General features: G+C 39.2%; 3 protein-coding genes and 1 gene segment (V, D, J or C); all 4 read right to left on the reverse strand.

The window, feature by feature from the left end:
- Positions 1–18,306: 18,306 nt before the first annotated feature.
- On the reverse strand, positions 18,307–39,874 carry LOC120505048 (immunoglobulin kappa light chain). The gene is made up of 6 exons (XM_039715213.1): positions 39,461–39,874; positions 39,022–39,336; positions 27,200–27,244; positions 21,599–21,889; positions 20,110–20,166; positions 18,307–19,417 (listed from the first exon to the last, which is right to left on the reverse strand). Exons 1-6 carry the CDS (start codon positions 39,501–39,503, stop codon positions 19,284–19,286), a joined length of 885 nt encoding a protein of 294 aa, XP_039571147.1. The 5' UTR covers positions 39,504–39,874; the 3' UTR covers positions 18,307–19,283.
- A 7,130-nt stretch (positions 39,875–47,004) lies between these two features.
- Positions 47,005–47,781, reverse strand: LOC120505054. The segment is given in 2 exon segments: positions 47,005–47,623; positions 47,739–47,781. Coding segments are annotated over 2 exon segments (441 nt in total).
- A 13,306-nt stretch (positions 47,782–61,087) lies between these two features.
- On the reverse strand, positions 61,088–184,550 carry AMPH (amphiphysin). Of its 4 annotated transcripts, XM_039715120.1 has the most exons (22): positions 184,082–184,261; positions 126,952–127,032; positions 112,508–112,562; positions 106,171–106,265; positions 101,835–101,930; positions 100,431–100,538; positions 99,958–100,043; positions 98,225–98,300; positions 97,282–97,364; positions 93,595–93,733; positions 91,941–92,069; positions 89,552–89,659; positions 86,869–86,892; positions 85,586–85,609; positions 82,929–82,961; positions 81,431–81,481; positions 79,268–79,378; positions 73,381–73,437; positions 68,909–69,046; positions 67,368–67,628; positions 64,953–65,054; positions 61,088–62,250 (listed from the first exon to the last, which is right to left on the reverse strand). In XM_039715120.1, the coding sequence occupies exons 1-22, from the start codon at positions 184,148–184,150 to the stop codon at positions 62,143–62,145; spliced, it is 2,034 nt and encodes a 677-aa protein (XP_039571054.1). In that variant the 5' UTR covers positions 184,151–184,261; the 3' UTR covers positions 61,088–62,142. The 4 variants fall into 4 exon arrangements, with proteins under 4 accessions (XP_039571054.1, XP_039571055.1, XP_039571056.1 ...); XM_039715121.1 differs by lacking the exon at positions 79,268–79,378 and having other exon boundaries at positions 184,082–184,262; XM_039715122.1 differs by lacking the exons at positions 73,381–73,437; positions 79,268–79,378 and having other exon boundaries at positions 184,082–184,263.
- Positions 184,551–211,203: 26,653 nt separating this feature from the next.
- The window catches only part of VPS41 (VPS41 subunit of HOPS complex), a 110,151-nt gene continuing 74,774 nt past the window's right edge, over positions 211,204–246,580 (reverse strand). For 3 of the 4 annotated variants that reach the window (XM_039715131.1, XM_039715132.1, XM_039715134.1), the window contains 18 exons: positions 244,344–244,473; positions 242,535–242,650; positions 241,076–241,132; positions 238,812–238,873; positions 237,885–237,966; positions 232,276–232,368; positions 231,668–231,795; positions 230,630–230,774; positions 229,331–229,372; positions 229,197–229,247; positions 227,820–227,957; positions 224,996–225,050; positions 223,830–223,970; positions 222,247–222,383; positions 215,504–215,603; positions 214,667–214,711; positions 213,150–213,229; positions 211,204–211,572 (listed from right to left, as the gene is read on the reverse strand). In XM_039715131.1, the coding sequence (XP_039571065.1) occupies positions 211,492–211,572; positions 213,150–213,229; positions 214,667–214,711; positions 215,504–215,603; positions 222,247–222,383; positions 223,830–223,970; positions 224,996–225,050; positions 227,820–227,957; positions 229,197–229,247; positions 229,331–229,372; positions 230,630–230,774; positions 231,668–231,795; positions 232,276–232,368; positions 237,885–237,966; positions 238,812–238,873; positions 241,076–241,132; positions 242,535–242,650; positions 244,344–244,473 (1,683 nt within the window). In that variant the 3' untranslated portion in view covers positions 211,204–211,491. Of the gene's footprint in view, positions 211,573–213,149; positions 213,230–214,666; positions 214,712–215,503; positions 215,604–215,671; positions 219,987–222,246; positions 222,384–223,829; positions 223,971–224,995; positions 225,051–227,819; positions 227,958–229,196; positions 229,248–229,330; positions 229,373–230,629; positions 230,775–231,667; positions 231,796–232,275; positions 232,369–237,884; positions 237,967–238,811; positions 238,874–241,075; positions 241,133–242,534; positions 242,651–244,343; positions 244,474–246,580 lie in introns of those variants that run through there. The other variant, XM_039715133.1, reaches the window with a different exon arrangement.

A 246,580-nucleotide genomic window follows, 5' to 3' on the forward strand; every position in this document is an offset into this window, starting at 1 on the left:
CTTTTTGTTGTGTACTTATTCAGTAGAAACTCTTAACTCTTGATTAGTTCTTAATCATAGATATTTTGAAGATAAATGGATACTATGAAGATTTTCAGTATGTACAAAACTCTGCTAAAATCTTGTTTGGTTCATTCACTTCCTCTAAACCACGCCATTGAAGCTGGACATTTTATGGCACAGGGAAAACTGCAGCTTCAATATGAAACTGTGAGAGTCAGATAAAAACTTTTTCTGGGGTAGAGATAAGGGATCCGTACATCCTTTCTTAAAATCAAGATTTCTAGAAGTTTTTTTAAAGAAAAGTTATTAACAGTTCTGTTAGCATGGGCATATTAATTGAAGAGATTCCCAAGTTCTTGCTACCAGTAAATGAAAACAAATTCAACAAAATATCCAGAACAAGATTCCCAATGGGAGGTACCTTGAAAAGCAATAAGAAGGGAGAAAAAAAAAAAAAAGGCATTATTATTTTGTCTTGATACAGTATAGGCATGAAAAAAAAATTGTAAATAATTATGAGTGACAATTGGATAGCAATATGGAAAGCTTTTTAAAATTTATTTTTACCAAAGCACAATTTATTTCATCAGAACTGGAGAACAGTGTACCTGTGATGAGCAAATGAATAGAATATGATGGTACCAGTATTGCTAGAGACCACACATTGCTTGTTTGCCAAATAAAATACAAGCATTAGGTGTAATTTGAAAAGCTTATGGAAGAAGTTACTGTATTTGGTCAGTTCACCTGCAGTTTGGTTGAGGAAAAAAGGGTAGGTTGTGTTTAATTGTATTACTCAGGTAATTTTATTGGTGGTTGCAAGGTGACAGGGACAATTTTTAGTGGCTCTTGGATGTAGGGTTATACCAAATTACTGGACACAAAAAGGCATCAGGTTAGTACAAGGTAGGCATAAAAGATAACTAACATTGCATAATACCATTTTTTGTTTTATTGAGGACATGTCTTTTTAACACCCAGCATGGTTTGTCCTTCCCTCAAGTTTGTGGTTTTGTTTGGTCTGTGGAGGGCTCTTAGGGCTGGGTGAAAGATTTGGTGAGTGTGTTATTAGGGGACAAACAGCAGCACCAAAAAGGTAAGGTATGTGCTTGAGTGGCAGTTAGAGGCACTGAAGTAGCCCCTCCAGTTTGAAACAACGGGAGCTGTTGTTTCCTTTTTTGATGCTTAAAAATTAAAAAAATAGTTTTTGGTTGCTTAACCCCCATCCAATTCCAATAAACGCACAATTTTTTTGTATGTAAAGGACACAAAAAATTATCCTAGAGGAAGGAGATAAAAAGCTTGGAAAAGGATAAAAGAAGTACTCTTCTTACAAAAAAAAATATTTTTGACAGCAAATAAACATCACCACCAAACTGATAGGCTCAATGATGCTGTTTTGCTGTGATGAGGTACTGGCTCTTTGGGAAGAGAAACCAGAAAATGGTCAATTGGAGAAGGCTCCTGTCCACCCTTCCCCATTTGTAGTGCCCAGCCATGTTAGTGGCCATGCTCAGAATGGCACCCAAACCTACCAATCAGTTCTTAATTCTAAAAGAGAGCAGGATGGCAGGACTAGTGGCACCTCCTCCAGTTAACCAGGAGCTCAACCTCCTCACACCTGCAAATGTGAGGGGAAGCATGTGTGCCCATTGCTGTCTTCTGCTACCCACTATGCTACCCATGCAGTGAGGCCAGGTACCCACCTTAAGAGACCTGCTGCTGGAAGAGAAGCTGATCCCAAATGATGTCCTCCTCATCCGTCTTGAAGGAGGTGTACCTGCCAGGGTGGCACTGGCAGTGAATGCATTCTGCAGACAGTCACGACACTTCCTGATGCAGTCCAGGCACCAGCTAGAATCTTCCTTCAGAAAACAAATAGCAAATGCATGAAAGTAAATTTAAACCAAAAACCTGGAACACTTACAAGGTAAAATGGTCAGTTGGTCAGTTCACCTGCAGTTTGGTTGAGGAAAAAAGGGTAGGTTGTGTTTAATTGTATTACTCAGGTAATTTTATTGGTGGTTGCAAGGTGACAGGGACAATTTTTAGTGGCTCTTGGATGTAGGGTTATACTGATATCACTGTATCACAGGCCTGAGGAGGACTGAAGCATTATCTTCAAGCACTAAACCTCCCCACAGGTGGGGAAAAAACTTTGCCTTTCCCAGCCCCTCTGCAAGGGCCTGCAAAGCAAATTTGCTGGTGCATGGATTCAGAACTCCTGCCTCTGCTACCCCTAGGGGTAAAGGTTTTCATCAGGCTTCTCCCAGCCCATGCCAGGGTCAGTGGTGAAAGCTGTTAGCAAGGCTAGGAACTAGCTCCCCTTTCACAATACTCATGCCCTCCCCTGAAAAAAAATACCCTAGCAACTGGCTGAAAAATTAATCCTGCTGCACCACAGCAAAGCAGGGAACCTCCAGTGCCCAACCAGGCTGGACTACACAATGCCTGGGACAAGGAGCATTCCCCCTCTCACTAGCTGTAGACTCTACTTTGATTTTAACTGGGTGTAGACTGTCCTCAAGGAAGGTGCTGCAACCACAGTCAATCACCTTTGCCCTGCTGGTGGCCAAGCCAAGGATGTTTGTACCACAAGATGCCGAGTTGCAGGAAGACCATGAAGTCAGGGATCTGCAGTGGGGATGCTTCCCCTTTTCTGGTCCTTGGAAACTTCACTGGACTGCCATTCTCAAATACCATGGAGAGTGCTTAGCCATTTCTGCAACTTCCCCCAGGACTAGCAGAAGTATCTCATCAGCTGTGATCCCTACTCTGTGCTACACTTGCAGAGAAAGAGTCTGATTTTCTTGGCTTCTTAATGCCATGAGATGTGTAGAGCTGTTACTTGCTGGATCCTGCTGTGCAGAGGGATGGATCTTTGCCATCTCTTGGAGTATGTGAATGTCCTGCAGCCAAGAATGGTTGAAAAGGTCTTCCAATGATGGCCTGTCGAAGGGACAAATAGGTTAACACCATTTGGCAAGGTGCTGGCACTCTGGGGAGAGAAGTCAAAAAGCTGCTGGACAATGGTCCCCTCTTTTCAAGGGTTTGCAGTGTCCAGGCTGTGCCCAAACCTTCCAATCTCTGTTTTGGAGAGCAGGATGGTAAGATGTGTGCCAGCTCCTCCAGCTAACCATAGGAAATCAGTCTCCTCCATAGTTGCAAGAACAGGATGCTCTTATACCACCTGTAATCTCCCAACACTGTTACTCCTTCTGTGATGCAAACCAGGTACCAGCTCAAGACACCCATGGCAGGAAGAAGATAATGGGCCAGAATAATGTCTTCATCTCTGTTTAAGGGATGGAACCTGTAGACCATGTCACAGAGCAGAATGCCCAGGGACCAGATCATCACTGGATGTCCATGGTAGCAGAGGAAGATTATCCTCCCCTCAGGCGGGTTGTACACCTGCTTTCCTGTGACATACAGATGGAACTCATCAGGTGCACACTGCCCTTGCCTGGCATCCCTGAGGATGTGGGGACTGCACTGGTGGAACCCAGTGCAGTGTGTTCTGCTGCCTTCTTGCCAGCACCTGACTCCTGTTGACAAACTTTAGGTTGTAAAAGAAAGCCCCTGATCCTGAAAGAGGGCAGAGTGAGCCCCAAGAAGGCCCAACCTTATTCAAGGAAAATGCCCATGCAGGAGTAGGGAAAACACTGCCTTTTATCTGCCCCCACTCCTGCACTGGTCAAAAAAAATATTATAGGCCAAGACAGAAGAGCGGAGTAGGGCATCACAAGCCCTTCCATGCCTGCAAATGAAAGTTGCTGGCCCAAAGTTTTTGCAAACATGCCTTTGCTACCCTCCACAGATTGTTTTTGTTGGGCTGGTTCCCCCCACATCAGTCCCAGCTGGCTCCCATTCTACAAAATCCGTCCTCACACACCCTCCATGAGAAAAGCAACTTGAAGAATTATTCCCACCCCAGCAAAGGCTGCCCTTTTGTGCCTGAGCAGGCCCTAGTGTGGGCTCACCTGAAAACTAAGTGCATAGCATGTCCTTTAGATTTGTGCTGCAACTGAAGGTGATGAGCTTCACCTCACTGGTGGCCGGTCAAGGATGATGTTCTCAGTCTTGACGTTGCACACAGTGCAGGCGCCCTTGGCTGGTGTGGGGAGAGCCATAAGGGTTACAGGCCTGTAGTTTCCAGGATCTTCCTTCCAGCCCTTGTAGATAGTTTTCATATTTGCTAGCTTCCTGTCACCTGGGGCCTCCCCAGATATCCAGGATTTCTATAAATTATTGACATTGGCTTGGTGAGCTCTTCCACCAGCTCCCTCAGTGTCACGGTGGGCAGATGTCCAGATTGGCATGACCTTCCCAAAGAAGTGTCTTGAAAAATGCACCTTGGTGGCACAGGCATATCTGTACTCACACTGAGTGGTTTTAGCTTTTCTGTGATGTAGGCGACGCAGAAGGAGAGACAGGGTCTTTGTGGGGGGTTCCAAGGAGAGCTTTATTGAGCTTCTTCCTCAAAGGGATCCAGGCACAATGAGCCACTGGCAGGGAAAGCAGGTGTTTATGTATGGATTTTGAGAGGTGGGCCAGTGGGATGAGGGCACAGGTGCGGAGTGAGGGGGAAGGGCTAATGGGATATATTGAATCTGTGTGTTGTAGCAAGGCATGCTGGGAGAAGCCTTTTCCCTCACCCTAAAAACAGTGGTTATTGCTTGAGGGGTTTTCCCTCCAATGGAGTGTTCTGGACTCTTTCCCTGTTGGCCCACTGGCCTCCACACCTCAGTACCCTTGAGTGGATCTCATCTGGTTCCATAGACTCACAAATGCCTAAGTGGCATAGCAGGTTGCTGACCATTACCTCCTGAATTATGGGAGATTCATTCTGCTCCTGCCCTGCTTCTGGTCATGTCTTTCAGCTCAAGGAGCAGGGTACCTGGAGAACAATGGATCTTGCTAATAAAGATGGAGAGAAAAAAGGTATTAAGCATCTCGTCTTTTTTAACCATTTCCTCCTACATCCAATAATGGAGGGAGATTCTCCTTAGCCCTTCTTTGTTGCTGGTGTATTTGTGAAAACATCTTTTGTAGTCTTTTATGACAGAAGCCAGATTAAGTTCTACTTTGGCTTTGACCCTTCTAATTTTCTTCCTGTATCCTTGTACTCTTCATGAGCTGTTGAGCCATCTTCCTGAGTTCCAGCCAATGCTCTTTTTTCAGCCAGGCCAGTATTTTTTTTTTCATGGCTTATCTTTCAGTACATGGGGGATAGCCTGGTCTTGTGCCTTTAAGGTTTCCTTTTGTAAAAATGTTCAGCCTTTCTGGACCCCTTTGCTTTCTCAGGACTGCCTTCCAATGGACTATGTCAACCAGTGTCCCAAACTGGCTGAAGTCTGCTCTCCAGAAGTCCAAGTTAGCATTTCTGCTGGTCCCTTTCCTTACTTCCCCAAATAACAAAAACTCTGTATCATTTTATACACAAAGTGGTCTCCAACTGTCACACACCCATCAGTCCTTCATTGTTTAGGAACAGCAGATCCAGCAGAGACTTATCCAGTTGGCTCACTTACCATCTTCTTGTAAAAATAATGTTTGTTATTTTTCATTTTAGAAATGTCTCATATAATGATGATTGACCAATAGAGATGAACTTTCCTATCACATTTGAAGTGGTGCTTTCATTGCTTTTAAGGGATTTGGAGTGTCTAGGACCACTTGATTCTGAATTTTTTTGTGTCTCAGGTGTACTTTATATCAATATATATATTGGTGTTTTCTGTTGAAGCTGGTAGTAAATGCATGAGGAAGTGCAGTGGAGAGCTGACAGTGAATCTTACATAGCTTCAGAGGTTGCTTTAAGTGTACTCTGCCAGGTTCTATAGTCCAGTCTGGACATAGGGCAGCCAGTGCACTCTTTTCCTTCTCTGTTGTATCTGCGTAAGCACCTGTGTGTAAGGCTCTAATAAAACGACTTTACAGTGGTTCATGTACCCTGGGTTAGATGCATGGGAGAAACACTGACCAGATATTCTCAAAAGGTCAAAATAAGACAAAAATTTACTGGCAAACTGTAGAAAGTCAGGGAATTCCGACAAAAGATTTAGTACAACATCCAATCAACATTAAAGACTGCTCAAAGCATTAATTTGGCCCATTCAATTTAGCAGATTTTAAACCCATTCAATGTAAAGTTACTCAAAATGTTTCAAGAAGAGGGAATTAGAAAGAAGACAGGAAATATATAGAAAAGCACACATATGAAAGATCTAGAAAAGCCAACTACTGCGTTCCAGCAGCATTCAGATACAAACTCCAAGAGGAAGGTAGGGTCAAAGGGTGCACTGGCCTCATTTTATACCTTAAATACCCCTTGTCCTTCCTGGGCCTTCCCCACAGGTGGGACTTTGGGTCATTTGGCCATTCAGAAGTTGGGTTAGGGAAGAGTGGAGCACTGCCCCATGTGAGCTGATGGAGCTAGGATACAGGCTCTAGGGGTGGGTGGTAGGGGGCCTTTCACTGTCTTACCAGGGCAAGGTCTGACCTGCCCTGCCTCCCCCCCCACGCCCATGTATCCCAAAATACCTTGAGACATCAATCTTTTCAGTGTATTAGCTAGCCTGTCAGCTCTGATTTGGCTATGCAGCTAGAGCAGAAAATCAGTTGTCACAGTGACAAATATGGTTTGAGAAACAGAATCTGTATTCTGCCTTGATTTGGTGCTGGTATGGCTTGCTGTGAAGACTGGGAGCTCTCAAAAGCTCTGCTATGAGGCAAGGGCAAGGGGGTATTTTAAGAGTAGAGCCTTGCAGCAGAGACCTTCCCTGCTTTGTTCTAATGAGCTTGATGCATTTGTTCCTGATAAAATGTGACTTCAAATCACCAAGTACCCTCTATTTGTGACTTGACGCTATTAATACTGCAGTAGGTGATGTGTTAGAAGAATATCTATTAAACTGTTTCAAGGATGTGTAGCACTGGCTGGTTTTTATTTGTCAGTCCGCTACTTTTTGAAGTGGCTTCTTCCATTGTGAGGATATGAAGAGACAAGTGCATTCCATGGTGGCAGAGGAAAGATTCACAGCCTCACCTGTCCCATGTGAAGAGGCATGAGACTCCTTCTTTTCTGTAGTTTGTAAACAGAAGTCACTCTTATGCTTGGCTTGTCCCTGTTAGTCTCTGCAGTTCAGTGCCTGCTGAATGTTATCTTATGTTACTCCATAATACAATATTAGGAGTATTGACCTAAAACTTACAGGCTTACCCTGAGAATCTAATTCCAGTGGGGGGTGTAAACTTGTCTGTAGTATCAGAAGGATGTAAACAGGCTGAGCTCTAACCTCCTTTTGTCACTTTAGTATCCCTGCAGCCTGCAGTGGCTGTTTCCTGTAACTACAAAGCAAGCTTTGTGTGAAGACTACTTTAAGCATAGGAGGCCCTTTCAACCTGAGTGTGCTGCTTGCTTCTCATTTCTGTGTTGGTATGCCTAGGACTGTCAAGAAAGCAAGGCTGGTCTCTCTCTGGAAACTGCTGTAGAATCTCTAGTATATGCTGAGTATCTCATATCATATACTTTCTCTGCCTTAGGTGATGGAGGTCCAGACTAAGTGTCAATGAGTAACAGCCCATGGTTCCATATTTTTTGGTGTGCCTCTCTAACACTGGGGAGATGCAGCTCTACCCTTTAGAGGGTTTCCTTCCAGTGTGCCAAAAATAACTTGTACATCAGCAGGTGATGGTAGCTAAATTCAAAACAGGGAGTGGATGTTGTTTCTGTTCATTGTGTACTGTTAGAAAGGGGCAGTTAGTGGGGAAAATACACATCTAGCAAAGAGCACTGTACCCACAGAAAATAGTGATTTGAAAAATATAGTTGCAGATTTTTGATTATGGCAGGAGGTCACTGGTGGTTTGGGAGAGGATGGTGATAACCTTGCAGAAGATATTTTATTTGAGGAGCTAGTAATCTTGAGCAGACCATGTCCGCTCTATTGCACCTTGTACTTGAAGCCTGAGAAGTGCATAGCATTCTTCATACAGTCCCTAATGTCTTAGAGAAAGGTAAGCTCCATGGGGATCAATATGTGGAATATAATGATCCTCACCAGAGAACCCTGTGCATTTTGGACTAGTAATGGTTTCAGTTCACCAATTTGGAATTTCACCAATTTTGAGATTTCCCAGCCAATGCACCAATGAGTGTAGTGGGTTGGTGCTGGCCAATCACCAGTGCACTCACTTCTTGCTGTGAGATAGGACTAGGAGATAGGCAAAGCAGGCTCAAAACCTTAAAAATGTATAAAGAAAAATTAATTAACAGTAACTAAAAGAAAGAGTAATGAAAATCAGGACAAAACCTTCAGAACGCTTCTCCTCCCCCCCCACAACCTTTTCTTCCCATTGACAATGTAAAGAAACAAAACCCAAAATTTCAGTCAGTTTACCACCTCTAAAATAGGCTTTCTTCAGTTCACTTAGGGAGAGAAATTCCTCTTGTTAACATTATGGAGACTTCTCCACAAGGAAATAAAAGTTCTCTTGTGGCTCTCAATTTTGTCATGAATAGCAGCTGCCTGGGGAAATCTGCAATCATGAAGTCCCTCCTATTTTCCACAAGCTTTTCCCACACCTGTGTTTATGGGCCATGTCAACTTATGAGGTACTGTTTTAAAGATGAGCTGTTCAAAGGCAAAAGTTCTCATTATCTACCTCTCAAATAATCTTCATCTCTGGGAACAGAGGTCCTCTTCTTCTCTCCCTGGGGGCACAGGGTCTCATCACTCTTCTCTCTCTCTCTGTTCAAACTTCTCATAGATTACAACTAATTTATCATCTGCTTACTTTGGCGTGGAGGTCTTTGCTCGATGTCAATTTCAATACTTGCATCTCCCCATACCTTCATGCATTATAGGGAAAAAGTCTTTCTCCATAGTTATTGCAAGAGGATTTCAGCCCCAAGATTAAGGCATCCCCTCATCCCTCCCATCTAGGACTTGACTTCTTCACTGACCTCGATGTCTTCATGTTGCTCCTTTACATGCTTGCATCTTGTTCCTTTCTCTCACTTGAGGGCTAATTGAAGCACTGCAAGAGTTAACATCTTGCCCGGGGCTTGCAGTCCTCGGTAATTGCGGCAGGAACTGTGGCTGTGGCTGTGTCAGGATTGGCTGCATGGCCGGTCTTTGGTTTTCTCTGCATTCAATTCCAGCCGGAGGGCCACTCTGCACGGGCTGCAGGGCTGCCTCTGGTCTCAGCCGCATGACCTCGTGTGGCGGCCGTGCTGGGGGGAGCGGACCTGGTGGCAAGATGTTACCAGCCACGGCCCGGCCCTGCTTTGACCAGGGCCCCTGCAGTCTGCCATCCTCTGCCTGGCAGCTTCTGGAACCCGGCCCGGCCAGGACAGGGCTCGGTGGTCTCCCCGGAGAGGGGCCTGGCCCCATTGGCTAAGCCTTCCCAGCCCAGTGCAGCTGAGACAGGGCCAGGCTGGCCTTGTTACCCGTTCCCAGGCCAGAAAGAAAAGAGGAAGTTCCCAGGTTTCTTTTGTCTATAATGTGTGTTTTTTGCAGAGGCGCGTCCAGCTTTCCAGTGGCTGGATGCTTTGCATCATTTCCCTAAATATCTCCCATGCAAAACGATGGCATTTGAAATAAATAGGCAGGAGATCTTTCTCCTTTTTAATGCCTTTATTAAAAAGAATCAGCTCAGGTGGGGAGAAATCGACGGGTCACGCCCACGCCGCCATTGCTCCCTTGCTCCCAGGAGTGGCACGGAGGAGGAGGATGATGCAGCTTTGTCCGCTGGTCTGCAGACAGAACTGGGGATTCCGTCCTCACGAGATTAGGAGATTCCGCCTTTTTGGTCACAACACCCCGTGTTATCTCTCTAGTTAACATTTTTTCAGGTTAGGGTGAGAAGCAAAAAGTATCCAAGCAGGTACTGGACTACGCTCCCATCCTTAGACATCACCTAGGTCACTTAGTTCTATGTTGGCTCATAATTTTTAGGGTTTTTCCTGGAAAACTGCAAAATTTGGTTGCAATGCATTTCTCATCTGCTTACTAGCTCTGATGCCATTCCCATTCTCCTGGTATGTGCAGGGTCCTGGTGTCCCTCCCTGGCAAGCATCAGGGGGACAATGGTTAATCACCAACCATTAACAGGTAATTGAAGAAGAACTCTTAACAATGAAACTAACTTAACAGCACTGGTTCAATCTGTTTTAACTCTGCAACCTTAAAAAAATAGACAACTTTTTATTCATAACAGCATTGGTCTATACAATACAACTTCAGCAGATGCAAGCCAAAATGGGCCTCAAGCTCTGTGTGCTGCACAAGTTCCATGACTGCAGGATAAACTCAGCCAGCTCACTGTAAATTAGTAGCTTGCAGGCAAGCTGCCACTTGGTAGCAGTGGTTACACCCCTTCCATGGCTGTGGTTTCATCTATGTTATAAATGAAAAATGCAAATTAGCCAATTTTAATAAAAATATAAAAAATAAAATGTATTTCGCAACCGTAAAAACAGTCTCGACAGCCACCACCAAAAACGGACAGCATATCACCCCCGGGAAGTGATGCGGGTGAACGTGAGGAAAGGACCAACTGGTACCTAGACCTCCCCGTCCACACCAACTGCTTCGAGGTAGCAGTTCTTCACAGTTTATTTCGCCCGCGGCAGGAAGTGTTTGTTTCTTTTTGAATTGTTCATATTAAAGTTGTTTTTTTCTCTGGCTTGGGCTGCACAAAGCCTCCGTCCGGGAATAGAATGATCCACTTCCCTGGTTCCCGGAATCTGGCATTCAGATTCGAGGTGTTGATGGTTCTGGTCTCCACAGATAGGCATCTTGTCTGGGCCATCAGCACCTGGCGTCTTTTGGCGTAGCTGCTGATGAATGCTCATCCCTGGTGCAGCTGGAGTTCCCTTCAGATGCAAATGCCGTGATGTCCATCTGCCGCGGTTTCGTGGTTGTGTCATCTTGCTTGGATTTTTCAACCTGAAGGAAATGAAGGGATTTCTTCCCCCCCCCCCCCCTTTTTTTTTTCTCCCCGGTTTATTTTTGTTCACATATATTTTTATACGCTGTTCATTTCCACGAATTCCTACCTATATTTCTAACAATCTATAGACACAGCAAGAAATTCTTCTGGGAAGATCCTTAATGAATAGAGCTATTGTCCTATAACAAAATTATAAGATAACTCAAACGACCAAAAAAAAAAAAAAAAGAAGAGTCTTACCTATTGACACGGTCTGTCCATCATGATGCATGTGGATCAGAGGCCTGTTCATAGCTACAGCGCCCAGTGTTCCTGCCATCTAAAGTGATGTAAGATTGCCTATAATATACTCTCCTTATAGTGTTAGTTTTAGTAAATAACACTTCTAACTGTAGTTTAGAGAGCCTGAGTACCTCTCTCTCTGAATTGTTACATACTAGCACCTTCTCATGCAAAACAGAGCATTTACCCTGTGGATATACAAGCTATAGCTAGAGTATTTTTCAATTTGAAATCAAGAGTCTACAGTTAGAGTTCTATACATCTAACTTGTGATCAAACTTGCAGTCTATTTTAGGTACCCTCCATAATATACTAAAATAGAGCAAGTTCATGCTGTCAAGAGCATTTATTCTGTGGAATTCAGGGGGTCTCAGTTTATCAGGAGGATTGAGGCAATACCTTAATAATTAAGGTAATATCTTAGAAAGATAAATGTCTGCCAAGGAAGGCAGAACCTTCTGGAATAGAAAGAAGACTCCTCCCTCCAAAATATTGTAACTTTGAAACTATGTGGATTAAAGACAAAAATATGGAAAAGGGAATAACAGTTCTTTACTAGAAGATAGATAGAATAGAACAGAAGTTTCCGACACGCTGAGCACTTTTGCCCTCTGTGTGTAGTTATGAATGCCGCCGGCAGGGGGAGCGGCCCGGCTGCGGGGCCAAAGCCGTAGTGCAGGACCCGGGCCGGCAGCAACGTCGGGAGAGCGGAGCTGCCCGCGGGGCGCGCGTGGCGCCGGCACGGGACTATAGCGGGGGGTGCTCTGTCTTTCACAAGGTTACTGCAAACTCAGGCTGGTGGCGGGGGTTCTCAGTGCTGGCGTTGCTGAAGGTCTGAGTCCGCCGTGGGAAAGAATGCTCTCACCAGCAGCGGGCGCAGGCAGGGGAGCAGGTAGAACTCGAGGTGAACTGCTGCATAGAAAAAGAGCCGGTGGGACTACACGGCTCCCGGAGGCACACCACGCGACAGTTCCCGGTTTCAGAGCGGAAGAGAAAAAACCCCACCAGCTAAAAAAATCCCCGCCAAACCCCTGTTCCCCTCGTCAAAAGGATCGCGTTAGTATGCCAGGGCTATCAGCCACCTCCCTTTAACTTTATCAACGACCATCCGTCCCCGAGGAGCCTCCTCCCGCTTCTTCACGATGGCAATGGGAAAAATTCTCTAAAAAGCCTAAACCCATAATAGGTGATAATGTAGTAGGAAGTCTGTTACAGTAGTGCTCTAACAGCCATGACAATTTTTCTTGAAGCAGAGAAGACTTAGTCAAAACTCTTAATCAAAAGTGATTGCAGAGTGACATATATGAGAACAAAAGGTATTGTGAGATGAAGCCCCAGCCTCTCATCACTATGAACCCCTTACAGTCCCCAACTCCCAGAACCCTGGCACCCATACCCAATATATTTTAAGTGTGGATTTAGTGGTCCACTGTGGAGTTAGTGGCAGGGTTTGCTTCCTCCTTGTCTCCCAGCAGAGTGCACTCTCTGGGTGGATGAGAAATGTGGTGAGGGCTCATCAGAAGGGCAGACACAACCAGACATCAATGCTGAAATGAAGAGTATCAGGAACACGAAAGACCAAATATCCATTCTTCAGAGAGACTTCTCCATAATGTGAGAGTTATGCTGTACAGAAGTCCTATGTCAGTCTGAAAGCCAGGGAATGGGACTGGAAGCTCTCTTTTAGGTTAGCTCCTTTGTCTGAGCACTGGCTTTGTTACACCTCACTCTTAGACAACCAATTTTCCTTCTGAAATGCATAGAACAGGCACTTGGACTGTATTCCAGGCTGTGCACCTAAATCCTGACCACCTAAGTCAGGTACCTAGGGTCTGTGCTTCCCCTAGTGACCCTCCCAGTAGTAAATATTATACCAGAGAGCCATCTACAGAGCAGAGATAGGGGATCAACTGTGTTCTGACACCCCTGTGGTGAAAACATTCAGCCAAGTTGCTTTTACACATGTTCCTAGGGTGTGCTTTGCCTCTACATTTGCAGACTGTTAAATTTCTTATTACTGTGTCTTGAATAATCCACATATTAACCCAGAGTAATGCCCACTGAACTTGCTGGGACGTGGTGTAACAGGGTAACCAGACAACACTTACCCCAGAAATTCATGGTAGGAATGGTTATGGAATTTGCTGTCAGGTAATTAAAAAAAAAGGCCCATATTGCAGGACAAAGCAACTGGCCTTAACAGTGCTGGGTTTGATGGATATATAGCTTTCAGCTTTCAGTGAAGCACTGTAGAGTTGGGACCTCTACAATAGAAACGTGGCCCTTTTCAAAAATGCACCAGCTATTTGTGTTTTATTACATGTCCTCTATGGTCCTGTCCTTAGCTGGAGGGAATATGTGATCAGGTTTTCCTTTGTGTAGGAGTGACTGGTGAGTTGCAGTCAGGAATATTGTGCTTTCAGCTTCAGAACCCCTGGACACTAAATGTATCCTTTGGCACCTTTTAGAGTTATAAAAGCTGATATTTTTCACAGTTGAATTGCTGCATTACCAGTTTCTGAGTGGATTTTTTTGACAGCACTGTCTCATGCCTTAACAACATTCACTTTGATAGTTCACCAAGGTTTTTTACCACTCTTAATGGTGTTGGGTAGAAAAAAAAGCAAAACTATTGGTCTGAGTCCTGTGGAGAATTAATCTTCCGGGAGTCTGAGGTGCCTCTGTTGCTATGGTGTTGGAGATGCTAGTTATTTGACTCCTGAAACCTGACAGCCCTTTGCTTTCTGACCCAGGATTTCACTAGAATACCTTTTCTGAAGGAAGGATTTTTATTCTTGCCAAATCTTTCATTCAGAAAGCACATTCAGCATGACTGTGCTGTCTGGCTGTTGTTCTGTCCTTAAATTTGCCTAAAGGAGTGTGTCAGAGTTTAGAGAATGGCCTTTCCCAAAGCTTTCTGAAGGAAGTGGATTTTTTTTCTCCAAGAAGTAGAAGCCTGCAGAAATAAATTGTTAGCCCGGGGCAGAAGTATTCATAACCTTTCATGGCTTTTGTAAGCCCATGTGCAAATTCTATGTTTTATCTTGCACTGAGGGGTTTGCGTGCATTTATTTTGCAAACTTATGTGAAGATGAGCAGGTATGTTCTGTACCTATTCAAAATATTCGTTGTGTATTCAAGTATGTTCAAGATAGATGTTAAAAGCTTTCCCAGGAGGAGTTAGAACTTGATAAAACAGCAAGAAATCTTGCAGTGTCTTGGTATAAGGGTGTTAAAGCTCTGCCTTGTGTGACGAGGCATCAGGACAATGAAGAGTATAATGCTGTGCAGTACCAGTGCTTTGCAAATTAAGGTCTGGTTTTGACACAGAAAATGGAAGGGGAAAAACTTGGGTTATCATAGTAAAAGTCATGGATTAACTAACCTTACTGGTCAGGATGCTGAGTCTCCAGGTACAGTCAGTCTTTCCTGCATGGAGATTCTTGAAATTTTATGCAGTGGCATGATCCCTGGGAATACTGTAGACTAAAAAGCTAATGACTCAAAAGGAAAAATACATATTTTAGTTAAACATAATCTTTTGATTGCTGGTTTAATGAGGCCTCCTGGTGGAAACAGTGCTTTCACAAAAAAAAAAAAAAAGGCAAATTGAAACTGCAGGACATAAGCTGTTCACATTTTTAAGATGAAGCCCAGCCTTTTGCTGTGGGTGTAGCAGTCAAAGAAGATTCAGAAGATTCAGAAAGTTTTGAAAACTGTATGTTAATTTTGGAAGTGTTCTCCTTTTGTTCCTATATATGTGACTGTACTTGAAGGTAGGAATGCTTCCGATTCTCCCTTCTCCTACTCCTTCTTTTCTTCCCTGTCCACATGCATGAGTTGAACAAAGTGTTGTCCATTACAGTTTAACCAGGTTAATGTTGCATGTGAATTCAGGTATCATGCCTCATATTCCTTGTGGTGGCAAGGGGCCTGTGGCCACCATTGTTCTGACTTTGAGAAGCTGCTCCTTGGGCCTCAGTAACAGGTTGAGCACTTTCTTTCTGCTAGTCTGCTGTAGCTGTCAAGTAAAAAGTGTTCATTCACCCTTTATCAGTATGAGAAATGAAATTACATTAAAGTATATGAAAGACTAGAGACTTAGAGACTTCATATTAAATGTGAAGGGACAAGATATGTAATTTTGATTGCTGAGTAATCATTCTCCTAGTAGCAAGTTCAAAATTGTTCTGGAAGAAGTTTTTGCTACTGTTATTTTACAATTTGAGCCTCAAATGATTTCTAGTTATGCTATTCTAGAAGGGAAAAGGAAAAATCTTGCTGACGTTACTAATTAATCAAGCCACATTCCTGCAAGTCAGGTGCCTTGTGCAGGAGCTATCCCTGGACACATAGTCCTGTGACCATCTAAGCTTTTTTGCAGGAGGGCTCTGAGCACTTTGTCACAGCAGAGACCTGTATCTTTTTGTAGTGCATTTTGATTCTGTGTAGAGATAATTTCCACATTTTGGGAAATGCTTCATTTATTTTCAGGATTATCTTGCCCAATGCATTCACTTTTCCACAAATGGCAAAGCTCCAAGTGGTATAAGAATGACATTTTCTCTACAAGCTGAAGCTTCTGATTTGAAATCTTGTGGTGCTCATCCCCCTCCATTTTCACATATTTGAGCCCCTCTACCACATATTTGTTGGTTTCAATCTCATTTTTCTTCATCTACACTTCTGTAAAAGAAAATCTTTGGGAGAATTTATTGGGATTTACTTGTGGAGCTGCTAAGAGAGTTTGCTAATTAGAAAACAAGCAGAATGATTGCCATTTGCTGTGGTATCTCACAATGAGACATCTTCTTGACATACATGTATACCCTGGTGGTATGAAAATACTTGTCCGAAATGTATTCTGTGGTTCCTGAGGTTAATGTCAGGAACTAGGAAGTTACTGGAAATTGTGTTCTCATGTACCTTATGAGAAAACTGGTAATGCAAAGAAGTAAAAGTTATCTGTTGTAGAACTATATTAATGACACTTTGGACTCATTAGTTAAAACTTGACAAGTACTTGTTAATTGTCATTTGATTTATTTCCCTGTAACTATCTATAGGTGCAGAGATACAATTGCTTATACTATTTCTCTGAGATTTTTTGTTTTCTCACCACTGTCTAAGTGATGTTGCTTCTCTGTAAGTTTCAAAAATCCCAAACTGAATAGTCTACAATTTGAATCTCTTAAAATTTATTAGTGTTGGTACCTAGTATCAACAGATATTAGCTATTGGCAGACTGCAGTCATCCTTATGTAGATCTTTCTCATTTACAGCTACATGTGAGAAAAATGCATGAGAGGGTTTCTGTATCACCTGTTGTAGGTCGTTTTGATTGTTGAGAAGTCATTATCCTCAAGTATGTATAAGTAATTGTACCATATCGGACAATAAATTATTCTAACATGATAAAGAATATGCAAATGTCTTTACACAAATAAACTCATTTGTGCTGATGACTTCTTTGTACTCTCATGGCAAAAGTTTATTGTGTTCTATCTTCTTTTCTTCTTTTGTTCTTTTCTGAAAGCACCAGATATCCTGTAACCATTTCTGTAGTATTTGCATTAATTCTGCAACTCTGTAACAGTGGAGCAGCTTTAGTAGTGTTCATACTTGTAGAAGTTTGAAATCACTAAGAATTAGTTGTTTAAGATAAGTACTTGAGAAGTCATGTCTTTCAAGTTTTAGCAAAGTCCCGACAAGGGAAGTTTACACTTAATAGATAACATCTAACTCTGTCCTGCACTTAGGACTGCAAGTCCTGCAGACGTTCCGCAGCACCTGAGTTACTGGGGCAGCAATAGGCCCTATGTATCATAAATATGCAGTTAGACCAGGGTGTATCAAGCAGTGAGTTTCAAGCACAAGTAACTTGGGCATGTGGTTTTCATAACTTTTTATTTGTATTAAAAGGAAGTGGTTTAGAAGCCTACTGTGTTAAAAGGCTGTGGTCTAACTGTCCTCAGCTAATCACCCATTCTCATCACAGCCCACCTCCTCTGAACCAGTTGTGACTGGTTCAGTTTATAGGGTTTTTCCACTACATAATCAAACCTTCCTGTAAACAAACGCCCCAGCACCCAGAAGCCTTAAAAATCTACTTTTCCTCTTATTTGTGCTAAATAAATAAGAATTAAAATCTCAGTGTAGCTGTTTATGTTTGTATAAACAAACTTAAGGGATGTGTGAGTTGTTGGAAGGTGTAAAACCTTCAACCAAGTATTTAAAAAAACCCTGAAACTTAGAGGTGATGGTTTAGGTTTAATGTAGGCAAGGGGTTTCCTGTGTTTTCTATTTTTCCAAACTGCATGGACAATATCTTTCAGTTTTGTGTAGGAGACACAAGGAGTGGATTCAGGGATCATATAGTGAGAAATCTTGGCTCCTTAATGCAGTCAAACATTTGTCTAGCAGAGACAGAGGAGATCCATGTAATACCCAGGTAAAATCCATGATGCTACTGAAATCTACAGTTACTACATTCCAGCTACAAAATGCCTTTGTAGCTGTTTTTTTTTTTACATTTTGATTGGAACCAAACCTTAATAAATAATAGCATGGGATCCCAGGTATTTCTTAGAGTTTAACTGAAGACTACAAATAACAACTTTCTTCACGTTGAAGAGCATGATGACATTGAAGGCAGTAATTAGTTGATTTGGCTTCAGTATTCAGATTCTAACATAGCTTGTGAGGTATGCCACTAGTAAAATAGCTGTGATTGTTAGAACTCAGCCTTATATGTTTTCTTTCACTTACAATGGCATGAACCCTAGGAGGTAGTCCTGTTGTAACAACATTTTCCCTTGGCATAGCCTAGCTGTCTTACAAAGATTAGCTTTCTGTTTTGTAACAGAAAAGATGTAACAAAGTAGTATTTATTGTTCCATGTCAAAGTGTTCCTATTAACACATTGAAATGCAGAAAAGTGATGTTTTAAGGAGCTTTGATTTCCTGAGAAATTTATATGAACAGAGAAATTAATCAGGTTTTCTAGACATCTTTGTACAGACTGTGGAAATGCTGGAGAACAAACACAGGCCTCATAAAGACAGCTGGAGGAAAGCTTTTATTGCCATCATCATTACAGACACAGTTAATGTAAATGCTGCAGGACTGTACCTCCAAAACCTAGGGCAGTGTTTTGCCCAAAACCAAGCAAATGATTTATGCCAATATTTCTACTTCCTATTTTTCCACATAAATTTGAAAAGAATTGATGTGTGGAACTGGGAGATTAAGAGTTCAAAGTCTCTGAGAACTTCTCTTCCTTTGTGAAAATCAGAGCTTCATATTTGCAGTTTTGTTCCATTTTAAAAGGTGTCTTTAAACAAGGTGATGCTCATGATCATTGTGATAGTTTTCTTTTTTTAAAAATTACAATGTGCAGATTTTCAGACTGTGTCACTGGTGGATTTCTTCAATTTCTGCACATGTGCACCCTTAGAATTGCTTTTATTCCCATCTGACTTCTTCATTCAAAATTCTTTTGTTCACTTTTTAAAGTTTTGTTTAATTGTCTCTTACAGAATACCACTTCAGAATAATGAATTCCTGATTTGTTGGATACATGAGAGTTGCAACAAGCCACTGAAAGTAAAAATTAACCAAACCTGTGAATTTACAGCACAGGAACGCTCCTAATTAAGCCTTAAATGCATTGACAAAACACATCTGTTCTTTATATGTCAAAAGCCCTGTTATACCCCCAAGCTTCTGGATGTATAGCTGCTTCTGACAAGGCTACCTTCTTTGTTTTCCAATATGGACTTGGATTAAAATGCATTATTCCTATTGCCTATCTTTATTTAATATTCAGAAAAAAATTAAGAAAATCAGACTGATCTAGAAACAGTAGCAGTGAAGCAAAATGAGCCTTTATGCACTAATACCAGAAAATTATTTTGGAATATTTTTTTGTGGTTGTTACATCTAACACTGAGAGCAGGGGATTCTATATGGATAAACATACAGCCACATAAATTGAAGATCAGTTTATAGCCCTTTCTTAAAACAGCATTTATGCTTTATGCTTTCTTTCCTTGGTGCTTGGGTAAAGCCCACATTCTGTATATGAAGAAGAGTATGATAATATTGTACATGGAGCTCTTCAGAAGAAGGATGATGTATACTAAATATGCTGTCCTGTGCATTAACTGATCTGTAACAAATAAAAGATAGAAAAGTCAGCATTGTATAGCAACCTAAAAAAATTGATAGAAATGGAACAATGCAGTCAGTTTACTGCTGCAATTACATTGACACCAGTGCACAGCATCAACACATACAAAATCTGTTCTGTTCTTTAAATGGGTTGGCACTGCTAAGGAGTTCTAGACCTAGTGAGCTTCTTAGCACTAAACTGACTTTCCTTGTAAAGACAAGAGCATAACTCTAATGCTTCCAGCACTTAGTATGATGTTTGTTTAAATCCTTTTGTGATGTATTTATTGAAGATAACTGCTCATGATTCTTCCTAAATACCATTCAAGCCCAAAACAATTATTTGTCCAAAGTTCTGGGCAATTGCTAGGCTGATGTAGCATCAGCTGAAGTGTTTAACTACTCTAAGTGTTTAAAAACTTGGTGGTTCTTAATGCAGGCTAATAATCTAGTAGCCCAAACAGCATCTGTAGCCTCTTAATAAAGCTACCTGATAAAGGTAGGAGAGCCCCTTATGAGAAGTTAGTTCAGAGTAGCACTGAAAGGTTTTTGAGTTGCCAACCCCAGACTTGAAAGATTTCCTGCATACTACTAAGAAAGATAATTTTTGTGATGTTCAGATCATATGTAGCAATATCTAACTCTTGCATGACATGAACCACTTTCCCACCTTTTAACACATTAAATTACCTCTATTAAAAACTGTTCTGCAGTCCTCTTCCTGAGGAGCAGTCTTCACAGAGTCTACTGGAAAGAGAGTTTAAATGCCCCAGTTAGGCTTTTCTTTAATTTTAACAAACATTAATTGAGAAATAGGGGAAAAAAGAGGCTGTACAGGAACAAGGCTGGGAAAAATGGGAAGTTAGTATTAAATAAAAAAACAGAGCCTTAAGATGAGTCTGCAAATCAGATATTCACAAGATATTCGTTTGTAGAGAGAATTTGAGGAGGAGAAATGCTCGAGGAAGTGGCTGGGTATTTGTTGCCATAAATGAGAGAAGTGTCTTTGCCCTTTCAGGAATGTGTCCATTAGGCTGTTCCTTGGCAAAGTCTCTTTTATTTGGAACAGGAGTCAGTTTGACCAGCTGACCTTGTCAGTGAAGAAGCTGAAGTCTATTTGCCTTCACCACCTACTGTTCTCAGAAACAAAGAATAATATGTGTTGGAAGAGACTTCAGTTAATATGTTAATATTTTAGTGGTTGTTCAACAGAAAAGAATAATATTGAGGAGTGTATGATCTTAACTTTCCCTACTGGGAATTTTGGTGCTGTTTTTTTAAAATCAAAAATCCTTTTTGTTCTTGAAATAGCAAACTGGAGTTTGTTCTTGGTTATGTTGTTTGTATGCATTGATACAAATATTACAATTATATTGCATCTCTAAATACATCCTCCATCTAAAAAAGCTTAAAGTATATTTTTATCAGAATATATGTTGAAGGTTGAAACATAACTGTTGTTTATGGCCATGCTCTCACTCATTTGAGTTAGGTTTATTTATAGAAAGTTAAGAAGAGGAGGGTATGGAGAGAAGATTAATCTAAACCAATGTAGATTTTCTTATAGATTATTTAAACAATTTTCATTGAGTATAAGTTAATTTTTCTATAAAGTTGTATTGTCTTTCAGATTTGGTTTTGCATAATCAATCTTTCCACAATTAAAAACAAAATCTTATTTTTATACATGGCTATTAACTTACTATTTCTGGATTCTGGGTAAGTAATATTTTTAAACTTGTTCTCAGTAACCTCATTTTTAACTTCTTAGTTTTTTTATAGCTGTGACTAATGTCAGAGGGTGTCAGAGTGACTTAGACCTGTAAGCTATGAGAGGTAATACTGTTTTCAGAAACTTCTGTAATATGGAAAGTAACAGACATGTTTGAGTGCAGATCTATTGGACCTGTGGTAGTTTACATTTGATGAGGTTCACTACGTTAAAATAACTATTATTTTTCTGTTACAGTTGGATGCTTACTTGGGGACCATAACACTGGCTGAGCTACTTTTCCTGGGTAAACTTTTGGTGGTTTCTCCAATTATGTACTTTAGCTATTGTGCCTAGGAGCACAGATGTCTTCATCAATAATAGAAAGCATTATTACTCTGATTTTTTAATAGAGAAAAATTATGTTCATAATAGTACCAAGTTGCATTTTTAACATGTGGAATATACCTTGTGTTGGCAGTGAAGTACTTTTCTCTTCATGCTCGTATTTGCAGTAGTATGTCTTGTCTTCACTCTCTGCTGGCACAGTTAACCAACTGGCAATTGAGTATTCATCCTCTTTTGTGGACTGCCAAGTGTCACCTTTTACTACGTTGTCTGTTACTTCCTTTTCACCTTCAGTCCATGTCACCCTAATAACTTCTGGGTAGAATTTCTCAATAAGGCAAACATACATTATCTGATTTTCATGTTTTTTCTGCAGGATTTCAGAGTTTTTTGGGGGAGAACTTCTTTTTTCTGGATGGGTTATTGATGAAGAAAAGTAACAAAACAGAGAGTTGGAAGATCAGTAGTGTGCAGCAAATAAATACACAGCCAAAAGTACAAATTCTGAAGAGCAACAAAATAAATGCCTTATTAACAAATATTAATACACTTGTAACAAATGTAAATGTCCTTTTTGAGAAACATTAAGAAACTGAAATACTGTTGAATATGTCAATAGCTGTTAACGTCACTTAAAACTGAGTTCGATATCTTCAGGTGACTGCACAATGCCTATATCCCATGAACTTCCAAGCAGTACTGCTGTCAGAAAGTGTATTTGACTGTTCAAGTCTCTGACAATTATTAATTGTAATATTTCCTGAACAAGCTTCGTTTATTCAATAACAGGAATTTATTATTGCTTTACAAGATTTATGCAAAAACAAGTACATTAAAATTTTGTCCAGAGAATCTTAAACATAGACCACGTACCTTTAAAATCTTAGCAGTCTTATGACCCCAGTATAAGTCCTCACTGCTATATAATGAACATCTGATACATCTATTAATTTTTTAAAAGCCAATATTAATTTAGTGATATTTTTTAGGGTGTGAGGGAAGGGAAGATAACGATTGCTCTGTTTTTAAGATGTTCCATGTATTTGCCAGGTGAAAATTTTTATCAAGACAGGAAAATGGAATCACAAAATGTCCTAGACACCAAAGGTTGGCAATGCTATTCTGCCATACTAGATCTGTTTAAATGATTGAATTAAAACATCTGAAAATTAAAAACCAAAACTAAACTAAAGCAGAAGAACATGCTATAGCAGGATAACATTGTCACATGTAAACAGTATATCTAGCCAGAGTTGTCTGCATAGATGTTGTCTTTTGGGAAACATGCTCAGTATGAATATAGATTAATATATTTTAAATTAAAAGTGAGCTGTTTCCACAAGCTTATTTGACCTAATCTCCATTTAATTTGCCTCTCTGTATCAAGCCTGGATGCTCTCTGGATTAGGAGGAGACAAAATTGTCCCGATTTTGTCCACACAGAGATGACATTTTGGTATTATTTAAGTGGATAGAAAATTTAAGGGTCTGATTTAGGTAAACATCAACTTCTGCAGTGAGTGCATAGGCAGTGCTCACAGGCAATCATTTCTGCCTATGCTTAACTGCAAGTGAAGGCTGAATACAGTTTTCAAAACTGACTTTTGTTACATAGAAAGTACTTCTTAAGACTATTTTTTAAGGCACCAGAGACATTTTAAGTGTTCCCTTATCCTACTTTTTCTCTTGAATTCCTATGTAAGTTTCTGCCACTGAATTTGAGCAAGTGGATGCATGGGGTTTAAGCTGTGGTCTCACTGATCAGTGCAAATTTAATGCATTAGGAGAAAATAATTTCTATAAAATGCATTTTTTGCCAAAAAGCTTTCACTTTTCTTTAAATTATATGGCTGTTCTAGAAAAATCTTCTACATTGCATTCTCCCTGAAACAACTTACTGATCCTTTGAAGTATTTCCAACTTGGTGTTTAAAGAGAAAGATTACCTATCTACCTTCAAAAGGGTGTCCACTTTCCGTATATTAAAATTTTCCTTTATTTCAAAGATGCCATTAAAATGACAATGCGGACTGAGTTATGTTGTACCAGAAATAAAGTTGCTGACAACTTTATAGTTCTTTAACATTAATTTAGGAGTTAATTTTATCTTCTTTTTGCATCTGTCCTCCCAAGGATGAAAAATTAAAGTAATTTCTAAAGTTATCTATTTGTTCCAGAGTCATATATATGTTCACAAGATCATGAAGTAGCTCTTGTCTGAGTGATATTGGACTCTGCAAAGCTTCATTAATATTTCAGAGGTTTCTTTTAGATTTTCGAAGTTTAGTAATTAGCTAATTAGTCTAGCTAATTTCAGTACATATAATAGCTTAGTTTGACATTGTTCTCTTATGATATCAAGTTTAAATGGAGGGGTGAGAGAGATTCTTCCAACTGCTAGTTCATTCTGTTCACTTAGAGACTTCTGTTTGATGGAATAATTTCTACCTCTGGAATTGCCAATGTCATTCCATTTACTGTAAAAACACCCTAGGTGTGTAGCTGACATGAAACACCTAAATCATGCCACGATACTGAGGAAACACATTGCTTGAATAATTGCAGCTGTGTGCATGCGTTGAAGTGTCGCATGTATGTATATGGGTAAATGGATGGTAGTAGAGAACTTAGTAGAGAATTAAGTTTTGCATCTATGTGTCTGTGTATGTATGTATGTATGTATGTATCTATCTATCTATCTATCTATCTATCTATATCTTTTTATGTGAGAAAAAATCTTTGTATGAATGTTTCTAAAAAAGGATGAAAACTTGTAGATTTGGCTGCAGGTTTTGATGTATTTTCATGCTGATCTGCAAAGTCTTTGAAGTCAGCAAGATAGTTGACACTGGTTTTTCTAGGTAAATTATCTAATTCTTTCTGAAGAATTTTCAAATATTGAATTTGCACTCCTCTGTCAGTTTTGATTCAGCTAAACATTGAAAAATGTTGTGGTTTACCTTGTTAAACAGTTTTCTAAGAAAGGTTTTAAGAGGCATATAGATGTTACTTTTACACATAAAATACAGGTATGACCAGATATTACTTAAGCTAACATTTGTCTTTTCTCTTGTGTAACAATGCAGCAAGGCTGTAAAACACTGTTCAAACTAAATACTGGAGTTAGGTTCATAACCAATGAGCTATTAAAAATTTAAGTTCAAAATATATGTTTATATAGATTAGCTGTCAGAAGTTTTCTTAACAAAACTCCTCTACAGTTTCTTTATAAGTATCTATAAATGAGATTTACAAATAAAGTCACTGTGTTCTTAAAATCAAATTTTAATTCTCACTACTTGGATGATCCTACAAAATGGAGTAATTTTGTACTGACACTCAAAGCTCTTCTGTTCCACTCCAAGCCAGTGGGACCTGAGGGCACTCAGCACACTCAGCTCATAAACAGCATTCATGTCCTACTTGACAGCGACTTCAGGGAGTATAATTGGCAATGATACAGTCCTGACCTATGGTGAGCCTTTCCAGATACCTTAAAGAGCTGTCAGCCTTCTTTCCAAAGCTTTCCCATTGCAAAACTTAAAAACATAAGACTATGAAAAAACTTACTGGAGTTTTGCTCTAGAACCAAATACCAAATTTCCTCGCACACTGGTACATTCCTTTACAGAAACGGCTGTCTGAAGGATGGGATGACATACAAAGGGACCTGGACACAACCTCCCTCAAGAAGGGAGCTTGTGAATTTCATGATGTTTAACGAGACTAAATGCAAGGTGCTCCACCTGGGTTGGGCAAGCCCTGCTATCAACACAGGCTGAGGGATGAACAGATTGAGAGCAGCCCTGCTGAGAAGGACCTGGGGGAGCTGGTGAATGAGAGGCTGGATATGACCCAGCCATGCGCACTTGCAGCCCAGAAAGCCAAATGTGTCCTGGGCTGCATCAAAAACAACATGACCAGCAGGGCGAGGGAAGGGATTCTACCCCTCTGCTTTGCTCTGATGAGACCCCTCCTGGAGTGCTGAGTCCAGCTCTGGGGTCCCCAGCACAGGACAGATATTGACCTGTTGGAACAAGTCCAGAGGAGGCCAAAACATTGATCAGACCTCTCCTATGAGGAAAGGCTAAGAGAACTGGTATTGTTCATCCTGGAGAAGAGAAGGCTTTGGGTCAACTAATTGCTCCCTTCCAGTACCTGAAGGGAGCCTAGAAGAAAGATGGAGAGAGACTTTTTCACAAGACCATGTAGTGACAGAATTAGGGGGAATGGCTTCCACTGAAAGAGAGTAGTGTTAGATTAGATCTTAGGGAGAAATTCTTTACTTTGAGGGTGGTGAGGCACTGTAACAGAGCGTCCAGAAAAGTTGTGGATGCTCCATCCCTGAAAGTGTTTAAGACCAGGTGAAATGGAGCTCTGAGTAACCTCACCTAGTGGAAAGTGTCCCTGGCCACAGCACTGGGGTTTAAACTAAATGATCTTTAAGGTCTCTTTCAACCCAAGCTATTCTATGATTCTGGCCAGAAAAGTACCAGATTTAACAACTACAATATGAACAACAATATTCTCTTGATTTGGCTTTGTGAATGTAGAATATTTGGATTCAATCTCAGCTAATGCTGCTATTCACAAAGGCCCTTATCTTAAATCCTGGTTTCCTCCATTTCTAAATTATTTTAAGTTCTTAAATGTGAAGTAACTATAACGCTTTTCCTCTATTAATGATTCAAAAGCCTTGGGCTCATAAAGACAAAATCCTACAGAATTATAGTGATGATTGAAAATAATTTATTTTAAACTGTATATAGGAAAAGCATGGCAACTACCTGATTAGGTAGGTAAGGGTTTTCACTAAAAACAACACGCTTATCATGCCACAGATATTTCCAGCAAATTATAGGTATGATTTACTTAGTCCTTCTGGCATAAATCATTAAACCAATCTTTGCTTGATATGTTAATATAAGTTTATGTATTAACCAGGCTGAAAACTCTTGGTAGCAGTACTTCCTCTGCCTTGTATGTGTTTAGTTTTTCACTTCAGGATTATGGCATTTAAAGCACATGTGGGAAATGGGAAAAAATATTTTTGTCTTCTACTTTCCATTAATATAAATGTCTCTGCAAGAAAGGCAAAAAAAGGATAACTCATTAAGCAATTACTAAGCAGTAATTCACCATAATTAATACTGAATAATTAATTAATTTGTTAAGCAGTTATTAAGTAATGAGAAGAACATTTGGAGGTACTAATTTATTTCTAATGCCGAAGTGTTGCATATGTGACAAAATATTTATGAACAAGTTATTTATCTTTTTTTAGCCTAATCCAAAACCAATTTTTTGCAATGTCCATTGCATACTGCTCTTTGTATCTGTATTAGAAAGAGGTTTTCTTTTTTCATGCTTAATTGTCTGCTGCTTGATTCCCTGCTAATGCCTTCGGTACAGTTGGAGGAAAGAATGAGATCTCTGAAAATTATTACAGACCATTTTACACCAGATTTCTAGGAGAACTATGATCAAAAGTGGCTTGAAATAGGTTACTTTTAGGCGTGTTTGTGATCCTAAACCACTGCATTACAAATACCACAAGGATGCGTGTAGGAATGGCAAGCTGGGAAAGAAAATCCTGCACAAGGAATGGCGCTGACTGAGGCTCTAAGTGGGCTGAGTGACCTCTGAGATAATATAATGCTCATCTATATGACCACTCCAAGCTGCTATAACTTATTGCATGAACAATATACATACAACTTACCTGAGACGATGAGTTTTGTACCTGAGCCAAACACCTTGTTGTAATAACCAATCACAGTGAATAAAGCCTTTACAATATCAGTGCAGCTCAATTGTGTTTGCATGGGTACATAGTACTTTTTAAAGAAAATCAGATTTGTTGTAGAATCAAATTTTAAATGCTAGGAACGTCAAAAAGGAGCAGCCACCTAAAACAAACTAAAGTTTAAAAAAATGGGAAAAAAGTGGAATTTTTGGAGAGCATATAAGTTGTTAAATGAACAGAATTCATCTCAACTAATCTAAGTCTTCTGAAGGTTTAGGTGGACAGTGCAGATTGAACACCTTGGCTCCATCTCTGCTTTCTGGAAACAGGCAGCATCACCCTAAGATTTATTTGATGAGATGTTGATAAAGTACTTTGCTCCTTATACACCCCCATAAGATCAGACCCAGAGCTGGTGAACATTATATAGAAATCTGAGGAGCATGAGAATATTGACCAATATTTTTGTTACCAGTAACTTGAAGCAAAACTGCATTGATTGGAATTAAAATTCCCACTAACAAGATACACTATTTTCAGCTGGTCAAAATTCGGCAACCTATTTTCATCTCAGATGCTTAGCTGAGCCAAATTACAGGCAAGAATCACAGCAACTAGGGTTTACTTGAAGAAAAATATTTTGAATTGTAGTAATAACTGATAATAAGCAGTTTCTGCAAAAGCTAGGAAGAGAGAACAGCCTTTCAACTCTGCCTATCTTAAAAGGTGCAACTTACTGTTCTGGGCATATCTGAGATAACTTGCATTTTCATTCATAGTCAGATACAGTCCAAAAGAAAAATGTTTAGCTTTTCAAAGAATATGTGTAACACAGAGGTTGGACATATTATTTTCAGAATGAATTAGGAATATCATAAAGGTCAGATGTGCATACCTAGAGATAAAATACATTTTTCTGTTCTCCAAATTCTGTCTTTGCCATATTTAAATTAATTTTTACATATAAAATCATAATGAGATAAGTTATAGGTATGTAACTTATATAATGAGAGAAGTTATAGGTATAAAATCATAATGAGATAAGTTATAGGTCTCTGCTGCAATTGTTGTGTTTCCCAGATTTCTTGTGTAAATACAGAACAATTACATTGTGTTCTGCAAATACAAATGGAAATGCTGTTTAAGGGGGAAATCCTGCGAAGTATTCAGAACAGTTAGAATTAGAGAGAATTAAAATAGCAGAGGACTTCATGCCAGCCAATGTCTAGCTGTATTAAAAAGCATTTCACAAGTAGTCAAGTTTTACATTTTGTACTTACTTGAAACTCTAAGTTCAGTTCCACTTCCAAATATTTTGACTTTAGGATCCCACAGTCTGATAATGCTTATCAATACCTCCTGCACTGCACTTTTCTTGCATAGGCTACAGAAAAATTCTCTCTGGTTTAGAGGCTGGTGATAAATCTGACTGAGTGTTATAGCTGAATTTTCAACATTGAGTAGAGTGCCATTTCTAGAAATACTTTAATTTTTGTAGCAAGTAAAAAGTTCTGAAAATTTTTGGTCAGAGGCATGGAGAGGAAACATTTTAAATTTCTCTGCAATTCTCCCCAGCAGTTTGCAATTTGAATTAATTATAGCCACCTTGATAATGTCATGTAGATTCTGAGTAACATACTGTTGGCATTGCTATATGCTTTATACTGAAATATATATATACAGCATTCATCCTTTTGATTGCATAGCTTCACCACAATTAAAAATAATACAAATACAAAAGTAAACCACTTGCTTTCAGTACAGCCAGAAACTAGAAATGTATTACACTGAGGGAATTTTTCTTCCCAATCAATTTAGACAAGACCACTCTGTCAATGAGAAACTTTTTCATTTCCCACATGCTGTTCTGGGAGTTAACTTTCAAGCAGATCACAGTTGTTTCTTAGAACAGGATGAAACCATGCCAGTATTTAAATTTACCTACCGAATTGGGGCACCATGCACTGTTCACAAACAAAATATGATTTATCAGGCAGAAAATAATTTTCCTCACAGTCTTTCATTCTTGATTATCTGAGAACTTGAATGATTATCTGAAAATTTGTTTAATGATAATGGTACTTACCAGTGACAATTAGCTTTGTTCCCATGCCAAAGTATTTGATCCAGGTGTTCCACACTATGTTTTGACTTTACAATAAGCCAGCATGCTCTCTTGATATACCACTGATGAAGAAAATCCCAATTTTTCCCAATCATCCATGGGAGTCTGCATGAAGATCTGCTCCTTGGCTGCTGGGAGGTCATCAGGAATTTCAGATGTGCATCTGGATATTCAGCTGATAGCTAATGTCCTTCAGAAAAAATATCTTTCCTATTAGATAACCCCTCCAGTTAATGTCTTAGAACTAGATTATGAATTTTCTTTGATTTTAGACATTAAATAAGAACACAGAGTTCTGCATGTAAAAAAACCATGTTCCTTCAGGTGAAAATCCTGCTCTTTACCAAAGGTGTACACCTGCAATTACATTATATCAAGTACTACTAGCATGGAGTCAATTTTTCATTGCTGGAACACAGAAGAGAGAAAGGAGGGAGAGCCAGCACCAAAAGCATTGTGAAAGCGTCTGTGTGCTGCATGTTGTCCCAAGTAGGGTTATTGTCTGCCCATGTCTTGGAATCACTTCAGGCTTGGCTACAGCAACTCACTGGCAGCTTTATATATAATAACTGGTGGGAAAAGGAGGCTTTTCCTTGCATGGGTTTTTTATAAAACAGCCCAAGATAACATCAGAGGAGTCACTACTACTGTCAATCAAACAGCCTCCATGCTTAGTTTGGCATTTAAAATAAACTGAGTTAAAATTTACTTCTGGGATCTCTTGTAGCATACTGACTGCAACTTATGTTGAGAAATTACTGTCTGTGGCAAAAGAGAGGAACTAGAGGGTGAAGGTCTTTCAGCTGAAATAGGTGTAAAAAATCCCAGTGGTCTACTTTGAAGTCTTCTGAGCAGAAACATCCTAATCACAACCACAAATCAAGAGCAGGAGTGATGTAGACAGAATGATGCTGACTGGTGTTTTTCCTGCCACGTCCTTAGACATGCAGTGAAGGAAACCACCTATCTCAGTTCTGGCCAGACAGGGTTAATTTTTGCAGTAGATAGGAGAGTGCATAGCGAGGACACATAAGTTACTCTGCATGAACTCACCTTATTGCTGGATGTGGGGGAAGGAAGTCTCTTTTGGGGGAGAAGGGGCTCCTTCTTGTCAAGTACCTGTGGCAGAGTGAACAGTTGGGTAATACTGGTTCTGGGCTGGAGTAGCCATCAGCTAATGCCAGTTTCAAGCAATCATGTGGGAATTGTTTTGTATGTTGCACACTTCATCATTAACTAAGTTGCAGTTATTGTTTGTTTTTTATCTCATTGCTGTTTCCAGTAAATAGTTATTATCTCAACCCACGATTTTCACCTGTGCCTTCAATTCTACTCTCAAGCGCTCCACAAGAGAGTGGGGAGAGCAAGCAAGCATAACATGGTTTGAAGAGCATGGGAGCACTACACTGGGGAGTACCATTCCCAACCATGACGACCTTACTTGGTGTTCAAACAGGGTATGAAATGTTGAAATAATAGCAGGTCTGTCCAGAGATGATTAAAGCCAAATTTGATCCAGGCATTTATTACATAAAGCATGGAGCCACTGGTTACAATTTTTCTTGATCTGTTCACATGGTTGTGGTGCCTAACCCTGTTTATATTTCTTTGTGTGTTCCTTGCAGTGCTCTTTTTCAGAGCAGGGAGAAGGATCAGGGTTGCTTTGTTGATGTATTGGGGGATATTAGCTAATGACATGAGAACATCAAAATCAATGAGGGACATTTGGGATGTGTATTCAATGTTGCTCTCCTACCCTTACCTTGGGCACAGCCTTTGGGGGTCTTTTTATTAATAATTATTAATAATCGTAGCAAATTTGTGGAAGGAACAGAAGAGGAGAATTTTCCTAAGATTTTCATCCCCTTTTCCTGCTTCAGGCCTGTTGCAACAGCTTTTGAGAATTTTGAATTTCCCTTGGGTGTTGAAGAAAGCATGTTCTTGTTGCAAAGTCTGCCAGATCTCCTCAGTGTGGCCCACACCATGTTTAGAGTCAGGACAGAGATATATAGGGAGGTTATTCACAGATCTAACTTGAGAGTGTTTAGTCATGAGTGCCATAGGAGATTATGGGCCAGTTTTTGAAGGATCACACTATTACAATGTTTTGGAAGTTCACCCCTGACATCTACAATTCTGGAGTTGAGTGAGATGAAGGTTTTGCTCTAAGGTTGTGGGAGAAATCCTCTAAGTTATGGTGAGCAAAAACTCACCCCCATTGTCCCCTAGGAGTTAATATGTAAAATGATTACTAGAAAGTCCTTTGTTCCTCCTGTTGTTATTGGTTTTTATTTGCTGCATTGATATTAATATTCCTAACCCAAATTTGTCATTGGTACCCTCTCCCTCAGATTCTGCCCCTAACCTATCCTATATATATCACTGATCCTACCCTTACCCTCGCCTTTTTAGTGCACCCTATACCCTGTCTGCAGTCTCTGCTGTTTGTTATTTTTGCTGATTAAAACTATCTCTTATTTTCAGATCACTAAATCATGCCTGTCTCTATTTATTTGCCATGTGGACTTTCTCTGAATAGTCCTGAGGTGACGCTTGGACATGCCATCTGGGCTTGGTGTGCCACACTGCAGGACATTGGCAGAGGTGTAACTTACTGCAATGTGCCCTGCCTACTCTTTACTGGACATAGTTCAATACCATACAGCACTTTCAGGGAGAAGAGGAGGAAAACAGACCGATAGGCACTGTGGCCACTCAAACTGCAGCTGAATGAGAGGAACAACCTGTGCTAGTACAGAAGAAGAAATCCAAGACAAATTTGTTTAGTGAGGGATGAAGAATAGAGCCCTGTAGTGGTTTGTTAATTTTTGATTTCGCTGATTCTGAGATTTTCTGGTTAATGCACTAACGAGTGTGGTGAGTTTAGTGTTGGCTAATCACTAATGCACTCACTTCTTGTTGTGAGATAGGATTAGGAGAAAAGCAAAGCAGGCTCAAAATTTAAAAAGATGTAAAGAAAAACTTATTAACAGTAATTAAAAGAAAGAGAAATAAGAATCAGAACAAAAGCTTCAGAACACTTCTCTTCCTCTCATAACCTCTTATTTCTTGCTGACAGTGTAAAGAAACAAAATTTAAAATTTCAGTCAGCTTACCACCTCTAGAATAGTCTTTCTTCAGTTTATTTAGGGAGATAAGTCCCTCTTTTTCATGTCATGGAGACTTCTCTACAAGAAAAACAGTTGTCTCATAGCTTTCATGAATAGCAGCTGCCTGGGGAAATTTGTAATTGTGAACGCTCATATTTTATAAGCTTTTTTCACAGTTGTGTTTATGGCTATGTTAACTTATGGGGTATTGTTTTAAAGATGAACTGTTTAAAGGTAAAAGGTCTCATTATCTATCTCTAAAATCTTCTTTAGAAGCAGACATCTTCTTTTATTCTTGAGGGCACAGGACTACTCTTTTCTCCTCTGTTCAAACTTCTAATAGGATCACAGCTACTTTAACATCTGCTTACTTCAGCATGGAACCTTTTGCTCAATATCTAAAATTTGAACACTTTCATCTCTCTATACCTTTATCTGTTATAGGGAAAAAGAGTCTTTCTCTATAGCTTTATAAGAGGATTTCAGCCCCAAGATTAAGGCATCTTCTTATACTTCCCATCTGGGACTTGACTTCCTCTTCACTAACTTTAGTGTTTTTATGTTGTTCTTTTACATACTCACATCTTGTTCTTTTTTTTTACTCAAGGGAGGATCAAAGCACAGAAAGACTTAACATCTCGCTTGAACTTTGTATCGAGTCACCTAAACTATGACTAGAAGGGCAGCTAAAATTTAATCAGTCAGTCTAAAACTCAGCAGCAACACACCAAAAAAAGGAGGGAGGGGGTGTATAGCTTCTCTTTCCCGCTGCCCAATAGTTATAGTAGTAGAATCTTATATGAGCTGTCTCGGCCCAGGCTGCTCCTGAAAGTTAACAGATTCAGTTTAGCCCCAGGCTAGTACTAAGATGTTAGAAATTGCAACCATAGCCTGACCCCCGGCACTCTCTCCCCTGCTCAGCAGCCCATAAAAAGCCAGCGAGCGCCCGGCGGGGAGAAAGGAGCCCGGCCCCGCGGCCGGGCTGCCTGTCCTGGCCTAAGACAGGGGCTGGGGCCATCCGCCCTGGCCTGGCTAAGACAGGCGCTGGGGCATGTTACCTCTTTACCGACCAGAAGAGAAAGAAAGTTTTTTCCAAAATTTTTCATATTTAACGTGTTTTTCACAGAGGTGAAACTTTTCACAGAGGTGTGTACAGTTTCCCATTAGTTCTGCAGACTGTAAGTTACACAAAAGCTTTTACATTGCATCTGTGGATGCCTCTCATGCAAAACCACTACACGCACTCACAACAAGAGGAAGAGGCAAGGCCAGACATAAACACTAATCCCTACCCCAGGTGAGCTGTGATATATGTTGAAAGATTTCAGCTGCCTGTCAGGAGATCCCCTGGTGACCTTCCTGCCCTGATGCTGGGAAATCGTGGCCCACAGCATAAAAGTAGATGGTAGTGAAGCCAAGCAGCTGAGATCCTTGTTCTGGGATCTGAGCATTGGCAAGGGGATTGGGAAGAGGACAGAAACTTTCAGCCTCTGGAGGTGACTCCTGTCAAGTGGAAGGGAAAGGATTCTTTCATTCTCTCAAAGATGATCCAATAGGGTACCCAAGTAGGTAGAATACCATGGAAAAAGGTACCGGTACCTGAGCGAATTAGCTGTGCTGAAGGTAATCTTTAGGGATTCAAATAACAAGCAGTCCTGTGTCCAGTGTACACAATGCATGTGGCAGAAGTTTGTATGGAGCTTGCTATCATCGTATACAACCCTTTGAAATCCTTTTCATTGACGTCAATAAAAGAAGAAGAAACACTGCTTCAGGTGATTACCTGACTGACAGTATGTTCATCTTTTTCCCTCCCTACCAACCTAAGCCTTGGCTGTGGAAACATTGCCCAAAACTCCAGACAGACTCAAAAGATTCAAGCATGTTAGAGAGGAAATGTCTGATGTTCTGTCAGTATGGACCACAGTCTCTTCTACTGGGAGCATGCACCCCCCTGCTCAAGAGAGAGGTACATACCACAAGGTAACCTAGAGGTGGTTTTATTTGTATGACTACAGAGAGGACATGAGGAAGCACCTCTGCCCTAACAGCACAAGTACATGAGTGTGCTGATTTAAAAACACAGCTGGAAGATTAAACCCCATTTAAGCTTCTCTTTTCCCCCCACCTCCTCTTAGTGAGAGACTAAAAGCAGAGATTCTGAGTTAAGAACCATTTACTTGAGAAAAAAACATGAATAAAATAAGAAAAATGAACAGTAATTATATTAAAGTACACAAAACAAAGGTGATTTACAAACAGAAGGTTATTCACCAATCAAGACCCCGCACAACCTGAGACAAAGAAGAAAGAGACACCTGGCCCCTCCTCCCATGCACTGGGCCGTACAGCACCTGGGAAGCTAGCTAGGTAGTCTGAATGGGAGCTATGCTGCTGAAAAATGCTGGCGCTGTCAGTTGCAGCAGTGATCCCAGTGCAGGGGTCCCTTTTCCCAGGGCTGTGGTTATCCCAGTAGTGGTCCTGGTGGGCACTGCAGCTGGCACTGGGGTTCTTGGCAGCTGCAGATTTAACAGCAACACTAGCAGCAGCTGTGGCAGTAGCAGCATTTACCCCTTTTGAGTTTCCAATGGCCATGTGTTTAAGGGAACAGTTTATTCTTTCCCATGGCCGAGGTGAGACTGACTGCTTCCAACTTCTGATGCAGCTTGCTCAACCTTTTCTGCTGCAACCAAACTCCAGCCATGATGTGAATTGTATGTAATTAAATAGTGTTAGAAACTCCACCCCTCTTTTTTAGCTCTGTACCCAGGACAACCTCTGCAGGAAATTCTTCAAGGATAAATGCCCCTCCACTTTACAGTGGGCAAATCTTCAGACAAAGTAGGAGGGCTGATGTTACTTCTCATCCTCTTGAAGGGACCTCCAGTTCATGTTTACAAGAACTGAGAAATGAGTACTATGACCAGAAATAGAGGGGATTCCAGCCAGGTGGAGAAAAGGGACAATCAGATATATTATACTGTATGAATCTGATGGCCTGATGCAAGAGTGTAAGGCTACAGTTGGCACTGGCACAATGTACCCTGATGCCATCAATATCTATAGGGACAGAATCTGTCTTTATTACTGGGGTGATAGGAAGATCACAACAGCTGACACTACTGGAAGCTGAGGTGAGCCTAACTGGGAAAAAAAATGCAAAAAGACTTGATTCTAATTGGCCCAGAGGGCCTGTGTGTCCTTGGCATAGATTACCTTGGGAGACGGTATTTTGAGGACCCCAGAGGGCATTGTTGGCCTTTTGGGATAGATGCTGTGGAGATAGGAGAAATTAGACAGCTGAACACCTTGCCTGGTCTCTCAAAGGACCCTTCTGCTGTGGGACTGATGAAGGTCAAAGAACAACAGGTACCGATCACTGCCATAACAGTTCATCATCAACAATACTGCACCAACCGGGACTCCATGACCCTCATCCATGAGATGATTCATGAAATGGAGAGCCAGAGAGTGGTCAAAAAGACTTGCTCACCCTTTAATAGCCCCATATGGCCAGTGTGTAAGTCTAGTGGAGAGTGGAGACTGACAGTGGACTATCGTGGCATGGATGAAGTCACACCTCAACTGAGTGCTGCTGTGAAAGACATGCTAGACCTTCAGTAAAAACTGGAGTCCAAGGCAGCAAAGTGGTGCTACCATGGATATCGCTAATATGTTTTTCTTCATTTCTTTAGCAGCAAAGTGAAGGCCACTGTTTGCTTTCACCTGGAGGGGTGTCAAGTAAACATGGAATCGGCTGCCTCAGGCATGGGAACAGCCCCACTATTTGCCATGGACTGATCCAGAAAAGAATGAGGCTACAGAATACTTGCAATACATTGGTGACATTATTGTATGGAGCAACACAGCAAAGCAAGTTTAAACAGAGGAGGAGGAAGAAGCTCTACCATATAGTCAGCTACCAGAAAATGAAAAGTGATACCTTCTCTTTACTGATGGCTTCTGCTGTATTGTAGGGATTCACTGAAAATGGAAATCTGATATATGGAGTCCTACATGGTGAGTCCCAGAAGGTATTGAGGCACAAGGTGGATCAAGTCTATTTGCAGAGCTGAAAGCTGTCTAGCTGGGTTTAGATATCACTGAATGAGAGAAATGGCCTGTGCTCTACCTCTACACTGACTCATAGATGGTAGCAAATGCTCTGGGGGGCGGGGTGGAGAGATACAAGAAGAACAATTGGCAGTGCAGAGGTAAATGCATCTGGACTGCTGAACTGTGGCAAGACATCACTGGCTAGGTACAGAAGCTGGTTGGAGAACTACATCATGTAGATGCACAAGTGCACAAGAGTTGGCCACAATGACAGACAGGTGGAATGGGCTGCCAAAATCAAAGTGAGATGGATCTTGACTGGCAATGATGAATTATTTTTGGCTTACTGGGCCCAGACACCTCAGGTCACCAGGGAAGAGATGCAACAAACAGATGTGTTCTTGATCAAGGGGTGGACCTAATCATGGACATTGTCTTCCAGATTATCTACAACTGGGAAACACGCACTGCAATCAAACAGGCCAAGAGGGTAAAGCTTCTGTGGTATGGGGAACCATGGTTGAAATATAAATATGGGGAAGTCTGGCAAATTGCTTGCATCGTACTCCTGCAAATCCTCCAAGGCAATTGCTATATTTTTACAATAGGGAAGCAATCACTGGATGGCTGGAGACCTACCCTGTGCCTCACACCACTGACAAGACCACCATCTTGGGCCCTGAAAAGCAAGTTTTATGGCAACGTGGCATCCCAGAAAGAAATGAGTCAGACGATGGAGCTCATTCTAAAAATAGCCTCATAGACAGCAGGGCCAGAGAGCACAGTACTATTGAGTGGATATATCATATTGTCTCATGCACCAGCCTCTGGGAATATCAAACCCTCCACATATCAGAGAAGGCAATAAAATCCCCATGGTGCATATCTTAGAGTAGTCAATTTGGATTAGTCCTGCCTCAGACAAAGGGAAAACCATCCATGGGATTGTTTTTGGTGAAGGATCTGGGTGCACATGGTGGGTAATGCAGAGGGGGTATGCAATTTGTGGAAATTTGTCCCTCAAGGGGATTTGATTTTTTGGTAAGAACAGTCTGTAATATTGAATTGTATAATATTGGTTGCTGAATGACACTGCCACTGTATGCCATAACCACCATGGACGATGAGCATGGACCACCCCAGATACACCAGTCATGATCTCCTGATGCAGCTTGCAACCACCCAAAAGCACACCAGCCCTCCTGCCCTAGAAGACACCTAGGACCGATAGAACCCAAAGTCAAGGACTAAATGAACTCAACAGACATCTTGGAGGGATGGCCATTGACTATAGAAATTATATTCATGCTTTTGTATTTATATAGATATATATACATAGCTGGAAGGTGCAGAATCTGATGTAGATGGTATAGAATCAGGAACAGATAATGTCCTGGTTTTGACCAAGACAGGGTTAATTTTTGCAGGAGGGGCACCTGTATTCTACACCACCTTGTGTCACTGCTGGGGGAGGGGAAAAGGGGGTCTCTTGTGGTTGGGGTAGCATAGCAGTGGTTCATGTTCTACATGGCTCTGTGTGATGAGTTTCTGCACATGAATAATTTGCTTCTTTCTTGTATACTGTTGTTAGTATTGTTGCTGTTACTGTTCCTTTTCTTATTGCATTGCTGTTTTCAGTAAATTGTTCTCATGTCAAACCATGATCTTCTACTTTTGTGCCTTCAGTTCTCCTCTCTAGCTCACTGCAGGTGGTAAGGGGAAGGGGAAGTGGGAGTGAGGGAGCAACACAAGGTTCAGAGTGATTCAGTGGGAACACTAAATTGGGGAATACCTTTCCTAAACAATCACAGTCCTATTTGTTTTAACATGAAATGGACGAAGAAGATGGTTATAAGCAGCACATCATCAGCTCTGATAGGTAAGAGATTGCAAATCTCTAATTTGAACTGGTCTGTGTGGAATTTTGTGGTAACTGAATTAGGGTAGTCAAGGCTTACAGTTTTTCCAGTGGCTTGTACTTGCTGCTAGTACAGCAGGGAATAATACATGGTGAAACTTTTTCTCAAAAGTGCTAGGCAGTGGCAAGCATATCATTCCCACCACTGAGGTACATCCTTCAGCACACTGTATTTCTTTTCTGCCTACTCTTTCCTATGGAGAAAAGTGGCCAGACTACAAGATTACTGCTTCTCTGTTTGCTCCCCTAAAGACCACCAGAATTATGCCATGGCTGTGTAAAAGCACTAAAGGAGCAGGTAAGTGTCTTGTATTTATGTGCCAAGTTTTAAGGCAGTGAAGATTTCCATTGCTCTTAAAATAGTAGATGTGTGTTGAAGACAGGACTGCTAATGATAAACCAGACTTTGAGAAGGGCATTATGCGGGGTTACCCACTCTTTTGGAGTAGCAGAAAAAGGTTGGGCTTTTCAACAGCTCACTCAGATGCAGTGAGAACACTGGTGGAATGGCACAGTTACAACCTGGTGGTTCAGACATTGCGGGTGTTTTTTTTTGCCTTGATGATCTTTGCGTTTCTATCACAGTGAGGATCCCAGTAGGCACAGTAGTAAGTAGCAGCATCATCTGGAATTACATCTTTTATTGTAAGAACACACCGCATCTGGACAGAACTTATTTCAACTATGTATCTGTTTGCTTGAAAGTCACTTTCAATGGTAACTTTTCCTTCTGAAACAAACAGAAGCCTCTTTGGAGCTTCACCCTCCTTCTGCTTATACCAGTGTATGAAGATGCCATCAAAATTTGCCTCTAATGTTTGAATTTCACATGTCATCCGTGCACTTTTTTGGAACTTGGTGATGGATATAGGACTCTGCATGGGAATTTCCTGTGCAAATCCATCTAGGAAAGAGAAAAGGACAAATTACGTAATTAGCTGGAATTCAGGGATTTGGAAAGATGCCTGTTATGGATGCAAAGCAATAGGTGCCTGTGAGGAAAGGTAGGAAAATAAGGAAGTACTTACAAGACCAAGAGGCTGTGGCCACAAACACTATGAGCAGCAGCATGTTTGCTTGTCACACTTTGCTCTCATTGAGATTCAGAGGAGGATGAAAGGGACCAAATGGGAACTGTGTTGTACAGAAGGAGGAAGTGGTTCTCTTGAATGGTCTTCAGTGATGAATGTTCTGTGTGCAAGCAGATGGGGTGTTTTTGCAGAAAACCCTCTCCGGGCTGCCAAATATTAGAATTGGTAAAAAGGCTGTAGTCCTGTCTGCTTTCCAAGTAAATATGGGAAATATTGGCAAAATCCAAGGATTGTGGCCCTATAAAACTCAAAGTGATTGAGAAAAGGCTGCAACCAAAAGCATGTCCAGATATGTATGGTGGAGTGAAGGTTTCAGCCTGGAGGTTACCCTGGTGGGCAGTGATTGCATACCTCACCTGAGGGGTGCAGAGAGGTGCACAGCATCAGAGCAGGTGAGGACTGCCTTTTGCTGCTTCATCTTAGCCCTAACCTAGTCCATAACCTAGGTGCAAGGTGCAGAAGTGCCCGGGGTGCCCCTGTGCTGGTACTGCCCTCCACCAAAGCTGAAGACCATCAACCTGCAGTGACTGCAGAAGCTTGACTGTTGGGACTTGTGTTTGCTTGGGTTTAGTGTGCAGGAGGAAATGCATAGCTTCAGGATATCAGTTTCAAAGCTTAGCTGAGATGCAAATAATTCTTAGAAAAAAGGCTGGAAAATAAAAGAGAACAGCTGTTGTCAACAGCCATTGCAGAGAGAGACATCTTGATGAGTGGGTTTGATGCTGTGGGGTCTCCCCTGTGATTGGTGAGCTCAGGCTGATCCTCCTCCACCAAAGGCTCTATCTTTCTTGCTCCAAACTTTCCATCTGATCTCAGGGGCCTGGAATACCTGAAGACCATTTTATGGGTAAATGCTGAGGCAAAGAAAATACTGAGTACCTCAGGTTTTTCCATGTCATACATCACTAGTTTCCCTGCCCCATCCAGCAACTTTCCCTAGTGTTTCTTTTGCTGCTGCTGTATTTATAGAATCCTTTCTTGTTTCCCTTTACCTTGTTTGCCAAATTCAATTCTAGCTGGTTTATTGCTTTCTTAAGCCCATTCCTGCATGGTTGAACAGCAGTCCATATTCCTCCTGGATCACCTGCCCCTGATTCCACTTCTTTTATACTTCATTTTTATGCCTGATTAAAGTCAGCAGCTTTTATGCTCACTCTTAAGATACTCCTGATGCCTCTACTTAGTTTTCTAGGTGTCAGACTGGACCTTTCTTGAACTTGGAGAAGATTCTTGGATATCAACTAGCATTCCTGGACACTTCTCTTCAGGGTTGTATTCAATGTGATGTTTCCAAGCAGATCTCTGAAGAACTTTAAAATCTACTCTCCCGAAGTCCAGGGCTGAGTTCCTGCCTTTTGCCCTGCTGCCTTCTCTCAGGAGTCTGAATGCCACTGGCTCATAGTCACTGCAGCCAAGGCTGCCCTTACCTTTCCATCCACAACAAGGTCCTTATTGGCTGCCCAATCACCCATGTCAGGAAGTTGCTGCCAACTCACTCCTGAAACCTCCTAGACTGGTTGTGAGAAATTCTCAGATCCCACAATACAACGACAAAAGGCAGGCTGACTGAAGTTAACATCAGAGATCACATTTACTACAACCTATTTTTCAAATAGTTGAGGAAGACAGAAACATCCATAGAAAGATGTTATATACTCAAGTCACATAGAAACCTTAGCAAAAAATGTTCAGAGCCTGTAGAACTATAAATCCATCCCTGTGGAGGCATTTTTGTTCATTTTTAAGATAATGAACACATGCACTCCAATTCAGAAAATGCAAGGCATAAAAGTATCTCAGTGTTTTTTGACCTAGCTTTCAGGAAAATGCCAGCTTTCCTGGAACCAGTCTTTGATTGTAGAATCTGATTTCTAAAACTCAGTACACTTAACCCAAAGGCATTGAGAGTCTTTGCTTGTCTGTGGCATAGCGAGTGGCTGAAGATTTCAATTTATGCCTCGGACATATCAACTGAGGAATTGTGACAATAAAATTAGGTTTTCTGTGCTGTTGTAGAACTTTATAGTGACTGAGATGCAAAGGAAGGCAAAAGAAAAATATGAAGGAGGATATGCAAGATCAGCTGGTCTTTCCCCCTTCTGTTCTATTCCTGTTCTGTTGTTTGTTTTTTTTTTTTTTAAGAGAAAATACTGATGGATGAAGAAATGTTGCTCTGCTTGCTAGAATTGTAACAGAGAAGAGAAATCTATAACTCACACATAGAGACTGTGTTCACTGTCAGGTGAATGCTTTCAGTAAAATCTAGCCTTCATTTTAGGAGCAATGTTTCACCTATTTATCTTAAAGTGACAGGAAGGCTTCACTTTCTGGATGTTGCAGACAAATCTGAGCCTTGAAATGGTATATTGATTGTCAACATCAGATATTTAACACTTGTCATAACACTTCGTTTTTCCTCTCCTGCTGCAGAAAATCATGAAAGGAGTGGAATAAGGAAGTATTTGAATTTTTAGCAGAGTTCACAGCTTGCGGTTCAGAGCACAAACAGTCTTTTTGTAAGCCTTATCTTTGCCAAACTAATACTGTGGTGCCTTGATACCAGTATGCACAGTAATAAATGCCAGAATCCCTTGGGGTTAAAGAATTTATCACGAGCTCATATATGGGCTGAGTAGGATGATTCTGAACTTGAAATCTATTTCTATCATTGTTGTCCTCAAAAACAGGTGTCCCTCCAGACTCATACAGTATCCTCTTCGGCGGCTGTCCGGGAAGCTGCTTGTACCAGTGCACAATGGCTTTGTCTGCCAGTTGACATGACATGCTGGCAGACGTGCCCTTCATCTGGTTCTGCATCTCTGGGGTTTGCACTGGCACTGACTGCATGTCTACACCTGGAAGTGAAAGCAGAGAAATTGCATGAGGGGAGAAACTCCTGGAGTTTGGAACAAGGCTTATGTTCACTATAGACAGGAAGGAGAGAGAAAAGGAAAAAGGTCTTACAGGACCAAAATGAAGTTGCAAGAAGGACTGGAAACAGCAACATATTGCCTGTGAAAATTAGACCTGAAAATGAAATAAACAGAAATTTTATAAAGCCCTTCATGTGGACAAAGCATCAAATGACTGGGAGGAGGAAATTACTCATTCACCACATCCGATGGTCGTTCTTCAACACATTACCACAGGGGGTGTTAAATTTACTGAAAAGATAAACCATGGCAGGAGCAGCATAGAAAGGACAAAAAATACTCAATCTGAAAAAAATCTTCTTCATCTATCTACTACTAGACTTATATCAGACTTGCCTACTGAGCACACTCAGGTTGTTCAGCCTGGCTATTCCCAAGAACGTTGTCCTCTCCTCAGAGACTCAAAGCTGTCCCAGAAGAATGTTCCACCTTTCCTTAGAACTTCGGAGAATCATAGAATAATAGAATGCTTTGAGTTGGGAGGGACCTTAAAGATCATCAAGCTCTCACCTCTACCTCATGTGCAGGGATGTCACCCTCTAGGTCAGGTTGCTCAGGTCCCCATCCAACCTGGCCTTGAACACATCACAAGGGACGGAGCATCTAAATCTTCTCTGGGTTGTCTGTTCTAGTGCCTCACAACTCTCATAGTAACTCTCATCTACTCAAAAGCTCTTTCAGTTTAAAACTCTTCCCCCTTTTCTATCACCATCTACCCATGTAAAGATTTGTTTTTCATAAGTGCCCTTTAGATGCTGGAAGGCTTCAATAAGGTCTCCCCTAAGCATTTTTGTGTCCAAGCTGAACAGCCCCAACTGAGTCTTAACTAGGCCTGTCACTAGTAGTGTCTGGCAAGGTTCAATACTGGGTCCAGTATTGTTTAACTTGTTCATCAATGACTTGGGGGAAGGGACAGATGCCTCCTCAGTTCACTGATAGCATGAAGCTGGGAGGAGTGGCTGATACCCCAGAGGGTTGTGCAGCCCTTCAGAGGGATCTTGACAGGATGGAGAGATGGTTGGGCTACTTCCCACCTACGGCCATCTACCTGCAACAGTGTGGCAAATGGTCAGATTTGTACAATTTTGCTTTAAGTAGGCATGGAATTTAGGAGGCTGGTTGAGGATAACATGAGCTGGGCTCTGTGCTGCCTTTACATCTGGCTGGAGCAAAGTCTCACAACCAAAGGATACCTGGGGTGAAGTGGAAGCACTGATGGCTGGGTTGCTTGAGAGGCAGGGAGGGGGAACTCCTCTGGTTTTTTGGGAGTTTCTCTCGGAGGGACAGAGATACCGCAAGAACGAGGCAGATGAAAGGACAGGTAAAAGGACGTGGGTTGGGGCAGCTGAGAACTCTCTCTTGCTCTGTGTTTCGGAGGAGGATGGTCAGACCTGCAGCTTGGAGAAGGAATTCACTGCCACTGCCATAACCTAGCTGGGAGCTTCCTTTCTTCTGCTGGTGGGCCCTTCACCCCCTGCCCTGCCGGGACATCCCACAGTTTCCACTGCAGAGCTCCTGGTACTTCTTGTCCACCACCCCAGGATTTCTGCTCATTGCTGCCATCCCAGTTTGCTGCTTCCAAGAGTCCTGCTGGGGCACCGGGATGGGCTGCCCCAGGCGGTTTTGCGAGGCAAAGCCTCTCGTCCCAAGTCCAGGGGTGTGGAGAAGCAGCGTGCCTGCCCTGCCCACCGGGAGCCAACAGCGCCCCCTGCCGGCTGTGACCATCACTACATCCAAGGGGAGCGTGCCGGCGGCCTGGGAGGCTGTTACTGGGCTCCTGGTTCTCTTTGTTATTGATGCTGTAGTTGTTGTTGTTTTGTTTGCCTTGTTATACATATTAGTAAAGAGCTGTTATTTATTCCCATGTCCTTGCCTCAGAGCCCCTTAATTTCAAAATTATAATAATTTGGAGAGAGGGGGTTTCCATTCTCCATTCCAAGGGAGGCTCCTGTCTTCCCTAGCAGACACCTGTCTTTCAAACCAAGACAGGCAGAAAGAGGTGGAGGGGCAGAAAGAAGTTTTGCCTGCTTCAGATTGGTCTAGGGACTGTGTCTCTCCTCCTCTCCTGCGGGGAAGAATTTTGGTTAGCTTTGCACCTCCAACTGCATAGGAATAGGCCTAGGAATATTTAATTATATTTATCTAGCTATGAAACTCAGAAAAAAACAGACAGCTCTTAATTTCACTGGGCATCAAGAATTACAGATACAGAAAATGCTGTGTAAACATTTGAATGCACTGACTAGTCATGACACATTTCTTTTGAAGGTCTTTGCATTTCTGCTGCATGAAATAAGGAGCTCCTCTGGCAGTAGTGTCTTGCCAGCAGTGAGGTGGTTGGACCTCTGTGCAAGTGCCTGCCTTCCTTAATAATGGGGTTGTAGCACCATATAGGAAAAATACAGCTGGTGGCTCTATTAGAAGACAGCTTCAATGGTTGTGGCAAATCCAGAGTGAAGCATGCATTTCTACCAGACAGTTATTTGCTGCCCCTTGCTTTTTCTTGTACTTTCCCTGATTTCAAAGGCTGAAAATGTACCCCACAAAGACTTTATATAGCAAATGGTCCCCTGGGCAGCAGCCATAATACATCATGCTCTTCCCTGAGAAAAAAATCACATTTTCTGACCCAAAAGAGAGAATCCTCTGGATCTTTTTTAGTGCTTTGTCAATAACGCTGTACACAAATATATCTCATGCTACAACTCCTACAGAAAGTTAATAGTCTTCTATTGTTCTTGTGATAAAAATACATGACTTTGTGTCATGTTGGGGTGTTTTAGAGTTAGGAAAGTACAATTATGATTCTCTGTGTTTGACAGAAAGCCTGCTCCTCAGGGCACAGGCAGCTTTCTGTACTGGCTGCCTGTCACCTGTTAGTTCTGTGGAAATGCCAGTAGGCATAGTAATAGGAACCTACGTCATTGGAGTTAATGTCATTGATCGTGAAAGTGCAGACGTTTGTACCTTTCTTTGAAGAAGAATACTTGTTGCTATAGAAATTGTCATCATAGGAAACTGCACTGGGTCAAATGTACAGAATCCGTTCTGGAGCTTTGGCGGGTATGTGTCGGTACCAATGTATACTGGAAGCCAGGAATACCCTTGGCTATACAGTCCATTGATGTAGTTGTCTTGTGCCCTCTGGTAATGGATACTTCTATCTGCTTCAGAAGCACTTGTGCTTGTCCATCTAGAAAGAAAGAGAGAAAACAGAACAAATACTCTTAGCTTGCTATTCATTCACACACATAAACATGGGATGCTTCCTGCCACAGCCCTTTGTCATGGTGACAAAGGGAACCTACGAGACCAGGCTGCAGCCAGGGCCAGCAGAGGAAGCAGCAGCATCCTGAGTGCTCTTGCTTGCGTCTGCCCTCTGGAGGAAGTCTACAGCACTCCCAGCAGGGGCAGAGGGCAGCAACTGAGGAAAGGAAATTATCACTTGGGTCTTTGGAGAGGCTGTCCTGGCAGGTGTTGTCTGAGATAAAGCAGCCTGATTGAACCCTACTAAATGAACAGTCAGATTATAGCTTTATACAAGGAGCACAAGCCTCAGGTTGGCTGCCAATAAAACATAAAAAATAAAACTCAAATCATGGAGCTAAATGAATTGGAGAGGTGAAATTATTGCTCATGACACAGATCGAATATTGAAGATCAGGAAAATACACAGCAGACATTTGGGAGCTCAAAAGCAGAATTGTTGAGTTAATGACTGTGTCTTATCACAGGCAAAGTGAGATGATACACCTCAGAGTGGCTTCTCCAAATGCCGGAAAGAATCATCATGCAAACAAACACAAATGCTTTACAACCCCCATAGGCCTAGTTTAAAATAAAGATAATTAGGTCAAGCAAAATATAGAAATTATTTTGTGCAATTAAAAGTATTTTTTCAGGCACAAGGTCACTTTTAGTTCCCTTGGAAAGAAAACTAAACCAATTCCCCTTTTCCTCTTTTTGTCATGTCATTTTACTTATGTTAGCCAGCTTTTTTTTTTTTTTTCAAGCATTTTTACACAGATCCAGTAACTGTTGTCCTACAGTTGTACTCAGGATCTGATCTTTCAATCTCCTGTGAAATGCAGCCGGTGCCCCAGTGCTCAGTGTGCTCTGAAGATGACGTACTGGTGATTGGCAATACTGGGTCCTTTGAGATAGGAACACAATAGGATAAAGTCCTGTCACTTTATCTATTTTTGTTTATGAATAAACAGAAAGACCTGAAATAACTCAAAGGAATGTCTTTCTGAGTGCAAAAATAAAAATTTTGCACGCAGATAAAAATTCTATAGGTAGTCTTGCTATGTAGGTTGAGAAGACCCACTGAAGTAAATTAGGACTCTTGTGTTTTAACCTAAATGAAAATTTGATCAACTCCAAGAAGAAAACAAAGAGAAAATAATACGAGATTCTCAAATGACAAAGTACAAAATGGGTATATTGCATCTGCAGTCTTGATTGGTGCTTCAAGTTTATTTTCACTTATAACCTTTTCTGCCACACAAATGACAGAACAAGGGTTTTATTCCAAAAATGTATCTTGAAAGGTAGTGAGAATAGAAAGATTTTGCCTGTCTTTAGCAGGACCCCGCTTTTTAGACAAACCTGTCATCTTGTAAACTCACTCAGAGGCAATCCATCCTGGCCCAAAAAATGCCCTTTTTATTGGCAAAATGAAATAACAGGTTTGCTGGTACTGGCTGTAGTGTGCATCTGCAAAGCTCAGCAGCATCTTTTGTATCTGGTTGTTTGTGCAGTCTGATTCAAAGCTTTTGGGAAAGTAGGGTGGCAGTCTTCCTGCGTGTTGTCAAACACTTCAGGTTCTTATCTGGAAAGTAGAGCATGTCTTTGTGCAGGTTCCTTGTAGCACAATAGTAGGTGGCAGAGTCTTGCAGCATTACTTTGCTCACTGTCAGGGTGCGGACAGATTTCCTGGGATCCTTCTCAACAGTAAACTTCCCCTCATCAGACTGGATTTCAAGGAAAAACCTGGAGAATATGTAGGCAACACGCCTGGGAGCTGCACTGACCCTCTTTTGGTACCAGTGAATAAAAACGTTGCTAAAATCACGACTGGAGACATGGCAATTGATTAGCACTGTTTTACCTTCTGGCTTGGTGATAGATATAGGGGCTTGCTGTAAGTCTTGTGCAGAGCCACCTGTGGCAATAAAAGAGAAAAAACAGACAAGTTGGTTTTTGGTTTTTTTTTTAAACATCTCTTTTTCCACTGGTGACTGTGGAGGCAGGAGGATGAACAGGGCACATACAAGTACAAGTAAAAAGAGTTGCCAGGAAGAAAGTGCTCAACAACCACATCACCACTGCTCTTCTTAGGGTTTCCTTAGAGGCACAGGGTCAGAGTCAGCCTCAAGACGGGGTGAAGCAGATCTGAGTGGCTGAAAACTATCCAATGAGGCTGCGCCAGCTACAGGTTAAATAATGAAGCATGAGCCATTTCCTTTTGGTTAACTCTCAAACAGAAGAGAAAAACCCAAACAAACAGGCAACCTTTCCCCAAGCCCAAAAAACACTCATCCCAAAACCCACCCTTGTACAAAGAGTGCTCACTACTGAGAAAGACTTCTTTGTTTCTTTCTTTTTTATTCCACAGGGAATTTGCCTGAATGATGAGTAGAATCACTTTTTTTCCCTTTGCTTGTTGTACTGTGAGCCCTGCTCTCCAAGATGTATTTGCCAGATAAGGTACCAGACAGAGATCAGTTTAATTGCTTACTTCTCATATATACTGAGGTTATGTAGGATGATTTTTCATCCCATGAAAATACCTCCAAAATGTTTCTTTTAACAATTTGTCCTATTTATTTTGAACATTGAACATCAAATAGGATCCTGTAATACAGCTTCAACCAGAAATCCCTCTTCCTACAGTCATCGTTTGGAGTTATCCAGTATGGCAAAAAAAAGTCCCAGTGTTTTCAAACTTTTACTGATTACTCCAATAATTAAAATATCACGAACATACATCAAAAGTATGCCCAAGCAGCAAACATCTTCCATTACCTGGCCCTACAGCTGCTGGTTTTCACATTACTCAATAAGTGGTATTTCTCTCTGCCTATCAAGGCCACTGTCTTCATAGTCAGGCTTTTCCCATGGTCTTGTTACCCTTACAGATTTCAGCAGGCTGAAATGCAAGTTTAGCTCTCTAGCTTAAATGGAGATGGTTTGTCATATAAACTTATATGACATGTCATCAGTAGTAATGTACTCACTTTCATGTTCTTATGTTTTGAATCAGCAAGAGACCCCTTTTAGAACACGCTTTTTATGCATCTAGTGTAGTTTACTATCTGATTTTTTAATCAAAACAGTGATTCAAACTATTCAAGAGGGGATTGGTCCTTCCAAAGCCAAATGCAGAACATGGGTCTAAGTATTTTTATATCAGCTGGCATTAATCAAACAGACCAGAAAAAAAGTCTGTACTGAGATCTGAAAACCTGCTACTGAACAGCTGTCTTACATGGCTATCTCCCATCTTCACTGCTTCCTCATCCAGATAATCTGAAAAAATGTATAATGACAGTTTACTCATACTGTTACTATTGGGGTTCTTTGTTTTTAAAGTAGAAACAAATAGCTTACACAAGATATAATTTTCCCAGAATAATGAAGTAATTCCCACACTTCAACACTTTGTAATTCAGCTCCCAAATTTATTTGCATTTCATGTTCAAAGTCCAAGGAGTCTTCCTATGTGTCTGCTAAGAGTGTATATTTAAGTCCCATGTTTCTGTAAATAGGTGTTGTGTGTACTTGACTTTTACTTGATAAATATACCACAGCTTAACATCTTCTCCCAGCTGCTTATTAATTGTGTGGCTTACCTTACATCATTTAACAGCTTTAGAGGGAGGAGTCAACAACTTAGGGAGGGACAGACAGCATAGTACAAAGTAGGATACTTTGTACTATACTGGTTAATGAGATACCTCTCATTAACTCTCAGAAAGACTGCACTTGTATTGAATTGCTGTGGAATAGCAAGAGGGGGCTGCAGCAGACAGTGTTATGTGGCTCCTAGAACGGCCCCCTGGAAATCACAGGTGTGTGCAGTCCCTTCTGTCTCCTGTCCAGGTCTTCAACTGAATATAGTTTGGGAAAGACTCTCAGTTAGGCATGGGTTTCTCTCATAAGGATTTCCCAGCATTTACTTTGCCCTTCCCAATTCACACCTGGACATAATTTTTTTTTTTTTTTTCCATTTCTCTGGGTTTTTGCACCTGTAAAGTTGCTTATCCTGGGGTAGAACTTGGAAACTGCCATGGGACATGTAAACTCAGCAATTTCTTCCAAAATTCCCTCTTTCCCCTGTGTCATTTAGGATTGCTTTTCTTCCTTCCTCCTTTCCCCTATGTTGGATGTTCCCAGTTCCCTATCAAGCACTTCCTGACATTTCTGGCTGCTGTTTTCCCATGTCTAGACAAAGAAGCTGGCATGTCTCTATGCAAAAAGTTCATGTAATTTTTTGATCATTCTTCTGTGAACACATTACAGCTGCAGTAAATTACAGAGGTTAAGGTAATGGTTGTAGGTGTAGTACCACACCATGCAGTGAGTGATAACACTTGCTGAGTTGGTTGTCCAGCTCATGCACCAGCAGCATGTAGGCATCTGTGTGGGTAGATAATTCTTTTGGAGGAAATCTATGATTCCAATTAATATCAGACCCAGAAAAGGTGATACAGACCAATCTCTGTGTATGTAGAGGGGGTCCCAGGTGACATTTGGTACCAGTGGATGTAGGTGAACTGTGACCACCAGTTACTTTGCAGATAAACTTGGCAGTGTCCTCTGGGAGTGACTGGGCTGTGTGATGGAGGCTGGCTCCTAGTAAAGGGCTGGTAAAGGGCCCAGAACACACCTGAAGGGAGAGCACAGAGAATGCAGCAGTGATGAGGTTGCATTAAGAAACCCCCATTGCTGGCTTCAAGGATGCATCCTCACATAACAGGGAGCCCATCCATGAGGAAGGGTCTGACCTTTACTCCTTGCTTGTGCTGGTAAAGACAGAGAGTGCTGCATAATATAAGGAGGAAGAGAAATGCAAAAGCTTTTCTCCACCTTTTGGCTTATATTGCACACATTTCTCAGCCATCACACAGGGTAATCAAGGTATTTGTGCACAAGTTATCTGCCAAGTGTAATTTGGACTTGAGACTTGGGTAATAGGACATTGTGGATATTAAAATGTACAAGTAGGCTGGGTGACAATGGAAGTGTGATATAAACCCAAGAAGAAATATTTTGTGACACCCTTAAGAATAGCTAAGAAATACCATATACTTACAAGGCCAGAGACAAGATTGGAAGATTTTAAAGAAGCCTGTAATTTTATCTTCTGCTGTGGCTCCTCAGAAAAGGAAGTTCAAAGATACTGGAATCAGCATCTCTGTGTTGAACTGTGATGAGATAAAAAACCCCCCAGATATATAGTTTGCCCCCTCAAAAAATCAAATTAATTGGTGAAGAGACAAGTGATTTTTTAAATCACATTAGTCTAATTTCCTGTTAAAAAAGATGTGTTGATGTGAAAACTTGATGATGTCATTCATAAGTGCTGCCTGTGCCTGGAAGACTCTAACCAGAACAAGTCACTATGCTGTTGTTTTGTCTGTTAGGCACCTGCATCTTTCTCTGCTTTGCTTCTCTGTGCTAGGTTATTGCTATTTTGAGCACCCTCATGGCTCTTCTGGATAATAACAGAGAATTGACAAAGGGACAAGTTTTTGAGAGCTGGGAAGCACCCACAGATGTCTTACTGTGCAGATATGTGCTTTATTCTCCTGGCATCCAGCCAGCAAACCTTCCCAAACCCAAACTGGCTACATGTACTTTTGTATGAGCACATCCTCCTCCCTGTCCTCTGTCCTTTGCTTGTTGCACTGCCTGAGATTGTCAGTGCTTTGTATTTAGACAGCTAGCCTAGGCATTTTCTAACTTACTTAACATAGTTAACACGCTTGCAGGTTAGTCTGATATTGTGCAACAACATAACAGTAGTAAGGCCTTCAGTGTACCAGGATGTGAGTAGGAGATCATAAATAAAAATAGGAACAATGTCCTTATATCCTGGGAACAATACTTTGTTCCCAGGGTCTTCTCTTTCTCCACAATACCATTTCATTTCTTCCTATGCATATTTTCTCTCATCATGGGCAGAGAGAGCACAGCTCCAGGTGTCTAATACTGATGTCTTAAATTTTAGCTTTCATATTTTTCAGATTCTGATCTGCCTAGGAGTGTAGCTCTGAGCATCATATTAAGTGTTAGTAGGTTCTCTTCACAGGGTAGTTAGACAAAACAATTTTTTTCCAGCTTGAGAGCAAGGACAACTGTTACAAGCTTCAGGCCAAAAGGTACAAACAATGGGGAACTGAAGAAGAGGGAAACAAGGATGGGACTTCATAACCTGAAGCTATAATTGGACAATTAACTCCAATATGCAAATGGACCAAAACTTATAAAAGTGTGAGACCTTGTGACCGGTTGTCCATTTTGTGACCATTTTGGATCCATCTTGCATGTAGCCCTTGCCAGGCTCTTGTACTGACCAAGGTGTATTCTTTAAGGCCTTTCAATAAATACCTACTCTATTCCTTTAGCTCTGTCTAGTCTCTGTTCCAGGTTCAGCCTCTCAAGGCATCAATACTCCTCCCATTTTATCTTATAAAGCATAACACAATAAGCAACTTGCCTTCACTCCACCCCAATAAATCTCCTGCACCACCCAGTGTCTGGGACATAATCAATGAACACATCAGTTGTGTTTTAGTGAGCAGTGATACAGTTTTGACAAATCAGGAGGTTTTTACAATTTTACAGTAACACAGTGGTGGAGGAGGGTCATACACATTATGCAGCTGTGGTCTCATCAGACCATGTATTGAATAGGGATGTTTCTCCAGACATCTCCCTCCTCTAAGAAAGGGCTTAATGATCTGGCTCTTTCCTCCCTGCTGGCACAGGCATGTCCATGAACAACCTGGTGAAACAAACCTCACTCTCCACAGAGAGAAGGAGGCACAACTTTCCCAGGATTTTTCCTGGGGAAGGCTGTGAGAAAGCTCAGAGAAAGAAAAAAAACCAATTCTTATCTTAATCTCTGCACCTGTGGAATGTGTTATGGAGATTGTTTACCAAAAGGTAGTTTCCTAATTGGACACTGGTCATGGTGGTTTTGATTGATTGACCTATTGGGTCAAAGCTGTGTCGTGACTGTCTGTAAGGGTCACAGGTTTTTCTTTAGTATAATATTAGTGTAGTATGTAGTATAGTGTAATATAGCTTAATAGAGCAATTGGACAGCCTTTTGCAATCATGGAGTCAAGGCTTGTGGTACCCCATGTTGGGGACACCTTGCCACAATAAAAGAGCCCGGCTGGAGCCTGACCTCAGTCCCCTCCCCCTCTCTGCCTACTCTCAGGTCAGTTGCAAAATCTCAGACTTGTAGTGGTGGAAAAGGCTGCAGTGAGCTCACCTGGGCTTGATACCTTCTCAGAAACTTCTCTGTGTTGAAGTGCCACACTTGGAAAAAAGAGTAATTCTGCACCCTTTCCCTAGTCTTCATTTGTTTGCTTATTGACTGGGAGCATAACTCCCCAGAAGTAGGGATGGTTTCACAGAGATTATTCTGAAGCACAAAACACAGCAGCGGGTCACTCACATACAGATATAACCCTGACAGCAAACACAATAACTGAATTAAGTCCCTGCTAAATCTTCCTTTTATGACATGGGGGATTTTGTTTAAGATAGTTGGTTCTCTGCTTTGTTTGGAGAGCAGTGTGGTTCCTGCCTGGAGTACTACTAGTGAGATTCTATCTAGCAGGCTAATGAGAAAGGGTCAGATTGGACATAAAGAAAACCCTATTTTCATTGAATGATACAATCAATAGGAGAGCAAAGTTTGGACCTTTCCAGGACTAAAGCAAAATATCTAATCAGTGCAGGCACTACTTACTCACCTGGATGTAGGAAAAATATTATAACACTTTAAAGCATATGAAAAGGTGTACCAAAAGCGTATGCACATATCTCTAGTCACATTCATAATTACAGGAAAAGACATCCTGTGTTAACCTGGGCACATTAACAGCCACGAGCAATCATGACTGTAGTATGACTGCCAGCTTCTCCATCAACACTGAAAGCAAAGATATTTAATTCTATCCTCCTCAAAGTGAGCACAAACTGCTGCAGTCTTCAAGCATCCAAACTGGATGAAAGAAAATACTCAGTTTGGAAATCTGTCATGTTAATAAACTATCACAGCATTTGCTAAGATGTCACCCCCTGCATCTACCTCCAGAGTCATTGCATTTTGTGACCATTTGGTAATAGACTCAAAGCAACTGACCACAAAAATAAATCTTTCAGTAGTTTCACAGGGTGTGAGGGTTTGCTCAAAAAGTCATTTTTATAGAGTAAAATCTTTGAATAGATGAAGAAAAGTTACGTAAAGCAGATGTTGTTTTCATCCGATCATTTATGATGAGAACACAATTACATTAAACTTCAAACTCATTACCCTGCCATTTTATTAGGGAGAGTTTTAAGTCTGTCAAAAATAATGTGAAGTTGCAAATCACTAACCCTTCTAAGCTCTTCTCAAAGTGTTTAACACTGGAAACCAAGTTACTTCATCAGTCTATTCTTTAATATGCTGATAGAACTTGCTGCCCACTGCCTACCAATGTTTCTGGGGTTGATGCAGAGCAAAGAGAACTGCTGCCAGGCATGACAACCTTAAGGGAAACCATCTGGAAATACATTTCTAGAATTTCATCTTCTTACCAGTCTCAGCATCACTGCTTTTCTTAGCTTGGAGAGGCCAGGATGGCTGGGATGGCTGTCAGGACAGCAGCACTGAGGCTCCAGCATGGAGCTTGTGAGCTAGGAGGAAATGGGTGTACATGGTCGTGGAGCTCCCACAATGAGGCTGCTGATGATAGGATGATGATAGCCTTTGCTGAGCAGAAGACTTGCACAGGTCTCTGGATCTCCTCTGGTCTTGTTGGGAAGATCCCAAGGTGTGTCTCTGTTAAAAGTCTCTTTTCCCCTGCCCAGCAGCCGAAGAAGGAGTCGAGAAGTCTTCGGTTCGCGTTCTCAAGGTTGTTTATTATTTCTTTACCTCAAACATTTTCTGTCTGGCGTGCCAAGGTCTGTTCTGCAGGTCTGTCTGAGGCACACTCTCTGCCTTTCGGGCTGGTGCTATCTTTTATACTAAAAACTATGTATACTATGTTTACAGTTATTTTCTAATACCGATCACCTATGTTAAACAGTGACTTTCTACTCTAAACCAATCTGTGAATGCCAACATCATCCTGAACATGGATGCCAAGGAGAAGAAAGAAGAAGGACAGGGCACGCCCAAATCCCTCCATCTTAGAACCCCTGACCCCCATGTACAGAATTCCAAACCCCCCTGTAGAAGGTTCAAAACCCCCCTGTACAGTGCTCCAAAATTTTTCCCTTCACCCTGTGATTGCTACTACTATGCTACTTAAACTTTTGTGACCTGTAATTCTTCATATAATGTTGGTAATTTGCTCCATGAGTTGAGATCAAATTTCCAGGTGTCTTTGACTTCCTGCCAGGGTCTCCAAGCCCGTGCCAGGGCTTTGAGACATCCAGGGCATCCAGAGAGATGTTCTGGGTTTTGACACACAGGCATCCAGAGAGGTATCCCTTTGGGAACCAGCCCCTAAGGATATTTTTTGGGGGGGTCTCTGCTGGCTTGTTTGCCCCCTCTTGATCTTTCCATCCTTTGGGTAAAATGCATCCTTTGTATAAAGTGCCCTTGGGTATTTTAGCATATTTTAAATATTCCTAGGACCTTCTGCAATGGCAGGGCACGTTAAATAATCCTGAAAGATAACTTTTCTCGGTTGTTTTGAAATACTTTCCTGCAATTAATAATTTAGCTATTTACTTAACCACAGATAGACTATAAAATAATTTAAAGCAGAAGTAGCATGTAAAATTGTTTTTCCTCTTAAACTAACATTGTCACTTTGAATTGAACCAGCTGAACAACTTATTATTTGGTGCAGATTTACCATGTTTGGTATACAACATATTTCAACATGTATGAAATTCAAGGATATGTTGCTCTGATGACTTGAGCTGCAGCTTGATAAAGTAGTTTTCTGTCTTTGTTTGCCTGCAGATTGAAGAAGCCAGTTAGCATGAATGAAACGGATTTTTTTTTTTTCTGGTATGGCACTGAATTAGCTGTATGTGGCTGCAGACATTAGCCAATTTCAGATAATGAAAGATATTAATGAAACAAACTCATAGTTGAAGATTGAGCCAAATGACAGTTATTTGACCAATACAAATTCTATGCAAATTCTAGCATCTACTACCCTCTGCTGGGTACAAAGGAGTAAAACTCTCAGAAGCCCTTTGTGAGCAGCTGTGCAATCCATTGGCATGGATGGATGCCAAGAATTCCTACTCTGAGATTTTTAAACAAAACTATTTAACATCTGTCTTTTAGACTGGCATGAGTTCTTTTTAGTTTTAGGTGGACAATAGTGTGATATTCTTTCTTGTGCTAAGAGATACCTAAAGATCCTCAGCATTTGCACAGCCTCTCATGTGAAATATCTTACAGACTTAAAATGCAGGGTTCTGAATCTCTGCCAAAGACTATCAACAACCTCCACTTGTATCTCTATGACATCATGGGAGTTACAGAATCATGACAGGTCTGTCAGATTTTAGCCACTCAGAGAATTTTGCATGACCTTGTGTAGTGGAGGCTGGCTGGTACCCACCTAATCTGGTCTCACTCCCCTCCACAAACTGGACAGGGGAGAGGAAATGTAACAAAAACCGTAACAAAATTTATTAAATTTATCTCATGGCTTGAGATAATGATGGGGAGGGATCACTCACTAAATAGTGCAATGGACAAAACAGACTCAACATAGAGATTTTGATTAAATTTATTACTAAAAAAAATCAGACCAGGATAATGAGAAATAAAATAAAACCTTAAAAACACCTTTCCCCTACCCTTCCTCCTTCACTGCTCTACCTCCTTCCCCAGTGGGGCAGGAAGACAGAGAATAGGGGTTATGGTCAGTTCACCCACTGCTCAGGGAGAGAAGTCCTTCCTGTGCTCTGCAGTGGTGTCCCTCCCACAGGAGACAGTTCTCTAAGAACTTCTCCAGCATTAGTCCATGTCATGAGCAGCAGCTCCCTGCGAACTGCTGTAATGTGAGCCCATCCCACAGGCAACTGTCCTTACCAAACTGTGGCAGCGTGCGTCACTCTTCCACAGGGTGCAGTTCTTGAAGGACAGGCTACTCCAGAGTGGGCTTCTCTCTCCATGAGTCTCCCATGGGGTCACAGCCTCCTCTCAGGCACCCACCTGCTCTGGCATGGGCTCCTCCATGGGCTGCACATGGATCTCTCCAACCGCTTGGTCCTCCATGGGCTGCAGGGGCACAGCTGCTACACCATGGTCTGCACCACAGTATGCAGTAGAATCCCAGTTTTGGTGCCTGGAGCACCTCCTCCCCCTCCTTCTCCATTGACCTTAGTGTCTGCAGAGTTTTTCCTCTCCCATATTGTCACCCATATTGTCTTCTCTGGCCACAATTACAACTGTGTAATAACTTCTTTCTTCTTAGATCTGCTATTACAGAGGCATTACCACCATTTCCAACTGGCCCAGTCTTGACCAGCAGCACGGTCCTCTTTGGAGCCACCAGGAACTGGCTCTGCCAAACATGAAGGAAGCTTCCACCAGTTTCTCACAGAAGCCTGTAGGTCCTGCTACCAAAAACGAGGTCATGTACACCTCTTCATTTGGCAATTATGTGTTAACTTGCACAATTAATTCTTCAAAATTACATGTTTTGTTTCTTTTTTCATCTGCAGACATACAGCCAGATTCTTCCTTCCATTGCAGGTCAGTATCTTTAATTTAAAAAGCTTTAATACAAAAATGTTAACTTTCTTATGAATTAAGTTTGGACATCTGGACTATCTTAACCTTCTCCTTTGCAGCATGTACCTTGGAAATGTAATAATTTAAATATATAACTACTTACCTTTCCAGTGCTTTGATGTTCTTGGTCCAATTATACCTCGTACCTCAAGCAGTCTGTCTAGGCAAATATAAAGGCACTATTAGTGACTGGGGGTTTATTTGGTTCACACCAAATCCTATGCTCTGATAACACCAAAGGAAACCCCAGCCTCTTTTCTCTTCTGAAACCAGACTGAGGACAAAGAGGATTTTGCATTTGTGGACTGTCTTCAGCAGATATGAATACCATTGGCTCCTGAAGACTCGAGTTTTGGTGGCCACACAGTACTTTGTGGTTATCTGCATTGCTTTTAGTGCCTGTGGCTGGATAGAAAGCATGCATGCACACAGAGTGGTACTTCTACTACTGTCTGGGTATTTTCTTTCATGGAAGTTTCCTATAACTGCTATTAAGCAGTCTTCCTGTTGGTTACAGGAGAAACCATTCAGAAAGTGCTGCATTTTTCCCTGTGTGATGCTTCTGTGCTGATTAAACAGGCCAGAGTGGAAAGAGGGAAAGATATAGTTGAGATGGTGGCAGAGACAAGATGCACAAAGCATCAGAGCTGAAATCACATGGATGAAGACTTGGGACAAAAGGGTTAAAAGTCAAAGAATGGTGAAAATGGTAGATTTGCTCAAGTGAACTTGCAGCTGGGAAAACATAGATCTTTCAAATCTGCTTTAAAAACTGACAATAAAATATGATTTTGTACTTCAAACAGCAAACTGTGGTGGGTTTGAGGCTGCTGTGGTACTTATGCCTGCTACTTGCCAATGCTCTGTCTGCACAGAGCAGAGGCAGCAACCTTGTAAACTATTCTTCAGCCAATGGTTGCTCCTTCCCAACCCCATCCATCTAAATTACCCATCACAGTGGCTTTCTTTTGATGCCTTTTTCTCTGTAGTGTCAGCAGGACACTACAAAATTTTGATAAGAATGAGCTTAATGGGACTTTGATTTATTTAACATCTCTGAAATTAGGGCATCAGTAATCAGAGCATCCTGGAATTGAACACTGTATTTGAGTAGGACTGTACCCCTCAGCCTCTCCTCCTTCTTCTGTGGCAGGGACAGATGCACCTACTGGAAGAAATGAAGCAAGACAGAGGATAGAGAGGAGAGAAAGGACAGAAGTGTTGCTCAGCTTATGCAGGTTTCATTATTCAGGAACGGCTGTCAACCAGATAGATGAGCTGCAAATGCACAATTTATTTGTTCACTTACACAATATGTTCCATGTTCCTCTATCTTCAGTTACTTTGTCTTTCTTTAAGACCACACCATGAATAATCAGTCTGTGGGATCAGGAGATTGGATTCCTAAATCTTTAAAGGGTTTATTTTATGTAGAATTAAAAATTACACCTGCTTAAAAAGGTTAGTAGTATATGCTCTCTTAGGCATAAATAAGCCTTTAGAGAAACCAAGAAACAATGAGTTTTACAATCACTCTGAAAACACAAAATTCAGTAATTTGCCAAATGCAACACTGTTTGTAAATAAAACAAAATCCAAGTAAAGGGAGAAATAATTTTGGGCTAATATAATTTCAGATGGAGTGTAACTCCAGTTCATGCAGTGTAACACAAGTGTATCATGTATGTAACAGCAGTACATAGTGGAAAGTATTTCCCTTGCTTGTCCTAGAATAAAGTTTTATAGATCACACAGAAATACACTTACTGCACAGGACTCACCTAATGAGCTGCAAACTTAAGAGTGTATCATCCTAGTATATGGAATTTTGCAAACAATAATTTTCTGCAAGACACTTGTGGCTCTGGGTTGCGTGTGTGAGATGTGAAGACATACTCAAGGTCAGAATGATATGCCATATACACAGTAACCCGCAGAATTTAAATGACACATCATTATCAATACCACAGCTTTTGGAACATTACCAGTACATCTTGTTGCCAACAAATAATGACATAATCATGAAAGCTCTTTGCTGTAGGCCAGAGACCTTTCCTATCTATGTACAATCTTAAGTGTACTTGAAAACCCTCTGTGAATCTGTCACATTTGTTGTACCAAGGAGGTTAGAAGAGTCAAGACCAAGGGTGTTTGACGTCAATACTTCTAAAACCAAGAGGGCCCCTAATAATAGTAACTGCATAAGATGGACACCTGGTAAAAGAATACATTTGGCTGATCACAGTAATGCTTTGGGCCGATCATAATGACCTTAGGGTTAGGACTGTCACACATAATGATCTCACTTGATAGTAGGTCCCTTTCAAAGAGTTGGAGACATGGTGTCCACAGGGAAACTGAAGCTCCATTGTACAGTGCTGGGCTTTTCCAGTGATATGTAGAGCAGCCATTACTGAAATGCAAGTGTTGAGATGCAGTTATCAAGAAACTAGCCTGGAGGTTATCATGAGTATCACTGTAAACGAAGCGTAATAGGTTATTATGACCACCTCAAAATGGTGTGCTGAAGTCTGGAATTTATTGTAACTAGAAAACCAGAAGCAAGTTTTGTCCTTGGAGAGATTCTTGGCCCTAGATCAAACCTGTTGAAGGAATGAACAGAAAACCAGAGTGTTTTCCTGTAACCTCCTTAGACTCACTGGATATTTCAAATATAAAATCCCAGCTATCACAGCTGAGCCATTCAGCTTCTTCACAAAACACAGCTATCACTGGACTTTTGAAACCTATTGAGAGAGACCCTGAAAAACAGAAAAAAATTAACTCTCCTCTTCTTCAAGAGGCACAAACCCCCTATTTCTTCAACTGAGATTTAGCAAATTGGGAATGGAGTAGAAACAGATATTGTTTGCATATGAGATAACAAATGTTTAATGAAAAGTAACTGAATTCCTAGGAAAATATAGATATTCCTAAATACTTGCAGCTTCCATGCCTTGGCAAACACAATGGAGCAGATTTATAGAAAACTTACTTTCCACATGAAAAAAGTGGACAAGTGAAAAATGTCACTGTAAGACACAAAACAACACGACGTGAACATGCTGCTGTTCTCAAGGTAGAAAAGGGAAGTTTATTTTCTGACTCCAACATTTATAGAATTCCAAAGGTGACAGTGGATTGGAGAAAGTGCCACCTCTCCAATGACACTGGACAAACTAACAGTCCATCAAATTTCTCCTCTTTCATGAAAGAATGCAAAACAATAAGTTGTTTACAGAAAGAGCATGAGAAAGTTTGCTACAAGAATGCAAACATCAGAAGGCTTAGAAAATCTTAAAAAATCAAAGCAACAGAAAAATTCATATGAGACAGAGATCTTCAGCTGACTGATCGTTAAATACAGACAAGCTCCCTTTCTTACTGGACAGATATTAGCTGGTGGTCAGAGTCGGGATCAGGAAGAGCATCAGAGAGACATGCTGAGCTGGAGTTCAGACCTTTTGGAACTCTAGCCACAACTTAGGTTGAGAACAAGAATTTAGAGGTTGCACCTGTTATGCTATATTCCTTTGGAAAAAGATATATTATTTTAAGTTTAGATTATATAATACAATGTATAAATTATATGGACTTCTTACAAAACTTCAAAAGCACCACAGAAGAAACAGCTTCTTTGGACCAAAGGTTTATTTTTAATGACACAGCACTGGAAAACATAAGTTACAGATGACTTTTTGATACAGGATATATATCTTACTTTAAAAGGTTCTGTGAAGGTATGCTGCATAAATACATATAGTGAAAATATATTGTGTTTATTTTTTTCTCAGAGATTAGTTCTGTTTCTTTTTGAAAATTTATTCAGCCAATTAAATAAAAAAGTATAGATTAGCATCATAACAACTCCCCCCTCCAGGTTATCTCATTGTAACTACTGCAGCTGGAAGAGGAGACCGAGCCATGCCTTCTCAAAGGTTAGCGGCTTTGAACATGATGTTATTCATCATTTAAGAATGAAAATTTCACATTACAAACACAGACATTGTATCATGTTTTGGCAATGGAGTAGTTAGTTTTGCTTTGAACAAAACTGTTTCCTGTAATGCCAGACAATGAAAAACCAATGCATATACTGGATGATACTACACAGCCAAAGAGCTACAATGAAGTTGTGAAAATGCATATAGCCATATGCACTTATATATACACATATAAGCTCTTGTGTATATATATTATGTCCAAAAATAACACTGAAAAAGGTTGCAGTAGTTAACTATCTTTTTAACACATGGAACTTGTAATAGTTTGACCTTATAACTACAGGATAATTAATTAAATCTTCTGCAGTGCAACGGAATACAATACACTTAGTGCAGAGAAGTTATGGTTTTGGTATTGAGGAAGCTAATTTCAGATTTCTTGGGAAAGGATCAAATACAGGATCACCATAGCTCTGACGAAGCACAAACAAACCTGTTGCCACATACTCGTGAACAAATAAGGACATTTCATTTTCATCTGATTTTTTTTTCCCATGTACTGCTTCAGAAATTACAGCTTAACTGTTTGCATTCATGCTCATTTGATATGTTTCAACTACCTTTGTCTCGCACCAGAGTGTAAACCATTAACAGCTTAAACAACAAAAAGGTGGGCTCCTGTGATTCAAAGAGGTTAAAAACCTACTGACTGAGCTTCATACTACATTTGTCTGCCTGAGAGAACTACTCCAGATGGCGTGTGAAGTTCTCTGGGAAAAGTCCTTTATAACTATTTGCATCTCTGTACTGAAGCCACTCGGATTCCTTAATGCCAGTCAACCAGCCAGCCTCCTGCAAAGAAAAAGACAGTCTCTTAAATTTCATGTCTCCCATTCCTCACTAAGAGCTTCAGACTTGAAGGTGTTTCAGAATAACGTGGCTAAAGGATTTGGTGTTTTGGTTAAAAAGCTGCCTCTAATTTTGCACAGACCATTTTCTCTGTTCTACCAGACTACTAATTTTGTTAGACCAAGTGACTGCAAGCACATGATACAGCCTTTAGCCCATCTAGGTGGGGGAAGAATAGTTCTGAATCCTAATTTTTTTATCTCATTCATGTATCAACACTCCGAAGAAGGAACAGTTCTTGCTGTCTCAGGAATTACTATCTCTAGAAAAAATGTAATTGTTTTTCACAAAACTCCTGGAAACCTAAACAAGGACTTGACAAGCAAAATATCAACAAATCACCAGCTGTCCAAGCAAACAAAAGAGAGACTTCTTATTGGAAAGTACTGGATTCTCTCAAGTGTAATAAATTCTACCTAGAATAAAATAATTTGGTATTTTTAAAAATGACCAATCTACTCTCATCTCACTAAGAAACTCTGTATCTTTTTCCTTTAAAGAAAAGGAACTGAAGCAAAGCCATGGCAAACAGAACTTCTAATGTTGTCATATTATTATTGTTACAGACAGTACATATGCAGATAGAACAGCTTGAACAGATCATCACATACACCATCAAATCATGATTGTGGGGTGGCTGTGTGTGCTGGTGGGGGCTCTCTGCCCCCAAATAAGCATCACTACAGCAAATCCAGCTTATCTGTGACATTGACTGGGTACGTTTAAGTGAGGCATGTGGAATATCTAAGAGACAGAGGAACTGCAGCTCTTTAGCACAGGCACTATAGACTGTAGAAAGGAATACACAGATTTACTGGACAACAACACAAGTCTAATGGAAAAAGCCACTGGGTGGGACTAGTTTGCTTCAAATGAAGGTTGATGTTACCAGGTGTATTGGAATTACAGCTTTAGACAGGTCATTTTTGAAGGAGAATAAAGAATAACAAAGATAAGCTTTTATAAAAATCAACAAAGTACCAGGGAAAAGACAAAAGTATTGAGCTTTATGGTGATGTTAAACATGAAGGGGAAATATGTAATGCACAATAAATATATGAAAAGAATGGCTTCAGAAACATGAATACATAAAGGTTTATTTTCTCCATCACTGCACACAATTTACTTCAATTAATGCTAATGGGAATTTCAGTGCACACTAGAAGAAGATTTACACTTAATGGATTCACCAAGCGTTACCATGTATTTAACATCTAATATCCTAGCAAAAAACAGACTAAAGTCGACACAGATTTACTGGACAACAACTTCAACACAAGTCTAATGGAAAAAGCCACTGGGTGGGACTAGTTTGCTTCAAATGAAGGTTGATGTTACCAGGTGTATTGGAATTACAGCTTTAGACAGGTCATTTTTGAAGGAGAATAAAGAATAACAAAGATAAGCTTTTATAAAAATCAACAAAGTACCAGGGAAAAGACAAAAGTATTGAGCTTTATGGTGATGTTAAACATGAAGGGGAAATATGTAATGCACAATAAATATATGAAAAGAATGGCTTCAGAAACATGAATACATAAAGGTTTATTTTCTCCATCACTGCACACAATTTACTTCAATTAATGCTAATGGGAATTTCAGTGCACACTAGAAGAAGATTTACACTTAATGGATTCACCAAGCGTTACCATGTATTTAACATCTAATATCCTAGCAAAAAACAGACTAAAGTCAGAGAGCATATTTTGTTATCCTTACAGTAGTGTCCTATTCTGCAAATACTGACAGTGAAATCAATTGAACTGCCCATGAGGTAAGACAGCATAATCTGAGTAGGGATAATAGATTTCATTCCAATAAAAAGAGTTATGTACTTGATGTAGTGTAAATATTTTGTTCTGAAATAAGTAAAAAAAAAACCACTCACAAAAGCCAAGAATTCATATCTTGAATTAAAGAAAGCACAGCTGAGAGGACTGATAATTACCTAACTCCAAACACCATCAACCAGTAAAACAATTTCAAACACAGTTCTCAGGGCTCATATATGCTTAGGGCAATAGTATTTAGGTCTATTTTAAGAGATATTCTTCTTTCAGAGCAGTGCTCTTGGCTACCTGATCAGGCAGGATCCAATTCCCCACTTCTTAACCCCCAAATCAACTCGGAGACTTCTTACCAACACTACAGGTACTAACAGATGTAGTATGTCTATACCTTTAGGCTATAGGACACCACAATTTGTGTGCATTCTCAGTGCTCTCTGTGGGTGAATTTGCATTATTTCTACAAATCACACATAAAAACTGAACATTTAGGGAGCATGTAATAAATTCTACTGGAATGTTGACAAGATGATACAGAACAATGTAACACAGTTTGTAGGTCATCCTCTGCATGAAATCTTTATGTACCTGTGTGTCAGTATAAAATACAACGTAGCACAAAAAAGCCCTAAAAATATGCCCTAAAAAATACATGCTAATAACATGTATCTGTGACTTCAGATACAGTCAACTGTGCCATTTAGTCTCAAATGAAACTACATACAAAGGCTTAAGTAAAATCTTTGTGTTTTCTTACGGTAACATAATTTTGAATACACATTCCCATTAAATACAACCTGTAATAAAAAAAGTTGAGGCAAAGAAAAATGTCAACAAAAGCAAGAACCACGTTTTTACCTGATCAGCTGTGGTCTCAGAAGGAATCACTAGCACAATATCTCCTCGTTTTAAATTGAGCTCATCACTGTTAGCTGCCTCGAAATCATGTAGAACTTCGACCTAAAGAAAAAAAAAACATACATACAGATGTGATCGAAATGAAGACATTTTCTCAACAAAATTACCTGTTGAATTTGTCTTTATGCAAACATAGACAAGTACATTCAAATTATCACAGAATCATAGAATGCTAACAGGTTGTAATGGACCTTAACGATCATCTAGTCCCAACCTCCCCTGCCATGGGCAGAGACACTTTCCCCTACACCAGGTTGTTCAAGGCCTTATCCAACCTGGCTTTGAACACTGCCAGGGCTGGGACATTCACAACCTTCCTGGGCAGTCTGTTCCACTGTCTCACCACCCTCCCAGCAAAAATTTCTTCCTAATACCTAATCCAAATTTTCCCTCTTTCAATTTGTACCCATTACTCCTTGTCCTACAAGGAACTACAGTTCCTGATGAAAAGTCCCTCTCCAGCTTCCCTATAGGTCCCCTTCAGATACTAGAAGGTTGCCATGTGGTCTGCATGCAACCTTCTCTTCTCCAGGCTGAACAGCCCCAGTTTTCTCAGCCTGTGTTCAAGGTGGCTCTGTTCCAGTCCTCTTATTAACCTTGCCCCTCCTCTGGATTTGTTCCAACAATTCCATGTCCTTCTTATGCTGGGGACACCAGAATTGTATGCAGCACTCCAGGTGGGATCTCACAATAATAGGACCACTTCCTTTGATCTGGCACAAATTGATAATAAAGGCATTGCTTCATGTCAGTTTTTTATGCATTTCCTCAGAAGCAGGGACAACCTAAGGATAGTTTCCTTTCCTGAGACTATCAGAAGAAACTTAAGACCCTTCTCCAAGATTACAAGATCTCAAGAACAGATGATAATGCAACACTCCATAAGCCCTGTCTCTTGGACAAGGTCTGCCACTGTCATTTTCCCATGTAAGGAACTTCCTTCCATTTCCCATTATCATTACGAGATCTGTGAGAGGGGTGGGAGGATTTTACAAATGAAATTGAGAAATATTTTTTAGGAGCTTTATATTCTCTCATTCTCTTGTTGTGGCCATTGTTGTCTTACTCTTCTTGTGAATATCTATAAAAATTTGAGTCAGATATATAGTACTATTGCAATAGATGATCAAAGAGGTGAGTAATGGGAACCCTACCTAATGATTGCCTCAGAAGGAACTCCCACTTACCAGCAGATGGGTATGCCAAAAATATCTGCCTTTCAAAGGGGTGAGCATTCAAACACTGGCAAGATCAGCATGCCATTGTAAACAGACCATTTTAAGTAAATGGTTTTATCTCCTTAAAAGACAGCTAGTCTAATTTTCTCAACGCACAGACAGCTCCACAATAACTCTGCAATTATGAAAGACAGTGGCATTGGGAACCAGATTGAAAGCACATATTCTGCTTCTCCTTCTCTATGTCTGACCCTAGGGAGTGGGATGAAAAGCAAAAGATTAACTACGTCAGCATGTTTGAGTTGCATGATAGTGTTTCCTTTACCCTACTGTTATCCACAAAGTTTGCAGAAAATATTGAGCAATGAGAATAGACCAAAAAGAATGGCATACTTAGAGAGTGCTATGGGACTAATTAGTCTGAACTATGCAAATTATAGTAGGAAGCATGTAAAGTTCATCCATCCTCAAGGAGCTTTTCTGCTGCTCAGTGATTCTAAATGAAAAGTATTTTCAAAGAACCTTGTGAACCAGGAAACCCTGGGGGTTTTGCCAGCCAAGGAAAGAACTTCTCTTATGCCTCATTAAATTTTTCTGTTTGATTACTCTAATAGTTTATATTATTACTGAAGTTACTGAATGACATTTTGGCTTCATTACAATTATTTGTGGCCATGGGTTTCAATAGAGTCAGTACTTCCACTACGGATTTTCAGGCCAGAAAAAAAGCAATTTTTAAAATGATCATAGAATCATCGAATGAATTGGTTTTGCAAGGGACATTAGAGATCAAATATATTGTTAGCATATCAGATATATAATAAGCATATATCAACAATATTCCTGATTAAGGAAAGACCTATGTAGCAGTGCAGTTTTATTCCATATATTAATTTTCAGCAGTCATTTGGTGAGATTCAAGTGTTCTTGTACTTCAATGAGTCTTACAGCTACATAAGGATATGCACAGCAACAAGCATGCAGAAAATGTATCTTCTCACACTTTATTTAATGAAGCAACAACACAATATTACACTTGTAGTTGCATGTATTTGTGTGTGCATGTGCCTGATAAACTAAGTATCCTTTGCCCTCAACAAATCATGGCACTACCTGTGCAGACAAGACACATCCACAGGAAGCTAGGGATATCTAAAAGAAGAATGGAGAAGCAGACCTTATAGAGGAAACCAGGTGGCATTGCTGAAGCTGCATCTTCTGCTGGAACAGGCTGATCCTGAGAAAGTGCAGCCTGGATTTCTTCAGCAGGTTTCTGATCATTTCCAGATTGGGAAGTTTCATTGAGAGAAGTGTCAATGACCTGAGCACCCATCTCTGCTGCGGCATCTTTGGACTCATTCATGATGACTTCGTGTTCTCCGTTCCCCTCGTTGTTTGATGCTGGATCTATTACTACTGAAGGGATGCTGACCTTTTCCTGGAGGAAAAAAACCATAAAACAACCCCCCCACAGAAAAGAAATACAAAACTATTTAGTACTTTATTTCAAGCAGGAAAACACTATCGTTTGTTTATTGCATAAGGCATATATGGGGATGAGAATTTGTTTTTTTCTCTACCATGAATTCTTAAGACACAAAACAGTATTTGTGCAAGAATGTCAAGGAATAATCCCCTACCTGTTATCACTGCTCCCCTTAGTCCTCCTAAACCTAAATACACATTATTGCACTAAATGATAAAAATATGTAAATACACATTATTGCACTAAATAATAAAAAATCTTTGTAGGTAGCTTGGGCTTCATTTTCAGCATTCCTGAAAATTGTTTGACCTTTTTCCTTCACTCCGCTCTTTAGTTTCAGCAGGTTTGAGTAAAGCCAGTAGTTCCAGTAGTCACTGTACTGTTTTTATTTGGAAATTGAAGTCAGCAGGATAATAGTGATAGAAGGTGATGAAAGAAGGAAATATGACCTATTTCTTTGACTGAAGAGATCTCTCCTGATTTAAAACAATGTAACTGGGAACAGAGAAAGCAAAAAATCTAAGTAGCATCTGACTAATCATGAATCCCAGTAAAAAAGCATTTAACAAAACTTCTTGTAGCATCCAACCTGAAAAAAAAAACATGTTCATAGATCCTCTTCCAAACCATCTTATCCTGGAGCACAGATGAAATAGAATATGCTATGAAATCAGGTGGTAACTGGCTGCCCAGCTACAGGGTCTGCTCTAGCAGATGTTTGCCAGCTCCTTAGAGGTTGCAGAGGAAAAGGCAGCAGGCCAGATATGGATACCTGGCTTGACCACCATGACTTACAGGAAACAAAGTAATGCTATTGAGAGGACATAATGCCATGATATGAGAAAAATTGTTTCTCTATCTATTTCTCCAGAAAGCCCAGTCATTTTATGTGATAAATGTTATCTCTACAGAGGAGCACAGAGAGACAAGAAGTGGGGGATAGCCCAAACAATATGCTGTTTATGCTGCTCACAGGGCCATGAGAGGGACATCAAGTCCCATCTCCACCAGCCTAGGGGAGTACAGAGACACAAAGGCAGGCACAACCCAAAGTAAGGACTTAGAAGAAAGGATACCCTGTGTGCGACCTTCCTAGAGCCATTCCAGGAGAACATCAATCTTGCTACTGGTTGAACCTGGGGGCACAGAACTGCAGAAACCTTACCTCTCTTGGGCTGCTTAATCTGTCCTGATTCCCCTAACACACTCTCCTATGCACTGACATGAGTTACCTGAGACATATCAGCCTCCTTTTCTTCTCCCTGAGGTTTGTCACCTTCGGCAACATCCTCCTGCTTAGTGGTGGCAGCTCCTCCTGCCACAGCTGCACTGTCTTCTGATGCCGCAGTCCCCTCACCAAAAGATACCACCTAAAAACAACAGAGAGACTTACAAATCAGGTCATGTCAGGAGATGTAAATACATTCTATGCCTGGGTAAGTATCAGAAAAAAATTAACCACAAAGATATATAGTTATGTCAGCATAAAAAGATACCTAAAAGCCTATTCAGTCTGGCTGTAATGAATAATTTCTGATCAGTCTGTGTTGAGAAGTTAATGCATGATTTATTCCAACTCATGCAAAGTGCATAGAAAAGTACCTGCCTACTACTATATCAATGTTTAATCCTTCATCCAGCAGAAACTTTTACTTGTTGTTGTGTGTAACTCAAAAGTTATTGTATTCCCTATCTATCTGCTCCCCAAATTGTTACTGTCTCTTTAAGACCCTGCAGCTGGAAAAACTGGGGCAGGACACTATCTGGGGCATTGTTACAGTCCGCTCTAGCAGGCAGGTTGTCTCCCTCTTGCTCTGTGGTTTTTGCTGTGCTAGCTGCTTGGTCTTTGCTTAAGCAGAGGCTTCTCCCTTTTTTGGGTTCTCTTTTTGTATTTTTGTCTTCTTCCTTGTCTTGGAGAGACTGAAGCTGGAGCCTTTAAACTGCCTTGGGATGAATTCCACAGGTGCCTATCTGCAGTCGAGGAATCACGTCGACAGTAGCGGAGCAGCCCTGGCTCTGGCCCAGGCTGCTGTGAGTGTCTCCGGCCAAACTGCTTTGCCTGGTCCTGCCTGCCCTGCTGTCTCCTGCTGTGAGGAGAGCACTGACCCCAAAGGGGCTGTCAGGTCTTCATTCACCACTGGAATTGCTCCCTGAACTCCTATCTTCCTGGGAGGGACTGGACGCCATCTTGTCCCTTTGTCTTTCCCACGCAGTCGCCCATCGGGCGCTATCTCAGGAAAGGGTATTTGCTGGCATTTTGGATCTCTCTTTGTTCTCACTGGTTCATAAGATTTAGCTATTTTGTATCTAGCAGTTATTTATTGTTAGCTTTTGCCTGTTGCTGTTTAATTTATTAGTAAACTGTTATTTTTCACTTGTAACTATCTACTTGTATTCATTCCTTAGTGGCGGAAAGGGACTGGTTGAACCTATAAAAGGAGGTAACTCACTCCCCAGTGCTCTCCTTTTAAACTGGCTTAAACCAAGACGCTTGTAATTCATGCATCCCCCCAACACTTGCATTGCTCTATACTGCTTACAGTAGCATATTGGGTATATACTTACAATGGATTAATCTTAAGGTTTGGACTGCTGAAGGTAATTGACAAAACTCATTGTTTTAATCTAATTAACTTCAAGACAGAATTTTTACCTTACAGCAGATGGCTCAAGGATAAAGAAAAAACACTGAAGGAAAACTCTTTTCGAGGTACTAATGTCAAGCCACTGTTAGCAGTAATCTCTCTGATCTCCAGTGAATAGTCTGATGCTATTTATTTCCTCAGTTTTATTTTTCCCCTGTGGATAAAGCTAACTTCACTTCCTGAACTCAGCAACTATTCAAGGGAACTGTTCAGGCATTGTTTTTTAGCAACATTAAATATTCACCACTACTCCTATTTGCTGCTATTAATTGATGTGATAAAGAAATCCTCCTGGAATCTATGAAGACACAAAATATTGTATGGATTTACAGAAATCACTGGGGAACTTTAATTTAAATTGAAACTGCTGCTGCTGAAGTATGCTCTATTGTAAGAGGAAATAACATCAAGAGAGAAGGTCAGATGTTGATTTTTCTCCTACAAGACATGCAAGTCTGCCACTCATATAGTATTACCAATTTTAGCAGTCTTGATCCAAGAAGATACACAAATAAATGATGAATGTTAAAGTCCTGGAAGAGGCTAGTAGGAAAGAGTGGGAATAGAGTGTACATCAGATTGATTTGACATCATGCATTTCTAAGAGCATGATGCCGAAACTGGTCTTGCTCTCTATTCTGATAAAGATCAACAACTTCTTTTCTGCTTATTGGATTTCTATGGATTTCTGCTCTATGGATTTCTATTTTATTTTACTAAGGAGGAGAATACTAATTTACCGAATCGGCTCACAAATGAGCCCCACAGTGAAAGAGTGACACTCTCACAGCATGCAGTCATGAGTCACTAAATGTATACCACAGTTCACAATCACAGTAGTTTTTCTTGTGTCTTAGAGTACGAAACCATTAAAAGCTAGATGATTTTAAAAAGCTTTTATAAAAAGGTATATGAGGTAGCACAGAATGAACCTCTCTACCAGCCTCAAATATCTGATTAGTACAGAAGAGACAAAAAAAAGGCAGGAGGTTGAATTCATAACAAGCTGTGTTGAACCACATTCTTGCAGATACAGCTACTTGTATTACCTTCTTTCACACTGAAAACCAATCCTACAAATCTCTTAGGCAGTCTAATAGTACTCCAAATTAGCTATCTCTAGCTGTCCGATTTTTAAATTACTGACATTTGGACAGCTGTCCCATTACACCAAGCACACAGGGGTGACTAGTGCACCACAACACAAGGGCAAAAGAAAGGATCATCCAGTATAATGAGGGGTGTGATAGAACCACTCAACTGTTTTAATTGCACAGATGTGAATTTTTCTTTAGTGAGGATGCAGCTTATCCACACAGTTGTACTCTCATTAACATTACTGTCAGATCAACACAATGCCACAGATTCAGCAGTAGCAATAATGAGCCCAGGAAGAGAAGGGGTACCAAGCCTGTTGCTGGGGTCTGCCAGAGAAGCTCCCTCAGATACACTCGTGTTCCAGAGGTGAAGTTCTTGCTCCATGGCTGGATTTAGAACAGGAATGGGTAATTTTTATGACAGTTGGTTATAATCACAGCTAAGAGAAACCAATCATCAAGCTTTAGGGAATCCATCAGTTGCAAAGTCTTGGAAAATTCTGAAGTAGTACTGAATAATTTGTTATGTAAATTACAAAGTATCAAAGGGACCACGCTCCATTAACAGTCAAATACTGGCTTAGCAAATACCTTAATCACTTATGGCAGCTCCTCTGCATACAGTAATACTGTTTTAAACAGCTGTTTTAAACAGAACACGGGCAAAATTACTCTAGAGAGATCTCTAGAGATAAGAGAGTGAAGTAGTACTAGAATAAAGGGGGAAGATTTCAAAGACTTAGCCTTGCTGCTAGCACAAACGTGAGGCATTTCTTGCATACTTCTTGAACCAGACTTGTTGGGAGTGACAAGGCAATGCTTGAGGAACAACACAACACTCTCTTTCACTGACTCCACACCAAGCCAGGCTTGAATTACCACTCCCACTCTGCACTTTCTCCCAATGCAATTCCACTGGCTTTCATGTGGATGTGGCAGTGTTGGTGAGAAATACAGCACCAGTGAATCCCGAATTCACTTCCAAGTGACGCTGGTATGCCCTACAGCCACAGACATATCCTTGGCTCATGCAGACCTAATGCAGTTTTACAGCAGGACAATGAACCTAAACCTGGACAGCTGAACTTAGCATGTTCTGAAACCAGTTCATTACCTTTTTGTACACATCATGGCAACAAAATGAGTAACTACAAAAAAAACAGGTCGCTAACACCTTGAGACACAAATCCTGAGTGATGAATAACTAGGAGTTATTTCCCAGTTCCTATTTCTATTCCTGACTTTAATATGCAGCCAATCCTCTTGTGCTACCCTCTGTGCACGTTTGAACACATTGTAGTTTCACAGTAGTATACAAGGATTCAGAGTAAGTACTTTTATCACCCCTAAAGAAATATAAGCAATATGCAATCATTCAAGTCCACATATGCACAGCCTAAAGTATGTCACTGAGCTTTTAATTTGCTTTGTAATTTGATTTTAACTGTATCTAATAATGCCAGACTATGCTTTACCAAACCAACTGATAACATGATTATTTCCAAGTAGATGTTTTAGCACAGGGCATATTGTGCTAGGAAAAATTAATGATTAATCATAGGGTTTTTTTAATAAAGAAATTTACAGAAAGGCTAGGCAAACAAATATACAGAAATTTGTAGAAGCTACTGGGAATCTATGCAGCATATTTCCAAATGTCAATAGAAACAGTATTAGCTTTAGCCATGGAGCTGCTTTGTTTGCTGCCCTGAAATATTTATCACTCTATATTGCTACAACAGGCAGCTTCTAAGATAAATCCTGCATTGAATGAGAGGTGGGTGATATGTTAGAATATATGCCATGGGTGTAGATATATCTGTGCAGTGTTAGACTTAGATACCACAGCTAGGTAACAGTTGCATGGTATTGGCCTGCCTATTGATGACAGGCAAATGACAAATTTTTTGTCATGGTTGAAAATATTAAAGCACAACCATACTCAAGTCTATTCATATGTACCTCGCTTTCCTTCTCGGCAACTCCAGTTGTCTCCTTATCTCCTGCCTCGACATTCTCCTGTATAAAAAGGAAATCGATCATCACCTTACACATGCTGAAGCAATAGCTGCAGAGAAATTGGTATTTATCAAGCTAATGGAAGCATGACATGTATGGGATGCAATGAAATGAATGGCTAAATGAGCTAATATATACTATCAAGCAGAAAGATACTGCCCCCTATAGTCTGAAACAGAAGTATTTATGTGCTAAAACAAACCCTTTACATATGTTATCATCATTATATCATGGAACTGTTAAGGACAATTTGAGTTTTACTACTACTATTCTTGTAACAGCAGCAGCTTTGAAGAACTGTTTAGTAAGGAACCTTGGAGTTTCCACCAAACTCAAATTTCTCCCACCGGTGACTCAAACTGTTTCCATTATCACCTGCTGCTGCTCCTGTAATTCACCAGGGCCTCAGTGTAAACTTCATAAAATACTACTTCCACTTGTGTTGGACTGCAGCTCATTTAAAGGGGCTATTCAAAAGAAGTGGATCACAAACTTTGGGGGTTTTTTTTGTTTTGTTTTGTTAGGGGTTTTTTTTTGTTTGTTTGTTTGTTTGTTTTTTCAGAATCTCCTTACTTTTTCAGAATCGTCCATATTCAGTGGTACATGCAGCAGGTGCCCGACATAAAAAAAATTAGACATCAGTGGTTTTCCAAATCTGACAACCCATTTAGGAGTTCAAACGACTGAATGCACTGACCAGTAACAAGCTCCTCCCAAACAGTACTTGTTACTTGTTAACAGCACCAGGTCCTTTTCTACAAAAGGTCAACAGTCAAAACCACTAAAATTCAGGTTTGGTGTGGAATAGTTGGAAGGGCTTTTTTAGCTGTTCAGGTTTGACTCTCTGCAGACATGGCTATTTCTAAAGACACTCTGCTAAGCAATACCAAGTCAAAGCCCCATTAGGGAAATAAATTTTGCTAATGAATTTTGACACAGCCAGGTCAGATTTTTCTGCAGAGCTGTACGGGTGAGGAGAAATTATGCAAGCATACTTTGGGGCACAGTATATTGGAGAGTCTGCTTTGGCAGTCAGAAGCCAGGAAACCTCACATACTCAGGTTCCAGCTACCTGCCTTCACACACAACTGTCAGGCCAAAATTCCTTGAAGTTTCAGCTCAAATGGTTGCATATTTCTTTTTTTAAAAAAAGAATGGTGAGTTACATGCAAACTTCGTATCACTCCTTTTTCTACTCTAACCTAGCATTGCTTGCAGTCAGTCATAAGCCCCAAACATGCCCAGATGCCAGGGCAGGGCAGCTGCTGACAGTAGTGCTGGCAAAGAAACCGCTTACAGCCTTATCACTGTTAAAATTGCAGTGTTATATAACCTTTTAAAAATGATTAATTCCTTTTTTTCTTAAGTTGCCAAGCCTCTGCTATGTGGTCTTCAATTTTATAGTAAGTTTGAGGAGGCTGCAGAGGGTCTTAAATAGAAAAAAACAAGTATCAGCAGCAAAATATAAAATATTTCACACTCTAGTAATGTATGAATGCACAGAGCCACCCAGAGAAATATTTTTTTTCCTAGAACAGAGCAAACTGCTGCCCATAAAAGTATTATGTCCAACTGCAAATCACTACACAGATGACTTCCCTAATTGTACTATTAAAAATTGTTGAATTTCTGCCAGCAGCTGTATTTACAATTCGCCTTCAGAAATTAGTATTATCTTGCACTTCAAAGTCAGGAACATGTTGGCCTTTTTCATTTTCTTAGTAATTCCCTGGCAATATTCTCTGGTAAGAATCCCATCAGCCCAGCTTTGGGTTTCTTTGCAGAATGATTTAATATATGCATATGCATATTTTTAAACAATAACTATTGTCTTATTAACTAAAACCACAAATTTGGTTGGAAAGGTGAAAGTAAGGAGAGCTTCTTTTATCTCCCAAAGATTAAACTTTCCTGAAGCTAATTTGACTATTGTGTACTAGTAAATTTAGTAGCATTTTGCTTTTCTGATTAGCTGAAAGTTGGGATTTTGTGGATAATGGAGTTTGAAAAGAGAGGCACAATAAACTATCACTTTTAGAGCATGAAACCCTAGGGAAAAGGATGACTGGAATAACATTAGGGAACTAGAACCCTGGTTCCAGAGAGAAAAATCTGCTTCTGGAGACTTCAACTATTCTACAACAGTTCTCCCCTGTAAAAGCCAGCCATATATTTTTAATGGCTTTATGTTCCCACTTTTTAACCTGCACTTAGCTTCACGCTCAGAATCCAGGCACAGCTGACTGCTCTTCTGTATCTAAACATTGTATTGCTCTCCCAAACTACACATGCCACCATTTGGGCACTGCGAATAGTACCTAAGTGGGACTGAACCTTAATTTATTGAACCTATGCTTGGTTGCAGGCTGTTCCCTGGCCTCTGCTGTACTCACTCTGTCTGCAAAGAGCTTATCAGGAGGTAGCTTCACGTGTGCTTATATAATCTGAAAAGCACAGCATTCAGCTGAGCATCTGACTGCTTTAATGGGAGAACATCACAGTCCAGGCAGGCATCAGACCCAAAGCACTGAGAAGCTTTTTCCAAACTGCTAAGTGCAGTGGAAGTAGAAAAGATGGTCTTCAAGCACTATGTCTCACATGCAGGAAAAGAAAAAGGGAAATGGCAACATTTCATAAGCATTCACTTTATCATGATGTCCTCACGACATCTTTGCTTGAATGTGAAAAATTGATGTGGTGAGAGGGGCAGTATTTGAAAAAGAAAGAAGCCAGTGGTTAAGGCAATATATCCTTCAGATTATCCTTTGGATTTATAGCTGCCTTTGGAGATGCTTTAGAAACAGAAAAACAGCTCTTTCTGTGTGGAGAATTCCATGCATAAGCTGTTTACCGTGTAAACTTTTCTTTTGTTGGCACACATGGTCATTCTCTCCCTTTAATTATCATTTCATCGCCTCCCCAAAAAGGATCAACTGTTGAGGGCTACTAATAAAAATGTTATTTGTTCTATGGCACTGGAGATGTGAAGGACCAAGACAAAGATATGCAGAGATCCTAGGCAACAATTCTGATAAGCTCTTCTAATGAAGTTTTGCCAATCTTGATCAGGCAGACTATGAAACACCAAGTAACTGAATCCAAAATGCCCAGACAGTAGTACCCTATCCCCTGGACCGTTCTATCCATAATTTAAATGAACATCCTACCAGAAAATTTACTGTGAAGTTCCTATAATGAGGGATCTATGCCATAAATTTTTTGGGTTAACTGAATGTGACTGGAAATTTACCACAGAAAAACTCAACTGAGGGCTGGCTGTCACTCAAAACTGGAAGCAATTAAACTCAATAAAAAATTCCCAATTAAAATTTTACAATTCTACTTTTAAAGAAAACTGTCATTCATAAAGCAAATGAATGTAGAAGTGCTGCTGGGAAATGACATGTTTTCATCTTTTGCAATTCAGTGTACTTTTCCTTATCTTTGAACATATTTGTCATTAATCCTAATCTTCAAAACCCTTCTTTGCAACGAAAAGGTTCTTGGAAAATCCCCTCTGAAATAACAGCCTTTCATAAACAAATGCAGCCACTGCATTTCAGGCATTTTCAAAACCAGCACTTTGGGTTTTTTTCCCAAATTAATAACGACAACATGATTTTGAATTTGCAACAAAACACCAAGAACAAACCTAATCAAAACTGTTTAACTTCTATTTAATGCCTATGCTCCTCCTCTTGGATTGCTCTTAAATTGTCTGTCTCTTGCATTGTTTATCTCTGCCTCTCTTCCAATAGCTCTGCACTCCTGTGATTCAGCCAGAGCAGCTAATAACAGACCATGGACCCAGAACTCCTCAGTAGCAAAATGGATGAACTGAAAAGGTCATGCCAGCCAGCAAGCAAATGCACGATACTGCAGAGAGAGACTGTTTAATTAGTTCTGAAGATGTGCAACAGGCTTCAGAGCATTGCCTTGTCTTAGTGCAGGACAAAAATGGGGAACTTCTTTTACAGTTTTTTTTTCAAAATAAAACCACTTTTCTGGCTTCATTAATATCTGTTTTTCCACATTATTCCCTGCCATGCACTCATGGAAAGAGAAGAGCTCCAGATCAATGACCAATTTTCCACTCCTTCTCTCTCCACCTTCCCTCCCACTTTCTTTACTCCAAACCATCACATTTACATGAAGCATTTTTATCAACAGTCTGACAAAACAATGTGCCTTAGATAGGTAATTGCTTTTTTTAACAATGTGAACTGAAAACACATAGAAGGGGTGGTCTACACAAACCATGAAGCTTGCTTCATCTAGTTATGTTAGTAGAAGGGGATGATCCTGAAATAATTTCCTTCAGTGTGAATCATGGAACCAAGCAAAAGTGAATTAAAATATGAAACAAATACTCAAAATTCATGCAAGTGTAATCAGAACTAAACCTAAATGTAGTTCTGGGGAAGACACTGTGACTGTTTCCCTCCATAGGTCCAATGCTGCTACGCATCCCCAGAGAATGGGTAAGGCTGGACAGAGCCAGGTATTAGCTGCCCTTTCCCCCAAAGTCCTGCAGAACAGCCCATCTAGTCCTGCCCAACCTTCCTCACACAATAAATTATTTTTTCTCTGTTAGGAAGAGCTCAGCAGCTTGATATCTGATAATTAGATATCTATCCATGCTCTCTGGTGCCACATTTACAGGTGCATGTACAGATATTTCCACTTTCTTCAGCTAATTTGCATCTACATTAGCTTACTATTGATATCCATATGGCAGTGTATCAAGCGCTTACTGAAAACCACCTAATTTTATGGTTATTTGGGTATCATCATCCCTGCTTAGCAGCAGAAGACACACAGGGTCTCTCCAAGCCCAAGTGCAGCTCAGCAAGTTTAAACCTTCTCATCTAATAACATGTATAACACCAAACTATGCTTGATAGACAAAGAGCACAGTTATGTATCTTCCACCAGCTTCTGTGGCAGAGAAATGGACACACAAAACAACCCCTTTTTTCCATCCAGTTTTTCAGTAGTAATCTTCATATTCTACCAGCAACTCAGTAGAGCCTCCAAACATGTTACTGTCTTCAGGAAAGCCTGAAAGATGTCAGACTACAAAAACAGAAGCAGTTTTCCTCCAGGGTTTCTTAGCCTGTGAGTATCATCCACCACCAAGACCTTCTGACACTAGCGTGTACGAGAGGCACTTCAGTTGGATAAAAAGAATATGCACTGAGATACCTGTATAAAAAGGGATGCTAGTCAGCAGGAAAACTCCATGCCTACTGTCTAAGACCACCTCTTAATTTACAGTGATACTGGATGCCTTGCTTTGTTACTCATGCAGAGCTGTAATTTCTTCTTCATCTCCTGAATTCTGACCTGTAAAAAGTCTCCCAGCTGGTGTTCGGCGTCCTCTCTTTGGCTCAGAACTGGCTTCTAAAACTGTGAGCCTTGTAGACATACTACAATAACTTTTTAATGGAATTTTCCTGCTCTAGTAAGGACCATACAAGATGTACATTAGCCTAGTGCTTGAAATGAAATGAGAAAATTGCTAATAACATAACTTAAAAATGGCATCAATTCTTTCCCATTCTGAAGTTCATCTGGCATCAAACAACTTATGAAACCACAACCACTCAGCCAAACTTGAATCTAAGATGCCCAGTGTAAGATGAATGACATTTTAGGGCTGAAAGGGGCACAAGCTGGAGAGGCATGCTGTGACACAGTAGGCAGCAGAGAAAACCAGCCATGGAGGATGACAGTGGAAAGGATGGCTGAAATGCAGCAAGCACATTCACCATAAAGAAAAAGAGCTCCGATGAGGCCTGGGAGGTGGCATGGAGGACAGATCACTCACCACAGCCTGCTCTGCTGGCTCAGCAGGGACAGCTTCTTTTTCCACAACAGCAGCAACAGCAGGGGTTTCCTCAGCCTTAGGTTCCCCAGGTGGAGTTTCTTCAGCCTCAGTCTTTTGTTATTGATTTTTAAGTAGATAGTGGAAAAATTGTTGAGGAGCATATGATGTTGGGGAGGAAGAGGGAGAAAGGGAACTGTGCCTGGCACAGTGTTGCTTCAGGCTCAGTCCTGCCAGGCTTTGTCCCCAGTAAAAGACAGCATGTAAAGGGCATTTTCATCATCAATGTTCTCTATGTAAAATGAGCCAATCCTACATGCCTCCCTCACAAGGAAAGCTTCCTGAGTTACAGTGAGAGGTAATGAAAGTGGGGGGAAAGCACCCAGTTTGCTCAAAAATGCTCCAGAGACTGCTGGCAAGGCCAGAAATTGAAACTGGCGCCCATGTGTACCAACCCTAGTCTTCAAACATGAGTTCTAAAAATTACCTCTTCCTCCCTGGTTCTGTCTGTTCTCAGACAATATATCCTCCTCCAGTGAGGGTAAGAAGTAATGAAAAGAGACTGAGACTCAAACAGTTTTTATATGCACAAACAATGAGTGATTGAATACTAGCAATGAATTCTAGCAACCACCTCCGTTTTCTTATTAAAATGCATTCTCTCTTGAGCTCTTAATCACCTACAAGGCACTCATTTATCAACCCCCCCATTGGGATTTTCACCCTTTTAAATTCTGGCCTCCACTTGTTTTCCAACAAGAGTATCTATGAAATATCACCAGCTCTGCAACATGTTCAGTCTTGTGGCAAAATAGCTCATGGCAGAAGAGCAATCTCCAATTGAGACATTATTCTGCAAATACATGCACCTAACAAGGGGAGAGCTCCAAGCTGTGTTCAGCATATTTGATATATAAGATGGCTGACTCAACCAGATTATCATAACTCCAATAGAATAATTTTCCACAAACAAATTACTCAGCATAATATAAAGCTCAAAAGCAATTGCTTTCCAGTTGATAACAGGTTGCTGGCTAGAATGTGGTATCTCCTGTGAAGAAGAGACAGCTTCTATGAAGTTATTTAACATCTTAAAGATCTTCTCCTCCTGATATTTTTCAGGGAAAAAAACAAACATAGCCTTTCAATTCTTTGCATATATTCCTTAAGCAGGCTGATTTTTAATGAGAGACGACATCTCTGTAATGACTTACAGAGAAGTCTGCCTATGCAAGACCTTCAGGATTTGGCACAGCATTAAGGAGCATTCACTCCTATATTATACAATACTGTGCGAAAATTTCTCTGAGTAGTGCATTAATGACAGCTCTAGAGAATTCCATAAGAAGAAATAGGACTGAAAAGAGAAACATAAAGTAGATTTATCCCAGGTAATGTGTTTCCTGACATTTAATGCTGGAAGATTCTTTCAGATTTAAAATCACAAGTAACATAAAGCAGACTACATTGATGTGCTTCAAGTCACTTGAAGAGCATACTTCAGATGACTTACATTGCAGCTATGAGTAAAAATACTCTCAAAATATTAACCATTACAAGCACAAATAACACATTAAATAACATTAAATATCTTCCTGCTGCTATAACTATAGCACTCATTCAGCAATGCTGTTGTTCTCATGCTTTTTCCAGGCTAAGCAAAGACTGTAAGAGAAGCTAAGAAACTGCTGGTAGGATCACTTCCAAGAAGATTGTTCCCTCCTTAGAAGTAGACTGTGCCCACATTTGATATGGTGGTGAGTTGATAAAATTACAGCAATGTTGGAGATATGTAACAGCTATCACGTATTATCAGGTCCTTGCTGTACACTGGACCATAGTGAAATAGAAGAAATTCTAGTAATTTCTTAAATGCAATAAATTAACAAACTGTTTGACAACACCTTTATAAAATAAACATACCTTACAATGTTCTGGTTTTCTTTTCTTTTGCTCTGTATTATCCTTGTGAAAGATTGTTTCAGTGAGTATGGATTTACAACTACAATGATTTCACCAGCTCTTCCAAATGGAAGACTTGCATAAGGTGGTGTAATTTAAGGGATAGAAAACAAGAACAAAAGAAGTGAAAATATCTTTGCAAAAACGAGAAATTGTACCCTTTTTGACAAGACATTTTAAAAGGAACTAAAAGCCACAACTTACCAAAGGTTCTTCCATATTCTCATTTGATTGCACTGTAAATGCAGAGATTTCCTAGACATAGAAATGGAAACACATGAACACAGAAATGAAAAAATAATACAGAAATGAAAAAATAATGTAAAAATATTTGAAACAGTATATCTGCAGGTCCATCAAAGACCTGATTTTTTAATGGTTTATTCAGGTAAAATCACTAAGTACATTTACATATAATAAGATGGCAAATAAACTGAACGAAAATTATATTTATATTTATTTATATTATCTACTATTAACTTTAAAACATTATCTTTTCAGTTTTAGATTCAATGTTTCTAAACCAACATTTTTCACCTTACTAAAGATAGTGAATACTTGTGATTCATATCCTTCATTAAATACACGTGATTCACAAGGACTTCATTTAAGGTGCAATGCACTTCTAAGTTGTGGAACTCTGAATTCTTTTTGTAGATTACACATTGCTGTGCCTGCAGAGTACGCCATCTGTAAGGTACTTTTTGTCTTGATCATTGGCTTTTATTTGAATAATAACTATAGCAATTACAAATACAAAATTTTACCTGTACTAAGTAGAAAAATGGAGGTGTTTCCCAACATCTTGCTCACTTAGAACCAATTAATTTGCAAAAATATTGCTGGGCCAATTATTTTCCTACCACATATGAGAGAGAAAACACGCATTTTCTCCAGATAAACATTTTGCCTTAATTACCAGATCCTTGTGCTTTGCCCTTCCATCTGGATCCATTACTACACCAAATGTCCTGGAACGGAATGGTTAATCATAGGATGTCTCCTAATCATCTCATTTCCATCCTTGTATAAGTTGGGCCTTTTTGGGTACTTTTAAAATTTGGTGTACAGGGTGTGCTGTGGTTGAGTCAGTCTCTAAAAGAATGCTGGAAAATAATGAGGCCCTAGGTAGTCCCCGTGAAATTTGGGATCTTAATACAGCCCTGGAATCTGAAAGCATAAACATGGTGTGTTTATGTGATGTATCTCTGTGATGCATACCACAGACTCACCATCACCAATACAGCAGATAAACAACTTAGGTTAAACTTTGAGAGCAAAATGTATCTTAAGTTAAAATGAAGAAAAAAAAAACAAAACTTACTACAGATTTACACAAAGAGTTACTGAAAATAGGTGAAACTGAAAATGTGCTTAACAGGATTTTGGAATTGTGAGAAAAGTAATCCACAAAAGAGCACAATAAAACAGCTAGACTAACAATTTTAGGAGAAAATAGCTGTCCCACTAAGGTAGTCAGATTTTTTGCTTTAGACTTAGTCAGGCCAAGAGTCCTAAGGCTATTAGAATCTTTCTAGCAACATCTAAGAATTTCTGACAACAGATGAGGTCTGGATTTGAGACAGTATGATGTTTCAATGCAGCTTGTCTGTAAAACAGATTTCCTGAATTTGTATAGCCAGTTCTAGTGCCTTCCTAATAGCACAGAAAAAAATTACCTCAAAACCTGTTTATTTCTTACCTGTGCAAATCCATTAAATGCTATGGTGGATGCCTAAGTAGAAGTGAAGATCAGAACAAATTATCATTTGTTTACTAAATCTGATCATGAGTTAAAACATTTTCATTTGCAAAATAAAAATGTAAGGCCAGACATAAAAAAAAGGAACAAAAAAGAAAAAAACAGAGAAAAAAATAAAATTAAGGGTAAGGCAGCAAGAAATTTTTATAACAGTGGTATTTGATAACAGACATCACAGGCTTAACAAAAATGACAAAAAGAAAAGGAAGAGTACCTTAAGTATTTTTAAAAAACAATAATTAAAAAAAAAGGCCAGGTGCATTTAAAGATCTACAGATAAAACACAAAAGCTGCCAGACAAAATGCTTCTTCACAGTTCAATGCTTCATTCACCATTTTGAAATGTTTTTTTTTTCAGCCTGCTTGAAGGGCTGAAGGGTACCACACCATGAAGAGTTGCATGGCAATTTTTCAAAAAAAGAATAACATGGACTTAGGAATGGTAGTAGGAAACACACAAATGGAATGTTTTTAAACAACAAGCATATGCATGGCCTAGGGAACTCTTTGTCTAGACTATGCTACACACTGGGGTAGGTACCTCTTCTTTATCAGCCTCAATTTCCTGGTACAACAATCCATATCTCCGGTTAGCAATTTCATCTTCAGATAAATCTGAGTTGTTGGTCTCATTGTCTTTAGGACTAGTTGAACTCTCGGTGCTAGCATTTCTGGAATTTCCCATTTGAAACAGAGACAAGGGTCTAGCTATCTCCTTGCTCAGTCCAGGATTGCTCATGCTTGCCTGCTCCCCAGGCAAACCTTGTTTTACTAGTGTCTCCTGAATTATGTGGCCTGTGCTTGCACCTACTTCCCCCCAGCTGCTATCAGTAGCTCCTATGTCTTCTGTAGACCATTTATTACTAATGCCTAACCAAACATTTTCCATGTTACCTTCCTCTGAGTTTTGATCCTTGGGGAAAAAGGGCCAATTATCCAGTCCATTGGCTTGGCTATCTGACCAAACTGAAAAACCCCAGGAATCATTAGTAACTGTTGGATCCCAGTTTGCCAGCCAGGGCTCTGTTTCCAAGGCTTCAGGGACACCACTGCTAATCACTTCAGTGACTGCTGTTGCTGTCCTACTTGTCACTTGGTCATCTGCATTATCTAGGCAAGGATTATCACAGCTTGCGCGAGCAGCATCAGCCTCCTTGGGCAGCAATGCCCACTGTTTTTCAGCAGCAGCTTGACCTTTAGAACCAGTACTACCATTTGGGAGGTGACTGATGCTGTTACCTTCAGTTCCTTTACCAGACTCTTCTGCACTGAATAATTCAGCATCACATAGATCACTTCCAGTATCTGGAGGGTACTTGCCTGTGTGGTCTAGGTCAACATGTGCCCTCATGTTTATATGCTCCATGGATGTACTCTGTCCAGTACCACTGTCAGTTTGATCTAAGGCCTCCTCTAATGTATTTCCATGGTCCTCATCCCAGATACCAAGGACTCTCTCAGGTTCAGAGCCAGTGCCTTCTATAGTTTTACAGTCGTACGCCCCTATTTTGTCCCCACATTCCAGCCCTGTGCTCAACGGTGGTATTTCTCTAGCCATCTCCTCAATGACATTGACCTGTTTTAATTCTTCTTCTGTAGAGTCTTCTAGGTTAGCATCACTAGCTCTCCCAGTATCCCCATAATTATCTTCAAACTCACGTAAATTTTCTACTTCTGTGCTGGCCAAAATTTCAAGATCTGATTTTGCTAAACCGTTATGAAATTCTGCCTCACTGTTTCCTTTGGTTTCACAACCTTGCTCTTCCAGTTTCTCTGTACCTTCTACCTCCTTGTAGTTAGCTCCAGTCTCTACCTTTTCACTTGGCTTGACACCTGCCCACTCGTCTTCCTCATGCTCTTCCTCTGCCTTTTGCACATCACATGGGAGTGGTTCATCCAACAAGCTATCAGTCCCCAGGATGGGTGCCCCAAAATTGGTTACGTTCTCTAAAGGCTGATTGGTCACCACATCTTTCCACACGACACTTTTGGCATCCAACTGGTCCTCCAGTGAAGTCCTCTGGTTTTCGCTTACAGAAGCTGGCCCTGGTGCAGCATCCTCCTGCTCACCTACTGCAGGCCAAACATTAGCAGGCAGAGTACCAGTAGATTCGCTTGAGGTTTGCTCTGCCCTGGGGAAAAGCAAAGAACTGCCTGCAGTAATTTCCTGGCTGACAGTGGGTGTGCTAACATCTAGGCCCCAGCTGAGTGAACCCAGATCAGTTTGAGATCTGTTAGTATCTTCTGATGACCCACTGTTTGGGGTTTCCTCCATGATCAGGTTACACAGGGAAAGACTTTTTGAAGAATCAGGCTTTAAGCAGGCAGAAAAGCAAAGAAAAAACACAAGATGAAAAAGATAAAGGCGGACTTGATGAGAAAACACAACATTTATATTTTACAAGAGCAATTTTAATCTAAATGAAGTGACTACATTAAGCAAATTTAGGAAAAGCTATGTGATTTGCAATCTGAAGGCAATAAATTATAATGCAAAAGAGCAGCACTGACACACAAAACCAGAAAACTATGTATTACACTGCAGTAATTAAAGAAGTCTCTAGAGTGGTTGTGATTTTGGGGGGTGGTTTGCTTACCGGCTGCACCAATTCGCTGCTTGTCTGTATAGAACAAAGTCATACACATAAAACACAGAAAAGAAGAACATAATTTACTTTGATAGAGTAGCAGTTCGTTAATTAGCAGTTCTCTAACCAGCTGCAGTTACCAAATCAGAGTGGGGAAGGAGTGGTGGGTCCCTCCTACTACTCCACTCAAGACTACTTCAAGGCCTGTGAATTTCAAACCTCTGAATTACATAACAAAAAAAAGTTCTTAGTGTATGTTGAATATTGATCACCTCTTGCTACCCCTATGAGTCACTGACATTCTTATTTCAGATGTTTAGCTATGAAGTACACTGGCATTTTAAAAAATAGAGCAAAGATAAAAATGATAATACAGAATAAATACATAATATTAAAAAGCTATAAATAAAACTGTAAAAAGAAGACATTAATAAAGCTATCTAATCTAAATTTAGAGCAATACATTCTCAACATTACTGGGTTATTTCATGTGGTCCAGATATTTGCTGCCTTGAAATTTTGGCTACCCTACATACATGACTGTTTTTATTGAGCTTTATTTAACCTCACTCAATATAAGGACATTTAATGTACATCATACGTGGAATGTGAAAAAAACTGTGCTGTGAATCTGAACACATTACAAGCATTCACAAATTTCTGTGCTGGCTGAAGCTACAAAAGGTCAAACATGAACATACCAGCCTCCATGTCAAGTCAACCCAGCTAACTCCATTACATAGTCAAAAGTCAAAAGAAAGCTCACAAAAATGTGTTGTTTTCTTCCAGCAGATCATTTAATATGATTTGGCACTAGGAGGAAGAAGGAAGGATTCGTGCAGTTTCCTATAGCAGCTGTTTCTTTTGTGAGTAACTCCAGTTCACTGTATTGCCCACAAAGACAAGCTAAATTCTGTCTTAACTCCTAGTTTTGAGAAAATGGTTGTCTATTTGGTTAATGGACACCTTCAGGTATTTCAAACAACTGACTTATATCCATAATTACCTTCTAATAGCTGTATTTTGGGCATATTAAAAGCAACACACTTAGCTGTAGTGATTGTGAATCTTTTAGCCTAGATTTCTGACAAAATTTAGGTTTTGTAGGCTAATCAACAGATTATTTTTTATTGTTGTTAGTTTTAAAAGATACTCAGTGGCTTCATATACTTGAAAGAGTTTTTTCATGGTCTGTGAATTCTTTATCTTGGCTTTTGGTGAAAAATTTGTAAATATGAATTTAAGTTACAAAATCAGAGGCACAGAAATACTATTATGTATGTCAGGCTTACCGTCCATAGATCCCACGGCAATGTCTGGAAAAAGTAGTGAAAGAAAGAGCTGGTCAGAAAAATACCATTCCTGTACTGCATGTCCAACATGCTACACAACAATGCTCATTAAATGAGAAGAGAGAACTTATTTATAAGCATGCTTATATTACATACTTATTTTATATATTAGCACATGTCCATGTGTGTGTGTCTGTAGGTATCTGCACAATACTTTTGGTTACAAAGGATGGGAAGTATGCAATGCATTGTGGTATTTCCCAATTCAAAGTAGTTGTTTCTTTTCAGCAAACTCACATTGCTGTGTGCATGAATAATGGCCAGGTTTGGAACTGGGGACTGACTTTCAATAGGTATATGAGCCTCTGCAAGGTGTCAGCTTTAAAGACCTTACAAAGTTGGGGTTTTCTAGCCAGTTTAATGACACATCTATCCACTGAGAATAAGTGGGCTTCCTCACAACACTGACACAGAAAGGGAAATGGCAATACTATTTGTGAAAGGAAATAAGAAAGTTGACCAATATTTTCTTTTTCTTGTCCAGTCTGTTAATTAATGCTAGTGACCTCTCAACAGAAGTGCTAAACAGACGAAAGAAAAGCAGCAGACTTCATGCCAAATATTTATAGTCCACCACATGAGACGGAACTCTGTTGGTTTGTATCAAAAGAGAAGAGAACCAGACAGGTTTAGAAAGGTCCCTTCTAATGCAGCCATAGAAACAGAAAAGCAATTGAAGGAAGGACAGACCAGGGCTCACCTACTGTGGTTGGATCACCCTGGCAGAGCAGTGGAGGGAGGTAATTAATTAAATTAACAACAAATAAGTCATGCCAGGCCTTCCAAGGCATCATGCATAGATGACCACTCCTGTCTTCACACTTCTACCTCAGCCGTTTGCTGAATGGAAAATATGCATGACTTAAGCAAAAACTATACACATATGGAAATACCATTTAAAGCTCTCTTTTTAATCTTCCTGCAAGCACAGGGCTCTGCAGCCACAGGTTTAATTCTCTCTATACCATAGTAATGACCCTGTCAACTCCAGTGAGAGCAAGACCCAGACTGCAGGGCTGTCTTCCCTTCTAAAATCACAGTGTTCTGACACAGCTCTTGTAGATGTGGGCCATTCTTTCTCATATGCCTTTGTTCTGCAGAAAGGTGAAAGGAGTGAGTAAAGGTGCCCAGTGAATTCTTCTTATGCCCCTAGACAAAAAGTTACTATTTAACTTTTTAAGCACAAACTTTCTACACAAAATTATATTCTGTATTTCATAGTACAGTTGAATATAAAATAACTGTTTTTCACTAAGGTAATAAACTTTTCTACAATCTGTACAATATGATGTCAGAACAAATATGTTCTGTCATAAAATCTTGTGTTTAATGATCCCACTGCTCTAATCAGCATTATTATAAAACAAGCTGAAACTGTAATTAGTGAAGTCCCACATAGCCCTTTCTGTCACTGCTGAATGCTGTGGAATGTCATTTGCCTTCCCCTTCCTTTTCTCTGTTTAGAGGGAGAAAAAACATAACAAGTAAAATGCACAAAGTTTCTGCTAGAATGGAACACTTCTCATAGCAAATCCCAGTGAGAAAATTCGGCTAATGTTCAAAGTGTTGACAGTGCATCCTTTTTCTGACAGCACACACCTGTCAGAGATCACTCCAGATCTCATCACATAACTAGGGCTTCACACTGACTAAGAAATTAATTAACTGAGGTAGAGAGCATCAGAGAATCAGGACATCTCAGCCTTAAAGCTTATTGTCTTCTCACTCCTTTACAGTCCTGCATTTCTGAACAGCTGATAAGTCTCCTCACGTCTCACAGAACAAGCCAGATTTATGATAGGTTTTGCTAACAGTGTATTAACATTGCTTCTTTGTGTACAAAACAGGGATACAGACATGCTGGCCATGAGATCTTCTGTACTTTGCTACCTGCCCTCTGGGTAGTGAGGGTGAATTCTAGATTTTAAAATAGCATGTCCTGTAGCATAAGCCAATGAATATCACCAACTTATATATTAGCTTTTAAATTTTTTTTAAAATTTTCACTTTTTTTTTTTTTTCAAAAAACCACCATTACAAATATTACTATTGAATGTATACTTTCAATAACACAACATTCTACAAGAAAACACTCTATTCCATACTCCAATTTTCCTTGAGGTTAGGTCTAAAGTAGATTAATAGCAAAACCACTCAGATCATACCACTGCTTGATACAGACACTCCATCACAGTAAAGCAACTGCATGCTGACTCCATGAGACCTAGGTCCTCTAAGGCAGATATTTCTTCATATCTTTCCAGATACGAAGAATCAAAGTCAGGTCTGAAAAGTTGTCAGAAAAACAAGCACTGGAGAATAATAATGTTTACACTAAGAGTTATTCTATTGATGGAAAGTAACAGCATGCTAAAGTCAAGGCCAAGGTACCAGCAACCATTCTCATCAGCAGACATCTCATTTTACCACCTAACAATTTCCTCTCCTCCCAGTATATCATCAAGTATGTGGTTACCGACGTGGAAGACAGAAGGCTGACTTGTGCTTCTCAGGAAGACAAAGTTTTTCAGATACTTCTTATTAATATATGAGGCAAACCCTTTTCTACCAAACACAGTATATTGCATTCATATGCTTTGACTACGTCAAGGCAAAGAGATACCTGAGACATGGGTGAATGACCAACTCCTGTTGACACAGCTTCTGGCTTGAAGGGGTCGAAGTCCAAATCCAGTAACGATTCCTCTTTCTTAGCTTCAGGTACTTCATTCTTTTAGAAGAGAAATATAACTTCTGAAAAATTTATCATTTAAATGCTTTCCTGGGCAGTAAAATATGAAAATGATCAAGAAAAAAACCCAAAACACTCCACAGATTTACTAGCTGTGGTGCACACCAGAAGGGGAGGAAGTTCTGAAGATTTTCCTGAGCTTTAGTGTAAGTTTTATGAGATTCACTCTTATGATGGAACTAGATGATCTTTAGGTCTCTTTCAACCAAAACCATTTTATGATTCTACAATATGCTCTTATTAAATCGTATTTTTGGTTTGCAATTAATAAATTAGCCAAGGCCTCTGAGGTCACTATAAAGATATATACACATATACATGTTCAATGGGTCTTTTCTGCTATAAATTAACCTGAAAAAACTTTTAGTGTGTTTCAACATAAAATTCTAATTAGTGTGAAACTACAGCTGAGATTTAATTATCATTAATTGTAAATATTCTAGGCAAGCATCTTGGTCTTGCTAACAAGAGTAGTACTGCCTACTGCTAGTTGTTCAGTTAAACAGTGAGAGAGCTTGTATGAATGGGCAAGTCTACTGCAACATGGCATGTATAAACCCAGCAAAACTAGGTGATAACAATAATTATAATAATGATGATGACAATAACAGTAAAATAAATGAGCAAAGACTTTCTGTTATTAAAACATTTAAGAGTATAAACATTTCAAATTACTGTTACTATTGGTAAACAGATGTTCAAAGTCAGGTAATTAATGGCTTCCATTATGCTACAAAACACCTTAACTCTCTGTGTCACCTGCAAACATGGTCAAAAGAGCTCCTCAGCTCTCATGTTAGGAATGACAGAGTGACCTAGAACTCTTCAGTCTGTAAGATGTACTAGGGGTGATGTGAGAAGGGGTGATGTCTATACCAGTGTGAGAGGCACAGGGGTTTGGCTACTCCCTGGTTCTTCAGGGAGGCAGGAAAAAAGTTGGCAGCACAGCTGATGGAGGCAAATGTAAAATAAAGAAGTGGTGCTGCTCCACATGGCACCGGGTCCAGCTGGGGACCTTCTTGGTTTCAGGTAGTGTGAATGTGAAAACTGTACACATGCTGAAAGAGTAAATAAATTTGTGGCATAGTCTGCTGAGGCTTACTAAATTGGTAGCAATCATGTTGAGGAAGCCCCAGAGCTGCTAAAGAATGGAGCCTAAGAGACTCCAGCAGAAGAGGGTGTCAGGAGTACCACCATTGTTTGCCTGGATTTATCTTCTTTCTTTGGCCTTCTGGCATCACTGGTGATGATGGACAACTGGTCTGATACAATGAAGCCAGTGTTACAGTCTCACACTTCAAAAAGTCAAACCCACCACTCCCACCAGTAACCAACATTAGGCTCATTCCCTCCTGCCTTCCATTGAGTGTATTTAGATTTTATCACATATGCTTTTGAGGCACTAATACTCATATAGTCACACAACTTGGTAAAACAACAGCATTTACTGGCATATAATCAGAATTGGATGGAGACATAAAAGATGTCTCCTTTCACCAAAGTTTGAGGATGAAGTTGCTACCTTTGAGGACTGAATCAAATTAACAGGAGTATTACTTAAGGCCATAGACCAGATAAGGTATTGCAAGTCACAGGGCACTGATCACTGATAGCAAAATTTACCCATGCCCCTCAGACCAAAATGAAGAGAACACTCAACTTTAGTGACCAATCCCCAAATAAACATACACGGTACCTAAGATACCCCTCTCTGTGCAGCTAATGTTTCTATGAGCAAAGCCAAGTGAATGAATCATCCAGCTGAAGCAGTCTTTTATACCTGTAAAAACCAGGAAGTTTAATTTTTTAAAAATCACTCAACAGAAAGACGGAATACTTTTAATGAAGGAAACAGAAGGGATTTTGATGAAGGAAGCAGAAGTAATGAAGGATTTCTGTAAAGTTCCACTAGAGATGCTTAGCATAAAAAAAAGGCATCTCAGATCAACTCTCAGCTAGTAATGCAACCTGGATGCATTTAAATCTCAAACATGACTGTATCACAGTATTTTCAGTCAGACCTCTCAGGAAATTGCTCTTTTTTTCAATACGTTGGCAGTGTTAGCCCTTTTGAGTGATTATGTGTGACCTATTCAAAGGCAAAACACCATATGTGTAACTTATGATAACACAAAGTGGTAATTGTGCCTCTGCCTTGTACTTTCGCCCTCCTCCTCCCTCCCCAAGATCAGCCCCCAGTATCTTGGAGAAATTAGGGTGATTACATGGATGGACCTCTACACAATTCACTGAAGCTTACCTGTGATGGGGTTGTCACATTGATTTCTGGGACAAAGTTGTCATCAAATAAGTTAATGATGTTCTCCTGTTGCAACTCCTTTGTGGGTGTGAGTTTAGGCAGTGGCGGGACCGGTGGACCTTTCCTCAGCTAGGCAGACAGCAAAAATGTCACAGACTAGTTCAGGGATAAAAGAAAATCTTTAAGCTAGACCTAAACAAATTGTCTTAGATTTTTACTTTGGCTGTTTCATAGTAAATATTTATTCCCTAAATATTCATGTGAATAAGCCATGTATTGAATGGAACTGTTTAGCTGTTCACCACCAAGTACTTGGAAATGAACATTATGGGAAGAACAAAACAACCCTATGTTTCAAAGTCATTAAAACTCAAGGTTTCAGATTTGATACAAAAGCAACTCTTGGTTATTTTTTTTTTTCTGCTGCGACAGGCACACAGTGCAAGACAGCTCTTCTATGCTGTCTTCTATGCTGTCTTCTATGCAGGCCATAGCTGGAAGGATGATACTGCACAGAAACAATGCCTCTGCAGCTATTTGGCTTCTTGAGTTCATTTGTGCTTAGCTCTGGGATTTTGTCACTGCCCACCTGTTGCTAGCCTTAGGGTGTACTTAATGCTAAGACTATATCATCTCTGGGACCTATAGCACTTCAAAGGTGCCTAGTTCACTACATTCCTCCTGCTCTCCAGAGATTCACATAACTATGACAAACTAATTGCTTGGAATAATACCAAATAACATTGGATAATTTTTAAATCTATCAAAAACCCAAGAAAATAAATCCTCAAAAAAAATCCTCAGGTGGTATAGTGATATAACACCACTGGCACCAGTGCGGCTGAGTCCTACCAGGTGCATACTCAGGCAAGAGTTGTCACATTTTGGGAAACCAGAGAAAATAAACACGCTCACTAGACACAAAATTAATTTTCTTCTGATGTGCAGACAGCATAGAAACAGCAATTAGCACAGAATCTATCCCAATTCCAAATCAACACAAGTCTTTTATATGCACATGAAGTATCATATACAACTCATGCTACAGATAGAACTGATGAATGAAACCAATTCTTATTTTACCAATACTAGTGAGAATAGAAGTTACTCCATTGATTACAACAGTGTCAAACTTCCCAATCAGTGTTTAAAACAACCAATAAGACTTCAACTATCAGTAATTAGAAGAGCAGTATTTCAACTATTTTTCATTGTTTTAGAGATTGGCCAGATCAGTGATACTCACTGGCTAATTTTTCCCAAGGTAAGCATAAATTTGAAGATGAATGAAGAGCAGAAATATATAATGTACAAAAATTCACAAGGAGGTTTTAGAAATAGGCTTTTCAAACTGTCATTGCCGGTATATGGGACGTTAGAGACAACACAACTTTTTAAGAAGTGTTTTGCTTTGCCATTGCAAATTCTACCAATTCACCAAGCACCTAACATTTTCTTCATTCCCCTAATAAAAAAACCCATTTTCTATTCATGTTGTGACACAGGGATGAACAACTGATTAACAGAACAGATTACAACAGAACCAGTAGTGTCTCTGCTACTACTCAGTCTAGACCACAGCCTAGATGAAAAATCCACCACGTACATTATCTCAGCTATCTGCACAACAAATATCTCCTAGATATCTCCTTACCTGTGTAGGTGACTTAGGTCGGGCTGGTGCCGGAGATGCTGGTGCCAGCATATGATTGGGACTAGCAGTAGGGCTAGGTAGGGGAGAGACCTCCTCTGGTGGTGACGGTGTTTTTGCAAAGCGGAGTGGACCTGAATCACTAGACAGAAGCAAAGGAATGACAAGAACATATCTATCTTGCTGACTTATTACCTTGAAAATTGGATGCAACAGTTGAACTGCATTCCTGATGTAATGTCAGGGACCACAAAGGAGAGTATACACCGGAGATGAATGAAGCCATTATATAGTGACTAAAACTAAAATTGCAATTAAAGACAATTAAAATTCAATGTCAAAGGAAGTTTTAATTTTGAATGATCTTGATTTTTGGAACATTTGTTTACCTGATCATTATAACTTGAAGAAAACAAGAGTACCCGCATTTTTTCAGATTCTGTACTTGAAATACCACTTCACTTATAAATTTATTACCATTATAAAATGTGAAATGGATTTACTGTCTTCATTTCACATGCTTCTCAGAACAGAACACTTTGAAGATAAAAAAACCCACAGGAAGGCATAACAATGAATCCTGCAATTAATTTTAAAAGCTCAGCAACTTTTTGTTTTTATTGAAAGGTTTCAATAAAACAAAAGACAGCCAAGATTATTATAAAGATAAAACTATTTAGAAGGACAAATCGCAAAAATTATAAACAAGCAGCAGTCTAGTGACTTCAACAGAGCTCTGGTGATACTAAGAAAGATCTGATGAAGTCGTAGAAAGCATCTCCACTTCCCATGAAAGCACCTGGTGCAAACACTGAGAAAATATTCAGCTACCTAGATATGCTGAAAGCTTACAGTGAGGGAGGCTATGAACTACAGTACTCAACAACCACAGTACTCAGTAGAAGCGACTCTTACACATCCTCAGGGAGAGCAGAAGCACTACCTGATTGAGACCACAGCATAAACATGATCCTAATGCGAACACAAGAAAAACTGTTCTTTGGAAGGACAAACTTAGCTCACACTCACCACCTCTTTCTGTGGAAATATTAAAAGAGAAAAAATAAGCAATCATTAAGAAATTTATGTTCCAGGGTACATATTTGCCTTCAGGACAGAGTACTGAGCAGCACACAAGTTCTTAAGATGTTTCTTTTTATGCATTTCTTTAAAAGAAAGATTAGATATTGCACTTGTCTAGTATCAACTTCTCATGCATCTAAAATGGAAAGCTGTTTTATCTCATGAAGATCCACTTAGGAGTCTTTTAGAGTATGATCACTAATAAGGGAAGTCAAAATCTATCCAGATTTTCACACAAGGCTCTGCAAACAGGACAAGCAAAAGACAGTAACAAAGTAATTGAAAAAAATGGATTTTTAGAAAGCTTTTTTAAGTAAGTTCACACTACATTAAATGACATCTAGTAATTTGCAGAAAAAATAATTTTGTTGCATAATTGTTTTTCTCCCAATGATGGAATGAATAATTCAGTGGGAACAAGCATGTGCATATTGGACGTGGTCTAAAAAACACAGGTGGATAAAATACCTGCTGCTTACAAAATGTGCTCGAAATCTTCCAATGCTACATTATTTCACATCGCATAAAAGTATTTTACAAAGCCTTTATGGGGATCATGGTCCAGATTGTGAGTCCATCCTAAATGGGACAAAGTTAACCGCTCCAAAGGCAATATGTAGTATGCAAGCATGGATTATCACTGAAATAATCTAAAATACAAATTCTAGTGATGTGCTTATAAAGTAGTTCTGAATTTCGCATTACATCAGAAGTTTCAGATTTCATTCTTCGTTCTTCCAAAGTGAGATTAAAACAAATGGAGGAATATTTTCCATATTTTTGAGGCAGACGTTATGTTGTTTGGTTAGTCTTAATTGTTGCTAATCTACCTCCATCTTGAGAGCAAATTAGAAGTAGTTATTGAGGAACCAATTTAATTTTTATTTATGCCTCAACATTATCTGGCTTTTGTGTTATAAACCTATTTTCTGACATTGGGTGGAAAATTTCTACACAGTCTGAGCACTAAGATGTGCAGAAGGTGGCTAGCACACATGAAGGGGTAGAGACCGCTGACATCACAGCTCCTAAGCAGGCAAACCCTTTACAGAATGGAGACTTCGGCTGACAGAGCAGTCAAGTCTTGCACCACTAGGCTGCAAGAGACTCCCTCTGCAGGCGGGGAAACCCCTGCTGTCCAGCGCAAATTCCCCTGACTAGCCAATGGTCGTCCCACAAGGAGCGGACTATGAGAGGAGCCTGAGCACATACAAGCATTTAACCGCGGTACAGCTACCCCGCTGTCTCAGTTTCTGAGCCGAGGGGCTCGTCTAGAGTTTGCCTCGGTCGGCCCTTGCTCCCTGCTTCTTCCTTGACTCTCTGCCCTGTCCTCATCTGTTCCATCTACCCTTCTAAGCTTCGCCGCTTTCCCGCAGCAGCCTGCCGCCGCTCCGCCACAGCGCGTCCCGCCGCCCCGCCACGCGGGACCGTCCTGGCTGCGGCCAGCGGAGCCGCGCTCTCGCGAGAGCTGCGCAGCCTCGCCCCGGCAGGGAGCGCAGGCTCCACCTGCCGGTGGGTGCCGCCGGTGCAGCCCGGGGTTCCGCCGGTGACGTTCTGATCGTGGCCTCCTTTCTCCCTCTCCGTCTTTCTTTTCCCTTCTCTGCTTAACTTTCTGTCCCTCTCCAGTAGGGACACACATCCTTTCTTATCAGTAAATAGTTCTCAGCTATAATATTTGCCACGTTTGTGCTTGATTTTTGTCCAAGAAATCCATAAAAAAGAATCCCGTGGTTTCCCTTAGAGTGGGATGTGAAAAGTTATATAACGTTGTTTTCAGATTGCTTCTGACTAGCTGGGATTAAATGGAAATTCAGGCTTTATATATTAACTCTAAATATCAATGTGTCTTTATAAGTCTCACTGTTTTACATCTCAGCCTTTTATGACCATCAGTATTAGAAATAAAATTATGGCAGAAAGGCTACAGTTGTTGAAAGTGCAGAAAGTACATTTCTGTTGCCAGTACAGAAATACTGTACTGGCATCCACTGACCTTTAGAAAGCACCATCTGATTTTAAACTCCTTTTGGTTTTGTGCTTTAAAACAAGATTTTGCTTGACATTCTCTTTTTTTCAGCCCTTTTTTTTTTTTGCTTTTATGATGTACCCTCAGATCTTTACTTTTTCCCTGTAAGTAGAAGAGATAAAAGCTGACATTCAAAATTTGGGATTCGCACCTAATAATAGGAGCTAAAACCATATCTCAATATTTCAAGGCTTTAAACAAGTTATGAGAGTTAGCAACATAGCTGTAACCTAAATATTAAATTAGCTGTACACTTAATTGGTGCAAATTGATGTAACAGTCTACAATGAACTTGGCTAAATTGAAACAGCCTTCTTTTTTTTGTAGTTTTGGTTTGGTTTGGTTTGGTTTTGGTTTTGTTTTTGAAAGGACTTTCTAGAAAAATAGTCAGTGAAGAAGAAAGCTTTGCATATTTACTCCTGTTGAGAAGAACTTCATCCTGGGTACCTTCATTTACCATCCTGAACAAATAATGCCTGTTACCATGTGTAGGTGTTACACACGGTGTAGGTGGTCACTACATATGCTGAAACCTACAAAGCCTACAGCAAGGCAATTCATTAAATAGGCAATAAATTCACCTTGGTGCCCCTTGAATGGTGAAGGCCTTGTCTGCATGCTGATCCCCCAGCTTTGTCATCACTTCATATAGTTTGTGACATAACTGTGAAAACAAAACAGTTGCCTGAGTTTATGTGAACAACTACAGTCATGATTAAAAAGGCATTATTAAAATGATAAATATGGTTTGATAAATGATAACTTGATAATTTTGTTACAGTATAAAACCTTCCAAAAATTCTCAGTACCATGCATAGAAAAAGCCTAAACAGAAACCCATCAAAATCCATAGAATCAAAGATAATAGCAGTTCTTAAAAAACATGAGTTGTTTTTTAGAGAACAAGATTATAAATAAGACTGCTATGTGAGCTCTGATGAAGGAGGTCATCTGAAGTTTAAATCAACATGGGCAGCCAATAAGATCCTGAAAAATCTAATCCAAATTTTCACAGAGCTTCAGTAAAGTGAGTTTTCAAAAAAATTTTGGTTCCAATTTGAAAGTTGCTATAGATTATATGCTACTATTTAGCCAGGAACATTCAGAAGATCCTCAGTGAAACTGCTTGATTTGCCTAACAGTCACAGATAAAATATTGCATTGCTGACAAGGCATATAGCAGACTTGAAGAGAATGTTTGACATGTTTGTTTTTTTTCCTACTGATTAAAGCAAGGAGGTGCTTAGCAATTTGACACAGCAACAGTAGGCAACATTAGATTGTCAAAATTGAAAGTGAATTTAGTGCTACAACTGGTAATGCATTGCAATCCAAAATTGTAGGGGCTGCTCCTTCCTTAAGGAGAGAACAAATATGGCAAGTAGAATGAATATTATCATTGTAGCAAAAATCTGGATCTATGGCAAATTCTCATGTGTGCCTCTGCTAGATTTTTACTATAAGGTATTTTTTAGCTATCATGCATAGCATAATCCATTATACAAGATAGTCAGTTTTACTCACTAAAGCTATTTCCTTGTGAAACTTGGCTTCAAGGCTGGATACATTTTTGAAGGTGTTCACATAGAAGCCAATTCGTCTACAAAGGATGGCACAAAGAAAGGAAAAAGAGAATAAAAGGTATGTGTGGGAGGGGCACAAAGGCAGATTAATTAATTGTTTTCTGGACTACAAACAACATTCTTGACAATTACTCTCAGCAAAGCAAATGATGAAATGTCAAAATTTCAGACTAATTTTTCATTATTATTTCCATTAGTGTTAAGATATGTATTTCACACCATCCAGTCAACCAAACTGAGACTACTCCACATCAGAAGTCTTCAGCTTTTTTTAAAGAAGAGTGGAAAAGGATGGTCTCAGCTACAGCACAAGCGCAGAGAAGACAAGATGCTCTGGGCTTCCATCTCCTGACAGACAGCACACAACCATTTCTTGAAAGGGGAAAGGTACCATTCCAGCACTGTGAGCCCCTGTGCCCAAATTTTATCACAGCATCAAGATGATGCAGTTGCATCTTGGGTCACCTTGAGTGTATACAGCTCAGAACAGCCCACGCATCCCAAGCTCAGCTCTGAAACACATGCACATGTATATAAAAGGAAAGAATTTAATATAGACTAGACATTTCTGTGCATGTAGTCAAGAATCTGCTTACTTGGGGTGAATTATTACATACTTCTCCATTTCAAAAGTAGAAGCTGTTTTCTTAGGTTTTGTTTTATTCTTTTTCCTATTTAAAACTTCTATGTATAATTTCTCCCAACTTTGATTAACAACAATTGTCTTTGGAATATGAATAAGCCTGCAAAATGTCAACTCAATAGATAATTTTCTTCCTGAAGAATTTTAATAACTAAAATAAAGGACTCTGAAAGCAATTGCTTACTAAATTACGCATATTGCTCAAATTAAATTCTACCTTTCCCCGAGACTAGCTACCATGTCTTTATACAAAATTTACTGAAGTAAAAAGGGCCCTCACTCTAAGTCATTCACATGCAGTTTTGCTTTTAGCAGGCCCATAAAACAAATGGGCCTAAGTAAGTGCTGAGAAGGTTTACACTGAAATAGGCAGAAACCCAGCAGGGAAATTCTCTGTTGGTCTGAAATTTAACAGGCTTTAATTTGGAAGGCAGAGAAGACAAAGGATACTTCCTATTTTCACTCCAGTGAAATGTGTCAATTGTTAAAGAACATAACGCATAACACACTAATGAGATGCTTATTTTTCTACTGCTTTTGTTCTCCCATTCATATTGTCTGCATTTTCTGTATAAACACAAATCATGATTACACATCTTGACTGAATGACCTATGCCATCAAGTCATTTAACATCACAACCATTTAACACCAGTGCAAAACTATAGTATGTGTCTTCTGGTGTAGTTATAATAAAAAAATATCCATAAGTAGACCCAAATCACCACAGACTACTCTGTGCTCTAGCATAATTATTTACTCAGTAAATGGAAACCTTTTAGCACTTCAGAATGAAGATATGCTAATGAATCTTAAGTGCCAACATACATTGAAAAAAATAAGCATAAATACACTTATATTACATATATTTTGGAGCACTTGCATACATTTTTCCTTTTATTGTTTCAGAAAGGTAATGCGTGGAATCTTCAAGAATCCAGCAATTCATTTTCTGTCAGCTCATTAAAATCCCCTGATTCCCTTTCCTTACTCCCCATTTAAGGCCCTGCATACAGTATCTCTCTAGGCTTACCGTGACCACAGAGATGGCAACTCTTCTTGCAAATCAGTGTTAAACTCTTCAAACACTTTCTGTGCTTTTTGAAATTCTTCTTCTGCCTAAACCAAAAGGAAACAGATGACTTCTAAAATCACTATGACATAACAGAATCAAAATAATTTTTGTGTTTTTTTCTTGGTGGGTCTTTTACATTTTTTATTAACAAAGGATGTTACTCAGTCTTACACCATGGAGGCCAATACAGGATTTGCTGTCCCCTCAGTCTCATCAAGAGAGCAAGTTAGGTCCCAAAGAGGACTCCTTAGTGAAAGAGGCTGAGCCTGACTATCACATGAACCAAAGTACTCAATACACATTTTTGCTTAGAGATATCATTATTTCTAAGGGAGTAAAATGAAAAGAAATTTTGTGCTCTCTCTCTGTACAGAAAAAAATACCACCCAGTCTCCCCAGGTCTTCTTCCAGCATGTTTCTGATTGTGCTACCTTGGTGATTCTGCCCTCATCTTTTCTTTTCGAGCTCTGCAGGGCTTCTAGATGATGCCTTGCACTGTCGTAGTCCACTAGCTTTCTGCTTCGTTTTGCAATGCGAGTCTGTGCAGGGGTAGAAATGAAAGGAAATATGAGGAGCAGTTTCAAAAAAGCCATTTTACATATGTTGTTAATTTAATTTTTGACATATTTTTATTCTCCCTTCTCTATTGTTCATATCTGAATTATTATATCATATAGGAGGAACATGGAAATGGTAAAAATGACAATCTAATCACATTATTTTAAATAAGGAATCAATTTACAAATAGTTTGGAAAGGGTTTTCATGGGTATAGGGCTTACAGTCTTTAGAATTGAGGTATCAGTGTTACATAAGACTTGTCACATTCTCTAAAATCAGTGAACCTGTTAAACTCATGGTAACTCTATCTTTTCCCCTTATATATAGTATGAAAATTCAGCAATTAATGCATTTTTTCTAGAGTTGGAAATATGCTATTATATACTTCTCTATATAGTTGTTCTGACACCTATCTAAAATACTGGAGTTCAAGATATAGATACAGATATAGATATTAGATATAGATATACTTTGATATAGACTTTCCAAAGCTATGTAATCCACATGCTGAGACAGCACAATCACAGCTTGATTTAAAAATGAGTTTAGGACTGTGTATCACTAATGTTGGTATTCTTAGATTATTTTTTCTTTAGTCCTTGATGTAAATTACAAAGGGGATTACTGTGTGTTACCTGCTCAGTTATAAACCCTCACAGAAAAATCCAGTTATGCCCATACAGTCATATTCAAATATAAATGTATCTCCTCTCATCTATAGTGCTTGTTTATCCTCACACATTTCATTTATCAGTCATTTCTCTGGACTGTGCACTAGATGGGCATGTGGCAGAGGCTAGAATCTGTATAACATTCTCTTGTGATGTGTATTACAAAATCTTTTTATAACTAATTAAAAGACATGGGTTAGGTAAAAGAAAGATACGGGTGCATCCATCTAGCCAGTAACAGAAAGCCTGCTTTCCATGTAATTTGTCTGGCATTTTAACAGATGAAGAGCTTAATGTGTCCTTACTGAAATTGGTTAAAATTATCTCATACCAAAGAAACAGCAGTAGCAAAAAGCATAAAAGTTGCCTCTACAAAGACTAATTTACTTCCATGTACTATTGCATGACAAATATTTTTGATCACTTGGAAAATCAGTCCTGCCTAATGTCAGGAATTTACTTACAATATCTTGTACATTACAGGAGAGCATGACTTCCACCTCCCAACCTTTTAAATTTTTTTTGTTTGTAATCTCATTTTCAATTTATTTTGGAACTCAACAGAACTTTAAAATTTGTCCTTTGTAGAAAATCATTACTTTACTTTTATATCAGGAAATTGTCCTAAATACGTATCCAGAGTTAACAATGACCCATCCACCAGTTTTTGATGGAAGTCTTCCCAAAGTTCATCACATTTCTGAAAAGGCAGAAAGGAGAAAAATGTACTTAGTAGTTTAATGCCACTCTAAACTTAGGAGAAATACAAATGTAACTGGCAAAGATTCATATTTCTGAAGTTTTAAAATGTTCTTTATGGAAATAAATCATAGCATAAACGTAAGGTGAATGAAAAGGAATACCTTGATATTGCAAATTTAATTCACAACAAATTAAGATTAAACTTAATAATTAGTTTCAGGTCCCTGAGGGTCAGTAACACAGAATCTGTACCTGGCATAGCTCTTGTGTCTAACTATATTCTCTGATGGTGAACCTTGCTTACAGAGAAAGGAAGTACGACAAAAAAATAGAAGAGAAAATAAAGGGAAAGATCTTTCAATTTCATTATTTTTGTGCCATTAAGGTACATTTAATAGAATGGCTGATGCAGACAAGAACTCTGCTTTGTGCTGCTGGAGAGCTAGAATGACAGGAAACATCTCAACATCAGCTGGCAAAATAAACAAAATCTGCACCCCAGCCACCCTCCTCTGCCCTGAACGCACAGTGCTTTTCCCCAGTCCCCTTTGGAGCTCTGGGCTAGTCACCAGGAGAAACCCCCTGTAGTTTTTTGATTTTCATGAACATATTAACACATAGCTCATGTGACAAGGATTCAGTGGGTAAGATTCCTTATTAGAAGCAAATCCTGTTGCATAGACATAGTGCTTGAGGTCCTGGATTCTCCACTGAACAAATCATTAGCACATGTTAAACATCCTGATTCCCCCTTTCTTTGCACATTTCAAAAATCACTTAACATCATTCCCTTTGATAGGAGGGAGGTTAATGGGTGTAAGCACTGCTCTGTAGGGCTGTTATCCTCACAGAGTCTGGAAAACTGTCACATTATGTCACAGTACAAGCTAGCTTGTACTGGGCAATTAATTTTGCTATAAATAAGAAACCCAGCCAGTTCCATAAACTGGCCCGTGGTTGACAGATAGGAACCTCAACTGATTACATTCCATCCTAAGCTGCAGACATCTCAGTAGTCTGGGAGCTGGGCAGTATCGAAGATCAGACCAATGAGCTATCCAGACCGGGTTTTTCAAACCCCCTTTATAAAGAGGGGTTTATATAGTAAACTCTCTCTATTGCCACTTGGACATTGGAGTCTGTGTTGTCCGTGTCTTCGACCACTGACACCATGAAACACATGGCCATCCTGCATAATAGAAAACTATTCCAAAATGTTTGTTTTATCATAACCTACTATACAGTGGATTATAAATGCTGTATAATGCCAGCTTTCAGTTCATTCATTTCCTACTCTAACAGAGTCCCTAATGAATGATTAGAATATATTAAACATGTTTAAAAGAAATACCTAATTTATTAACACAGCATTTAATCACAGTGGTCTACAAAGCATCACAACATTAGATCATAGCATGCCATTCTTCTTTGTTTGCCTTTGTATCTTGCTGATATGTATTTTGAACAAGTTAAAATAAAGGAGATTCTAAAAGCTAATGGACTCAAACAACATTGCTGAAGGATTCTTTAAGCCATCATCTTTCCTACCATACAGAATAAGGTCTTATAAGTGGATCCCTTTTGGAATGATAATTTATAACCTAGATACATAATTATTTTTTACTGAGCTCACAGAATTACAGAATCACAGAATCAACTAGGTTGGAAAAGATCTTTGAGATCATCAAGTCTAACCTATGACCTAACCTTATCAATTATAACATGGCACTAAGTGCCACATCCAGTCTTTTCTTAAACACCTCCAGAGATGGTAACACTACCTCCTCCCTGGGCAGGTGATTCCAATGCCAAATCAGTCCTTCTGCGCAAAAATTCTTCTTAATATCCAGCCTAAACTTCCCCTGACATAGTTTAAGGCTGTGTCCTCTTGTCCTGTTGCTGGTTTCCTGGGAGAAAAGACTGATCCCCACTTGGCTACAACCTCCTTTCAGGCAGTTGCAGAGAGTGAAAAGATCTCCCCTGAGCCTCTTTTTCTCCAGGCTAAACAACCCAAGCTCCCTCAGCTGGCCCTCATAGGACTTTTGTTCCAGACCCTTCACCAGCCTTGTTGCCCTTCTCTGGACACAGTACTCAAGTTGTGGCCTCACCAGTGCTGAGCACAGGGGAAGAGTCATTCCCTGCTCCTGCTGACCACACTATTACTGGTACAGGCCAGGATGCCATTGGCTTTCTTAGCCATGTGGGCACACTTGGTCTTGTTAAACCTCATATCATTGGATTCAGCCCATGGTTCCAGCCCATCCAGGCTGCTCCTGCAGAGCTCTCCTGCCCTCCAGCAGACTGACACTGGCACCCAACTTGGTGTCATTGCAAAACTACTAAGAGTAGACTCAATTCCCCTCATCCAGATCATCAATAAAGATATTAAACAGAACTGGGCCCATACACAGATCTCTGGGGGCCACCACTAGGGACTGGCCACCAGTTGGATATAGCAGTATTCACCACCACTCTCTGGGCCTGGCCATCGAGCCAGTTCTTGAACCTGGAAAGAGTGCACCTGTCCAAGCCATGGGCTGTCAGCTTTTCCAGGATTATTCCATGGAGACAGTGTTGAAGGCTTTGCTCAGTCCAGGTAGACAACATGGAAAGCCTTCCCCACATCCACCAGGTGGGTGGCCTGGTCATAAAAGGAGATCAGGTTGGTTAGGCAGGACCTGCGTCTCCTAAATTCATCTGGCTGGATCATCCCCAGGCCATCCCTGTAGGTCCTGTGTAATTGCACTCAAGATGATCTGTTCCATAACTGTGCCAGGCATCGATGTCAGGCTGAGAGATCTGTAGTTTCCTGGATCCTCCTTTCAGGAGGGGTATTACATTGGTCAGCTTCCAGTCATCTGGCACCTCCTGAATAACCAAGACTGATGATAAATGATGAAAAGCAGCTTAGTGAGCTCTTCTGCTAGCTCCCTCATCACTCAGGATGGATCCCATCTGATCCCACAGGCTTGCGAACATCAAAGTGGCTCAGCAGGTCACTAACTGCTTCCAATTACAGGGAATCTATTCTGCTCCCTGTCCCAGTCTATTAGCTTTAGAGGCCATCTGCCCTGAGGATGACCTGTCTTATTGTTGACAATTGAGGCAAAGAAGGTGTTAAGTACCTCAGCCTTTTCCTCATCTTCGGTAACTGTATTCCCCACCATGTTGATAAAGAATGGAAGTTTTTCTTGGTCCTTCTTTTGATATTAATATATTTATAAAACCACTTTTTATTATCCTTTACAGAAGTGTCCAGGTTAAGTTCTAACTGAGTTTTTACCACTCTAATTGATGCATAAATCTACCTTTGGGATTATGTACCGAAACAATTCAGGAGATTTTGTAATATTGCACATAAAACAATACAAAAAACCTAAATCAATCAAACAAAAAAATATGTATCTTAAATTAGGCACTTTGGAAGTTGGATGCTTTTAAAATCAAAACCCTTTGCAGCAGGGAAGTGTAGGAGAAGGCATCTGTAGAGAAGAAAAGCAATCTGTACACTGCTTTGTATTCAGGTTTACTGTTAACTATATTATCAAGGAGGCCTTGCAAACTGAATGCCAGGTGATTAAAAGCTTAATTGACAACCATTTGCACTTTCTTGTCACCACCATCACATTTGCTGACAGATTTCCCCCTGAACTGAGGCTCTTTATGCAGGCAATTCAGAGCACCTCAAGTTAAATTCCTGCTGTGCTGTCTAGAAAAGCCTATTCTTCTCTAATCACTGGAGTAAGGTAAAAAGTAAAAATAAAGTGTCCTGAACTCTAATTTGCCTTTGAATTCCATATTCTTCTCAGTAAGAGGTGAATGTCTCATAAAATGTCCTGTGCAGTACGACTGGCTCAACAGTTGTTACACAGCACAAAAGGATTAAGTGGCTTTGATAATTTTTAACATTCTATTGAGCTGAGAATCCTGACTATAAAATTGCATGTAAGATACCTTTGTACAAACTTGTCAGTCAGATGCTGTCAGGACCAATTCTGCTCACACTGAGTTATCTCTGTGGTAGCTTTTATCAGCTAGTTCATACAACAGACACTGCAAGTGCTGCATCTGGCCAGCAGGAGCTGCATTTCACAAGATCTGTAATTTATATGCTGAGAAAACAGGATTTAACATGACATGAAGGATTAAGGTCAATTTTGTATGCACACTTCTCCTCAACAGCTCAGATTAATCCATTTGCATCCAAAATACTTTTCCCCTCTTTCCATACATCTTACCTCTCCAATCATTTTCACATCTTCACGTCCATACCAGTCTGGCTCGTACACTTCATGGAGAGACTCTGTAAGCTTCTTTGAGGCATCTTGCATTCCTGCAGTCAGACAAAAAGAGAAATATGTAAATGAAAACTACAAGAAGTAGTTGCTAAATAGCTTGATTTTCAGCCATGTGTACCCACTATGCTATTCCCTCTGGCAAATTTAGAAAATAAATATCTGAACTTGGGTAGAGCACTGCAGTGGACATGATTTTATGAAGAGTTTTGTAATGTCACCCAGTAGCTTTAGAAGTTTGTGGAGCCCAGTGCCTATTTATGTTTGCAGCAGGGTGGTGCTTGCAGAGGACTGTGTGAAGCCAAACTGACAGTCACTATTGGAGCTCTTGCTTTGGCTCTTGCTTTGACAGGTGGAACAAGAACAGTGACTATTGATGCTTATCACTCTGGTTTAAATGTAAAATAACTTCAATGACATTATGAAAATTTATCTTCAGTGAGATCAGTTTGACCCCAATGAATAAATAAACACCTTCAGTGAAGGCACTGGGGTTTGCATTTTTGATACAGCATGAATCCATTAGATTCAGAATATGGTTCTGAATCCAGTGAAACCAAACTCATCTCACCTAACATTCTAAGAGTTCAGAGTAAGTAATTTTAAAATGACAATTTTTATTTCAACTTCATTGGAAAATCTCTATACTTGAATTTCTTACTTAGCATTAACTTTTTTTTCTTAAAAAAGCACCTCTTTTTCTGGTCAAAATCTGTTTGCTCTTTTGAAAATATCTCTAAGCATGATGTTCAGATTTAACTTCTTAGTGACTGAATTTAGGAATAACATCAATATTTTTGTTTTCTGTACAAAGAAACATTCACAAGTGGAAAAGGAAAACTAATTTGAAACTTGAACATGTAGAATATCTTGATCTAGTCAGTTGGTATTCCATCATGCACTCACAAAACATATGCTGTTAATATGAGAGTAAAATAAATACAGGGATGCACACTTTATAAGAAAGTAGTAGTCTATGGAATTGATAGGATAGAAAACAGATACTGAAAAAGCTGAAAGTACATGCTTGTTCTCAGTCCTTGAGTACAAAATAGAGAATGGTATGGGGGAGAACAAGTACAAAAGAAGTACTGGTGCTTAGAGGGTACAAGCTTTTGCCCTTAAATCAAAAGGTAATGAGCCAAAACAGAATATCTGATCTCTTCAGAAATGGTCTTGGGGGTGGTTTTTAATGACAAAGCTCATCTTAGACTATTAGGAGAGCACAAAAATTAAAATGTATTTCTTCCTTTTCTCCTTCATGGTTAATTCTTAGGATCATGTATCTCCAGCTAAGAAAGTGTTATCCTGAATAAAAAGGAATTTTTTTTTTTTTTGCCTCAGAAGTTACCAGGTTACAATGAAATACAGATGATCTTCACATATATTTTCAGGCAGGACTCATTTAAAATCTTTAATGTCACTGCAACTCAAGAGATAAGGCAAAACCACTAGAGTATCTCTTTGCTTCTCTCCAGTCAGGGTGAATGTACAAACCAGGAGGGTTTGTTCATCCCTGCTTACACCTGATCCTTTCTGATACCTGAACTTCTGCCCTTAAGCACTCTGAGTGGTAAACCTGTGGCAGAGGTTCCTGTGGCATGCAGTCTAGCACAGCTGCAAGATAATCCCTCCTGCAACTTGCACTAAGCTCGGTCACAGACCATGTTGACACCTTTTCCTAGACTTTCTTTCTTAAGTACTACAGGACTCAGGCATATATCTGCTTAAGAGAAAAAGTAAAACACACCTAATGTGCCATGCTTGAGTTATATCAAAACTTTGTACCAACATTTACACTTTTTTTCTGCTCTGAGAATTGGATAGCCCTTCATTCCACCACATTCCTGTAAAAAACATCAGTAAAATCCAGCTGCAGTGTCAGGCAAGTGGGCAGTTAAGTATTTGGTTTTTTCAGTCAGGGGCTTCAATTTGAAATTTCCAGGCTAATATCATCCATCCTCCTCCTTCTGACTGCATCTATACCAGGTTTACTGCAATACACCAAAGGGGTGAAAAGGTAAATACCAAATCCAGTGAATTCCCATTCTTTTTCATACTTCTGGACATAAACTTACAGTGTCCAATGATTTTTTGTTTGACAGGTTTTCACAGTTATTCCTTACACACTGATACCTTTTATACGTTATTCAGCACAAAATTTAAGGGGATTAGTGTCTTAGTCATAGACTGCAGGCTCTCTCTCTTGGCTGCTTTTAACTGCTATCACTATAGACAAATAAATTGTTAAAAGCAAGTCATTAAAGTACTAAGTAATATGAAAAGTACTAAGAAATGTGAAAGGAATTTTTACGGCTCATGAACAGTTATAAATTTATATTTAGTATCAATTGTTTCATTCAGTAGTACTTGTTGGTAATTGGGTCCTGTATTTAATAGCTAAAAGTGCCAAAATATTTGAATCACTTAGGAAAAATGCTGCTAAATAATCCAGTTACTGAAGATCGAGCTTTTCAGATTAAATGATCCCTATTTCTATCGTAAGGAGAAATCTGTCCCTGGAGCCACCAAAAAATTCTAGAGGCCTCCTTGTGATAGGGATTCTGGGGGTGGCAGTGCAGAGATATTCCCATTAAGCACACTAGAGAAGGGGGAGGGTAGGTGACTCTTTACCATCACAGCTCCAATGTACTCAAGCTCCCGTGGAGAGTGAGAAAGACCTGGAACAGTATGTTGGCTGTAAAACTCATATGCTGTGGGGTCTCCTCACTCCCCTGCAGGGTAATCTAGCCTGAATGATGGAGAATTTTCCATTTTCCTGATGGGATGAGATATCTTGGTCTGGCCCTTAATATTACTGATGTGGTTCTTCAGGGAAATGACCTGCCCTGCCATAAGCGTTGTACTTCTTATTGCTAGTAATCCATTCGAGTTTCCACTGGAACAAGTCAATAATTCCATTATTAATGAATAAATTTTGCAGAAAGATGATGAATATTTTATGGATTTTAAGAAATTACATGACTGATCTTAAGATTTCTGTGTCTGAAGGACATGTGCAGTTCTGTCAGCCACAGACTGACAACTAGGCAACAGAACTGTTTACAGACCTGAAAAATCTCCCCTTCCTGTACACCAGTTACTCTTTATCACTATATTAAGCCATCTGTAGTGTATTTCAGGTAAATTTCAGGTGCTTTCTTTTCCTCACTTTTTATGTCTGTCACCTTGCCACTTGCATGAAGATCCAGGTTTCTTCTTCCCCATCTGCACTGGTACTTGCAAAGAGCTTGGGGTAGAGAATGGGTGACTGATTTAGGGTTTCTATAACAATTGGCCCATAAAACCATTCAAGTCCCTTACAGCTCTCAAAAGCTTAAAAATAAATCATGAAGTATAAAACCCAGATACATATTGCCAAGGAGATTGGAAGACACACAAGACTGAGGCATGAGATGACTAAAGTTATGGGGAATAGCACACCACCTCATCAGTACAAACACCACTGATACACAGCAGACATTAAACTATCATGCACATGAAATAAAATGGCACATAAAAGCCATTCACAAGTTCAACAGCTTTATGGCATGGTTTCTCTGAGTCCTTCAATAACCGACAAGAAAAATCAAGGTCCAGCTAAGACTAAGAAGCATCAGTGATAAGAGAAGGAGTCTAAATACAGCAAAAATTCTTTTAAGAATGTGTCATACTAAACCTCAAATTGTGAAATATATATTAAAATGAAGGGACAGAGGGTCATAATAAGGTTTAATTTATTCTTCCTTGCTTATATCCCCATCTGTAGTATTGTGTCTACATCTGGAGTCCACAAGAAAGATGTGGACCTGTTAGAGCAGGTCCAGAGAAGGCCACAAAGATGTTCAGAGAAACAGAGAACCTCTCCTACAAAGACAGACTGAGACAGCTGGAATTGTTCAGCCTGGAGATAAGGCTTTGAGGAGACCTCCTTTTGTCTTGACAGTACTTAATGGGAGCTTATTGAAAAAAAGGAAGAAGAACTTTTTACACAGGTAGACAGTGGTAGGACAAAGGGGAATTAATGGTTTGAAACTAGAACAGGAGAGGTATAGATTAGATGTCAGGAGGAAATTCTTTACTTAGAGGATAGTGAAACACTGGAACAGGTAGCCCAAAGAAGTAGATGCCCCATCCTTTGAAGTGTTCAAGGTCAGGCTGGATGGGATTCTGAATAACCTGATCTCTTGAGTGGCATTCCTAACTACGGCAGGGGGATTTCAACTAGATAATCTATAAAGTCCCTTCCAACCCAAACCATTCTATGACTCTATGAAGTCATACCTGGATTTGTACTTCCTACTTCCAATATCAAGTCATTCAGAAGTCATGCACCAAAATAAAACTTAGTACTGAAGTTAAAATCCCAAAACTCTTTAAAATGAGCTGCTTCACTCATACATCCAAGAGTATTAGGATGTCAAGTGTGTTATTTTCCAAAAATTCCAATATATGCAGTTATATGATTGACCTTTTTTCCTGCAAAATTACAGGAATGACAGCATGACTCCAAGTCTCTGACATCTTTGGTGCAAAAATCCCACTCAAGTGCCTAAATATGAGGGTTACCATGTTTTTGTGCATAGATACCTCAAAAATCTTTTAATGATGGCAGTCATTCAAAGAATTGCAACAAAGACACTGTAGCAGGTGCTTCAGTCATCCAAAATCTGATCTTTGGCACTACTGACCTAGTCATCTTTGAGGAAGCCTGAGCCTGTGCTCACTTCACAGCAGCAATATGTGCCAATATGTGTGCCAAGGATGCCCACTGCTGGCTTGTTATCTTTGACATTTTAAGGCTCTCATGAGTGCTTTTGACTGGATCTTTTTTAAGACATGTAGATAATAAGGTGCTAGCAAACACTTTTCATTCTGAGTAAGGAAGTCAGTCCGAATTACTTAAAGGCAGCATCAAGATAACTAGGCTTAACAGAAAAGCATAGCTAAAAAGGCAAAACTAAAACAATGGAAAATTTTACACTAAGATAAACACAACTTGGTGAAAAAAGTAGTCCATTACAGAGTAGAAGTGCAAAAGGACCATGAGTGTAGAGTACTAGGAAAAGAAGAGAAGGATGGAGAAAGAAGATGAAACAGAGAGGAGTGTTATCACCAATACAGAAATCAAGGCAGCATGTAAACAGTTAGTTTGCATGACAGATCAGACATCTAGCAAACAAACAGCATCATCCTACTGCTTCTGAATAACCACCATACAATGTGTGTGGGGAAGAGTGAAAACTGTGAGAGCAAAATTAGCATTCAGTGTGTTCCCTGCGAAAGACCAATGCTACAGTTTCCTCTAAGAAGAAAAGACATTATAGCAAATTTGTCTGGTATGGAATTTTCCTTGGGCAGCCCATCCAGAAAACAATAACGGTCAAAGACAGTAAGCTACTGCTTTGCTTCCCATTTTATAATTTGCATCAAAACCAGCTTGCTTACCTGCCTGTGAACAGCTGATGATGTTACTATGACAGTGAGTTTCAGGGATGTTAATACTAATTTGCAAAATTTTCCCTCCTGGATTGGAGCCAGGTTAAAAATATACACACACATACATATTTATAGTATATTTATATTTATCTTAAGAAGCTACTGTCTCTCAATCTGTCACCAACTCTTACTCCGTTCCCTTTAGCCTCCAACTCCTCCAAAGAGCGGTGGCATGAGAAAGAGAACAATTTGCATACAGTGCTCTGTTGAGTGTGCTGGGTTTACAAATGTCTAGTAGGATTTAAATGACTGTTTGGTTGTCTCTGATATTAAAGCACTGGTTAGTGACTTCTGTTACTTAGATTTTCAATGCAATATAAAGTAATATAACATTTGACTTTTAAACTTAAAAAAAATGGATTAAGCAGCCAGAAATAGGTGAGAAATCACATTATCACAGGTAGTGTGGTTTTGGAGAAAGGTCATAATCCAACTAGTAATAACCTGGAAATGTTACATTTCTGGAGATCAAGCAATCCCTTGCCCTACATGAGGTACTTCATATTCTAGCATTTGCAAAGATGAGTAACAAGGTGTATAGACTTTGTGGGTGCTAAAAATGCATACAACATGAGAATCTGGGCAGCAGAGGATGCACACAAAGGACAGTCAAGGATGCAAGACTGTACGTAAATGAGTTGACTTTGAAGGTGCAGAATCTCTAACATCATGTTAAAGAGAATCTTCTATTTGTCTTTGTATACTTTAAACAAGCTTACTTGTCTCAATTTTTTAAAAAAAGTTTGCTTTATGAAAGCAAGATATAAAACTTAAAAATCACCTTTAATGGCTGCTAAATATCCTCTCAGTTCTCTCTGGAGTCTGGAACCCTCTGCCTGAAAAAGAAGAAAAGAAAAAAGCATGGAAGTGAAACATGTCAGTTATGTTTAATGCCTTGAAACATGCATGCAGTATGTTGAACAACTAAAAACAATTTCAGGACCCATCTAATTAATAGTGTCACATGTTGCAAGCATGCACAGATTCATAGGAAAAGAGGGTCTGGCAAAGGAGGCTTGCATAGTGTACTCTCTAGGCTAGAATTTCTGGGTTTATTTTATCAATCATCTGTACAGGGAAGAACTCCACCCAAAGAAAGACGGGTAAATTTTACAGCTAAGGTGCAGTTCAAGTCAGCTGGGCCTATGGCCTAATCTGAGACACAAAGAAGTATAATCAAAACTGGTGAACTTCCACTGGAAACCACTCAAATGAGGCCAGTTCAGATCCAAAGAGAGTTCTACCCTTACACAAGTTGTTTACTATATTTGCAAACAATTTCCCAAGCATTCTAAAATTTTAATATTTTGCAAGAAAATAAGTATTAAAATATAATAACGTTAGTTACTTTGTTTTGCTTGATTAGTGCATCTTGCAGTCTACTGTGAAATCTTGACTCTTTCTTTGGCAAATACATCAAAATTATCTTTCTTTCTCTTATACCAACAACCTTGTCAGAATAGAGAAAACAATGGATTTTGTTATTTTGTCTCTGATTGTACCACAAGTTGGACTTCACAGTTCTTATGATTTGCAAAGAAACCTGCAATAACCTGCAATAAATTTGCAAACAACCTTTACTTATTGCTAAAAAGATGCTGTCCAGGACACCTTCAATAGCCTGAAAATTTTTGAAAGAGTCCACATTTGCCAGTTTCCAATATTTTTCAAATAATTTTTGGAAACTACAGGAGTATCAGCTTGCAGCCATATTTTCTCACATACAGCTACACCATATGGAAAAATCAGAAGCAAAATATCACTGACAGCTTCAAAATATGACTGACTTCTTTGGAGTTTCATATTTTCCATGTGAAAAACAGAATCTAAAGGGTGCATGTGAATAATGTGAATATTTTAGAAGGCAGAAGGTATAAGCTGTTATAACTCAACTCAAAGGATGTCTGGTATCAGCAAAGGATTTGCCATCAGCAACTTCAATGCTCATAGAATTCAGACACAGAGGATCATAAGAAATTCAGTTTGATAGGGGCTATCTGATGTTTAAAATCCATCACAGCTGCAGCCATGTTAAGTCAAAATTGTGGTTCTGAAAAATATTTGTCTCACCAGTACAGAGTACAATGCAGGTCACACCCACCAAACTCACTTCTCTCAGCTTCTTGAAGGGAACTGAAGGCCTTTAGAATGGGATCATCAACAGCCCCACCCCCATCTCTCAAACTGTAGTGTACTATAAGAAGAGAGCAACTGTTTAATCTCCTGGAAATACTAAAGAATTTGGAAGGTAAAAATGCCTGTGTGGGCCTAGAAAGCAGACTGAATTCACTTTATAGATTCAACAAACAGAAGCTTCCTTTTATACTAGTTTGATCTGAAACAAGTCACGTACAGCTCTCAAATCTGTTAATCAACTAAAATCTGAGCACAGGAATACCACCAGGGGTATACCACCAGACCGTCAGGGTGCTATCTGAAAAGCTGCTGGGTAACATCAGGTATGAGCAGCCAGCCCACTAACCATTCTCTGGTTTGGGACCATATTTGATGCTTCAAGGAAAGGCAACCTCTTCCCCTGCTTTGGAATCAAAGCTGCCTATCAAAACAAGGGCCAGACAAGTGCAGGGTGATTATCAGTGGATTTAACCTCAGATTTAATAACTTGCAGAACAACAGAAAGTTCTGAAGTAGTAGCTTGATGTTGTGTTCTTTGAGAAAATATTATGCATACATTTTAAAACTTCTGTATTAAAATACTTTCAATACTTTTGTATTTGATTTATTACACTTTAATACTTTTAGCAGAAGATACTACCCTAAAGTGTCATTGCAACACATTATTTCATACTACATAACAGAGCAGAAGCTAACTTCATTCTGTGCTCAAGTAGTAGGCACGGGTCAGAAGTTGTCTGTTTTCCACGGACCAAGGCATTAAGTGATCCATGCTTCTACAGAGGAAAGGAGATTGTAACCAGGAGCAAATTTCTTGATCTCATGTCTGAAGAGGAGGATCAGCAAATGCTTGACAGAAACTAGATGGGAGTTGCCCTTTCATGCATGCCGTCTCCTCCTGGGAGGATCTCTTGTACTGTGAGAAGTCACATGAAGGCACAGAAGCTATCTTTTAATTTCATACCTTCTTTGGCCTGAGCTATTGTGGTAAAAATGGAAGGTATAGAAACTTGGTTCTTCATCATCTTCACCAGCTGAATAGGTGACTACATAGTAACAATTTTTAGTTATTGAAAAATCTCTGGTGTTCCAGAAGCAGCAAACCACAGCTGGAAGGGTGAGAGCCTCCTTAGCTGATTTCATGTCTAGTTTTATTCATACACATGATGTTTTGTCACTAGGGCTAAGCAGCACACCACAAATGCCAGGGAAACACATTGCTCAAACACTCTGTTTATAACTGTACTGCTGTGCAGCTTTACAACTGCTACCCTAAACCACTATTAGATCTGTTATGCTTGGTTACCATTGTGAGTCATCAGGAACTGCTGTTCAGGGAAATATGTAAGAAAAAGTCAAAGTAGTAAAACATGATGTAAGTATTTTGCCATATGTGCTGTTATGAGTTCTGACACTTCATTAAAAATAATAATTTTAATATGGATCTTCCTCAGTCTAAGTTATTAACAGGCCACAAACACCTGAAATAGCTAACCATGATAGAGTCACATGACTTTTCCTTCATTATCAATTGTTGTGTGATGTGACACTGAAAAATCCATGAGCAAGGGCCTGTTCCTACTGATTCTGAGAGATATTCTCTCAGTTTCAATGGCAACAAAATTAGACCTTTATAAAAATACCAGAAAAAAAAATAGCATCAAAAGCCCTCAGCACTGTTAATTCTGAAAAATGTGTATCTAGTCTACACATTTTCTATACTAAACTCATTATTAGTGAAGACAGATATACTTTTGTCATCTAACAGACTAATAAAAATTCATTTATTAGAAAATACCTCATTGCTGACTATGCACATCTTGCAAACTCTTACATATAGGTTTTTAAAAGTACTTTTTAAAAGATTGTAATGTATTTAATGTGTCCATTTACAGTGTTTATTGGTATACTCCTTCTACTTTCTGGTCTATCAAATGAAAATATCCAGTGGCTCTGAAACTACTGCTCCAAGTAGCTTCATTAAAGCCATGAATTTTGTTAAATGAGATCAACTTCTTGAGGGAGAATGGAAGGTAGCTGTCCTTTTACCAATGTTGTATCCCTATGAAATGAAATTTCCCAAGACAGTGCTGATGCTTCCTTTATAATTTCATAATTTCTTTCATTTACTCTACGTAAGTCAGCAAAATGAGTCAGAGTTTTATAAGATGTAAGAAACTCCAGAGGAAAGTGTTAACAGCAAACTTACAACTTGTTTGATAACACTATGCATGTTCTACCAGACTCCAGCACAAAAAATCAGTGCTCTTAGCTCACCTGATCAAACTCAGTACACAAATCACCAAAAATCTAGTACATAATCCTGTTTAACTTTACATAAGAGCAAGGGAGGCATGCCAACAACCCAAACCAACATCCATTTTTGGGAAAGTCAACACAATGTCCCAAGTAATAGTTTGTTGCTTTGAACAATGTAGCGTATCACCTTTCTGCTCTCTGGTCTCATCATATAGTCAGTATTACACAGCTGGTAAAGACATATGCACTCAGTGAGATAAGAAGGTTCAGTGTTTAAGCAATCTACAACCATAGGCCTTACATACCCTGACAGCAGCATTAGGCCTTTTCAGTACTACTGATTCTTGGGTATGTTTAGTTTCAGTTTTCTTTTAAATTTGTAGCTTTTAAGCATGTCTTAGCACTGGAAGTAAGAAAAAGAGCCACAGAAGTGTTGGCTGTGAGACTGACAAGACCTAAAAAAAGTTAATGATGAAAACTAAAGCGTCATAATTTCTGTCTAACCAGCTCTTGCTTCCTGTGGATTAGAAAATCTGTTGCATCCACTCAGAAATTAAAGATCCCCTTGCCTCCACAGAAGTTGTAATTGGATGTCCTATTTGCTAGGAATCATGAATTTACAGCTTTCCAGCCAGAACAGAAGAGTTTGATTTTTCTATCATGTCACATACAGGATGTAAACACAATACATCTTTCCAGGAAAGGTTAGCACATGAATGACATACAAAACCCAAATATATCACTCCAATTTAGTGAGAGGCAAGAGCATTAAACATATTGAAACTGAAGCACGGGGTAATTAATAACATATATAATAATAACAACAATAACAACAACAACAACAATTAAAAATGACAATTATTAATGCAGCTCTAATTAATACCAGAATTTCATAATTCTATTGCTAAGACATCAGAGAAATAGCTGAAAAGAAAACATTTTTTGTAACACCTGGAAGATATTCTTTATTGTAATGTGCTGTTACTTGTCAGAGTGTTGAGCAGTGCTGTCTCTTGTTCACAAACACTTTAGGTACTATTTACTGCTAGGTCTTTTACAGAACTATGTAGTATGAATGAAAATAACTTTTAAATTAAGAGAAGCTTAACATAATAAAAGACTACTTGGACAAATCAATATAAAATCTATCTTCTTTCCAGAGTACTCTATTTTACCATTTATCAATGTCATGGTTTAAAGGCAGGTGTCTGCTAAGGAAGGCGGGAACCTCTCTTGCAACAGAGAATATGACCCCCTTCCCTCTGAATTATTATAATTTTGAAACTAAGGGGCTTTCAGGCAAAGATATAATTAAAGGAATAATGTTTTTTTACTAGTATGCATATGGATAACAAGGCAATAGTGGGAGTGACGACAAACAGAACCACAAACCCAGTAAAGGCCTTCACTCGCCTGCAGGCACTTTCCCCTTTGGCGCAGGTCCAGTCACAGGCAGCGGGGGCGCTGTTGGCTCCTGGCGGGGCAGGGCCGGTGCGATAATTCCCCCAAGGCTGCAGGGGGCGCTGTGCACGAGTTTTGGCCGCCTCTCCCCACACGGTAGTGGTGGACACAGCCGGCAGAAAGGGACGGAGAGGGGGCTTCCTTTACAAACTCATGGGGGGCAGCCAGTCCCGGTACCCCTCTGGATAGCAAAAGGAGCTGTAGCAGGGACTTCGGAAGCAGCAAGCTGGAACAGCAGCAATGAGCAAGATCCCGGAGTGGGAAATGAAATGTATCAGAAACTCCACAGCCATAGATGGAGCTGCAGGGCATCCCACCAGGCGAGGGACTGTGGGGCCACAGCAGAAGAAGCAGGGCAGGGCTGGGCTCCAGTGGTGGCAATGAACTCCACCCCACACCAGTAAGCAGCAACTCGACGGTCCCCCTCCAAAGCCAAGGATAAGACAGCTGGAGCCGCGCCCAGCCCCATTTTTCCCAGCCCAATTCCTGTGGTATCTCTGTCCCTAAAAGAGAAAACTCCCAGCCAAGAGAGTTGCCAGCTGCGCCCCTCCTGTGGCAACTTCTTTTGTCTCTCTTAAGTGTCAGTCGTGATGTCTTAATGAGAGATGGTAATGAAAATTTCATGAGGGAAAGAAACAAAAGGAAAAATCCTAAACCCTAACAATCAGGTTCCTTATAGTTCCTAGAACTGTCTTCCAAATTCTAGCATGTTTTTCTTGAAGAAATGGTTTTTCTTTTTTTCTTTTTTAAGCTCTAAGAGATTTGGGTTTTGCAATATTTATCTACTGCATCACTTGAAAAAATTGAGTTTGCAACCTTCTCTGGAAACACTGAGGTTTTAGGCATAACATTATCTTCCAGGAGAGCACCAAATTTGTAGCCCAGCCACTAAGAAGACTCAAAAATAAGAATTTTGTTGTTCTAGTTATTAAGTAGCATGTTGAATTGAAGTAAACTGCATTAAATGAAACAGGCTTCTCAGATGATTTACACTAATCCAAAAAAAAAAATCAACTCTAAAGGCAAGAACCAGGGAGCTCTGCCTTGTGTTAGTAGCGATGCCCAGTAGGCAGGTGAGAAAACTCTGTGCCTTCAGAGACACTAAACCAACCCTTTTACTGAACCATCAGTTTCTGTTCCAGATGAGGACTGACAGAAAAATATGGCACTCACCTTAAGTGAAATTCCAACCTTCCCTCACAACTAAACCCTAACCATTCTACCTTCACAGTTACTACCTTCACATCGTCCTTTAAGTAATTTCATGGCCTCAAAGTAGGGCCCAAAATAACAGTTTTAATTAAAAACTGGGGTCTGCAGAGGAAAAGAATGTACAAGATTCTAAAAGTAATGTATACACATTTCATGTCAAGCTAGACTTTCTGAACATCTTCTTGTGCCTCTCTTTATGCATGTAGCTGCATACCCATAACTACATTTGTAAATAATGTACATAAGCTATGTATTAACGGATCAGGTAGAAAACTGTCCAGAACGGTTTGCTGTGAACTGCATCATCTTAGCTCTCAGAGCTGGGCTGTTAACTATCCCCACTGTCAGTTATCCCAAAGTGGTCTTGAAGAAACATATATAGGTTTCCTTTAAAAATAGCCAGAAATAACTTTGAACATAAAACTGCACTAGGGAGAAAACAGTACAGTTACTAAAGCTGCAGAGGCATAATAGTTTGTATCCAAGGGGCAATCAAAACTTGCACAGTGTGACAATGGTTTGGACTCTGAATTTGGAGCAATCAATGGTCAGAATCAAGAAAGAAAAACATTGTATAAGCTGCTCTCTCATTTTTAAAGAATAACTGTCAGTTATCCCAAAGTGGTCTTGAAGAAACATATATAGGTTTCCTTTAAAAATAGCCAGAAATAACTTTGAACATAAAACTGCACTAGGGAGAAAACAGTACAGTTACTAAAGCTGCAGAGGCATAATAGTTTGTATTGTATTGCCAAGGGGCAATCAAAACTTGCACAGTGTGACAATGGTTTGGACTCTGAATTTGGAGCAATCAATGGTCAGAATCAAGAAAGAAAAACATTGTATAAGCTGCTCTCTCATTTTTAAAGAGGAATCAGTTGAAATGCATAGAGCTATCCACGCAGAGATAATTTTGTAGCATAAAACAAATTCACCTTCCTGAGTATCTTGCCTGATTGGAAATTAATGAGGTTGAGATGAGATTTAATGGTACACCACATTTCTTCTTGTCTTGGGAAAAATGACCCTTAAGATATAAGATAATTACTAAATACACATTTCAGGATGGAATGGAACCAGCAGAGACTCCCATGGTCTCAAAGTACATTGTACCTTTCTATGGATTGTATATATACATTGGATAAAGTGTATTTGACTTAGAGATCAGCCAGTATCTGAAGTACACTTCTGGTTTACCCCAAATGCTTATCAGACTGAGTCCCCCTGAATGTAAAGACTTATTGGCTCACAGAAAAAAAGCCCTCTCCCTCTAGTCTAGATTGTGTTTTTCTACATCTGGTTTACTTTGGAATACCAGAGACACTTGGCATCACTTTTATTTAGCAAAGGAGTCTTGTATGGACAGAACTGTACTGAACACATAATAGTTACAGCTTAACAAGTACCAAGAACCCCTGCACTTTAGTATTAGATTCTACAGACGACCAAGAAAATTTGAGTATCAGCTAAGGAGAAAGAGTGTCACCCACTCAGACTAATTTTAAAGTTTACACTTTTTGTTTACTACCTGGATTCTTTAATCCATCTCAACACTATGTACAAGACCTGTAAAATGAGGGGTGTCTAAATGGGGGACATAAGATAGGTTTAAAGATGGTCAGATAGATATATGAGGTAATTACAAATTCCTAGAGAAAATAAGATTTTGCAAAACACAGATTGAATTGAATGTTATTATTTGTAATATATATTGAAGCTTCCTTTCGTAATCATGTCCTTTATCCAACTCTAGATTAATACACTTATCACTGCCTACATTAGTTGGGTGTCTCTCCTTGTCATAGAAACAATGTAGATGTCTTAAGAGCAACCTGTGGAGTCAGGAAAGCAATTAAGAAAATCCAGTAGTCAAAACCATTCACTCCAGTATAGTTATCTAGTGCTGTTTATGATACATCCACAAATAGCAAACACCTCAGAGGTCCTCAGAGACCTACCAGCTTTTCTGAACAGCAACTGGAAACCAGCAAGGACACACTAGGGCCTTGCAAGTGGCAACAGATGCCAACATTTAGACAACTAACCCAGAAACCTCACAACAGTTGGTGGGGGTTGTGCCAGGAACCACAAGTGACCCCAGTGGAGGCTATGCCTTCACTGATCGTGCCATCCTGCATGGTCTGGGACAGTGACTGGGAAGAGGTTTCACTAACAACCCACAACCTGATGAGGGTTTGAACCAGGTCAAGGATTTGTCTGGGAGATCCAGATGGGAGGAGCAGGTGATGCAGCTGAAACATGGGTTCCCTAGGCATGGGAATGACTCTGTGGGTGTAACTTATGCTAAGGACTGAGCTAAAATGGGACTCCTGGGTCCATGTGCAGGATTAGTGGACCCAGACAGGTCTGATCAGAGACATTAAGGCCCACAGATGCCCCTGGGAAACTGATGGGTTTTTGCCTTGCTCTCCCAGACCTTGCTGCCCAGTTCAGCACAAGCATCAAAGGAATACCCAACTCCTGGAAACACAGACACCCAAGTTCAGGTGTTGCAATCTGGAACTGGATCACTCTCTAGGCACGAGGTTCAGCTGCCAAACTGTCAACTTATGTCTCTTGCAGCTGGAGATGCCACATGGTAGCCAAGATAGCAGGTATAATATGGAACTGTGGTCAAAGCCATATGTCTTTTTCTGGAGCAATGTCTGCAGGCCAGGTGGGACACTGTGAGGCACATCTGGCACCTATATGTTCGTGATGAATCTCATCTTGGGTATCTTAATTCATGAGTAAGTTTTAAAAAATCAGTGGCATGGCTGATGCAAAAAAAGCACTTCAGAAAATGTTAATTGCCTCACAAACCAAGTCTTAGACAATGTCATGACACAGCTGTAGGGCAGCCAAGCATGCTTGTGTGAAAGAACATTTTGACAGGATAAGCCTTTTCAGGAGCCATAGCAATTACACCCAATGAGCAGCTCTTACTACTGGGTGCACATTAAGTAAAACAGTCCACAGAAGCAGGTTCTGATCACTCAACAACAGTAAAAAAAGGCTCTTCTTTTTCACCTAATTATATCTATAAACTATCAACAACAGCCTTTGACGTTTTGCGTTTTTTTCTGACAACTTGCCATGGGAAGCTGCTTTTGTAGTAACAACTGTTATATCTCCTGCGTGTACATATACAGTACATAACATTTATGGGCTTAAGCACTAAAATATATTTTAACTGTAGTATGTAAAGTAAAAGAAGTCTCATAACTACATGTAGAAAAATAAAGAGAGGCAAATATGCATATACATGAAATAGAATATTCCTCTCAGAACAACAAAGTGTGACTTTTAATGACTGTGAGTCATTAAAATATACACGGGGATAAAGGTAATTGCTACTGTACTCCCTGTAAAAAACAGAACATGTAAGATGCAATTGCTTGAAAGCAGATGGAATTTCTGGTAAATCCTCAATGGCCTTTGATGATAATTTCACCACAGAAATGAGAGAATTATGCAGGAATTCTCTTCTTTTCCCCCTCATTCTGAACTTCAGAGTCGATTAAGAGGCTGAACATATTTACAATTAGCTGTGCAGAGATAAATGTTTAAATCTCAAGAAATTTCTTACAATACAATGAAAACCTGTGTCATACTGTCATGTATGAGTTTATATGTTCCACAAGCTTCGATTTAGAGTGGGAATTTTCAGTTTACAGCTCAAGTGGAAGATGAAAACCAGCTGTATTCATTGCTTAAAATCTAAATGTTCTTCTGTTATCATCAGCTGCAGGAGCTTAATGGTTTTGATAGAGACAGTCCTGGGGCTCTGCAAAGCAACTTTGCTCTGTTCTCTCTGGACATGGGATGACTCAGTTTCTCCACAGTGATTCATCTGGGTAATTCAACTCTGGGTTGTCAAGTTCAGAAGAGGCTCTCATCCAGTTGTATTCAGAAAGAGATGGGAATGGGTGACTGGGGAATCTAAATGACTATTTTCTCCAGATAGATCTGCTGCACTGCATTGGTTTTGCATGGCCTGGTTTTTGACAGCCAGAGGTGGCTTCTGTGAGAAGCTGCTAGAAGCTTCCACTATGTCCTGCAGAGCCAATCCCTGATGGCTCTGAAGATGGACATGTTGCTGGCCAAGGCTGGGCCAATGAGAGATGATGGTAACACCTGTGATAACATATTTAAGAAAAAATGTTTTAAAAGTGTGCATGCACAGTTTTTTCCTAGCCAGAGAAGAGGAGGAGGTGAGAACATGTGAAGGAAACAACATGGAGACACCAAGGTCAGTGGAGAAGGAGGGGCAGGAGATACTTGAGGTGCCAGAGCCGAGATTCCTCTGCAGGCTGTGGTGAAGACCATGGTGAAGCAGCCATGCCCCTGAAGCCTGTGGGGGTCTATGTGGGATGCAGAGATCCACCTGCACCCCATGGGGGAGGTGCTCACACTGGAGCAGGTGTGAGCACCATCTCCTGGAGGAGGCTATGATCCAGTGGAAGACCTGGTGGATACAGGGGGCCCCAGCTTCCAGGCTGGAGCAGCCTGTCCTTGGAGGACTGCACGCCGTGGTAGAGTGACCTACATTGCAGCAGTTTTGGGAGGACTGCCTGCCCATGGAAAGGAGTCAAATTGCAGTAGTATTGGCAGGACTGCTTCTCATCTCATGGAGCCATGCTGGAGAACTTCACAGAGAACTGTCTCCCTTTGAGAAGGTACCCCATGGTGTAGCAAGGGAAGGACTAGTATCTCTGAGTAGTGGAGAAAAACCTCAGGTGACAAACTGACCCAAATCCTCAGCCCCCCGTCTCCCTGCGCTGTCAGTGGGAAGGAGGGAGGAGTTGGGGGAAAAAAGTGTTTTTAAGGGCTTATTTTACTTCTCATTATTCTCCTCTGAGTCTGATAGTAATAAATTCACTTTGTACCTTTAAGCTCACCTTGTTTTGCCCTTGGAGTGTTTTCTATGAGATTTGGAGCCATGCTGGAGAACTTCACAGAGAACTGTCTCCCTTTGAGAAGGGACCCCATGGTGTATCAAGGGAAGGACTAGTATCTCTGAGTAGTGGAGAAAAACCTCAGGTGACAAACTGACCCAAATCCTCAGCCCCCCGTCTCCCTGCGCTGTCAGTGGGAAGGAGGGAGGAGTTGGGGGAAAAAAGTGTTTTTAAGGGCTTATTTTACTTCTCATTATTCTCCTCTGAGTCTGATAGTAATAAATTCACTTTGTACCTTTAAGCTCACCTTGTTTTGCCCTTGGAGTGTTTTCTATTGTTCCTTATCTCAACACATGAAGCCTTTATTAAATTTTTCTCTCTGCCCAGCTGTTGGAAGGGAGGGTGAGTGAGTGGCTTTTGTGGGTGCCTGATCTTTGGCCAGTATCAAACCACGACATGCATGTATCCTTACACTTAACCATCTTCTGAGTTTGGTACAGACCCACCATCTAATCTACTACTCAGGCAAAGATTTCAGGTTTTCAATTTTCTGTTTCCTGGAAAATGAGCACTATGCTCTTTCCTTTATCCTTTCATTGGGCTGAACTGGGAGTCCTCATTTATTATCTTTGGAGAGTAGTAATAAAAAGATCATTCTATACTTAAGGTTAGTTGATCTCTCAAGGGTTGCATGCTCCGTAATGCAGGCAAGCAAGATAGACCATTTTCACAGCTTTCACCTTACCAGGATCCTCAGGGCACACATAGCACCAGCTACAACAAAGAACTTGCAAAGAGACATAGAACTGAAATTATAGTGCTCCTCAGAATGAACTGACAGTAGGTGAGGTGGCCAGGGAACAGACAAACCATTGGTAAATGAGATTGCAAGTAACAAAGTAAAGCTTGGACCTCCTCTCAAATTTCCTCTGCCATGGTCTTGCTAGGTCAGTCACCATCACAGAGACAAATAATCCCAGAGGAAACTGAAAAAGACTGCACAGCCTCTAACAGGGTTGGTTGTTCTTGCAAGCCTCCTGAATGGCCCACAGCAACAGTGCGGTGAGCTTCAGCACAGAGATACATCCACCAGATTGCCTTTTTATACTTTAATATCTAGAATTTGACTTTATCTAAAGCCTCTAGAGTTGCAGACTGAACTTGAAAGCAGGACTGAATATAAACCAAGAAGAGATGGATTTCTGGGTTCACAAAAGACAGCAGTTCTGCATGGCATTAATCAGTATGAGTGATAATTCAGATGCACATTGTAATGCTTCATACCTTTGCATTGTTATTAAATTGTAGATAAAAACATGGACAAACTTAGGAAATTTAAACTATTTATATGCTTCTTATTGGTGAACACGGCAGAAACAGTGCTTTTGCAGCATTTTCCCTGTTGTATTTGAAGAATTGAGCACAACAGAACTTCTTGAAAGCACAGTAAGCATGTGTGACTAGTTCAGTAAATACACTCTCATTTAGTATGTCAGTGCACCTAGCTTAATCTGTATGCAACTGTCGCGACAATTGTCGTAGCTCCCTTTGCAGTCACCCCTCCCTACCCAATTTCCTCTCTGGTCCCAACTCATATTTGCATTTAGGATTTAGCATTATGTAGTTCCTGCAGAGTACTTTACTGTTTATTATTGAGTCTATGTATATCAAAGAATGAGGAAATAAAAAGAAAGCAATGCTAATATCCTCCTTAGATCTAAGCAAGATTTTCAGCTTAAAATCACCATTACAGAAAATTCTTGGTAAAGGACAGAAAAAACCCAATACTTGAGATATCATTTTGCTTAAAAGGATTTTTTTTCCTCTTTCCCCTCTTGTTTGTCTCAGAATTTTGAACTGAAAGAGAAAAGTACCACAAATTCAGTTTCTTCATGGAGATGCTCCATTTGCTCCTACACCGAAGAAACCCCTCAGAGATGTACCTTATTTCTACAAACACACTTACTAGCTGTGCAAACAGCTGGGATATGGACAAGGACAAGCAACAACATCAAATAATCAAAAGGTCAAGAAGACTTGGAAAAGTAGAAAGGGAAGAAAAGGGAAAATATAGCATCTCTGTAGGTTTTCAAAACTTCTATTAAATCCCACCATTTTCCTGACCTCAAGAAATTTGAGGAAAGAACTATCCATCTCAGAGAAACAGGTTCTTTTACTTCCCAGTATTCCTCTCTTTGGCGAAGAGGAAAGCTCAATAGCTTTTGAAACCTCCCTCTCTTCTACACTGAGAAGAAAATAAAGGCAAAGTGACAATAAGATGCAGAAGAGTTAATAAGCATTCCAGCAGTCAGGATGCAGGCTTTGTGTTTACATGAAAAGGAGGAAAGTGCATTTGGTAGAATAGGACTGATTTAGAGCAGAAACTGAAAACACTGACATGAGCCAAATTTTTGATTGTGTAAAATGTGTGGGAGTAGCTCTCACTCTCCAGTTCCTTTCTATAGGAGCTCTAAATAACAGCTCACAAAGACAACAGATATGTTAGTTCATACTTATGTAACAAGACTATTTTCTTGGTGGTATTACCACAGTTTATTGGAGGTATTAATTTGTGCTACAAAGGTACTTATAAAAAATTGCAATTCATCCCCTCAGAGCCAAAAAGTCTCTCCAATGAAGCAACAAGTAATTTGGGTTAGAATTTAGGATTGGTCTGGGAGTAGATTATAAACTCCTTGGAGCACCTTTGGTTTCCTATGTTGTGTTTATAACACTAAGAGTAATTGAGCATTGCTGCCTAGTTATGCTTCATCAGCACTGCCACCACAGACCTCAGCACCCACGGGGAACTTCACAACACACGTGCAGTCCAAAACTATTAATCTGCTCACTCTTATAAAACCAGTATTATTATATAGCACTGATGAAAGTAATCCACCAAATGAAACCATGTAAATACTTCTCTTTCTTTGTAACAAGGCGATCACAAAGCTGCATTTAGTTCAGGTTGGGTTCTATTCTTAATTACTGGTGAAAATGTACTGTCACTCTGATCTCAAGCAGTTTAAGTATGATGATGTTACATATGAAAACAAATGTGCTTTTATTTTTGGCCCATATTTTAGTGCTCTGCATGGACAAATGCAACTGTTATCTCTGTTTTGAAAATTGCAGAACAAAATCTTGTACCCATGAAAAAACAGAATATTACCTGTTCCCCTGCAACACATTCAAAAACAGCAAGTTAAATATATTGTACTCTTAAGACACAATTAAAGAAAATGAAAAAGTAACTGACCTCTTGCCGTTTGAAATTTTGAACGTATTCTTCAAACTGTTCATCTTTAGTTTCATCTGCTTTTCCTAGTTTTTGAAGAACCTATAGTGAAAGGAATAAGGAATAATTTAATATTTATGACACAAATCAAAATATCTGCTACTTTCAACACTTCTGTTCTTGCAGTTAGACATAAATAGCATTTTACTTTTGGGAATGCTTTGTGCTCTACAATTTCCAAAATGCACACAAGAAACTATTCTGTAAAACAAAACAAAACAACAACAAAAAACTGTGAGGGGTGTATGTGTGTATGGTGTGTATGGAGTCCTTGGAGGAAATGCTTCTTATTTTTTCAAAGCAAGAAAGAATAAGAGAATTCTGCTGGCACTACAAATTGTCCTCTAGTTCAGACAAAGAAAGAAAAAAAACTCATCAGGTTTTTCTTCTCAATACATTTAACAGTATTAACATTATTCTTATCTGCATGATTTTCAACGTAAAGTCATAAAAAATAAAGAACTGTAAGGCTGATGGCTATTTAAAACATAGTGTTCATTTTGCTCCCCTCATTAATTCGTAAGTAGATCATCATCCACTAGATAATAAGCATGCTACAACAAGAGCAATTTAATCATCAATCCCAAAAGTAATTTGACGCAGCTACACTTTGCACTGCATTTAACCACATTAAATGCATTCTATTATTAAATCCCATTGCTATCCATTCATTATAATCTGATGACTTAAACATAGCTGCAAATAGGCTTCACCCTACTTGTAAAGCAATCCCCAAATCTTTACAGAGTACTTGTTTGTAGGAATGAACCATCCCACAGATTGATGTTCAGATTGCTCTCCCATTACAAATTGACCAAATGATCTATTTGCACCATAAATAACAAAACCAAACAAATTAAAACAAAACCAAAACAAAACCCTGAAACCCCACAAAATTGAAACAGTAGCAATTAGCAGATGCTATGAGTAAACATATAAACATTGTAACCTATTCTTCTCAAAACAAAGAATGTACAGCTCCAGTACTACGATATTCTTTCCTGGACCACCTTCTTCTCCCAAGTCCAGCCAGCCTCACAGCACAAAATCAGGCTGCACAAAGGGGTGATGAGCATTGCTACTGTGGAAACCAGAGGTCAAGATAATAATGAAGGTGATGCAATGCCATCTGTGGACATGGCATATGAAAGGAAGTTTTGACATAATTACAGCAGAAAGACTGAACGAATTATATCAGAGAAGAAAAAAATACCTAGACTAGCCTTTTGCTGCCAATAGCTATGTTCATTTTCCTGGCATATGTGGGCATTTTTAGTTGCTTTTAAGACAGTTAACTAGTCCCAAAACCTCATACACTCTCATCACCAACCTCTTCATAACATATTAATAAGTATCACAGATAATTATAAAGCGAAATAATTTAACATTTTGAATCATCACAGGCCTTCATATTGCTCCTTGTCACCAATGAGCCAAACAGGCTGCCCCCAGCTGTGGCACTGCTTTGATCTGCACCAGGGGGCTTTCTGAAAATCCAACATGTTTTTTTTCAAAGAGGTGGTGGCCACGTAAGCCTCCTGACCATGGCAATGCATTCAAACCACATTTGAAGAAAGAAGCATGTTAATTGTACTATGAGCATTTGTAACATAGACAACAAACTACAGCATCAAAAGTTGTCATGATACTCTTTTTTTTCCATATCAATGGCACACATCCACATTTTCAAATGTGCCTCAGGCCCCAGAGTGCAAGGCTCAGAGGGGAACAACCTCCTGTAGCACCTACCTCCTATGGTTTGGGGTGTTTTTAGCCTAACTCCAGCTTTCCATTTATATACAGATATTCAGCTGAACCAAGATGCAGTGTTACAATTTAGCCTCTACAAACACCAACCCTAATCTTAATACAGATAATTTATAACATAGTTTCTCAATTTTGCCAATTCAAATCAAAACTGTATAAATATCATATGGTTGGATCTACAAGTTCCAAGCTAGAGACTAAAGAAACTTACCCTCGTGGAAGTCCTGCAGCTCATGCCATGTACACAGATAAGTGGGGTTCATTTTCTCTTTTGCTGAAAGGAATCCTAATCCCGGTGGAGCAGACTGTGGCTAAAATAAACTATTCCTCACAGGTTCTTTTAGATCCCACCCATATAACTCCATGGACTAATGAATGTGTAGCTCAGCCTTTTACAACCAACCTATTCACAAGTTTACCATTGGTTGTCTAAACCAAAAAGTGGCCAGGTTGACAGCTGTAGAAACTTACCTACCTTTCAGCTCTTGTTTGTGCACTTCTGTCTCAAAGTGGAAGTCGCTTGTCAATAGAAGTCTATAGTTTATTTTTGCTCAGTTAGGTCAGCACCTATAGGGTGTTTTCGGTGTAGGACTAAAGCCGGATGAAGGCTTGTCTGCCTTACATGTGGGTTACTCTAAGTCTACCACCCCCACCTCATAGACAGGTTGAAATAAATTTTAAGTATTTTGTTCATCTTGTTCTGTGGAATATCTGGGTTAAAGTCAGGGTTTGGTCTATGGTGAAGGTTAGGAAATGCCAAGTACCACTACGTTTAGAACAACAGAAAATAGATTTGAAACACACAGGTCATTGAAAAGCATCTGATGGTTCTTAATGGTAAAATGAAGGCTATGGTCAGGAGCAGCAAGTGCTTAACCTCCTCCTTAAGCCTCAGTTTGACCACCCTTCTAGACAAGAATTAACTTTAGTAGCAGGAATAGCTCAGTCTGTTTATTGGTGGCCCATGTGGACGGGAGAAGGGTAGATGGATTGTGTTTCACAGAAGACTTGGAGGACTCTACAACATGCTAAAGAATGGAAATCTGGACTGATAAGTGGCTAATATTTTACTTTAGGCCCAAGTGCTAAGTAATCCATATAAAGGATTTGAATTCAGATTATTAGAAAAAAAAAAGAAAAAAAAAAAAAAAAAGCAAAAAAAAAAAAGGCAGAGGAATCAAAGATCTTGAACATGTGGTGGCCTGAAGGGCTTGAGTGAAACCAGAACTTAGTGAAGGCAAGTGGCTAGCATTTTTTTTCTTAATATACCCATACAGAGAAATAAAATTTGAGGTTAAGTTTGAGAACATTTATCAATGTGTATGAACGGTCTGTATCATTTACAATAAGATAAATTTGAAAAATTAAAGAAATGGACACAAACTCAATCTCAGTAAATGTTCCATATTCAAGTTTTTCTTGAATCTTTTCTTGAATTTTCTAATCTTCTGAAGACTGTATAAAATAGTTGATGAATATGTTCACCCTAATAAAAAAACAGGATAAAACCTACCTCATTTCATATAATTAAACTAACTCAGCTACCCCTAAGCTTCGTCTTAAAATGACAGAAAAATATCTTTTTAAATAGTATCTAAAGTGAGTATCAGTGTTCATCCAATATGTTACTAAGAATATATGAACGAAATAGTTATGTCTAATTAGCACTGAGAATGAAGTAAAAGCTAAATTTCATACAATGGTAAATTTACGTACGGTCAAGTAAAAACATGTAGAGAGGAATTGCCAGGAAATGTGGTACTGACATAACATGGCAGATTCTACACTAAGACACAAAATGTGAGTAAGAACATCAGTCATGATTGATGTAATTTATAAATGTCATCAAGAGTACCTCCATTTGCGGTTGCTGCATCTTCAAAAAACCTTTCAGATTATGTAAGATTAAAAAATATGCTTTTAGTCTTTTAAGTGCCTTCATTTCCCATATACTACATTCAGTTTTATGAGGATCTTGAATTCAACTGAGCAATTTTAGAATAATTGTAATGTGAAGTTGTTAAGTGTGTGCAACATACTGAAGAAACTAATATAGTAAAATAAACTACAGATCAGCTTGAGAAGGCTTTATTACTGAAAACTCTTGTCTTGAGGCAAGAATGAGAGTGTTTTACTACTTACTGAGACTACCACCCTGAGAGGCCTAGCCATCATCTCCTAAAAAAGTTTCTAAGACTATGGCAATTCAAGGAAAGAAAAAAATGAAAAATTAAGAAGAAAACCCTGTGCTGAAGCTGGTTCTTTGATGTACGCTGTGGCCACCCAGGAGCTGTCTCAAGGGCAGCTCAGCTTCCTGCAGAGCAGCAGCAGGGTGGACAGGAACTGACCTCATCAGACATCCCAAGATACATCATCCCCAGGCACACATCAGTATTCTTAAAGAACAACCAACATATTTAAAACCACTCAGGGCAGGAAGATATGACTGCTGAGACAGAGCTACCCAGGAGAAGACTTCATCAGAAATTCACAGGACCATTAAAAGACTGAAAAAATTAAGCTAAGCTAATTTGTCAAAAGTAGCACAATTTAGGGTATAACAGAATAACCGCAGAAAAGCAAGACAAACACTTATGAGAGTTCAAAACCATTGTCACAGACTCTCTGTCCAATTTTTTTTTTACAACAGTAAAGTGCTCTGGATCTCAAGAAATGCATACTCATACATCTAATTTTTTTTTTTTTTTTTTTTTACCTAATACCATACTCTTCTACAACCTGTAAAAGAAATACTATGGCTGCATGACTAATATGTGCAGTTTTCCAGAGGAGTTTCAAGATGGTACTTCTGGGCAGAAATTGGTTAAAATGAAAACCAACCATGCAGGAGAAATAATTTCAGAGTTACCCTAATGCAATACATCATATGGATATCAGCAAATGCTCATAAAATTTAAAGAAGTATTTGGCCAATATAAAATAGAATCTTTGAAAGAAGCTAATTTCATATCAAGAAATGCATACTCATACATCTAATTTTTTTTTTTTTTTTTTTACCTAATACCATACTCTTCTACAACCTGTAAAAGAAATACTATGGCTGCATGACTAATATGTGCAGTTTTCCAGAGGAGTTTCAAGATGGTACTTCTGGGCAGAAATTGGTTAAAATGAAAACCAACCATGCAGGAGAAATAATTTCAGAGTTACCCTAATGCAATACATCATATGGATATCAGCAAATGCTCATAAAATTTAAAGAAGTATTTGGCCAATATAAAATAGAATCTTTGAAAGAAGCTTCTTATGATACACAACAATGCTTATCTGGCATTTAAAAAAAAAACCAGAAACACAATGGGTTAAGTTTGAAGCAAACATGACTGTATTTTAACTTACCCAACTATGAAGTAGTATATGTCAACTCATAAAGCAAAAATACATGGCCCTGTTATAAATAACTATGTAGTTATTATCTTTTGCTATTAGGTTTTGTAAATTATGTTGATATAGTACAGTTTGTAATCTCTTTTCAACTACTTTTGGAATAGTATAATTTGTCAGCCTTTTATGGTTAATATCCTAATCCCTGTGTAGATTGTATATCTTAGTGTGATAAATATATATTATACTTTAAGCATTTACAAAATATTAAAATAGACGATATGTACTGTGTATTATAATATTAACTTTTTCAGAAGCAATTGTAGTTGTGAAATAATAATGAATGCCTTTATTTTTGTAACTAACTGACAATAGTGAAATAGCTAATGTTGATTGAAAGTACTTGTAAAAATGGCTAGAATGTGTGTATGGTAAGATAACACTGAAAAAACCAGGCAAATAACACCCAAAGAGCAAAAAGGAATCTACCACTGATCCTTTGGCTATCAATAACTGTCAAACCAGAGACCAAGGGACCTCGTAAGGAAATAATATACAAGACTCTCAAAATCACATCTGCATTGTGGCATGTACTCTAGGAAGATAAGGTCAGGGGTTGGACTAAGATACAGAATTCTGAGAACATGTAAACTCAAAGGAATGTTTGAATATGTATAATTTTCATTAATATGCATTTGACCAACACAATAAGAAAGTACATAAGAAGAGTTGTTATAGTTAACAGTGTGTTCTGGCAGCTTGCTGAGCATCCCAGTGCTGGATATTGTCCCTTTTATCCCTTATTAAACTTTTAAAAATTTTAAAGAGTGAACCTTGTTTCTCACACATGCAAGCTTACCAGAGCCTGACGGTTATTCCAGACTGACAAAAAACTCCACCCCACCAATCAGCTTGCCACAAGCCAGCCATCTCCTCCCACCAAAAGCCCTACACAAGCACCACAAACACCTCCATGTTTAAAAATACAATTATTTTCATTCAATAGGATGCTATACAAAGTGTCCAATATCACAAGACTATAAAACAGTGTCAAAGTAGAAATGTTAAGCATGGTCCATCATACCCAGCTGGTATTTCAGAAGTGTAGGAACAAAGTTTAAGAAACCCTGCCTGTTCCAGAAATAAAAGCTATCTAGGAAGGTAACTCAGAAGTATTAACCCCAGTCAGTATATAACCCAACTTATACACTGACTCTCACTCAAGCATGACAGCAAGGTGTTAAACACAAGAAATAGAAAACTCCAGAGTCATTGAAGCCACACAAGATTCTCACCTCCTCACAGTTAGCACACGGGATGCTGAAGTGAAGACAGGGAGAATCATTACAAAGATGCTGCTTAGTTATGCTGCAAAGAGGGGCAGGAAGAGATAGTGCAGTAGATTACAGATATGCAAGTATTAAACTTATGGATCTATTTGTTTACTGCAGCTAATAGAAAGCCTCCTATCCAAAGAGGTAACATTCGTATCTAACTACTCAAGATCTTGTTGGGTGGCTTTTAATAACAAAACTAGTCTTTTTCTGTCATGATGTCAAAGTCTACAGTCTTCTGCCTCCATTTCACTTCTGCACTGAAATCTCAAAATATGGTCAGTAAAAGAAGATGGGTATTAAGATATTTTTCAATACTGTTACATTGTATGATTAAAAATTGGATGGATTTTCATTATTAGAAAAATAGTAAGATTTTTTAAAAACCTGTTAATTTTTTCTCTAGTGCTGAACACACCCAGTAAGTATAAATTACCATTTTTGACAGAGTTAAGATTCCTGTGTCTGCAATAGCATAGTGTATTGTGCAGTTTCAGTTCTGCTATCAATATTTTGATCTCATCATAGCTTTAATGCAACAAGCTCAATGGCTTCTCTAAATGGTTGACTGAATTTCATACTCTCCATACTATACAGTCACACGCTTTCCAAAAACACAGCCTTGCCCTTGTACTCCTGCTGCTAGTTCACCATTGCATTCCTGCAACAACAGCTGACAGTGAAATGTTTGCTGAACACTCTGTTCTCATTAATATTTGCTGCAAGGTTGTGGGAAAAAATCCCTTTGCCATTGACAGACTCTCAAAAGCTTGAAAACCTGATTAATACAGAACATTGAGCATTTTCCTATGAAATTTTTACCAAAGAAAATGCAGAAAGACATTACAATAAAGCTCTTCGCTTATAATCAATTACTTTGTGAGGTGCTGGTTTCTGTTACTAATCTCATAAAATGACTGAACTTAGCTCAGGTTTCCAGATCAGCTTTAGGCCATCTGTGCACACTGGCACTACTAATGACAAGCAGAACAACGGAATATTCATCAAATTACAGAAAATGTTTGCTGTCCTGTAATGTATTTTATATATTTATTACTGTACTGGTAATGGTTCCCCAGACTCCTCCTAGATCTTCTCTTATACAATAATAATACAAATAATGCTTATTTGTCCACCATTTACAGTTGAGTTTTATTGCTCAAGTTTGACACAGTGGATCATATCCTAGAAGAAAGCCCACCGCAGTATACTGCATTTGGGAATTTATTATTTAGTGGCATAATGCAGCTCCACAATTGCTATCCTAACATATAACATAGGCAATTTCTATGTACAAAGTCAAAGAGAAGTTGTATCCTGAACTGCATGAATGCATGAAATATGGCCCAAGTAATGGAAGAGGGAAGCTGCTAGGTACCAGGCACTCTCCAGTATGGAAGAGCATAAAGACAACTCTACTGGTCAGTCTAACTGTCCATGAAATATGAATCTAAACTCTAATGAACCTCTTTCCAAACCCCTTCAAAACAAGATGACTAGGGAAGATACATGACAACTGTACAGTGATGCTGCTTCAGAACCTTCTCCCAATCTCCTCTCTCTCACTAAAACTGAATTTCAGTGAATTGATGTTGTCTCTTCACATTTTGTAGACCCAGTGGATTTTTCTTATTGATGGACTGTTCTGCTGTTTGTGAAGTTCTGATAAGGTACTCCCTGCTTAAAGAAGCAAAAAGGTATACTTCTCTTACAAATTATTTTCTTTTGTTAATTTTTTGTAAGCTTTTGCTTGCTGGTGCTTTGAGTATTGTGAAATACCATGATGCATTGGAACAGTTTGCTTAAAAAATGAGAAGAGTACTGAATAATATCCAGACAAGCATAAACCACTATGATAAGCTACATTCTCATAATCAAAATTTAAGAGGGAAATGCAGCCTAAATGACAAATGTGAACATTATGCAATGAGAGATGATCATAGAAAATCTTTCTGCAAATCACAGAACCTAATTGTTCATCATTGCCCAGATAATATAAAAATTCTCTAAAGAGATCCACATAATAAACAAGATTATGGCTGTTTTTGGAATGAAGCCACAGACTTCTACCTTAGTCCGTGGTCATTTGGTTAAAACCAGAAAGAACTTTACAGAGGACACTGACCTGCATATTGCAGTGTACCACAATATTTTTTTTGCAATATCCAGCAAATTTCTTTTAGTAGAAGTATGCACCTTTGCAAAATTTAACACAATAGCAGATGGTTACTGTTCAGCATTAAGTGTGACCCTAAGAGGTCCAGCAGTAAAACTTATCTGGGCAGTAGAAATACAAGGAGACCGAAGGATGAGCTTTTAAGTTTACAAAGGCCTCATTTTGCTTATGAAAAGGGAAGGAACACTAACAGCTATGTCAGTATCCTGCTAGGGACTTCTGTTTTTCTCTTAAGAACTTCACAAGACTTGATGTTATGGGATCCCACGTGATAAGGTGGCTCATCATATACTCTCTGTATTCTGAACAGTGCTTATCTCCAGTGCATGTGAAAACCCAGTACAGGTTCAAACAATAAAGAAGCTGTTCCCTAGACTGTGTGTGAGGCTAGCCTATATAACAGAGGACAGCATCAAGGTAGACATGCTGGAATGGTGCATGGCAGGTGATTTTAATAGATTGTAGCTTAAACAGGAAAACAAAATTGAAAGAAACAATAAACAACATAGATCAAGATATATAGAGAAAAAAAGAGTGAGAAATCAAAGAAGGAATTAAGTGGGAGTGAAACAATTCTGAGAGAATAAAGACCAAGCTGTAAAAAAAAAAAAAATCAACTTTCAGAAATCACTCGTTTGATTCATTTGCCTTCCCACGGACATCTCAGATCACACAGGATATCTCAAACACCTCTGTGCAGGTGGCAAACATGACATGGGATGGCAGCTTGAGGCAAGGCAGGATATAACTCAAGCAGCCTATGTGTGGGCTGCTGAAGTGAGCTATTAATAGCATAACAACACCTATGCTCCTCAAACTTTTGAGTTTTCTGTTTCCTCACAAAATTGCTTAATACAATAATTGTGCATTTTTTGGTCACTTTACCAGTGGGCAAAAAAAGTATAGAAAAGGCAAGTAACTTCTACACCAAGTTCAGAGAATTATAATCATATGCCAAAATCTGATTATTCTAGACTAGCATCTTTACCTGTGGGCCATCCTATTGTGAATAGCAATACAGAAATCCGCTGTGTTCACAATATCTGCACTAGAGCTATACAGAAGAGAAAGAATGAGACAAAAGGAATCTCAAAGAACAGCAAAGAGAATCTCTTTGCCCTTCTCTGCTTCATATGAGTTGCTCTCATACTTCTTGCAAAGTTTGATTACTTCTTTTGATTGAACAAGGTTGAAATTTAACTGTCTGAATAATTAGCAGTGATATTCTTGGCTGAATTTCTGTGCCCTTTACTGCATCCCAAATAAAGGAAAACATTACTCTGCTGAACTAAGAAAATAAAATAAAAATACTGTCATCTGCTGTTTCTGCCTGTACTTACTAATGTAGCTGAAAAGTAGCTGGATAACTTTCTAAAAGCGATCAGTGTGTCTCAGCCTTTGGCATACTAGCTGAGCACTCAGATTCACACTCTCCTCATTACTTCTTATTTTGCTCCCTCTTACCAGTCCTCCACCTTCTTACTACCCTTTGGTTTGTCATCTACCCTTACTGTTGATCAGACACTTTCCTTAAAACTGCTTTCTCAAAAAAACATCAACAATAGAAGAAATACTTTATTTACTGCCTTTGATAGTGTTTCAGTTTGTTCATGTGACTAATTTACCTGATCTACTAACTTTTGAGTTGCAAGCTTTTCAAAGCAAGAGACTATCTGAAATTCTGCCCCTTAATAGCACTGAAGACAAGGGGACCATCCTTTCAACTTGTTTGAAGATCCTACCAAAAACATTAATTATAATTTAACTTCTGATTGCTATATTTACCTGATGACCAGCTAGTTCTTTTGCTGTCTATTTACTTGATACTCCTAGTCCTTAGGAATGAGGAAAAAAAAGGTTTAAACTGTCACTGATAAAATTTCTTCCACCATATTTCCAAGGAATAAAAAGCACAGAATAAAATACAAAACAACTGCCATTGATAAAACTTCAATTTGAAACTTTTCAAATTAGATTTGGATTATTATTTAAAAATTAAGTAATTGCCTATACAGAACTTCGTAAAAATGTGCTTCTGAGATCTTGTCAGAGGAGCATAAAAATCAACTACAAAAACACTTAGAATAAAAATCTTTTTTAAGCTGGAAGCAGCCACAATGCAATAAACAATTAATTCTCCTGAACAGAAGGGCCACTAAGGCTCATCCTTGAGCAAATCACCTAAGACAATTTATTATACCAAAGTCCTCTGCAGTGATACCTAACAGACAGTGTGGTAATTCTAAATTAAAATTTCTTTTTCTGAGCAAAGAAGACATATAGATAAGTTTGTAATTTATCTGTAGCTACCACAGTTACATTTCTTAATCAAACATTCAAATTCTACCTAGAAAAAGACAACTTCGTCCTTTACAGACTGTCTCTCTGGATTTATCACAGCAATATGTGTTGTTCTTGGCTGTTGGCAGTTAAAAAAATTAAAAAAAGCTTTTCAGTCACATGAGCAAATAAAAAGATCTCATTCAATAATTTAATATAACAGACCTTTAAGTGCATAAGGATTCTCCCACTGTTTAGTTGCACAGGATATATATACCAGAGTCTTGTTTATTCAGCTCTGACGATATAATTTCAGAGGATAACAGAATTTAAGGAATCTAGGATTTCACTTTCAATAGAGATACTTTTCAGTTCCAAGATGAGTGAAAATATTTCCTATTGCTCTTGGTTAAAATAAAACAGAACCAATTTTTAATAAAATAGATGGATTTTGGTATTAAGTAGGTAAAAAACATTCCTGGCAAAATATGTCCTTTGAGTAGAATGATATGGCGTTGATAGATCTTATTTGATAGCATTATAGCTATCTCTTGATTATTTCTCATCACAGAAGGCAGACAGAGGTAATTTATGAATGACAACAATTTCTTCAATGTAGAGGAAGAACCAGATAAAATTTTTAAAGAAATTTTCAGAGTGGATGGGGAAACAAATATCAAGTATGTATTTTGATTTGATATAATACATTTTTCTAATGATTGCATGTAAGACTATAATTAAATATAAAATTACATTACATCAGTAACTATGAAGAAATTATGCCAACTAGAGACAAGATTACAGCCATTCGTGGCATGGGTAAACTAACAGAGCTCACTTATTTTTCATCTCACAGTGTCAACGAGCTAACAGGTTAATTTATTTTCCTTCCACTTACATCACTATTTCTACAAGACAGGCTACTAGTGTTTTTGTGTCTTATCAGTTTGGCTTCTGAATTAGTCCATATGCTCAAAGTAGCAATACAGATGCCTGATCTTGACTGCCTCCTCCAGTCTGATCTGTGACATTTCCACAGATACTTCTTGGAAAGGAATTGGCTGAGGATAGAGAGAGACACCCACATTTGATCCAGCATGCACTGAAGTGAAGATGCTGCCCACTCAGAGGCTCCTTCATGTCCAGCAAGGATGGGATTTCTCTCTGGAGACTCAGGTCAACCTTCATAACAGAACTGATATAATGGAGCACTGGGGAAACAAAACCAAATGTTTCCAGCATGGTTTGGTAGATTGCCAACAACATATTTCACCACCTGTTAAGACAATCTCATGTTATGCCATACATAGTAATGCAGTAAATGAAGATAACTTTGTCTAGTGCTTTGCAAAACATTTTCCAGATTGATGCTCATCGGTGCAGAAATTTACTATTTCTTGACAGATCATGAAAATATTGCACATTAAATATCAGTGATATGCCTGACATAGCAAAAGTTGCTAATGGAGGTACTTTTCACCACTAGGATGCTCGAAAACTCCCTCCTCTTTCCTCATCTGAAGGCAGGCAGTGACACTGATGGAACAGTTCCAGAAAAATTCATTCTTCTCTAGATGGAATGATAAATAAGTCTTTTTCAAAAAATTGAACTCCCAAAAGTATGAAAATTTAGATAGAACATATATACTTGGTTCAGAAAATCTAACAACTTGGGAAACCTTTGAAGCCAGCCAGGTCTGTTTTCCTTTTTTTAAAAAATAGCTTTGTCAAAAATGCATTGAGCCAAAAGAGATTTATTTCAGACTTATTGGAAGAATCTGTGAAGACATAACAATCCTAACAGTCACAAATTTCCCAAGATCATCTCCATAAAGAAATAACTAAACTGGCATAATATGGCTAGCATTATGTGCTAGCCAGGTATTTCTGAAGAAGGTTACCATATTTCCTTCTCATTGCTTTTCAGAATTATTCAGCATTTTTGCATTACCGAAGGTCAAACACTGTAATGTTAAAGTATTCTAAGGCTGCTAAGCTAACATAGTATATTCCTACTTTTCTTGTTAAGTTCTATTACTGATAAGCTTGCCGGTTCTCAGGAGTTTATGTGTATCATTTCTTCATGCTGACCCCAGGTTGTGGACTTTTAGTTACCAAAAAGGAAAAAAGCACTGAACTGATGCTGAGATCATCAAGAAACTACCAGCAGTGGCGGTGCCAGCTTTGACATTTGAGACATTGTAGACAAGTAGGACTTCATCCTCTCACATGGAGCTTGGGGAATGAAACTCCAGAATTTGCCTTCAGAGCTGCTGAACATGGAAGTAGATGCTCACATCAGCAGCATGCACAATACATACAGGGTCCCCTGTTCAGAGAAGTATTTTCTTTGCTGAGGCAACATCAGTCCCCTTTTACTCCATGTGCTGCTGTGAAAACAAGCCATTTAATAGCTCTCTAATAGTCACACTTTACAGGCAAAAAGAGGTCCACAAAAGGAGCCTATTTGCCAATGATGGAAAATAAATGGTAGGAGGAACACTGTTTTACTGCAAGAGAAGCAATGTTCTTCTGAGGATACTGTTCATCTGGAGCAACATTCTGATGCCTTTTAATGGTCCTTATTAAGACAAACAGCAAGTCAGAGGAATATACCACAGTGAGAGCAAGATTAACAAGGAGGAAAATTAAGGTTCTGGACAAAAAACATTTTCAATACAGAAAGAGGACTAGGACAAGTAAGAAAAAATATCACAAGTTCAGGTAGGTGCAAGGAGATTTGGAAAACATAACTTCCATTATTGAGAGAAAATAAAATAACAGTGGGATGCTGTGGTGTTATAACCTGTTAGTGTAGTCACCAAGGCATACTGGAGAGACAGCAGCAGCAAAGACAAGCCTTAGCAACCCTTATCAGCAAGTCTGGTGCTGCAAGTCCTGTTATGCTCTTCAGAAGCAAACTCTGTCCACTGACACTGAAGCTATGTGTCAATGAACAGCTCAACAGAAATCTCTCATCACATATAAGATGGAAGGAAATTGGCACATGCTAGAGACCATGAAAGCCACTGGGAATATGGTACATAGTGAACTCAGCTGTGGGGAAGAGAACGCTAAGTGGATAACCATTTGCACATTAAGTGTCATGGAACAGCAGAGGAGTGTGGCAAAAAATTCTAGTCTTTCTCTTGTTCTCCTGTCCTACATCCAGAGGCAAAAAAATTGGAAAAAATTAAAATGACAACACTTTTTTAAAGAGTGTTGTCATTTCTGCCTTCTGTCAGTGCTTTTTTATACTAGCCAAATGCTCTGACTTAAATCTTCCATTGTGGCCAAGTTTACTTACATTCAACTCTTTTTCTGGCTTTTGTCTAGACTCTTTCCAGCTTCTCTTATAATAATATGCCTAAAACTGCTTGATACATTCTAAATCAGTGGTAGAAAGAAATGTGTTAAGCACTGAAAGTCAGCTTACATGTGAAATGGATCAGAAAATGCTGCCTGACCTGAAAAAAAGATTAAACTACAGCAGTTTGATATTCAGGACTAAATCCTATGAAAAAAACCACTGCACATGCCTAATGAAAAAGTTACACAGTCCCCAGTGTTTTGTTCATTTGGAGCTCAAATATACAGTCAGTCTAAATACTCCTATCTACCATGAGCACCAGAGTAAAAAACTGTTGTCCAAGCACCTTTAAAAATCACTTCAGGATTGGATTATAACACCTTAATTTCTGGAGGAGAAAACTGAGGTACAGGAATTAATTAAGCAGTTGTGCCAGCCTTTAATTTATTGTATAATACACCAAAGGGACAGCTTTAATGTAGATGTCGTGCATCAACACTGTGTCTAAACAACTGCTGAGCAACAAAAATAACTAAAAAAGAAAATATAACAAATATATTAAAAGGTCCACATCTCATTTATTTCACTCAAGCCTAGTAAGTGAATCTAACAAGGGGTGCTCTGCTAAACCAGAGAAGACAGCTGGTGACAAATGCAGTGGTTGGTGGTGTCTTGGGCACAGTGGCTATGAAATTACGCTTTTTCTCTGTGAAGTAAGGAAGGGGTCAACAAAACCTCTACCTCGGTCTTCTAGAGGGCAGGCTTCAGCCTGTTCAGGACACTGCTTCTGAGATTCCCTAGTGAAACAGCCTTTAAAAACAAAGAGATCCAGGAAGGTTGGACATAAGAAAAACATTGTAGAGGTGTAGGAGCAAGACGTCCTGGTGTGCCAAAAGGCAAGCTCTCAGGGAAGACTGGCCTGCCTGAATAGGGAGCCTTTGCTGGAACTCAGGAAAAAAAAAACCACAAAAGGGCAGGCAAGTTAGGAAGACTATGAGGATGTCATTAGGCCATGCAGAGAAGAAATTAAAAAGGTGAAAGCTCAGCTAGAACTCAATCTGGCCACTGCTGTGAAAGATAAAAAAGTGGTTTTTTAAAAATACATTAATAACGAAGTAATGGCCAAAAAAAATCTCCATCCTTTATTGTATGCAAAGGGGAATATTGTAATCAAGGGTAAGGCTGAGGGACTTAATGCCTCCTTTGCCTCAATCTTCAACAGAAACATGGGTCATCAACCACCTCCCTGAGCTGGTAGACAGGGACAGGAGCAGAACAGACTGCCTGTAATCCAGGAGGAATTAGTAAAGTGACCTGCTGTGCCACTTAGACACACAGAAGTCTACAGGACTGGATGAAATCCATCTAAAGGCACTGAAGGAGCTGACAGAAGAGCTTGCCAAGACACTCTCCATCCTTTGTTATCAGTTCTGGTTAACCAGGGAGGTTCTAGATGTTTGGAGGTTAACCAATGTGATGTCCACTTACAAGAAGGGTCTGAAGGAGGATCCAGGGAACTACAGGTCTGTCAGCCTGACCTTGGTGTCTGGGAAGGTTATGGAACAGATCTTGAATGCGATCACACCACACATGCAGGACAACCGGGGAGCAGGCCCAATTTAGCACAGGCATAGGAAAGGCAGGTCCTGCCTTACCAACCTGATCTCCTTTTATGACCAGGTGACCTGCCTGGTGGATGAAGAGAAGGCTGTAGGTTGACCTGGACTACAGCAAAGCCTTTGATACCATTTTCCACAGCATTCTACTGGAGAAGCTGGCAGCCTGGGGCTTGGTAAGGTGCACTCTTTGCTGGGTTAAGAACTGGAGGGCCGGCTGGGCCCAGAGAGTGGTGGTGAATGGTGCTGGCTCCAGGTGGTGGCCAGTCACTAGCAGGACTCCTGAAGACTAAGTATTTAGGCCAATCCTATCTAATATCTTTACCAATGATTTGGATGAGGGGATTGACTGCACCATCTGTAAGTTTGCAGATGACACTAAACTGGGCAGCAGTGTTGATCTGCTGATCTGCAGATGGACATGGACAGGCTGGATAGAAGAAGTAAATTCAGCAATATGAGGTTCAACAAGGCCATGTACTGGGTCCTGCACTTGGGTCAAAACAAGTACAGCACTACAGGCTGGGGACAGAGTGGCTGGAAAGCTCCCTAATGGGAAAGGATTTGGGAGATGCTAATTGACAGCAACTGAACATGACCCAGCAGAGTGCCCAGGTGGTCAAGAAGACCAACGGCATCCTGACCTGTATCAGCAATAGTGTGGCCAGCAGGACCAGGGTAGCGATTGTCCCCCTGTACATGGGTGAGGCTGCACCTTGAGTACTGTGTCTAGTTCTCAGCATCTCACTTAAAGAAAGACATTGAGATGCTGGATAGAGTCCAGAGAAAGGCAATGGAGATGATGAAGGGTCTAGAGAGTAAGTCATATGAGGAGCGGCTGAGGGAGCTGGGGTTGTTTAGCCTGGAGAAAAAACACTGACACTTCCTTTTACATGCTAACAACTCCATTCATACTGCAATCTGAACTCTGACATTAAGGAAATGTAACTTCATGAACTACCACACAAAAGCCTCATCTGACTCCATTAATAAATTAAAATATTGGAAAAGCTTTATTTAATACACATTATAAACTGAAGCAATCAGCTGTTAGTAAATGTAATTTTAGAGATGTGATTTCCTAATTCTGAAGAATAATCACACACAGAGCTAGGAGACAGAGAACTTACATTGACTCATGATCAAATTTGTTGTGATATGAAATAGGAACACACATTAAAATCTGATTCTTCTTTTAGACTTCATGCTGCTCAATGATAAACCTTTAGAACAAGACTTTTATATCAGTACTTCAGGTCTATTTATGCCCCCTCCACTTTAATTTCAATGTGACTCACACTAATGTAATCCATCCAATGCTCTTGACTGCTGTGATTCCTATAGGCCTGCAGGCAATTCAATGAAAATAAGGGCAGGTGGTCATCTGAGATATTCCTAAACTGTGACAGTATTAAGCCAATTAAGGCTGAAAACATGGACCCTAAAGGAAAGGTTGCTTGAATAATGACACTATTCCTCTAAGCATAGTCCTTGCCAAGTTGCTCCTATGCTCCTCTTTATATAAACTCAGGGTTATAGACGAAAAGCTCATAGAATGCAAGGCAGCAAAATAACAGATTTATTACTTGTAGCTTTGTGTCATTTTATAACTTTTATCTTTTTTTTTTCCTTGCAAGAGGAATTTTATGAACAAGATATCTACTAAGGTGGATAACGAAAATGGAAATTCTGGATGCTGCAAGAAATCATGTTAGCTGTTTGGTAGATGCTATTGCTTCCTCAAATTTAAATTAATCTCAGCAGATTGTTAGGAGGTAACCAGAGATGTCTCTCTACAAAAGTAGCAAAACTAAATCTTTATAATCTCAGGTTCACAGCATATTTTTCACAACAGTAAGAATAAAATGGTTCAAGTAGTTCAGTTCTACCTTTCTTAACTTTGTCCTTCTCTTCCTGCCCTCAGCCACTGTCAGCAGTACTATGGACTGTGATACATTTGCCACATACTACAAAAGGAAGTTGCATTTCAGTAGCGCCTGAAATAGTGTCTGCATAAAGCACTGCAGTCCTTACAGACAGTAAAACAATATAAATGCAATGCTAGTGACTAATGTAAAACTGTGTAATTAAGTGCAAGTACCTGTGATTAACAGGGCTACAAATACGAGTCCTAATGCTTTCTCTTCCCATAACTGACTAAATTCTTTCTAAATCTGCTCTGAATTTAGGATGAAATGACATTATTTAAGTTTTTCAGATTCAAAGAAGCATAGATAACTTCTCACTCTAACCTTCAGCTACTTATACTTTTGTTTCAGAATAAATATACATCTGTGAATGCCTGAAGATCTCTCTCAGTGTCACAGTGGCAGACTTACGGGAAGAATCACTGTACATGGATTACAAAGCTGGTCTAAATATAAACATTTCAGGGTCATGTTTGGGTAAGAAAAAAATAGACAGCTTTACCACAGTGATACTGTGGTAATACTCCTTATGAATATGGACAAGGAATATTTTTCCTTATCAGCTATGAAAGCAGCATTTGAAAGTATATGAAATCTATTAAAAATCGCAGACCAGAGCAAGAATTTCTCAACCCCTTGAAAAAGATGGGGAAGAATCCAGCCTAAGTGTTCAGAAATCATATAAATAGACAAACTTGTACTGCTTGAAGCAGCAGCCTTCTAAAAACCAATTATCCTTAAGAGGAGTCAAGGTTGGTCAACCAAAAAGCTTGTTTTTTTTCAGGTTTTCTGTTTCTTTGTTTGTTTTTCTTAGAACTACCTTCCTACATCCACCAGGCTTTCCACAGAGAGAGAAAACACTGACAGTTTCACTAAAAGGTTATGTTGCTGCTGCAGGCAACACTGGGCACCACTCTGGGCTCTGCATTCACATGACGTAAGTCAGAGGCATCTTTGCTGAGCACAAATTGCTGTGAATTCAGCGCCTTACGTAACGGCATCAAGTGGCCTTCCCATCGCTACCTGCTCCCCTCACCCTGCTGAGCAGGACCCCTCATCACAGCAGCCACAGTCAAGTATTAATAGCCCATAGAAAATCCATACAATGGATCAGTGGAATGCAGAGAGATCCCAGGAGCTGCTACCTTCCCCCTGCGCTCCTCCCCCATTTTCCTCTTTTTTTGTGCTTCTGTGTCTTTTTTTTTTCTCTTTTATCTCTTTTTTTTTCCTTTTCTGTTTATTTTTTTTCATTTGCTTCTTTTTGGAAAAGAAATGTGGAAATAAGAACAGTTTACTGTAGAATCTGGGTTCCAAAATCAAGCACTCTCCATCCAGAGCACCTATATGAAATTACCTGTCTCAAATTCATCCTAAGCCTGGTCCCCAGATGGGCACTTTCTTGTGAGAAGTGGCTCTTGTGCTATCCTGCATCCCGTAGGATGGCTCTTGTGCTGTTCAGGAGCAGTTGGGAAGTGCTGGGCGTATTCTAGGATAACCCCTAGGAAATCTACTAGTCTCTGGTCAGAGAAGAATTTTCCAACAATTCCAAACCTCCCCTTCCTAGTATGCAGTGCATGCTCAACACTATTATGCTTTGGAGTTCTGGTCAATATATACCCTTTCAGAAGGAAAAAAGTAGTTAAGAATATTTTTTTTCACAGTAGTGAGTCTGTCTATTCTAACAAAGAACAAAACCAAACAGAACTCCCAAGCCAAACCAAACCAACAAATAAACAAAAAGAAGAAAAAAAAAACCCAAAAGAATAAAAAAAAACTACCCAAAAACCCAAAAAGGAAAAAAAAAACCCTCTGGGGAATACGGTTTAAACTTAAAAGAAAACACAAAACCCCAGAAAATGTATTTTTAGCATAGAGTGAGCCCTACAAAACTTCACCTCCATATCAGGACAACTTGGAAAGCCATCACTATTACATTTAAGGGATATCATAAGGCAATCAAGTAATCAAAGAGATTAGGAATATTAATGCAACTCTGCCTACATGATAATTTAAAGAAGAATTTGAAGCAGTGGCAGGAGAATTTACCTTCTTACAGGATAGAAGTCCAGGAAGGAGTGGAGAGATTATTAAGTGAAAGAATGAAATATGTTTTCCACAACATGTCATAAAATGTTGAGCTTTAACTTTCCATCACTTTACCTCATACAATTTCTGCCCAAAAGACCATGCAATCATTTCCAGATAATTTCAATGCATTTCTCCTGTGTGCAGATTTTACATTATAAAAAGATGCCAGACAGACTAAAGACTCAAACAGAAAGAGATGAGGACTGAAACATAATTAGACACTTACATGGCCACAGTTCTGTGACCTGAAGTTGAGTCGCATTAACAAATATTTAGACATTGAACTGCAAGCTTGATGTCCAATTATTGACAGAAAAACCTGACCTTCATATAAACTGGAACCCTTTACTTGTCCAAAAGGTGTAACATGTTTTGCCGGTTTTCTCTGTTGTGAGGTAAATTAATACTCAAAAGGATTTTTCTATCAGTTTCAATCCAGAACATACTTCAGTAAGATTTACTGTAGATAACTAGCTATGAAGAAAGTGAATAGTCTGTGAACAGAAATTTTTCACAAGGTTTAATCTAAAATAACAGAGCCATTCTAAACATTCACCTTTAAGAAACTTATTATCTGAGGAAATGTCTTTCTTATTATCTGAGGAATTTTCTTTTCACCATATCATTCCAAATCACAAAACTGGAAACTCATACACAGCTTTCAAATAGCTGTGCAATAGCTGTGATATGAAAGGTAATGAACATTCAACTCTTCAGAGTTCACTTTTTCACTTGCCTAATTTAAAGGAAATAGATATTCCTCAAGAGAGTCAGGAGGTGTCAAAGTCAGGAGAATACATTGTATCCTATAGACAGCAAGGGATAGGGCATGAAAAAACTCTATCTTGCCCCTTGTTCACCGTCATTTCTTCCAAGCTTGCAGGACCTAGATCTCCTTTTGCAGCCAGAGCTCCTCCTGTCTCTTTTTGCAAAGTACTATAGTGTACATAGATCAGATATAAATATGCTGCTGCATATCAAGCAAATTACAGTCCAAAAAAAACACCAAACCCTTAAGCCCAAGGATAGAACAGCTTTCAATATGTGAGAGAGACATAGAGGATACGGTACTGTCCTGAAGTACCAACTCACACTGCTATTACTATTACTGTGTGTTATAATCTTTTTCTGTTGGATTCAGAGAGCTTGATCATTGTATACTGCACAGAGGTCATTGCAGTGACATACACAAATCTTAACTGTAATTTGAGGTGAGAGCTGAATCATCATTCAGGCATGACATCCTTTTGAGAACAACAAATCTGTTCAGTCAACCAATACAATATAGTTTAGCAATCTACAGAAAAACTGAGTAAGAGTCCAAAGTGAAGGATAATCAGGATTCCCCTATTCAATGCTGGATATTATTTTCTTTCCTATCTACAAGGTTTGCACTTTTAAAGTCCACTTTTATTTAAATTGACGTTTTAGTCAGCAAGTGCAGCTTCCATGTGATTAAAACCCATTATAATAAAGGACTTCCTTACTTAGAACAATTTCCAATGCCTTTCAAGAAGCATGTCTAATGTTGGCCTTTAAAATATAATTATTATACCTCATTTTGTTAGAATTGCTGTGCCAATAGGGAATGCATTTTACAATTTTACATTAAAATTCCCCATAGACTTAAAAAGATAAATTCTGTTTGAAAAGTCTATTTTATCATCAATAAGTATGACAACAAGAACTTAATTCCTATAGTTTGGGTTGTGTATATCAATATATTAGTCCTGTAAAGTTTTGGTGCTTTTGTTTTCTTGTGTGGTTTTGCCTTTTTTTAAATTGTAAATTGAGACAGGTTACCTTTGAGAAATATGATGGGAGACTTTGAAAGAATTTCTAGACTTTCTTTTTTCTTCAGATTAGTTCAAATTGATGAACTTTTCACATGCAGAGGGAGGAAACAGATATAGGAGAATGTTACTGGAAAACTGAAAACACATCTGGACATATAGTGAGACCTCTATTATGTATTCTCAACATTTACTGGGTAATTTACAGGACTGTTCTTGTAGACCCCAGGTTAGAAGGGTATTCTGATGCATCTGTAGTGGTTAAGCTGGTATCAGAACAGTGTATCTTAATTTTTCTTTATATTTTCTTTAGATAATCACTTCCCAGATGATAATACAGTCTCTGATAGAAAGATGTAAGTCAAATGTACTCTCGAAAAGGAAATTTTGTTGGACTGAACCATCTGCTCAGTTGTTTTTCTTTCTTGAAAAATAAGAGGACTTTTTGTAAATAAACATCTTTTCCACAACCATGCTCAACCAGTGTTTGCTGCTCTGGTTCAGCTCCTCTGCACCAAGCTGTTCCGCTGATTCATCGTGTCCCTGGGCAAGGTGAGTCCCCTCACTGCCAGCTCATGAAAAGGCTGAGTATGGAAATGGAAATTTACTCACTGTCACTGATTATGGAATCTGTGGGAAGGAGGATGCTGTCAGGAAGAAAATTTATGAGCAGCTGAGCTTAGCTGGAAGCCCTCACTGAAGGTTACCTGCATCTTAGTTACATTTAATAAAGCATATGGGAGCACAAATACAGACATGTACTGAGAGCCTCTGTGCACAACGGTATACCAGTGACTCACGGGGTGAAATATTCACACTGATTTTTGTCAAGAACATAAGAGCATTTTCTTCCTGAAAAAAGGTACTGGCTGTACTGCTAGCAATATGTAGAATTCAATTGATACTCATCCGTAAACTGAGCCCTTGGTTTTCTTATAAAATAAATCCCCTGATTTCTGCCATTGGAAAACCAGACTGCTGCAGAAAATTACAATTAAAAATATATAATTTAATTGCTTATAAATTGGTATTTCAATTATCCTGTTGTCAAATGTCTAAAGCTGTTGTTTGACTTAGAAGATTGGAAGCTGTTGCAGCAAAGGAAGGAGGCAGATATAACAGCTAAATGAATACCAGATGGCTGATCAAAAAGAGCACATTCAAGGGTGCACAGAGACACCAGACTTGGGTGGGTTTTTGTAACTTTGCTAGAGCCGAAGCTCCATCCTGAAAAATGAAATCCCTCTCCAGCTCTGGTGGGCTTGTTACATGGCTATACAGCTCTCAGAAACATAGTTTTGCTATCACTGCACTGAGTTTATTTTACTACACAGGCACACTTGGTTACAAATTTGGCTAAATGCTAGCAATAGAAGTACTTACAGAAGGAGTGGCAAGTGCAAAAATAAAGGCAACTGTAACCAGATACAAAAAGTCCTCTGGAAATGAATGTTTTGTGTTACAACAAGCTTTAAGGAAACTATGATGACTGGAGTTTTAGCAACTCAGAAAATTATATTTCAAGGAGCCCTTAACAATTCAGCACACTAACTGTTCCTGTGAATCACAACTTTATTTGTTAGAAGTCTTATTGACAACAAACAGGTAGTATACAAGGTTACACCAGGATTTTCTGTCCTCTTATAAATACTCCTGAGCAAGAGTGAAATACTGCATTGTTGGGAAGGATGAAAGTTGACAAGAAAGTCTCACAGATATGTATGCTTAGCAGAAAGATTTTTGAATGTAGAAGCTGAGGAAGGAATAGAGATGGAAGCAAGTTTTGATATAGAAGAAAAGACTTGCTGAGCCAGTCTTACTGGATAACCAAGGAGACAAAGGGTATGTTAGTTAGAAGGGGGTTTTTATGACTTAGAGCAAAGCATAAATGCACCTCAAACAAGATGTTTTTACCAAGCAGAAAGACAACACAGGCAAACAAGTCAGCAGATGTTGCAAGTAGAAAAAAGGTCTCAGAATTTTCCACTGCAAGAAAACTGAAAAACAACTTCTAGCTTAAACTATAATGTACTAACTTCTAGTGATTGGAGAATAGTAACATGAATATGGTAATTATAGTAGTTATGATAGGCTATAGATAAAAATTAAGGTATAGATTGGTTCTACTGTATTAAGATGCTCAGCAAAGAAAAGTATATAATGCATTTGTAACATAAACTAAGGGTCTCCAGGCCTGCCTGCAGCTGCAGCTGACAGCTGTAGGCACAGGCTCTGTTGCCTGGACTGCTGTAGTGTCTTGGACAGTAATAAACTGTATTTGGAAGAGCTGCCTGGAGTCCCACATCTTTCATTACGGCTCTTACACTGCATCAAGCTCCTAAGTATATAATGTAAGAAAAAACTGAAACTAGTCAGCATTTCTCAGAGAAAGCAACTGTCACCTTTCCAAATTAAACATTCATACAGATATTAATCAGTGATGGGCAAGGGATGTGTAGTTCTGCTTTCTGCCCCTTTCTCTCCATCTACAGCTCCACTAACAGTTTCCCTTGAAACATTCGCTTTAGGTTTTGTTATAGATGAACAATGTGATGGTTAGCTCTCGCAATTAAGAGACAGATATTATGTGCATGTTAGGAGAAGTTTTGTAGATGTATAGTGATGCTATTGTAATGTGTTCTCCCAGTCTTCTTTCCCCTCCCCCTTGTAATAGCCTTGGTAGTCAGGGCATTTGGGGAGGGCTTGCTTGTTACTAGGAGGTGCAGCATAACGACACCTGACCTCCAATCAAGATGTAAGAAAGTAATCTCCACAGCAGAGAAGGAGTTGACTGACAAAACTTTGGGCGGGGCTAAGGGTATAAAAGGCAGAGCATCCATTTTCTAAACGAACATGTGGCTACTGGGTGTAGAGATGTCTGGTGCTGTAATTTTCCCTTATTCAGTCCTTTGTTGTATTTTTGTTAAGGTTTAATAAACCTTTAAAACACCTTTGAAATTTTAAAAATGTGTGTTGTTACTCACAGGTTTTCACTTTTATTCTTTGTTTTACCCTTTTATTTTGTAGCAGCATTCCCAAGATTTCTGTTTTTGTGCTCTGTCCTTAGTCCAACTCTTCTTTTCTTTCCAAAGAAGTTTTTTCTCAACTTCTTTTCCTTTTACCTACTTTGAATCACCTCTTCTTTTAGGATAAGTGTTCTTGACCTCCAACTAAAAATCTCTAGTGCACAATCAACCTTGGTACTACTTCTTAGATCCATTGCTTCAATTAAACAAAAGCTCCTCTCATGACCAGAGATGTAACTTTTTAGCTCTTAATTACACATCCAGCTCAATAAACATATATTTCCAGTTTAATTACAGTATATTTTTTCCCACTGGTAATTTATTATTAATAAATATTTAAAAGCTGCATGACTAGATAAACTATTTATTTTTTAATTTGATTTTTAAAGAAATATTGTCTGTTTATAGCAAACAGGGGACCATGGAACAGAACAGAGAGATATTAAATTTGGAGGTTAGCAAACCTGAATGAAAAATAACTGAAGGTCTTTTTTAGAAGTACTCTAGAGCAATAACTACCTTACAATCTGTTCTAAAACACAAAAGATTAAGAAAATCAGATTAAACTCAAAAATATACATTATTTTCACATTAATAATTCCTCCAGCTGTAAGTAGACATGCTCATGCTTTGATATCATCTCCTGCTACATGGAGACCTCCCTGTTCAATCACAGCAACCCTAGCCAGCCTCTCATGACTGAGAATCACTCCCATAATGATGCAAGATCATATTACTAAGGTCTCTCTTGGGAATAAGTCACAGGAGGCTTGCATCTTTTCAGGAATAGCCTGCTACTGTTTGATCCGGTTAACTTTAAGGAGCAAATCTGGCTTTAGTGCTTTTCTTGCTGTGCATCTCTCACCACACAGTGGAACAACAAAGAGTTTTTTGGGAAGGGCAGTCAAGACAGCTCTAAAAGAAAAAGCTTCAGCATCAATCCACCCCCAGTAGCGATCAACACATTTGATTCTTAATAGACTCAAGTAATAACTGCCTGATCTGGGAATTGCTTTACAAACTGTGGTGAAAACTTTATCCAAGAATGGCTTTGCATTATTTTTCATTTCCTGCACCATTCCTTCCCCACCCCGCTCCTGCCCTCCTTTGAAGTAGAGGCTATGAATACAAGAATCAGAGTTTCAGGCTCTTAGGAGAGCCTGAAACTTAGGAGACCTGAACTTAGGAGACCTCAGAATGATCAAGGCACAATGCTTTCAAATCCTTGGTATCAATATACAGCTTCTATTCTTCATTAACAAGTTATGAAGCACTAATTGTGAATTAATCACATTAAATGCTTATTAGCAGTGTATAAATCAGGAGGAGTTTAGAAGAAGTAAATCATAGTAATTTTAAAAAAATGTTTCATTGGACTTATCTCAGTTTTCCTGGCTTGTCTCAACATTTTACTATCTCACTCTTAAATAGCCTAAGTTGCTTCTCAAAAAGCATTTATTCCTTTAAATATAACCTCAAACCCAAGTAAACATAGAGGAATATTTAAACCTATTTAAAACAGAATTTAAAAATACTGTTTGTTGGTAAGGCGAATAGTTTGTTTACACATTAGCCTCTCATATACTATATTTTTATAAATATTTTTCATATAATTACATCTAGGGTGAAAGTGATTAGTCTTTTCTGAGAAATGCAGGTATGGTTTCCTGGCAAGTTTTCTTCCTTTATGTAAGCTAAAATTTAACAACAAACCCAACAGGAACACAGCATAGTGAGAGAAGTGTCTCACAGGGGAACACACATCTGTCGTAGGTAACCCAAAATTTTATATTCCGTATCTATCTGTACCCAAAAGTCGTTACTGTCTATTTAATGCCCTGTTGCTGAAAAACGAAAACGGGGTAGGGAGAGGGGGGTGTTCCACGCTCTCTAAAAGTGGAGGCACCCAGGCAGAATCTCTGGGGTTGCCTCTGGTTTCTTCTCGCCTCTACTCGCAACAGTAGCACGGCGAGCAGAAGCTGAGTGGCAATCCGAGCCCCAGTTTCAGAGCGCGCTTCGCTAACACGCGTCTGCAGCGGCTCCGAGCCCATCCCGCGCGGTCACCGCGGCGCCAGCAGCGCCCGGCCGAGCCGCGGGCGCGCAGTCTGCTCCTCTTTGGCTGCCGACAGGAAGGCCAAGTCCTAGCCAGTCCTAGCCTCCAGCCGAGCTCCAGCCACTAGAGAGTGCCAGTCGCATTTGCTGATGGAATTGCCGCTGCTGGTGGTCACCTGCGAAGGTCGCAATCTTGGAAGGGAGGGATACTCTAGCATTTTAAGTTGCTTTTCGTTCCCGTGGTGTTTGGGAGATTTAAATTTAGCAGTTTTGAAACCAGCAATTATTTACTGTTATTTTTTTGCCTGCTGTTGTTTCTGCCGATTAAAGTGTTATTCTGGTGGAAAGGGATTGGTTTGAAAAACAGGGGTAGAACTCACTGTAGAGTGTTTGTTCTCCTCGGACTCTCTTAAACCAAGTCAACATCAGAATCCAAAGTTTTGAGGCAGCATGGAATAGCGAGATTAGAATAGAAAGGAAGACACACTTGTGACTCAAATTTATATACTTTCAGATAATAGTTCTCCTTTCTAGGAATTCATGGAGGATGTGAGCCAACACTCTAAAAATGTAAGCCTTTTCTCATCAGTGATGGATTATACTGAGCAGAATCTATGGGCAGCTGTGTAACTCTACTCTGACATAGTTCAGCAAACCTAGAGACTCAGTAGCATGGGGTCTCATCTCCATAGCACAGGGGGTTCCCAGACATTGGTAAAGAGAGCTGGATACCACCATGCAATGCTGCAGAGCACACAGCAGATATCCCCAAATGGCCTAGTTAACATGCTCTTCCAGTGCAGATGCTTCCTCCAAAGAAACCTAGAGATAAAATCACTGCTTTGTCTTAAAACTCACTGAACAATATGTTAAGGGCCTTAGGAAAAACAATCAAACTGAAATGCAACCCCAAACAGGCATTAGGAACACATTCCCAAAATAGCAGGCTTGAACTCCAGTGTTTGCAGAAAGGCTGCTATGAAATAATTTGAATACTATTTTACAAATTGTATTTCCAGCCTACTAGAAATGCTTTGACACATATGGAACCCTGGATGTTTTTAAGCTTCTAGAAAAAAAAACTGATGACAAGGTGCCAGATAATTCAACTTTGGGATGCCAGGTGGAAGGAACACGCAAAATGAGGAGATAGATTGTAGAAGGTGATACTTTCCTCTTCTGTTTAACTCCACCAGCTTTAGGCTTTGTGTTTTACACCTCTGATTTCAGGCGCAGGAGAACCACAGTGCTCCAGACAGCCATACTTCTCAGTCAACATTCACTGGAGGCTCAGTGATGATTCAAGAGTTCATATCTGTACATTCAATGCATCCCACCAATGAATAGTTATTCCCCCTTATTTTCTGTTGGGGTCTGAATAATTTTGTTTAAAAACATAAAGAAAATCCACATGAATCAAATCAATAAAGACCTGGGCATTTGAAGACAGGCATACAAAATTCTTCAAAGTAGTGGAAAATTAAATAACAAATATTGTTACAGATAGTTGTTTCAAGATTGCAAGATTTTATTCATATGAACTCTTTCAATTTGACTCATTTCCCTCTGATGTTTACAAGAAGGGGGAGAAAGTGGTAAGTACTATAAACTACAGTGAAAATTAACTAAATTAATTTAGTTAATGATAATAATTAACTATATAATTAAATATAATAAACTAAATTAAATTGATTAAATTTCAATTATATTTCACTGCAGAAAATATATCTACAGTAACATAAGACTCACAGCGTTTTTATACAAACCACTGTTCAAGGCATAGTTGTTCCAATTATATTTACTATTTCCACCTGTCTTCTATCACAGCGCTTTTATTCACTCCTTTTCCCATTCAGGAGGAGGTCAACACGGTTACAGGAATGCTGGAAAAATATAATTAACAGGGAGCTGTGAAATAAAACCCCATTTGTAAAGGGCCTGACTTAGCAAGACCATACTGGTGTCAGCAAGCAAGCACACCTAGTCCTTAAGTAAGCTGGTACTGGGAAAACATGTTAGTTTAATGTCTAGAGCATGTTTTCTATTTAAGATCACAGCAATTTAACAGCTTTCAACAGGGGGTTATCATCTGGATAGGGTGGCCCCCCACATCACACACACAGTCACACCAGTGTGCTTTAGTGAAGCAGCACAGATACGTCAGAGCAACAGGAGACTCATTACAGGCATGTATTTAGTATTCCATCACACACTTTTCCTCAGCTTATTCCATTATCTATATTCAGTGGTCTTTACAACAATGATAGTATTTATTCAATAAATACCTCACTCCTCTGGCTGTGTCTATAGCTTAGGCATTTAGGTTCATCCTGTTCCTGATGCCCACACACTTCTCTCTGAGAATCACATGTTCACTGAAATCAAAATATGTTCCCTGGATTCAGATATCATAATCAAAGCTTGAGAGAAAAGCTGTGAGCAATCAACACATAAAATCATTCCAGCCTTGGCAGAAGACAATAGTGCTCAATTCAATAAATAATTCATGCTCAAAATAAATAATTAAGGGCTATACTGTGCTTTGAGACAGAGTCCTATCCTTGGAGTAGCTCACAAATACACCACCAAACCTGGCACCTTCTGCAGCCTCCAAGGACTGTCAAAGCAGGGCAAACTGACACCAGGCTTGAAGAAGTCCTTTTCTCCTCTCCTCATTATTGGTGTGAAAGCTAGAATCTCACCCACAGTCCAGACACTGCAAACAAACAGCCATTAGAAGCGTCACACTGTTCTGTGAAAAAGAAACCAAGTGTATGCCACCTGCAAACTACTGAGGCTGATTGTAACTGAAGAACTGTAACACTTCTAGAAAATGATATCTTAAGGTTGGAAATTTCCATTTGGATCTTCCCACTTCCACCCCTGAATAATCTTGACATCATTATTATGCCATGTCACAACAGATCAAGGTGTGTTACATGTTCTCTATCTTTGTACGTGACAATTAGTGAGAGATACTAATATTGCCCAACTGAGCAAAATTTAGGGAGAAATGAGTGTTATTACAGTCTGTCTCTAAATGACAAAAGTATTATAAAAGACAGGGTGTTGTACTATTGTTTTATCCCTCGCCCCTCTACAGGAGCAAGGGAAGATACAGCCTCCTTGTGGATACTCAAAAATCCAGTCTAGCAAGAACGAGCATTGCATCCAAGGAAGAAAAGAGTTCAGCGAAAGTCAAAGAACTTGAAAAATATTCAAAAATGTTTCTCTTCAGGCATTAGCAATTCCAATGGCTCACATTTTGCCTGAAACTAACAAAAAATTAATTTTGTTAATAAACTAACTCATGCTGGCATTCAGATTCAAGTTTGTGCAAGATAAATATTTACAAACTGGCTTTTGCAACTTGCAATATTGTAAAACAGACCTTCATTAATATACCATGGCAGTGATTTAGAGAATGAAAATTCTGAAGTTTAAGAAGATAGAGAAATCCACTTTTCATTATTATGGAGGTTTTGTCTATTTTCTATATTAAATCCATCAAACGCACAAAATGGTTCATGCTATGAATGAACTCCCATTTTATTTCAGCCTCAAACTGATGAGATTTAATTCCTTCCAATTTAAAATCACCTCAGTGAGTACAGTCCTTAAGCCACAACTTATGGACCTAAATGGTAACTTTTTGTGAAGGTTAAATTTTATGTAGGTTAAATTTTATGTATGGAGTTCCCATGGGTTGAATGGACACTGAGCAGTCTTCTGACAGACCCATTAGCTTGCAAAAAGTGTACAATCAAGGTGTCAAACTTTGGGGAGGATAGGTCTGTCATTTTTATTCTGGTTTGCAAATTGCTTCTCTAAGAAAACCAGGAGACTTCTGAGAAAACACCAGAACCAGAAATACTATTTATTAAATGAAAATTGTCTGAAACTTATTATGGCAGGAAACACAAATTTTACACTGCTCCTAAGGGAGTGAAAAGCATGTGCAACTGTGCCTCTTAGAAACAGCAAAGAATCAACACTCAAGATAGAGAAACTCCCTTATCAATATCCCTATTACTTGAATTAATAGATATTACATTAGGTTGATGGTTGGAGACAGACAGGACGCACCTATAGTCACTGACAAACAGCCTGGTTTATTGTTTCCAACCTCCTTTTATAGGGGGTTCTAAATTCCCATGCCTGGACGAGTGATTGGTTGGGGTCTCTCCACTGCCCAGTTCTCTGGCCAGTGATACACCTTCATTCGGGATGGAATGAGATTGGCTGAGGTTCCCTGTTTGAGTTCAAATCTATCCTATCATTCCTCACCCAGGGACTTGTTTACTTCTGAACTAGGCCAGCCAAACTGGATTTCTGTTTACGGCCAGATTTATCTGTCCAGCTATAAGCCAGCTGTGCCATGACAAATAGAGCAATTCCTTTTTCAGTCATGGTCTTTTGTACAAGTGGACTCACTGGACTCCGGGGTGGTGCAAATAAAGGTTTTCCTGCAGGCTGAACTTTGGCATAATCCATCAAAAAAAAGCCCAATCAATTGGAACAAGAGACACGAGCCCACCAGAAAGGAAGCTTCAGTATTTCTGGTGAATTTGAGACCCCAGAGGTCCAATAAGTTCACCAAGAAAATGTTTTCACATGCATTAAAAGCTGCAATGCAACTTTGTTCCTACCTACATGGGGATGCATTTCTTCAGGCTTTGCTATTACCACATCACACACTACTAAGCAATAATTAATACAAAATTTGATTTTTCTCCCCTGGCTATATGTAAGTATAAATATACATATGTATATATATGTGTGTGTATGTTTATGTATATATGTGTATATAAACATCTGAGGTATGTGCAAAACTGGGGAGCCACTAGTGGAAGGCTACCATCTGTGGCATTATGACAGAACACACTTCTGTGCCTGAACTAAATGGTTTGTTTTGTCCTACTGATACCATTTTGCTTTTTTCCCAGCTTGGTCAAAAGCTGTTTTTCAGGCAATTTTCCCTTCCCAGGGAAAACAGCTTATATTTTAATGAGATTTTCAGACACTGTATCTGGTAATGCATAGCTTACTTTTGTTTCACGTCATCTAGGTGGCTCAGAGTTTGCAGGTATGTTGCTTTGAAGAAAATAAAATAGGAGGCTGCCAGAGCACATTTATCTTACCTACGACTTTGCCTCACAACACCTTTTCCAACAGAGAACAATACTGATATTTCAAGAAAAATAATGAAATAAGTAAAAAAATTATTCTCTTAAATAAAACATACAATCACAGAGAATTCCCAAATTTTTTCCTGAACTGAGGCAGAGTCCAGTGGTATCTGCTGTCCCTCATGTATGTCCACTAGCCTGATTTTCTTGCCACTGGCAAATATGAAAGTCAGATTTTTGCTGCTAATACACTTTTTATACTTTATATTATGTAGTAGGTTACAGCATTTAGAGAGATTCACTTTGGAAGAAGTTCTGATCTACCTTCCTATATGGGAGCTTGATCCATCTTGACAGATTGTAAGAAAGGTTTGGCCTTCTAAATTAAATAGTATAAAGCTGTGAAAAGACTTATGTTTAAATTACCCTTATTGCTCTCTGAGTTCTCCCTTCAGTTAAAGATTAATTTGTACCTCAAAACCATATGGAATTATAGACCTCAATACATAATTTTTTCTATTTCTGCACTGAAACAGGAAACACATATCCATACCAACTCTGACACCTTGGCCAGGCTTGTTCTATAAAACACAAGTAAATAAAACACAATCTAAATATTTCATTACTCAGTAGCCCATTTCAGTGCTTTGTTATCATTAAAGGCAACATTTTTTTCTAATAAGCAGCCCAAATCTTTCTTCACATTAAGCTGTTTACACCTTGTCCTACAGCCAGATGAAGACAGTTGATCACCACCATCTTTAAAAGCAAGCAAAAGCAAGTAGTTTCACACTTGAGGCTTACCACATCTGCACTTGGTATTTTCTGTTCTAAGACAATTCAATATCCTCAACCCTTTACTATGTATCATTTTTCTCTCTGAAACTTTTTCTCTCTGAAACTGTACATCTTCTGTGTATTTTCAAAGAATTGTTGCCAAAAGCTATACAAAGGACAACAGCTGAGATGTCAATATCTCTGGCTTGAATAATTTATCTTCTATATCCACAAACATTTCTCCACTAGCTCTTGGACATGACAAAGTGAGATTCCTCCTTGGCATCACCTTGTTCTGTTTGCTTTGGTTCCTTTTTACTGAATTTGACTTTGTTGGTTCTGTTTGCAAGATTACTTTGGATTCATCCCATCCTCCATTCTGCCTTGGGAAACCTGCAGCAGTGTGAAGTCAGTCAAACAGATTACTTACTCCATCAAGGACTGATAGCTGCAGGGCCAAGCTGGCATGATGTTGGAGACATTAACCAGATGTTAGCCAGAGACAGATCTATCTGCATCTTATCAGAAGTGACAATGTTTGCACCATGCTTTTCTTTTCACCAGCTTTTCTTTGTTTCTGCTCACTCTCCCCTTCTTAAAACAGTGGTTTCTGATATCCCTGGGTTTACCCTCCTCCCTGTAATGTTTTCTTTACAGTTCAGTAACCAACACTCTTTCTTGTTCTTTTAGGCCTCCATTTCACAGGTACGGGATGTAAATATTATTTCTTTCATTGAGCTTTTGTATTCACAACAAACACAAATTTCTCGTCAGTGGTTTTGAGATATGTTCAATACTTCTATACATAGGTGGCTTTCAAAGATACTGAAGCAATATTCAGACTCTGTTCTATACCACCCCACCTATTCCTTGTAACTCATAACTTGAGGCAATTTAAAGTCATCTTCTGATGACTAAAGTGCTCTAGAAGAAGCATGTGTATTTACCCAAGATACTATATACCATATCTAAGCTATATGTCATCCAGCCTAGCATACATTAAAACCTTTGTTCTATCCATAATGTTGCAACTGAGCATTTGGTTAATCTTTTTTTTTTTCCTGCTTGAAACTCCCTATTCATATCTACACTTTTTATTAACTTCCCTCAAAGCTGTACCTGGATTCCTCTATAGGGCAGTTGTGATGGGCAAGCCTTCTTCCTGAACACTCAGAACCCTTTCCTTAGCCAAGCACTCTGAAGTTTCCTTGGAAGTGTCACACAACAGTAAAGACCGAGGAGTGAACCAAATTGCAAAGAAAATATAGAAGTTTTTTTTAAATGTCAAACAAATAATCAATAGGGGCAAAATTGCAGACCTTTTTTGTTTCACAAAAATTACATAAGACAGCAAAGAAAGGAGAACTACTTATATTTTGAAGTCGGCCTTTGTTAAGCTTTTACTACTTACCTAACAATATCTCTTACTTGAAAAGATCAGCAGCCTTTACCCAAAACTTTCTGACTTAAAAGGGGAAAATAATATTTTTGTTGGTTTTGAAAATAAATGTTATTCTGGACTTATATAAATTATGCTGCTGAAGTATTTTGTTTAATGCATAGAAGTTAAATGGAATATTAACTTCCAGTAGAAATGTTTAATTGAAGTTAGAAAATTTAAATAGCTGACTTTATGCTGGAGACTCAGGCTTTTTACATAAGGGTTAGGGTTAGGCTCACAGAACAGTGAGAAGTAAAATTAGTTTGTTGATTTGGCTGTGAATTAATAGTATAATGAATATAATTTCAGGACAGGATGAAATTAATTGAAAAAAATATTCTTAATGCTTTATGCATTAAGGGGACCTTTTCAGTTGAAAACACAGTTTGTTCTCAACTTAGAAAAAGTGAGAAAAAGGTGCACCACTCATAATAATTTTGTACTCCTCACAATACATACCACAGGAACTACTTGTAGAATATTCAATTTACTCTGTCACTGTGCTGTGATTTGAAATTGCAATTAAAAATAAAACTAATTTGCAAATGTCAAAAGATGACTTGCAGAACACTAGAAAAATAGGGCTTGGAATTGGGGGGAGGGGGAAAAGTGGTAACAAAGATGGAAGTCTTTTTAGAGTTGGTGACATCTAAAGACTTCCTGACATGTCTGCCCTGTGAGGGCAAAATTGCTGACACTAGCTTTTTATCAGGTGAGCTGTATAGGGTTAACAATTTTCTGTTGCCTCTTTTGTTCTGTCCACAGAAAAAAACATTGACCCCTAACGAAAAATGCATGCAAGCACACAATATCAAAGGCATTTTTTGATTGTTACTGGAATCAACCTGAGCTTTTCAAATGAAACTTCACCAAAGGATTGATGGCGTTACTCAAGAGAGGAATAAAAAGCATTGTTTTTTGAGGTGCCCTAGCATTAGGTGTCTTTTACCCACTCTTTCCCATCCCCATGTTTTTTGAGGGTGGAGAAAAAACAGAACATAAATATGACTTAATAGTTATATGGTATGTGCTCTTTTATACTTTGATCAAAGGGACAAAAACATATATTGCATGCTCTTAATACTTCAAAATTGTTGGGAAGGATGAAGGTTTGTCAAGAAAGTCTCACAGATATGTATGCCTAGCAGAAAGATTTTTGAATGTAGAAGCTGAGGAAGGAATAGAGATGGAAGCAAGTTTTGATATAGAAGAAAAGACTTGCTGAGCCAGTCTTACTGGATAACCAAGGAGACAAAGGGTATGTTAGTTAGAAGGGGGTTTTTATGACTTAGAACAAAGGATAAACCCACCTCAAACAAGATGTTTTTACCAAGCAGAAAGACAACACAGGCAAACAAGTCAGCAGATGTTGCAAGTAGAAAAAAGGTCTCAGAATTTTCCACTGCAAGAAAACTGAAAAACAACTTCTAGCTTAAACTGTAATGTACTAACTTCTAGTGACTGGAGAATAATAACATGAATATGGTAATTATATTAGTTATGATAGGTTATAGATAAAAGTTAAGGTATAGATTGGTTCTACTGTATTAAGATGCTCAGCAAAGAAAAGTATATAATGCATTTGTAACGTAAACTAAGGGTCTCCAGGCCTGCCTGCAGCTGCAGCTGACAGCTGTAGGCACAGGCTCTGTCGCCCATGACCCTGGACTGCTCTAACGTCTGCTCTAAACTGCATTTTGGAAGAGCCGCCTGGAGTCCCGCATCTCTCATTCAGGCTCTTACACAAAATATTTCAGTAGTTTTAACAAATCTCTGAAACCATTTCAAAGATAATGTATAGCCATTTCATTTGCTAACATCCTGAAGGTGAAAGGATGCCACAGACTACTTAAATGCAGATCCCCAGATGTCTATGCTGCAGCAGAAGAGACCTTTACCAGTAGATTTACAGTTTGTCTCCATTTTGGCATTCAATATGTTAACTGCATATTAAACACTAAAAAGAACAGAAATTACAAAGTACATGCTGCTTGCAAAGTCAGTAAAAAAATATTAGGTAAAGAACATATGGGCGTCTGTCATGTGCATTAGAGTATCTCTTTGGTCAGGAAAATAAAGTAAACCAAAATAAAATAAAAGTAAAATAGAACTGAGAGCAAAATACATTGCAAAAGCATTAATATATTAAAAATCTAGACATGTAAATAGTTAAAAATCTACCAAGGTTTATTAAACATCAAGTCATACTATCTGTCAAAAGGGAAAAATGAAAGGGGAAGTACAAGCCTTCTAATGCCCTTGGCATATGTTCGCTCTGGCATCAAGATCCTCTTAAAGACACACGTATTGTGAGCCATAAAGTCTTGGTTCAGCCAAACTCTTTGGTTTGCACTTAGCTTTAAACTCATCGGACGTGAGCACAGATAGTTTTGGGTTTTTTTAGTATTTTGATTTATTATTTCTAATTTGAAGCAAAGCACATCTTATTAAGGCTATGCTTGGGATCCATGTAAGAAAGCAGACCAATATGAATTCTTGCTGCCTCAGATTCATCCTTGATCAAGGACTGGAGCCCTTCCTGAGAATGGCCCTTTCCAGAGAAGACTTCTCTGTAAGAGACTACAGTTATATCCATAGCAGCTAGAGTCCTCTGTATGACAATTTTAGGTAACACTCCCTCCTTAGACAGCTCAAGTTGCATGCAATCCACTGCCATATTGCAAAATATAATCAGTCATATGTCAAGTACCATGGCAACTGCATTAAATATTGTAAATGCCTTGTCAACAAAAAAGCCAGTGAAGAGGTGGCCCAGAGCCCACATGGGTAAGATGAAAATAATGCAAGTAGTGGTAGCTACATATGAAAGATGGATAAAAATGTTTCCAAAAGTCTTTACTCAGATTTGACTTTGCGAATTACTCTGAAACAATTGAATTTTTAGTTTGGATGCCTCCTTTTTGCATTTCCCTTTTTTTCACCTGGTGCTTTTGGAATCAGAAACAGTGCTTGCCCCAAATAACTGAACATCTTAGTCTATCTCTCAAGGCAGCACGATTCTTAGAAATCAGGTAGGCAGGTCATACGTATAATGACACATACTGTATTTACCTCTGTGATGCTTAAATAAATTTTCAACAAGGCTCCACGTGTCTGTGGGACTCTCCCAGGGCACAGAAGCTGCTGCAGCAAGAACATTACACTTAATGTACGTAAAGTCACCAGCAGTCAGCCAGGTTTTCACCTGTGTAAGATAACCAGCATAAAGCTGACATGAGCTTTCAGCATCTGAGAATATATCCCTGTATTTCCACTTCAGGTTGCAGCAAGTTACCTTCAAATTGCTAATTTTGATATATAACATACACAGGAAATGTTTCCAAGCAGAAATCTAGCACCACAGCAGGTAAGGGCAAGATCTAAAGAAACAATCTTTCTGGGTCCACAGTTCCCAGGAAGGGAAGTATGTGCTCCTGAGTTGAATACAACAATACAGCTTACACTTATGAATTAGCCATACAGTACACATAGAAAAAAAAATCTAGCCTAAAATTACTCCCACACAGTAAATGCTTCCAGGAAATTTCAAATAAAAAATTAAATATCTCTAGCTCTCCATATAAAGTATGTCTGTGTGGAAAAGAAGTGTATGTAGGGAAAGCCTTTTTTCCCTGCCGTGGGAAACAATAACATTTCCACCTGGTATATCATATGTGCAAGGATGTTACTTCTTGTTATTGGACTCTCCAGAAACCTTATGAGACCACAGACATTACAAAGTTGATAGGTGCTGCAAATACCTTGAAGTAATTCCTAAGTTTTCTTAATGTCCTAGAGTGACTTTGTGATACTTGCATTGTCATTTTCTCACAAATTTGCCCTAAACCAGGACACTTAGTCAGTGTGCAAAGTGGGGTCCCAGTATTTACTAACCCACCCTATATAGTCCCTCTACTAATTTGCCCAACAGGCTGACTAATAAGGGGATCTGGGTCTGAATCCCGACCTTCTCCACAGAGGCATTGAGATTGCCTTGCCTCTCAACAGAACCATTCATGAAGCCATTAATGAAGAAGAACCAACTCAGACCCGGATTAAGCAAAAGCTGTTGTTGAGATGAATTGACCTGTTAAAAAACAAGCAAACAAACAGACAGCCTAACAAAAAACCCAACAGAAAATAAAAGAACAACAACAAAAAAATAGACAAACCCACAAAGAGGACAGCTGAATTAATTTCTGTTGTCTCAAAATTATTCCAGAGAACTGGCATACCTGAGCCAAAAGCTGGCAAAGGGACAGCACAGACCCTGAATTTCAAGCAGGCATTTCGGGGATCTTTCTCAGTAAGTCAGCCCAAAAACAATGAATGACAAAGAGGTACTGAGGTACCCAGTGACTTTTCCCCTCCTCCATATTTGTCTCTCCTTACTCTAAGCTCTTTCAACCAAGGAAAACTGCTGCTGTTCTCCACTGCTGAGGATCATGCCCTGAGAATCATGTGCTCTCTTGCAAGGATGAAACTCAGAACTACAGTGTAGACATGGGTGAATGGCAGCAGTTCCCCTTTGTGGGTTGGAGTTCATGAGCTTGAACTGAGAGTGCTGTTGCTTCCACTTCTGGGTTACCCAGTGAAAGAAAGATGTGGGAAAACGAGAAGGAAGACAGAGAAGACCACTGAAATGCTCAGTAGGCTGGAGCAGAGCACTGGGCATGGGAAGGGAGCCAGGAAAAGACAAAGGGAAAGAAAGCTGCTTTCTATTTTCAAATACCTACCAACCATTACAACAAAGAACAACACAAGCCCTACTCAGAGGCTCACAAGAGAAGAGGATAGAGCCCAAGTCATAAGCTACAACAAAGGAAATTTTGACCAGATATGAGGGGATAAAACAAATCACCATGAGATGGTGAAATGTTGCAACAGACTCCTCAGAGAGGCTGGGCAACCTCCAGCCTTGGAGATAGTGAAGACACAGCTGGACACAGCTGTTAGCAATCTACCCAAGCTTTGAGATCGTCCCTGCTCTGAGTTGGAGGTAGATGAGTCACTATCAACTGATCTCATCCAACATACCTTATTCTACATACTACTCTGTTTTGAAATAAAGGATCACCTGCTTGTCTTAACTAAAATAAGAAGAAGAAGCAGGAATTTGAATGGGGACTGTACAGTGACTGAGGAATGCAGAGAAATGCTCATCAAGGGGAAAGGAGAAGAAACTAATTGCTGTCATGTTTAAAAAGACCATGTAAAGTCATTTTAGTTTGTAATATTAAAAATTCCAACATTACTTTTTTTTTTCCTTCAAATATGAAAAAACCAGCCTGGTACACTGTCCTTTGTTGAATCATGTGACAATGCTGGGAGGTTTTGTGGGTTTTCTATTGCTTTTAATTGAACAAATCAACATAAACAGTTTACACTTATTCTAAAAAAAAAAAAAAGGAAAGGAGGGGAAGAAAGACTGTCTTTTAGGCTGGTAACTGTTTGGGTCTAGCCTACATATTGCAAACATTCAGCCATGACACAAGGGAAGTGGAACAGATAAAATAAGGTACTGATGTGCACTAGAAGGAAAGGTGCATTAAACTGTATGGTACAAACAGGCAAGGAAAAATTAGTGAGATTAAAACCAGTGATAGACAGCCTCAGACTGATCTATTAAGCTTTCTGTATTTGTGCAAAGGTGGTTGTTGTAAGGGGAGTAAGAAAAAGGCTTGAACAAGTGAACCCCTGCAAAACACTGCCACAAGTCAGTGTCAGGCATCTCCTCTCAAGCGGATGCAGTAGTTTGCAGCTTTACTCAAATTTGTTGAAGGAGTTATAATTAGCTACAAAATTCAAAGTGTCAGCAAATTAAAAGTATTGATTTATGCAGGCCATGGGTAGGTGAAACAAAGAAGGTCAATTAAGAAATTTATGATCCCAGAATAGATTTGCTGCCAGCATAGCCATGCAACCTCTCTCAAAGCAACGAGAAACCCCAGCTTATAACTGCTTAAGATGCCACAATGTCTTCTTGTATCCTCAAAGTAAAAATTCCTCTTGCCTCAGAATATATGTATACATACTACTACACCTATAAGTGTGACTTTCACAAGTGTGATTTTCAGAAAGCTATGCAATGAGCTACAATTTAAATCCAGGCCCATGCAGAGCCAGTACAGAGTGTATATGTAGTATTAAATCTTGTGTTAGCACAGTGAAGTGAATTACATTTAACCTGCAGAGCCTCACCCTGCTACAAATAAAACTGGCATGAGCAGAATCAGATCTTCAAATGCAATATGTTACTACTATAGCAATTTGATATCAAGTTCATAACAATTTGCAATAGGTATAAATCCTAAAATATTATGATTGACATTTCTTAATACGTGGCTCTGATCTAATTCTTTAAAAATAAAAAGGTTTTGTATTGAAACAAAACATTAAAAAAGGCAAATGGAATAAATGGAGCCTTAGTGGAAAGCTGGTTGACACTCTTTTTTGCACATTTCTTCCTGCTATATGTAGATAGGAATAATCCACATAGTTACATATATGCATAAGATCACTGACAGTAAAATACCTCTTAGTACAAGTATGAATCACAAGCACACAAATCAATGAAGGATCGTCCCCCAGATTTATCAAACACAAATCAACCACTGCCTTTTATTTTGAGGGGTGAGGAAGGAAGAGCTCTATCTCTCCTATGTTTGTCAGAGACCAAAAGGCCAGTCAGATTCCCAGATGAGAGTACAGGCATTTTCTCACATCTCTGGTAAAATTATATCTGGTAAAATATATCTGCTACTGCAGATATTATGGACCAAGCAACAATACACACTCACACATCTAGGTTTAGGGAAAAAAAAAAAGTTTTGAAATTATTATGCTCTTTAGTATAGCTCAGGTTTACATAACTTAAAGAGTAACTGGGTTTTATATTCTACAATAGACATAGTCTTCTGAAAAATATGACACATTAATTGTAAATCTTAACAGTTTTGTCTTTTTTCTAATACAGCTATAAAATATTTTATGTCAAACATATCAGTGTTGATTTTTATACATATTTGAACCACCAGTCCTCTCTTCCTTATTTTTTTAGAATGTAGAAAGACACTAAGACACTTTCCCTTCAATTTTAAACAGGCAGCCCCACTAAAAATAAAATTCTCATATGGAGGCCCTTGTTAACCATTCTGTCACTTTAGTCCTGTATCAACAGTATCTTGTGGGTACCATACACAGGTTTTTTATTGTGTAATAAATTGTAAGTGCTTTAAGGCTAAGTTCTTTAATTCTCACAGCATCAAACAGCTATCCAGCCATCTGTTTGGTTCAATTTATATTAAATATGAGTGTGCTTACTCTCCATATTGGCATAAAATTATGTGAAAGACTTTTTTTATCATAGTACCTAAGTAATATGGAAAAGGTAATTTTAGAGGATGAGAAATATTTTACTAAAACTTTAGATAGGAGTTGTATTTTTTTGTGGAACAACCTACAAAGAAAAGCCTATGTGTGTCCCATCCAGGACAGAAAGAACCTCAAGCAAATGTGGTAAAAGCAGGGAACTTACCTAATGGCTTTTTATCTTAACCATATATTGCTTGTCTAACAGCTTCCCATTGCAACTAACATCCCTTGGCAGAGCAGTGTTCAGTTAGTTTCCCAATTATTCCAGTGACTACTCTCTTTCACTTCAACAGATGCACAGTCTGACCATGTGTCAGTATCAAGTGTATGACTTTTACATGTCCCTGATTTGTAAATGTTAGCAATGTTGTTGTGCATCAATCTAGACTGGCCCTAAAGTCTTTGTGCACAAAAGCAATAGGTTAGGGATAGGAAAATTATCAACAACTTACTTAGCTAATACCATAAGGACCAGACTAACTGTGTTCAGGGCGCAAATATGGGTGAACACAAGTGTAACCCACTCTCCTGCAGTGCACAGAGATACACACCTGCTCAGGCATGGCACTTTCCATCCTTCATGGGACCTTCCAACAAATGAAGGCTTGGAGAACTCCTGTTTCACTAGAGGAGACACTGGATGGAGATGAGATGCACACAACAGAGCAGGCTTTCCCTGAGGAACCTAAACCTGTACTCTTTGTGTCTCCCCAGAGTCATGATTTCTAGATAACTGAAAGGTTTAATGTGGAAACTCTCCAAATCACAAATGAATAGGTGCCGCAATTGAATAGGTGCCAGCAGCACAGAAAGGCATGTTCATGAATAAGGAATTGACTTACCAACAACTTGAAATTAGATGAGAAAGGCAGTGAGAACTGAGCTCTGTTGAAGTCCTAGAACTAAAAACTTTGGACGAGACTTACTGCATTTTTAACACTTCTATTAGTACAGTAAGTAATTTTGGTGTGATTGGAAACATCCTGTTCACTTCTGGTATAGCTAAAGCTGGTTTAGATGTAGACATAACCTGTTGGTATGTGATAGTATACATATCTTTAGGGTGGAAATGAGTTTGTGATACTTTCAGAAAGCCTTTCTACAACCCTTTGCTATTTTCACTTTTTTTCACAAGACTTAACAAAAAAAGACAGAGATCCATCACAATCCATCAGAGGTGATCTTGTTTTTTTTCGTTCAACATGTAATGATAACACCCCCTCCAAAGAACTGAAAATACCCTGTGTTTCAGAGTGAGAGAGGAGGAATAGCAAGTGCTTGGCATTTGAGACTGACTTCACACTGCCTTCTTTTTTAGATCCATTCAATATGCAAAAAATTCCAAGATGCATTAATATGTAATAAAATTTGCTTGATTGCTGACTGCTTATATGCAAGTAAAGAATCTTCCTGTATAAAAGAGTGCAAAAAATATCCTTCTTTGAGTCAGAGAAGGGGAAACTGAGTCAGGTTGATATGACTACTTTGAATCCCACTAACACTTCTGGTAACAGATGCTACTGAGCAATCCAACACCAATATTAATCACATACTTCATGGTAAGCCTTTGGTAGGATGGGCTACTGATGGGCATTAGCAAAACAATAGTGGTGTAAGTACTTTGAGACAAACTGGAAATGGGATACTAGAGGGAAAAAAAAGATTTATTGATCACAAAAACAGGGCCTTTAGAAAAGTGACTTAGGAATCTCAATACTGCCCAATGCCTCTTTTAAAATATCATTTTTCATGGGGTATACTTTTTTATTTCTTTTCCAGATAAACCCTGCTTACAGAAAACAGCTCTCAGTATAGAAACCAGCATGATCCAAGCGGAAATGCTGAGAAAAGCACCCTGTACTCAAGTTTGCATTTGTCCTGCAGTCTGTAAACATGTTCTTGATCCAAAATATTTTTCAGCCCATATTTGAACCATATTTGATGGAGCTTGTTCCTCTCCATCTTTATTTGGAAAGTGCTAAGTCATGACTTTTGGAGAAGTGACTTGTTTAGGAGTTAAGATGCCATTCAAATAGCATGTGTGTGTTTGCCATCTAAGGCTTGCCTGAATTTCGTCCTGATTTGCTTCTCAGCTTGGCTGTCAAATGTAGATTCTCAGCTAGCTTCTGAATTACTGTTTATTTTTACCCTAATACAAAACTTTGCATAAGACATTGTGGCACTATGCTTACAACAACTATGTTCTTGGATTGATACTACAGGAAAACATATTGCCAGGGTGGTGTTAAGAATAAAATCCTGTTCAGCTCTGCAAAATATCAGTGACGTTCATCTTCTCTGAAACAGGCTTTTCAGACCCTGGAAGCACAAATCTCATATCAGGGATTTTTTCTTTTTTTTTTTTTTTTTTTTTTTTTTAGTACAAGAATAGGGAGCAGGAGTAAGTTGAAAAGCCCTGGGATACAAACAGCAGCTTGACTTCACCGAATCTGAAGTGACACCACTGCTGGGCTTAACCCTAAGGCTACAAGCTGGGTGAAGTTCCTGTGAACTCAGTTGGAGCTCCTGATAAAAACAAAGCTTATGAATGTAGCCCACTGCAGGCTCCTTCAGCTTGCACATTTGCAGTTCTCAGAGTGTCTGTCTAATTACTGTGTCAATTACTCGGCAACTTGGCTCTTCATTTCACCTTCGCTATCTTTTAGTTTTTCTCCAGATACTCAGCACTGCCTGTGTGAGGTGCTGTCACTTTACTCTCAGCTTTCCCCCTATATAGGAAGGACCTTGGTCAGCCTTGTAGACCCTGAGGGAATAGAGCCCTGTTCCAGCAGCACCATCTGTCCCTCCCCTCATGCACAACAGGAGACAAATAAAACAAAATGAACATTCAGTATTCTTTCATAGCCTACAACATCTGGAGGGTCAGTACTGATTTTTAAACAATTTGAAGTGTGCAACTGGGCTCACCTATCAAGTAACAGAAGTCAAATAATTTTCTAAATATCTTTGGTAGTTATGTCTGCAACAACTTGTTTGGTGATGTACAACAAAAAGGGAAAGAGCAAGCAGTAAGGAAAGGATGACAGAAGAAGAGAGAGAGAGATAAGGAGGGAAAAGGGAAGTTTAACAAACATGAATGTATAACTTTCCTGATACTAACTCTGCCTGCGCATTTTGGCTGAGAATTAAACAGAACAATGTTCAGAGATGTACTATCAATAAAATCACATTTTGGCAGTTTGCAGGACTTTCATATCATAAGGAGCATATTAATTTATTCATTAATTAGTCCAGAAGTCATTGAAGAATAGAGAAGGAGGCCTGTGCTATGTTTTAAAATCAAAGAAATTTCCTTGCACTGTTGGATTTCCACATTTCTTTAAATCCAGATTCCATGTTTCCAATTCATATCGCATCTCTAAAAGCACTGCTTGTTTTTGACCTTCAGCTAACCATGGACATTAACGTTATTCTGTTGTGCTTGTTTTCCACTCACTGCTTCACATAGTATGGTTCCACACCTTTACCATCTCCTGAATGTGTCCTGCAGCGACCATCCTCTGCCTGTCTTCAGTTACTACTGCGCACTTTTCTCTCAATGAGTTTCTCTCCTAAGCAAGGCAAACCATGGAAATGCCTGACCTAAACCTGCCCCAGAGCAATCTGCCTCTAGACTGAGCTATGCCCTTGTGCCTCTCTTCAGGCCTCAGTATATCTATGAACTTTTGCTTCTGTTTCCTCTGTGTTCTGCCTTTCATCCACAGCCTCTGTCTCCCCTGTGATAAGAATTTTGTTAGTACAGATTTGAAAAACATGAGGCAATCAATTAAATTATTTTGCTTCTGATGACTCTCATTAACCACTCCTTATGATTTTTACAGGACTAAAAATTTGTCCTATAGCTAAAATTACTGCCAACATTATTTTGAAAAAATATTTCATACTCTCCAAATCCATTTCAGCAGTGTCTCTTCTGTACTTAAAAAAGTTCATTCAAACTGCAGAGGGTGGCTTTAGGAGTGTGAAAAGATAACACCCACAAAAACTTTAGGTTACAATAGCAGGTTGAACAACAGGAAGCCTAGTTTAAGTAACAGCATCCACACAAAGATCTGTGCCAGTTTAAAAGGAATATAGTATTTTAATTTATTCCTCTGCATGTCCTACACGCAAATAAGTCTTTAAACCTTTTCCTGGATCTAAAAACTTTAGATGCATTTTATGTGAAAAATCACGGTCACTTTTCAGATCTCAAAGACTGATTATTCTCTACAGGAAACAGACTGCCTACAGTTAATCAAGCTTCTTCTCTGTATGCAGTGTTTCATCTCCTTCTACTTCATGCTAAACATGTATTAACCCTTGTACATGTGGGTCCTTTAAATGGGCTTTGGTGAGCCATAAAGCATGAATCATCAGTATAAACAACTTTCTCACAGCTTTACAGACCACCACCTACCTCTGCTACATACTGCTAACCCCCTATATTTCTGTAAAGACACAACTAAATGCTTACCAATGATCACAATCTCGAAAGAAAATTAAGATTATCTGTGTTCTTTAGCAACTTTTATTTTCTCAAACCTCTACTTCATTAAAAATAAAACATCAACCTAACTCCTAGCATATTTTTCAATTTCTCCTGGGAAAAGCAGGATAGTCAGTGTCTTTCAAGCATATGCAGGCTCATGTGTACATATTCTCCTCTTTCATATCATGGATAAAGAGGATAGACTGCAGTTCATAAACTGTAACACTGGCCTCTGTATCAGTACCAATCACAAATTTAGCAATATTGTGGGTACAAAGAAGTGGGGTTAGAAAGTGAGAAAGTTGAGACTTCCATGGGAGCATCAAAGGAATTAATCTGCTACAGGAACAGGGAGAACAAAGCAGAGGATAAGCAGAGGATAAGAGGGGGTAAGCAGGAGCTTTTTGTCAGAAAAGAAGTGGTAAGAAAAAGAAGGCACGACAATAAGTAGTAGTAGCAGGGCACTGGGAGTTTGAGCCCAGAGCCTTGAAGTGAGGTACAGTCCCTTGACTTTTTTGTGACCCTGCCCACTGAAAGGTCTCTTAGCATTCCCACTACCCTATAAACATTCTGTGAAATTGTCTATACAGAATTTGACCAACTAAATGCTTGTCCACGCCATTATTCACTTGTAATTGGTTTTGTCCCCAGTTCTGCAGAATCTCACATGTGCTAATGTCCTACAGATAATAAAGAATAACTACAGAGACAACAGAAAGAAAGGCAGAGCCACCAGGAAGAAGAACAGGGTATTTTCTGCTTAGCTTTCTCATGGCACAAGCAGAAATGTGTTCTATGTGACTTAATGGCAGGCTAAGTTTTACCATGCCCTCTTAAACAGATTAATAAACTCCAATTAGCAGAGGCTCAACATGACCAAACATGACACAATTGCTTTCCCGAGTTGGTCATTGGTTTATCATTCTGACAACTACTGACTAACTAGCTACTCATTAAGTTTGGAATAAATGATTTTGTGTTTGAGAACAGCAAAGATTCAGTGTCACACAGCACTGATGCTGATGCCACAGAACATTTAGGGAAGAGTGACCCAGCACTTGAAACACTCTGGATTGGAGGCTTCCAGCAGCTGAGCTTGCAGCAGAGCCCAATGAACTAAACCAAACAACTGCTCCCTAGAGAAAAGGCCCTCTGTATTGAAGCAGCACAGCCACCTTCTACTCCCCCGCACCCTGAGGTGAGTGAGAGTACTCGCATAGCAGGCAGAAACTGCTGCCTGATCAGGTGGGGGTGAGTCTCCCTATGAATATTTTAGGCAAGAAAAAATCCCCCTGCCATCTTCAGATAAGTTCAGAGAGCTACAATCCTATTCATATAGGCAACTGCAAAAAATGTGTTAAAGAGCATTTTTCACCCTTTATTTTTGATTTCTCCCGAGGTCAGTATACTGTCCATCATCCCACACTGGCTTGACAAGCCATTTAGAGAGGCTCCCCACATCCTGGACAGGTGTGCTGTAGAAAAGGTGAGCGCAGGCATGCTGCTCTCCCCTCCATGCTCACCCCCACCTTATACCTAGCCTGCTTTTCTCTGCCATTTATCTTCACTGAAATATCCTGCTATGACAGATCCTGGCCAGTTTTCTTCACTGTTCCTCCTAGCCAGTGCATAAAACCTGGGCCACTGAGGTGAAAAGCAACTTGTACTCTCCTTTCCTCCCCTCATCTACTGCTCTCTCATCTTTTGCCATCTACAACTGGTTGCATCAGGGTTCAGAGCACATGCTAAAAGGCAGGCACTGGTGATCAATCCAGACCAGAAATTCCAGCAATTTCCAGATACAGAGGTTATCACCACCTCAGCTTTTCTCCTCTATGTGCCCATAAAGTCTCACTCTTAACAGTGTCACAACAGGAAGATGACATGCATTGTGCAGTGCCTGCAGACCACTGACAGCTACCATGGGGCAGTCCTTGTCAGAAACACTAAGTCTTAGATAATATAACAATGCCAAATAGATGATCTGCTAGATGACCAAGATGTAGTGAAGAAGGCAGTCCAGAACCAAACCAAACAATTTAGTAGATTTTAAAAAATTTTACTTTATTTTTAAGAGAGGATTTAAGCGAAGTGTAGAGAGAACAGGAGAAGAAGGGACCCATGCTAAAGAACTAAAAAGGAAATGGGAAAGAATAAGAGAGAAAAGATGAAATTGTCAAGAACAGAGGATGAGGCCACCTTGATACTAATAATGCTTCAGCTAATGAACACAGAGCTGTGGACACCCTTAACACTTAAGAACTCAGCACTTCCTTGTCTTGTGGAAACTAAGTGACAATGAGAAAGAGTGTATTTTGTAACAACTTACAGGATCATGGTTAATACTACATATATGGGGAAAACTGGGAAAGGAGAAACAGATTACCTTTACGAAGATTACAGAGCAGGGAAAATATCATATGAGAACCTAACAGGAAGGAACTTTGGGGGTTTTATCTCCCCTTTCTTCCATGTGTCGCACCCAGAAGACCAAAATCTACTTCTACCTTTTAACCTGTACATTAGAAACTAAAATAAGTGAAAGCAATGAATATTTTATTGAGCTACTGTTTCACCTGATTGAAAGACTCGTGTGATAACTCCAGTTAGATCAGAGGGAATGCTGACAAAAGACAAAAAACACTTCTAAATTTTGAGGCAAGAAAGAACACATTCCTCTACAACAAGGAAACTTGAACTGTTAAAAAAGACATTTACATTCTATGAGAAGAGAACTTTCTGACTGGAGGTGCCTAAGCAAAGGTACAGATCAATTTAGGGAACCTGCAATATCTCCACCATTACAAACTTAAAAAGGCTGGCAAGAAAATAATTTCTGAGGAATAATTTTAAGTACAGTTGATTCCACTTTTGTTTAGTAGGATGGGCCAGATGACCATTTGCACTCCATTTTTTTCAATAATTTCTATTTTTAAAAAAGAGAACTTTTAAAAAAGGAAAATTCAAGTTTTCATTATACTCAAACCTGAAGATAGAAAAATATCTTCTACATAGTTTAGATCATGCTATCCACATGAGAAATTATTGACTTGTTATTGCTTTGTTTATAAACTCAGAGATTAAGAATTAGCTCTTCAGAGGTGGAGTTGCCTCATCATTGTGTGTGCTTGTGCCAGCAAGGTCCCAAATGTCAAGGCCTGTCATAATACTGTAATGACTTCAGTACAATACATTTTATAATATCTGTGCAGCCAACATTTTAAATCATTAGACAGTAGTTTGCTGTTATGAACCTGAGGCTGCTAGAACCATGTCATCACATTGCAAGCAGGTCAGCACAGCTATAATAGATGTAACATGCCTATCACAGTAATATTCTTCCACATACTCGTCTCCTGCCTCAGAGCAGACATTACTAGTTACACTCATACAGAACCACAAAATTCCCTTCCAGATGGAAGTTTACTGTTTCCTTCACAGAATCTCATCCTTTACAACCCTTGTAATGCCTCCAAAGTTCCCATAAACTGGAGTATGTACTGGTTTACGTTTCAGTAAAAAACACATGTATTACTGACTTAGAAGTTAAAGATCAAAACCACATTAGCTTGATTTTCAGAAGCTACACAAGAAATGCCCAGGAACAAACCTCACTGAAACCGAGTTTCGGAAAGGTTGCAACAACACCAGCTGGGTTTATTATGAGAGAAACCCTGGAAAGTGAGTGTCATTCACTTTATGAGTGTCAAACCCTGGAAGAGACTTCTTGGAAAGGTGGTCAATGAACCCATGTCTATGAGTATTGAAAAGGCATTTGGACAGTGCCCTTAAAGCCATGCTTTCACTTTTGGTCAGCCCTGAAGTGGTCAGGTAGTGGGACTGGATGATTACTGTAGGTCTGTTTAAATTGAACTATTTTATTCTACTCAAATCTATCTCCTCCTACCTGCTCCTTTCCCTACCAGTACACACTGGGGAGATCTCTGAAGACAATTCTTCCCAGCCCTGCACTAGCAGAAGGCACTGAATACCTGTAACCACCTCCCAGCCTAGGCACTGGCTCTGTCACCTTGTGGGAAAGAGGTGTGTGTCTTCTGAGAGGGGTCAGGGCTGTGAATCTTTTCAAGATAAAGGGACCATCTGCACAAATTTGCAAAAATGTGTCGTGTTTTTTTTAAACTCATCAGTGTTCAACTGAGATAGGTTTTCACAGGATTGGCAAACCACCATGTCACTGACATCAATGAGGCTCAAAGGTCAAGCCTTCAGTCTGGTGTAGGATGTGCTTCTCATCTAAATTGTTGCAAATGTCTCAAGAGCTGAGCAATACCTGTTGATCTTCTGGTGGATTGTTTTTCCTCACTTTATATTAATATTTAGAATTGTCTGAGCTGTTTCCCTTGCAAAAACATGCTAAAACACAAGAGCCTGAGGGCAGCAGCATTCCCTCAGAGGGAAGGTCCATCTGGCCCAGTACTGTGTCTCCAAAGTGTCCAACCACCAGTGTCTGAAGAAGAGCACATGAGCACTGAGCACTAGTCCTGACAGGGTCCTGGTGTGCTCACAGGCCTCAGTGCTGGGACTGGCCTGCCCTGGGACCCCCAGCCCCACCACCTCCGGCCAAGGGCCCAGGGGACGTGTCCCACCTCTGCCTGGGACCTTCAGTCCCTGTCTGAGCCCTGCTGTGGGTGTGCCCATCTCTGCCTCTGTCTCCTGGGTGGGCCTGGGACCTGCACTGCAGAGCTGCTCTCTGGGGTGGAGCCCTCAGACCTGGTCAGACCTTGCCATGCAGAGCTCTGGGTTTAACATGGCATAACTGCTCTGTCCTGCACTCACCTTTAGTCAAATGATGGCGAGACTGTTACGTGTCTGACACATCAGGGGGTTTTGAGGTCCAAAAAACATTCAAGGACACATAACACACAGGTTATAACTGGAAGCAGGATATTATTTCAGTTTTTGTTTTTCTCCATCTGTTTCAGAGCTGATGCTCACAATCACTAACACAACATGCATGTGTAGCCAGGAGCAGGCCAATGCATTTCTTACTAGGAAATACATCCTTTGTAGTCTGGACAAGGCAAATGACAGAGCTACAGAAAGCAGCAGCAGGCATATAGGTCAGAAGAAAAGATGTGTGGCACCATGAGGTATTTTCCAAAGTATGACACATATCAATGATGGGCACATTGCAATCTTGCCTTCTAAAACTTGCTTCATTGCTGTCCTTCCCAGCCAGTGCAGGGATGCAAGAAAAGCACTCTCATGCCTTCCCTGTGCTTATGCTGGAGGCAGGAAAACCAAAAAGTTTCAGGTCTGGATGGGGAAGCAAGCCTGGAACCCTTCCAAGCACATGCTGTTTTGAACAAGCAAGAACCCTGGGAAAATGGAGCCAAGGGAAGAGCAGAGCTCAGCCCCACTCCAACCTTGCAATGGTCAAGAGAGCCAGGGCACAAGTGGTGCCTTGGAGGTGTGAAGGGAGCAGGCAAGAATGGAGTTGTAGGGGCCCAGAGGAGTCCTGACAGGGGGCTGTGCCCAGTGCTACAGGAGGACAAGAAGCAACTCCCAGGCCACCCTTGGGGCCCACCCTGGGAGTCTGGAAAGCTTCTTGCCCACAGCTGCAGGGCATGACAGGCCATCTTCATGGGGCATGAACAGCAGGCAGCAACCAAGCCAAAAGGAACCAAAGGAGCACTGAATAGTGGTCGTGACCAGTGCTGCAAAAGAATGCAACTCCATCTCTCTCCCCCTTCCCCTCATGAACCAGTGCCAATCTGACCCAAGGGAAAATTCTCTCCTGATGCCATTGCTGGTAATCAGCTATTCCCTAAGCATGTGAACAAGGCCTCACTCCTCATCCCACAATCTGGTCATGCATTCCAGGATATGCCTAAAACCCTATTCTCCCTCAGTCTGGAACCATCTCGGGGCTTCCAAGAGTGGCCAAATGTCCTCATCCTGAGGGTCAAGAATCCTGGCATGGTACCAGTGGATGTTAAAAAGCCCTAGGACCCCTGACAACCTCTCTGCATCCCACTGCTTACAGCAGCTGCCCCTGGCTCCACAAGGGGCTGAGGACAGAGCTGTGCAGTGCTCCTCGAGAAGGTGTTCACTTGAACTTAGTAGTGTTATCCAGCTGAAAAGGCCAGACAGCTTCAGGCACCTACAGGGCTTGGTGATTCTTTTCCTCTGAAGGGCTTGCATCTGCTCCCCAAAGGCTGAGTGCCACTAGCAGCTGGCCTTGCTTCCACTCTTCCACCCCTAGCTTCCTCCAAGTAATTCCACTGTCTCCTCAAGGACTTCCTTCTGGATTTCTGTGGGCTGGCTCCAGGCCAGCTTTGACAGTAGGACATGGGAGGATGCTCCCTTTTATCCTGCCCCTCCAAGGCACTGCTGCACTGCAGGGTGATGACACTGTGACATGAGGGTGGCCCCTGTGCACAGCCTTGCCTGTCACAGACTAGTCATCACCCCTCCACTGAGCATTCTTTGGACGAATGCCACCCATAAGAGCTGTCTCTGTGATGGAACTAATGTCTGTGTTGCTACCTTGGGTTGTCCAGTTCTCAGAGGACATTGAGTGCAGGAACACAAACTTTCCATTTATGGACATTGAAATTGAAAGGGACCAATTGTTATCAGCTGAATATTAATAAGTCCATTGGGCCTAATGGGATTCACCCCAGAGTACTGAGGGTAACTGTAGCAGACATTACAACACGACCACTCTCTACAGTCATCTGCAATCATCTACAAAAGGTCTTAGGAGGCCCCACCAACTGAAAATTAGCCCAGGTTACACCAGTTTCCAAGAAAGGCAAGAGAGAAGACCCAGGAAACTACAGACATGTTAGTCTAACCTCAGTGCCTGGAAAAAATTATGGAGAAAACCACACTGGGTTTTAATAAAAGACATTTGAAAAACAATGCAATCATCAGACACAGACAACATGGGTTCACAAAGGGAAAGTCCTGTTTAATTTAATAACCTTCTACAATAAGGTCATCTGCCTGGATGAAGTAAAGACACTGGATTTAAACCCCCAGTTGTAATGGGGTTTAGAAAGGCTTTTGATACTGTCCATCAAAGCCTCCTTCCAGACAAGTTTTCCAACAGTAGGGTGAATAGGTATGCAGTGCACTGGGTGATGAGTTGGTTGAAGAGCAGGACTCAAATTATTGCAGCAAACAGGACATCTGGCTGGTGACCAGTTACCAGTGGTGTTCCTCAGGGCTCAGGTCTAGAGGCAGTTCTGTTCAGACTCTTTATCAGTGATCTGGAGGCTGCAGTTGAATGCTCAGATAGTTAGGTGAAGTGTTCCTGATTCTCTCATGGGACAAGAGGCTTTGCCTTGCAGAGGGATTGATTGGAGTATTGAGCAGTCACCAGTGATATGGAGCTGAGCAAGACCAACCAAATGCTGGATTCTGCACCTGGATGGGGTAATTCCAGACACAGGTCTGAACTGGGAGAGGAGTGGCTGGAGAGCAGCCCTGCAGAAAGGGCTTTGGGAGTGCAGGTTGGCAGGAAGCTCAATGAGAACAGCAGGAGTGTGTGCCCTGGCAGCCAAGGGGACAAACCTGATCCTGGGGTGCATCAAACACAGCATCACCAGCCAGCCAAGAGAGGTGATTATCCCGCTGAATTCAGCACTGGTGCACCCTCACCTTGAGTACTTGGTGCAATTCTGGGCCCCACTATTTAAAAAGGATGTGAAGGTCCTTGAACATGTCCTGAGAAGGGCACCAAAGCAGGGGAAGAGGCTGGCAGGAATGTGCTCTGGGGAGCACTGAGGGCACTGGGCTTGCCTTGGAGAGGAGGAGGCTGAGGGGTGACCTCAATGTTCCCTACAGCTTCCTAAGGAGGGAAGCAGAAAGGGAGGTGCTGAGCTCTTCTTCCTCTCCCAGTGCCAGGACACGTGGAGAATGGCTCCAAGTTATGCCCATTGGGGGAAGTTCAGACTTGACATTTCATGATTCCAAGGGTGGCCAAAACATGGAATAGGCTTCCTGGAGAGGTATCTCATGCCCTCAGCCATGCCTGTCAGTGTTGAAGAGGCATTTGGACAGTGCCCTTACAGCCATGCTTTAATTTTGGTCAGCCCAGAAATGGTCAGGCAGTTGGACTAGAGGGTCATTGTAGGTCTCTTCCAGCTGTTCTATGCTATTTGGTTAGAGTGGTTGGATTTGTCTGTTGCAATGCAAGATGTAACCAGAAGTATGTATTCTATTACCATTTGTTAAAATCAGGTGGGGCAGTGTTCTTTATCTCTTCCATGAGCCATTCTCCCTCCAGGGGGATATCTTCTTTTAATGGGCCATTGAACTTCACTGCATGACTGAGAAAATTACATCATCCCATTGTGAGATGCTCCACCCAGGGGGAGGAGCAATCCTACCAATCTCAGATTGGTGTTCCAATCTGAGATTTGGAACACCACAGTCAGCCTTTTCCACTGGATTCCCAGAGGAAGACCAGATCCATCTACACCACCACTGGACCTTCAGAGGAAAACTACACCCTTCAACAGGATCACTGCTTCAACAGAACCATATCTATCACTCCAGGAGGACTGCAGCCACCACATTTAATCAGACTACTACCACCACCCTGACCAACAGGGTGTCAGGTTGTATACTGACTCTATTAGTGTTTTTGTAGTTCTGCATTTTCTTTTAATTTTCCTATTAAACTGTAGTTCTGAGTTGGGATCCCCTGCTGGTTTGCTTTCAAACCAGCACAGGGCTATAGAAGAAAGGACAGGGAGATAAATAACAGTGTCATACACTGGGTTATCAGCTTAAATAGAATTTTCCAGAGAAACCTGGGGATACAAATTCAGCCTTTTCATTCAAGTAACCTTGTCCTTAGAACTGACTCAGTCATCCTTGGTTACCAAAACGTCTATTCTGGTTTCATTTTAAACACATTGGCATTTCATCAATTTTTATGGCTGGGATGTAGTCTCCTAAATCAATCTGGTCCTTTTAAAACTTTAATCCAGTTTGTTCAGCTGACTTTTGGCAGATTTTAACAGATGCTGCAAGCTCAGCATGTCCACACTTCCTGAATTTTGGGGCCAAAATCATTGAAGAAATGTGATGATCAGAGGATTTAATAGATGGCACACTCATTGATTCAAAATCAGGGTGCCAGGGGACCTGTATATGCGACCACATAAAGCACCACCACCTGGATGATGTGAAAAATAGAGTGGCCAATTATTATTTCCACATAACTCTCAGATTAACACTTCTAATGCAAGACTGAGATCTGACCAATATGAGACCAATATGCAGTTATTTAGTTTTTGTCATATAAATAGTGACTAGACACACACACTACTTACACTGTGCAACTAAAATTTCTCCTAGACGGGAAGGAACTGAAGATAATGGTGGTATTATTAGAAAAATAGTTTACATAAATGAATCAGAGAATCGCAAAATCAACTGAATTCTAAGAGACCACAAGGATCAAGTCCAACTCTCAGGACCATCCCCATGTCACCCAAGAGTCATACCATGTGCCCAAGAACATTGTCCAAACACTTCTTGAACTGTTAGGCTTGGTGCTGTAACTACTTCCCTGGGGAGCCTGACCCCCACATTGGAACACACACAGCTTGAAGTAGTACATGTGATTACAACTTGCACCAGTGCTTTTCCAGATGGTCAATCATAACCATACTGACAAAGCCACAAGGAAACAAACAGTATTTTCAGGCTTCAACGCCAACTATGAACTCAAGTCAATTCAACTCACACCATAAAGTCATCAGATCTCTTTGAACTATTAAAGAGGATTTACATGTTTTACCTGAAAACAGTTGCAGTCCAAACCTGCAAGAATGGAAACGCATCATGACTTTGGTGTTGAAAAGTCTAGTACTTTATAGCCTGGTGAGCTAGACAGGAGTATTTGAAAGGGGAAATTAATCACTAGTCTGTGACAGCCTCAGCTATTAGATTCTTAAATAATAATGCAATTATGTGTAAGACATATTAATTGTTGTATTTTTTTTCTGCTGCTGGAGCTCCACAAAATTCAATGTGTGGCCAAAAAGAAAGGGCAGATTTATAGGCAGTGAAGTATAAGAAATATGCTCATAAAATAATCTTTCTTAATTTGCAAGAGCCCTAGTCCCTAAACTGCATAACAATACAGGATATATGCTAGAGGGGTATAAAGATTTTATTAACCCCCAAAAGAGATGACTTGTAACATGTACTGACAACTATGTCTGCAAAATACATGCTGGCAACGGCCTTATTGTAAACTGTACTAACAGCAGACACAGCTGCTACATATAGCCATACACAAATGCTTTTCTGTTGAGCCCAATATCTGTATCTATGATCCTGTTTTGAGACACCCAACAGCTACACAGGAGCTGTTTGTGCGGACCATTTATACCTCTCAGCTTTCATTAATGAAGATGAGCAAAACAAACAGTGGCCCATAAGGCCCTCGTCTTTGGTCAGGAACTCTCGCAAATAAATTCTCCCCGACTTCGCCCGTTGTTCATTTCTAGGTTACAATAACGCTAGAATCGGTACCGACTTCCCCAAGCAGCACAAGCTGTCAGCTGCAGAACATTTCGACCACCCTCATGACATCCCGAAAAGCTCCCCAAAACCGCAGCAGCCGTGAAGAAGGCGCGGGCTGCGCCAGCACCCCGGCCCCCGCGGGCTCCTGTCATCACACGCAGCGGCGTCTGTCACGCTGCGGCTGCAGCAAGGCGGATCGCCGCAGCCAGGGATGAGCCGGCGCAGATATTAAAGGAAAGGCAATCCTCTTAGGAGGGCTGGCGGCGGGCGGTGAGGCGAGGCGAGGAGAACCGAGCCCTCGTTCCCCGCGCGGGCCGGGGCAGCAAGGCGGCCACGCCGGGTGCGGAGCGGTGCCACCCCCGCGCGCAGCCCCGCGCCGCCTCAAGGGCGAGGGAGCAGCGGCCGCCCGGGGCCTGCAGCAGGTGCCGCCGGGCAGCGGCCGGGGCCGCGCGGTGAAATGGGGCAGTTACGTAACAACGGCGGCAGCCCCGGCCCCCGCCCGGCGCCCCCGCGGGCGAGGAGAGGGCAAGCTGCAGCGGCGGGCGCTGGGGGCGAGCGGAGCCGCAATCCTCTCGCGGACCACGGGCACCGCCGCCGCACTCTTCACCCCCCTCCGCCCCTTCCCAGCAGTTCCCCCGCCCCGGAGCGCACCTTCTCCTGGGCGCGGTTGAGGCGCTTCTGGACGTTTTTGGCGAAGATGCCGGTCTTCATGTCAGCCATGGCTGGTGGCGGGGACTGGGAGGGTGGGGAGAGAAAGCGGGCGAGGCAGAGCCCGGCAGCTACAAGCGGCAGCGGCGAGGCAGGAATGGAGGGATGGAGAGGAGGAGGAGGAAGAGGAGGAGGAGGGCTTTAAAGACACAGCAGGGAGAGGCGTGGCCACCGCCGCCGCCTCAGGTGAGCTGCGGGCCCCCCGCCTTCATCCGTCCACGGCCTTCGGGGAGGCAGCTGTCGGGATCCCCCAAGGCTGGTAGTGTTGTCATCTGGTGATGAGGCAATTCCTCAAGGTAATAAACATATCTAGAGGGAGAGTGGGGATGATGATTTCTAGAAGCACAGCTGATGACTGCGTCCACTACTAGCACAAGCCTCCTTGTACAGCCGAAGAACCTTAGGCATCTACTTACTGCCCTAGAAGCTTCCACCAAGTCAGAGTCACTCCCAGGTCCAAGCTCCTTTAACACTCTTCACTGGTTTGGGGGCTGCAGCATCACGTGCAGTAAATGGGTGCTGTGGTTGAGGGACCTGCACCCCCCAGCTCAGCCTGGACTGGGCTTCTGGCACAGCCATCAGCTGTTTTGGGGTTATCATACTGCTGAATGGCAAGTCAAGTGTAGCACATTCTCCTGCTCTTGACATCCTCCTCCCATCCATTCCTCACTCCAGTCTCAGTGTAAACTGGTTTACTAACAGCAGTAAACTGGTTCCAGACTGGTATTGTGTTTTTGATCTTATGTCTGAAATTACAACTTTAAGTCAAAACTGAAGGGCAGTCATAACAAAAACCTCTGTCCTCCCCTGACACTCAAAACCCCCCAAATCTTCTAGGGATCATGTAGCACCAGTCACTCAAGGTTGGCAAAGTCATCCTTTCTAAATACCAAGCCCCAGATTCACTCCTGGAATTTATTTCTTTTGTTTGGCCAAGCGTGGAGTTCCCTGACACGGAGAGTAGAAATCCAGCAGCAAACACAGCGAAGCAAAACACTGGAACTAAGCTCTCTTACCCTGAGCATGTATCCTTCTATAGGGAACTATCCTATTTTCATAATACTTTTCATTGATTTTTCAAAACACAGATCAGAAGGTCTTCTACCTGCCAAAACAAAATATCTCATACATTTAGTAAGTCCAGCTGTGTTTCATGTGTCCTGTATTTCTGACATCTGCTCAGTCCCACATGTGTCCGACATATTTTCCTATACTATTAAGTTGATTTAACATGCCAACTGCAGCAGCAGTAATGTTTAGTAAGACTAGGAACTTACTTAATTCTCATGCAAATATTATTTAGAAAGAAAAAAGTAATTGAACAAAAAACCCAAAACCCAAAACTAATGCAGAAAACCAAATAAAACGTATCACAGCAACCAAAGAAATTATTTTGTCTAAAAGATTATGATGGTGTCTTACAATGCTGTTAAACTGGTGAAAGATCAAAACAAAATCTCAGTGTGCATAGGGCTCCCAAATTCTTTGAAGTATTCTTTCGTTTCTTCAGAACACTTTCTGGCTAGTTTGGCTTATGATTCCACCACTTTAAGAATGATTTTTAAAAAATCATGAAAAGAGGCGTTCTTAACTGATTACTCATGCATTTTCTTCACCAAAGGGTAACAAAGATGGGAAGTATTGGCAGAACAGAGTGCATTTGGTTGCCTTTGGGCTAGGAGAGGCAGAGAGGAAACTCTCTTGTGTCTTTTAGATCCCTGTTGTCTGATATAGCAGCAGAACCCTTATCACCAAGACCAAAAATGCTTTGTCATGCCAATGGGTGAGGAAAATGAAGATGTGTACTTAGTCAGTACTCCAGTCAGTACTGATGGAGTCTCCTCCTCCTCAGTCAGTTGACCTGCACTGGCTTTGCCCCATTTAATGGCCTTTGACAAAAGCCAATGATTTTTCACTGGCTGGTTTATCAATGTGTGTATTGCTTTCCATCAGCTAGATTTTGGAAAGTAATTATCAGCAAATGATCAGGCTGTTCTCTCCATACTCTCTGTCTGTTGCATATAACATGTATTGTAATTAATACTTCAGAGAAAATTTCTCCGTTAATATGTGCTTCAAAGCAAATTTTTCTCTGTGTATTGCTCATGCTTTAATCTGAAGTAGATGATACTTAAAAATCAATAATCCTTTACTACAATTTACCCCATTTTCTCCCTGTTTTCTTGTTATGGTTTATTTGGTATTATTTTTAAATGAGATTTCACTTTAGTTTCTCACCTGAATAGCAGTCATTCATAGAAAAATGCTTCTAAGAGACTGCTGATTTTTCAACATAAGATCATTAAAAGGTAAGGGAGAAAGTAAATATAAGTACAACTGCTATGTCACCACTTTTTCCAGCTGTTGATTCCTGTTCAACCAAAATGCTAGTCAGAAAAAAAAGAAATCTGAATAATTTCTGGGTCACCAACAACATGGTTTCTCATCACACATTTTGTCACTACAGACCTTATATTAGAGGTAGAAATGAGATGGGATGCTTGTTTCTTCAAGCAGCAACCTTCTCCCTCCTACAACCACCTGACCCTTTCTCACAGCACAACCAGCAGACTCTAACCAGCAGACCCTGCATGTCCTCACAACAAACGCTCTTCTCCACCAGCTAACCCACTCTTTTATAACACCCATCCCTACTGGACATAGCTGTGGCCATTAAGGGCAAGGCTGTTACTCCTCTTTGGTAATTAGTACAGCTGTAACTCATCAGGGGCAAAGTTGCTTGCAATCCATTCTCCTGCAACATTTCTGCTATTTTGATCACCCTTCATTTGTGTAAAACAGTAAAATTAAAAGATACTGGTCTATAGGAATCAATTTTACAATATCGATGATAGAAAAAATTGGCAGGTATCTTGCAGCTGTCTCCATTGCAATAATAATTAAAATACAGATATCAACTTCTGCAGAGTAACAAGAGACTTGCACCTTTACAAATAACATCATAGGAACACTCACAACTCACACTATATACATGGCACATAAAAGACATCCCCATTATAAGCACACCACTTTAATATTCAGTGAAGTAGAAAATCGGAGTGGGAAATGAAACTGCAGGGCAGCCTGGGAGTTGACATAAGACTGTAGTGTGGATTTGGGGATGCAGAATGTATGGACAAAAATATAAGGCGAGATGGGACTAATAGAATAGCAAACATGGGAAAACAATATGAGAAAATGAAAGGTTTCAGGTGTACAGGACTTGAATTTTAAATCATCTTTTACATGGAGATGTATTATACTTGGTATTATACTTGCAGTTAGGTCAGCATGTAATGGGCAGCAAAAGACTGTCTAAATTATCTGGGCATTTTCTGTAAGTCTTGCTGACTTTTGGATGTGAGTCAGAGAGGGCAGAGCTTTCTGTCTCCCTGAAAAGGAAAGTAAGGAACACAGTGGAAAATATGCATCAAAAGAAAAATGTTTTCATAAAATAAATGTGGTTCTAAATTCTGTAAAAATCTAGGAAAATGTTAATAAACATCCTAAATTAAAACCCATACGTGTTCTATATTTTAATATTTAGACCCTTATTTTTAATTAAAGTTCTTCTTATTGAAGACAAGTACAGATTTTTATTTTTATATTTTTACGTTTTCCTTCATTACCATACCTTCAGATGAACACCTCTCATCTGTTAAAGTGCTAATATATGTTGAACTGGTACTTACATTCTGTCACAGAACACCAGTTCCATCACAGGGAAGCATTTTATCTGAAAGGTGCCCTTTGCTTTCAGCTTCATTATTTGAATCTAAAATTTTCATTATTTAAATCTGTATCTGGCTTCAGAGAGCTATATACAGGTGGGTGGTGTTCAGCAATGGCCTCACTTTGTTACTCTGGAAAGTCTGTCCTGCTGACTTCAATCAGAAAATTTCTGGGTTGACACCCCAGGCTCTGAAACTACATAAAATGAGCTTTACATGGGAAAGTATGACTAATGAAGGGTTGCAGAGCTTGCTCACAGAACAAGCACCAGTGATGTTTCCATAAGAAATTAATTCCTGAATAGCACCCACAGGACATGGATGTACATGCAGAACTTCTTGGGGAGGAGGTTATGTTCCTTCCCTCCTCCAAGTCCTCTTCTCTGAAATCACAGGAATTAGATAAATTAACTTCAAATAGGGGAAAAAAACTTATGGAGAGAGAATTCCTGAAATTACTGCTGCCTTCGGGTGAATCTTTTCAGGTTTGAGGCAGTGCAAGTAGGTAAGAAGACATGACAAGAAATCCAAAATCCTTTAGGATTGGCAGGTGGGGTTAGGAGTGAATAACTAATATCTAAATATCACTTAGTTAATACCAGCCTATTTTACTTTTTACAAAGTTGGTGTGACATGTTAATAAAACACAAACTTAAGGAAAGACTAGAGATCCAAGAATGAGTTTCAGCATGGACAGAGCCGCAGGGATCCACAAGTTCCCTCCCTCCCTCCCTCCCTCCCTCAGTGAGGATAACTGGCAGTTTGGACCTGTTACAAAGGGGCTTGTGCAAAGAAATTGGCTTTCTATTCATCATTTTAATGGCAACAATGCCTTGATACAGTATACAGTACTGATTCCAGCATTAGGAATGAATGCTGATCAAGATACTTGTGCTCTGGTTGGCCTCCTCCTGATGCTCTTTGTGATTAAAAGTACAGTGAGCTGCACAGGAGATGAATTTTGGAGACATACTGATAACATGAGCTGTCACACCTAAACAGGAAAGACACCCACCAAACAATAAGTACCAATCACTTTTAGCCAAGATTCAGGCTCCCATAGTCTATCTGAAGTCAGCATCAAAAGATCATTGAAAATTGCTTTTGAAAAATCGTAACTTAAATGTACTTGGCACATTTCATCTACTCAGTCAGAAAGACACAGGCCAGAACCAGAAATATCTTCCTTTTTAACTGTCAGGTAAAAGGGACAGACTTTCTGTACAACATCCTTTGGATCTTTCCTGAAAGAAAAGTCAGTCTCAGTTAAAAAGTTTATTTGTCCACATGCAATTTTCCATACCCCTCTTTTTCTCTTTCCCATCAAGTATATTTACGAAATTCCTAGCATTTACAGTATTATCTAGAAATGCACACCTTTTGGTTTGCATAACAATAAAAATTAATATTGTAACAGTTAGTCTCTCTCTTTTTTTCATTTGTCTTTAAAGCCATTCCAGCACATCTTGCCTTTTTTGGGGGGAATGCCTCACCAAGAGAGTTTCTCTCTCAGGTTAGGGACTTGTGAAGGGGTCTTGGTATGCATGGCACCAATAGGATTCTCTAAGCTACTCTTTGCTCATGAATTGGCTGCTAATGGCATTATGCACACATCACATAGCATAATCTAGCCTCTATGCTTTTATTCCTAGTGCTAATATACATTTCACAGTGCCATTGCTTCCACCACTTATATGGGCTATAAGGAGGGATGTAGCAAAAAGATGTGCAGTCCTAATCCTAAAATTTTTTAAATTTTGAGAAAAGTGACTAGCCGTATCTATTCTGTGTGTGCCCCTCATTTAGAAAGGCCATGAAAAGATAATATATACATGCAAAATAATGAATACATTTATGTCATCATGAAAGTCATACAATTTTTTTTTCTTCAAGAAGAGAAATGCATATAAATCACTGTGTGCTGATTGTGCTGGTTCAGTATCTGATATGTCATTTTCTAATTATCAGGAAATTTTTCTTCCTAGTCACTTGAAGCTAGACTATGGAGGTTGGAGGCCTCCCCTCCTGCAGCAGTTCTTCTTGCCTTGACACTCACTGCTTTCAAGGAAACAATAACTATTTAGAGCAACCAGGGACCTGCTTGCATGGATACAGAAGATGGCTTGCAAAAGCAGCACTGTCCAACTCTTGCTACTAGTCCTAGAGGTATCAGGCGTGTCCCCAGAAGCCATGATCTGCAGGGAATAATGTGACTTCTGGCTACAGGAGAGGCACTTTCATCATGAATACCATATAACATAGCAAAGAGTTAATCCAAACTTCAGAAAGGCACCCCTGGAGTGCCTGTCTGGAGACTCTGTCAAGTTGTAGGTTCTGCTGCTTTAAATCATGTAGTCAAAAGTCAGGTTTTAAACCTATGCATTCTCCAAAGATGACCTGTTGATTATCAAGGATCCTTATTCAACTATCCCCACTCTTCTTTCTCAGTACATTATTTGCTCCTGATTGAGCTAGATTTGTCCTGCCTTCTCTTACAACAATCCATAAATTTTTTTAAGGAATCCCAAACTGAATTTGACACCTGTCCCCCACCAGGACTTTGGGAATGCCAGCACTTCCCTTGTCAAAATTAGGAAGAGCAGCACAGTGAAAAGTTGCAACATACATTTCTCTTTACATAAAGTAAATCTTTCATTTGTAATGGCTCCAGCTATATAATTATTATTCATTCCAGTGGTGTCCTAGACAGATGCTATGAGAAGTAGTCCCTGGAATCAGTTAAAATAGTCTTACGTCTAAGTGGCCTGACTTGCTTAAGAGATTTTTATTTACCTGTGGCTACTGTATTCCTCACCATATATGAAAAGTTGTGTTCCATGTCTGTCTTGTTCTGGTGGGGGGTTTTGTGTGATTTTTTTTTAATTGTTTTGGGTTTTTTTTTCCCCAGAAAGGTTTCTGCAGCATTTAAAAGAGCTACAAACAAACAGCAGGGATTGGAGGCAAAATAGTCTTTGCATCAAGATTACAGCAGAACTTTCTTTGGTCCTCCCCCAGTCTCCATTTCTGATCTGTTTCACCTTATCGTAAATGTATGCATGACAATAAACACTCCACTCATCTAGCAACTGTCTCTAGAAAGAAATTTGAACTATTTCTATCATTAGATGAAAAGACACTTTGGATGCTAACAGTTGCTATAACAGTCACTGTAGGAACCAAACTCTTCCTAGTCCTTGGCATGCAAGACTGATTTTTCTCATACTGTGGGGAAAAGATGTCTTTGTCTAATAATCTTATGCTAATCTTATTTTAGAGGCATCTTTTTACAGCTTCTTGTAGCTTTTATCAGAGGCAGCTTTGGTAAAAATGAAAATAGAATTTCAACACCTTCTCTCTTCCTTTTCCCCTCTTCAAAACAGCGTTGAGAAATGTTCACACATTGCTACTCTTCTCTCTGTTGTATCTCAGAAATGACATGCAGAAGATGGGAGAGATAACTACTCAATAATATCTCCTGACTGTAGGTTTCAAAAATGTGCTTTCAGAAGGAAAGCCTTTGGTAAATCTTAGCTATCAATGAATTAATAACTTTGACATATCAATTAATTTTTTTAAACTGCAAATGCCTTTAGATGAATGCATCTTGTATAATCAATAATGAATGCATTGCTGTGTAGAGAGAGGTCATTGACTTAATATGCTACTCTATAGTCCCTGAACACCTGTAAAATAGGGAAACTAAAATAAAATCTGTCATGCCAAAGAAAATGAGGATCGAGGTTAGACTGCAGAGTAACTGCCCTTCAGACTGCTACTTACATGGGATTTGACAGACAAGGCTTTAAGCAAGTCCCAGACCTCATACTGCTCTTTGCAGGGTAGATGCTCCAAATGCTAGACTATTACTAGACAAGTGGGTGGCAGCAATCTCACCTCCTCCATGAGGAAAAATCATGATTTCAGGCATCAGGTGCTGAGTCCTGGTTTCACAAAAACACCTACCTACACCCATGTTCACATGAGAAAAAGATCCCAGTCCTCAGAATTTCTTAGCAACTGGCAGAAGTGTGTCCACAGTCAGAGTTTCTCTGAGGAGCCTGCTTTCAATTCTCATTCCCAAGCTGGGCCCTTGCATGACCTGAAGGCTGAATATGATGATGTCCAGCTGCACAGTCTGGGCTCAGGCTCTTGAGATGTGAAGAGACATTGTGAGAAAGCACATTGGCTAGAGATATGCAAAAGAAAACATCAGGCAAAGACAACTTCGTTGAGCCTAGGGTAAGGAGCAAATAAGGAAATTTCACTGGAAAAACTGTGACCTGGAAAGATTAAATAGAAGGAAAAAATAAGGAGTCAGGAAAGCAAAGTGAAGGTTCAGCCCCTCACAAGGTGGAATGGAGGCCTGTCCTTGGCCTGCTATGATTCATCCAGCGCTTTACTGGGGTGATGGCTCAGCAACTCCCCAGTCAATTAGGCAATAGTGAACTGTTTTGCTATTTGTCCTCTGTGTGTGGGATATTCTGTTTAAACCCTGCTATTAGTTTCCATCTGCTTATGGTAAAAGCTGCCTGAACAAAGTGAGGGAGTCTGGACTGCATAGCTATTGCATTTTTTCTCCCTTTTCCACACATCAGGGCTCAGGAAACTTCAGAAACTGTCTCAGTCCCTCTAGACCCAACTTTTCAATGCAGTGTAGGATTTGCAGGACTGAGCTGCTGAGGTTTTATTTGCATCTGGGCCTAATGAAAGGTGAGGGCAACATATGGAGATGCAGGATTTTTCAGGGAGAAATGGAACATGATAAAGATGAGAAGACATAGACTGAACCAGATTGGTGTAATGGTGTTTGAAAAGATATTTTAAGTCATGCTTTATATTATATGACTCATCAATATATTGCTCAACATGTAGAATTTGCATAACACATTTCCACAGGCTTTGAGATATCTCAAACCTTGATCCAAAAATCCAATTCCAGGGCTCTAAATTTAGCCTGTGGATGTCAGAAGGGCAGTAACAGGGGTATCATTTATAATTTAGCACAAACCAACAAATCCTCTCTGCTGACATAATCTTTTGCAATATTATTACTTTGAAAAATCTTCCCTATGTAAAGAGTTTGGAGAAGGTTAACAGCACTCAACCAGAGAGAGGGAGAAGTTGTGTATGCTATTATTGATGCATTTCAGAATGCAATTGAACGTGATCTGCTTTCTGAATTGATTATAATTTTTGTAAATGAGATACACAGCTTTGGCACAGTATGAATATTGTTTCAGAAAAAAATTAAAATGAGAGGAAAATAACTTTCCCAAAAGCTGTCCCAGGGAGTGAAAATTACAGGATCACACGAATGAGCATTAAGAGTGTCAAACCTACTGCCTGATTCCCAAAACTAAATCAATGTTCTATTAATATTGGTCTCTTTTGTAATCTGAAATGATCAAGAGACAGCCCTTGATAGAGGACCACGTAGAATTGCTTACACTTTTCATGGTTTTTTAATTTCAGTCATAGGGAACTACAAAACTTTGAAGTTCTGGGGCTTCGAGGCCTGTCCCAGTTGCTATCAAAGTAAATTAAAACTTCTGTTTGTCTTGAATATGCTTTGGTTTAGGATCTCATTCTCTGAGGCATCTATCCATGTGTCGTTGCAGGCCCCCATCTGGGTAATAATTACCATTGACTCCACGATTGCAGAAGGCTGATCCATCGCTGTCCTAGGTTACAATATAAAGATGTATTCTGTTCCCATCATCAAGAGCTGTTGAAACCAGGAGGGGCATTGTTTTTTCCTTATTTCCTGTTAATAGGCCCACCAATACATTGCTGCATGACTCAGAGATAACTCCCTCTGGGAGCCATTCCAGTTTAATGGGCAATCAAGGACCCACCATGTGAGAATGATATCAGCCCATTATGAGATGCTCTGGCCAGGGGGGAGGAGCTAAGCATCCCCACCTGGATATAATCTGAGTTTTGGGAAAGAGCAGTCAGTCTTTCCACTAGATTCCCAGAGGAATGGCTGTCTTTTCCACTGAATTTTCAGAGGAAGACTACACCCTTTCTACAGGATCACTGCTCCAACAGAACCACGTTTGCCACTCCAAGAAGGCTGCAGCCACCAATCCAGCTGGACTGCTACCAACACCCTGACCAACAGAGTGCCAAGTTGTATTCTGACTCTGTCAGTGTTTTTTCTTTTGTATTATTGCGTGTATTTTAGTTTTCTTTTCCTAATGAATTGTATTTCTGACTTGGAGTCTCTCACTGGTTTTGCTTTCAAACCAGAACAATTGCTTTATTATACTATATCATACTATACTTATTAATAAACTCATCACCCTTAACAGACAGTCTGATACAGCAAGATCCAATTGGTCAATCACTCAAAACACCATCACCAGTGTCCAATTAAGACATCACCCTTTGGTAAATGAATCTCCATAACAGATTCTGTATGTGCATAACAACAGGTTCAGCAAGTGGAGATAAGAATTGTTTCTTATTCTTTTCTCTGATCTTCTCACAGCCTTCCCCAGGAAAATGCCTGGGAAAGTCATCTGTTGCTCTCTGTGGTCAGAGAGCTGCTGCCACATCCATGTGTTTTAGCTCTGTGCAACACAACTCACTTTATTTTAACAGAGGCTATGGTACTACCCAACATTACTGCAGTTGCCTTTGCAAATATGATGAACAGTTTTGCTTTGAAGTTTCTCTGCAGCTGGTACTTTTAATTTGTCTTTAATGTGAGTTTAAAGACACATCTTAGTGAAATAGTGTCACTAAGTAAAAGTGAAACATGCTCCTTTTGAAATGGAAGAAGTACAAACCTTATCCCTCTAATGGTATCACATCCTAGAGGGAACAAAATTAAAGCATAAGGCCAGGGTTTAAGATTGTTGAGAAAATAAAATTCCTTTTGTAAGCCTTTACACAAATTGTTAAGGGTAGGTCTCATCTCCCCTCCCTGCAGCCATCTGAATAGAAATTAGACTCCATTTAGACAAACGATGGGCAGACACTCCTAAAGCAAATGACAAAAATTGCCTATGGCATACATGCTGTGAACTTTAAAGCCAACATTTTAAAATGGTGAATGAAAGTCACCACCAAGAAAAGTCACCAATTCAAAGTAAAAGGCAGGTAGATACTGCTTAGTGTCCGAGAGGAGAGGGTGAAAGGGAAGAAAGAGGAGAGGTTGGGATGCATATCAGATGAGGCTATGGTATCTAGTTCAGTCAGCACAGTTCAGGCAGATGGCCACAATGAATATTTAAAGAGATGTAGCAGGTGAACTTCAATGGAAGCAGAAGTAAAGCTGATGTCAACATGAAACCATACAAATTTTGTGGAAAACAAGCTGTTCAGAAGTTTTAAATTTTAAAGATATTTTTCATTGTTCCAGGATCTCCAACATAGTTTTGATGCCATGATTTTTACACTGGTTATCTATCACATGTGTTACACCACTGCATTTATAAATTCCAGATACTTTGTGCATGCCTTGTAGTCATAGAAGCAGTTCCAATATATTACTGTAATATCTTAAAAAATCAGGTCATAAATATATATAAATCAGATTATGACTATACTGGAACACCAGAAATTAGAGAAACATGCTAGGAACAGCCATGATTAGTCCTGAGAGATGCTGTGCATGACTTACCATAGAAAAAGGAAAGGAAGCTGACTGAGAACTGGTACGATGTCAGAATAGACAAGACAACAAAAGGCAGCAAGATGATCACCAGTGTTATTTTTCCTATCCCTATAGAGACCCTTCTAAAGTGCATAATTAATTTAATTGGGAAAATCCTCTTACCAGTCTTTGGTAATTCATCTGCCTATGGAGAAATTGAAAAGTTGAATGATCAGAAAGATTTTATTAGTTATCTAAAATTGTGCGAATTTGATCTGAGGTTTACTGACTGAGGTTTACTGGCAGTGAGACTCTTGAAACTACTTTGTCAATACACCACTGATTTTTTTGAATTTTGTGCAGATGAGAACACAAGGCATGTGCTGGTAAGAACTACTGATGTCAATATATTTAGTGCATTGGTCAGGAGGTAAAAGGTCAGCAGGTAACAGGAGAGGGGATTCGAATGACAGGATAAACTGGAGAAAACAAGTTCAGTTTGGAACACACCCTTTGCTCTGAAAAGAGCACGTTATACATTCTTTAATGCTAGTAGCTGAAACTGCAGAAGTCAGAAGTATCATTTGAGGGAGGATCTCCAGGTCTGAACATTTGGTTTCAACCTGAATCATACTGAGCATTGAGAAATATAAGATAAAACTAAAATCCTGGAAACAATGACAATGCCTGTACAATGCTTTTTCCCTGCCCATCTCTGCTTTAATTGAGAAGCTAAAAGGAAACAAAATTAAAATGGATTTTTGTGCGAATAAAAACATATCATATGAAAGATGCATCATGATAATATTTTTACACATTTTTATTTTTATTTTCTCAAAGGTGCTCTCTAGGATATTAGTGAAACTGATTTAATTTTCAAATCAGGGCTAATTCTTCACTCCAGCAGAATACTCACCAGCAGCTTGAGGTGTAAGCATATTGCAGACACAAAGAGGCAATCTTAGAAACAGATTAACACAACATTAAGAGGAGGTGATATAGCTGGTTATGCACCACCCTTTTGCTTCTTTAAATACATAACTGAGAAAAGCAATCAAATATATTTTGAGTAAAACAGTATAGTTTTTTCTGCTGCTTTTCACAGTTACATTATGCTTAAATATTGTATTGAAAATAAGGATGGAAGCTTGAATATGGAAATTACAGCAGTGAATTTAACTGTTGCCTTATTGAGGTTCTACTTTCATAATTCTTGCTTTACACAGTCCATCCAAATGGAGTCCAGAAAAACAACAAATTGCAGATGTAAAACTGAATACATCTGAGGGATTGCATCTATAAAAAACAAAATTAACTATGTTACCATATAAGGTATGAATCTACTCTTATCATTTTTTCCCTAAAAAACATTACAAATCTACCAAACCAAGTTTCCACACAGTTATGGCTGAGTTTTGTTATCTTATCCTCATAGGTGGAAAATTCAACCACAGATGGTCACTCATCTATGTTGGCCTTGTAGCTTAGGCTATTCTTCAATCATGCCCATTCACAGTGCTTCAGTTCATGCCTTGAGCAGTCACAACATACAAACTGGATTCCTTTTGTATGTAACTAAACCAGAAATTGTGCTTGCAGAGTTGACTTTTTTTGCTCCAGTTGACTGCTGGGGCACAGCCCAAAAGACCAAGCTAGACTGATTCTAAAGCAAACACAGGGAAGACAGCATCTTCAAGGCAGACACTGAATCATCAGTTCTACTTGCTTTGCTCCACTCACACTATGCTGCTTTCTGATGCCAGCCTAGCTGTTCTTGGTATTTCAGTATTAAGAAATCACTCCAAAATACGGATTTCTGCCACCTCTCTCTGGTAGGGTTGTTCCAAGGTCAGAGTGCAAGACAAAGATTTTGCTTTCACCCCAGTAATGTTCTGTGTTACGTATTTTTACCCGCATTTTTACAAAATTAAAAAAAATTATTATTTTTAGTTGATTCCTGATTTTAGATTTACAGTTCAGTCACATGATGGAAAGAAACTGAACACACAAACAAGGTTGCAAGGAGTTATATTCACTTCTTTGAAAAAAGCACATGAAGAGGACCTAAGGCCTATGTACTGGCTGGATCCTCTACACTTTTCCTGCATTTATTTTAATCCAAACAGCAAGCTATCATTTATGAGGTCATCTTGGCCTTATGTGTGTATCATGCTGATGCCAAATTGATTTTTGTTTTTTTTTCTTTTATATATTCTCTATATTCTTTACACATATATTTGTAGCTTTGTAGCCTATTATTGTATGCATAGCTAGCCCCAGTTCTTTTCCCTACCTTGATAGGCAGAAAGACAAAATACATTTTAGAGGCTCCAGGCTGGGGGTTGCAAGGCCCCTATCCTATCTTGGTTTTTCCTGGAAGCCAAGGTTGAAACCAGCTCTTTGAGACACATTTCATAAACTAAGTTTAGTTCCTGTCTAAGGGGAGAGGACCGTTGAACCGTGTGGGAATTACCTCACCACTTATGTATCTAATTGGGGATTTTTGTCAATTATGCAAATTTTCTAAGCTTTTAAAACTATATTTTACCCCATGCGGAGGTGGGCATTTTCTGCATTTGCCCCTGGAGACCTCCAATAAAAAGCAGACTTTACATTACCTCCTATATTAATATTATCTCAAAAGTGTGTTGTTTCATTTCTAGGACTCTAAGGCATCAAAGCCGGTTTGGTGTCCAGGTTCTTGGAATTAGCATCAGCTAATTTTCCTTTCACCATCCTTCTGAAACCTAACCATCTATCATTTAGTGAGTTTTACTGGGCATTTGAAGTGAAGCAGGAATGGAGCAGTTGACTTCTCAGGATTGCAGCTATATTAGGTACGGGCTTCTGTTGTACCACCCAGTAGTCTGAGGAGCTGAAAGTGTTGCAGTGATGTTCTCAGTGAGAGATTTTGGCTGAATGAAATCATTAATTCTATTGACTCCCAATTCAATGACATTTCTTATGCCAGTGAAAGATTAAAAACAATGGAGCAATGATGGCTGTCTCAGAAAGACTGTAATGCTCCCTTCTAGTGCATCACCTCCACCCTCCATGCCTAAAACCAAGTAGCAGCCATCCAGATGCCTGCTACAGTGAGATGCAGTGGGAGGGTAGAAAAGAAACAAACACAGGGACAAATCTTGGCATGAAAGAAATAAGGATCCAAATTTTCTACACTGAGTAAAGGAAACAAGCTTCACTTCTCCTTCAAGCTTAGAGGAAGAATGCTAAATTGCTTTTACTGGCTCCTTCATTGGTGAGAGTTTAGCATCCTGGCACAGCTGGTACCAAATGAAGCAGATCAAACCAGCTTAAGGTAGGGGACCTTGTGCACAGGCAAGACTGGCATGTGTTCCTTAAGTGAGCTGTCATTGTAGTAAATGGGGCAGAATCTGACATCATGGGGAGGGGAGACTGCTGCCATGAGCTCATGCAGAGCATGTCAGACACACACAAATTCTGGTTTTCTGTTGACACACCAGCCTGACACCAGTCACTATCACAGAGTCCCTGTGGACTTCATGCCTGAACACAGGACTCTCATCCCCATGTAGAAATCACTGAGGTTCCCCTGAGGAGTTATTTCAGATCACCTTCCTGCTTTTTTCAAAGCATTTTAACTGACTTCAAATCAACATCAAAATAGACATTAGAACAAATTTGAATAGAAAAATGTTTCCTCTGAGTCATTAACCCCAAATACTCTTTCGTTACAGGGACCATGGGAAAAGTGATGAATGCGTATCAGAAGAGTCATGAATGCAACTTTGAATGGAGCCATTATAATCCCAGCTTAATTTCCCTTTTGGTTGTGAAGTTTGTCTTCAAGTTAGCTGCACATTATTTGTGTGAAGTAGTAATGGAGATAAACACTACCCAAAAAAAAAAAAGCTATAGTTTGAGGAACTGAATACTGCAGCTGTCTCGTGCCCACAGCAATTTCAGCTGCACAGGTCAACTTTTTCTGGAACAAACCTCTGTATCATATGATAGGCAAAAAAGATGAAAGACATTCACATGCTTAGTGTAAGTTTTAACAATGTGATCTATTGGACCTTATATGTAGACCTTCAAGGAACCTGGAGGATGCAGCTTGGAAATATCTAAAAGAAGATTTCTGGACTTCTAGTCAACATGTTAGCCTGTACTATGTTATTTCAAGTGGTTTTGGAGCTGAAAACTTCTGTCATCTATAACAGTCTAATAATTATTCAACTCATGCTAAGCACAGGGAATAGAATAGAATAGAATAGAATAGAATAGAATAGAATAGAATAGAATAGAATAGAATAGAATAGAATAGAATAGAATAGAATAGAATAGAATAGAATAGAATAGAATAGAATAGTTCAGATATAATGACCATTTAATCTGACTGCCTGACCATTTCAGGGCTGACCAAAGTTAAAGCATGGCTTTAAAGACACTGTCCAAATGCCTCTTCAGCACCAACAAGCATGGCTGGGAGAGACCTTGACCCCCTCTCCAGGAAGCCTACTCCACATTTTGGCTACTCTCTGGGTAAAGAAATGTTTCCTTATGTCAAGTCCAAACTTCACACGAGAGACAGTTTGAATTATTCCTGCATGTTCTGGTGCTGTGTACCACGGAGAAGAGCTCAGTGCCTCCCTCTTTACTTCTCCTCAGGAAGCTGTAGGGAGCAGTGAGGTCACCCCTCAGCCTCCTCCTCTCCAAACCAGACAAGCCCAGTGCCCAGAGCACATTCCTGTCAGCCCTTTCCGCTGCTTTGGTGCTCTTCTCAGGACATGTTCAAGGACCTTCACATCCTTTTTAAATAGTGGGGCCCAGAACTGCACACAGTACTCAAGGTGAGGCTGCACCAGTGCTGAATTCAGCGGGATAATCACCTCTCTTGGCTGGCTGGTGATGCTGTGTTTGATGCACCCCAGGATCAGGTTTGTCCCCTTGGCTGCCAGGGCACACACTCCTGCTGTTCTCATTGAGCTTCCTGCCAACCTGCACTCCCAAAGCCCTTTCTGCAGGGCTGCTCTCCAGCCACTCCTCTCCCAGTTCAGACCTGTGTGTGGAATTACTCCCTCCAGGTGCAGAATCCAGCATTTGGTTGGTCTTGCTCAGTTTCATGCTGTTTGTGATCGCCCAATGCACCAATCTGTCCAGATCCCTCTGCAAGGCAAAGCCTCTTGTCAGCAGCACTTCCCAGTTTGCTATCATCATCAAACTTACTTACAATGCATCACGTCCTGCCTCCAGGTCCTTGATTTTTAAAAATCTTGTTGAAGGATTTTAGCATGAGCTTTTAGACTTTTTTCAAGTGTAAAAACAATATATAATCTGAATTAGTTACTGACAGGTTCATCAAGTCCGAGAAACTTAGATTAACTTTCTTCTCTATTATCCATGTTCACTTTTCCCCAATGTAAGATATAAAACAGATGTATCTATGTGTTCTTTTTTAAAAGTAGAACTACTGATTCATCCAGAAAAATGCTGGTGGGCACAAGAGGGAGTCAGCTCTAGTGCCCTGACCTTTTGAAGAGACCAGCATCTCCTGACTGCCCTGCAATTCTGGTTCCAGCTGCACTGCTGGGCCTCAAAGAGGCAGTAATAATTTTTGGCAGAGATAGATATGGAATACAATTATAGGAAAATCCTACATCCTACAAGGACATTGAATTTGATCATATAAAAGACTGTCTTACTAAATACCCTTCAGTTGTAGCATTCAGGTTCTGTGCAGATCCCATGGCAAAAGTCAAGGACTCCTCCTCCTTTTGTGCTCCTTGGTGAGATGCTTTGAGGGATAGTGTTTTGTAGCACTGCAAATGGGGTTTTCTTATGATCCTTCACTGTGATTTACAAAGGCATGGCTGAAGGCTGACAGTGTTACTGCATTCTCTCTCCCTGATTCCTTGCAGTCTGTGCTACATACTGGTCAAGTGTCTCAAAGTATATCCCTACTATTATTATGCTTCATACTCAGGTATAATATTGAGATCATTACTGATTCTCTATTACCTTTTCTAATAGAGAAACAGTGCCTTTTGCTCACAAGGTTTTCTCTGATATTTCTACATAACTTTAATGTTGGTACCATGTTGGCTAAGTGATACCTCCTTCTCAGCAAAGCCTCAAACCTGGACTAGATGACATTGAGAAATCCCTTCCAAACAGCACTTCTATGAACACATTACATTTTAGTCTATATCTTATGTTACCAAATTACAGATTTTAGTTTTTCTTTGTTTGTTTTTTAATATTCCCTGTGTGAAATTTATCAAAATTTGTCTTTTTGCTTTACAGAGATTTTGCAGCTTCACCCTTTGAGTCTTCTGGGTAATGATTAAAAAAGTTCCCTGCTAGTTTTTGGTTTAAAACATTTTTAACTTATTTCAGTGCCAGAAACTTAATTCCACACCAGCTTAAGTAGAACTCTCCTCCTTATAATCACAGAGTCCCTTTTTGCCACACTATTTTCTCAAGTATCTTTTGGGACTTTGCCTTTTTAATTTTCATGCTGCATCTGCTGGGGATATTCAGAAGTGTTAGACTTAAGTGTTCAATATTTCAAACTCCTTTTAGGTTATTTCTCATATGAGCATGCCCTGGCAAGTTACTGTGTATACTCTTGAGATAATAATGCCATCATCACAATAGATAAAACGGGAAATAAAAATTTTTTTTTGTGTTAGGTTTGCTTTCCTTTCCCCTCCACTCCGCCCCAAAAATATACAGAATTTTGCAGTACACCATAATCAAATGACAAAAATGAATCACACCAGAAGTTAGTGACCAGTTTTGGATTTAATTTTTTGGGATTCATCCCTGTCGGGAGTTGATGCTGGCCAAACATCAGTGCTATAGTTGAGCAGAGGAGGGGGAAAGAACAATTAAAAAGTTCATGGGGTGATATAAGGATTAGGAGAAAAACATTTTAGGGGCAAAACAGGCTCAAAACTTCAAAAGGTATACAGAAAAATTTATTAACAGAATTAAAAGAGGATGAGAACTAAAACTTTTACTTTTTGTTTCCTTCCTCTGCCCCAGCCCTTCTTTCTTTCCCACCAACAGCACAGGAGACAAAAACATGGGGTTTTTAGTCAGTTTGTAATTTCTAAAAATTTTTCTTTAGTTCACTTAAGGAAAAGAGCCTCTTTTGCTATGCCATGGGGTCCTTCCATGGGAGACAGTTTTCTGTGAACTTTTCCAACGTGGTTCTAATTTTCACGAGTAGCAGTCCCGCCCAAATCTGCTGCAACATGAAGTCCCTCCCATGGGCAAAGCAGTCTTCCCATAACTGCTTTTTTTTCATGGGCCATTTAGTTCATGTCGTTATAAATAACAAATATAGTCATCAGCTTTCACATTTATGTATGAACTTTTGTTTTGCAAGTGATTATTGATTATAAAAATTCTGATATAGTATAATTTGTAATTACTTCTTTTGATATAGTATAATCTGTCACTTTATGTATACACCATATAGCTTTTATAAATAGTAGTGTAATATATACTCTTTTAGACTGTAGTATAATAGACACTGTGAAATGCTGAAATGCTTTTTCGTTTAACTAACTCAGAAAATGGTGTAAAATAATGAGGTGATTTCCCACCTTCAGGGACTATTTTATCTGAAAGACAAGATAACTGAAACAGAAACTAGAGCACCAAAAAAAAAAAGAATTTATTATCTGTCATTATCAGGGAGTGAAAATATAACAGGATGGAACCACAAGAAGAAATAAAATATATTAGTTTAATCTACAAGATGGCATGAAGACAAGTCAAAGGTTAAAACCAAGCAAAAGAACATCTAAACTCAAAATAATGTTTGAATATGTATAAACTCTTGTGAATATGCATGTGTCCCCTGTAATGTAATAGTATATAGGAACATGGTTTAAGTTAACGGGGTGCTTTTGACAAATAGCCAAGCAACCCAGCGCCAGATTTTAACCCTTTTATCCCTTAATAAACTTCCATAAAAATTTTAAATAGACAGCTGTGTTTCTCACAATGGGGTTGTGTTTATAAGGATGAGTTATTTTAGTATAAAAGCAAGGGTCTTCTTCTATCTCTAGAAGCAAGGGTTCTCTCTCTCTGTTCAAGCCTCCCACCTGATCACAGCTTTGCCTTCTTCTCATGGGCTGTGGTGAACACTGCGTACCCTCATGCACTTGATGAATTACAAGGAAACAGTTATTATATTCTCACTACGGCTTGCAGAATGTGAAAAATGTGAAAAATGACTACTCACTTTTCATAATTTTAGGAAGGTTTATTAAACCTTATCAAAAATACAACAGAAGACTGAATAGAGAAAAGGTTATGGCACCAGGAGCAAAGGATTTTCCCCACCATGAGCTCACCCACACAATGGAGGTTTCGCCTTTTAACCCTTTAACCCCTCCCGAAGTTCTGTCCATTGACCCCTTTTTCACTGCTCAGTGGTGGAGAGTTCTTCCTCAAATCTTGATTGAAGGGCAGATGTCACCCTAGTAACAAGCTGACCCTCCCAAATGTCCCAACCCCGGCTGTCTCTTAACAATGCAAGGGGGTAAAACATAACTAGAAATCTATAAAAGTTTTCTTAACCTATATACATGATATTTGTCTGTTAATTGTGAGTCAATCATCGCATTACTAATCTATCACAATAAGAATCTCAGCTCTGATGCTCAGAGCACTTCGACCTCCCCCTCCCTCCTTTTGCACTGACCTTAGTGTTGCCATATTGTTCTCCTCATGTGTCTTCACTTTTTCTCTGACTCAGAAGACAATTGGTGTATGTAGGTTCGTTTGTTCTCAAGTTCTATTAATAAATAGAACTATTCTATTAATTAATAAAAAGATGTTACAGAGTTCTGCAACACTGGAAGACTGATCCTGTCCAGGGAATTGCTTGCTATGCCTCTCACTGCTGGTCACATGGTCCCTGCTGGCACCACACAGGCCACAGCTCCACTCAGCACCTCTCTTCACATGGAGTGCCAAAATATAAAAGCTGCTGCTGCCACATTTGCTCTTTTGTTTGCAGTATGGCTGATTAAAAGCGGCTAAGGAAGAAAAGATCATTGCGAGCCATGCCGAAATAGCTGTGGCTGTGCGGTGCTGCCCTGGCTGCCCTGATTTTGGCCACGTGGTCCCGGCCATGTGACCGCTCTTGGACCAAGATGGCAGTGGCTGCTACATTTTTACCACTGCAAAGGAACTCAGTGCTGCTTCTGTGAATAACACTTCTGCCCAAGCCAAGCATTTAGGAGTATCTCCTCTTTGGATGGGGAACATGATTTAGCCCAACAGTAGTTTATACTGGTTTCATCTCTGGACTGACTGCAACACTATAAAATACCCAGGCACCATGCCTAGAGCATGAAAAAGATGTTTTTTATTATTTTTGAAAGACCATGTCAATCAGAAGAGGTTTCTGAAGACTGGAAAAAAGTAAATCTTACTCTTCAAAGTTCTAGTTCTCATTTTAACCATATCATAAACTTTAGAGAGCAAGAAGTAGGATCGGGAAAAACACAGGCTTGTTAGACTCAATCATTCCTGGGAAGGTGATGGAGCAACCAGTGCTGGAGCAGGGGAACTGGTTTAGATGATCTGAAAGGTATCCCTTACTTTCTCAATGATTCTCTTTGCACCACTGAAAATGTTGTCCTGGAAAATTTGCCTCTGAAGGGAAATGTTCTCCTTAGCTTGACACCAGATAATGAACTCCCCCAGGAACTAAGGATGAACAAAGACCTGGGAAGCTTCCACAGGATATACAAAGCACATACTTTAGCACATACACAGCACAGCGTGTTTGCAGATAATGACTGAAAATCACTACACAATTGAAAATTAGGCACCCACTCCAATGCATATATTCAGAGGGGAGTGGTGAGTGGTGAAAGGGAGAAGGAGAAAAGAGAGAAAAAATTATTATGAAATAATGTAAATGGAATATACTTCTCTTAGCACATCAGTGGAAAGTCTTTTGACACTGCAGAGAGAATGAAAGGCTGCACAGCATAGAACTAAATTATGCCAGAAATATATTCTTGGCTGAAATGTTCAAGGAAACACGGGGAAAATGCTTCCCAGCTTTGGCTTTGCTTAACTAAAGATCTTCATGATTTTGAAAAAATTCCAGATGAAGACTCAATAGAGACACACTAGAGTTGGACACACTGAAAAGTATGTTAGTGTTTCTTGTGCCAGCACATGCAAAAATAGCTGCTACTGAATGGGACTGACACAATAAAAACACTGTTGTCATCCGCACCTTCCCATGCTTCTACGTTATTGCAAGCACAACACGATAAAATGTGAGACAATCACTCATTTTTAAAAACATTTCAATTAAACTGATTTTTAAAAAATTCACAACTTGTTTAGTGGCTCCCATCCATCATTCTCACCAGAAACAGATAAATCTGTATCCTATGTGAACACTATTTGGAACATGTCATCCAGCGGACATTTTGCTAAATGTGATTTTACGGTTATCAGACACTAAGGTACCTTCTCAATCTTACTGGATTTAAATTCTACTGGGATCTGACTAAAAGCAAGGGCAGAAAGACCATACCAACAATTCAAGCGCCCTCTGCAACTCCTGCCACTTCCTAGCCCTTAACCTTACTACTACATCTCCACCTCTGGCAGCTCATTCGGGCTGGAGGGGTATCAGCCTCCACTCAGCACATTTCCGACTCCTGCACCATGACTGGACCTAAGCACAATCCAGGAGCAGATGCCACTGGCAGCCTTGTCCATTCACATGACTCCTGGGTGAATGACGCAGCCCGAACTTACCAGAGCCCCTAAGACCTGCTCCACCACAAAAACTTATTATGATTCCCATTTATGGAAGGCTTTAAAGGCTAAATTTAGTCATTCCCACTATGACTCATTAACTTGTCTTAGAACTTCTCACACATTCTATTCTCTTCTACATTTGATGCCTCAGATACTTCAGATGTCCCATTTTCTGTATAATTTAATATTTGATTACAGTAAAAGAAAGCACACATTGTCTTGAAGAACAGAAAAAACATAACCTATGGATATTTCTAATTCCAAAAGTAAATTAAGATTCAATGGCACAGCAGAATACGTAGACAGTGCCAAAAGTATATAATTAAAGAGTTATTTCTACATGAGGTACTTATTTTCTTAGTAGTCTTGTTTAAGATATTTTGAAAGTATAACAGTTGATTTACAGCAAGTATTTGGCAAAGATGCACTCGAGAGGAAAGCTTTCCAGAGAGGAAGAGATCCTAATATTACGTCTAGCATTTACAAACAGGGGTAAAAGTTATACTGCCTGAATAAGAAGCCAGAACTGTACAACAGGAGAGGGGAAACTAGCTTCTCAGAGAGATTTTTCCTCATTCAGATAATCACCCTTGTTCAGCATTAGGTAAGAATTTTTCTGCAAGTCGTTTTCCAAACTGCTGTCAAATAGCATAGGCAAGGACCAGTGCAACCAACCTGCAGAGATGGCACCGTATTTCCAAGGTGACTGCAGACATACAGTAGTTGAATGCTAAATCACATCTGTGGTAGTTTCTGAGTCCCTGGGCAGAAGAAGAATGATTGAATCTGACTCCATATTCTTAGAAGGCTAATTTATTATATTATGGTATTATATTACTAAAAAATGTTATACTAAAGATAGAAAATGGGTAGAGACAGAAGGCTAGAAACAATGATAAAGAAAACTTGTGACTGACTCCTCAGAGTCCGACACAGCTGGCTGTGATTGGCCATTAAGTTAAAACAATTCACATGTTGGATAAACAATCTCCAAAACCACATTCCAAAGCAGCAAAACACAGGAGAAGCTGAGGCTTCTCAGCTTCCTAGGAGAAAATACAGGGCAAGGGGATTTTTTAGAAAATATGACAGCGACACGCATCATTTCAGAAGCAGGAAATCCACTGTGACGTTTTTATTCAAAAGATTATTTGCAATTCCAGCTTCCTTGAATTACAGTCAGGAACTCAGCAAGCAGAAAACCACTGTGGTAGTCTACTCAATAGCAAAAAACAGAACAGTGTCTGCTTAAAAGACTCCAGCTGAATAAACATTAAGCCTAAGATGGAAAGTGATTACATTTCCTATGATGAAAATTTGCTAGACCAACCTATGCATTCTATACAGAATACTGACAACCTCCACCCAATTATCAGCCAAAATGTATGGAATATGATACCATATGGAATATGATATGCATCCAAAAATGGGGAAGCAATTAATTTTGTCTTTGCTCTTGTTCTGTAATACAAGATCAGTGTCAGAAACTGAACTTACTCATCTTCCAACACACAATGCCCAATGTGTTCAAGGTTTCCTGTAGTGTAGCTTTAGAAAACATACCTTTGTCTATAGAACAACTTCTTGAAGTATTAACTGACCCACTGAATCATGTCATGGTGGGAAGCAGACTTTTGCCCAACTGTCACACACAGTTGATTCAATACATCGCTGATCCAGTAGAACAATTAATTCCTCCTTTTTCAGAAGTCAACCCTTACCATGATGCTGTCCCACTTTAACTGAGCTTTCAGCAGGACTAAATAGCCTCATGCTTAGCAGACACCTCTACCTTCCCACTCTCTTGGGTCCCCCAAAATCTTCAGTGTAGCCCAACATTTTCACCAAGCCTATCACAAGCATTGGGGGTTTAAAATTATAAAACAAGGACAGACGAGAAAAATCATCTGAAGACTTACTTTAGCCTGTCACAAGATGGGTGGGAGCTTTAAACAAGCCCTGCCTTAGGCTCAGATTTTGACAAGTTTAAATTTAAGAAATCACTTTGGCAAGTTCTAAGCATGGCAGATCAAGGTCTATTTATAAAAATGAATTATTTATTAAACAGACAAGAGATAACAGATGAAGATCTTGATCATAATTACTTACTACAAAGTATAAAAATAAAGAACTACCAGTAGATTAGAGCATAACATATAATGCTGCACTATATCAAGGTACCTAGAGTAAAGCTACCAAAAGAAATAGTACTGATTAGGAGTCAAATGTAACTTACCGCTGAAATGACAGTAATGTCACAGATTCCTTCACTTATACCCCTGGAAAGTAACTGCAAAGCTGGCATCCCTACTCATGGGGAAAGCTCCATACATTTCCAGGAAAATGTATAGAAGATTTCTGCTTCATGAAAGTTTGGTGTGGCTTTTGTAGTTTGTAAAGTGTCTGTCAGTCAGAAATCCAACCTATCTTGCTAGATCTCACTTCAATAGCAAGATGTTTTTTGGTAGTTGGGAGACCAGTGTTAACCCCAAGGCATGAAAATAACTCTCTACAAGACAAGCTTGTCCTGTTTAAGTTATCTGACTGGTTAACAATGTAAGTTCTTGGGGGGGGGGGGGGGGTGGTGAGATGTCCTGCTTACAAGCCAAAATAGTTTTCTGTCTTTTGATATGACAAACCAATATATACTTCCTTGATCCATCACAAATCCTTTGAGTTACCTTTACTGGTCGAGAACTCACACAGAACTGGATATATCAGAGAAAAAATAGCTTTAAAGTTTATTTTAAGTTTACCTTAGAAGCACAAGAACTTCAGCATCTGAAGTGAGTGCAGTTGAAACTGATTAAGTGCCACTCTGTACTTTTCTGATAGGCTCTGCAACTTTACAGCTAATTCTTATGCAAAATTCTTCTTCAGAAGAAAAGCTCTTGGGTAGATGAATATTTTGGACTCTAACACCAGATATTTTTTATGATGTAAAGGCTTCTTAGGAAGGAGAGTGTATCAAAGTCAAGTCTGTACATTTCCTGCTGAATCTTAATGAGCAAATTTAGACTTCAGGAACATGAAAAGGGTAGTCCCTGAAGCCCAAATAAAAGAAGCTTTGGACTTAGAGAAGATTTTTATTAGATTTTCATACAGTGATTTAAAATTATTTGCATAATGCAAAGAATATGCCAGGCTATAATGCAGTATGATTGCTGATGATGGCAGACTAGCAAACTGAGTCACAGAATGCTCAAATGCTTTAGGGAATTTAAGCCCAAGCTGAAGTAAAAAAATATACCTTCTTGAAATTATCACATAACTCTAATTTACAGGACACTTTTCCATACACAGGTATAGAAGCAGTTTGACTTTTTCCTCCTGTAAGCTGACAGCTTATTGCATTATTAGGATAGAACATAATTTTGCTATTTAAAAAAGAAAATAAATTAAAATTTAAAAGCTGTTTAAAGCTACTGAAAAAGAGGGGCTTAAAAAAGTTTTTAAACTTTTACAGACATGGCATGCAATAACTCAAACATCATGATGAAACAACCCTTGAGGTCACTGGAACATTTAATTTACTAGGAATCAAAGCAGCTTTCCTGATCAGTGTAGTGAAGAATACATAAAGGAACAATATACCTGAGAACGTGTACTAGCCGCTGAAAATGAACAGCTGCAAAGGCAGGCACAAATTCTTACGTGTGAAGCTTGATGTATGCAGACTATTCCCTGCACTACAAACTTCCTACCCTTCTGTTATTCCACCTAATCTATGTTCATAAATAATTTGCACAATTTAAAATTTTTTTCCTCAACTGTCTGTGTTAACACAAAAGATTAGTATGGTTTTGAAAAGATGTATTCTTTTAGCGATTGTTTTGCCTATGTAATCAGGCAGAGTGAATCCTAGAATTTCTAAACACATAAATTTTTATTCCAGTATTATACAGATCTGCACAGTGGACAACACAAAATCATTCTGCACATTGCTAGACCAATTGCCCAGAGGATTTTAAAAGAATATTATGAATATTCATAAACTAGAAATCCAAGTTTCCACAGTAGAAATTATTTTAAGGTGTACTTACATGGGAATAAGATATAGAAGAAGGTGTTGTATTAGAGGTACTGTATTTTCCTGTTTTACAGATAGACTGCAGTATATACCATTGTTTTAGAACTTAGTATGTTAACTTGTTCAAACAGTACAATTTAATGGCAAAACAATATATTTGAGTTTACTTTCAAACTCAAGTTATTAAAAAGCAGAAAAATAGGTTAGGAGTTCTGATTACTTTTCTTAAGGAAAAGATGCTTATATTGAATTTAGTCATGATATATTGTCACATTACTGTGAACACATTCTCAAAGATCACTTCCTTTGGATCAACAAAACAGAATGCAGTTCAAATGAAATCTATAGTTTTGTTAACATCCAACTGGCTTATTTAACTTAGCTGTTAAATTGCTAAAGCCAGAAGAAACTTCTAGAGATCTTACCTTTGAAAAATCAGATACATTTTTTTTCCCTTGCACTTAAATGAAACCATGCACTTCAACCATATATAAAATAAGCATAAAGACCTTCTGCTGACTTTTAAAAATAAAGTTTCTGGATGAGTTGAACATGAGAAAAGCTCACTTTAAACTACTGTATTGTGAAGATTAATTGAGAAATTAACCAGTTTCTAATGAACTATGAATGTGTAACCAAGGCAAATTGCCAATGTATGGAATTCACAGTTAACAAATTTGTTAACTGAAGATATGAGTTGGCACACAACTTGAGGTTCTGAAGCAATTCCACTGAAAGGAGTCAGACTCCTATAGGTCTCAAGGTAAACAGGTTCCTGCTAGACTAAATCAGGACTGAAGTAGTCTGGTGAGCTGAATTCATGGCATTACATTTTTTTTTACAATATCCAACCATAAGCCCAATGTGGTTCCAAACTGTAAAGCACATTAACTCATAGCAAACACAAATCTCTAAATTGCATGGGTTTTTTTCTTCCCGTTTTATTTTTTTTTTCTGTTCCAGAATGAAGTAACAAGCTGAGCAAAGGAACCATGACATATGAATTGCATAACAAAGACTTACCAGACAAAGATTTTCACATTTTCTCCTTACCCAAAATATTCAATAAACAGGATAAACTACATGAACCACTTTTAAATCACAATCAAAATTATATACAGAAATGGAAAATTACAGTGGCTCTGCATGGTCCTAACAGATTTGGTGTCACTGACCGACATGGAGAACTAAGCCACTGCTATTTCTTCATCTCCAGGACTGCACTTCCTGGCCCCCTGTGTTTGGCACTGCATATATTGCAGAACTGGACAGAAGATACCTAAATCAAAAAAGAAGACAGGAAATCTCTCAGAGAAATTTAGCCACAGCAGAATGTGTGAAGATGAATGAAAAGTCCTAGTGCCCTTCTCAATATTACTGCTCACAGCCAGATTGTTCCAAATCAACATAGTCATGGATAGGTGAGGGAAGACAATACAGAAAAACATAGTGAGGCAGGCTGTTCTGGAGTCAGAGGGCAGCACAAATCACCTCTCACTCCAAGGGTATTAATACCACCTGCCAGAAGAGTAATGTCAAACTTTCTCCACACCAAAAATGAAAAGTACACAGTGAAAAGAATCACTGATTATCTTCATATATAAAGATGAGAGTTAAGTCACTTGGTCAGCTCCAATAACCACTGGATGCCTTAGTCACAGCTCTGTCTTTGGGTAGTGCTCCACAGATTTCCAACAATTGAGATCAGGGCCCAAATACTGTCATTTGACATCAAAGATGTGTTTATTGTTACTCTGTTTAGCTCCATGTGCATTTTGTGCATGCACTATTTACATTTTAGTATGTCACTGATAATCAAATATCAGTAACATGACGGATAACCTAAGGCCACATAATACAATGTATCAGGGGAAATTAGGCTCTGTTACATGCATACACCCCTGTATTCATACATACTGTCCATGAATATATATCATATAATATCTACGTAACAATTAAAAATCCCACCTAATCAGTCACCTGCCCCAGAAAATTGAGAATGCTAGACAAATTTTAGATTATTTCTCACAATAAAATTTGTGGCAAATATTGAAGAAATATTTACTAGTTGTTGGACTTTCTTGTACAAATGATCTAATACAATCAGCTTCTCCTAACATATTTAAGTATCCATGCTGTACCATATGGCTACAAGCACTTTGTTTACTTACAGATGAAATGATTCACTAAAGCTATTTTTTCACTACATGTTAATTTTCAGAGATAGATACAGAATCTTAAAGACTTACATTTAATTTTCTATGTGAGTTTGTTACCATTCGAATGCTTTCGCTGCTAAATTTAAACCCTGTCATATCTAGAAGTTATTTTTTGCTTTGTGTTAATTGAACAAACAAACCAACCCCCCAAATAACTTACACAGAAAAAAATGTTTTGACCATAAGGATGATTACAAAGATATTTAAATATTCACTCTGAAATAACTGATTTTTGTCCTCCAGGCCAGAATCATTTAATATGGTTCACTTAAGAAAATACCTTTATTCTCATCTTTGAGTATGTTTAGTTAAAGTAAAAGCTGGAATGGAAAAGAATTTAAAAATTAGACAGACTGTATTCCCTGTATGTCTCAGAGTTGCATTACATATTCACATTGCAGAAAGTGATTAAATACTGTTCAAACAGCAGTGATTTCTTTCTACATTGGATGAACTTTAGTTGCAGCATCCTTAAACTCCCTTTCCTTGGTCACATACTACTATGTGGTATCATCACAAGTTATTACTATAATCATACAATTCCTCATAGACCCATGCCCTTCTCCTCAGCTGACAAAAGAAAATGTGTCACTTTATCTTTGGCCAAGGTGTCAGACATATTAAGCTAATTCCTTACTGTGTTAGATACAGGTAGGCACTCTCTGTGAAACATGTGTCTGCAGTGGAACACTACCACACTGAAGGACTTGGATGCATCTAGGAAACAAAAAATACATTAATTTCAACAGGGCAATGAAACAAATGATGTAGTGGCTACAGCAATATATGCCCACATTCTGTCATACACAGAGAAACTTAAGTAACATCTCTCAAAATAATTTCCAAATTATTCTGGCTCATTAATAGAAACCATTAACAGTGATGGCTTCAGGAAAGGTGTGCCAGGGATAGAGTTACAAAATAATTTTTTTCTGTGGCTTAGATACTGTCTACTTTCTTATCAGGAATTTTTCATCTCAATATATGCTACATGCTAAATTTGGGCAGGGAGAAGAGTAAACTACCACCAAATAATGCAGCTGCTTTGAAGAAAAGTTAGCAGAAAAATTCTTGCACTAGTGTGAAGAGAACCAGAACACTGAGCAGTTCTAGAGCCTGCACTACACGCCATGATCCTGAAATTTGGCAACAAGCTGCTAGGTGCATGGTGTGAGTTTTCATTCCCACATGAATATTTAGCCAAATTAGAACCCTAAATACAACATCCACATATCTAAAGAATAACCATCTCACTCATGAGCATCATTCACATTCTATTTTGGCTCTTTTTTTCTCAACACACACACTTCAAAGCACTAGCACATTCAACTCTGCCAGATTCTCCTGTCTGTATACTGCTGCACATGATCCCAGTATAGTTGTTTTTATTTATTTATTTAAGTGAAAAATGGCAGAAACTAGATAAACTGTAAGTGATTCTATCAGGCTATTAACACCTAGAAAACAAACAAATATGTTTGTATCTGTACATATGCTTTGTCTTATATATTCTTATTTTAACAGGCCACAACAGATATTGTCTTAGTAAAACTACTTCTTTTTAAGACACCCAACAACTACATTAATATTTCTGGACTATAGTTGCCTTGAAGAATGTACATCTCTGAAATAACATCCTGAATTTCTGTTTTCAGAACTAACTTTAGAAGGTGTTCTAAAGCTAGTCAGTTTTAAGATGTTGCAAATGTGGCACCCACGACTGAAGCCAAGAACTCCCCACCATTCAAACAAAAATACATTCCATAAGATTTTACAGTCTACAGGTTCAGTGTGAATAATCCAACAGACGTGGACAAGATTTGGTGGCTTAGGTTTGCGGTTCTAATAATCTTTGAGAACACGTATGTTGACAGAATTAAAAGTTGCCTTGAATTCCATGTATTCAAAACAGAAAATAAGGAAGTCAAAGTTGAATAAGAAAGAATTTCTGGGTTTACTGCAACAAAAATGTTCAATTAGATTCCACTCCTATATCAGAATTCAAAGCAAGTTTTGCATTGATAATTGAAATTTATACAGCGAACACCAAAGGAGATTACACATTTTTATGAATAAAAGCAAACAGCAATTTATCTTAAAATACTACTAAAAAAATTTACAACCTCTTTTTTTTTCCCTAGAAAAGCATCCTACCTGAAGGAAGTATTGGAGACAGACATGATTCACAGATATTCTCCTCTGAAAAACAAAACAAAAGAAAATTAAGCTTTGTTCACAAACTCCATATTTACTTTTTTATAAAGCAGGAATGAACATATTGCTATTACATAAATGGAGCTTGGTCCTAAAGCATTTACTTAAGATGTCTAACAGAATCTATTAAAAATTGAACAGCAATACTGAAGTAGCCCTTCTAATAACAACAGGATAAATATTTAGATTTGATGATGGTAGAACTACAGGATTGAGGCCGTTTAGGATCAGTGCTGAAGAGACAAAAGGCAACTGAAACAAGGAGCACGGGATGGGTGGCTGTTAACTCTGCAGCATTTTGGAGCAGAAGCTCTGGTATTCTGTCCTGCCAGCTTTTGTCAGCTTTTGTCTCTTGCTATCAACACTCAGCTGGTGTGAATTACAGTGCTGTTCACATGCATCATTAGTACCTTGCAAAATATTTTCAACTGTTTCTGACAATGTTCTTGTATCTTTTGCTTTGGCTGCAGATTATTACCTTCTGACTGTCCATCCTGGTACTAAACAGAATTTTCACCTTTACAGAGAAACTGCAGGACACAATACAATACTGGCTATACAGAGATTGATCAAGAGAAACAGTTGCATACTGGGTCTTGTAGTTTTTAAGATACAAGTAGTTCCTTTGCAAAGGGGAAAAGCATCTACTACACTCTACAGATAAGGTAATGCAGGCTTTTGGGCAGCTCCAAAAGCAGACCGTCAAGAGGTATATAAACAGTCTATATAAAATAGTCTTTAAAATATTGAAAGTCATCATGTTTCCTCTGTACCCACCATCCACCAGGACACCCTTCATCTGAGTTCGATGCATTTTCTTCAATAAAGAAAGAGAATCAGCAACAAGTATCTTTTTGCAACCTTCCCGCAGCAAAATCTGTTGGTGTAAAGAACATAAAGGACAGCGGTTGTTGAACAGATGGGCATATTAATTATCTTGACAAGTCATCACTCTGTTTTTGCTGCCAAAGTGAGTGCAAGGAATATTTAAAACTTTTCAAGGTATTATAAAGGAGGAACCTTTTGTTGCCATCACCTCTACCTAAATGAAAAGCCCATAAAAAAAACCCCCAAAACCCCACAAAACAAAAACAAACATCAAGAAATAGAACTCTTTACAGAGATACTATTATCATAATTATGAATGTCTTTCTATGAGACAGTGTTAACAAATTACAACAGAGAGGAATTTTTACAGTGCACCTCAGAATTAATTTCCACACCATTTAAAATTCTTCTTCCTGTATCTTTCCTGTCTTCTTCAGAAAAGATATTTGATAATCTTAAAACCTTCATGAACACTGCAAGTCAAAATACATTGTGTTCAAACATATATCCCGCTGAGGAGTCATTTAATAAGCAGTATTATATGTCCATGCAACTAACCAAAGGTTCCTAGTTCATTCCTCTTCAGCAAAAGTCTCAGATCTCTTTTGACTTATTTGGTATTTTTCATTAGATTGACAATGGTTTTGAAACACAGAAGAAGCGAGGGCATAACAATTATACAGAACCTTATTTCACAATACTTAATGGAGCAAGTATGGAAAGGCGACAAACCCAAGTAAGTATTTTGGAATTTTTTCTTCCTCCTACCCATCTGATGTTTGGAAATTTGTTTTCCAAGACAGCAATTCCTTTGAAAACTGCTTCCCAAAGATACAGTTAAGTATAATGTGACTGACCCTACTAAAAGAGAGGTATAAAGAAGCAATGCTCATTCCTTTCTTCTGATAATTTTCATTACAGGAGACAGCAAGCATTCTAAGACAGTGCAAAATACAGATAATGCAAAGACCTAAGAAAAAGCACAATAACAGATTTTACAGCCAGGTGGACACTGTCCAAAACTCCACCTTTTCACATATACATTCTGAAGTATTAAGGACACACTGCTAAGAATGACAGATTTGCAGATAAGACTGCAAATCTGAAGTACATTAAAAAAATTTAACACTGAGTAATACTGTGAACATTTCAAATTGGGCATATCAGTGGGTGAATGACACTTTTCCAGTATTGGAGACATTGACCTATAAAACATTTCAGAGCACCAGCAACTAAATGCAGATCTACAAGGCAAACACTTAGAAAATGAGTAATTTTTATCTGTTGATAATCTCAGGAACAATCTGGCTATGTCCTCCCCTTGATAACTTTATCCAAAGGCAACAAAGAAAGTAAAATTTTGTTCTAAATAAAGAAAAATGTTGCTAGGTTTGAAAAAAATACAAGAAACTTTTAGCAAGGACAAATGAGACTGTGTCAAGTCCAACTTCTGGTGCTATAGAGGACAGCACCAAGAATCACACCAAGTGACTCTGAACATTGTCCAAATGTTTCTTGAACTCTGATAACCTTGGTGCTGTGACCATGTTAAATGAAAGAAGCAGAACAAAGATACAATGGGAAGACGGAAGTGTGTCCTAGCATTTCTTAATTAAAATACAGTGTGGTAATAGAAAAAATTAATTAAAAAGAAAGAACAATGAAGAGGGAAACAACAGACATCACTAGCTCACTGGAAAACCTTGATAATGTTTGATGCCTTAAAACCCAGGAGTAACAGAAATATCTGATAAAACATATATTTTAAGAAATATGCACTTTCTCCCATTATTTAAACAGCACTAAGATCTTTCCATACCACATAAAGACTGTCAGACTTTATTTTGCTAGAAATGGAAAACAGTAGGCAGCCATTACTATACAAAAGGAAAAATCGCAATGCAGAATGTAAAATGTCTATTCTCAAGGTAATATATTCTCAACACTTCTGTAGAAATTTATTTGATGACCTTAAAAATGGATAATTCAAGAGTTACAGAAAGCAAAGGAAAGGGAATTTGAGTCCAGAGAGTGGGAGCTTCATTAAAGGGGAGAGAAATAGGTAACTGTGCACCTTAAGGTTAAGTTGAACTAGTTAAAACTGACATTGGGCATAAATCTGTGATGAAACCACTTTCATCACAGAAACAGTACTGACGATGAAACTGAATTTTATTTATCCTTTCAAAGAATGTAATTGTGAGCACAAGCATGACAGGATTATGCACCTACAGAAAGAAGTTTTAGGCAGAAATAATGCCTTTCATGAAATTAATGAAAATTGCTAAAAACAAAACTGATATTGCAAAAAATAATTTGTTTTCTGGCTATATTAGGGAAGATATTAGGCATAAACCATTCTATTTGATTAAAACAGCCTTGATTTACATGTGTAAATCAAGCCTAACATTATCTTTAAAGAAAAGCACTGCAGTATGGAGTTAATTTTAAAGGGTATACTCAAAACTATGGGAATTAATTCAGGCCTTGATTCAGCTTAACCCACAAACAAGTCCAAGTTTCTCAAGGCCAGTTAACCAAATTCTTTCAAACAGCATCACTGCCGCAATTAAAACACATTATTTTCACTCTTTACAGCCAAAAGGCACATCTCCCCCTGTGCAAGCTGCCACCTGGCCTCTAGTGACTCCAATGTGTCTGAACAGCATTTTTAGTTATGTTCAGGAACATAACCTAACAATTTTTCCAGGTGCTGTTTCAAGCATTCATTCATTGGATTATCATTGGGTTCTGCTAGTTCATAAAGTCTATTATGAATGGAGAGATGTGAATTCTGTGAATGGATCAATGTCTGTTACCCATCAGAGTTCCTGCAGGTTCAAAGTACAAACTAGTAAGTCAGTGTTTGTGTAAAATGCTAATCTACAAAATCTCTAAGTATACTACATCTAAACAAATTGCTTCTGTATTTTAAAGCTAGGAGTCTAAGAAAATCAACATCTTTCAAAGATTTATTCTAACAAATGACATAGAAAGGGTGAAAAATGAAGCATTTCTTTCTAAAACAAGGGAGGTATTTAAGCCTCTTCCAATACCACTCCTACATTTCATTCAGATACGAACTAAAGCTGAAAAGACACCTATTTTATACATTTGGAAAGCACAACAGGCTTATAATTAATTCACAAGTCTACAAATAAGGAGATTTTACAATCAGCCTTCTTTGTGAGATGTGTGATACAATGATTTAGAAACCTGGAGAATGGTGATTCATTTGCACTTAAAAAAAAGCACTAGGAATGTGTAATTTCTAATAAGTAATCAGGTTTCTCTTTAAGATTACCTGACTAATTTATCTATAAATTTATGACAGCAACAAAGTAAATTTCAGAAGCACTAAAAAAGCTTCAGACTACATTTTATTTGATAAATGCTCCTATTAAAATAAAAAAAACCCTATAACTTTGTTGCTTGTGAATGTTACTGTATATAAACACTAAAATCAGCATTATTTCAGCAGTAAATAAACTTTCATCATTACAATCAGGGTCATTTGATTATGTACTATGGTTTTAATACATTAACTCAAACAGTGTCAAAGACAAAACACCAAAATAAATTATCTTCATGGGTAAAAAAAAAAAAAAACCAACAAAAAAAATCACTTCAAGGTTTAATCCCAATTAAAAAAACCACTTAAATATTTCCCTGCTTAGGGGAATAGTTAGGAGGATGCTCAGTTTTAAGCTCATGGCAGAAAAAAGTTGCACATTATCTCTATTTTGTTTCTGCCCAAAACAATATCTAATTCTGCTTTAGTGCTATGCTTGGTTGTTTGGTAGTGATCAGATTTCAAAGGTTAACCACAAAGCTGAGGTGAGCTTAGAGTAGCATATAGAGCAGTGGTAGCATTTCATCGAGTGGGTGGCAATTTTTTAAAAATGAAGCCATCAGTCTGCAATCTGCCAACATCATAAAAAATTATTCAAGGAAGAGTCCATATTAAAAAAAAATACAATAAAATTTGCATTAGTAGACTTTCTTGTTGGATTCTCTAATGCACACTGTGAGTCACACATACTTTGCTAGCCACTCAGTTTGATTCACTTGGTTTTGCTGAGATGGAAAGGACTGTTCTCAAAAAGAGGAAGTCTGTCAAAGGCACTGCTTTTAACTCCTACCCGTATTTCACATCACACCTAAGTAAAATTTACTGGTATGGAAACTCAAGAGCTTAATAGGAAATTTGCATTGGCATGCTTACATAGGCATAAAACAATCTTATCAGGGCTTACAAAAGGAGCCCACAATTAAACAACATAATGACACAGCAGCAACATCTTTTGGAAAGCCATCATTATGGAAAGACCAGCACAGTTTTTGTGTTAGGCAGTGACTTGCAAGTCAAGCAGCAGGTTCTCTTTCCATCTGCACTCCTCCTTCGTGGATCCCAGCACAAGATTCTTTTTGCCTTTGAAAATGAGAACAATAAAACATATGCATACGGAGCTTGAGATCCAAAAAGATGAAGACACAGAAAATCCTAGCCCATGAAATTCGTATTTCTGATTGAGTTCAAAATGTCCGGTATGCTCGTATGCTCCATACTACACATCAAGAGGTTTCTACCAAAAGCCAGAGTTGTGTCAGGCCAGAATAAAGGCCAGTGACTTCTCAGCATGAACTTACAAAAATGTGCAGAGGTATGACCGGGCATCACACAAACACACGGAAGACTAGCTTTAAAACAGCTAATTAGGCAGCAATAACAAAAACAGTCCCTCTATAAAATTTGAGTTCCTCTACAAAATTGGCTACTTTGTTGAGTGTGCAAGACCAGCAATAAGATCTCTAAATTTCAATGTAGATATACCATCTGTTCATGAACAGTGTACTTCATGTTGCCAGTAACACTTAAGGAACAGACTTAATTTGAAACTATAACTTAAATTTCTCTAACGAAGTATTGCCTTTTTTGGGGCTATACTTTTTTCTTTCATACAAGAAAGCCAAGCACAAATTACATTAAGCTTCCCTAATTTCTATTATCCCTAAGGAATTTAAATTTTAGCCCTAGAACTACCCAACTCTACTTCAAAATCAATTAATTTGAAATCCATGAATCATTTTAATGCTAACAGTAGATTATTTTAGATATCATTCTCAAGATTAAATACACGCTTTTAATCCAAAAGTAATTCTGTTAAAAGGTATTTGAAGAAAAAATTGTATTTCCATCCCCAAAATATGACCATATTGACGTCATCAGCTTTGTCTGAAGCCATGCAATGTACTCTGTATATGTGTAAAGCTGAAGCTATGCTTACAGCATACTTTCTCAGTCTCAGACAGACTTTCTCAGTCTACCTGCAAACACAACAGATATTACATTTTGATTTCACGAGAATGCAGGAACAGGAGGATCAGTGCTGATACTGACAGCAGCAAGATTAACATGCAGCATGTTATTTAGCTATCCTCCATTTTGGAAGGATACTAACTTTGGACTTCACCTGATGAAGTCAAAGCCTGACGTAATGTTTAAAAATGCATTATTTGCAAACGTGTCTATTTACAGGTGTTGGGAGATGAAGAAATGTAAAATGCTTCTTTGAAATAGCTGAAGTAATAATTTGAAGTTCACATAAAAATAAAATAATGAAAAAGCCTTAGGTTTCCCTGAAGGGAAATATGGGTTTTGTTTGCCTAGCAAGATAACAGCCATGACCTTAATGTAACCATTGAGTCTATCTATTTGCTCGAAATGTAAAAAGACTAATAGCAGATGGAGAGCAAATGTTTGAGGCTCAGAAAATCAGAGTTTCAGCAGCCTACTGAGCTATGTTTTCTTGGACTCTGCATAGTCACACTGGAGGCATCTGCATTTTTCAGTAGAGCGATGCAGAACAGCATAACAGAGAATTCAAGTTTGTGACTCTTTTTGTAGCAGGGAGATTTAAAATATGCAATGCAATATACTCTGCTGGCTACTTACAGGGAACACTGAAAGGTATGCTTCTTGTAAGTTCTTACAAACATGTGTCAGAACCAACCACGTAGGGGAATGCACATATCTGTATAATTATGCTGGGGTAAGAACTTCCATAATCCAGTGGACAGTCAATTTTTTAAAAAATGCATAAACAGCAACACAAGCACTGAATATTCTGAGTTGGAAGCAGCATTGAGTCCAACTCTAAACTGAATGGTCCATAATACAGGAATTGAACCTACAACCTCAGCATTATTAGAATCATGCTCTAACCAACTGATTCTGCATCATTGACATGAATTTGATTTTAAAAGTTCATCTTCCTTCAGTTAGTAAGATACTTAACATATGACTCTAACACCTGATGAATGCTTCAGCGAGGGCATGTTGCATTCTGCCTCCATTCTGCTTCTGCATTCATGTGAAACAGAATGAGAAGTATTGAAACTTTTCAATACTGGACAGTTGGGCAGTATAAAATAGGCTGAATTGCTCAAGATACTACCAGTTCAACTTACCCACCAGGCTTATAACAGTATGGAAGACATTTAGAAGGGCTAGAAGACATCAAGAAACCTTGGCAAATTTCCACTATTTCTGTCATAGTTTTGTGTGGGCCCACAGTGTCCATGACCAATGACTGAACAAATCACGATAGCAATTTCTTGTGCTGTTCAGTGACAAAGACGGTTTGCTGTCTCTCTGAAAATTAGTATCCCATGAAGAATGCAACATCTACCTGCAAGTTGTAATCCTGAAGAATTTTCACTAGTGAGTCTCTCAAATTAGGAATCTCCATGCCTTCCTTAATGCGGTGGATCAAAAGAATAGGATCGACATGGGTTCCAATATTGTTCAACAAACCAGTAATAAAAGCTGTGAAAACCAAGAGGTAAAGAAATTAAGAAAAACCATCCAGCAAAATATCTGATTAAAGGATACTTTGGTGACAAGCTACTTGACAGCTCTCTACTAAGTGAAAACACTAAGTCTTTGTATGTTTCTTGCAGCTGTATTTACTTGAATACAAGCCTTTGGGAAAGTGAGGAAGATACAGTCTGGCAACTTAGAGAACTTACAGCATATTCAGCAAAGTGGTAACTGAGTCTCCAGCACAAACTCACAATAATGCATTTTGATTCAATAAAAAGAGCACTCAAACAAATAGTGTTTAACTACTAACTACTAATTACTTTATGTGGTAATTCCATTCCCCGTTCCAGGGTTTTAGAACAAACTTTTGAGCACCTAACCTGATTTCAATGTGCTTCTAAACATTGGTGAGAGGGACATGATAGAAGTCTTTTTCTCTTTGAAGAGCATCTGGCTAAAAAACACACTAGAATGATGACTCAAGGCTGTGTTTTTTCTTCAACCCCCACAACTGAGGAGTATCTGCATATAAGCAGAAACTGTTACATAGAGTTACTGAGAGAATTCTGTATACTTTGAATCCCTTTTGCTCTAAAGCTGTCACTGACTGTAGCATCACTTTTAGAGACGCATTCAAGTATGAGAATGCCATTCTTCTTGAGATTTAACAGATTCTGGTCACTTCTTCCTTTCAAAATTAGCAACCAAGGGATGAAAAGATACATATTCTGACACTAATTCTACAAGACTCTCAATTTTCCAGAAAAGAGGTCCCAAGAGAGACTTTACTGTCTTGATTTAAAGCCCCAGAAGAGGTTGCAAAAACTAACGGAGTAGATAGTTAAGAAAATTCTCTGTTTTCTTAGTAATTTGAACTTCTTTGAATTTGCCTCCTTGACAACAATGATGCTTATGTTTCTGAGTCCATCTAACCTTTTAACTTGGAGTAGCTATTCATGTAATGAATGACAGACAAAATGCACTCATTGTTGCCCATCTTACCTTTGTAACATAGAAAAAAAATTAGTTGTTTACTGAGGGAAGAAAGGTGTAGGCTTTTCATTTTCAGAATCTTGAAGGGAAGCAGTTGTAATAACATAGTATGCAGAATCCTCATCAAAGCTGCAGAATGTCTTTTGAGGCTGTCTAAAAATGAAGTCTCATTCTGCTAAACTAAAAGCACTACTGTCCCCTTGATTTGTCATTAAGGAAATAATTATGCACAGCTTATTCAGTGTTACGCCTCCAAGTATTCATTGTGTAGCATAGCCTCACACTGCCTTACTGCAAGTTTTTATGCACAGTAGGACAGCTGTGTTGTCCTTCACAAACTGTAACACCTCCCTGACCATATAAAAACACCTTCTCTAACATACAAGTGAATAATTCAATCCTTTACTTGCAAAAGCATTCCACATGTGCAAGCTTCCCAAAAACTATCCCACTTACGTGGTTTGTCAATAGAATATAAAATGAGATCTTCCCAAAGTTCTCCATCATCTTGTTCCTTGGCAAATTCAATAGCTTTATCTACATCTTGCAATTCTTCCATAATCATCTTCAAGGCACTGCGGCTATTACCCATTCTGCCTGGAAGGAAAAATAAAGACTAAAAATGCTAATTGCTCATCAGTGTTCAGTGGTCTTTCAATAAGAATTTTGTGTGTGTGAAGTTGACTCAGACTAATTCAACTAAGACCCAATCTAGTCTATTCAGATGCAGGAATGCAAATCAGTATAATATGAACAAGTACTTGGAGCAGTTTGCTGGACTGGGACCTGGAGGTTTTCTCAAGGATGTGTTGGGTCATATTTGGGGTTCTGAACTGCAGTAACATCTAACAAGAGGGGGAGTGTATGTCTACAGATGGAAACTATAACATGAAATACCAGCTTCAAGGGCCCACATGAGGCCTCTTAATTTCCACTAAGTATAGCACAGCTTGCAACCATGAAAAATAAGAGGAAACAGGAAGAAGTAGCAGAAATTATGAACTATTTTAAAAATAATTAATTAGTAAATCATACTCTCCACTGGACTGAAATGGTCCACAAAATATTCTTCTTACTGAACCAGAGATTGTTTAAAAAATATTTACTATTCTGTTCATGACTAATACATAAACATACATATAAGTCTTCCAATGCCTCTCATTCAGAGGTAGATTTCTTGGCCAGCTGAAGGAGTTAATTTACAACTAATTTTATGGAAATAAAAAGATAGAAAACAATATCAGCAAATCTTTCATCTCAGCAAAAAAATAATACCAAGCTCCTGAGATATATTCAGAATAAAGAATTTGTTTAATTTCTCCTCTCTTTTCAAAACCAACAGTATTACTATTCTCTTGGAGATTGTACCAGAAATACCTCCCCACCCAACTTGTTCCCGATAGCCTCTGCAACACTTCCAGTACTCTAGAAGAACACCAAGTAAAAAACATAGTAACACAATATATGAAGTTAAGACATCATATCCATCCAGTGCTTTGTTTTTTCTTTCTAAATCATGTTATTTGATTTAGATATTAGAGAATATATCTTCACACCATAAACTTTATTACAAGTTTAAAACTGTTATAATTGATCACAGTTATTTATTCTGAGTTACTTACTCAGAAGATAGACTGTCTCTTCTACAAAGTTCCTCTGCTGGCAGATCTCAAGAGCCTTAAATACAAGGGGAGAGAAGAGATAAGAGAACATAAGGAAACCATGCAACATGAAATTTTATTGATCGCAAATGCTGCAAGAAGCTTGAAGTGATTTTTCTATGAAGTTACATTATTAATCTTAACAGGAATGCAGCTCCCTTAATAAGCACTGCCAAGTCCTCTGCCAAGGCCTTAATTAAGAAACTTTGTGACTTGCATGACTCTCTTTAAAATTCTTCTCTGAGACTGAATAAATCTGGGGACAGAACAGGTATTTCAGTCCGGACTATGTCAACCTCTGCTTTTAATTCTATGGGCAACGTCTTCATTTTACCTCCAAAAGTCAAAAGCTGGTTAATACAAAACATTAAGGTTATCTACTATTAAGACTTGCTTCCTGTGGGTGGACTTGTGTGGTCTCTTCTCTAGTGATGGAAGTCTGCTTTACATTCATTAATAAGACAAGGGTGAAAATCTCCTTAGGCCAGAGTGGTTTCAGGAGAGAGAGTGCCCTCCAAATTTTGTATCAAAAAAGTTGGAAACCAGCACAATTATAAAAACTACCAAACTGATTACCAATGAGTTTGTAGTAATAAGAAATCAGCAGGGCTGGTATGCCATAAACAATGCCATGTCTGTTTCCAGAAACAGAAAGCAAACTCAAGATTCATAGCATTCCTGTAAAGACAACTGTTCACCAACCTTCACACTTGGAAATCAAAATTTTAAATACATAAAGTACAGCTATAATCAAAGATAAGGTAGGAATTTACTTTTCCTTCAAATTCTCTTTTTTTCAGAAAGGTTACTATGAAGATCAGAGGTATGGACAACAAATTTTGGGCTAGGGGTAAGTGAATTACCAACTAGATATTTCAGGTGAATGAAGATATGAATAATGCTAATAAGTTATACACACAACTGACAGCCCTCTATTTCCTCTCCACTTAAGAGGTAAACTACAAAGCACCAGGTATTCAGTAGTTCTAGATACTGCTATTTCCTGACTGTCATGCTCCCTCTAGAGGAAAACAGGGAACATTCCTACTTCTCTTCCAGCTAATTTTTAAAATGTTTGCTAAACTGAACTTGACTAAAAGTGGTTTACTTCTAGAGAGCACAAATTATTTCTTCTTGATGAGTTTGTAATTTCATTAGAGCAATAATAAGAGTGGATTTTTTCAAATAGAAATTTCTTTTTGTGATGTATATACCGTGTTGGAACTTGCTTAATAGGAACTGAAAATAGAGGTAACTGGGAAATTCTTAGTCCTCTTTTCTATTTCTTAGAACAAAGATCTGTATGTCACAAGAAGTGTTATTACACAGCATGCATGGTAAGAAGTATAATTACAGAATTAACACTATCTTTTTGTCTCTTCCTTAGTGACTTACTGAAAGATGTTAACATTTTAACATTAAGGTTACACATTTTTTCTGACATTCTTCTCTCTTGACTTTGGTGATTACTGCACCACACCTTCCAGAAGCTGATGGGTCTCTGACCTATTCTTGTTCATAGCCTGTATCTTCAGCAAAAGCAATGCCAGCAATGAGCATCATTTTCACACAGCACTTTTCTGCACCACCTGCCACTAAAGACAGGAGGCTGGATGTGCAATAACTAAAATTAATTTGTCTCAAAATAAAAAAAAATGCAGGTGAGGTTTTATACATAAACCCATGATCACATGACTAATACATAAGGCAGAAACTAAGAATCAGAAAGTTAAAAACAAGTAAATCAATATTGTAGACCAAAGTTTCTGGCTGGAAACCTCTCATGCTCACTGCCTAAACTAGTCAATCTAGTTTCAGATAATGGTTTCAACAAATCCCAAGTCTCCAATCTAAGAACATATAATAATCTAAGAAAGTATTTTCCAGTAGATAAAAGCATGCAAAACAAGAGATGTACCAGGAAAAGTACTAGTTTTCTTCGGAATGTTAACCATGTGAAATACCACATTCAATATTACACTTGGAAACTACTCCACTGTGTCATCATTATAGCTACATATGGATAGGCATCCTTTCACAAGGTCTGCTCTGCTCAGCCATTAACAGCAACAAATATAAATAATAAAATACTGACCCATCTATACTGCAAAACTTGGAATTTCCATTTGTTTCACATTAATTCAAGCAGGGAAAACAACTCAAGATTAGCCTTACCTTTATGCATTTTGTAATGTGACAAGAAAGTGCAAGGAAGGAAAATAGAAAAAAATATAAAAATATTGGAAGATGGAAACCTGGTACTCTGTAAAACCCCAAGTGCATCAGCCAAATTACAAAGACAAAATACTTTAGCCCTGTTAGTTCAGTGACCTATAATGTGTATATTATTAAACAGAAACTTATGGCCTTACAATAAAAAGATAGAATAACTACAGTTACAGCTACTGGTTTTTCAAGATCTAACACTGACAGCTCCTAGATTTGGCAAAATGACTGTCAATTTCTTGAAACCATAACCTACTGTTCAGTCAGGCTAAGCACTGATGAGTAGGTATGTTGTAGCTAGAACTGTAGTCAGAACTGTAGTCAGAACTTCTGCATTAAAAATATCCATCAATTCCTGCCCTGTGAGCTGAGAGAGGAAAGTCTCAGGTGTCATCAGCTCTGCAAACCAAACTGCAGGTGATGGTCACAAACTTAAAGGATCCCTCATATTGGCAGTAGAGGGCAGTACCAGACACAGCTTGAAATTCTCAAGACTACAAGCTACAGACCAGGACCTTGATAAAAATCAAGGACCGATGCTTAGATTTTTGGGGCTTACCTTCTCCAATGGGCAGTGTGTGCTGTCTCTGAGAAATGGAAGTAAGTTTGGTCGATCATATTCAGCATAAAGGCTGATCTGTTTCTCATGATACCGTTGGCCTTTATGGTGGTCTCTCTTGAAAAGCTTGTGTAAATACTAGGAGTCAAAAAAGAATCCTAATTAAAACTCATGTATTCAATATTATTATGGAATTATAGAAACTCCTGAGTTGGAAGGGAACCACATAGATAATCAAATTCCAACTTCTGGCCCTGCACAGGACAGCCCCAGGAACCGCACCATGTTCCTGAGAGCATTGTCCAAATGCTTCTTGAACTCAGATAGGTTTGATGCTGTGACCACTTCCCCAGGGTGGAAGCCTGTTCCAATGCCCAGCCACTGTGGTGGGCAAAGCTTTTCCTAATATCTAACCTAAACCTCCCCTGACACAGCTTCATGCTGTTCCCTTGGGTCCTGTCACAGGCCACCAGAGAAAAGATTAGTGCCTGCTGATGCTTCCCTTGTGAAGACGGTGTAAATAGCTACAAGGATTCCCCTCAGACTCCTCTTCTCCAGGCTGAACAAAATCAAGTGATCTCAGCTGCTCTTTGTGTGGCTTCTCCTCTAGACCATTCACCATCTTCGTTGCTTTCCTCTGTATGCATCCCTTCTGTAAACTGACAGTCTGTCAGTTGCCTCTGCAAAGCTCTTGGGCTGTGGACTGCACTTTTCATAGATCTGCTTCCCATAATCAGATCTCTAACCCATAAATCACCTCTTCACCAGATTAACACCTGAGCTCTATCTGTAACCAGCAGCAAGTTAAACTTCCCTCTCTAATACAGCCCAAGCCCACAGTCCCATATTATGTACTCCACTGACAGGATGTTCAAACCAAAGAGGAGCTTTTGGAATAGCATTGTGGAGCCACAGCCTTACAGTGATACTGTAATTCTGTACAAACAAGAACAGTTCAACAGTGTATCGAAGTTACAGCTCCAGAAAAATAAGCAATTCACTTTCTCTGTGGATCAGCAAAATGTATTTTAGAGCTGCACCCACCAACCAATCCCATTGTTGGGTAGGGAAAAAGGAGGAATAAAAGCAAGAAGTAATTGACCAGAAAAGACAAGTGTTTACAATGCTATAAGGAGATATTAATAAGCCTACATTATGTTACCAAATTCTCACAGGTACACATTTTAGGATCATTTAACTACTGTGAAGAGGCTATAGCCATGCTAAATAGGAAACTGGCAGAAGTAGCCACTTTGATGGTTTATGACATTTCAGTGTCACGTGCACTTTAACAAGATAAACACACCTGTAAAAGGTATGTCCAGCCAAGATTTTACTCAGCTCAACTTGAAATCAACAGAATACAGGAATACTTACCACATGCTGTAACTCAGGCCTATTTTCTAATTCTTCAACAACTCTGTCAATCTGAAACAAAACAAACCTTTGATAAACATCACATTTACAAGACTGGAAAAAGGACTGCCAAGCCACGAACTTGTTATACTCACGGAAATTTTATCTTCATTATCCAAAAGCATGTCTACTGCTTTCTACAACAGAGAAAGAGAACTCAAGTAGGTAACAGGTACACATATTTTCTTACACTCTATATAGTATTATGCTTATTCACTGATGGGCATCAGAATGACAAACCTACTCTTTTCAGCAACAGAAATTCAGAGACCAATTTACATAACACCAGCATCCTGACAGCACAGCATCACAGTATTCTTCCAGAATACTTCTCTTAAGTTCCCTCTTAATAGCAGTAAATGCTGTGCGCCTACACTGCAGGTTAAGTATGCCCACTGAATCACCACCAGTCACAAAAAGCTACTGCCAAATAATGTAGAAATACCACTTGCTCCATCTCAAAAGGGTGATGACTATGTAAGAAACACACAATTCAACCTGCCTCACAACTGGATTCCTCCAAACTACCTGGAGACAAATACCATCAATCAAGCAGACAAGACCATGTAAGCCAAGTAGCCACAAGGATTTAGGTTCTGCTTCCTTTTTCAGGAGCAAACTTTTGCTTCACTTTCAAAAAATACCAAAGCACAGATTCCTGATACGACTTATTCTATAGGATTAAAAAAAAATATTTCTCCATGAATGGAGAAAAATGGGCATAGTAAAGATGATCACCAATAGTAGAGATCCTTATTAGCTACAGTGCTTAAACAACTATTGCACTGAAAAAAGAGATCTACTTGGTTATCTTCCCAGTGATCACATCAAAATTAATGTGCTTGGGTTTTACAGCGAACTGGAAAGAAAGAAGATAGAATTCAATATGGAATGAACACTTCCTGATTTTCAGAATTTAGGTTAATACCCTTGTATACTTTCAGGAGCAGATTAATTTTCTGTGGTGAAAGGAGAATGGCAAGTGCATTTAATATATGCTTAAATAAATTCACTACCTCCTTTCTTTGGCTTATTAATACCATTATTTGATTCAAAATACAGACAGAATAACATAGTGAAATTATACTCTGTGTGAAATGATATTCAATGTTGTGACTTGAGAACCACAACAATGTTCTCAAATGATGCGGACACTCTTCTCACCAAGAGTGACAAATGGAAATGGAAAGGAAATACATATGGAAATATGAAGGAAAAAATAATCCTTGGGTCAATTATTTTGCAATCCAGGCAAACAATCTTCCTTATCTCAGAATGTATCCAGATGCTGCGAACACACTCTCTGCCTCAACATCATCTATAGATAATTTATTTTTAATCTGTTAAATTTTATCTAGAGGAAAGTGAATATAAAATCATTAGGATCACTATACCTCTGAATCAAAATCCATGAGCAGAACAATTTTGTCTCTGATAGAACTGAACAGATTGTGCTTGTGGATCAACTGGAAGACATCTTTGTGCCTCAGAGTTAGGTAGATTTCTAGGGCCCTGCCATAGCGCTGATCGTAAGTGTACCTGATAAAAACAGGATTACAATACATGTAATTTTACATACTTAAGTGTAGGAAAATCAATTATGAGAGAAAATATAAACATACTCTAGTATGTAAAACGTTACGATACTACTTGATTTTATAAATATCTAAACAGACCTGTGATTCATTTTTGTAAAGGGAAATAAACATCAGGCAACATTAATTTCACCTCTGTTTATATTGGCCTTCATATGTGTTCAGACCTGCAGTTTTCTGCATTTTCATTCTCCATTTTCAACTCACACAAAATGCTAACCTTTCAATTCTTGGAAACCAACTGGAACATTCTTCAAAGCTAAAAAACCATTGTTATCTTAAAACTTTTGGGCAGATTTTAACATAGCAATAGACAGTAACTCTTCTTTCTTCAAAGAAGCAGTAAAAAAATAACAGTGATCAGGCTGAGAAAAATCAAAGAGCTTTATCCCTATATGAAGTGACCAAGAACCAGATCAGTTTTGGCACATTTTCCAGTCACATATTTCCATCCATGCAGTAAACCTCAATACATTACTTCTTAAATACACCCACCATTTTATTTTTACATGCGTAATTCTGAAATGCACACTTCAGAAAAGAGGTTTCCTGTGACAGCATGAAGAGAAATGTTAGTTATTTACTTTGGAAAGAGGAGTTGGAAATCCAATCTCATGCTTAACAATTTCATACTGCTTTCATACCCGTTGTGAACATTACAAGGAAGGGTAAAGAATTGCTAAGCTGTGAAATAAGCAGAGTGTAGAGGAGAGAAAGCCAACACTCTGTAGATGTAGCAAAGAAGATTTCTGTTACGAGAACTAAACAAATATGAATAAACTGCAGTACACTGTTTTAAGTGTACTTTTTGTAACAGGAATTTAAAACTGTACTTACAGTTCTGCAAGTGTTTGTAGCAAAGTCCTGTTCTGTGGATCTTTCTTCAGGTGATCCACTACAGCTTGAACTATGATTGTGTTGTTGTACAGATCTCCAGGCCACTCTTTTATTAGGGTTGCAAACCCCTAAAAGTATAAGAGATTGTAACAGAAATAGAAAGAATGGCCTAAGGAGCATTTCAAAACATCAAAGCTTCAGCTAAACCTCTGAGATGATATCTGCTGTCCTTAACCTTTAAGGAACTTTCATGTGCCCACAGACATCTGCAGAACACAGATTTTTCCTTCTTAGGGCAATGTTATTACAATTCATGAAGATGAGTCTCTTTCAGCTGCTGTAGGCTTTGTGCATCACTTCAACCACTTATGCTACATTAAAAAACCTAAAAATAACAGTCAAATAATCAATCTCACGGTATTTGCAGGCTTTGAAGAACATTCTATTTATTCTCTTAAAATTAAAATTCAACTTTTAAATATTGTCATTATTGTGGAACTCTCCACTGATAATCTGCTTGAATACAGCAGAGGATTTGCTGCCAGAATTCTTTACTGCTAAGGGTATTTGGCTGGCAAAAACTATGTGGACACATCAGGCTGTAGTACCTCATAGTCACTTTCCAAAAATTCATGCAGGACCATTTCGTAGATCAGAGGTTTCAAAACTGGATCTCGTCTTGGCAAGTAACGACTAATTGCCTATAGGAACAAAGCGAACAGAGTGTCAGATGGTGGATGACATGTAACATCCTGGTACACTGATAGAAAAAAAAAAGTTGTGAAACAAAAGAAAAAGGCTATATGCAAAACATGGTCCCTGGTATTCACTGGAAACCTTATAAACTCATACTTGTAAGCAGCATAATAATGAAATAATAATGAAATTATTTCCTTTAGGATTATACACACTGGAATTTTATAACTCACTTGAAAGAACTATCATTTGAGAGACAGGTGGCAAGATACTAATTAGAATAGGAGAATCAGCCATTGTCTTTAAAAGACCAGTAGTCATTTAGAAAACAAAACCCATAAAAGACTCAGAACAAGAATGTTTTCAAAATCCATTTTGTTAAGTCTTGGCCTTTTAAAAAGGTACAAGGATTCATTAGCTGAAAAACGTGTTGTAGTGGATTGACCCTGACTGGACACTAAGTATCCAACAAAGCCACTCTCTCACTTCCCTCCACAACTGGACAGAGGAGAAAAAATATAACAAAGGGTTCGTGGGTTAAGATAAGATCCAGGGATCACTCACCAAATACCATCATAGCAAAACAGACTCGCATTTGGGATAGTAACTGAATTTATTAATAACCAAACCAGAGCAGGATAATAATAAATGAAATAATCTCAAACACACCTTCCCCCATCCATTCCTCCTTCTTGGACTCTACCTCCTTCACCCCAGAAACACAGGAAGACAGGGAATGGGGACTGATTGACAGGGAATGATTGTCAGCTCATCACACGCTGCTTCTTTTGCTGCTCAGGTAGAGAAGTCCTTCTCCTTCTCCAGCCTGGAGTCCCTCCCACAGGAGACAGATCTTCACAAACTTCTTTAGCATGAATCCATCCCCATGAACTGCTGCAGTCTGGGTCACTCTTCTATTGGATACAGTCCTTCAGGCACAGTCTGCTCCAGCATGGGCTCCTACATGGGCTGCAGGTGGATCTCTGCATTCCCTTTGTCCTCCATGGGCTGCAGGCACACAGCTGCTTCATGGTCTTCACCATGGTCTGCAGAGGAATCTCTGCTCTGGTGCTTGGAGCACCTCCTCTTCCTCCTTCTCCACTGACCTTGATGTCTTGCAGAGTTGTTTCCTCTCTCATATTATCACTCAGTTCTTCCCTGGTCACAGTCACAACTGTGCAATAACTTTTTTTCTTTGTTTTAAATCTGTTCTTGCAGAGGAGTTCCTATCATTCCTGACTGGCTTGATTGTGGCCAGCAGCAGGTCCCCTCCTGGAGCTGGCTGACATTGGCTCTGATGGATATGGGGGAAGCTTCTGCCAGCTTCTCACAGAAGCCACTTCTGTAGTACTCCCACTACCAGAACCTGATCATGCAAGCAAAATATATATGTAATTTTGAATTATGACTTACTTTGGGGTCACCATGTTCTATGAAGGGCTATTTTTACATATGCAATTGAAAATTAATTTCAAAATATATCTCTCCATGAAAAGGGTGAAGGCATATGATCTGCTACTGTATAGAAGGTGTTAAGGAATTGCATTCCAGCAAGCAAGAGATGAGAAGCTGCCAGAATAAATCAGTTCATACCCTGGAATTTCAGCATAGCATCTAATTAGCACTACTATTCCATGCAACTAGAGGCCAAGATTACTTCCACCTGCCAAAATAAATCCCACTGCTAGCTGTCGGGGGATTGTAGGGTTTGTAGCTGACGGACCAGCTGGCAGACCAACACCAGTGAAATTCCTCCAAATGCTCAGAGATGTTGCCTGCTATTGGCACATGGTACAATAGCATTTTGTTACTGAAGTTGCTTGAACAAAGCAGGAAAAAACCATCTCACTACATTTTAGACCTCTCCTCTCCCTGTGCTGTTTGGACTTGGCCAGTTTTGGAAATGTAGTGTTGCCAACATCAGCTCCCACCAGCTGTCACAGGATTTATCAGTTGACTCAGGGTACAGTTTTGATGGCTGCTAAGGGTTATCATATTCCTGACCCCTTCATATAAAATATCTTTTGACCATAGAGAAAGCAAGCTAGACATTAAGTGGAGACTCAAAGGCAGAAGACAATCTCCAATGGCTGTTTTCACTCCCACTTTCTGCCTTCCTGCTACCTCCTAAATGAACAACCTCCACCAACACACTGTTGCAACTCTTGGCTGAAGTTTGGCCATACAGCAAGCTCTGGAGAGGTGTAGTTTCCTTGTGTGTGAGCCCAGCTGCTTTGTGCAGGAAATGTCTCCTGCCCTATGTAAAAACACAGCCACCTCCTGCAGTTTGACCACCATGCTTGGGAAAGCATACAGGAAGCACGTAAGAAGCATACAAGTTATTTTTAAGCCTTGGCACAAAGGTGACCCATGCTAGAGGTTACAAACTCTTCCTATTTTATTTTTAAGTTACAGTTAGGGAGCGAGATCAGGCAAAAAAGCTTCTGAATCAGACAGCCTTTGTACCAATTCTTAAACTATGTGATAAAGTGACTTTAAATAAAAAAGGGGTACATAGAGAGAAATATTTTCTTCCCTTGTTTCTTTTCAAGATCTGCTTTCAGACTTTTCATCAATAAATGTGAGGATGAGGTATACACAAGAAAACGCATACAAAAGTTGACATGAGATAGCCTAAACCATCTTACCAATAAGGTGAGAACAACAATTATTTATTCCTCAAAGGCTATCTAAGAGATCCAAGAGCCTGCCAGGATAGTGCTTCTCTCTGCTATGCCTGTTACAGTCCAGTGAAGTCTTTCAAATGTCTTCCATCCAGTGTTTTGGTTAAAGCACTGCTGCTGCTAGCTGATCATCCTGTAACACTGCTGTAAATTGCTGCTGTCAAGTCACAGCAAACAGAATGGAGGGTATCCCTCATGCCACAACAGTCGGCACTCACAGGAGTTTGAAACCTTCCTTTGAACCATCCACCTTCCTCAGCTGCCTGAGCTGAGACATTAGATTTTATACTGAAGTGACTTGAGCACAAGTGATACCATTTGGGTTTTGCCTTTTTTTCTATGTTCTCTGTATTCCTCACACATGTATTGTAACTCTGTCACCTATTGTAGTATTGACTAGTTTTCCCAGTACTTTTTCCATGGCCTTTCCTTAAGCAAAAAACCAAAAATTCCAGAGCTCCAAGCACCAGGAGGTACAAGGCCCTCTTGGTTCTTCCTGGGAACCAAGGCCGAGAACAACTCTTAGAGATACATTTTCATGGACAAAGTACAACTAGCGCAGAAGGGGGGCTCCAGAGAAGAGTCTTGACCTGGGGTGGAATTGCATCACCACTTGTCCTCCTAATTGGTGCTTTTTATCAATTATGCTAATTTCCTAAAACCTATAAATGTGTACTCATCTCTGTAGGGGTGGGCTTTTGTGGACACCTTTCCATAACTGCTCCTGAAGGCCTTCAACTAAAGATTCTCTTTTATACTACCTCCTTCCTAAAATTATGTCAAATTTAATTTCCAACTTGGGCAAAAGGCAGCACAAGCATGTAACTTCCTCAAGCCACCACTGCTGGAGCAGGAGAGGAACAGATCACTGCAAGGCTCTAGAGTCTTGAAACTGACACAACTAGGTTTCATAGAGGATGCTCATTGAAGACAAGAGACATCAAGATATCAAAATGCAATCTTTGGTAGCCAAACAGGACCGCTTAATAGAGAACACTCAGAAACCCCCTAAAATCACACACAAACAACAACACTCATCCCATAGAATTTGACATTGGGGTATCACTAATTCCTCTGAGCAGGAAGTAAATTTCAATTTTAGTTTACTGTCACCTTAGTTATAGGCAAATCATGCTAGATTTGAAAAATCAGATTTCAGACAACAACAGATTTCAGAAGAGAGAAGGAGAAGGACTCCTCTACCTGAGCAGACAAAGAAGCAACGTGTGATGAGCTGACAATCATTCCCTGTCAATCAATCCCCATTCCCTGTCTTCCTGTGTCTGAAATCTGTTGTTGCCTGAAAACTTATAAGCAGTGCAAATTCTTCCAAGATAATTCTGTTTTGAAATAAACTCTATTTCCACATCTCAATAGTCTCCTCATCAGGGCTGAAAGCCATTATAGGCCAGTTACAATATGGTGTTTAATATCTGCTAGTCACGTAAATAGGTAAAAATTCCACACAAGTGATCCCAAGCATTACAAGGACCCCTTAATTCAGATCTGGCTCAGTTTAGTTAATCCCTTATGATACTCAGACATCTGTAGAAATCTGGGAAAAGTTATATGCAACTGAAATAGTGAAATAAGGCAGGCATTTTCTAGAAATGCAACTTAAAGCTGAATAATGTAATGGACTGCATCTCATGTATTCCTGAGAGTTCCTGGGCCTAGGCTCTAAGAAGAAAAGAGATATTCTAAAGGCTGAAAACAGCCAACTGTTTAGAAAACTGGTAATTGAGGCGAGATGTTTTTGCAACAAACCTGCGAATATTTTTGTATTTTACAGTCTGTTGGATGATGTAAGTGGAGACAACAGAAACATCCTTCCAGATATTTGCAGCTAAAAAAGAAAATGAACCCAAAAGAAGAAGCAGTGTATAAAAAAAAATCACCTGTACCTGCATTCAAGTCCTTTACTGGACTGAAATAAACAAACAGAAACATAGGATTTCATCTTCCAAAGTAGTAAAGAATGCACCAAACCACAAAGAAGTCATACTAAAGGCAAGGCTGTTTATGCACTGGAGTGGCCCTGAAACCAAAGTTAGACGTTTCTGAAATTCATAATGCTGAAACCCTTTTGGTCTTTGAACAGAATTAAATAGCTCAAAACCAGCAAGGGACTGCATGCTGTGAGATCTTAATAGTATTTCCTTTTTGGCTCATTGAGTTTGAATAGGAAGACATAAAATTGAGAAGTAAATGTACACATGTTACCAAAGGGAGTGTGCATAAAGTTTTCAATTGGTTTAGCAGTGACAGTACTAGGTTTTATGTCCTATGCAATTTATTAACTGAGACTCTCACATTAAATGTGTACTGTTGTAGTAGCTGACTTGTGACTAGGGAAAACACCAGGCAGTGCAGACTGCTCCTCTTTCTCACCACCATTTCTAGCACACTGCATAGGTTTTCACTGCTGCTTTGCAATTCTTTAACACTTAAAGTTGCAATGGACCTGGATTTGCCAGAATGATGGGCACCCACATAGCCTATTTTCCTTAATAACTGGGGTAGATTTTTTAGGACATACTGGAAACAAATGAAAAGTAAATGGGAAAGATGTAACTGTGAGCATCTTAGCAAGTAAAAGCTTTGGGGGCAGGTGTTTCACGTTGGAGACTGCCAACAAGTAAAATAAGTAGCACTATGCCTCCAATCTTGTTTTAAGTAATTTACACATCAATTGGAAAGACAGCTGTCTAGAAACAAACAGAGATCTGGGGCAGCAATACCAGGCCCATTAAATGTGATGCTTTAGATACTTGGTCAATACAAACAGTAAGTACAACATACAAATTACTTGAGTGCAAACACAGGAATTAACTTACTTTAAGCTGACCTATTTCTTTAAACTTGTAAACTTCAAATTCCCAGAGTTCTGTGTTTTTGCCAAGGATTTTCTGGCACTTTCTGCAAGGAAAATGAAAGAGATGAGAACAAAAGTAAGTACATAAAGTAATACAAAGGTGACAGCATTACTACAAGGATTCCTTTCTTCGTCTCCCTATCATGACACTTGTAAAAGTGACTTATTTTGGCAACCACCACTTTAAGTAGAGTATGCCAGGTTCTCTTCCTTTCAAACCTTAAAATTTTGTTGCATCCGAGACGACTAACTGCTTATTATGCATTCATCCTTAGTGATTAGGGCCATATTAGCTTTCATAGAATTATGGCATGGTTTGGATTGGAAGGGAGCTTAAACATCATCTAGTTGAAATCCACACACCATAGGCAGAGATGCCACCCTCTTGGATAGCTTTATGAGTGAAGTCTTTAAATCTCAGCTGAGAAAAATTGAACACTTAAAAAGATATGCTTATGCTTACATGTACATGAACACAAAAACCTTGGATAATTTCTGATCCTTACTTTAGATTCTCATGTTTGACATTATTATTTATACCTATGCAAAATTAAATTATTTTCTGATGGTCTTATGTGCAATGACACACTAATAAAATGAGTTTATCAAAATCCAAAGAAAACCTTAGTTTTGAAAATCTAGTGTGACCTTGAAAAATCAAGGCTTACTTTCAAAAATATATGCCTCAATTCCAGTTAAAACTTTTAGGTCACTACAGGCAAAAAAATACATGGCACTGCAATACACCTCTATGTTTTGAAACTTGAGAAATTCCAGAACACACAGAAAATCAACATGCGCAAATACTTCAGAATCAATAATTTGTTTTTGCTTTTTCCCCACACAGACACATTTCAGCCAGCAAAGAACATCTTTAATACTAGATTACCGAGCAGCCAGATCATACTCTCCTTTCTCCACCAGGTGATTTATATAGGCTAAGCCAATGTCCTAGAGGGAATAAAACCAGAGAATTAGTTATAAAAGTTTGGAAGTGAACTACCTGACTACTGTACAGAACTACTGTAACAGTAGTGCATACAGCTGGAAATTCAAGGCTCTAAGTGCATGCCCTGATTCTCCTTTAGAAGTAGGACCCACAGAACAGTCAATACAAAATAATTGCATAGGCTGCTCACAGGTTCAACTAAAGGTGCTCTTTTAAATAATTCTTATAACCTCACTGATGCTGAGAAGACTACCACCTCTAATTATTAAGGATTGTTTGAAACGCATAGCTGATCTTGCTGTGCTTGAATTAGTTCAGAAAGAAAACCACCAGTCATTGTATAAGACATGCTCTTTGTCAACACAGTTTGCAGAGGAGGGCAAAAAGTTGGTTGAGAATATAAATCCTAATGCTGCTCAATAAGGAGCAGGAATTACTGAGAACTTAACAAGATTATTAGTTATTACATACCAAATTTTCTTTCTCAAAGTTCATCACACAAGTAAGTTGCAAAATGTTTCTGATATCTATTAAAATTTTGGAATGAGCCTCCTAATGTAATCTCAACACTCATGTCCATTTTGACACAATGCAGCGTACTCATTGCATAACTTACGAATCCCATCACTAAAAAAAGCACATTGTTTTTAGAAAGAAAAAAAAAAAGAGAAAAGAAAAAAACAAAGCTGTACAATAAAAAAGAAGTCCTTGATTCTTAAAAAAAATTAAACATTTGCATCTTCCGAGGCATAACAATTCTTTGATCAATATCAAGGACAGTACTGACCATAACAGAATATGAATAGGGGTATGCAACAACTTCAACTAGACAATCTACGACAAAGTTAGAAAAAAAATGCACATACACAGGATTTTAGGATTTCATTATGCTATAGGAACTACATTCATATTTTCAACTTCACCATTCCTAAGAAAGAGGCTGACAGAAATCTTCAATTCTCCTGTGGACCAGCTTCCCAGTGAGCAGAGAAGATGTATAAGGAAAAGAGATGTAGATCTGGTTGTTTTAGGATCTCTGTGGTGGCTCAAGAGGTACAGAGGAGCAGTGATAATTACTTCCATCTAAAAAATCCTCAAGGCTACCTGACTTGTCAGGTATCCTGAGTGTGGTGTCACTAGGCAGTGAGAGCATGAGTTGTTTCAAATCAGTGTACCGCTAATCCTTCACTTAGCGCTTCATGTCCACATTTTGTTTCCTCAACACATTCTGTTAGCTTTTGCTTTAGACCAAACTCTAAAAAACTGCTTGTATTTCACTGAATTTAATAATTTATTGCAGAGCAAATTTCTGCAAAGCAAAAGAAAATCTGTGAGGTTTCTTTATTTAGTTTGGTGCTTGTCTGTTTGGCTTTCTTTTTTTCCTCCTAATGCATTGCCAGGACCGCCTTTAACCATTCTTTATACCTTTTGCAAGGGTCACAGAATAGTTTTGTTAAATGCAAACTCTGTGATAGGTAATGGCATGCCATTTAAATCTTGATTCAATTTCTGGACTACAGAAGAATAAAAGTTTTTAAGACATACTGATATACAGCATGCTTATAATATGAGTAATCTGGCAAAAAAATTGAACACATCTTGAACACTTTGTACAGATTTCAATTTAAAGCAGCATCAGTATTAGTGAATTTAAACAAAACCAAACAAACAAAAGGTAAAATTAGTGACAATTTTGTGTCTATTACGCCATTTCCCTTTTTGTTCTAAACATTGATACCCTTTGTTGCTCTGTGAAAGGGACTATAAACATAGGAAATAAATATGTGAGAAAAGGAGTATCTCTTAAACTTTTTACAAAATCCTGTCACATTTACGAGGTATAAGTTAAGAAGAGATTTGTCACTCCTGCCTGCAATCTCTAATAGTGAAATACTGTGTGTTACTTCAAACCACAGTGAATTTATTACAGAAGTAAAAGCAAACAAAAACCCCCATCAGCAATCAGAGAAATAGAATTCTCTTCCTTTCAATGCCAATAGCACCTTTATAAAACATAGATCCTTTTATGTTTCATGGACTAACACTCCTGTTCTGAAGCTGAAACCAAGGAATTGGATGCCAGTTGGAGTATGCCTAACAGATATTGCCTGGTGTTATAAAAAACAGAGAATGTATTTGTTGCATCTCACAGCATTTTAAAAGAAATAAGATATTTTATTTTGAATAGAAGTTCTGAGACTTACCAAAATCTTGTGCTTTTTTATGGTTTTCTGACTGATCTCAGCTGCCATCAAAGCTTCCTATATTCAAAAAGGAGAAAACAGAGAAACCAGTCAAATCTTTCAATATAGAAAGCTCTAGAACTGTATAAATCAACTGTTTTTCAGAGTAGGGTGTTGGAAACACTAGAATTTTTAATGCCATGGCTGGATAAACAGCTTTGAATTCATACTCAAACAAAAGCAGTCAAGCAAAGAGCAAACTACTTTTGTTTCCATCTGGGTTCACTCCACATTATTATATTAAGATCAAATCACAACAAAACACACAATGCAATCACATTTGATCACTTTCAAAAGAGACCACTTCACTACCAAAACCTGTGAAAAAAACCAACAGGAAAAGTGACAAATGGAGGAAAGCTACCTTCCAGTTCCTCAGCCCAAATGTCTTCTTCAGTCAGAATTATTTATATTTAAGTGTCATTTGCTGTTCTTCTTCTTCTAATTTTTTTGAACTTATAGAAAAAAAGCTGGCACTTTTACAAACAAAAATGAAACCTTTAAGCTACATCATAACAGGCCTGTCTACTAACTTGAATGGCTTTCATAAAGGCACATACACAGCTGTCACTTGCAAATTACTGGAGTCTTCAGGGACCAAATGCTGTGATTTACATATATTGCAAAACTGCAGTCATCATACAAGTTTGCTATTCCAATGCAAAAGCATCCACAAGGATTTAAACAAATCTGCATGAGAAATATCATGATTATATTAGCAAAACCAATACAAGCTGAATGGCTTTTCCACCTTTTTTTTCTTATAATGGGCACAGAACAAAAATAAATTAGAATTTGCAAGCTAACTTTATGCACCATAACAAATGTTCTAAGTCAAAAAATGCAGGATATTAGAATTCAGACCACTGTGTGAATGTTCATATGGTATGAAAGAACTTATTGCTTTAGGTGTTTAGATACACATACTGAAACACCAGTACTTATGCAACCAAATGGTGAGCTGTTTTTTTTCCAAGAGAGCTGTATACCCTTGTCTTTTAATATTGGATCAGCCTTATTGTGAGCAACACTACTTTGAGCAGGTGCAGGCACAATTTAAGACCATAGTATTTTACTTTTAAAAGCACAGCTTATTAGTTAACTCTTCTGCAGTTCTAAAGCCAAAACCCAGCTTTAATAATTTTCAGTGTCAGCTAATACATTTCACAACTGATGATGAGAGCAGTATTTTCACCATCTAATTCAGCTACCTCACTTGGGTGAAATTCTGATTAGTTGCTTCAGTAGTGAGACTAACTCTGTAACAGATGGAGTAATGTATAGTTAACTCCCATCCTTTAAAAGCATTTAGTCAATGACTCTAGGAACAGGAACGGTCCAAATGATCTAGCAAAGTCAATCATCCTACTCCAATTTCCAAACAAGGAAAGTCTGAAGGAAAGAATGATGTAAAAATTACTTCGTATTTCTTCTTTTCAAGAAGCCAGTCAATATGATCATCTTGGTCTCGCTCTTTGGCCACAACCACATCTCTTGGGCTGATGATATAAAAAAGTGATTCGCCTTCTGAATACTCTGCAAATGCAGACACAGTTTTATTATTATTATTATATTTTAAGTAAAGTTCTTCTTTTTAGCATACCCTTCAGGGGAATTTACAAAGAGGAAGACAGCAAGGCTACTCCTGCAGGACACACTAGTTTGGATGCTGTATTCCCCAAGAAATTAAAACTGGTTTAAATGGAAAAATATATTTTAAAGAAACACTACAACTTATTGCAAATTCCGATTCATCCACTATGCGTAAAATTTATGATGGTTTAGAAACCATTATTATCCTTTTAGAGGACTATTACACTACACAGCCTGCAATAAACTTATCCTTCCCATCAAGGTCAAGGCCACCAAAAGCATAAATGATAGATGCTATAACCCCTGGGGACACAGTATATCATTACAGCAATGCATTTACAATGCTGCAAGTTAAGGCTATTTGTATAATGCATTTTCTTACACCATAAGCCTTTATTTTTGAGTAAACTCAAACAAAAAGTACTAAAAGGTCAAATCAAATGCAGAAGATGACTGCTCTGAATAGTTATCATTTGGACAGAACCATGAAGAAACAGGAATACTTTGTAGGTACAGAATAGAAAACCATTCACTGTCCAGATCAGTTTCTATAAACACATACAAATACACTCTTGAAATAATACGCAATTCACAAAATAATGCTTGTCTTAAAACCATACATAACATTTAGATTTTTCAGATAAAGTAGAATATTAATAAAGCACAAAAGTACAGCTGTGGACATCAATGTTCTGCTTTGGAAGATGTATAAAGAAACCCCAATTCTACTGATAGCAGCTATGTTTTTGAGGTCAGGAGGAGATAGACTGTATTTCTAGTGGCTTAAGGGCATAGACGTACACAAAGAGTTTTGCCAAGCCTATGATTTGAAGCATGCTGCCCCAGAGGAGATACTTAAAATTCAGATTAATGGATTTTAAAAGCCAGAACAAATGCCTCTGTATAACACAGGCTACAGAATCTTCACCAAGAATTCTGCATCATCTTTGCCATGCATTTTTCTGAGCTACAATATATAGGTCAGAAGACTATCCCATCTTTAAAGGATGGCATATATTGTGCCAGGGCTTAATGTCCCTTCCTGTTACATAATTAAACCTATCTTCTAGGTGAAGCTTGCCAAAATCCAGCTCCTATTAATTCCATTTTACCATTGAGGTCTGTAATATAACTGGCAGCTTTGTCAGTACAGAGAAGCTAAATATCAGTGGGCTCCTTTTAAGTCGACCCATGTACATCTTACTTTTGAAATTATACTTATTCAATCATTCCCTCTAAAGCAGCTTTTCCAGACATTGTGCCACTCATTTCATTATTCCTGAAGCCCTTTGTGTAAAAAGAGCTCCTATGGATCATATGTTCAATAAATTTCCTTCAAAGATATTGCCTTTGACAATACTGAACATTACATGAGGAATATACTTCTGCCTTCTCCAGTATGTCTGACCTAATAGCTGGCATTAAAAATCATGATGTTTAAATACACACACTTGTTTTCTTTCATATGACTGGTTCTTGTGGATTTCCACTCTACACTTCAGTGTCATAAGCAGTTACAGCTGTTCAAGGAGATGACAAAAAGATGACATAAAAATGAAAAAGGAGGTTAAGGACACTCAAATAATTTTTTAAGCAAGGTATGAAAACAAACCAAAACAATATTGAGAACACCTACCTAAATGATAATCACGACATTCATTTTCCTGAAATCCTCGTACTGTTAGTGCATCAGAAGAGATCTCCTCACAGGACTCAGGCAGGGGTTGTACAATATCGAGTCTAGGCCTTGCACAACACTCCACTTCCTAGAAAAATGACACCTTAGTCACCTCCTATACTATTTACCTTAGCAATACCAACTGGTGGTCATCTATAAACAAGGCTGAAATTCAAAAGCTGCAAACATTCACAAAGATGCAGTACTTTGCACTGGCTACTCAGCTGCAAATCATACAAGTTGCAAAGCTGTGCTCCACAGAGTAATTGCATCTGAAGTCAAAGGAAAGTTACTCCAAGTAATCCAAGTTACTCTTTGCTTTCCTTGAAGGGGATCAGTCTCGAGGAGGAGGTATAGATACGACATAGGTCCAATCCTACTCCTGAGTTTGCCCACTACTTTTCTGCTCTTGGTCACAGAGGTTTTCAGGGCTATCACAGATGACTATCAATTGCTTCATTCAACAAGCAACAGAACAATTTAGAACTCATAACCAGCTGGGCTCATGCCCTGAAGGACAGAGCTTTATGAGCCTGGTATTCTGGTATTAAAATAATTATTTTATTTCTTTTTTAAAACTGGTGTTTGATTTTAGGCAGCCAGCAGCAGCAGGGAAAAATTAATCTGAGAATAATATAAAAACTCTGCTGTCCTGATGAACTTAAGAGTAAAATGAACTTTTAAGTGCAATGTAGGTGGTTATGGTAAGATGACATAGTGGATTTTCGCCTTCTGTCCAAGTGAAACTGCTGTCTTCAACTAGCTGTATTTTTAATTAAGTCAAGATCCAAGACAATCCTGTACTTTCTACTTAAGGCTGTGAATTATAGCAAAATATAGAATAAAAGAGAAAGAACATATAGAAAGTAGATTTAAGCAGCTCTAACCTACCCATCTGGAAGTAGCACCACTTGGGTATTTTCTAAATTTAACTGTTCCAGGAAAAAAATACCCAAACCAAAAAACTTCCAAAGCAATTTCAACTGTGATCTAATTTGCAATAAGTAAGAAGATGTCATTTGCAAGCTGTGAAATCAAGTGTAGGAAGACAAGTGTTCCTTGCAACTAAAGGACATTTTTGTAGTGAGCAGCAATTCTGCTGCAAGCTCAGGCAGTTTGGGTTCCACACTAGAAAGTGACCAAAAAACACTAACAATGGAGTTTTCATCACAACAGGACACAGATGCACCATCAGGGACAACTGCACTTCTGTTCCTTCTACAGCTACCCAGAGAACTGAGAAGTTAGTGAAGTCCAGCATTTGGAATTTGTTTAAAGGGCTAATTAAAAGCAAATACATGAGAAAAACTTTTTCCTATGTTCAATTACCATTGTATCACCTGAAATTCCCTTTTCATCTTTCTTTCCTAAAGCAACTAAAATTAGTTTAACCTTTAGCAGTCACTACCTCGTTTACACTAGCTCCTTTCCTGTACTACTTTTTAATTTACAGTGGCATCCCAATTTCCTTGCTCCCTAGCACTTCAACCCACCACTTCTTCCCCCTTCCTTATCCCATTTGTCTGCTTTCTTGTCTTTCACCGACTCTCCCACACGGTGCAGTCTCTTTAGGGAAACACTGCTGTGACATTACTTTTCTCCTTAATATAAATAAAAAAATAACAATCTGACATCCTGAAGTAGAACTAGAAGCTAACCCAAATGATTTCAGAAGGCTCATGCATTTGTTTGAGCCTACAGCATTTCATTGCCTAGCAACTTGTGCACCCAGTTTCTTAAGGTTACTATGGTGATGGTTGTCTAACACAGACATGCTTATCAAAGAGATGATCAAGAGCATCTGCCATTCTCACACTGCAGCTTCAAGGATTTCCTCCACTGCCTTGCCTTTTATTTGGCACTGTGAAATCAATGTCGGAGACAGACACGGCACTTGTCCATGCACAGTAAAAATGGCTGACAAGAATTCTAATTTCTACCTCTCCACACATGGATCTGGGTGTACGCTACTAAATACCTTAGAAGAACTAGGAGATAATGACACCACTCACTCACAATCATTCATTCCACCCCACAGTCCCTCTTATGCTTGAGTTGATCAACTTCACTACTCTCATTTCTTTTGAGATGCAGTGTCAGCAAGCTCCTCTTATGGCCAAACAAGATTCTTTATTTCTTCTGGTGCAGAAACATTAGGAAGAAAGAGAGAAAAGGAGAGGAAAGGGGTGGGGGGG

Source organism: Passer montanus, unplaced genomic scaffold, assembly GCF_014805655.1.
Source record: "Passer montanus isolate IOZ18808 unplaced genomic scaffold, ASM1480565v1 scaffold32, whole genome shotgun sequence".
Classification (NCBI taxonomy): domain Eukaryota; kingdom Metazoa; phylum Chordata; class Aves; order Passeriformes; family Passeridae; genus Passer; species Passer montanus.

What these genes read in the sequence shown, in the direction of transcription:
- LOC120505048 (XM_039715213.1), bottom strand. Translation starts at nt 39,503, where the DNA reads ATGCTGCTGCTCATAGTGTTTGTGGCCACAGCCTCTTGGTCTT. An exon ending in CTACTGTGCCTACTGGGATC is followed by an intron (nt 27,245 to 39,021) that starts CTCACTGTGATA and finishes CTGTGATTGGTT; the next exon opens with ATTACAACAAGGTGTTTGGC. An exon ending in TACAAAACTCATCGTCTCAG is followed by an intron (nt 21,890 to 27,199) that starts GTAAGTTGTATG and finishes TAACCCATCCAG; the next exon opens with AAAAAAGAAGTTCTCCCCCA.
- AMPH (XM_039715119.1), bottom strand. Translation starts at nt 184,150, where the DNA reads ATGGCTGACATGAAGACCGGCATCTTCGCCAAAAACGTCCAGAAGCGC. An exon ending in TTGCCATCTCTGTGGTCACG is followed by an intron (nt 98,301 to 99,957) that starts GTAAGCCTAGAG and finishes CATCCTTTGTAG; the next exon opens with ACGAATTGGCTTCTATGTGA. An exon ending in ATGTGACAACCCCATCACAG is followed by an intron (nt 89,660 to 91,940) that starts GTAAGCTTCAGT and finishes CTCTTCTAAAAG; the next exon opens with AATGAAGTACCTGAAGCTAA.